At 44.0% G+C, this 288358-nt stretch overlaps 3 protein-coding genes, 1 non-coding gene and 1 pseudogene across 4 annotated transcripts; 3 read left to right on the top strand and 2 right to left on the bottom strand.

Moving 5' to 3' along the window:
* Positions 1–20233: 20233 nt before the first annotated feature.
* Positions 20234–20526, bottom strand: LOC126012708 (uncharacterized; annotated as a pseudogene).
* A 6807-nt stretch (positions 20527–27333) lies between these two features.
* Positions 27334–64383, top strand: OPRD1 (opioid receptor delta 1). Its single transcript, XM_049774929.1, has 3 exons — positions 27334–27567; positions 59688–60037; positions 63394–64383. Exons 1-3 carry the CDS (start codon positions 27437–27439, stop codon positions 63933–63935), a joined length of 1023 nt encoding a protein of 340 aa, XP_049630886.1. The 5' UTR covers positions 27334–27436; the 3' UTR covers positions 63936–64383.
* Positions 64384–112298: 47915 nt separating this feature from the next.
* Positions 112299–283251, top strand: EPB41 (erythrocyte membrane protein band 4.1). Its single transcript, XM_049774683.1, has 22 exons — positions 112299–112330; positions 177655–178132; positions 183306–183512; positions 186868–186972; positions 198382–198424; positions 202771–202846; positions 204264–204482; positions 211492–211579; positions 213790–213942; positions 221729–221826; positions 225557–225729; positions 231349–231557; positions 235140–235196; positions 235365–235406; positions 236836–236898; positions 244036–244212; positions 267291–267740; positions 269156–269284; positions 276763–276864; positions 278726–278806; positions 280451–280555; positions 281316–283251. The coding sequence occupies exons 2-21, from the start codon at positions 177662–177664 to the stop codon at positions 280547–280549; spliced, it is 3042 nt and encodes a 1013-aa protein (XP_049630640.1). The 5' UTR covers positions 112299–112330; positions 177655–177661; the 3' UTR covers positions 280550–280555; positions 281316–283251.
* On the top strand, positions 224787–224893 carry LOC126012992 (U6 spliceosomal RNA). The gene has a single exon (XR_007497331.1). It is a non-coding gene; the product is annotated as a U6 spliceosomal RNA (small nuclear RNA).
* Positions 283252–284404: 1153 nt separating the features above from the next.
* TMEM200B (transmembrane protein 200B) lies at positions 284405–286381 on the bottom strand. The gene is made up of 2 exons (XM_049774934.1): positions 286209–286381; positions 284405–285719 (listed from the first exon to the last, which is right to left on the bottom strand). Exons 1-2 carry the CDS (start codon positions 286276–286278, stop codon positions 284779–284781), a joined length of 1011 nt encoding a protein of 336 aa, XP_049630891.1. The 5' UTR covers positions 286279–286381; the 3' UTR covers positions 284405–284778.
* Between the last annotated feature and the right edge of the window lie 1977 nt (positions 286382–288358).

The raw sequence follows: 288358 nt of genomic DNA, 5'->3' as shown, positions 1-288358 counted from the left end.
TGAACTATTTGTTTTTTTTAGGTCAGCTTAAAGGGATAGCCAGAAAGATTAGAAAACAGAAAACACTGTGTTCCAATTGTTATGATCATATTTTTTTCTCACTTGGACTATTTATTAAATTGGAATATTTACTAAATGTACTCTTGCACTAAACTCTAGACTTTCTTTACTCATATTTTCTTTTGCTTTGTTTTTTTTGGGGGGGGCCACATCCATTTGATGCTCAGGGGTTACTGCTGGCTATGTGCTCAGAAATTGCCCCTAGCTTGGGGGGACCATATGGAACACTGGGAGCTTGCAAGGCAGATGCCTTACCTCTAGTGCCACTTCTCCAGCCCCCATTTTTTTTAACTTTTTTTGAACCCCCCCCTTTTTTTTAACTTTTAATTTTCTTTTTTTGTGAGGATTTAGGCAATGCCTGATGGTGCTCTGGAACTACTCCTAGCTCTGCAACCAGGTTTTAGCTATATGCAAGGTAAATGCCTTACCTATTACGCTATCTCTCTGGCCTGTTTTTTAATTTTTTTTTTTTTTGGTTTTTCGGGCCACACCCATTTGATGCTCAGGGGTTACTCCTGGCTAAGCGCTCAGAAATTGCCCTTGGCGTGGGGGGACCATATGGGATGCCCAGGGATCAAACCGCAGTCCTTCCTTGGCTAGCGCTTGCAAGGCAGACACCTTAACTCTAGTACCACCTCGCCGGCCCCTGTTTTTTAATTTTTTATGGACTAAGAATGAGCTTTGGGGCCGGTGAGGTGGCGCTAGAGGTAAGGTGTTGCCTTGCAAGCGCTAGCCAAGGAATGACCGTGATTTGATCCCCCGGCGTCCCATATGGTCCCCCCAAGCCAGGGGCAATTTCTGAGCACTTAGCCAGAAGTAACCCCTGAGCATCAAACGGGTGTGGCCCGAAAAACCAAAAAAAAAAAAAAAAAAAAAAAGAAAAAAGAACGAGCTTTATCAGCAATGGAATAGCAGGTTGAAATATGGTCAATGTCAAAGGTGGTTGGTTTGAATCCCAGTGTCCCATATGGTCCCCCGTGCCTGCCAGGAGCTATTTCTTTTTCTTTTTTTTTTTTTTGGGTGGGGGGCCACACCCGGCGGTGCTCAGGGGTTACTCGTGGCTGTCTGCTCAGAAATAGCTTCTGGCAGGCACGGGGGACCATATGGGACACCGGGATTCAAACCAACCACCTTTGGTCCTGGATCGGCTGCTTGCAAGGCAAACGCCGCTGTGCTATCTCTCCAGGCCCCAGGAGCTATTTCTGAGTAGACAGCCAGGAGTAACCCCTGAGTGCCGCCGGGTGTGGCCCAAAAGCCAAAAAAAAAAAAAAAAAAAGAAATATGGTCAATGTCTACAAAGCAACCAACTTGTCTGTACTGTCACAAGAAGCTGTTTTTGTTAAAGAGATTAGGGAAGCATATCTTTAAAGAGAATGAGGTGCAAACTAGTAGGTGCCAGAATGAATAGTAAACACTCATGGGCTGGACCCCTGTGCACACTGCAGTTTATCTGCGGACCTGAACAGAGTAAGGATGAGCTTTTGAGGGAAGAAGCAGTCTAATGCCAACTGTCTTTTTTCATTTTTTTTTAAGAGATCACTATCATTTATTTTGAAGTACAGCAGCAGTGTTTGTTCTAAATTCAATATTTTTTAAAAAACATAAAGAGGTAGAAGGAGAAGGAGGAAGAGGAGGAGGAGAGAAGAAGAAGAAGAAGAAGAAGAAGAAGAAGAAGAAGAAGAAGAAGAAGAAGAAGAAGAAGAAGAAGAAGAAAAGAAAGAAGAAAAGCCAACTGTCTTTTATTTATTTACTCAGTTTAGTTTATTTTGAACTTTGGGCCACACCCAATAGTGCTCATGGCTGTCTCCTGAATTGTTGATCAGGGATCATTCCTGGTGGGCTTAGGGAACCATAAGGGATGCTGAGGATGGAACCTGAGTTGGCTGCATGTAAGGCAAGTGCCTTATCTACTGTACTATATCACGCCAAATTGAGAGTTACCTTTTAAACTTTGGGGGTAAATGTCAGCCAATGCTAATTGTCCCTATCTAGATAAGGTTTCTTGTTTTTGGTCAGGTAGAGAAATCAAAGGGCTGGGTCACATGCTTTGCAGGCAGGAACCCAGATCTCTATCCCTGGCATGGCATGGGCCCTGGGTATTGTTGGGAGAAAAGTTTAAGTAGGGATTGTGGAAGCCCTTGAACTCTGCTGGCTGTGACCCATAAAACAAAAAAATCCCAAACAACTACTTTCTGGTTTATAATATTGAATTCATTTTTTTTTTTTTTAGATTTATTTGGGCTGGCTTCAAGCTCTATATTCACTTTCATCTTTTTTTTTTTTTTTTTTTTTGCTTGTTTTTGGGTCATACCTCGTGGTGCTCAGGGATTACTCCTGACTCTGTGCTCAGAAGTCGTTCCTGGCAGGCTTGGGTGACCATATGGGATGTTGGGATTCAAACTGGGGTCTGTCCTGTATTGGCCGTGTGCAAGGCCATTTGCCTTACCGCTGTGCTATTGCTCTGGTCCTCCACCTTCCATTTTTCCATTTTTATGGAAGTTGGGGTGTTGGACCAGATCTGGTCACTTCCTGTTGAATGGACAGCATGAGAATTTAGAGTGTAAGAGGTTCTGACAAGGTAGGGAAAATAATAATCCTTTGTCTCTTGCTGGAAATTCTAGCATAGAGAACACTTTTTGTTTTGTTTTGTTTTGTTTTGCTTTGTAGGCCACATAAAGCAGTGCTTAAGGCTTATTCCTGTCTCTGCACTCAGGAATTACTCCTGGTGGTGCTTGGAAGATCATATGGGATGAGGGAGATCAAATCAGGGTTGGCTGCATTAAATGACCTACATGCTGTATTATCTCTCTGGCTGCCTTTTGACGACTTCTTGTTCTTGTTCTTGTTCTTGTTCTTGTTCTTGTTCTTCTCCTCCTCCTCCTCCTCCTCCTCTTCCTCCTCCTCCTCCTCCTCCTCCTCCTCCTCCTCGTCCTCCTCCTCCTCCTCCTCCTCCTCCTCCTCCTCCTCCTCCTCCTCCTCCTCCTCCTCCTCTTCTTCTTCTTCTTCTTCTTCTTCTTCTTCTTCTTCTTCTTCTTCTTCTTCTTCTTCTTCTTCTTCTTCTTCTTCTTCTTCTTCTTCGTTTTTGGGTCACACCTGGTAGTGCTCAGGGGTTACTTCTGGCTCCATGCTCAGAAATCACTCCTGGCAGGCTCAGGGGACCATATGGGATGCCGGGATTCGAACCAATGACTTTCTGCATGAAAGGCAAATGCCTTACCTCCATGCTTTCTCTTCAGCCCAACACTTCTTGAGAAGTTTCATAACTCTGGGCATTTTTCTTTTAATTCCTTCCTCTCCAGAAACCCCTTGTAAACAGATTTAGATTTTTTTTTTTTTTACTATAATAGGAAGCTGATTGTGGAAGCAGATGAGGAGTCCCATGACCCCCTGGCTGTGGGTTGGGTCTCCAGGAAGGAAGCAGGAGGGAAACCTGTAGCCTTTTCTACATCCAGACCTGCAGGGCAGCCAAGTCTGAGGGTTTCAGGAGGGCACAGGAGACAGCAGAAGAGGCATCTCTGGAACCCAGGTTTGGATATGGAGCTGGGAGGGGGACAAATGGAAAAGAACCCCGTCCTTGGTGACGTGCTTGGATTGCAGGCCAGCAGGAGGCCAGTGTGGATTCTGGCCAAGCAGGACTCCTGGGTTCCTCTCACTCTTTCTGTAAAGACAGAGGGAGAGATAGATGGCTTGTGAGTTTCCTTGGGTACCCCCTCTTCATTTTCGTGGGAGCCTGAGAAACAAAATGAGTCACGTTTCCAGATGCATGAAGGATGGAGCCTCAGCTTCTTTCCTCCCCGCCAGCCCCCATTTCCTCCTGTCTTAGCTACTTAGGCATGATCGGCAGCAGGAATGTATTGCTGTCTAAAAAAGAAAATCGCTTTGCGAGCTTTTTTATTTTATTTTTTTGCCTTATTTTGAAAAAATGTAGGCAGTTGTATATAAATATATATAGGGGATATATATTAATATGTATAGTCAGCAAAATTATTTACAGTCAACATAACCCTGTCATTTACCATCCAGAAAACAGCATGTTAGCATTTTGGTGCCAAGTGTTCCATACCTGTTTGTTTTTTTTTTTAAATTAGTTGTTTGTTTTGGACTATTATTAGCATGCTCAGGTGTTATTTGTGACCCTGCACTCAACAATCACTTCTGGTGGGCTCAGAAGATCATAAAAAATGCTGGAATTAAAGCTGAGTTGGCCATGTGCAAGGCATGTGCCCTATTTACTATGCTATCTCTCCAACCTCATACCTGGTTTTATTATGCTCTCACAGTCAAGAAACCCAGAGTCACTTGTAGTCTTAAGGCTGAGACAAGATGGGGGTTGGAGAGATTGTACAAAAGGTAGGGCACTTTCCTTGTATATAACCAACCTGGATCCCAACTCTGGTAGCCTGTATGGTCCCCAAGGACTGCCAAGAGTGATTCCTGAGTGCAGAGGCAAGAGTAATCTTCCCTCATATGACTCCCACCAAAAAAATAAAAGAAAAAAGACTGGAGGGACTGGAGAGATAATATAGCAAGTAGGGATCTTGTCTTGTATGACGGCATCCCAGCATCCCATATACTTCCCTGAGCCAGCCAGGAGTAGCCCTGAGCATCACTGGGTATGGTCCAAAAAACTAAAAGAATAAAAACAGAAACCAAAAAAACCCAAAAGAGTGAGATAAACTCAACTCAGACCCTTTTTTCAATACCTCATAAGATTCTAATTCCCTGTTCAAAACAGAAGGCTTTGTTATTGTTGGCTTGGGAAGTGTGGAGTACTTCTATTTGATACTTTAGGTAGCTTAAGGCTACCCAGAAGTGTTTGGGGATAAACCTATTCCTAGGTTTGTATTTAAGGACCATATGGTGCTGGGGATTCAACCTGGATCAGCCACATGCAAGGCTTTTTCTGTACTCTGTACTATCTCTCTGGCTTAAGCCAGGATTCTTGTTGTTTCTTTGTTTTGGGGCCACACTCAGCTCAAGACTTACACCTGGCTGTTCACTCAGGGATTACTCCTAGTGGGGCTGGGGGAACCAGGTGGGGTACCAGGGATCAAACTTGGGTTGACTACATGCAAGGCAAGCATCTTACCTACTATACTATTGCTCTACGCCCCACCCCTAAGTCAAGAATTCTTTCTTCAGGACTGAAGTAGCAGAGGGAGGGAAGTGAGAGCAAAGATGTAGAAAAAGAGCTATGGAGGAAGAAGCTGGATACCTCAGTGATGGGCTTGGTGTGGAAGCATTCATTTGATGAAGTGGGAACCTGTAACCTAAAATGGTAAGCTGATGTTCTATCAATAAAATGGGATGCTTACATGCTGTTAAAAATGCCCTTGGGAGGGCTCGGAGAGATAGCACAGCGTGTTTGCCTTGCAAGCAGCCGATCCAGGACCAAAGGTGGTTGGTTCGAATCCCCGTGTCCTATATGGTCCCCTGTGCCTGCCAGGAGCTATTTCTGAGCAGATAGCCAGCAGTAACCCCTGAGCGCCCCCGGGTGTGGCCCAAAAACCAAAAACCAAACAAACAAAAATGTCCTTGGGAGGGGCTGGAGTGATAGCACAGTGGTAGGGCATTTGCCTTGCACATGGTTGACCTAGGATGGACCTAGGTTCAATCCCCAGCGTCCCATATGGCCCCCGAGAGCCAGGAGCAATTTCTGAGCACATATCCAGGAGTAACCCCTCAGTGTCACAGGGTGTGGCCCCCCCCCCCAAAAAAAGTCCTTGGGATGGAGTGAAGTGATGGTACAGGTAGGGTATTTGCTTTACATGTAGCCGATCCAGATTTGATCCCCTGCATCCAATGTGTCTCCCCATCCAAGCCTGCCAGGAGTAATTCCTGAGCACAGAGCCAAGAGTAACCCCTGTGCACTGCTGGATGTAACCCAAACCCCTCCAATTTTTTTCCTTGGGAAGGCCTGAGTTTAGCAGACGGGGTACTTGCATGTGGCTGACCTGATATGATTCCCTGAGTACCTACAGGAATAATTTCTGAGTGTAGAGGTAAGAGTAACCCCTGAGCACTGCTGGTTGTGGTCCCTCCAAAAAATTTCTTGGGCTGCCTGTCATAGGACCTTCACCTCTTTTACTTCCTGCCCTCCCTCTCGGGCTGTCTCCAGTTCAGGCTTGTTTCTGTTGCTCCTGGAGGAGGGCCTGGGGTCCAATGCTCTTGCATGCACTTCCCACCTCAAGTGGTTCATCCAAATGTTACCTTAGAGAGACAGTCTGCTTCCTGAGGAGCTTGCTGCCATCTGTTAAGATGACAGTCCCTTCATCTTGCTAGACATGTATTTTTTTAAACAAAATCCAGCTCATTCTATATAATAACAGAACATTATTTTCTTCATTTTGCAAAACAGGAAGCAGGAATGCACTCTTGGCCTCTCTTAAGAAGTTGCTCTGCCCAGACTCTGAGGCTCCATTCAAGGCCCAGTTAGAATCATGTCCTGAGGTCTTGCATGCTGCCAAAACCTCTGATTCATGCTTAGGGACTTTTATCTTGTTTCTTGTTTCCTCCTCTGAATAGATGCAGACCCAGAGTGGCCACAGACCCATCTATCTTGCTTGGCATTCCCTTCTCAGAGTTTCCTCCCTAGGAGGGTGTTTCAGTTTGGGTTCTCTAGGATGTGATCTGAGGGAATGGGCTCATGTGATTAGAAAGGCAACCACATCCCACACCTCTATGGTGGCCTGGGAGGCCTGAGATCTGAGGAAGAGCTGATATTGGGTCAAGTCTGGCTTATGAAGCCATGGACTCTCACTGCCAGGAGGCCCATCCTTGGTTTTAGTCAGGTCTTCCTGGATTGGCTGAGGCCCATCTAAATTAAGAAGGACAATCTGGGGCCCGGAGAGATAGCACAGCGGTGTTTGCCTTGCAAACAGCCAATCCAAGACCAAAGGTGGTTGGTTAGAATCCTGGTGTCCCATATGGTCCCCCGTGCCTGCCAGGAGCTATTTCTGAGCAGACAGCCAGGAGTAACCCCTGAGCACCGCCGGGTGTGGCCCAAAAACAAAAACAAAACAAAAAAAAAAAAGAAGGACAGTCTGCTTTATTTAAAATTCATCCAACTGGGACCAGAGCTATCTCTATGGTGGATAAGGTGCTTATCTTATTTGAAGCCAACCCTCCTTCAATTCCTGGCAACATATATGGTCCCCCAATTTCTGCCAGAAGTGATCTCTGATCACATAGCCACAAGTAGCTCAGGTCACTGCTGGGGTGGTCCCCAACCACACCCCCAAAATTTTACTCATTTGAATGTTATTCTTTTTTTTTTCTTTTTTCTTTTTGGTTTTTGGGCCACACTGATGGCGCTCAGAGGTTATTCCTGGCTCTGAGCTCAGAAGTCACTCCTGGCAGGCTCATATAAAATGCTGGGGATTGAACCTGGATCTGTCCTAGGTCGGCCACGTGCAAAGCAAACGCCCTCCTGCTGTGCTATTGCTCCAGCTCTAGTGAATGTTTTTCTTATTCACAATAATATTTGACCAAATGTTTTGAGGCTCTGGCCTAGGCAATAGAAACAAAATTAACCATCACAATAGGTGTTTGTTGATTGGGTGGCTAAGTGAGTAAACAAATAAACCTAAGAATGGTGAGACTAGGAGGTCACTTGGCTTGCATGTGGCAGACTCAGGTTTGATATCCAGCACCCAATACTTGCCCTGAACCTTCCAAGAGTGATCCCTGATTACAGAGCCAGGAATAAGCCCTACACATTGTCAGGCATGACCCCAAAACAAAAACTAAACTAATCCAAATAAAAATAAAAAATCTTTCCAGATGGTATATTAGCAAAAAGAAGGCTCATGTCTTTTGAACTCAGTGCAGGCAACTGTTCTTTGCCTTTCTTCTTCTTTTTTTTTTTGTATTTTTGTTGTTGTTGTTTTAAGGTCATACCCGGCAGTGCTCAGGGGTTCCTCCTGGCTCTGCACTCAGAAATCAATCTTGGCAGGCTCAGGGAACCATGTGGGAAGCCAGGGATTGAACCTAGGTTGACTACATTCAAGGCAAATGCCCTACGTGCTGTGTTATCACTCTGGCTCCCCCAGGAATAATTTCTGAGCACAGACCCAGGAGGAACCCCTGAGAGTGACCAATTGTGTGCACCCTCCCCAAATCTAAGAACATGACACATGTGTGGAGAGTTGGTCCTACTCTGATAACTGATACATCAGCTTGTTCCCTCTGTCTTCATCTTCCGGCCAAATGAAGATAGAGAGGAGAGGGACTTTGTACTCCTATTTTGAGTACAAATGGGGATTTGTACTCTTATTTTGAGTGCAAATCCTGCCATTTTCTGTCTTCTCTATGTTCACCTGGTACTGTTCCTGCACCTGGATTGTGCCAGCCCCTCCTCTCCTTGACATCTTATCCACTTATTTACTCATTCATTCTGCATGATTTCTCACGCGCCTACAAGAGAACAGATGCGCTCTTCACATTGGGGAGACAGGGATGAGCAAGAGAGATCATGAGCCTGGCCATTTAGGAGCTCACATTCGAGTTTTGGAAAACCAGACAAAACTCAACTAGTCAATGAACAGGATAATTTCAGGTGGTGATAAGTGTTGGGAGGCAAAGCAGGAAGTAATCGCAGGTTGCCACTGCACAGGCAGAGGTAAAGAGAGAGCCAGGTGGGGAAGGGATGTAATTAGAGGGAAGCTGGTGTCTGAATAGAAACATGAATGATTATAGTTAGCTATGTGGAGACTTGGGGAAGAATATCGTAGACAAAAGGAATAGCAGTGACAAAGTCCAGGGAAAAGCAAATTTGATATACTAGGAGAAGGGAAAGTAAAAACAAATTTGTATGTTTTGAAGTACATGTTAGATGTCTGAGATATAAAGATAAGGACACAATCCAGTGACCTAAAGAGTGTGGGGCAGGCAAAAACTATGATGACCTTCTAGTGGGGGGGGCTCTACCTCAATCATGAGCCAATCACCATCATCTCCTCCTTCCCTCTTCATCTCCTTTTCGATGAACTCTTCTCCCCTCTGGCCTCTGACAGCCATGTTTGTACTCTATAAACCTGTCTTGGGACTATGGCTGATTGGACCAGGAGGGTCACCTGCCTTATGCAGACTCAGTCATATTTTCTCCTTTGATGTTGGATTTGGTGCTTACATACAATCACTGATGCTACAACTACAGTGAAGAATTGAACTTAGGGCCTTACATGTGTGAGGCATATACTGAGACACATGCCCTGCTGGAACATTTATTTTAATTAAATTTAATTTGGGTGTTTTGGGATTACTCCTGGCCTTGTGCTCAGAATTCACTCCTGGGAGGCACAGGGGTCTATCTGGGATATCAGGATTCAAACCACCATCCGTCCTGGATTGGCTGCATTCAAGGCAAATGCCCTACTGCTGTGCTATCTCTCCGGCCCTTAAGTAACTTTTTGTGGTGAAAGGATCCACACATGATAGTGTTGGCATATTCCCTACATGGATGGTTCTTGGAACTGCTCAGGAGACCATGTGGCACCAGGAATGAAATCCAGACCTCCCATATGTAGAGAACATGCTTAAATTTTTTATGCCATCTTCCTGGACTCTGAATATTTTTTGGGATAGGGGTTGGGAGGGATGGAACACATTCTGTGGTGCTCATTCTGTGGGCTTACACTTGGTTCTGTGTTCAGGGGTCACTTCTGGTTGGTACTCAGGGGAATATATTCATTGCTAGGGATTGAACTGGGCTACTTCTATGCAAGACTGCCTTGAGACCAGCAGTCTGCCTTCAGGCACTTCCAGAGAAGCCTGATTTAGAGACAACACTCAGTAACTAACCTCACAGATGTTCATGGAACTGTGCACAATGGCTGTGTGCCTTGGAACCAGCTGTCTGTGTGATAGCACAGTGGGTAGGGTATTTGTCTTGCATGTGGCTGACCCAGCTTGGCTCTCCAGCATCATATATGGTCCTCTGAGCCTGCCAGGAGTGATTTCTGCACTCAGAACCAGGAGTAACCCCTGAGTACCATCAAGTATGGCCCCAAAACAAAACAAAGCAAGACAAAATAAAAGATGACTGCCTTAACCCCTGTACTATGTCTTGAGCCCTGGAAGAATTTCTTCACTTAATTTGTTTTGTGTCATTATTGCTAGGGTGACAAGCAGCTGAGAAATTTCCATGGTAAAACTAGAAGAGGCAAAAGCAGAATGGAGGGGGCCCAAGCAATAGTACAGCATGTAGGGCACTGGCCTTGCACAGGTCAACCTGGGTTCTATTCCTGGCAACCCATATTGTTCCTTGAGCCTGCCAGAGTGACCTTTGAGCACAATAAGGAGAAAAACCTGAGAACCTCCAGGTGTGGTTCAAAACAACAAAACAAGACAAAAAATATCAAGCAAACAATAAAAGCCTTGATGGCTGGTCACATTGAATCCAAGAATCCTGGAGCTGTTGGGGTTTAGTGACTGGGCTAGCCCAGAGGCTGGTCTGCAGAGAGAGATGAACAGAGGTTGGAAAGAGGGAGGGAGCCCCCTTGATTCCATTCTTGGTTGCAGGACCTTCCTAGACACTTTCCTACATCTCTGATCATGGCTTTTCAGATCCTCTTATTCCCTTATACTAAATCTCCCTGGTCCTCTTTTTTTTGTTTGTTTGTTTTGGTTTTTTTTGGGCCACACCTGGTGACGCTCAGGGGTTACTCCTGGCTAGCGCTCAGAAGTCGCTCCTGGCGTGGGGGACCATATGGGACGCCAGGGGATCAAACCATGGTCCGTCCAAGGCTAGTGCAGGCAAGGCAGGCACCTTACCTCTAGTGCTACAGCCCGGCCCCATCCCTGGTCCTCTTAAGAGAGCTGCAGGGGCTGCCTTTAGGTACTTCCAGAGAAACCTGAGTTAGAGATGACACTCAGTAATTAACCCCACAGATGTTCATAGAGCTGTATGCTCAGCAAAGCCTGCTCCAAACACAGTCTTTCTGGTTCTCAATTCCTCAAAACTTTCTCTGACCCTTTCCCCAAACACGGATTCCTCCCCTTAATCTTCTATATCACCTTCTAGGCTGTGACAATTCTCGTAGGAATCATCCTTGTGTTTCCCTCCAAGCATAGTGTCTATCATGCCTGGTATAGAGAAAATTCCTTTTTTTTTTTTTTTGGTTTTTGTTTTTTGGGCCACACCCAGTAACACTCAGAGGTTACTTCTGGATATGTGCTCAGAAATTGCTCCTGGCTTGGGGGACCATATGGGATGCTGGGGGATCAAACCTCGGTCCATCCTAGGCTAGCTCTGGCAAGGCATAGATGCCTTACCACTTGTGCCACCGTTCTGGCCCCCAAAATTTATTTTATTATTATTATTATTATTATTATATTTATTATTATTAAGGGTTTATATATCCAGAACAGTGTGTTTGTAAGTGTGTATGTGTGTGCGTGTGTGCAGTTCTTATGAGAAATAGTTGCGTGCATTTCTATGGTACTGCTATGTACCAGGCAATTTCATTATTTCAATTTCCAGAATTTAGCTATTAGGAATAATAATGACAGCTATTATGACCTTGAAGCTCAGAGAGAATACATGTTTTGGGGCTGGAGCCATCTCACAGCCCTTGTTTTGCATTTGACCTACCTGAAATTGATCCCTGGCATCATTTATAGTCCCCCAACATTGCCAGGCGTGATTCCTGAGCATAGTCATGAGCAACCCCTGAGCATTTCTGGGAGTGACACATAAACAAAACAACAATGAAAGAGAATACATGTTTTGCTCAAGATTTTCAGATTATGTTGCAGATTGGATCACTGAGGGTCTCTCCCGGCAGTGTTCAAGGGTCATGTGTTGCCAGAAATCAAACCCAAGGCCTCCTACACCAAGGCATGTGCCCCATCCTAGCCTCTGATTGCAGAGTCTGGTTTCCAGGCTGCAATCCCACATTCTCTTTCCACAGCAGAATCCCTGCATCTCCTTAACTCTAGTTCCTGTCCTGGGCCAAGGTGTCAGTTCTCTTGCTCTTCCGGTGTTTGGGGTGGCTAGACAGAGCTCTGGCCACTCTGTTCTCTGATCTGGCCCAGTTGGATGAATTAGGCTCCTGAAGCTTCCACGGTTATCATGCCTCCTTCCTCAGGCTAATCTCAGCATCAACCTGGGGGCGAACTGTTTTGAAGCAAATAGGGAAAACAGAGAAATTCTTCCAGTGCCGCTGGCAACTCACAAACTGCCTGTCTTTCCTCGAAATTCCTTCCAGATGCTTCACTGTGAGTGTTGGGTCCCTAGAGTGCAGCTTCTCCATCTCGCAGAATGAGGGGGAAGAGGGGTGGGGGCCTGGTCCTGAGTATTAGAGACACTCTACCTCTGCTGGGAGGGTCTCTGAAATCAGGAGACCCACTAGTCTACCTATACTTGTGACATGAGAATTACCTGAGTGGCTCTTCACTAGTGACCAACATTCTTCCTTTGCCTCCCAGGAAGAGTGTCTGTGGGTCACATGGAATTCTTTTTTTTTTTTTGCCACACCCACTGACACTCAGGTGTTACTCCTGGCTATGTGCTCAGAAATTGCTCCTGAGGGGCCAGAGAGATAGCACGGAGGTAAGGTGTTGCCTTTCATGCAGAAGATTGGTGGTTCGAATCCCGGCATCCCATATTGGGAATCCCATATTGGCATCCCTGAGCCTGCCAGGAGCAATTTCTTTTTTTTTTTTTTTTTTTTTTTTTTTAGGAGCAATTTCTGAGCACAGTCAGGTATGCCCCCTTACCCCAAATAAAAATTAATTAGTGGGGCTGGGCAGTGGCACTAGAGGTCAGGTGCCTGCCTTGCCTGCGCTAGCCTTGGACGAACCGCGGTTTGATTCCCCGGCGTCCCATATGGTTCCCAAGCCAGGAGCAACTTCTGAGCACATAGCCAGGAGTAACCCCTGAGTGCTGCTGGTGTGACCCAAAAACCCAAAAAGAAATCGCTCCTGAACCCAGGTCTGTCCTGGGTCAGCCACGTGCAAGGCAAACACCCTACTGCTGTGCCATTACTCCAGCCCAGGTCATATGGAATTCTTTTTTTTTTTTTTTTTTTTTAGTTTTTGGGTCACATTCGGCAACGCTCAGAAATCGCTCCTGGCAGGCATAGGGAACCATATGGGATGCCAAGATTCGAACCACCGTCCTTCTGCATGTAAGGCAAACACCTTATCTCCACACTCTCTCTCCAGCCCCTTTACATGGAATTTTTTTTTTTTTTTGGTTTTTGGGTCACACCTGGCAGCACTCAGGGGTTACTCCTGGCTCCATGCTCAGAAATCTCTCCTGGCAGGCTCAGGGAACCATATGGGATGCCAGGATTTGAACCACGGTCCTTCTGCATGCAAAGCAAACATCCTATCTCCATGCTATCTCTCCGGCTCCATGGAATTCTTTTCTTTTTAATTATCTTTATTTAAACACCGTGATTACAAATATGATTGTAGTTGTATGATTACAATCATGTAAAGAACACCCCCTTCACCAGTGCAAGATTCCCACCACCAATTTCCCAGATCTCCCTCCTCCCCACCTCACCCACACCTGTACTCAAGACAGGCTTTCTGTTTCCCTCATTCATTCACATTGTTATGATAGTTTTCAGTGTAGTTATTTCTCTAACTGCTCTCATGACTATGTGGTGAGCTTCATGTCATGAGCTGCACCTACATGGGAAGATGGGGGGAAATAAGGACTGGGACTGTGGCAGTAAAAGATTAGAAATGAGCTTTGTAGGGCAGTATCAAGGTCACAATACAAGATGGACATTATGCATATATAAACTATACGCATACAATACTATCAATAGGAGACCAAGGAGAAAAAATTTCCAGTGACTGTCCCAACATAAACCAGTACTAGAACAGCCTGCCCTCCTCCCAAAGTGCATTCCTTTAGTGTAGGGAGAGGTAGAGGGAAAGCTTGATGACCCCTATAGAGTCCACCTGGACCGGTGCCCAGGGAAGGCCTGGAGTCTGAGGGAGAAAGAGGGGGATGGCTGGGGGCCTGCCAAGCCTCCCAGCACTCCCTAGGCTAGGGAGAAGGCCTCCGGCATGAGGACTCCCCAAACCCCATACCTGGCAAGAGCTGGCCTCCAGAATCAAAGGGGAAACCGGAAGCCAGATATTTGCCCGCCCTCCTCCCCATGCACCTCCCCCCTGGAGTACGGAGGGAGGGGGGAAGCCTGAGGACTCCTAAGAGTCCACCTGAACCCACTTCTGGCCATCTGAGCTGGCACCCAGGGAAGGCCTGGAGTCCAGGGGAGAAAGAGGGGGACGGCTGGGGGCCTGCCAAGTATCCCAGCACTCCCTAGGCTAGGAAGAAGGCCTCTGGCATGGGGCATCCCCAAACCCCATACCTGGCAAGAGCTGACCTCCAATATCCCCCCTGGAGTACGGAGAGATGGGGGAAGCCTGAGGACCCCTAAGGGTCCACCTGAACCCACTTCTGGCCATCTGAGCTGGCACCCAGGGAAGGCCTGAAGTCAGGGGAAAAAGACAGGGACAGCTGGGGGCCTGCCAAACCTCCCAGCACTCCCTAGGCTAGGGAGAAGGCCTCTGGCATGGGGACTCCCCAAACCCCATACCTGGCAAGAGCTGGCCTCCAGATGTGGTTTTTGGGCCCACCTGGCCGTGCTCAGGGATTACTCCTGGCTGTCTGCTCAGAAATATCTCCTGGCAGGCACAGGGGACCATATGGGACACCGGGATTCAAACCAACCACCTTAGGTCCTGGATTGGCTGCTTGCAAGGCAAACACACTGTGCTATCTCTCCGCCCCCCCCCCCCCATGGAATTCTTAATGTACCTAAGTCAGCGCCCACAGGAGATGGACTTCTCCAAGGTACTGGACCTATGAGGGGTGGCAGAAAGTCATTGCTACAGGATTCAGAGTGTTGGGCTCAGGTTTTTTTTTTTTTTTTTTTTTTTTTTTTTTGTGGTTTTTGGGTCACACCCGGCAGTGCTCAGGGGTTACTCCTGGCTCCATGCTCAGAAATTGCTCCTAGCAGGCACGGGGGACCATATGGGACGCTGGGATTCGAACCGATGACCTCTTGCATGAAAGGCAAACGCCTTACCTCCATGCTATCTCTCCAGCCCCTGGGCTCAGGTTTTATGTGTAGGATTATTTTATGGTCTCACAAAGTAGGCACTTTACACATTTTGCTCGCCTCTGGAACTAACTTGTTGAATATAGGTTCCTTTTCTATAAGCCGAAGGAGAGCAGAATTTCTCCCATCAGTCCTACAATTTGGTATATCTGGTGACAGAGTTAATCCTATGTTGGTTAGTTCAATTGTGTTGGTTTCATCACTTCAATTCAGCTCATGGTAGGTGGGCCTCAGGGCCCAGTACCCTGAGCCTGAGGAGATAGATGCCTTTAAGGGAAATGGTAGCTTTCTCTTTGTGTTGAGCTCTTGGTTCTCTGCCCAACTTTCCAGAACCCTCCTCTGGTAAGGGCAGGGCCTTAGGGAGTCTTGGTGTGGAGGATGGGTTAGCGGTGGAAGAAGAAAAAGGCTGAGGGAGAAGGAGACATGGTGCTCCTGTATAAAGGGGCACCTAAAAGTCATATGTAACCCTCTCAACCTGGGGTGTCTCCTGGGGTGTGGAGAGACAGGCCCAGAGAGAAATGACTGGGCATAAAAAAAAGAGAGCATGGAAGGTCAGAGTGATAGCACAGAGCGTAGGGCATTTGCCTTGCTCACAATAACCTGGGGTTTGATCCCTGGCATCCATATGGTCCCCCAGGGCTACCAGGAGTAATTTTTGAGCACAGAGCCAGGAGTAATTCTGAGCACTACTGGGTGTGGACCCAAAACAAATAAAAAACAAACAAACAAAAAAAAAAAGGAGAACTGGTAGTGGACAGTGGCTTTAGGGAGTCTAGTGGAGAGACCCCAAATTCTATATGTGGATAGAAGCTGAAAGAAATCAATAGGGAAGAAATGCAGAAAAAGAGAAAGGAGTCATTCCCACCCCCCTGTTTTGGGATACATTTGGCGGTGCTCAGGAGTCATTTCTGGCAGGACTTGGGGGACCATATGGGAATCCAAGACTCAGACTAAATCACCTTTGTGCAAGACAAGGGCCTCGCTGCTCGGCTCTCTCACCAATCCATCACCACCCTCTGCTTGAGAGACACGAAGCTTACACTTTAGCCATGCAAATCAACTCTAGCAGCATCCAGAACACTCCAGTGTGTGTGCCAACACTGGCTAATTGGTCTAATCCATGAATGGATTAGTCTAAATCTGGCATTGCTTCACCCTGTAAGATCAGGCATGGAAAGTCGACATAAACCTGAATATTGCAGTAATAGTAACAGCCATTATTGAATGTTTTCGATGTATCAGAAACCACCAGAAGCTCTGTATTTGAATCACCTCATTTATCTTCTTTTTAATTCTATGAAATATGTATTATTATGATTTCCTCTTAATGGATGAGGAATTTGAGACTTGGTGAAGTTGAGAAATTTATCCACAGTCACAGAATCAGCTTGTTAGCTGGGTGATCAAGAAACTCAGCCTATGGGGTATATTCTAGGCAGAGCAACCACTGTCTCAGCCACAGCTCACACATGCTGAAGGCAGTCAAGGGGTAGAGTGAGAGACCAGGGACTTCTGTTTTCATTTCATAAACTTCTGTAAGAAGTTAAGAAACTGGGGCCGGGCGGTGGCGCTGGAGGTAAGGTGCCTGCGCTAGCCTAGGACGGACCACGGTTCGATCCCCCGGCGTCCCATATGGTCCCCCAAGAAGCCAGGAGCAACTTCTGAGCGCATAGCCAGGAGTAACCCCTGAGCATCACAGGGTGTGGCCCAAAAACCAAAAAAAAAAAAAAAAAAAAAAAGAAGTTAAGAAACTAAGATCTGGGGATATAATTTAGTCACAGAGCATTTACCTTTCTTTTTTTTTTTTTTTTTTTTTTTTTTTGGTTTTTGGGCCACACCCAGTAACGCTCAGGAGTTACTCCTGGCTATCTTTTCTTTTTTTTTTTTTTTTTTTTGGTTTTTGGGAGCATTTACCTTTCAAGATGAAGTCCAAGGTTTGATTCCTGGCATTAGAGAAAGGAAGAGAGGAGAGACTGGGTGGGAGAGATAGGCACTTGCCTTGGCATGCAGCCAAATTTGTTTCAACCCCTGGTAATCCCATATGGTCTCTTGAGCTTCTCTAGAAGTGATTTCTGAGTGCAGAGCCAGAAGCCCTGAGAACAGTTGAATGTGGTCCCAATCTCCTCCCCCAATGAAAGAAACTTGCCTAAAGTAATGCATCCTAGGAAGTACTTGAGCAGAGATTTTAAATCCAACTGGGTCTGATACCAAACTCCCCCACCCCCCCTTTTTTTTTTCTTTCTGCTTTTGGGTCACACCCGGCAGCGCTCAGGGGTTACTCCTGGCTTTATGCTCAGAAATCACTCCTGGCAGGCTCAGGGGACCATATGGGATGCAGGGACTTGAGCCTCCGACCTTCTGCATGCAAGGTTTGAATCCTGGCATCCCATGTGGTCCCCTGAGCCTGCCAGGAGTGATTTCTCAGCGTAGAGCCAGGAGTAACCCCTGAGCGCTGGCAGGTGTGACTCCCCAAAACAAAACAACCAAAAAAATGAATGGGACCAGAATGGTGGCCTAGAGGTACAGTGTCTGCCTTGCAGGTGCTAGCCTAGGTCGGACCAAGGTTCGATCCCCCGGCATTCCATATGATCCCCAGAGCCAGGAGGACTTTCTGAGAGCATAGCCAGGAGTAACCCCTGCACAGCATCACCGGCTTGTGTCCACCCCGCAAAAAAGTGGTAAGCCCCTCTCTTAAAAGCTTAGATTAAGCCTGAGGTGAGAGTAGCAGGCTATTTGGGGAACCACAGAAGTTCATTTTGGCTGGAACAGAGCATGTGAAAGAAATCAGTGAGCTAGAGAAAGGGAAAGGAAAGGCCAGCATGAGGTCACATAATCACTTGAAGGCAACTAGCACAAGGCAGGGAGGCCACATTTAAGTCTATTTCAGTAGCTGGCAGCCAGAGAAGATGATGTATATCATTAGAAGAGAACAGAAAGAATAAATAACAATGGTGGGATCCTTAGGTTATCTAGGAAGAATGAAAAGTAGAATCTTGGGGCTAGAGCAAAATTACAGAGGGTAGGGCATTTGCCTTGCATTCAGTCAATTTGCATTCAATCTCCAGAATCCCATATAGTCCCTTGAGCACCACTGGATGTGGCCTCCCAACAAACAAAAACTAAAAATTAAAAAGTAGAACTTGGCTGGGAATAGACATATTCATGAAGAGTGACTTAGAAGTTTGGCATGGACTAATACCATGATGAATGGTATTCCCTCCCCCCTAGCCCAACTGATTTGTTGTGTATCCTTGGGGAATCTCACCCTGTCTTTCTAAATGTCTTCCTTGTAGCAAAAAGAAGATAATGAAAGCAGACATCCTCGTGTAATCCGTTGGTGTCAGGATAAGATGAAATCATCAATTGGAAGTGCTTCCAATTGTCAAAAGTACTTCTCAAATGCAAGTGGTTGTTGTTTTATGGTTATTGGTTCTTGTTAAGGAAAGCCAACCCCCTTCACCCCTAGAGCTTGCAGATGGAGCTAGACTGCAAGGCACCCCATGGGGGCTACATCTATCTTTTTGGCAGGTGCGTGCCACATTCCCACGTACAAAATTGTTAATAGCTTCTCCAGGGAGTTCCACTTGCCTCTCCACCACTGACAGATTCTGATGCCCTGGGTAGGCCCAGAAGCTCCCCTCCTCTGTGTTTATTTTAGGACAAGCAAAACCTAACAGGCATGAAGAGCTCTTCCCGTCTGTGTCATTGAGACAGGCTCTAGCCTCTGCAAGTGACTCATGGCCCTCCCCATAGCAGAGGCAGGAGTGATAGAATCTTTTGTTTGGGGTGTGACTTTCTGGTCTTTGCTCTGGAGAGCTGCATTAGTGATAGGACAGGCTGGTAGAGTCAAACACGCTGCCTTGGTGCCCCAACTCTCAGGCTCTGTGCAGTGGAGAATCTGAGGAGCATCCCCTGCAGACAGAGGTGTTAGGTGGGAATGTAGTTAATGGTGTGGGTGAGGTCAACAAACACGAGAAAAGGCAGGGAGGCACCAAACAGGTAACAGTGTTGTTCCCTAATGTTTAAACCAAATGTCCAGGAGAATGATGCCAAGGCCATCATTAAAGGTGAGAAGTCCCATCCATTTTAATGTCCCCCTGAAAGGTCTTACCTTGTTTCAGCCTGGAGAACTGTGTGGGTCAGTCCTAGGTGACCACTGAGCACTCTCCAGATCATGCGCTCGTTACAGTCAACTGTCCCAGAATTACACCTGTTGGCACATGACAGTTTTATATTCACTCTGCTGAACATGAGAGTGGCCAGATGTCAGGACCTCAGACCCCAGGTGTTCCCACCATCTTGGAAGGAGAGGGAGAGAAATGGGAAAGGAAGGAGTCTTAAACTACAGAAAAAGGCTAAACCAAGCCAGTGGGGATGTAGCCCTTTGTACCCCATCCTTTCTGTGCTTGCCAGAAATAAATAAACACTTTAACCCTAGCAACAGTTGCCTCCTTTTCCTTTTCTTCCATTTTATTCTGGGAGACCACTCCTGACAATGTTCAGGAGACCATATGGGAATTAAACCTGCGTTGGACACATGCAAGGCAAACACCCTACCCACTGTACAATCTCTATATCTCCTTCCTTCCTTCCTTCCTCCCTCCATTCCTTCCTTCCTTCCTTCTTTCCTCCCTCCATTTTTCCCTCCCTTCCTCCCTCCCTCCCTTCTCCTCCCTCCCTTCCTTCTTTCCTCCCTCCATCCCTTCCTTCCTTTCTTCTTTCCTCCCTCCATCCCTTCCTTCCTTCCTTCTTTCTTCCCTCCATTCCTCCCTCCCTCCCTTCTCCCTCCCTCTCTTCTCTCTCCCTTCCTTCCCTTCCTCCCTCCCTCCCTTCTCCTCCCTCCCTTCTCCTCCCTCTCTCCCTCCATCCCTCCCTCCCTTCCTCCCTCCCTCCCTCCCTCCCTCCCTCCTCCCTCCCTCCCTCCCTCCCTCCCTCCCTCTCCTCCCTCCCTCCCTCCCTCCCCCCTCCCTCCCTTCCTTCCTTCCTTCCTTCCTTCCTTCCTTCCTTCCTTCCTTCCTTCCTTCCTTCCTTCCTTCCTTCCTTCCTTCCTTCCTTCCTTCCTCTCTCTCTCTTTTTTTTTCACAGCCATCAGATTACCAAAGATCTGTGTTCATCTCTCAGTGGTCACAACACAAGCCAAGTCCTTTAGGAGCCTCAACCCGATTCTTGAATATACCGTGTCCCTACTGTCTCACTCCAGTTACCAGTTTCTCCTTGACAACTGGAAGAACTGCCTCTAGTAAAGACAGTTCATTCAAAAGTAGGAAGATTATCTTGTTGGTCTGCCCTTACAGCAAACACACAGAGCTCTGTATTGTCCACCAAGATTACAGACCTGCCTCTCTCTTTTTTTTTAAATAAAGAAATTAATTTAACAAAAAAAAAAAAAAAAAAGGAAGGGAGGGAGGTGACCTGATACTATCTCAGGTAGAGGTGGTAGGCACACCACCACCTCACAAGACTATAGCAAAGACTTGTTAGCTTCCCACAGTCCATTTGTGTTACTCAGACCCACAGAGGAGATTTTAGCCAAACTATAAGAAAGACTGAGTCTGAAATGTGTGACTGCCCAAGAAATGAGGTAGTAGGGACCTGCTAATGTAAAGAGACAGTCAGTGCTAGTTTGTACTACAAAGTTTCAGCAGTAATCTCTTTAGGGGATAGAGAAATAGTTTAGGAGTAAGTTGTTGCTTTGTGTACAGTTTATCCTATTTTGGTCCCTGGCATCAGGATACACTAACAACTACAATGACAATGTTAATGAGTGAGAGAAGTAGAATGCCTATCTCAAATATAGGCAGGGGGTGTGGGTGGAGGGAGATGGGTGTGCATTGGTGGTGAGAATGTTGCACTGGTGAAGGGGGTGTTCTTTTGTTGACTGAAATCCAACTACAATCATGTTTGTAATCACAGTGTTTAAATAAAGACATTAAAAAAAAACTTATTTGAGTAGAATTGAAGTGAGTTTAGTTCTTTGGTGAATGTAGCTCTCTAATAATTTTTTCTTTCTTCTTTCTTTCTTTATTTTCTCTTTCTTTCTTTTCTTCTTTATCTTCTTTTCTTTTTCTTTCTGCTTTCTTTCTTTCTTTTCCTTTCTGTTCTTTCTTTCTTCTTTCTTTCTTCTTTCTTTCTTTCTTTCTTTCTTTTTCTTTCTTTTCTTTCTTTCTTCTTTCTTCTTTCTTCTCATCTCTCTCTTTTCTTTCTTCTTTCTTTCTTTTTTTCTTTCTTTCTTTTTCTCTTTTCTTTTCTTTCTTTCTTTTCTTTCTTTCTTTCTTTCTTTCTTTCTTTCTTTCTTTCCTTCTTTTTCTTCCTTCATTCCTTCCTTCCTTCCTTCCTTCCTTCCTTCCTTCCTTCCTTTCCTCCCTTCCTCCCTTCCTCCCTTCCTCCTTCCTCCCTTCCTCCTCCTTCCCTTCCTCCCTCCTTCCCTTCCTCCCTTCCTTCCTTCCTTCCTTCCTTCCTTCCTTCCTTCCTTCCTTCCTTCCGTCCTTCCTTCCTTCCTTCCTTCCTTCCTTTCTTTCTTTCTTTCTTTCTTTGCCACACTTGGTGACGCCCAGGGGTTACTCTTGACTATACACTCAGAAATCGCTTCTGGCTTGGGGGACCATATGGGATGCCAGGGGAATCGAATCTGTGGTCCGTTCTAGGTTAGTGCCAGCAAGGCAGATACCTTACCTCTCTGCGCCACTGCACCGGCCCCAAATAATTTTTTTTTTTTTTGGGCCACACCCGTGACGCTCAGGGGTTACTCCTGGCTATGCGCTCAGAAGTCGCTCCTGGCTTGGGGGACCATATGGGACACCGGGGGATCGAACCGCGGTCCATCCAAGGCTAGCGCAGGCAAGGCAGGCACCTTACCTCTAGCGCCACCGCCTGGCCCCCCCAAATAATTTTTCTAATAACCCCAAAGATTCATTTTTTGTGGGTTGAGGGGTTAGATTACAACCAGCACTGCTTAGGGCTTTCTTCTGGTTTTATGCTCAGGAGACTCTATTCTTTCTTTCTTTCTTCCTTTTCCTTCCTTCCTTTTTCTTCCTTCCTTCTTCCTTCCTTCCTCCCCCTTCCTTCCTTCGTTCCTTCCTTCCTTCCTTCCTTCCTTCCTTCCTTCCTTCCTTCCTTCCTTCCTTCCTTCCTTCTTTCCTTCTTTCTTTCTTTCTTCTTTCTTTCTTCTTATCTTTCTTTCTTTCTTCTTTCTTCATTCTTTTTTCTTTTCTTTCTTTCTTTCTCCCTTTTCTGTGTTCAGGGCTAACTTCTGGGACCTTGTATGGTGCTGGAAATTAAATCTGGGGGTCAACTGTACAAGACAAACACCTTATTTTCTGTATCATCTCTCGAACCCTCTTTGATTTGATTTGGGACCCCACCCAGTGGTACTCAGGGGTTACTCCTGGCTCTGTGCTCAGGGATCATTCCTGGCTGGGCTTACAGGACCATATGGAGTGGCCAACTTAAGTTGGTCAAGGTATACTTTTTGCCAATTATACTATCACCATCACTCCATCCCCCACTTCAACTTTTAAAACAAATGCTTGCTTTATTTATTTTGTATTCTCCATGAAATCTTTCTTAGGAAGACATCATAGTCAGGGAGAGGAGTGAGGAGCACTGTGCCTGCTGGTGTCCCAGATACCTCACACTTTATCAGGGCTGCTGAAGGATTAAATGAGATCAGCCACACAGCATTTGTCTCAGGACCGATGGAAGCTCTCTGTAAAGGATGGCAGGCAGGGCCCGGAGAGATGGCACAGCGGCGTCTGCCTTGCAAGCAGCCGATCCAGGACCAAAGGTGGTTGGTTCGAATCCCGGTGTCCCATATGGTCCCCCGTGCCTGCCAGGAGCTATTTCTGAGCAGACAGCCAGGAGTAACCCCTGAGCACCGCTGGGTGTGACCCAAAAGGTAAAAAAAAAAAAAAAAAAAAAAAGGATGGCAGGCAGGATTATTTACAGCAGAAGATGCCTGTACAGGTAGGTAACTAGAATGCTCATATCCAAGTAAGAGCTGGTCTCTTCTTCTTCTTCTTTTTTTTTTTTTTTTTTTTTTTTTTTTTGTGGTTTTTGTGGTTTTTGGGTCACACCGGCAGTGCTCAGGGGTTATTCCTGGCTCCAGACTCAGAAATTGCCCCTGGCAGGCACGGGGGACCATATGGGACACCGGGATTCGAACCAATGACCTCCTGCATGAAAGGCAAACACCTTACCTCCATGCTATCTCCGGCCCTGAGCTGGTCTCTTCTAAGCAGCCTGCTGTGGGGAACATGATGGAAGCCCCTTTGTGGAAGCCTTCATGGCTCTGGATGTTATTTCATCATCCTGGAAGGGAGGGAAACACTTCCTGTGCACACAGCATGCATCCTCACCACACTAGACTGCTGTACCAGTGCTACAGTAGGGATGGCCTAGAGGCAGCAGAAATTTACCCTCACACTGAGGCACTGGGAAAGTGAAGTCAGGCTGCCAGCTTCTGGGTTCTGCAGAGAGCTCTCTTCTGGGCTGTAGCCTGCGGTCTTCCTATTGCTCAGTTGGGAGAGGGAAGTGCCAGGAACTCACTTTATTCTTTTCTTTTTTTTTTTTTTTTGTGGAGAGGGGTGTGACCCCCGGGACCCTGCCCACAGGGTGGACTGAGGATCGCGAAGTAATTCGTGGGTCACGAGCGGGATCCGACCTAAAAAGGAAGAAAGAGGCTGGGAAAGAAATGAGTTCAAGTCAAACTTGCTGATCAAGAGCTGAATTTATTAAAGCAAGACAAGCTTATATATAGTTCTACAGCATAAGGAAGTAGTTTTCAGTACTTTTCCATGGTATCTATAGAAAAGTAGGGGGGTTGTGCAGGATGGACTTTCCAGTTTTACATTATCTTTATGGGGCACAAACATTCTTTCACAATGCTAGCTTAACAGGATGTGTGATCTTATCTTAGCAACTTGGTCGTTTACTGGGACATCTGTTTGGTTAACATTTCTTTTAGGTCCAGGGGGTAAATGCCACAGTGGCCGCTTGTCACGTACACAGGCCTTATGTTTCAGGCATCAGAGACTCCATTTTGCTCTCTAGCTCTAACAGCCTCCAACAGAGGGGAGTCATATCTGGCAATGATCAGGGTTACTCTTGGCTCTACACTCAGGGATTGTTCCTGGTGATGCTCAGGAGACCTTAATGGATGCTGGGGATTGAACTTGTCAGCAGCATGCAAGGTAAATGCTCTACCTGCTGTACTATCACAATGGCCCTAAGGCCAACTTTTTTCAAAGGATAGTCCAGAGCCAGCTGCCTGTCTCTTTTCTTTACTTTATAAAAATAATACTCTTGGGGGCCAGAGCTATAGCACAGTGATAGGGTGTTTACCTTGTATGCAGACAACCCAGGATGGATCCCAGGTTCAATCCCCGGCATCCCATATGGTCCCCTGTGCCTTCCAGGAACGATTTCCAAGCACAGAGCCAGGAGTAATCCCTGAGCTTTCCAAGAGGAATAAACATGTGCAAATATCCTGTGATGAGAAAATTTGCCTTGTTAGACAGATAAGGATGGGCCTTCTTTCTTCCTCTGCCAATTTCTTTCCTGGCATTTCAGAAAATCTCCAATTTCCAAACCCTTTGGAATTGGGGGAGAGTGTTTTGGCAGAACATGTGACTGCAGAGTGAAAACCTCTTGTCTGGTGAATCATTGGATGGTTGAGCAGGAAAGCCCATTGGAGAGTATGTATGCTGGAGTAAGGAGAATGGAGAGAAAAGTGAACTTGAACACACTCCAGATTTGTTCTTCCCTGGAAAGAGTAAGGCTTGGTACACAGGAGGGTGACAAACTGGGAAATAACCAGTGATTCATGTGGCCCAGAGCATAGCCAGAGCCTAAAAACCTCAGACATACCAGCTGATTCATTTTGTTCTCCCTGAGCACTTAAATTCATCCAAAAAGCATTTCCCAAGTACTCATTGGGACTGTCTTCTATTGGGTGCAAAGATCTATCAGACCTGATCTCCCCAAGGAGGAAGCAGGCTCAGAGAGAAATAATTCCACATGGGATAACTTAATACTTAGTCTTCTCATCTGTAAAATGGGGACAGACAGAATCTATTCCAAGATCCTGATTCATGCATGAACGAAAAGTAATGGATATTAGACAGAATGTTCTGGGAAAGACAGGAGTGCCAAGAAAGAAACTGGTACAAGGTTGGTCTTATCAAGTTAGGCATCTATCCATCCATCCATCCATCCATCCATCCATCCATCCATCCATCCATCCATGCATGCATCCATCTATTCATTCATCTGTCCATCTATCATCCATTAGTTATTTAATCTTCCTTCCTTCCTTCCTTCCTTCCTTCCTTCCTTCCTTCCTTCCTTCCTTCCTTCCTTCCTTCCCTCCTTCCTCCCTTCCTTTCTTTTTTTTCCTAGGAATTTGAATTTGTCTTTATTGGGGGTACATTGGGTTTGGATCACCCAATGAAGTGTCCTTTTTTTAGTGTTCCTGAGATTGGTTTTGTGATTTTTTTTCTTTTTTTTTTTTTTTTTTGGTTTTTTTGGCCACACCCGGTAACGCTCAGGGGTTACTCCTGGCTATGCGCTCAGAAGTCGCTCCTGGCTTGGGGGACCATATGGGACACCGGGGGATCGAACCACGGTTCGTCCTAGGCTAGCGCAGGCAAGGCAGGAACCTTACCTCTAGCGCCACCGCCCGGCCCCCCATGATTTTTTTTTTTCTTTTTCATGGCACTGCCACTCGCTCTACTGCGCAAACCAGCTTCTTCAGAGCTACTGAGTGACTCGTCCTTGATGGAGAATTTCCACTTCTTTTTCTTGGAAACCTTGTTTTCAGACACTATCTGGTGACATCTTCCTCTTGGGAAGACTTACAGGTTCCTTCAAGATCATCACTATTAATTTGCTCTTCCTTGGAAGATGCCTTTGGAAGAGATAGAGGGTTCTTTATCCATCCCGTTTTCTTGAGACACCTTCCTCCCGTTTATTTTTCTTTCTTTTTCTTCTTTTTGGGCCTTTCACTTGGCTCCTCACACTCCTCAGGGGTCGTGGTCTCAGTGGGTTTTTTTTTCCCTTAAATTAGTTTCCTCCCCAAACTAAGTCTCCTAAGTATTACTCCCCCCCCCCCCCAAGTATCCTTTCCAAAGGTATGTCTGTCTGGTATGTCAGGGCAACCCTGTTCTCCCTTCCTTCCTTCGTGGAAGATGAAGAACTCTATCTTCATCTTCGTCCCCTCTCCCGCCCCGCCCCCCCCCCCCCGCACCACTGGAGATGGGGGCATTTGGGTCACACTCTGAAGCGCTCAGGACTGACCCCTGGCAGTTTTCGGGAGCCCATGTGCAATGCTGGATGGACCAGGCCTACTGAGCTAGATAAAAATCTTATTATCTTCTGTACTCGGTCTCTGGTCTTTGCTCTCTTGGACTCAGTCACTCTCCTCCGTTGTGCCCTAAGCCCTGGCCACTATCCTAACAGTATCTGCTTCTTCCATTCACCCGCAAATGTCTGTCTGGCGAATGAATGGGGTGTAAGAAAACCATGACTACCACTGGTTATTTATGGAGGATTTATGGCTAGTCCAGCACTAAGCTAAGTTCTGGCAGCCTCTTACTTCATTTTCCCCACAAACCCTCGGAGGAGGTGTTGTGATTTTCATATTCCAGGGGAGGAAAATGAAGGGGAGAGAGCTTCAGTGACTGACTCAAGGTGACTTTGCTCCTTAGCGCAGGCACGAAGGGCAGGACTCCCATCCAGCTCCTTTGGCCTCCTAGGCGCAAAGAGGGAAGGGAGGCGAGCGCTGGTGCGCCCAAACCCCAAAGCGCCCTAGTGGAGAGGGGTGGCACGCCTGTGCCCAGCTCCCAGGGTGGTGCAGCGCCCGCCCCCAGTTGCGGGCGCAGACTGACGGCCGCCTCCGGGCCACGTGGTGCGCGCGGCGGGCGCGTCCGAGCAGCCCGCAGCGGCTCGGGGCTCAGAGCGCTCAGGGCGGGCAGGGCGGGCTGGCACCGAAGGGACCCACCGCGGGAGGGCGGCGAGGCGGGCGGAGAAGGCGCAGGGGGAGCGAGCGGGTCGGGGCCGGGCGCCGCAGCCGACGGCGTCGAGCCGGCAGCCCTTGCCCTGTCCGCGCTCTTCGCACCCGGCGTCTCCGCGCCCAGGGCGCACGGTGGAGAGGGACGCGGTGCCCGCCTCGCCGCCGGCCATGGACCCGGGTTTCCAGCACCCCCGACGCCGAGCTGCAGCCCGCGTTCCCTCGCCAAGCGCGTCGGACGCCTTCCCCAGCGTCTTCCCCAGCGCCTTCCCCGGTGCGGGCTCCAATGCGTCGGGGCCGCGGGGCGCGCGGAGCGCCTCGTCCCTCGCCCTGGCCGTGGCATCACCACGCGCTCTACTCGGCGGTGTGTGCCGTGGGGCTGCTGGGCAACGTGCTGGTCATGTTCGGCATCGTCCGGTGAGTGCGCTGCGGGGCCGGGCCCTGGGTGCGGGAGGCGAGCGCGGGGCTGGAATCTGGAATCTGGTCTCGGACCCAGGACTGCTCCGGCCACCTTACTTCCAGCAGGGGACGCGACCGCGGGGGAACCACAGCTGTGGGCGTGCGTGTCCGTGTCCGTGTCCGTGTCCGTGTGTGTGTGTGTGTGTGTGTGTGTGTGTGTGTGTGTGTGTGTGTGTAAATAATATTTGATCCTCTGTCTGGCAGCCCGGTTTATCTAGCGATTGATGATCGGCTGGCACTCCCTTTCTTTGGCATCAGCCTAAGTGGGACAGTCTCTGTGTCTGTCACAGTACGTGAGTGGGTGATTCTGTGTTACTGACAGCACAAACGTGTGTTTGGATCTCCGAAACATGGCAAGGGTGGGCTGAGATGCCGGATGTACCGTGGGCTTTGGGGAGACATCTATGTGGAGGCTGTGTGTGTGCAGTCGGGGGGCGACGGGAGAGTGCGTGTCTGCACCATGTGCTTCAGGCACTTAGAGTCACATTTGGTGACCCCTCCTTGGGGTCCCTGTGCCCCTCTGTGCTTGTCCCACATTGTCATTAAAAGACTATTCATTTGTGAGAGTGTGGCAATGTGATTGTTCTGTTTCTTGTCAACGCCCAGAGTACCCAGGGGAGGGGAACATCCTGGGTGTCTGTGGACACGTGTCTTGGTGGACCTGTGTGTGCATTTGCCAATGGACAATTCGAGACTCCTGAGTGCAGTGAGCCACGGCTGAGGGCTGGCCAACTTCCTCCCCCATGGCCAACTTCAGGCCATCTCCCAAGACTCGAGCTCTCTATGTGAAGTCAGATCACCTGGATTCTCCTCAAAAATACCTCTTCCCATTTTCTCCTCACCTCTAATCGTCTTTTTCTTTCTTTCTTTCTTTCTTTCTTTCTTCTTTCTTTCTTTCTTTTCTTTCTTTTCTTTCTTTCTTTCTTTCTTTCTTTCTTTCTTTTCTTTCTTTTCTTTCTTTCTTTCTTTCTTTTTTCAATAAGAAAGGTCGGTGTGGAGTTTGTGGTTTACCTCAGGACAAGAGTTTCCCTTCTCTGCTGAGCAAAAAGCAGCAGAGAAGACCCTGAAACATTCCCAGTGGGCTGGAAAACAGTATGGCTTGTCTACCTCAGCTCAGAAACAGGGATACGGGTGAGAGAAGTTGCCACACAGAAGTGTGTTATCTGTTTCTTGGAGATGGGTGCCCTATGCCCCCAGACAGGGCAGAAGTCTGTGAGGTGTGGTCACAGCCCATCCTGCCCATCACAGAGAGGCCCCTTTCCTGGCTTCACCACCTGGTAACCTGAGGGATAGACTTAACCTCTGCCTTTGAGAGGGCAGGAATCCTAGAATATGGTGCAGTATCTGGTGCATTGGATGGGGTGTATGTGTGTGTAGGGGGCTTGTGGAAGCTTTAGAAGATCTCTGGGGAACTTTTGCTCCCCCAGGAAGATGGAGGGGACAAGAATTTCCTGTGCTTTTGGTGACTCATCACCAGCAACAGTGGGAAAATTCCCCCAAGTACAGGCAGGATTGATTTTTGCTTTGCTTTCTTGTCAGTTCTTCTCTCCATTTTGTCTTGAGAAGTCTAATTGTCTGAAGATGGCCTATTCTGAGTATTCATCCCAGCTTTGCCACACACTGGTTTTGTGACGTGGGTAAATCACTTAGCCTCTGTGAGCCTCAGTTTCTAAATCTGTAGAATTGGGTAAAAATAGAAACTTCTCGAACAAATTTTTTTTTCATGAGGCATCAATGAAATAGCATATACAATGCAGCTGGCTCAGTGCCTGACCCAATAATTGGAAGCTACCCATGAGATGAAGAGGAGGAATTTTCCAGATCTTTCAGATTCCAGTGCTTATTAAAGAAAGAGCCTGGGTTGGAGCAATAGTACAGTGGGTAAAGTATTTGCCCTTGTATGTGGTTGATCTGGCTTCTATCTCTGGCACCCCATGAGGTCATAGAGCATCACCAGGAGTGATTCCTGAGCACAGATAGGAGTCAGCCCTGAGCACAGTCAGGTGTGACTAAAAATCTTAAATAAGTAAATAAATATAAGAAGGAAGAACAGCGGGTTGAATTGATAGGTAGGATGTTTACCTTGCACACAGCTGACCCAGGTGCAATCTCCAGCATCCCATATGGTCCTCTGAGCTTGCCAGGAATGACTTCTGAGTGCAATGTCAGGAGTAGCTCCTGAGTAGCACTGGGTGTGGCACAAAACCCCCAAACAAACAAAAGAAGGAGAATGAGGCCAGAGATAGCCCAACAGACTAGAGAACATGCTTGATATACAAATGATTTAGCTTTTTGTTTTGTTTTGTTTTGTTTTGTTTCGGTTTTTGGGCCACACCCGGCGGTGCTCAGGGGTTACTCCTGGCTGTCTGCTCAGAAATGGCTCCTGGCAGGAACGGGGGACCATATGGGACACCGGGATTCGAACCAACCACCTTTGGTCCTGGATCGGCTGCTTGCAAGGCAAACGCCGCTGTGCTATCTCTCCGGGCCCTGATTTAGCTTTGATCGCCAGCACCTCTTGGTCCCCCAAGTGTTACCAGAAATAACCCCTAAGCACTGGGTTGATGGTACCTGATCACCTCACGATATGACCCAAAAGCCAAAACAAATGAACTAAAGAATGGAGAGTAGGGGAGGTCTGAGCAACAGCACAGCAGAAGGGCATTTGCCTTGCACTGGGCCGACCCGGGATGAACCCAGGTTCGATTCCTGGCATCCCACATGGTCCCCTGAGCTTGCCAGAAGTGATTCCTGAACACAGAGCCAGGAGTAACCCTTGAGTGCCGCCAGGTGTGGCCCTAAAACCTAAATAAATAAATACAAAAAAGAATGGAGAATAGAGGTGGCAATGATTCTAAGAGAGGTTCATGTAACTCCAATACTAAGTTTCAGGCTCCCTGTGTATATAGCAGTTCAAGTGCTCATGAAAAGCTGAATGTCACTGTGTTTCTATCCTGGTCTTGCCTCTTCAGAGAGCTGCTGAGCACAGCTACCCCAGTACTATGGGCCTGAAGTTGGACCTCTTAGTGCAAGAGGTTGTGGGGTCCTCAGGGCCACTCTGGGCTTGGCTTTGTTCAGGTGCTCTCAGCCAGCCAGCCCAAAATACTTTGTTAGATTTGTTTTGGAAATGCTTTCTTGCTTCTGCAAACAGCATCACTGTTGTGAGACAGATCCCCAGCCAGCCACCTTGGCATTTGCGCTCTGGGTCTGAATACCCTGCTGCGGCTCCAGACCCCAGAATCCTCATTGTCAGTTGCATTTTCTCCATGGCATTGTTTGTAGTTCAAAGAAGTAGTGACTTGATTTCCCCAGGACCTACATACAGCTTATCCTATGGCCAGGTAGAACCTAGTCTTCTGATTCTAGTTCCAAGAACTGCTTGGAGTAGAGGATGAGGAAGTGCATGGAGGAAAGAGAGCAGAATCCTGCACCTCTTTTTACAATAGGAGCCACACACAGAAGCGGGTGGCAAGTGTGGCCACATGTGGCCCAACAATACTCACATCCAACAGTGTTAGTCTGATGAATCAGCCTCAGCAGGACAGGACTGAGGCCTGGTGGTACTTAGAGGTCACCAGGGACACACTTAACTGTGCTCTGGAACTATCAAGGCTATACCTAGCAGTGGTGGGGTGTCAGACAGTGTCAGGGTTCAAAAAAAAATTTTTTTTGGTTTTTGGGTCACACCTGGCAGTGCTCAGGGATTACTCCTGGCTATGAGCTCAGAAATCGCTCCTGGCAGGTTTCGGGGGACAATATGAGATGCCAGAATTCGAACCACTGTCCTTATGCATGCAAGGCAAATGCCCTACCTCCATGCCATCTCTCCAGCCCCAGGGACCAAATTTTGTACCTCATGTATGGTCGAATTATTTTCCCATACCTCCTTGTGTACCCCAAGAATGGTAGAACAGAAGGATTATAGACTCATAAATTACTCTTTCAGCTCTTGGATTTAAGGCTGACCTTGCGGGAGGGCAATGATGGGCAATGATGATCATTTCCCATCACTTGTACTTCCCCACAGAGGGCAGGCAGCTGCTTGGGGCTCAGATTCTCATAACCAAGTTCCAAGAGGAGTGGGGAGAGGGGAGTTTATAATGGGGAAAAAAAACCCTGATCCACCTGTGTCCCCCAACATAACTAAGTAAATTGGTTGAATGAGTGAAAAGATAAATGAATGAATGAATGAATGAATGAATGAATTCTGTGCCAATCTTGAGCTCTTGCAGTTCAGGATGGAGACATTTGTGGGAGGAATGAAGAGACTCTTCAGGTGGGGGGGTTTGTGTGTGTGTGTGTGTGTTTGTGTTTGTGTTTAGACATCTTCGGAGGGATGAAGAAACTTTTCAGGTGAAGTAAGTGTGTGTGTGTGTGTGTGTGTGTGTGTGTGTGTATGTGTGTGTGTGTAATCCACCATGTCCAACTCCAAATATTGAGTTTGAAGCCACTTACTGGCTGTGTATTTGAGATAGCAACTCCCTCCCTCCCCCGCAAAGTTTGTTTTCTCTGGTCTTGGCCTCTGATGTTGGGAGAGCAGTGAGGCTTCTAAGGCTTGGTGTACAATCACTGGCCCTGTTTCTTGAAGAGCAGAATTTCTCCCAACCAACTTTTTTTGTTTGTTTTTAGGGCTACACCTGAGGTTACTCTTGGCTCTATGCTCAGGAATTGTTCCTGTTAGGCTCAGGTGACCATATGGGATGCCTGAGTTGAACACAGGTCGGTCCCGGGTTGGCTGCATGCAAGGCAAATGCCCTACTCACTGTGCTATCACTCCGGCCGGGAGCACTCAGTGGTTATTCTTGACTCTATACTCAGAAAATCACTCCTGACAGGCTCAGGGGATGTCTGGATCAAACCTGGGTCAGCTGCAAGGCAAATACCCTACCCACTGTGCTATTACTGCAGCCCCAAAAGCCCCCATCTCTGATCAGGTGACCCCTCTTCCCTCTCCATGCCAAGGACTGGCCATTGCCTGCCCCGAATTTGACTCTTCCATTGCTCTGCTTTCAGCAGGTTTGCACCCCACTAGCCTCTTAGTTCCTGGTCTCCAACTGCTTCTTTCAAGTGCATCTGCCCCTTGCTCTCTCCCATGGCCCATGTGTCTGCCGATCCTTGTTGGCACATCAAAGGCTGGCCACTGAGAGTTTTAGCAAGTAGAATCTCTGCTCTACTCCCTGCTTTCTTCACCCATAACCCCTCTGTCAGCAGCAGCAGCGACAATGTTGTTCAAACTTATGTTTGCTTCCTGTCCAGGCAAACATAGCATAGAGTGGGCCAGGAGGACTCGACCAGGGTGCAGGAATGACGCCATAGGAGAATCGGGGTGACTCCTCTTCTACTATTGAGGTGCCAGGACTGCGAAAGATGCTTGAGGCTCAGTTGTGCAGGGCTGTCTGCTTTGAGACATCTTTTTGTTTGCTTGCTTGTTTTTGGGTTTTTTGGGGGTCACACCCAGCAGCGCTCAGGGGTCACTCCTGGCTCTACGCTCAGAAATCTTCCCTGGCAGGCACGGGGGACCATATGGGATGTCAGGATTCGAAGCACCGTTCTTCTGGACAGAAGGCTAACAACGCTTTACCTCCATGCTGTCTTTCCGGCCCCACTTTTTTTTTTGAGGCCCTGGCCTTCCTAGTTTTTTGTTTTTGGTCCACACCCTGCAGTGCTCAGGGCTTAATTTCTGGTTCAGGAATTCACTCCTTGAGGTGCTTGCAGGATCATATGTGGTGCCAGGGATGAAATTGGGTTATTTCATGCAAGGTAGGCACCGTACCCCTCTGGCCCAGGCCTTCTTTTTTTTTTTTTTTTTGTTTTGTTTTGTTTTTTTGGGTCACACCCGGCGGTGCTCAGGAGTTACTCCTGGCTGTCTGTTCAGAAATAGCTCCTGGCAGGCACGGGGGACCATATGGGACACCAGGATTCGAACCAACCACCTTTGGTCCTGGATCGGCTGCTTACAAGGCAAACACCGCTGTGCTATCTCTCCGGGCCCAGGCCCAGGCCTTCTTGTCTCCTTCCTTCTCTATAGTCCCAGAGCTCCTAGATCAGGAGGCACCCCAGTGAGGTGCCACAGTGTAGTGAAGGGCTACAACAGGGTTTCAGGTAATATCAGGGCTCTACCAGCCTGGGGGTGAGATTGAGAGAATGACTTAAGTCTCCTTGAGCTTCATGTTCAGTAAAGTTTCATGTTTGGTGTATGGATCGGCTATTAGGAAGACTCTGAGCTCAAGTGATGATGGTTGTCAAGAGGACACCTGATTTACTACATTTATGAGCCAAGAAAGGCACCTGAGGCAGCCGGTGAGGCTGAGGAGGTAGATCAAGAGGCGGGGGGTGGGGTGGGGGTGGGCTACCTGAGGAGGTGGGGAAGCATTTGAAAGAAGGTTCAATGTATTGGGGCCGGAGTGATGGCACAGTGGATAGGGTATTTGCCTTGCACATGGTGGACCTGGGTTCGATCCCTGGCATCCCATATAGTCCCCTGAGCATGGCCAAGAATAATTCCTGAGAACAGAGCACTGTGGATGTGGCCTCAAAACAAAAATAAAGACAAAAAGAAGGTTCATTGGATGATGGTAGAGCATTGTGGGGGTGGGGGCAGTGAAGTTCCTCACAGCTGGGTTGAGGGAGCCAAGGAGCTGTGTGTGTGTGTGTGTGTGTGTGTGTGTGTGTGTGTTGGATTGCTATGAGTGTGAGGAGCCACGCTGGCCCCAGGGGAATGGCACAAGGGATCACCATGGAATCCATTATGAGTGATCAAAGTGAGTCTTTGGGAGCAGGGGCAGGGTGGCAGACTGACAGGGCTGAGGAAAGACCTGGGGGACAGGCCAGGGCCACAGGACTGTGGGAGGGGCCAGGAGCTCTGATGAGATTCCTGTGGCCAGTTTGGGCAAAGCCAGCTAAGCCAGAATGAGTTCTTGGGGTATGTAATCAGGTGGGCAGGGAATCAGGGGGTTAGGGTGTTGGCCAAGGGAAAACATAACAGAATTTAAAACATAACAATATTTTAAAGGAGGAGTTTGAGGCTGGGGCTTGTGCTTTGTACATAGGAGGCATGGGATTGAGCCCAGCACTGCTTGTACTCCAGAGCAACACAATAGAAGTAGCCCCTGAATATGGGTAGCCCCCATAGCCCAGAAATCAAAAAGGTGTGCGTGAGATGGGGTCACCTTAGATATGGGAAAGCCAAAGGCTGGCTCAGAACATTGGAGAGAGCTGAGTGACCTTGGAAGGTCCTGGAGTGCTGGCCTTGGTTGTCACTTTCTGAGAGCAAGTGCTGTCCTACACACAGACAGGAGGCTGAGCAGGGCCAACGGACAGCAGCTGGGCTGGTCAGAGCCTGCATATCCCAGTGTGAGCTTGGCTCAGGGAGCTCAGTAACTCATGCGCTCAGGGCCACGTGAGGTGACACAGGGGGTGCTGTGGTGCCTCTCCTGAGCCTTCCATGGCCCCATTTCCTCCAGGCAGCACCAGCCTTTTAGCAGGAATCAGAGGGTGGTTGTTTATTTGCCTGTTTGTTTTAATACTGTAATTTTAATTTTTATTTGCTTTTATTATTTTAAAGAGAAGCAAAATAATTTTATTAAAAGAAGTTTACTGGGGCTGGAGAGATAGCACAGCGGTAGGGCGTTTGCCTTTCATGCAGTTGACTCAGGACTGATGATGGTTCAATTTGCGGTATCCCATATGGTCCCTCAGCCTGCCAGGAGCAATTTCTGAGTAAAGAGCCAGGAGTAACCCCAGAGCACCGCTGGGTGTGACCCAAAAAACCCAATTAATAAATAAATACAAGAAGTTTACTGAGGCTGGAGAGATAGCAAGCAGCAGGGCGTTTGCCTTGCATGCAGCTGACCCAGGATCCAGGATGGATGGTGGTTTGAATCCTGGTATCCCATATGGTCCCTCGAATCTGCCAGGAGCACTTTTTTTTTTTCTTTTTCTTTTTGGTTTTTGGGTCACACTAACAGTGCTCAGGGGTTACTCTTGGTTCTACGCTCAGAAATTGCCCCTAGCAGGCTCAGGAGACCAAATGGGATGCCGGGATTCGAACCACCGTCCTTCTGCATGCAAGGCAAATGCGCTACCTCCATGCTATCTCTCCGGCCCCACCAGGAGCACTTTCTGAGCACAGAGCCAGGAGTAACCCCTGAGTACAGCTGGGTGTGACCCCCCCCAAAAAAAAAGAAGTTTACTTAGAGGGCTAGAGTGATAGCACAGCAGGGGGCATTTGCTTTGCATGCTGCCAACCTGGGTTTAATCCCTTAATGGTCCTCTGAGGCTGCCAGGAGTAATTTATGAGCACAGAGCCAGGAGTAACCCCCAGGAGCACTGCCTGGTGTGATTTCAAAATAAAGACAACAGCAACAAAAAGAGAATGTACTTGGAAAGATGTAAGAGAGGAGAACATAGACATCTCTAGGTAGAAAAATCAGAGGACAGAAAGATGCATGTTCAAGAGAGAACACCCGTTTGGAAGAGCAAGCCATTATTTTTATTTTTTAAATGTTTTTTATTGATTGAGGTTTTGTGTTTTATAATACTGTTAATGATGGTTTTTTCCCTATGTACAAATTCCAGCACCACTCCATCATCAGTGCCACGCCTTCGTCCCCCCAAGGACCTCAGTGATCTTTCTTTTCAACCCCTACACACTCCAATTCATTTTTGGAGAACAGTTCTCCCTTTGTGTTGCTTTGGTTGCTCTGTCACTGTGTATCTTTAAGTCCTCTTTTGAGAATGAACTGTTCTGTAGCTTTTCCCTTTCCTTCTGATGGGTTTCACACAGTAGGAAATTCTCTGGCTCCATCCAGGGGCTGGAGGTTCTTGACCATTGATCAGAATGGAAGGGTGGAGGGAATGCTGCTTCTCACAGCCAGAAAGATACAAACCAGGCGCTGGAAAGAGCACAGCAGGTAGGGCGTTTGCTTTGCACAAGGCTGACCTTGTGACCTGGGTTTAATCCTCAGCACCCATGTAGTCCTCCAAGCACTTCCAGAAGAAATTTTGATTCTGTACTCAGGAATTACTCCTGGTGGTGCTCGGGGACTATATGGGATGCCAGGAATTGATCCTGGGTTTACCACTTGCAAAGGAAACAAACAACATACCACTGTACTATTTCTCTAGCGTCAACTAGGAGTAATAATTCTTTTTTTTGTTGTTTTGTTAAGTTTGGTTGGTTTTGAGCCACATACAGCATTGCTCAGGGGTTACTCCTGGCTCGATGCTCAGGAGTCATACCTGGTGGTATGACTTGGGAGACCATAGGAATGCTGCAGATTGAACCAGGGTCAACTGCATACAAGATGAATAGTCTATCCATGATCTAGTTCCCCGCCCAGGAGTAATTCTTAAGTGTAGAACCAGGAGTAAGCCCTGAGCACCATTGGGTGTGGCCCAAAAACAAAATAAGAAAACCAGAAAGGTGAAAACCTGAACCTTCAACTCTCTTCCTCCTCTAAGGCTGCTTTGTGTAGTAGACCCAGGAGGAACAAGTGAGTACTGGGGGTGTCCATGAGAAGGAGAGAAGAATCTCTAAGTGGCCTCTGTGAAGGGAACAACCTTTGAGTGCTTGTGCGTAGGGACCAAGCGGAGCTAAGGTCACATCCTGCTTTGTCATTTACTGAGGAGAGCTGTACATTAGTGCATACCTCTTCAAGCCTTAATTTTTTCATCTGTGAAAGGAAAAAGTTAGATGTCCTCCGAGGAGCTGTGAGAACTCCAGATCTAACAGAACCTCAGCTAGAGCCAGGTTGGTATATATATATATATATATATATATATATATATATATATATATATATATATATATATATATATATTTTGTTTGTTTGTTTTTTGTTTGTTTGTTTGTTTTTGGGGGGGTCACACCCAGCAGCGCTCAGGGGCTACTACTCCTGGCTTTAGGCTCAGAAATCGCCTCCGGCAGGCTCAGGGAGACCATATAGGATGCTGGGATTTGAACCACCGTCCTTCAGCATGCAAGGCCTTACTGCTATGCTATCTCTCCAGCCCCAGGTTGGTATATTTTCAAAACACTTACAAAACACTGATGAGGGTGCCAGAATGATAGCACAGCAGGAAGGGTGCTTATCTTGCATGCGGCTGACCCAGGCTCAATCCCTAGCATCCCATATGTTCCCCCGAGCCTGAGCGCAGAGCCAGTAGAGACCCCTGAGCACTGCCGGGTGTGCTCCCCCCAAAAAAGAATAACAACAACAAAAAAGGAAATAAAGAAATTACCTCTGACAGGCTTGGGGCACCATATGGGATGCCTAGGATTGAACCCAGGTTATCTGGTTGCAAGGCAAATGCCCTATCCCCTGAGATACTGCTCCAGCCCCCTCAGTCACTCTTTTTCTCTCTCACATCAGGATCACACTACATTGAAGTAATGATCACATTGTATGCAATATTTTGTAAGCTGTCTCTTCGCATATCATGGGGCATGTTCTCATATTATCAAACGTTCCTTGAAAACATGATTTTTGATGGTTGCTTTGTATGACTGTTCTGCTTTTGGAAGATTTGTATTGTTTCCATTATGATGTCGATGTAAGTAATGTGTCTCAAGTATTCCTGAAGGCATAGTGGGTGCATGTCTCCTTATTCTCCACCCCCCTTTCCAGGGCTAAGCTGCTATGTGACTGATTGTCCCTGCATGTCTACGTAGAGTCCCCTGAGAAGGAAAACACTGGGCAGAGGGTAGTTCTGGAGACCTGGATGCGGACAAAACAGGACCAACATCATTTCAGCTTCCCCTCCCCACTGCCTAGAAGTAAGAAGGCTCCCTACATGCCAGATTCCCTTCCTGAACGGTGATGCTTTAACTTTGAGAGGAAAGGGGGTCAGGCATGATTTTACTGACCTGAGTCCTGGGATTTCTTAGACCCAGGGCTGTCCAGAGCTTCCTACCGTGCACAGGAAGAGGGCTGATCTTAGAGCAGAGCAGAGAGCCTGCTTAAATGAGCAATTTACCATTCTGCAGGCTGCAGCCGGGGGTATGGGGTGGAGTGGGGGATTCTGGGCTATGTTCCATTGATTTCTAGCTCCCGAGCAGCTGTAGAAATCAGCTGCAGAAATCAGCAGCTTTGTCTCTGACCGAGGTGGGTGTGTGCAGAATATTGTCTTCAGTAGCTCTCTGGGTCTTTCTTGTGAAGTGGAAGAAACTCAAATCTCAGAATCTTGTGCTGTTGAAAATACATACAGGCAGAGAGAAATGAAAATAGCTAACTGACCCCCATCATAGCTCTTTTGCACCCACCCACCCCTCTTCTTTTTGGGGGAGGGCCACACCTAGCAGTGCTCAGGTGTTACTCCTGGCTCTGTACTCAGAAAACACTCCTGACAGGCACAGGGGATCTTATAGAATGCTGGGGATCAAACTCAGGTCTGTCCTGGGTCAGCTGCATGCAAGGCAAACACCCTACCACTGTGCTATCGCTCTGGACCATTCCTTTTCTGTGGATAATTCCTTACACCCCAATTTCAAGGGGAAAAGGGAAACAGGTTTGAAGCAAGATTGCCACACAAAGTAATTCAAACCAGGTTAAGGATGAAATATATGTAGTTTGGCAGTCTTCTACCTGCCTTCCAGAACTGTAGATTTTTTTATAATTATCTTTATTTAAACACCGTGATTACAAATATGATTATAGTTGTATGATTACAGTCATGTAAAGAACACCCCCCTTCACCAGTGCAACATTCCTACCACCAATTTCCCAGATCTCCCTCCTCCCCCCCCCCCCCACACCTGTACTCGAGACAGGCTTTCTACTTCCCTCATTCATTCATATTGTTATGATAGTTTTCAGTGTAGTCATCTCTCCAACTGCACTCATCACTCTATGTGATGAGCTTCATGTCATGAGCTGCACCTACCAGCCCTCATCTCTCTTGTCTCTGAGATACTGTTAAAAAGGTCTTTCATTTTTCTTAAAACCCATAGATGAGTGAAACCATTCTGCGTCTTTCTCTCTCCCTCTGACTTACTTCACTCAGCATAATAGATTCCATGTACATCCATGTATAGGAAAATTTCATGACTTCATCTATAGTTTTAAAATAAAATAATAAGGGGCCGGGCGGTGGCGCTCGAGGTAAGGTGCCTGCCTTACCTGCGCTAGCCTAGGAGACGGACCGCGGTTCGATCCCCCGGCGTCCCATATGGTCCCCCAAGCCAGGAGCGACTTCTGAGCGCATAGCCAGGAGTAACCCCTGAGCGTCACCGGGTGTGGCCCAAAAACCAAAAAAAAAAAAAAAAAAAAAAAAAAAAAAAAAAAAAAAAAATAAAATAAAATAATAAAAATAAATAAAAACTGTAGTTTTTATTGAGTACTAATACTACCCCTGAATGGGGGGGAGGAAGGACAGATAGTCAGTCCTGCCCAGTTTGCATGTAAGACAATCTCTGTTTTGAAGTAAAACAGTTTACAAAGGAACCAGAGGTGATCTTTGTTTTGGGTGAAACCAAGTTATAAACAAACAGATAAAAATAAATCAGGATTGATCTTTGTTTTAGGTAAAACAAGGTATAATCTAACACTCTTTTTTTTTTTTTTTTTGGGGGTCACACCCCGCGTGCTCAGGGATTACTCCTGGCTGTCTGCTCAGAAATAGCTCCTGGCAGGCACGGGGGACCATATGGGACACCGGGATTCGAACCAACCACCTTTGGTCCTGGATCGGCTGCTTGCAAGGCAAACGCCGCTGTGCTATCTCTCCGGGCCCATAATCTAACACTCTTCACCTCACAATAAGATTCTTGTCTTGCTCCAGAATTTTGTTTTGTTTTGTTTTGCCACACCCAATGGCGCTCAGGGGTTACTCCTGGCTCTGCATTCAGAAATCACTCCTGGCAGGCTCAGGGGACCACATGGGATGCTGGAGATTGAACCCAGGTCCATCCTGAGTTGGCTGCGTGCAAGGCAAATGCCCTGCCGCTGTGTGATTGCTCCAGCCTTTAGTCAAAGTTTTTAAATCCTGGCTCATGATTCTCTTTACTAGGGATGTATAGATATTGTTGTTGTTGTTTTTTTTTTAATCTTATTGATCTTTTAAACCTTGCAACCCAGATGAGGTGTGTGAGTCCCAGTCTATCAAAATATTATGGGCCTCCCCAGTGGTGCTGGGGAACACCAAGGCTGATGATATTCAGGGGACCATGTGGTGTGAGAGATGGCATATGGGGCCTTGTGCTCCAGACCTTTGAGCCTTCTCCCTGGTTCATGGCCCCTATCTGATAAATGAAGACACTTGAGGTTCAGTGAAGTGTCATAATATGCATAAAGTCCTGGAATTGGATCAGGCCTGCCCTAACTCCCTAGCATATGATGTTCTGTCCTCAGTTGCCCTGAATGTCAAGTTTATCTCCTCAAGTTACAAACAGAAAACCAAGACCTGAGATGTTCTGTGTCATTAATAAAATTAATTTTTCATGTTGGAGTGATATTATAACAGTTAGGGTGCCTTTGCCTGTGTGGCTGAATTCTGGTACCACTTTTGCTACCCTGAGCTCCACTAGAAGTGATCCCTGAACACAGAGCCAGGAATAAGTCCTGAGCATCACCAAATGTGACCCAATAAGCCCCTCAATTAAAAAAAAATTGAGGTACCTTGGTATGGTTTACTGCTATGATAGAGTTTACTATTATGTTAATTTACTGTTATGCTAGTCATGCATACAATGTTCTAATGCTGCACCCCTTACTAGTACCCCCTCATCCCCCATCCTCTCCCCTGCCATAGTATGCTTAGTTCTGTAGACCAGTTCTCAGGGGTATGCATCTTATTTTGTCTTTTTTTGGGGCGGGGGACACCTGGTGACACTCCTGGCTATGTGCTCAGAAATTGCTCCTGGCTCCGGGGACCATATAGGACACCAAGGATCAATCCCCAGGTCTGTCCTGGGACAGCTGTGTGCAAGGCAAAATGCCCTATCACTGTGCTATCACTTCGACCCGGGGTCTGCATCTTTTAAGTTAATGACCATTATAGGACCAGAAATCACCTTTTTTTTTTTTTTTTGGGTTTTTCGGGCCACACTCGTTTGATGTTCAGTGGTTACTCCTGGCTAATCGCTCAGAAATTGCCCCTGGCTTGAGGGGACCATATGGGATGCTGGGGGATCAAACCGAGGTCCTTCCTTGGCTAGCGCTTGCAAGGCGCTTACCTCTAGCGCCACCTCGCCGGCCCCAGAAATCACCTTTCTTAACACCGTGCCCCTCTACTTGCACGCTTGAGGTACTTGGGCTAAGGGTACAGGGCTGCCCAGGAGAATGAGAAATGGGTTTCTGGGGGGGGCGAAGGGGGGGCGGGTCACTGACAACACTTCATAGATTCCAAAGAACCTCAGATTTCCTAGGGTGGGTCCAAACAAGCACATCCTTTCAAGGCAGAGACAGGGTTTCCAACCCAGACCTGCTTCTTACTAGGGATCCACCCTAGAACTCAATTCACTGAGTGTGCTCTCTTATCTGGGAGATGGGGAGATAGAAAAACTCTTCTCTGGTCGGGGATGGGGAGCAGATGCTCTTCAGCTGGTCCTGGAGCCTGGCACATTTGAGGTGTAAGGCTTCCATTAGTGATCCAGACAGACATAGGCAGCATCCGGAGATTTGGCATCTGGGGGTCCTAAATAAGACAGACCCTAAATAAGCAGATGTAGGCCCAAGCTTGGGTGATGAAGTAGGGGAGAGGGTGGAAGGCTGCAGAGATACCTTGGAGAATGAGAGATCAGGGAGGTCTTGTTGCTAGGAGAAGGTGATTTTGCAGTGATACTGGTGAAGGCAAAGGTTAAGAGAGATGTATGGAACCAGCACAAGGCCTAGCCTATAACAGGAAGTTGTTGGTGATAATGATGCCATTTGGCTGCTTTCCCAGATCTCACAAACCAGGGCCATGGACAGAGCTAGTGGAAGGAAATGACCAGATGCCCCATGTACAGACTGGGAGCCTGTGTTTCCCCTGGTTACAGAGGCACCATCCTTGTGTAAGAGAAAATACCCATCGAGTGATTTTCCACTTCTCCCTGTGGGAGGGAGCAGTGCTGGCACAAGGCCTGAGCTGGCAGAGGTGACGGGGGCCCCAAGTCACCCCTCTATCTGCCTGGACTTGAGCACTTCAGATGCCAAAGCTGGTCTTTTACTTTTTTTTTCAGTTTGTTTTTTGGTCTATACCCAGTGATGCTCAGGATTTATTTCTGGCTCTTTACTCAGGAATTACTCCTGACCATGCTTAGAAGGGATACAGGGAACAAACTTGGGTCAGCCACATACAAGGCAGATGCCTTCCTTACCCACTATATTATCTAGTCCTTATATTTTATTTATTTATTTATTTATTTACTGGTTTGGAGGGCACTCAGGGATTACTCCTAGTTCTGCATTCAGAAATAATTTCTGACAGGCTTGAGGGACGATATGGGATGCTGAGGATCCCATCTGTGTGCAAGGCAAACTGTCCTACCTGCTGTGCTATTGCTCCAGTCCCATTTTTATTTTTATTTTTTTTGTTTGTTTGTTTTTGGGTCACACCCAGCAGCGCTCAGGGGTTACTCCTGGCTCTACACTCAGCAATTGCTCCTGGCAGGCTTGGGGGAATCATATGGTATGCCGGATCGAACCACCGTCCTTCTGCATGCAAAGGCAAATGCCCTACCTCCATGCTATTTCTCCAGCCCCCCATTTTTATTTTTGAAATTCCGCTTTCCTCTTTTGAGTAAAATACATGGCTGACTATGCTTCCACACATGCTCACAGGGGGTTATATTTGTGTGTGTATGGGGGTTGGTGACACCTCTGTGCTGGGGGGCTACTCCCAGCTCTTGCTTAGGGTGTCACTCATGGCAGTGTTCAGGTACCATCTGATGCTAGGGATTAAGTCTATGTTATCTGCGTGCACCTTAATCCTTGTACTATCTCTGTGGCCTGGGTTGCACTGTTTTAGTTGTATGTCTACACTAGCTTGAGGTGAGTTGTGTTCACGAATCCTTTTATTCAATTGCACATGCTCTATGCTGGCCCTATCATTCAGTTTCAAAGCCCTTTCACAGCAGCTGCAGCAACTGAAAATCTCCTGTGAGTCCAGAATGAATGGCAGGCAGCACTGAGTGGCCCCAGGGATTGGATTCTTGAACTCACATCTGCCAGGTGTGCGCTCTTGTCACTGTGCTATCTCCCTGTCTCAGGATGGCTGATGGACTCCATGAGATGACAGCAAAAATGAAATTACTGGCCTTTCTCGTTTGTCACTTCTGTGCTCAGCTTGTCCCATGTTGTCCCACTTAATTCTTACACTCTTGTGGGGTTTCTGATTGACAGTCGGCCTCTGAGCTGGTGGCTCACTCATCCAAGCCACCAATGGTTAAGTGACAAGTAAGTCTTGGAAGGAGGATGGTGTGAGGACAGTATTCTGAGGAGAGCTGAGTGTCTGGCACTCACTCATTCCAACGGGGGAAGATACTTTTAAATCGAGGCGGAGTCGAACAGATTAGATGTTTGTAAAGAAATTTAATTGTGTGTCAGGGAGAAGGAGATGCAACAAACAACACACAACATGGTGCAAGGCCTCAAGGTGGGAAGCAGGAGGTTCTCAAAACTCACTCTACATTCAGGTTGGACCCTCTGCCTTTCAGGACCAGCCCATTCTCTTTGGGCCATAGTTTTCTTCTGTCAACAAATTGGGACCCAGCTCTTCCCCTTAACACATGCAAGCATGATTTGTGTAGACAAGAAGGAAGTGAGTCTGATTATGTATGATAGTGTATGCATATGTTTCTGTGTATGCATCTCATTAGAGCCTGTCTTACCCACTGTCCTCAAAGAGGTGTCCCTGGAATGTGGGGGACAAGTGAATAGTCACCCCAAGTCACAGAGAGTGACAAAATTTAGGACAATGATTTTACATGGAATTGTGAGATTAGGACATTTACTGGGGATGGTAAGGACTGAGAATCCAAGACTGGTGGCCCGACAGTATTTCTTTTTTTTTTTTTTTTTTTGGTTTTTTGGGCCACACCCTGTGACGCTCAGGGGTTACTCCTGGCTATGCGCTCAGAAGTTGCTCCTGGCTTCTTGGGGGACCATATGGGGCGCCAGGGGATCGAACCGCGGTCCGTCCTAGGCTAGCGCAGGCAAGGCACGCACCTTACCTCCAGTGCCACCGCCCGGCCCCCAAAAGAGGGTTTTTTTTTGGGGGGGGGTTTGGTTTTTTTTTGTTGTTTTTTTTTTTGGGTCACACCCGGCGGTGCTCAGGGGTTACTCCTGGCTGTCTGCTCAGAAATAGCTCCTGGCAGGCACGGGGGACCATATGGGACACCGGGATTCGAACCAACCACCTTTGGTCCTGGATCAGCTGCTTGCAAGGCAAACACCTCTGTGCCATCTCTCCGGGCCTCCGACAGTATTTCTTGATTGCTGAGGAGATCTTATCAGTTGAATCTCAGATCTATGCTATGAAGACAGTGTCTACACCAGGTATACAGAAAACTTGAGGCTTTGCCATGTAAGATTTTACTTAAGGGCACCAGGATTGAAAGAAACTGCAGAGCCTGTACTCTGTCTCCCTCCTAACTCTCCAGCTCTTCTCACTTCCAACAGCCAACAGGGTGGTGGCTGATTCTGCTCTTTTCCAGGGAAGAGTGGGGAGACAGAAGCTGGAGTGTTGGCTGTGTATCAGTCAAGCCCCTACCACAAGGAAAAAGCAAGTAGAATGTGATTTGAGGAATTGGCTTGTGTGATTATGGGGTCTGGCTAAGCAAGTCTGACATCTGTAGGACTGGCTGGCAGGCCTACTGGCTGGCAGATCTCACTGATGCTATAATCTGCAGGAAACCTCTAGGAAAAAATCTCTAGGAAACTTCAGTTCTTCTCTTCGTTTTTTGGGGAGTGGTGGTGGCTAGGCCACAACTGGCATTGCTCCTGACTGTGCTCAGGGTTCACTCTTGGGGACACTTCCATATGTGATGCCTGGGATCAAACCTGAGTCAGCTGCATGCAAAACAAGTGCCTTCCCCTGTACTAGCTCTGGCCATCAGCTTGACTCCTAAAGCTGACCCTTATTATCCCTACTAAAAGGAGATTCTCTTTCACTTAAAGTCAACTGATTGGGGGCCAGATAGATAACATGGAGGTAGGGCGTTTGCCTTGCATTCAGAAGGACGGTAGTTTGAAACCTGGCATCCCATATGGTCCCCCAAGCCTGCCAGGAGCAATTTCTGAGCATAGAGCCAGGAGTAACCCCTGAGCACTGCCGGGTGTGACCCAAAAACCAAAAAAAGAAAAAAAAAAAAGAAAGAAAGAAAACATCAACTGATTGTAGACATTCAGCTAATCTACAAAATGCCTTCACATCAGCACCGAGGCTAGTTTTGGAGCAAGTGACAGGCTACTGTAGCTTCATCAAATGGATTCATTGGACTAATAGTCACAGTTCTGCAATCTGAGTAGGCATCACTATTTTTTAAGTATCTAGTTGGCACTTTGTTAATGAGATTCCCTCTGGGGAGTTGGAAATAAGACATGAAGCCCTTAGGCTTCTGTCATTTTCTTCTCGCCTTAGTAAATCTTTCCTGCTGGCTTCTCTGTTACTCCCAGGCTAACAGTCCCCCACTCTTCTATGTTTCCATGGAAGACAGAGTCCTGGTCCCCTTTGGAGCAGAGACCACACACTGTCAAATGTCTGCTTGTTTCTCACTTTTCCTGGGGAGCCTGTTCTCAGAGCTGGATCTCCAGTCCAATGATCTAGACAGCAGGTTTGTACCTCCCAACATCCTGAGCCCTGTGGGCTGGCATGACAAACCCAATGGACTCTGCTATTTGAGGCATCTCTTGTCCAGTTGCTCCAGCTCCAGCTCCAGTGAACAGCTGCCAGAAACAGGCAGGGAAAAGGGAAAGAGCTTTTCTTCTTGCATCCTTGTGGTTCTTGCACAGAACCGAACTCTCCAGTCATGCCTGTTGCTGAGCTGATTTGGCTGCTCACCCCTCCACTCATGCTCAGCTCTGGAGTTTTTATTTCCATGTGCCAGCCTTAACCTTCTCCAGTGACATGATCATTGGCCCCCGTTATAATTAACTGCTTTCTTTTCTCAAGCTTTGCCAGAAATGAGACAGCTAATTAATTTCTGGCCACTCAACACTTCCATTAAATGGTGGGTGGGGACATGGCTCGTAGCCCTGGATGCCCCGTCTGGTTTGCTTTGCCATCAAAAGAGCAACTGCCCTTTGTCTGCAAATAGTTGCAAATAGAGGGAACCCCAGCTGGACCCTGGCTAGTTGGCAGTTGCTTTATTTAGACTCTTTGTTTTCCAGTGGGCAGAGCCATTGTAAGCATTGAAGTTGTAGCTGTGTCCTGGTTACTTCATCTAGAAAACAAAGAGATTAAATTGGTTGGTTGCTGGGGGGGTGGATAGGGGAGGGACAGGAGCACTGTCAGACCCTGCCACTCCTTGTTGCTGGACTTTAGAGGCTTTCTTTCCCCTTCTGAGCCTCAATATTTGCACCTGGACAATGGGAATAATAACTAACACGAGCGTGGCATTCACTTAGCGAGGCAGCTGGTAGAGTGCTCAGTGAGCATGCTCACCATTTGTTCTCTTTGCTCCCGGTACTAATATTTTGTTTCTGATGAAAAACCTCTTCCTTCTGGGAGTCATTTTTACAGACCCTGGTTCTGTTTCAGCCACAAGATGGTTAGCTCATCTGTATCAATTCCCAAAGATTGCTCTCACAAACGACCGGAAAGTGGGTGATTGAGAGCCACCAGAAGGGATTCTCCAGTCCCCGTGGAGACAAGGCAAAATCAAGGCAACAAGACCCCAGGGAAGAATTCTCACAGCCTTACTTCTTGTGGCCACAGCTGCCCTGGTCCTTTCTCCCCTGAGGCTGTGTAGCCCTGTCACCTCTGTGTCCCTGTGTGTTCTTCAGTCTAGACTCTAGTCCTAGCAGGGTCAGGCCCCAACATCTCTAAATAAACCACATCTGCAAAGATCTTGTTCCAGACGCAGTTACATTCTGCAAGTTCACAAAGACATGAACAGGGGCATCTATTTACCCTGCACATTCTCCAAGGCCCCTCAGTTCAGTGTGAGAGTAGAAGTGATGCTGTGGGTGGTCAGTAGTTCTGTGAGATGGTCTTTGTGCCTGTAGGTAGAATTCAGTGGAATGTGCCAGCACCTGGGAGCCCTGCATTGCCATGGCTCAAGGACAGGACAGCTCTGTCCATGGACCTACCAATTGCTGTACCTGAGACCTAATGGGGAGGCCTCTCCCAGGAACTGGGGTTTCATGGGGAGTTTGCAACCTTAAACAGGAGCCCCCCTTTTCCTTTGACTCTGCCCATTTTAGCCTTTATCTGACACATCTTTTTTTTTTTGGGGGGGGGGGGGGTCACACCCGGCGGTGCTCAGGGGTTACTCCTGGCTGGCTGCTCAGAAATAGCTCCTGGCAGGCACGGGGACCATATGGGACACCGGGATTCGAACCAACCACCTTTGGTCCTGGATCGGCTGCTTGCAAGGCAAACGCCACTGTGCTATCTCTCCGGGCCCTATCTGACACATCTTTTGTGGGGAGCAATTTGGAGAAGTACAAAGATCTTGGGCTCCCAAATGTTAGGAGAACTAACACGGAGTAACCTGGCACCCCTCACCTTTCCCTCTCATGGTCTCAGTTTTCCCCATGTTTATGTTGTGAGGATAAGTTTAAACTCACAGTTCTAGATCAAGGCTTTTTCAAGGGTGTGGTTTAGCTCAGAGCTCTGTTCCTCTCCAAAGGGCAAAGGAACAAGTGTCATTCTGTGCTGGGTCGTCCTTCTAGATAAGAAGAGAAGGTAGAGAGTGGAGAGATAGCATGGAGGTAAGCCATTTGCCTTGCATGCAGAAGGACCGTGGTTCGAATCCCGGCATTCCATATGGTCCCCCGAGCCTGCCAGGAACAATTGCTGAGCGTAGAGCCAGGAGTAACCCCTGAATGCTGCTGGGTGTGACCTAGAAAACAAAAAAAAAAAAAAAGAAGAGGAAGAGAAGGTAGTCAGCTGTGACTGCCAGGCAGTGGGTTCATGACCTCACAGAATGGACTTTCAGACCCAGTTTACAGAGGGGCAGAGTAAGGCTCCAGATGCACAGTGGCCCAACCAGGGCTTAAACCCAGGCATGTTCAAAGTTTGTCCCCACACGTGTGCTTTTGTGCACAACTAATTCCTGCCAAGGATTAGGGGATCTGGGTGCGCTTTCCCACAGAAATGACTCCAGCAAACACCGTGTCCCCTCTGATCCTGGCAGTGTGGAATTCTGGGACACAGTGTGAGTGGTCATGTTCTTGCTTACAGGATACCTGCTCAGTGCTGGGCATTGCCATTGGCTGTAGATGTCTGAGACAAGTGCCGCCTTGCCTTGGAGCACACATATTTCACTAGTCAAAGCACCGAGGAGAGAAGCTGAAACCCAAATCCCTGAGTCTTCAGGGCAGAGCACTGTCTCCATCTTCCCCCAACCTTTAATCTTTTTCTCTTTTCAGCCCAAAGAATGGAACTCAGGTTCCATGGCTCTCAGCCCCTTTCTACTGGTGGCCTCACTCATTTCCTCTTCTTCTTCCTATAAATTGGGAACAAAGAGCCCTAACCCCATTCTCCTTGTCCCTCTGCCTCCCACAGAATCAGATCTAAGAGAAACGGTGCTGAGCTGCCATGTGCATACTGTCAACCGCAGTACTGCAGCACGCACTCTGGGTGGAATTTCCTGTTTCTTTTTTTGCCCATTGTCTCTAAATTTTTCCAAGCAGAGTTGGGAGGGTGCACAAACCAGCCCTCTACTCTGTGTCCTGGCCTCCAGCCTGCTCCCCCACACATCCAGGCAAGGGCTGATGATGAGCTGGTGTGGGTGACAGCAGAGCACAGACCCAAGGGACAGTTCTGGATCTGAGTTGGAATTCTGTCACTGTCACTGCACACAATCACTGCTCTTGGCATAGGAAAGAAAAGCTGAGAATATGGCTCCACAAAAGCAAACAACTTCCCCAACTGTCAGTCCCTCCTGAGGTCTAAATACTAAAGAGATTGATCCACCGGGCAGCAGGCAGGAAGATGCCACCTGACTGCTGGGCTTGCTGGGGGATGAGACTGTATTATAGGTGTGAGCACCGCCAGGGGCCACTTCTGAGCACAAAGCCGGGAACAAGAACTGAATATCCAAAACCAAAGAGCTAAAGGTGTCCCCGTGTTGACCACTGAGTCAATGGAAGAGCAGTCAGAGTTTATCCACCTCCCATCTAGGGAAGGTCTATTGAATGAGCCTTCAGCCCTATCAGAATAAAACATGATCAGCATAGCACAGTAATATTAACACTATTGTAAACCACAAGTACCTTGATGAAAAAGGATTTTTTGGGTGAAAAATTATGGCAGAGGGGACAAAAGTGCTACTGGTAGCACAGTGTGAAGGGAATTAACCTTACATGCAGCAGCCTGGGTTTGATACCCGGCATCCCATAGTCCCCCGAGCCTGCCAGCAGTAATTTCTGGGGACAGAGCCAGGAGTAACTCCTGAGCGCCACCAAGTGTGGCCAACCCCTCCTCCCCACCAAAAAAAGTGATACCAAGCATTATCTACCTGCTGGCCAGTAAGCTCGATGCTTTCTTTCACATAAGCTGCATTCTAAAGATATGAACTGTCTGAAACGATCAAAGAGCAGGCAAATTCAGAGGTGAAGCAACTTGCCCAAGATCTCACAGCCAAGTGTGGATGGCATTCTGGATGGCTCTGAAGGGTTCCTTCTGGTGCTCTCAAACATGGAAAACAGGCACCATGATTTTATACTTTTTTTATAATTGTGGAGGCTGATGATAGTACAGTGTGTAGGGCACTTGTTTTGTCTTGATTTCCAGACGGAAAGCAAGTGTTAGAACTACATTTATGGGCCAGAGCAGTGGCACAAAAGTAGGGCATTTACCTTGCATGTGGATGACTAGGACGGACCATGGCTCAATCCCCTGGCATCCCATATGGTCCCGAAGTCAAGAGCGTTTCTTTTTTTTTTTTTTTTTTTTTGGTTTTTAGGCCACACCTGGCAGCGTTCAGGGGTTACTTCTGGTTCTGTGCTCAGAAATCACTCCTGGCAGGCAAGGGGGACCATATGAGATGTCAGGATTCAAACCAACGTTGGTCCATAGTCAGCCACTTGCAAGGCAAACACCCTACCACTATGCTATCTCTGTGGCCCCCCAAGAGTGATCTCTGAGTGCATAGTTAAGAGTAACCCCTGAGCATCAATGGGTGTGGCCCAACTCCCCCACAAAAAAGGACTATATTTGTGTAAAGAATAGGTGGCATTTCATTATCTGTGTATGCTACTGATCACTTCATCACACATCCACGACTGCTTGGATGTTTCTGACTTTTAGCTAATGTGAATAATGCTGCTATGAAAAGGTATACAGGTATTTTTTTCACTACACCACTTAAAAATTTGAAAGGACTGGGGGACAGAGAGAAAATAAAGTGGGTAAGGCATCTGTCCAGCATGTGTCAGACCTGAGTTCTATCCCTACACCTTGTATAGTACCCCAAGTCTTATCAAGAGTGATTCCCAAGCACAGAGCCAGGAGTAAGTCCTGAGAACTACTGGGTATGGTCCCAAAATAAAACAAAGCAAAATGAAACAGAAGATTTTCCCTTGTTAGAAAATGTGTGGAGGGCCCGGGGCGATAGCACAGGGGTAAGGTGTTTGCCTTGCACATGGCCAACGTAGGACAGACCCAAGTTCGAATCCTGGCATCCCATTTGGTCCCTTGAGCCTGCCAGGAATGACTCCTAGTGCGAAGCCAGGAGTAACTCCTGAGCACTGCCAGCAGTGCACCCCCCAAGAAAATGAAAAAAAAAATGGGTGAAAAAAAAGATAAAGAAAATGGGTGAATTCTCTTCTGACAGCCTCAGAGCTGTGTTAACTCTGATTTCTATACCAGGGGTTTCTATTACAGACAGATCTTCCTCATGTCCCTACACTGCAGCCTCTCCATTGACATACTTTTAACTCAGTAAGAGCATCATTTAGAGACCATCTTGGTTTCACATATAACTGGATATTTAAATGAATGTGCAGGAGAAGAGAGAGGATAAAGCAGACACATAAACAAAAATGTTTGGAACAAATAAACACATAACTCAGAAAGCAATATCAAGATTATGAAACAAAGATTAGCCTCAGAGAGATGAAAGAATATATTGTATTCAAGAAATGGATTATGGAATAATAAGGAAAGGAAGGGTATTGGGAAAACAAACCTAAGCAAAAAAAATTTTTTGTGATCATGGTGCTTAAAGATATTATTAACAAAATAAAACAACATCTAAGATAATAAAAAATTTTAATTCAACAAGAAGGGGCCAGAGAGAGTACAGCAAGTAGGGTGCTTGCCTTGCACCTGGCCAACCAGAGTTTTAGCTCCAGCATCACATATGGTCTTTTGAGCCTGCCAGGAATGATTCCTGAGTGTAGAGCCAGGAGTAAGACCTGAGGGCTATGGGGTATGGCCAAGAAACCCCAAAATAAATAAATAAAAGTTAATAGGAAAGCTGAGAGAGCATGAAAATAAAATATTCCAGAAAGATGTCCCTGAAAGATTAAAAACAAGATAAGAAAATTAGAGGAAACCAATCAGGAGGCAAATTATCTAATGAAATTTTCAGGGTTTCCAGAGAGAGCTATGGAGAGGAAATGATTCTTAAATGAAGTGATTTATCTGGGAAGACGTGAAACTTTAGTCTGGAAGGGCCTAATTGGATGTGAAAGAGCTGTATGAGGCTTATGTCTCAGACCTCCAGAGGTTGAGTGAGGGGCATAAGCAGCCATCAGGAATCAGGGATTCCATGTCCTTCCTGCAATCCTGGGTGCTGGAACTGAGGGGAATTTGCCTACAGAATTCTCATGGAAAATGATTCCTACCTACTGTTTCCTCTACAATCAAAGAAAGCAGAACTTGGGGTTGGAGCAATACTACAGAGGGTCGGGTGCTTGCCTTTCATACAACAGACCCAGGTTTGATCCCAGGTACCCTGTATGGTCCCTGAGCTCTACCAGGAGTGATTCCTCAGCACAGAGCCAAGTATAAGCCCTGAAAACAGCTTGGTGTGTCCCCAAAACAAAAACACCCTCATTCCAAAAAAAAAAAAAAAGGAAATTAAAAAAATAATAAGTGAGAGTAGAAATGGGACACTTTTCAGACATGCAAGGAAAATATTTTTCTCTCTTGTCCTTTTTTTCAGTAGTGAGATGTTGCCTTTGAAATGAGGTCATAAGCCAAGATGGAAAAGACTTTCACCTAGTTGAATTCTAGGGGAAAAAAAAAAAAAAACATAAAAAATAAATGGGTGATGGGGCCTGAGTGATAGCACAGTAGATAGGGCATTTACCTTGCATGAAGCCCATTAGGTTTGATCTCCATCTCATATGGTTCCCCATCTCATGCATGAGTGATTCCTGAGTACAGGGCCAGGAGGAACCCCTGAGCATCACTGGATGTCAGTGTGGGTATGGTGTGGGAAAAAGAGACCCTTATTCATTGCTGATAGGAATTTTGAGTGGTCTAGCCTTTTTGGAAAACAGTGTGGGCACTTCTCAAAACACTAGGAATTGAGTTTCCATATAATCTAGCAATACTGGGCATCTACCCAAAGGGCCCATAAACTCAATTTCGAAAAGACATCTGCACTCCTTTGTTCATTGCAGCACTATTCACAGCAGCCAAAATTTGGAAGTGATCCAAGTGTCCAATATGGTTGCAAGAGAATTTGCTTAATCAATCACACTGAAATAATCTTTAGGTGAAAAAGCAAGGAGAGTTAATTATTCAGTGTCAAGATGAACCAAAACTAGGCAATCACCTGAAATTGTGGCCCAGAATAGGGTTCAGAGCACCTTTAATAGGAGTTTTTCTGGCAAACATAACAATGATGAGGCAAAGAGAAGAAAGGCATAAGAAGGGAGTTTTTCAGATTGGTTATTTGGCCACAATTCTCCCTGGATGATGGGTACATAGAGGGGACTAGCAAAGCGCCCCCATTGTTAGGAATCTTTGAGTTTAGTAGTTCTCCTCTAGGTTCCATATTGACATTTATTGTCTTGGTATCCTTGTCTTGGTATCCTCCACTTCTTTGCCTTGTCTAGGTAACCAGGTTGGTCTGATTCTCCAGTTCTGTTCAATTTTATATGACATATTCATCTTTGCCCAATTCCCACATGGGTCACACAGAGGTTTCTGCCTCTAGCTAATGGCTTTTATTTCTAACTTTTCCACCACTACAACAACACATCAAGATAAGGCATTTTGGGGGGGAGGGGTGTCACACTCAGAGGCACTCAGGGGTTACTCCTGGCTCTGCACTCAGAAATCGCTCCTGGCAGGCTTGGGGATCATATGGGATGCTGGGAATCGAACCGGGGCCCGTCCTAGGTTGGCCACGTTTAAGGCAAACGCTCTATTGCTGTGCTATTGCTCTGGCCCCAAGATAAGACTTTTGTTGTTGTTGTTGTTGTTGCTGTTGTTTTTGGGTCATTCTCAGTGACGCTCAGGGGTTACTCCTGGCTATGTGCTAAGAAATCGCTCCTGGTTTGGGGGACCATATGGGACACCGGGGATCAAACTGCGTATTGTCCTGGACTAGCATGGACAAGGCAGGCGCCTTACCGCTTGTGCCACTGCTCCAGCCCTGATAAGGCATTTTTGTTTTTGTTTTTGTTTTGGTTTTTGGGCCACACCTGGCAGTGCTCAGGGGTTACTCCTGGCTGTCTGCTCAGAAATAGCTCCTGGCAGGCATTTTTTTTAACCTTTCCATATCACAGGATCACAAGACTAGGTAAAGAAACTGTGGTACTGGGGCCAGAGAGATAGCACAGCAGTAGCACGTTTGCCTTGCAAGCGCTGACCCAGGACCAAAGGTGGTTCGAATCCCAGCATTCAATATGGACCCCCAAGCCTGCCAGGAGCGATTTCTGAACAGAGAGCCAGGAGTAACCCCTGAGCGTCGCTGGGTGTGGCCCAAAAACCAAAAAAAAAAAAAAAAAAGAAAAAAAAATTGTGGCACGGGCCCAGAGAGATAGCACAGCGGTGTTTGCCTTGCAAGCAGCCGATCCAGGACCAAAGGTGGTTGGTTCGAATCCCGGTGTCCCATATGGTCCCCCGTGCCTGCCAGGAGCTATTTCTGAGCAGACAGCCAGGAGTAACCCCTGAGCACCGCAGGGTGTGACCCAAAAACCAAAAAAAAAGAATAAAAAACTGTGGCACATATACACTTATATAATGGAATATTACTCAGGTCTAAGAATGAAGTCATGAAATTTGCTGTCACATAGGTAGAGCTGGAGAGTATAATGCTGAGTGAAGTTGGTCAGAAGGAAAGGATTAGGGTCTCAGAGATAGTGTAGTGGGTAGAGTGCTTGCTTGCCTTGCATGTGGCTGACTTGGGTTTGATGCCCAACATCCCATAGGGTTCCCCAAGCACCCCAGGAGGAATTCCTGAGTACAGAGTCAAGAGTAACCCTTGAGGACCATTAGATATGACTCAAAAAAGAAAAATAGAGACGGCTAGACACAGAATGATCTCTCTCATATGTAGATATGAAAGTACAGAATAGGGGAACAATAAATGCCCAAAGGCAACAGAAACTGAGAACTAGTCTCCAGTAAGGAGTTTACTACTGGAGTAGGAAAGGGTGAGGGACTATGGGACAATAATAGCAGGAAACAGACACCTGGGTGTGTGTGTGTGTGTGTGTGTGTGTGTGTGTGTGTGTTGCTGGAGTAGTTCTTGTATGAAACCCTACTAGTAGCAGTTTGTAAACCACAGTACCCAGGGGACTGGAGAGAGAGTACAGCAGATAAAGTACTTGCCTTGCACGTGGCCAGCATGGATTTGATCCCTGATACACCATATGGCCTTCCAGGCCCACCAGGCGTAATCACTGATTGCAGAGCCAGGAGTAACCCCTGAGTATCACTGGGAGTGATCCCACAACAAAAACCTACAAAAATGATGAGAGAGAGGGAGTGGGAGAGGGAGACAGACAGACAGACAGACAGACAGACAGACAGACATGATGGCAGAAGGATCTAGCTATGGACCACTGGTCAGAAAACAACTAGTCCCAGATGGGAACTGGGAGATTCTGTCACTGTATGGAGTAGGCGCTTCACAGGACCGCTGGGGTGGGGTAGTGGGCTGAGAAGATTTAGTCATATGTACGCCCACTCTGAAACAAATGAGAAAAGAGAGGCCATTGTTAACTGCAGAGAAAACCCAAATCTATACTTGGAAATACATGTAATTATAGCATACTATCATGGTTTAGCAGTGAAGAGTATTTATTAAGTCATAAAAATATAAACATCTTTTTAAAAAAAATCTTGAACATGTATTTTTATTTATCTTTTGGTTCTTGAGCCACACCTGGAGATGCTTAGGAGTCATTCCTGGCTCTGCACTCAGGGATCATTCCTAGCTATGCTTGGGGGACCATATGGAATGCTGAGGATCAGACCCTGGTCAGCCGCATGTATGTCCAATGAAGTAATGCCCCAGCTCCAAAATCTTGAATATGGATTTAACCAAAAATATGTTTTCAATATTGTGCTTAACTCATTGTGCACAAAATCTATTGTGCTTAAATCACCGAGAGGCTGGAAAATGGGAGTTGGGTGGTGTAAGAGTTAGACTTCCTGTACCATAGTATGAAGTTGTGGGGGATTTGCTATCATTCAATGGTGTCATGCTCCCTAACCTTGGGAGTGCCTCAGCTCCCACTTGAAGGACTGTGTTTGCCTAGCCCAGCAGCTAGGTGGGGTGTCATGGTTGGCTCCGGTCATTAGGTGCAGGAGAAAGTGGTGGGCTGTAACTCTAGAAAGTGAAGCTGACCCTTTGGCTCTTTCTTCTCTCTCTGTGACTGATCAGGAGGACTCAGGAAAAATAAGCAGAAGCCACAGTTAAGAGCAGGCTGGAGTCGCTTGCTGGGGATTCTGAATAGACTTGGCAAAGGTGACAAGGAGAGTTTTACTGTGATAAACCACCGAGATTAGGGACTTTCACAGCTGAGATTTGAGATTGTCACAGCCGCAGAGCCTGGCTGCACTGAGTGCAAACTTCAGCAGACACTGTGAAATTGGTAAATCAAGAAATAGCCACTTCAGCTTAATTTAGAATTATGGAGATAATATTAGAAACATGAGCAGGCCAGGGGAGGGAGGGTACAGCAGGGGCCCCTGTTTTTGTTCTGATGCTCGATGGTGCTTCATTTTTCTCTTTTTTAGGTTTTAGTTCACACCCAGTGATGCTCAGGGGTTACTCCTCCTGGCTCTGAATTCAGGAGTCATTTCTGGAAGTGCTCAGGGGATGATTTGGGGTACTGGGAATTGAACTGAGATTGGCTACATTCAAGGCAACCACCTTACCCACTGTCCTATTGTTTTGACTTTGGACATGGTGCTTTAGAGTGTGTAGTCATATTCTGTTGGCAGATAGAACATACCAGACAAAGCTGGATACAGAGAAGTGTTTAGCAAGATTCTTTTCTTATCTTTCCAGTGTCAGGAGAGCAGGCGTGTCAGACTGAGTAGCTGAGGAAGTACAGATAGGCTGGACGTGGGAAGGAATGTGGGAAGGGACCATTCAGATGGATTGTCAATGAGAGCATCTGGTTTTATTCAGATGACAATGGGGAGTCATAGAAGGTCATGAGCCATGGAGTGTCCTGAACAAATGAGCCTTTTATAGCGCGTGCTCTGACTAACGTGGATGATGAGCTGTGGGGAGGAGAATCTCCTTGGGTGATTTCCATGGAACTAATAATGAGACATTCAGTGAATGTTTGTGCAGGAGCCATTAGCAGACCTGAGGGGACTGGCAAACAGACTGGACACAGGGCCAGGGGGAGCGGTGGCTGAAAAGCTGCAGCACTTGCTGTGCACGCGGGAAACCTGGTTTGGATTCCAAGCACTGCAGGATAGTCTGAAGATGGGAACATTCTTAAGTGTCACCAGGTGTGACTCTCCCCCTCCCCTGCAAACCGATGCTGGAATCTCCAGAATCACATATAATTGATCTCTCAGGAATTGCTGGAGCTCACGCCTGAGTACCATTGGGTGTGGGCCCCAAGCCCCCTCCTAAGAAAAGAGATTGAGGAGATGGTCCTTTAGGTTGGATGTCACCTCTCTGAGGAGGTAGCATTTAAATTGAGTCCTGAATTAAGTGAAGGGACAAGTTATGTTAAATTGGGACAAAGCTGCAAGCTGAGCCCAAGGCTAGGAACAGGCTTATTGTAGCTGACTAGGGAACAGCACACACCCACACACACCCACACATACACACACACACACACACACACACACACACACACACACACACACACGCTGGGCCACACCCAGCAGTGTTCAGGGGTTACTCCTAGCAGGCTCAGGGGACCATATTGGATGCTGGGGATCAAACCCGAGTCTGTCCCAAATAGCCATGTGCAAGGCAAATGTCCTACTACTGTGTTATGGTTCTGGCTCCCAAGGGAACACACACACACACACACACACACACACATATTGTTTTTGGGTCACACTCAGTGGCTCTCAAGGGTTAATCCTGGCTCTGCGCTCAGAAATCACTCTTGGCAGGCTCAGGGGACCATATGGGATGCCTAGAATCGAACTACTGTCTCCTGGGTTGGCCACATGCAAGGCAAATGCCCTACCTCTGTGCCATCTCTTCAGCTCAGGAGCACATATATTTTAAGGGAATAGCTCTGGAGTTTGATGAGGCTTTTGAGGTCCAGGGAACAAAATGGGACTTTTGTGCTGTGGGGTGAGAGCAGGTAAACAGTATGACACACTAAGGAGGCCCATAGGATGGCCAGAGCTTAGTGAGGGTCAGCTGTGGGGTAAACCTGTGGGAAGAGGAGAGCCCCCAGGATCAGTCTGGAGGAACCTCATCTCAGCCCTGCCTGGTCTTGCTACGGCAGCTCCTTCTCAGCATTCCATCCCCCCTGCCCCCCTGTCCCCTCTGGGAATGGAAGGATCCTTCACAAATCAAAATAGCAGGCAAAGAACAGCTTCTAATTGTTCTTGGTAAAGAAGAAGTGAAATTAGCCAAGTCAGCTGTGGGGTTGAGACCGCCTCCTACACAGCTGTGAGCCCACAACCTGCAACCCGCTGCAGACAGACTTCCCGAGACTTGCAATTCTGCTGTCTCCTAGCAAAACTTTCTAGCCTGGGCAAATGACAGCTCTTCTGAGAGGGAGCAGGGACAGATGCAGATCTAGAGGGCAGTGAGGAGTTCTTTCCTTCTCTGAACCAAAGAAATCAGTCACCTTGAAGATACACCCTTGCTGTTAGGAGTTCATTCATTCAGAACCCAGCGAGTCCTGGGTACTTGGGTGGATGGCATAAGGAAGGTTCTAGAGGACCAAGGACACATGAGGTTCCACCCTGGCAGCGGGGTTGAGAGAATGCTGGTCTGGGTTCTCTGCTACTCCCTGTGTTGCCCTGTGCTCAGGAATGAGCACTAGTGTTGTTTATATAGGAACCATATGCGGTGCTGGGGATTCAAACCAGGGTTGACCATGTGAAAGAAAAACCTTTGTGCTTTCTCTAGCCCCCCCCCCCCCCATTTTTTGATTTTTGAGCCACACCCGGTGACGCTCAGGGATTACTTCTGGCTATGCACTCAGAAATCGCTCCTGGCTTTGGGGGACCATATGGAACATTGGGGATAGAACTGAGGTCCGTCCTGGATCAGCAATGTGCAAAGCAAACGCCCTACTGCTGTGTCTAGCCCTCCCCCCCCTTTTTTTTTTAAATTATATTGTTTCTCTAACCATATCATTCTCAAAGTTGATTTCCCTAAAATCCCCTTATGCCGAATAAATCCTTTTTGCATCTGTTTATAATGAAAAGAAATGAAGCTGAATTAGATAGCACAGAATTCTTTCCACTTCTGCTCCCCACCCCCACCTTTTATGTGACCATGGCTAAATCATTTCACCTCCTGGAGTCTCCAGTGAGACTAAAATCTGCAAAAAGTCCCAATTATCCATGTGCTTCCTTTTAAGGTACACTAAGATGAAGACAGCCACCAATATCTACATCTTCAACCTGGCCCTGGCGGATGCATTAGCCACCAGCACACTACCCTTCCAAAGTGCCAAGTACCTGATGCAGACATGGCCTTTTGGGGAATTCCTCTGCAAGGCTGTGCTCTCCATTGACTACTACAATATGTTCACCAGCATCTTCACCCTCACCATGATGAGTGTCGACCGCTACATTGCAGTCTGCCACCCAGTCAAGGCTCTGGATTTCCGTACCCCTGCGAAGGCCAAGCTGATCAACATTTGCATCTGGGTCCTGGCTTCAGGGATTGGAGTACCCATCATGGTCCTGGCCGTGACCCACCATCATGGTGAGTGCCTGGAGCAGCCCTGGCATAGGTCACTCACTCTAACAGGAAGCATGTGGTCACCCAAGTGACTTGCCAGGGTGGGTGTAGATAACACACCGTGAATATGTACTTGGCTGGTCTATGAAAGTGAATGGCTGGCCATTGGAATATGAATGGCAAAGGAGTGGGAATTTCTGGGTCAAAGATCCAGAATTGCTGGGTCAAAGACAGATATCTCCGAATGCCTTACAAGAATGGTGAATTATAGATATACAGATGGCCAATGGTATGTGGATGACTGGCTTAAAGCAAGAGGAATGATTGTGGTGTAAGGGACCGTGATGTGTGCACTATGAAGCCATATTCTTAGTAGTCCCAAGGGCCAGATATATTATACAGTGGGTAGAGCACTTACTTTGCATGTGAGCAACTCACATTGGATCTCTGGAAACCCATATGGTCCTCCAAGCCTACCAGGAGTGATCCTTGAGTACAGAGACTCAAAGCACTCCCCTCAAAAAGATGGTATTTTTTTTTCTTTGGTTTTTCGGGCCACACCCATTTGATGCTCAGGGGCTACTCCTGGCTAAGCACTCAGAAATTGCCCCTGGCTTGAGGGGACCATATGGGACACCAGGGGATCGAACCGAGGTCCTTCCTTGGCTAGCGCTTTCAAGGCAGACACCTTACCTCTAGCGCCACCTCACCGGCCCCTGACTTTTTTTTTTTTTTTTTTTTTTGGTTTTTGGGTCACACCCAGCAGTGTTCAGGGGTTACTCCTGGCTCTATGCTCAGAAGTCGCTCCTGGCAGGCACAGGGGACCATATGGGATGCTGGATTTGAACCACCATCCTTCTGCATGAAAGGCAAAAGCCTTCATTCCATGCTATCTCTCCCGCCCCAAAAAAGATGATTTTTTTTAAACCCATCCCATACCCTCTTTTACCCAGCTTGAAAACCATAGGCCCAGATGACCAAAGCATATAGCCTAGAGCAGCGTTTTTAACCTCTTCCTGACTGTGGTCTCTTCTGACCTTGTTTTCTTTTTGAGCTCCCCACTTGTCCTACCAGTTTTCCCCTTAGACTCATGCTGTAACTACTTATTGATGCAATTTTACCTGTGGTTCCTTGGAATATCTTGAATGTCCACAGGAGGTCACATAGTCCCCAGTTGCATAATGGGGACCTAAAGAATGTCCTACAGGGAGCTCAGGTACAATTTTCTTTGCAAAATAGTCATTTTCTTTAGAGTGAAATATCTGTATTCATTAGGGCGGTTACTGTAATGGGCAATCTCCAAAGTTTAGTACCAATACACTCACATCACTGCCCAATGTAAGAGGAGGCAGGGTGCTATTCTACACAGTTATTCAGTCCTTCACTGTGACAGCTGGCCAGCAGGTGACTCTGCATGACAGGAGTAGTGAAAAAGCAAAAAGGCTTTTAATGTCACAGCCCAGCTCATTTTTTTTCCTGCTGATAACTGGTCGTGTGGTTTCATCTCTTGTAAGGAAGTAGGGCAGGTCATTTAGCAAGCTTTGAAAAGACGCTGGTCACCAATTAACTTATCTGAGCCACATTATATTGTGGGGTGCTGAGAAGATTAAATGTGTAAAACACTTAGGACAAGGACTGACTAAGAGCCAAGACTTGCTAAATAGCAGCTGTTAGAGTGGTGAAGTCTATAGGATAAAAGCATGAGCTTTTTATTCCATTTTCTCAGTAAATCAAGATTCAGAGAGTTCCAGGGGTTGACTTAGCTCTTCTAAGGGCATTATGTGGAACTTGGCCTAGAACCCAAAGCTCCTGCTTCCTGCTACTCCTCTGGCCACCAGGTTGGTAGTTTGCAGAGCTGGGAAAGAGAAATAGTCTTGGTAAAAGGCTTCTTGGCCATCCTTGACCCTTCATGTTGCTGTATAGTCTCTGGTGAGACTTGGTCTTGACTCAGCAGCTGGACTCCATTCCTCATTGTCAGCCTAGAGTTCATGGACCATTAACTGTAGCCCTTCTGGGCCTGCTTACCATATACTCTCTCTCTCTCTCACACACACATACACACATACACACACACACACACACACACACCTATTTAGGGTGTATTCCACAGCACTATTGGGACCATTAACTGTAGCCCTTCTGGGCCTGCTTACCACATACTCTCTCTCTTTCTTTCTCTCTCTTTCTCTCTCTCTCTCTCTCTCTCTCTCTCTGTCACACACACACACACACACACACACACACACACACACACACACCTATTTGGGGTATATTCCACAGCACTATTGGTTCTGTTATCCTGTATTACTATAAGAACTTTCCTCTTAGGCCTGGTTTTACCAAATAAAGTCATTGGGCCAAACTGTTCCTGAATGTTCTGCCAGCTGATATCCTGTAGACTCTCCTTTCTTATGCTCCTGCCACAAGTTCACTGGGAGGCCCTTCAATATCCAGAATTACAAGAGACATTGGGGTTGGGGATTGCCAGCTTCAAGATTCAGCCTGTATACGAATCCATGTCCTTCACATCCTCTAAGATTAGTTGATCTCCTTCCATCACGAATGCCCCTCTGAGTTCTGGCCTGACAATAATTCCATGAAGCTGAGAGCTGCCTGGGTGGACCTGGCCCAGACCTTTGTGTCCTGTGAGTTCCAGAGGAATTCAAGGCCAGTGCACAGAATGATTTACAAGCTTTAGTCCATTCACATCTACACCTGAAAGTTAGCTTTTGTTACTAATCCCATTTTACAGCAGCTCTCACAGAAGCAGAATAAAATGCCCAAGGTCAGAGAACAGAGTTAGTGGGACCTTGGCAATGTCAATCTTAGCTGTATTGTCTCCACTGAAGCTTGTTTGGAAATGTAAGGGGTGTTTTATTACAGTGACTGGTAGTTAGTGGGTTTGGGTTAAATTAGCCACTCCTGCCACCATCCACAGATGTGGAAATTTTTTTTTTTTTTTTTTTTTTTTTTTGGTTTTTGGGCCACACCCGGTAACGCTCAGGGGTTACTCCTGGCTATGCGCTCAGAAGTTGCTCCTGGCTTGGGGGACCATATGGGACGCCGGGGGATCGAACCGCGGTCCGTCCTAGGCTAGCGCAGGTAAGGCAAGCACCTTACCTCCAGCGCCACCGCCCGGCCCCAGATGTGGAAATTTATAAAGGGACTGGGAGGAAAGAGAGAACGGAGACCTAGATTAGGGTCGCTCCTGCTGGGGCCTTAAGAGTTTTATCAGTTGTAGAAGCCAAGACAGACATTTCAGGTAGATGAGCTACTTTGAGCAGTGGGACTTGACCAGAGAGGGTGAAGGGTGGTGGGCAGGCAGGTCCCTTCAGCCTGGGTCCCTCTCACCACCCGACTATGCTTCTTTCCCGATCCAGACGGTGTAGTGGTGTGCATGCTCCAGTTCCCCCAGCCCAGCAGGTACTGGGACATGGTCACCAAGATCTGCGTGTTCCTCTTCGCCTTCGTGGTGCCCATCCTCATCATCAGCGTGTGCTACGGCCTGATGCTGCTGCGCCTCCGCACCGTGCGCCTGCTGTCGGGCTCCAAGGAGAAGGACCGCAGCCTGCGGCGCATCACTCGCATGGTGCTGATAGTCGTGGGCGCCTTCGTGGTGTGCTGGGCGCCCATCCACATCTTCGTCATCGTCTGGATGCTGGTGGACATCAACCGCCACGACCCGCTCGTGGTGGCCGCGCTGCATCTGTGCATCGCGCTCGGCTATGCCAACAGCAGCCTCAACCCCGTCCTCTACGCCTTCCTCGACGAGAACTTCAAGCGCTGCTTTCGCCAGCTCTGCCGCCTACCCTGCAGCCGCCGAGCGGACCCGGGCAGCTTCAGCCGTACGCGTGGAACCACGGCCCGGGAGCGTGTCACTGCCTGCAGCCCGACGGAGGGCCCCGGGGGTGGCGCGGCCTGAGCACTCACATGGGCCTCGTCGGAGGAGCCTGGGGTCAGGGAGGGGATGGGGCCACGATGCGGAGGAGAATCGAGTCAGAGACCCACTGGGGACCGTGGGACCGTGCAGATGGACACATGGGACCCCCATGGAACTGGGCAAAGGAACAAACAGCCCTCTTGTCTGGGGCTGGCTGGTGGGCCAGACACAGGGCCAGTGCCTCGGTTAAAGGCACAATTTGATGCTTTAGGTGCATGGAGCTGCACCTTCCACCTGCCAACAGTAGCTAAGTGGTCTCCATGTGATGGTGGAACCCCAATCTAGACCCAGTTTTAATCCAGAGCCTAGCTGGCTGCGGAAGAGGGGTCCAACCTGAGTCCTGGCAAGACGACTTGGCACCCCAGCTAGGGGAGGAATTTGGAAATTGAGCTGCAAGATTGGCCCTCTGTGTAGGGATTAGGTAGGCTCTTGGACAAAATCAAAAGGACAGTTTTGGTCTGAGTGATAGAACAGCGGGTCGGGTACTTGCTTCCATCAGCTCTGCCACCTACCCTGCAGCCACTGAGCGGACCCCAATTGAATTCAATCCCCACACAACACATGATTCCCTGAGCCCACCAGGAGTGATCTCTGAGCACAGAGCCAGGAGTAAGCATTGAACTCCTCCTGAATTTGATGACCCCTCCAACTCCAATTTTTTTTTTTAATAAAAGACTCAAAGGACAGGGCCGGAGAGATAGCATGGAGATAGGGCATTTGCCTTGCATGCAGAAGGATGGTGGTTCAAATCCCGGCATCCCATATGGTCCCCTGAGCCTGCCAGGAGCAATTCCTGAGTGTAGAGCCAGGAGTAACCCCTGAGCGCTGCCAGGTGTGACCCAACAAAACCCCAAAAATTAAATAAATAAAAAAAAAAAGACCCAAGGGACAATGAGGCGTGGCTCTATATTATAGTCTCAAGAATGGGCCTGTTTCTCAGGAAAAAGACTCAACTTTGAAGGATAAGATGGAAGATATTGGCTCACTGGTAGAGAAGTTTTCTTACATGCAGGAAGGAGACTTGGGTATGAGTACCCAGTACTGTCCAAAAAAAAAAGCCAAGGGCCCAGAGAGATAGCACAGCGGTGTTTGCCTTGCAAGCAGCCGATCCAGGACCAAAGGTGGTTGGTTCGAATCCCGGTGTCCCATATGGTCCCCCGTGCCTGCCAGAAACTATTTCTGAGCAGACAGCCAGGAGTAACCCCTGAGTACCGCCGGGTGTGGCCCAAAAACAAAAAACAAAAAACAAAAAACAAAAAAAAAAAAAAAAAAAGCCAATTTTGGGTAGTGACCATGTTCCGAATTCTAGAGATGAGACTCACCAAAAGTCTGGGTATGACCTGAATTTTTTATAAAGAGAAGATAAAATATGTGGGAGAGGCCAGAGCAATAGAACAGTGAGTTGGATATTTGCTTTGCATGCAGCCAACCCAGGTTCAATCTCCAGCATCCCAGATGGTCTCTCGATCCTGCCAGGCATAATTTCTGAGTGAAAATCCAGGAGTAATCCCTGAGTGCTACTGGCTGTGACCCAAAAACAAACAAGAATAATGTGGGGCCCGGAGAGATAGCACAGCGGCGTTTGCCTTGCAAGCAGCCGATCCAGGACCAAAGGTGGTTGGTTCGAATCCTGGTGTCCCATATGGTCCTGCCAGGAGCTATTTCTGAGCAGACAGCCAGGAGTGACCTCTGAGCACCGCTGGGTGTGGCCCAAAAACAAAACAAAACAAAAAAACAAAAAACAAAAACAAAAAAATAATATGGGAGGGTTGGGAACTAGAACACATTTTTGAAAAAAGGAGGGTAGGTTTGATAAGAGTACTGAAAGGGAATAACCCTTAAGCTGATCCCAAGCAACTGAGCACCACCATGTGGCCCATAACAAACAAACCAGGGCAGACAATGAACAAGAATATACTTTTTCTCCTTGACAATCATTTTCAAGAAATGCACAGAGGTGCCTCAGCATTATAGTGTCCCTTGCACTGTGTGTGTCCCAGGGGTTTGGAAAAGGAAAGTGGAGCCAGGTTGAGGCTCTGGGATAAGGTACTTCAGCTGAGGATCTCCTAAAGTCCCTAAAGCCTAAAGTTCTTCAAGGAAGGAAGAACGTGTGTGTGTGTGTGTGTGTGTGTGTGTGTGTGTCCGTCCCTATGCCTGATCTTCCATGCCAAAATTGGTGCCGCTGGGCTTTGGGTGTTGGAGTAAGGTGGACTTCTGTTTTGGGGATAGTAGAGGATTCTGTTCCCTGGGCCTTGACTCCTGGGATCCAGCAATTGAGGACAGAAAGGTGTACTAGTTAGGTTACTGTTACTGGATGGTAAGCATCACAAGTTGGAGCCATGACCCTGGGTCCTGAGAACCACCAAGGGCCAGAGAGCATGTAGGACGTAAGACACTTGCCTTGCATGTAGTTGACATTTGTTCAATACCCAACACCACATGGTTTCTTGGGCATCAGCAGGGCTAATGCCTGAGCATAGAACTCATAGGAAGTGAGTTAATTACTGTTAAATGTGGCCCTAATATCTCCCACAAAAGAAATGAGCCTCCAAGAAGTCCTCTTTCTCATCTCCCATATCTGGTCACATCCAACTATCCATGATTCTAGAGCTGGTGAGGCTCACACAGGACCTGGGGACAGAGACGTTTAGAACAGCAGAGTGTGCCCCTCTCCCTTTCCTGCCCTACCTTTGTGTTCTCAGCACCCCACCTGCTGTAGCTGTCTCTAAGTTTGTAGGGGGACTGAGTCTCACCCAGAGCCAGACATAGAAATCTTTCTTTCCCCTGGCTTGGTGTTTTATTTGGTTGTTACCCTAATCTGGCCTTTCCCACATCAGGATCCTGGTTCCCTGTGCCTCCCTAGCTTCCATCTCTTCTTTTCTTCTCCTGGGTACTGCCTTAGACTCACTGTGCACCCCTGACTTCCCAGAGAAGCAGCACACTGACATTCTTGTAAAAACAAATTAAATTTTCTTCCCTTTTTGGGACAGAGGGAAAGAAATTGACGTCTTTGTCTCAAGCAACACACACACATAAAAAGGAACAATGTATGTCTTCTTCCTTTGACAGTCATTTCCTTGCAACAAAAGCCTTTCCTTCTCTCAGGGATGCTGTGCCAGCAAGGGCTGATGGAATGAGCATTCGAGGAGGCAGGGGCTCTGGGAACAATAGGCCAATCCCCTTCTCAGGTAAGGTCCCCCTAGAGCCACACACTGGAGAAAATTAAAATGGACATTGCCAGATGGGCACACTAGGCACTAGGATTCAGATGAGCGAGTGGTGGCTTTTCCCTGTATAAGCTCCAGCTGGTGTGAGAGATGATGTGAAGAAATGAGAATGCGGTAGCAGGAGCCTAAGAAGGAGTTGTAGGGACACCCATCCCTTGTGTAGCCTACAGTCCCAAGCCTGGGAAGAGGTTCCAAGTGTTGGAAATTCTCAGGTGCTGCTGAGTAAGGGTGAGGTGGAAAGTTGTTTGCTCTAGGACTTTCCAAAATATATTGGAGATATGCCAAAAATATATTTTAACTTTGAGTATAAAGTACATGTTCCCTTCAGAGCCATGAAATGCCCTGGGTACGTACTGTTCCCTTTATTGGAGACAAATCCAGAGATACCAAGATCAAGCCCCTCACTTCTTTTTTTTTTTGGTTTTTGGGCCACACCCGGTGTTGCTCAGGGGTTACTCCTGGCTGTCTGCTCAGAAATAGCTCCTGGCAGGCACGGGGGACCATATGGGACACCGGGATTCGAACCAACCACCTTAGGTCCTGGATCGGCTGCTTGCAAGGCAAACGCCGCTGTGCTATCTCTCCGGGCCCAAGCCCCTCACTTCTAAGTACGATCCTGGATCCTGTTAGTGGGAACAGAATTTAGGTCTTTCCTGCAAACTCCAGGACTCAATATATAAAACTTGAGTGACTGGAAGCTTGGAAAGTTGTTTTGACAGACTTGAAACCAAATGGGAAAATCTGAAGGAAAAGACAACATTGCCTGAACTTTTGTTCCATCTAAAGTCCTCCAAACACTTTACACTTCAAAATGCACATAATGCTTTTTAAATCTCCAAACCAATGGCACAATTCTAGATCCTTATGGGACTCTCAAAACTGAAGTAGGTCTGGTTTCCCCACATTTTTCTCTTTTCCATAGATAAGAGAGTAGCTTTAGTCTCTAGTTTCAAACTTTATTTTACACTTTATTTTAAATTGTGTAGGGGTTATATCCAACTGGGCTTGGGGTTCTGGGTCTTAGCAGTGCTTGATGGGCCACATGGTGGTGGAGGTTAAGACCAAGGCCTCAAGCATGGTCTGTGCTCTACCATTTGCCCCATTCCTCTGGCTCCTATAGTATCCTGTGGGTTCATAGCTTTATCGAGAGTTTTGGGTCATACTCAGCAGGACCATATGTGATGCCAGCATTTGAATCAGGGTTACATCCAAAGCGGCCACATGCCAGGCAGAGTCTTCCCTCTGGGCCATCCCTTCAACCCCCATATTTCTTAAAATAGAAACAGTGAAGACTGGAGTCAGATTTTCGTTTTCCCCATCTATGCTTCGTTTTCCTGTCTATAGAGTACACTTTCTTCATGGGGTCATGTTGAGGTGATCAGGAACCAAAGTCCATTAGGGGTCAGAGAGACAGTACAGGGGTTAAGGCACTTGCCTTGTTTGCAGCCATTCAGCTGCAGCCTGGGTTTCATCTCTAGCATTGCATATGATTCCCCAAGACCACCATACACTGCCCAGGGGCTACTATAGGCTACTTGACTATAGAGCCAAAAATAGCCCCTGAGCGCTGCCAGATATGACCCAACTTCCCTCTTCCAAAGCATAATAGTAATTAAAAACAAGGGGCCAAAGTCATAGTATAGTGAATAGGGTGCTTGCCTTGCACAGAGCTGTCCTGGGTTCAACCTCAGCACTTCATATGGTCCCCCTAACTCTATCAGGAATGATCTCTAGGTGCAGAACCAGGAGTAAGTCCTGAACACCATCAGGTGTGGCCAAAAAATAAAAATGAAAAGAGGAATTAATTAAATATCTGGAGAAATAGTAGTACAGACTGTGTGACACTTGCCTTATACATGGCCAGCCTAAATTTGATCCCCAGTACCCTATATAACCCCTGAGAAACATCAGGAGTGATCCTTGAATGCAGAGCCAGGAATAAGCCCTGAGCACTATTGGGGGTGGCCCCAACTTCTCTCCAAAATGAATTTATAAAATAATTTAAAAAACTTAATGGTTGGAACAATAGTATAGCTGATCTGAGTTTAATCCCTGGTACCTCATATGGATCCTTGAGCTTACCAGGAGTGATTTTTCATTTTTTTTTTTTTGGTTTATGGTTTTGGGGTCACACCCGGCAAGTGCTCAGGGGTTCCTCCTTGCTCTATGCTCAGAAATCGCTCTTGGCAGGCTCGGGGGACCATATGAGACGCCGGGATTCGAATCACCGACCTTCTGCATGCAAGGCAAAAGCCTTACCTCCATGCTATCTCTCCGGCCCCACCAGGAGTGATTCTTGAGTGCAGAGCCAATAGTATTGGGTATGACTCTAAAATAAAATAAAATAAAAAATAAGTAAAAAATTAAGTACACATAGTACTGGCATCTAAATAAACTCTCAGCTCATGCTGATTAGCACTCTTACTGTGGCAATGTGTGCAAGGTCAGAGTGGGAGATGCAGTGGGTAGAGTTGAAGAGCTTCAGGGGAAGCAGTGAAGAAGAATGGGGGCCAGCCTGGGGGTCTCTCTGCTTTCCAGGTTCAGGAGCCTTTGTGGAGAGTGAGAACCGCCAGGGAAGCAGGAGGATGGGGAAGAGCGCTGCCATGGAAACTGGAGGCGGAGGGCGTTCCCAGAGGAGGGTGTGATGGAGAATATAATGTCAAGTGTCAGATAGAAGAGGTGAGGGTAGGGAGGGCAGGAGGGTGATGGAAGCACACTCCACCCTTCAAGATCTGTCTCCTGCCTGGCCTGGGAAGCCCCAGATCTGGAGTAGTCTCAGCTCTGAAGCTTGCTGACTGTGTGACAGGTAAAGAATTGGACCTTTGACCTGTTTCCCCTAGACTGATGATGAGGGCTGGGGTGAGTTTTGATGTGATGCTCAGTTTCCAGAAAGAGTCTGGGCAATGATGGATTCCTAGCCACTTGCTAACAATTGGACAAGTTGCTTCACCTATGAGTCCCGGGAATCTAGAGATAAATTGGGAACCTTTCACCCTGACAAAGTTCTGGAATGACACTTGGATGGTAGAAACAACTGTCTCAGGAACTTCGCTTAACTTGGAATTTAATCCGTAAATGACTACTAGCACCCTGGGAGGATCAGAAGCAACAGTCTGAGCTGGGCACCAAGGACCAGTGGATTCTGGCCCCCGGCTGTTTCCTCACTCTGTCACTGCTGCACACCCAGGTCAGGAAGAGCTGGGTGTTTCCCAAGGCCCCCAGAAAGACAGTTCATTCTGACACAGCACATAATCACACACACTTCCCCTCCTCACCCCTCATACCCCTTCCTCTCAGTTATTCATTTACTGTTACTAGTTCTTATATTCCATTCCTGGCCACTGAACACAGTGCTGATAGCTGTGTTTAGTGCTGGAAGACTGATGAGCATCAGGGCCTGGGCCCCCACTTTCAGCCTGTTGGAGGTGGGGAACCAGGACAGCTGGCTATGTGGTTCTATCAGTGGGCAACTTGAGGATTCAAAAGAGGGCCCTGAGGCCCTCTTTGAATGCAAATAGATGAGCAGGGTTCAATCCTTAATACTCTCACACCATCAGAAAAGACCCCTAAATGCAAAACCAGGATTAGCCCATAAACTCCACCAGCTATGGCCCACACCCACCCCACTAATGAGGCCCTAGACTAGGTCACGTACCTTGCTCTTGTGAGCTCCTGAGTTCCATCCCTCACACTGTGGAGGTAAGGAAGGTGCTTTGCTAGGAGTCACTACCTCTCTCAGAAAGATGGTGACCAACCCCTTCCGGAGTGCAGAGCTCCCATGGCCCACCTCTGTGTGAGGATAAGACCACAGGAAGATGGTGTCCCCAGTCCTCAGATTATGCATATAAACTGTGTCCAAGGAGGACCCAGATAACCACCACAGCATATCTGTAGGAGGTTTACTGTTACTACTCCTGTTATTGTTATACAGATGAGGAAACTGAGACTCCAAGAGGGCAATGACTTGCCTAAGATCATATATATGGCTTTGTTGATGGCAGGGCTGGGCTTGCCAGGATCCCAGGCAAGTCTGTCAAGACTTCTTGCTTTGCTTTGCCTCCTTAAAGAAAAGTGATGCTTCCAAGGGCACTGGGTCACAGATCAGGTGCCATGCTGCCACCTTGGCAGCAGAGACACAAGTCAGATGCCCAAGCAACTGCTATGAGCTCGGCAGATTCCTCTCCTGCTGCTCCCCCAACCCCCCCACCAGAAGGCCTTCTGTTAGGTCTATGCTGTGTGACCTTGGCCACATCACTTCATTCTTTGAGCCTCTTTCTTTGGTTTGGTAGACACCCCTTCACTGGGAAGAAGAAGAAGAAAGAGGCCACAATGGGCCAGAGAGATAGCATGGAGGCAAGACGTTTGCCTTGCCTGCAGGATGGTGATTGGAATCCTGGCATCCCATATGGTCCCCCGAGCCTGCCAGGAGTGATTTCTGAGCATAGAGCCAGGAGTGACCCCTGAGCGCTGCCAGTGTGACCAAAAAAAAAAAGAAAGAAAGAAAGAAAGAGACCACAAGGGAACGACTTGACCTGTTTCGGTCATACAGGCTGCAGCACTGGGACTGACACAGAGTGAGACTCGATTCTGTCCAATGAGTGAATGGTGCGGCCCATGCCCAGAAAGGGCTCAAGAAATAGAGCTTTTTGGTACCATATAATGATTTAAACAGTTCCTGCTCTGTCCCTATCTCTTAGTGGCAGTATGTCAGGACCCAAAGGCTTCCTCGGTTGTCCAATTCCATGAGTCCAGAGATGGAACAGCATTCACCAGAGAAGTTGTTTCCAAGTTTCCAAGAGTGCATCTTCTTCCCAAGCCCCTTCTGCACAGTTGTCCTTCCTGTTCTAGACAGAACTGCCTTTCCAGGACCCAAACAGGGAATAACCTGTGAGCAAAGCAAAGTCCCTGAGTGGCTATGGCTTGAATAATGGGGATGGAGTCCTTTGGTGAATGCTGGCCTGGGTGACATTCCTCTGGTGGAGCTCATTGAGAATTTTCTTTTGGAGTGGGCCCTAGACCAGTAGATAGGGAATGTGGGCTTGACTCTGGGGCCTCCATTTCCTTGCTTTGTGACTTTGAACAATGTCCGTCCCTCTCTGGGTCTCTGTACAAAAGAGGGATAGAGGTTGGAGAAATGGGATCTGAGGGCTCTGCCTTTTAGGGGAGAAGAGTTGGACAGTGTGTTCCCCCCACATTCCTGGATTCCAGAAACAGATGCCTATTGGTGAAATTTGCTGTCCATTAGCCAGAGACAGGAGAGGGAAGTCTGGAGCTGGTCCTGTTCTCCTTGGGCTGAAGGAGATGGAGCTTGTCAAAATAAAGTTTGACTCAGGCTGGAGTGACAATATAGAGGGTAGAGTGTTTGCTTTCTATGCTGGTTCCATTCCCAGCACCCCGTACGGTCGCCTGAGCACACTAGGAGTGATTCCTGAGTAAACCCTGAACAGTGCTGTTTGTGTGGTCCTGAAACAACACAAATCAAAAAAACTTGACACACTCCTAACTTGTTGCCCATCTGGTCCAATGTTGGTACCTAGGACCAAACTTTTATCTTACCAATAAAATGAGCACTATTCTCTGAGTCCACACCTCTGTCCCTTTTGCTCACTTTCTGTGGTCCGATTGTAAGGAAGCCAACATGTGTGTGTGTGTGTATGTGTGTAGTAGGGGAGGGGTGATGTGGGTCTCTTTGAGCCTGTATTAAACTTTATTGTCTTTGGAGAGGGAGGCCTATTCTTAAGAGGTATAGAGAAATAGTATAGTTGTTAAGGAATTTGCCTTGTACTCTGCTCATCCAGATTTGGTCCCTGATACCCCCATGAGGTTCCCTAAGTGCTACCAGGAGTAATTTCTGAGTTCAGAGCCAGGAGACCTGAGCATCGCCAGATGTAACCTAAAACCAACCAACCAGACAAACAAAAAGAACCTTATCTAGGAGTGGTATGTATATATAGCCTTAAAGTATTCCTGGAACAAAAACAGTAACACTATTGTAAATCACAGGGCTGAAATTTTAAATAATTTAAAAAAGAAATAAAAAATACCACCTTAGGGCTGAGGAGATGGAGTAAAGGGCAGCACATGCTGACCACGTGGGAGTCCCAGGTTTCATCTCTTGGTCCCCTAACACCAAGTATTGATGAAAACTTCATCTGACTTCTTTCTCCAGGATCATGACAAAGTGCACCAGGTTCACACCAAGATTATGAAGAAGGTGACTAGTTTCTCATCAGGAAGTACTAGGGGTGTTGGTACCAAGATTTCATACTACTTAATGCCTGCTAATGCTTGCCTTCCAGAAGAAGCTCTGTGATGAGTCTCAGGAATCAAATTCTCAGATTCCACTGAGGCAGAATTCAAGAGGAGAGACAGCCCCTTCTAGTGCAGGCAGAAGAGTGAGAGAGGCAATGATGCTCCTGAGCTCCCGCTCTGGGTCAGATCCCTGACATCACCCTGACACCCAAATGTGGAAGCCTTTGGGCTGGTTATCTGTCCACCCAGCAGATGTCCGGTTGTGTTCTAAAATGCCATGGGAAGGAACAGGGAAGGTAGATCGTAAGGCCGAAGCAGTGCTTTGCATGTAGGAGGCACAGATTCAGCATTGTGTGTCCCCCTCTCAGCACTGCAAGGTTTAACCCAAAGCAACAATAAAAATTCAAACGAAAGAAAAATTAATTATTTTTGTTTTGTGTTTATTATTTTTTATTTTTTTGTTTTGTGTTTATTTTAAGGGTCACACCCGGTGATGCTCAGGGGTTACTCCTGGCTATGCACTCAGAAATTGCTCCTGACTTGGGGGATCTTATGGGATACCGGGAGATCCAACTGCGGTCTGTCCTAGGCCAGCGCAGGCAAGGCAGATGCCTTACCGCTTGCATCATCGCTTAGGCCCTGAAAAGAAAAATTCTAAGTGAATCCATGTGGTAATAAGTTTTGAAACTCCCACCCTACCTCACCTCAAAGAAAAATAAACATGGGGGAGGAGGGAAATGGAGAACACTGGTATCGGGAAAGTTATATTGGTGAAGGATGGTGTGCATTAGATAACTGAAACCCAACTATGAACATTGTAACCACGTGCTTAAATAAAGTATTACTTTTAAAAATTCTATTTGTTTATTTTTACAGTGCTGGGGATTGAACCTCGGGTTTCAAACATGCAAGGCAAACAAATGCTCTACCACTGACTAAACCATATCCACAACCCTGAATAAGATTTATTTTTCAAAAAATATAAAAAGAAGCATTTAGGGCCCAATGAAAGAGCATATATTTTATATCTCTGAGGCTAGGTCAGCTCTCTGTGTGCAGCCCCCATAACAGAAATGAAGAGACTGACTGATGAAAAAGGCAGTCACATCCAACTACCTGATAAGGGAGGCAGCTGGGGTCACTTGCCCTGCGTTAACCTGGCCCTCTGGCTTCCTTAGCTCACACCTTGCACTCCAAAAGTCTCCTCCTTCCCCACAGCTATGCCACCCCTAATTTAAGGCCCTTCCCCATAGCCCTACCACGCTACATGCCTCTGAGTGTCTTAGCAGCTCTTCCCACCTCTCTACAGTCCCCTTGACAATAGAAGCACCAAAGCTCTGTGCCATCAAAGTTTACCAGAGGTAGGACTTGGAACTGCCAGAAATCCTGAATGGCACATGAGGGGTTGCTCTGCAAAGGATGAGGACACAGGCTGGGGTCACTGTGACCCTTCCTGAAGTAGGCTGTGGGCAAGGGTGGGGCCGGTGGATGCTAGGCCAGAGGCCAGATTTACTGCTCAGCCTCAGCCTTCTGCACAGATGGACTCAGGGCAGAGATTGCATGAAGGCTGGCAGCTCCACTTCCCAGACACAGTGGGAGTTGAAGCCAACTGAAGAGAAGAGCTGTGGGGGTGCTGGAGTGGAAGCAAAGATAAGAAGAGTGGGGCCAGCGAGGTGGCGCTAGATGTAAGGTGTCTGCCTTGCAAGCGCTAGCCAAGGAAGGACCGCTGTTCGATCCCCCGGCATCCCATATGGTCGCCCCCCCCTCGAGCCAGGAATGATTTCTGAGTGCTTAGCCAGGAGTAACCCCTGAGCATCAAATGGGTGTGGCCCGAAAAAAACAAAAAAAAAGAAGAGAAGAGTGAGGAAAAGAGGAGAGAGGGAGGAAAAAAGGAGAGAGAAGGGAAGACAGAGTAGAGGAGAAAGGTCAGAAAGAGGAAAAAGGGAAGAGGAGAGAGGAGAAAGAAAAGGAGACAGGAGAAAAAGGAGACAGAAGACATAATGAGAGAGGAAATAGGGAAAGAGAAAAGGGAGAGGAGAGAAGTGAGTAGGAAGAGGAGAGAGGAGAGGAGCATTTTCTCAGTCTGTGCAAGATCAGCTGGTATCCTGAGTGTGGTGCTCAGCAAGGTCCCTTCAGAGGGCACTGCTGTATGGCCATTCGGTATGAGGGCTGAGAGAAGGGCCTGTGTCCTAGTACAGTGGGATGGGCACTTGCTTTACGAGCAGTCACTGGCTATGTCACTGAGGTCTGTGTCACTGTGTGTCTGTGACTCTGGGATCTGTGTCACTGTGGCCTATGTCATTGTGGGTCTATGTCACTGTAGTTCTGTCATTGCCAGTCTGTGTCACTATGGGTCTGTGTCACTGGGGTTTGTCACTGTGGGCTGTGTCACTGGGTCTGTGACTCTGTATGTCTTGTTACTATGGGCCTGTGTCACTGTGAGCCTTGTCTCTGTGGATCTATGACACTGTGGACCTGAGTTGCTGTGGGCCTGTGACCCATTACCATGTGTCTTCATTGTTTAAGTTTATAGCACCAGTTTCTCATGAAACCCACAGGGACTCCATGGCTCTTAGCTTTGAATGCTAAGGAGGTGCATACTGTTGGAAAAAGACTTCTGGAAAAGCATCTGGAAAAACCCATCTGAACATTTCTGGGAGGCTGATCCTAAATACCTATACACAGGGATGCACACAAATCTTTGCATAAATATTTGACACCGCCTGTCACCAAACACACATTCATTCACATACCTGTGTTGGTTACAGGTACATGCTAGTTTGTCTTGGGAGAAGTTCAAAAAGCAGAGAGGAAAAGCTTATTTCGAAGCAGCGGCTGCCATCTATGGGTCACATCTGGCATCAGCAACCTTATTTCGCTCCTTTTCCTGTCTTTCCTTCTGTTGTTCTTACTCACACATGGCCAGATCCTCCTCATGAAACAGGCCTGCAATTGACTCCAGAGTGTTTTACAGCGGGCAGAGCTGGGCACTTCCCTTGCATGCAACCAACTGGGATTTAATTCCTTGCATACCAAGCACTGCTGGGAGTGATTCCTGAGCGTCATATGGACCCCGAGCAACAATGGGGCAATGGGGTAACCCCAAGCACGGAGGTGGAAGTAGCCTGAGAACCTGTGTGTGGTCTCCCCCTTAAACACACACACACACACACACACACACACACACACACACACACACACACACACAAAAGAGTTCGATCTCTGACACTCCATATGGTCCCCTGAGCCCTGCCAGAAGTGACTCCTAAGCATCACCAGGTGTGATCCAAAATTAAAAAAAAAAATTCTGGTGAGGGGCCAGTAGCTGAGATCCTAGCCTCCTCTCTCCTGATTTTCTTCCTCTTCACTCTAAAATGACGCAGCCCCTCTCTGGGTAGAGGCCAGGGTGGAGCTTTCCCTTGCAGCCAGCAGCGCCAAGGAACCGTTTTTGCCTCCCTGTGGTCACCAGAGGGCGTCAGACACCATCCCAGTGCCCAGGTGCCGAGAGATTCCGAATTCTCAGCTTTTCCTGCTGGCGCCTTTCACAGCCCGCACAGCTAGCTACTAGTGATGATGCCTTGAGATCTATCAGGTCGTGCCAGGTCGTGACTGGGTGATAGCAAGCATATCACGTCACCGCCCCCCTTTTTTTTTCTTTTTTCTTTTTGTTTTTGGGTCACACCCGGCAGCGTTCAGGGGTTACTCCTGGCTCTACGCTCAGAAATCACTCCTGGCAGGCTTGGGGGATCATCTAGAATGCTGGGATTCGAACCAACATCTTTCTGCATGCAAGGCAAACGCCATACCTACTATCTCTCGGCCCCCTTTATTTGATTTTTATTTATTTATTTGGCTTCCTGGGCCACATCCAGCAACACTCAGGAGCTGCTGCTGCTACACTGAGAAATTATACCTGGCAGGTTCGAGGATACTGTGATCAAACTCAGGTCAGCCATATATAAGGCAAACACTCTACCCCCTGTACTATTACTCCAGTCCCTAATGTTTTGTTTTGTTTTTGAGGTAATCCTTGACAATACTCAGTGGTTACTCTTAGTTTTGTGCTCAGGAATCATTCCTAGTGGTGCTCAGGAAACTATATAGGGTCAAACCTGGGTCATATCCATGCAAATCAAATGCTCTACCCACTGTACTATTGCTCCAGTTCCTCTAGGTGACCCTATGGGAACAGGCTAGTAGGGTGCCCAGCCTGTCTACAAGCCAACTGTCCTGGCCGGCAATGCTGTGTCAATAGTGGCTGGAGATGGATCTCTGTCTGGGAAGGACTCTCCTGGCCTTCTGGGCCTCCTCTCCTCACTGCAGCATAGCGAGGCAGTCTCCAGGCCAATGGCTCCTCGCGGAGCTCTTAGATGTTACTTTAACTATTCAATACCATGTTCCGGGTCCCTTCCTGGCTTTCCCCCACACCTGTACACTTCTAGCTCTCCTGAACTGTTGCATCTGGTCCAGTCACAGTCCTGGGGATGGATGCAGGCTTCAAGCAGCAACTCCTGAGTAGCCTCTTCTCAGTGCCCATCCACATAGGCTGTTTCTGCCTCACTCTTCCTGCAGACTGGGCACTCAAGGCCCTCCCTGACTTGCTTTGATAATTCACTCTGTCCGTGCTCCAGTCCACCAAACCATTTTTGTTTCCCAGGTCACCCTCTTACATCCCCCCACCCTCAGACTGGAGCTGTCCCCCCTGGGGCTCTGGATAAACAGTTGCTGTCTACCATGAATCACAACAGGAGTGCCCATTATTTATAGAGAAGTCACTTTTTGTTTTGTTTTGGGGCCACACCGGGTTGGCGCTCAGGGGTTTCTCCTGGCTCTGCATTCAGAAATTGCTCCTGGCAGGCTCAGGGGACCATATGGGATACTGGGGATCAAACCTGGGTCAGTCCCAGGTTGTCCTCGTGCAAGGCAAATGACCTACCCGCTGTGCTTTGCCCCCCCCCCAGTCACATTTTAAAAAGGACTCTCCCTTGTATCCTAGTGACAGAAAAGGCAGCCAAAGGACATGTCATTACCTCATCTGATACAGATCCAGGGGTCCCTAGGGCAACTGGGAAGGGCAGAGTCAGGATTTAGATCCCCTAGGTTGAAGCCACACCCCCAGCTTGAAGTCACAGAGTCCCCAGGGCACCCACCTTCCTTGAGGATGTGTTCAATGAGATTGTTGAAGCATTAAGACTCCCATTAGGCTCTAGTCCTCTCAGCAAACTCTCACCTTCCCTCCTCAGCCTCTTTATCACCCAATTCAAGAACCAATCACCCCACTGGAACTGGTGGCAGGCCCAGGGATAAGGAGTTGGCTGCAGGCCCAGGCAGCTGAGAGCAGGAGGGGAGACATCAGCAGGTTCTTTTCCCTGCCCCCAGCTTATCAGTACCCCACAGGCCTAGGCAAGGGGTGCTCAGCCCAGAAAGGCCATATGCCCCCAGCCTGTTACCTCCACACCCTCCCCCACCCTGCCCTCTGGAGCTTGGGAGCTGTGTGACCTTGGTCCTTTCTACAGGCTCAGCTGAGGTGCAGACCCCCTTCAGGACATCCCTGACTGGAGGGATTGATTCTGTGAGATCCAATGAGCAGATCATTAACTGGCAGCTGCCTCCCAGAAGGATCCAACAGCAAACTAGGGGACAAGCAGGGGGGTGGAGGGGAAGGGGACTGCAGAGAAAAGGGGTGGGGTGCTGCAAGTTCAGGTGAATACTGCAACACACACACACACACACACACACACACACACACTGAACCAAGGTCACCATGGCTGCATAGATCACTCCAAAAACGCACCCAGGCTGCTGATACAGAGGCCCTGGGGCAGTGCACCTCTTTCAAGGTCCCCAGGCAGGTCCAGAGGGCGATGGGTGGACAATCTCTTCGGCCCATTCAGAGAAGAGAGATATATTAACTCGCTCTCCGCAAAGCCACTGGCACACACACACACACACACACACACACACACACACACACACACACACACACACACACACACAAATACATGTTCAAGATCACACTTGCACGCACACTCCCACCTGCACGCGCGCCCCACGCACACGCTCCGAACCGCAGAGCCTTTCCCGACCACCCCGACAGGCAGACCTTCCCAGGCACACACTTATCAGGCCCCGGCAGGCGTTGGTTCTGCTGAGTCACTCGCCGGCCGCTCAGCTCTGCGGACCGAACCCCAAGCGGGGCCCTCGTGCCCGCCCCGTTCTGGCAGGGGCGGGGTCTCAACTGGGTTAGAACCGCTGCCGAGGCGGGGCCTCTCCGGGCGCCCCACCCAGCCCCTTCGGAGGAGTCAGAATTAGGGGAGGTGGCGAGGAATCGTCCGTTTGCAGAGGCTAAAATCAAGGCATTCACAGCTCGCAGACTCTTGGGTGCACAGATACACGTGGGAGCAATTAAAAAAACAATACTCCATCTCTTACTATATTTTACATGCTTATTTAATTTTCACCACAGCTCTATATAAAGTCGAGACTATTATTAATTTCCTTTAGCCCCAATGGGGAAGTGACAAAGATAAAATACAAAGCCCAGAGCAGCTGCTTCCAAACCCCACGTTCTAAACTACAGGGCAATTAATTCTCCCTGGTGAGCAGGTGAGTGTAGGGGGGGGAAGTGAAAGGTGTGGAAATAGAGCCTGGATGGCTGTGTTAGATCAGGGGTGGGAATATCTGCAGGATTTGAGGGCTGAAACGGGCTCCAGTGTCCCGATCTTTGGTTAAAGGGACTGAAGCTCTGGTGAGATTGGAGTTTGCACCAGATAGTAGATGCCATCAGATCCTTCTCCGCTAGCCTGTGGGCTTATTTTAAGTATATACATATATGTTGATTTATTTATTTATTTTTGGTTTTTGGGCCACACCCGAAGGTGCTCAGGGGTGACTCCTAGCTATCTCCTTAGAAATAGATCCCAGAAGGCACGAGGGAACCATATGGGACGCCAGGATTCGAACCAACCACCTTAGGTCCTGGGTCGACTGCTTGCAAGGCAAACGCCGTTGCGCTATCTCTCCGGCCCCATGTTGATTTATTTTTGATTTGGGGTTCACAACTGGTTTTACTCCGGGTTTACTCCAGGCTCTGTGCTCAGAAATCACTCCTGGCAGCACTCAGGCAACCATATCCGATGGCGTGGTTGAACCTGGGTGGGCCACATGCAAGGCAAATGTCCTCCCCGCTGTAGGCAAGTGTCCAGCTCCTAGTTTGTGAGTTTCTCAAAGGCAGAGACTGGCCCTGGCACCTAAAACAAGAAGACAGGATGCAGAGGAGACTGCCAGGAGATGAGGGCCATGCTTGAAAGGGCCACCTAGCTGCATTCCACACTGGCACAGTCATAGAAACAAACTGACACATGGCCTGTTTACCCTGAGCCTAGCACTGTTGTCGGTACTGTGTATACTTTATATTCATATAAAGTAGGTCTTCCTACTTTATTCACATTAGGTTCTCCCCCCCAAAACTCTGAGGACAATACTTCCACTAACCCCATTCACAAAGGATGAAAATGACTTGGAGAAGTTGAATCGTTAATTCAAAATTTGGCTCCTAGAGATTGAGACTAGGCATTCTGGCGCCAGAGCCTACGAACAGGAAACCACTTGTCCTTGCAGGTCTCAGTCTCCCTTAAATAGCAAAAATAAATAAATAAATAAATAAAAGGGGGGGGCCGCTAAACTCTCTAACCTGAAATTCCTCAAGAAATAAGATTCTGTATAGAAGGGTTGGATTTGTTCTTTGAGAGCCTAAATCCTAAAGTGCAATTTGGCTTTTCAGCTCAGGAAGAACTTTTGAAGTGGTGGGCATTTTTAAGAGGTGGCCTCAGAGAATGAAAGGAGGGAAGCGAACTTTAACCAATAGCAAGTATGTCCCTTCCAGCGCTGATGGAAAGGGTCATCAAGGGACTCTGATTGGTCAAGGTGACACTAGAAGCCAGTTACTGAAAGGTCTCAAATGTGGCCAGGTCTGTGCTTGGCACTTAGCATACTTCTTGGTTAAACCAGGTAAGATTTCAGTCGAGGAAACGCAGAATCAGAGAAGCGGAGTGCTCAAGGTCACACAGAAGAAGTGGAGGGACAAGAGGAGGGAGGGACCCAGGCGCGACTGGGTTTCCTAAAATCAAATTCCCTTCTGGCCTCCCCTAGGGGCAGCACCACGTGGCAAATTGCATCATACTTTCGCCACATGACGTCAGAGCCAGCACTAGCCAACCAGGAATTCCCTAGCTAACCCTCCCCTGACCCCTTTGGGTCAACACCCGGCTGCCCCAGTGGCTAGCGGGCTGGCCAAGGCGCACCTGCAGCCCCCGCCCTGTGCCCGCCAGAGGCCGAAACTCCTCGGCCCTGCCTTCCCCGCAGTGCTCCGATTGGCACTCGCCTGTGCCAATCAGACGGCGCCCCGGCCGAGGGCGGGGACTCCCCAGAGTTGCCCTGTCAGTGCAGGTGGAGGCCCCCGGCGGGGCAAAGTGGCAGGAACCTCTTAAAGGGCGAGAGCCGCGGAGCGCCGGGACGGCCGGGCCGAGTCCCCGCCCCGTCCAGCCCAGGTGAGCTCGGACCGCCCGGGGGGCGACCCTGAGTGCTGGGGTTCAGGGGCTGGGGCAGGACCAGATGGACCCACCATCCCCAAGGGTTCGGGAAGGGCGAGAGCGAGTGCCCAGGGTGCTGCGAGGGTGATCTCGAGGTTCAGGGCGCCGAGATCCAAAGTAGGGATCCAGGGAGGCTGAAGGCTGAGGCGTCTCGAAGTTTGGGGCGCAGGGTGGGGCGCGGGCGGCAGGACCCGCGTTCCCGGAGCTCTCTCTCCGGTCTAGACGCTGGCGATCGCAGCCTGCCGGGGCCTGCGCGGGGCTGAGTCCCGCCTGCGATCTCGCGGGCTGGGTCTCCGCAGCGCGGTGCAGCCGCCCCGCGCCCCTCGCGACCTCGCCCTGCTGGTCCGCAGCGCGGGGAGAACGGGCGGCCCCTGGCCCCGCTCCGCCTTACGTAACTGACTTTGAGTTTCCCGACGGAGGGGCCGCGTGCTGGGGCGCCTCGGCCAGCCCCGGGGATCCGGGCGCCGCCCCGAGTCACGGTCCCGGGACTTCCCTCGGCTCGGGGTCTCCAGCTCCCGGGCGGGCGCGGGTCCCTGCAGGTTCACTCCTCCCCGAATCCCTGCAGATTCCCTCCGTCTCCTTAGCTCGCCTAGGCACCCCGATCTCTCTCTCCCAGCCCGTCCTGGCTCAGGTTTTTTTCTCTTTCTTTTTCTTTTTTGGGTTTTGGGCCACACCCGGCGGCGCTCAGGGGTTCCTCCTGGCTCTGCACTCAGAAATCGCTCCTGGCAGGCACGGGGGGGGGGACCATATGGGATGCCGGGATTCGAACCACTGTCGGTCCTGAGTCGGCCGCTGGCAAGGCAAACGCCCTACCGCTCGCTGTGCTATTTCTTCGGCCCTTTGCTCGGGTTTTTTTTCTCCGCTAGAGTTTTCCCGGCTTCTCCGACACTTCCCGGCAGACCCCACCTCTTCGGGGTGGGGGGGGGGATCGGACTCTCCCCCTACACGGCAGAGGCGGGTCTTGAACAGAGAGAGAGAGACCCTCGACCCAGAGCGCCCCACCTTGCCTCGCCCGGGGAGGGGACAGTCAGTCGCCTGGGAGGTAGGAGCTGGCCGTGACCCTCCAGTTCCCGGCCTGGGATTAAGGTGGAGGAAGGCTGGGCTCTCCTTCGTTTGCGAACCCCTTGCTTATTTTTTGCAGGAGAAGGGGCCTGGGGGGGGGGGGGGAAACCAGGCCACGCAGGTGTGCCCATGAGCGGCCCGGAGGCAGGTCAGGGTCAACCTCCAGTCTCCGAAGGGGAGAGAGGGCAGGGCGGAGCTCTGGCACGGATCCCCAGAGGTTTCAGCAAACTCCCACCTTCACCCCAGCTCTGGCCTGCGGCCTGGTCTTGGAGAGAGGCTAGAAGGCTGGTCAGGGCGATCAATAGCAGGAGATGGGGGTGGGGTGGGGAGTGGGCAGTGACAGACTCTCTAGGCACACCCACCCACCATGAGGGTCCCTGCCTGCTCTCCAGGGTGTTGAGTCCAGGAGGCCCGACACCTCAGAAATAACTTCTTTCCTGCCTGCTTTTGGTTTCACTCAAAAGTGTGATAACAGCCTGGAGGTGGGAATTGCTCTAAGCAAAGGGAGGAGAAATTTTGCAGAGGGGTATGGGGGTTTGTGAAGAAGAGGGCTCCGGAACCTAGGGGGAGTAGGGAAGAGGGAAGGGGGTCCTGAGGGCCCTGTGGGCTTTGCTTGTTCCTGCTGATTTGGGTTTGAATCGTGGACTGGCCCTGCCACTTCCTTGCTCTGTGACCTTGCTTGAGTCACATCAGGTCTCTGAGCCCTAGTTTCCTTCTCTCAGTCTATCAGATCTTCAGGCCTTAGTGGAATCTTATGGTGCGGGTCAACTGTAGTGAGTGACCAGAATGGAAGCTCGTCTGCCAGTTGTTTTAGGCAGACGTTTTAGGGCAGGTGTTTTAGGAAGCAAACAGAGCAGGGCAGCCCTTAGGTTTCTGCTGTTGATAGGGGAGAGGCACGCTGGGCCATGTGGGAGTGGGTGGAGTACCGGGCGTGTTCATGACACTCAGTGAGGCCAGCAGGCCCTACAACCCCCTTTCTCCTGCTAGGCCCATCGAGACCAGGCTGACTTTACTTCTCTAAGCCCCAGGTATCCACAGAAGCTTGCTCTCCTGGGGCCCCTGGCTGCCCCACTCCCTCCTACCTCTACTACCCTGTGGAGGTGGAGCTCTTGGGAGGACACTGCTGGCACCCCCTCTGCAAAGTGGACTCTGGCCAGGAGCCTGCTGGGCAGGAATATCCCCGTCTGGCTGGAAGGATGCTGACTCTGTCAGCCTGTCAGCTCCTCCAGAGGCCTCTGCTGGCAGGGGCCAGTGGGGTTGGGAAGTGGACTGAGCCAGTGGAAGGAGAGACTTGGGGAGGGGAGCCAGATTTTCCAAAGCTTTTCCCGAGCTCCTGCTCTGTGTGCTGTACAGGCTGGACCACCTCAGAGTCAAGTGGAGAAGCGTGGAGGACTGAACCATAGTGGGCTCAGTGAACTGAGGTGATCTGTGTTTGTGATGGCTCCTGGGTCAGAATGAGCTAAAGGGTCATAAGAGCAGGACCTCTGCATTTTCCCAGTGCCAGAATTCTTTCTTCTTTCAACACTTTCTTTTTCTTCTTTCTTTCTCTCAACTTTCTTTCAACTCTTTCTTTCAACTCTTTCTTTCTTTCTTTCTTTCTTTCTTTCTTTCTTTCTTTCTTTCTTTCTTTCTTTCTTTCTTTCTTTCTTTCTTTCTTTCTTTCTTTCTTTCTTTCTTTCTTCCCTTCTTTCTTTAAACCATTTTTTTTCTTTTTTCTATTACCACATCAGGTGTTGCTCAGGGTTTACTTCTAGCTTTAGCTCTGTGCTCAAGGAATCACTGGCAGTGCTTTGGGGACCATATGGGACTGAACCTGGGTTGGTCAGGTGCAAGGCAAACACCTTACCCAATGTATTATTCACTCTGGCCCCAGCAAGTTGGTTTTTATTGAGTGAAACTTGCTTAGAAATTTATTAGGGAAGAAAAAGGGAGAAAGTACTTGTTCCAGAAAGAATATAGACTTCTTCAGAATGGAAATTAGTAAGCAAAGATCATAGAAACAAGCAGGCAATGTCCATGTTCAAGGGAGATCATGGGTTTGAAGAGCAAACTCAATCCAATTTTATGATTTATACTAGTGTGGAGTGCTATGAAATTTCACTAATATAGTCAGCTACCAACCCAGAGCCTAATGTTTCTTTTTTTTTATTTTTTATTTTTTATTTTTTTCCCTAATGTTTCTTAAAGGAGGTCGGAGTCTGCCTCTTTATCATCTGTGGACAAGTGACTTTACTCTTCCTGAGAAGTGAAAGGGGGAAATGAGCCAGAGTTTCTCTCTAAGGGTTTTACAGTAGCCAATGTTGGAGCTTCCAGGATCTGGCTTAGGCCTGGTCATCCTGTCCCCTCTCCCCAGGAGATGGCAAGGGGAGAGATGGGATTAGGGCTAGGCTGAATGTGATAGGCTCCTAAATCCTGTTCTTGGCCTGTTTTCTCTAATTATAATTAAAGTCTCAGTATGGACAGACACTCTGTACAAAGCCTCTAATGGGCAGCATTAACTAATGTGATCCTTACAGCCTCACGAGGGAATTGACATTAGCTCTGTTTCATCAGAGTTCTGCTCAGTGAATTAGCTCAGCCAGAGTCAGGCAGGTAGATGTTGACTGCACTGGGATTAAAATCTAAGTCTGGGGCTCAAATGTTGAAGTATGTGCCTGGCATGTATGGAGTTCTGAGTCTGATACCCAGGATTTTGCATGGTCCTCTGAGGTCCTGGTGACCCTGGTTCCCTGAGAACCACTGGGTGTAGTGCCAAGTTATAAAAAAAGGGGGGGGGGCAAGAGAATAGCTCAAAAAGCTGGAGCACAGTCTTTACATGTGGAAGGCCTAGGTTTGAAATCCCATACCAAGCCCAGAGCTGGGAGTTGCTTTTGAGTACTTATGGTGTGACCCAAAAGTGAAACTAAAAGAAAAAGTGGAACCGGAGCAATAACACAGTGGATAGGGTGCTTGCCTTGCATGCTACTGGCCTGGGTTCAATCCTAGCCTCTTATATGGTCCCCTGAGCCCACCAGGAGTGATGCCTGAGCACAGAGCCAGGAGAACCCTTGACCACTTCCAGGTGTGGCTCAAAACTTAAAAAAAAAAAAAAGAAGAAGAAAAAGAAGAATACTGAGGGGGAAAAACTGGAGAACAAAATGCAGGCAGGTGGATGTGAACATCCTGCCTCCACCACTGCTGTGGGCTGGGAGATGGAAGTGACACCAGGAGCCCCAGAGAAGCACCCCACTTTCTGTTCTGGTAAATGGGAAGGAAAGTCATTTCATTTTGTCTAGTTCCTGGGCTACTACATTGAAGATCAGAGGAGGAGACATTTGTAGAATCACATGGTAAGAATGTGGCTGAGGTTAGTTTTCAGTTTGAAGCTGCATCTGGGCTGTCGTGACCACCACTGTTTATTGACTAGTTGCCAGGCACCACCAGGTCCTGAGCTCAGCGAGCTCCCTCTCCCCTGTCAAGTACCTAGTGGCTTGATAGGCACAAGGTCCTTGAGCCCCCTGCTGACAGTGCCCTGTAATGATAGTAGTTAGTGTCTATATACAGTTCACTGTGTGTCGAGCATTTTTCAAAACGTTTTGCATGTTTTAACTTCATCCCTCACAATGACCCCAGAGGTGGGTACTCACTGCACCCCCATTTTTTCAGGTGAATAGCAGAGAGGCACAGAGAAGAAATGGGCCCAAAATCAGTCACAAAGCTATCAAGTGGTAGAGCCAGGGTGGACCTAAGTCCAAAGCACTCTACTCAGCTGTGACTTAGTTATTGTGGTGGTGCCTCCCTCCTACATTATGGGTTCCCTCAACACAGGGACTGGGTGTGCTTTTACACTGTTTCCAAAGGTCAGCCATCACACAGTGGTGCTGTTAGTGTCTGCTCATGGGGTCCTACTGCCTCCAAGGGATTTTGAGGGGGTGTGCTGTCTCTATTGGGCCTGATGAGCAAGGGGAAGTGAACCATCAGAAGATCAGATGCTAATATGGGGGAGCTGCCCTCAGTTGCTTCAGAGACCGGGAGAGAAGGGTTCCTCTGGTCCAGGACCAGGCAGAGAGCCTTTGAAAGACTGTTGGTGGCTTGTGCCTTCATATAACTCATTGCTGTCCTTTTGCTTCCATGTGCTGCTGTGACCATGACTCCGCGGCTTCTCTCCAACATGACTGGCTGTGTGGACCCAATGCTGTTTCTGGTGAGTTTTACTAAATGACTGGGGATGGGGGCAGATTGGATTCAAATGCAGGTTTGCATATTCAGGGGCTCTGTGGGCACTGGAAAGCAGAGCCCAAAGGGAGGGGGCAGGAGAATTGAGGAAGTTGTGAAGTGGGTCATGTGATACAGTGTCTTTGGGGCCAGATTGATCTGGAATCAGCAACTTATTCTGTCACTTGAAGTGAAGCAGCTCTTTGCCTGTTTCCCATCTTTGCAACATGAATATTGAACCTACCCAACAAGAGTATGTTTGCCCTTTTGTTCACATAAGCCCCATGAGAGCAAGGACTTAAGCATGTTTGTTCACTGCTGCATATGTAGCACCTTTGTTACCATCACACATAGGAGGGGCTCAATGAATACTTCAAAATGAATGGGTACATTCATTTATATGGTGGCAGAAAGGACCATCTTTGTGCTTTGTGTTGGAATAAATGTCTGATGTGAGACATGAAGGATCTGCACGGTGAACACAGGTTTCCTCCATAATCTACAATTTGTAAATTTTGGGAACCAGACTTCAGTGAAAAGGAACTTTGGGGCCTCTAAACTGAGTGTGGTACTAAGGACCAAGAAGCATTCAGAGAGATCTCACTGGTCAGGGAGGCAGTGGCAGAGCTGCTGGGGGACATGAAAAAGCTGCCTGCCATTTTCCCCATTGGGGAACCTTGGAGAGGTTACTAAGTGCTCTGAATCTTGGAGCCCTGCCCTCCAGGATGCCTACCTGAACCACCCACATGGCTGTGGGAAGGAGTGAATGAAGAGCCTGGAGAAGAGCCACCCTGGGGCCCTGTGTACTACTTGCTAGTTTCCTCCCAGTCCCAAGTTCCTCAGAGAAGGATCAATGGCATTGTCCTTCCTGGCTCCTTTCTCTTCTAACTTTCCTTCTGGCCAGGACTTGAATCTAGGAGTCAGGAGCCCCCTGACCTCTGCATCTCTCCTAGCAGGGTGGCTGACTATACCTGGTGACTGAGGGCCTCTTTGCTGCATGACTTGGTTCAGAAACCCAAGTTCCCTGGGTCTTAATAACTTCTTCTGTAAATTAGGGTTAAAAAATTACTCTTCCGGGGCCAACATAGGACAGACCCCGTTTCAATTCCCTACATCCCATACGGTTCCCCAGCCTGCCAGGAGCAATTTCTGAGCACAGAGCCAGGAGTAACCCCTGAGTGCCCCTGGGTGTGGCCCCAAAACAAACAAACCAACCAACAAAAAGACTACTCTTCTAGTAGGAATTACTTAATGGTGGTGTTGCTGGGGCAGAGCAATAGTATAATAGATAGGGTACTTGCCTTGCATGCAGCTGATCCAGGTTCAATACCTAGCTTCCCATATGGTTCCCCAAGCCTGTAAGGAGTAAGCCCTGAATACTGCTGAGCATGGTCCCAAATCAGACAAACAAAAAACAAAACATCTCCTCCCAGAAGAAAGAAAGAAAGAAAGAAAGAAAGAAGGAAGGAAGGAAGGAAGGAAGGAAGGAAGGAAGGAAGGAAGGAAGGAAGGAAGGAAGGAAGGAAGGAAGGAAGGAAGGAAGGAAGGAAGGAAATTACTTAATAAGGGGCCACGGGAATAGCTCAAAGAGCTGAAACTCATACTTTCTAGAAGGAAGGAAGGAAGGAAGGAAGGAAGGAAGGAAGGAAGGAAGGAAGGAAGGAAGGAAGGAAGGAAGGAAGGAAGGAAGGAAGGAAGGAGGAAGGAAGGAAGGAAGGAAGGAAGGAAGAAGGAAGGAAGGAAGAAGGAAGGAAGGAAGGAAGGAAGGAAGGAAGAAGGAAGGAAGGAAGGAAGGAAGAAGGAAGGAAGGAAGGAAGGAAGGAAGGAAGGAAGGAAGGAAGGAAGGAAGGAAGGAAGGAAGGAAGGAAGGAAGGAAATTACTTAATAAGGGGCCGCGGGAATAGCTCAAAGAGCTGAAACTCATACTTTCTATGTGGGCTTTAATCCCTAACGTTACATCATCCCTTGAGCACCTTCGACTATAGCTGAGAGTGACATTCAGGTCCCCTGAACACTGGAAACTCTTTATCTCACTGCCCCTAGCAAATAATTTATTGAGCACATAATTGGGTAACTATTTGGTTTTGACTGAGGAGCCTCCTGGAGAGTGACTGCTGACTTTGGCCTGGGTACTCTAAATATCTTCTGCATGCACATGCAGAGTTGATTGTTACATTGCTATTTTATGCATTGTTATTATTATTATTTTTTTTTTTGAGGAGTCATAGCAAACAGTGCTCAGGGCTTACTCTTGGCTTATGTTTAGGGATCAATCCAGAGATTGAACTAGGTTTGGCTGTCTGAAAGGCAAGCACTTTAACACCTATACTATCTCTCTAGCCCCATATATACTATTCTATTATTTAATTTAAATAAAATATTATTGTTATTTATATTTTTTATTGTTTATTTTTGGCCTTGGACATACCCAGTGATACTCAGAGTTTACTCTTTGCTCTGAACTCAGGGATTAATCTTTTATTTATTTATTTATTTATTTGATTTTGGGGGTCACAACTGACAGTGTTCAGGGGTTACTCTTGGCTCTGCACTCAGAAATCACTCCTGGCAGGCTCAGGGGAGCATACGGGATACCAGGAATCGAACTGGGGTCCATCCTGTGTTGGCCGCATGTAAGGCAAACTCCCTATTGCTGTGCTATTGCTCTGGCCCCCAATCTTTTCTTTTAAATGTAGAAAAGTTTATTGGGAAGAAAGGAACTCCCATATGGGGAGGAACAGGATAGGTCTAAGTTCTCAGGCATCATTCTTTTGTTTTGTGTGTGTGTTTTTTTTTTTTTTTTTTGAGGGGTCACACCCGGCAGCATTCAGGGGTTACTCCTGGCTCTGTGCTCAGAAATCGCTCCTGGCAGGCTCAAAGAACCAATGGGATGCCAGGGATCAAACCTGGATCAGTCCCGGGTTGGCTGTGTGCAAGGCAAATGCCCAACCCACTGTACTATCACTCTGGCTCCTCAAGACTTATTCCTGACTGCACTTAGGAATCACTTATCTTGGCTTGAACCTTGACTGGCTGTATGCAAGGCAAGCACTACCTGCTATACTATTTATTACTCCAGCTTGATTCTATTATTTTATTTTATAAGCAGCTTTTTTTTTTTGTTTTTGAGTTACACTTAGAGGTGCTCAGGGGTTATTCTCAGAGGGACTTTGTGGTGCTGGTTGTGGAACTAGAAGCTCCTCTATACAAAGCATGTTCTCTGTCCTGTGTACCATTTCCCCACCCTTGTGATCTTTTAGATTCCCTGTCTCGTCTACTCTTCCTAGTTAGCTCCAGAAAACAGAAAACAGAAAACAGAAAACAGAAAAAAAATTGTGGTCCCTACTGAATAGACAAAGGAATGATGCTGAGTAAATCAAGTGAGTTACTCAGTCACATAATTATTTCAGCAAGGACTCTGGCTCAGACCTAGATCCTCTCACTCTAAGGAACTGTTAGTTTGGAAGTCTCTTACTGACCCTAAGGAGGCAGCCATGTCTGAAACTTTTCTGTTTTCTCCAATGCCCAGCACATGCTTCTAGGTATTTTAAATACATAGACACAGTGAAACAGAAACACAGGCATACAGAGGCAGAATGATACATAGAGTCACATAGACACACATAAATTGACACACATGCATAGAGAGACAGAGAAATACACATACACAGAGACAGATACAGACACAAGCATAGAGATACACACATAGAGAACAGATAAAGACATACATATATAGAGATACACTCATACACACAAACACAGAGAGATGGATACACAGACAGACACATGCATGGGGGCCAAACAGATACACAGAAACACACACAGACACGGACACACAGAGAGACATATTTGCATGGAGAAGCAGACAGCACACACAGAGACAGACATACACACATGCTGCTGGGTTTTCTGCTGGGTAAACATACGCACAGATGGACACACACATGCCCACGTACATATACTTTCTCTCTTTTTTTCATCCCTTCTAGTCTTGGCAGCCTAAGAGTATTGAGGAGATGGTAGAGCAGGAAGACTCCCCCAGTTTTGAATCCTGTGTCAGTTGCTTATATGTGACTTCAGGCAGGAAGTCTAACCTCAGTGTCCTGAGCTGTGGAATAGGGTCAGGATAAATAAGAGCCCCTCCCTAGCTCCAGAATGCTTATGGGAACACTCAGTGACCAGACTCACTGTTATTGCTATTATAGAACAATGACAGGCATTATCTGGGCATTATCTGGCGATTACAAAGGTATTCTTCTGAGGATAGTGACCACCAGGTCTGGGAGGGGCCGGCTGGGATGGTAGCAACCCTGTCTGACAGGTTCTGAAGGGCAGCTTCGGGTGAAGGGAGGGAGGAGGCTCTTGGAAGTCAATGTCCCAACTGTCTTTGGTTGTCTGCTGTCACTCTACCTACTCTCTGCTGTCCCAGGACTGAGCCAGGGGAACAGAGAGAAGAGTGTAATCTCGCTGAATCTACATGAGTCTACATGGGACCAGTGCACTGAAGTGTGTGCTATGACCAGCTTCAAGGCAAAGACCAGGAGCATAGCATGGTGGTCCCTTGTGGAAAGCACCGTGTGCCCAAGGGCTTTGTTTGAGGGACTAGCTCAGGGGAGTTGGGATAATCTATTCCATAGAAGTGGGGACCTACCTGCTCAGTCTTGTATTTGGGGAGGATCATTTGTGTGTGGGGTGGGCTGTCACTTGGGAAAGCTGCTCCACTGTAGGGTGTAGGATGGGGAGCAGTGGACGAAGGAGGGGCCTGGGCAGCTGGAGGGAAAGTGGTCACATGAGGTCTGAGGGTTCAGCTCCTGGGGCTTACTGGAGGATCTGAGGGGGGTGGGGATGTGCCTGGGGGAGGAGCCTGAGTAGAGTTAGCAGGTGAAAACCATCTGTCTGCCTTATGTGCCTTATATGCCTCAGCACCCCCACTGCAGCTCTGATTGGGTGGGTCCTTGGAGCAAGACCCTGGTCACCCACTGGTTTGCTCTCTTTCTACTCCTGCCTTAACTGGTCCAGCAGCACTGCAGGTCCCAAAGGGATGTGAGTGAGGGGAGCAGGGAAGGCCTGTACTCAATGCTGCTTGAGTGGCAGGTTTGTTTCTGGAACTCTCAGCCTCACTTTCCTCTCCTGAAAGTGAGGTCAGAGGAGCTGTAGCTTAGAAGTAGATCCTGCTTCATCTCATACACAGGGCCCTGGATTCAAGTTTGGGCACCAAAATGAAAAGAAAACCAAACCTGGTATGTTTGTTTGTTTGTTTTTTTGGCCCACCTGGATTCTTCAGGTGTTACCCCTGGCTCAGTGCTCAAAACTTACCCCTGGAAGACTTGAGGGATTCTCTTGGATGCTGGGATCAAACCTGGGTTGGCTGCTTGCAAGGCAAACACTCTACCTGCTATGCTGTTGATCTGGCCTTTAAATAAAAACCAAACTTATTTTGCCTTTTGCCTAAAGTATTCAGTGAAAAATTAGGATCAAGCACTTTTTTCTTTTTTGGTTTTGATGTTTGATTTTTGGAATATACCCAGAGATGGTGCTCAGGGGTTGCTCCTGTCTTGCTCAGTGTTCAGGAGATTTCTCACAGCAGTGCTTGAGTACCATGTGGGACCTACCATTGAACAGTGCAAAGCACATGTTCAGTTGTTGAACCTTCTTTCAACTTACTGAGCTCTGGTGTCCTAGATGTGTGCATTAGTTCCTAGGGGTCATAAAGATGACTGATATAGGGATCCTGCCCCTCAAGAAACTTCACAGAGCATTTGAGAATGAGCCCAGCCCAGTGGAGAAATAGAAATCTTTTTAGGAAGAAATCACTAAACTATCATGGAAGTACAGTAGGAGCTCTGTGAGGGAGCAACAGAAGGAAGAGCATATGTGAAGGCCTTTATCCACTTTCTGTGGCTGGAGCTTTCAGGGAGAGGTGGGCAATGACTGATGAGGCAGCTGAAGGGAGGGGAATGCAGGATTGTGAATGTGCCCCTCCCCTTTTCTGCACCCTCAGAGCTTCCTGTTCTCCCTGCCCAGGCCCAATTCACCCTGCTCCAGCCCTCTGTCTCCTTTTGTCCCTTCCTCTTTCCAGAGCCCACTATCTGAATGCCATCTGGGATCAGCCTCCTTTGAAGCTTTCTTAGAGTCCTCTCTAGGCCTCAGTTTCCATCTCAGTCAGCCTTGCTCAGAGGGAAGGGCTCCTTCTCATTCTCCCCACATTCTTTGGATCTGGACCTCATCCCCTCCGAGGGCCCTGTCCAGGGCCTGCCTACCAGTCATACCAATAAAATCTGCAGTCTTTGGTCCCCTGGGTTCCACCCACCACTTCCCCTGCCTCTTCTGTGGCTGGCTATGGCCAACACCGGAAGGAAAAGATTAAGAAACAAGTTAAAATCTCCGGAGGAGCCCTGGCTTGCAGAGTGGACTCCCCTACTGCCCCTTGCCCCTCTTGGCCTCAAGCCCAAGGACACTTCTTCTCCTCCCCGGTCCTCACCACAGCGCCCCTCCCTGGCTGGAAGCCATGGACTGCAGCTGCCTTGAAATGGGAAAAACGGGAAACCAGCAGCTTTTTGTTTGCCCCAGGCAGTGGATAAGGGGTCCCTTTTTCTGGGTGATGGAAAAAGAGTGTGATCTCTTATGTTTGCAGGTGCTCCCAGTCTGGGAGTACCGGATCCCCTGGCATGCCCCTTTCCTGGTGTCTCACAGTAGAGACTAGTGAACCAGGCACCAGGTGCAAATGCAGGAGCATGGTACAGGATCTTGGGCTTCAGGCCCTTTTTGATTTTCCCACCAGTGGGGATGATGCGAGGGACCTGTACTGTCACTTCATTCCTCTGGGCTTCAGTTTCTTCTTCAGGAAGCTTGGCAAGAGTCAGATAAAGATTTTATTTTGGCCTCTATACTCATGGCTCTGGTTGCCCTTGGCACTGCTGCTTAGGTGTTTGCAAGGCAAACACCCTACCTGCTATGCTGTTGATCTGGCCTTTTTTTTTTTTTTTTTTTTTTTTTTTTTTTTTTTTTTTTTTTTTTTTTGTGGTTTTTGGGTCACACCCGGCAGTGCTCAGGGTTACTCCTGGCTCCATGCTCAGAAATTGCTCCTGGCAGGCACGGGGGACCATATGGGACGCTGGGATTCGAACCGATGACCTCTTGCATGAAAGGCAAACGCCTTACCTCCATGCTATCTCTCCAGCCCCTGATCTGGCCTTTAAATAAAAACCAAACTTATTTCGCCTTTTGCCTAAAGTATTCAGTGAAAAAGTAGGATCATGCACTTTTTTCTTTTTTGGTTTTGATGTTTGACTTTTGGAATATACCCAGAGATGGTGCTCAGGGGGTGCTCAGGTGCTCACCTGCTCCCAAGAGTGTCTCTTGAGGATCTAGTGTTTCATTGAACAAGTGACATCTGGCAAAACTGTGTGTGTGTGTATCTGTGTGGTCTGTGCACATACATGTGTCATGTGTGCCACATCTGAAAGTGCTCAGGGCTTATTCCTGTCTCTGTTCTCAGTGATCATTCCTGGCGGACTTGGGGGACTATATAATATGTTGAGGATTGAGCCTGGGACTGACTGTCACATGCAAGGCAAGCTCCCAGTCCACTGTACTGTTGCTTTTGTCCTCCCAAACCATTTTAAAACCAGAGGTTCAACCTCTTTTACCCATCTCTCTCCCGCTTGCTTGCCTAGAACACTTGAGCTCTCCCTTTTTCTGATTTGGGACCTGCTGCTGTCCATGTTGGAACCAGGCCTGAAGGTTTCTTCTAGGGGCCACAAGGGGGCAGTTTCTCTTTTGCAGCCTCTGTAAACCAACTGCCACTGTCAGAGCTATAGAGAGAAACCTATGGGCTGAGCATATGTCTGCTTTGCATGCAGAAGTCTCCTGGTTTCCTGGTTTTATACCTGCCTGGTCCTCCATGTACTACTGGGAACAATTTCCAGCACAATCAGGAGTAGCTCCCACACACTGCCAAGCACCCTGCATACCCCAAGTTTGCCACTGCTGGCATTTTGGAGAAGCAGACAGTAAGATGAATCACATTTCCCCCAGGCCAGGTGGACTGGTGAGACACTGGCCACTGACTGCAGGGGGCTGAGATGACACTGAGACTTTGCAGAGGCCTGACAGTAGGCCCAGGAGAGAAAATCTGGCAGGCAGAACAGCAGGAATATCAGACTAGGGGTATTGTCGTTTGAAAGCCTGGGTAGATACCCTGTTTTCTCAGTCTCTGCTTTTTGACTTATGAGTAGGGGGATGGTTCAATGTCAGAGACGTCTACTGATATTATAGGACTAAAGAAGGGATTTGGCAGCTGACTGTCCTGGTTAAATCTTTGCTTTAAAACTCATTGTTCTGGGCCCAGAGAGATAGCACAGCAGCGTTTGCCTTGCAAGCAGCCAATCCAGGACCAAAGGTGATTGGTTTGAATCCTGGTGTCCCCGGTGCCTGCCAGGAGCTATTTCTGAGCAGACAGCCAGGAGTAACCCCTGAGCACCACCGGGTGTGGCCCCAAAACAAAAACAAACAAAAAAACCCTCATTGTTCTGGGTAAGAGCTTTTAGCAAGGTGCTTTGCCCTACTGAAGGCTGGCTCTTTTCTTATAGAATGTGAAAAGTGAGCACCATGTGTGGCACTGGGGATCAAACTGGGGCTGGCTGGCATGCAAGGCAAGTGTCTTATCTTCTGTACAGTCCCTCCAGTCTCCAGTGTCTTTTTTTTTCCTACAATAGCCCTTATCACTGTAAATATGCTGTATTTTGGACTGGAGAGATAACTCTAAGGCAGGGGTCTCAAACTCAATTTACCTGGGGGCCGCAGGAGGCAAAGTCAGTAGTAAGCCTTGAACATTGGGGGGTGTGACCCAAACAACTAAAACAAAACAAAACAAAAAAAAGATTACTCTTGGGCCGGGAAGGTGGCGCTACAGGTTAGGTGTCTGCCTTGCAAGCGGATGGACCGCGGTTCGATCCCCCGGTGTCCCATATGGTCCTCCCAAGCCAGGGGTGATTTCTGAGCACATAGCCAGGAGTAACCCCTGAGCGTCAAACGGGTGTGGCCCAAAAACCAAAAAAAAAAAAAAAAAAAAAGATTACTCTAGGCAGGGCCACAAAATGTTGTATGGAGGGCTGTTTGTGGCCCGCGGGCTTTGAGTTTGAGATCCCTGTTCTAAGGGCTGGAGTGCTTGCTTTGCATGAGGCCCTATAGCACATGGTCCCTTGAGCTCTGCCAATAACCATTTCTGAGCAGTGAACTAGAACTAGCCTCTGAACCTTGCTGAGTGTGGCCACCCAAAAAACATACATGGGCCAAAGCGATAGCACAGCAGGTAGAACATTTGCCTTGCATGCTGCCAATATCCCATTTATGCCAGTATCCCATATATTAATTCAGGGACTAATTTAGGAGTAATTCCTCAATGCAGAGCCAGGAGTAACCCCTGAGCACTATGGGTATGGCCTCCCCCTCTAAATTCTTTTCAAACAAGAACACACAAATATATACTGCATTTTACAGAGTACTTGTTTATCTCTTTCTATAGAAATATAAGCTTACTCATGATATTTGTCTGTCTTGTTCATATAATTATATTCCATTATACCTAGAACAATGCTTGGTAAATATTTGTACAGCAAACTAATGAATAAATGAAGCCTTTCTCTGGGTCTATTCTGAGCACATTGTAGATGCTCAACAAATAATTGCCTTGGTAGGCATCATCCTTTTCATATGTCAGGCTGGGACATATGTTGGCTGGAACAACCATTTTACTCCCTCCATTTTTTCCATCCATTTCAGGTAGAGTGCCCCAATCTTTTTTTTTTTTTCTGAGTCTGAGCTATGCAGAATTTCTAGTTGGGGCTGTTTGCTGTTGAGCCCACAATGATTATTATGTCATTATTAATAATTAGTACTTAGACCCAGAGGATTGAGGTTTTTGTTTTTCAGCAAAAAGAAATCATAGCAAAAAGGTAGACTAGTCAGCAGGCCCTGCCCTGGAACAGCTTCCTCTGGAACTGCCCTCCACCCAGCTATGAGTTTTTAGTTTAGGAGACCAAGACTGAGGTTTCGAAAGCGAGAAGCATCTGCAGAGCCAGTTCAAGGGATATCTTCCCCCCAAGGGTTTCTGCCAAGTGTCTCCCTTGACTCTCCTTTCCTAGTCTAGTATAGAGGTATCCTATCAGCCCTGGGGAAGTTAGGGGAAGGATTTCCAAATGTTCTGAGAGCAAAGGCATTTCCTGGTGTGCAGGACCCTGGTAGTTGGGGTGGAGAGACTAAGGCTGGGGTCAGACTCAGGAGTCTCAGCTGTGTTGGTGGGTCACCTTAGGCACATCATTGTCTCTTGCTGGGCTTGAGCTTTCACATATGTCAAACACATTTGCATGTATGATACCACAGTTTAAAAAAAGTGTGATTCTGGAGAGCACCATAGCTGAAGCTATGAGCCGTGGTCATGGTGATGATGACAGAAATCAAGGGAAGGTAAAGGGGAAAAAATCAAACAAGGAAACAAAAAGATGCTGTCAGGGTCAGGGATGTGTCTCCAAAGGCTGGGCACAGGCTTTTTATGCAGGAGGCTTGGGTTCAATCTTTGACATTGCAAAGTGCCCCGATGACCTCTGGAAGTGCTACCTGAGAGTAGCCTCTGAGAACCCCTGCACCTGACCCCCCTCAAAAAATATATATAGGGAACAAAAATAACACAACCAAGACTAGACTGTCCAGATCAGGGACTGGAGTGGCTTACTGGGGAAGAGCAACAGGAGAGTAGCCTGAGTAAAAGATGGGTTCTTGGGTGCTGAAAGGAGGTAAAGTGATCAATAGCAATATTGTAGGGCCCGGAGAGATAGCACAGCAGTAGGGCATTTGCCTTGCATGCAGATGGATGGTGGTTCGAATCCTGGCATCCCATATGGTCCCCCGAGCCTGCCAGGAGTGATTTCTGAGTGAAGAGCCAGGAGTAACTCCTAAGCGCTGCTGGGTGTGACTCAAAAACCGAAAAACAAAACATAAATAATAACACCAAAAAAACCCACCAATATTGTGAACCGCAGTGGAGAGGGAGAGAGGGAAGAAGAGAGAAAAACGAAAGAAGAAAAAAAGAAGATGGAGGAGGTAGAGGAAGAGGAAGGAGGAAGAGGAAGAAAAAGGAGAAGAAGGGCATACAGGTAGAATGAGAGGGAAAGAGGGACATTAGTTGTGAGAAATGTGCACTGATGAAGGATGTTGTACATTGCATAACTGAAACTCAATCATGAACAACTTTCTAACTGTGTATCTCATGGTAATTCAATTCAAAACATAAGTAAAGGGCTGGAGCAATAGTACAGTGGAAGGGTGTTTGCCTTGCATGCGGCCAACCTGAGATGGAACTGGGTTTGATCCCTGGCATCCCATATGGTCCCCAGAGCCTGCCAGGAGCGATTTCTGAGTGCAGAGCCAGTCGTAACCTCTCGGCGCCACTGGGTATGACCCAAAAACCAAAAAAAATTTCTTTTAAGAAAACAGAGGGGGCCAGAGAGCATGGAGGTAGGGTGTTTGCCTTGCATGCAGAAAGACAGCGGTTCAAATCCCAGCATCCCATATGGTCCCGAGCTTGCCAGGAGTGATTTCTGAGTGTAGAGCTGAAGTAGCCCCTGAGTGCTGCCGGTGTGACCCAAAAACCAAAGGAAAAAAAGAAAAAGAAAAAAGAGGGAGATGAGTTCTGCAGTCCCACACAGACTATGCTAATGTGACATTGGCCAAGTGATCTCACATTTCTGAGTTCATTTCCCAAAGGTATAAAATGGGGGCGAAAACAGTATCCCTTCCATAGGGTTGATATGAGAAGTAAATGGAAGAAAATAGTGAGGCATCTGGGCATAGAGATCTGTGTTTTGTGCCTTAGCTTCTTAAACTCTGGGTCAGGACCCTATATAGATTTAGGTATTATATTTTGGCCACATCTAGTGGTGTTTGGGCTCCCAGCTCTCTGTGCTCAGGGTGGCCCCTGATGGTGCTTGGAGGAACCAGGATATGCTGGACATTGAACCCAGACCTCCTGCATACAAATTTGCTTATCCCCTTGAACTATTTCTCTGGCACAGCTGTGTATTTAAATATTTTGTTTTGAAATAAATTTATTTATTTATTTATTTATTTATTTTTGTTTTTGTTTTTTGGGCCACACCCGGCAGCGCTCAGGGATTACTCCTGGCTGTCTGCTCAGAAATAGCTCCTGGCAGGCACGGGGGACCATATGGGACACCGGGATTCGAACCAACCACCTTTGGTCCTGGATCGGCTGCTTGCAAGGCAAATGCCGCTGTGCTATCTCTCCGGGCCCAAATTTTCCACTTTCTGAATGAATTATCTTCTCTAATAACTTGTTTTAGTTAAGTTCCTCACTTACATGTATGTAAAATGGGAAGCACTGTCATACTTTGCTGAAATTCAGTAGCTCTTTGCATAGAAGCAACTTGCCATATTGGATTATTTTTCTTTTTGGTTCATGGCTATCCTTGACTGTGTTCAGGGGCTATTTCCTTTCAGCTCTGTGTTGGGGTGGGTAACATTCTGGGTATACTTAGGGCTTTATGTGGAATCATGGATCAAACCCAGGCCTGCTATTTGCGTAGTATGTTCTCAATCCATTGAGCTATCTGTCCTGCTCCATTAATTGCTATAGTGAGGGGCTCACACTTACCACTTATAGATAAGGAAGACGTGACTACCTGCTTTAGAAGTGAAATTGTATGGGAACCTAGGCATTGGTGCCCAGGGGTTACTGCTGGCTCTGGGCTCAAAACTCGTTCCTGGCAGGCTCGGGGGACCATATGGGATGCTGGAAGTCAAATGTAGGTCCATCCTGGGTCGGCCATGTGCAAGGCAAATGCCCTACCACTGTGCTATCTGTCTGGCTCCCAAAAAGTTCACATTCTTTTTCACTTCTTTTTATTTTTATTATTATTTTTTATTTTTTTATTTTTTGGTTTTTGGGCCACACCCGGTGGTGCTCAGGGGTTACTCCTGGCTGTCTGCTCAGAAATAGCTGCTGGCAGGCATGAGGGACCATAGGGACACAAGGATTCAAACCAACCACCTTTGGTCCTGGATCAGCTGCTTGCAAGGCAAACGCTGCTGTGCTATCTCTCCGGGCCCTTCACTTCTTTTTATCATCTACCTTGGGTGGGGTGATGAAGATGATGGTGATGGTGGTGATGAGATGATGATAACTGACTGTCCTTGATGTTGCCCTATTTCATTCATTCTGTGAGCCTAGTGCCTGCACATAGGGTGTGCTCAGTTATTTGTATGAGATGAAGAAAGGGGAGGCCAGGTCATCCTTTTTCTTGAAAGATTTTTGCCTGTGGCTTAAGGAATGTTTTTGTTTAGTTGACAGATAAAAAAAAAATAAGGACAAAGGGCTGAACAGCTAGTACAGCAGATAAGGTGCTTGCAATAAGGTGCTTGACCAGGGTTAATTCCCTATCACTGCATATGGTCCCCTAACACCATTAAAGATGATCCCTGACTATAGAGCCAAAAGCGCTGAACAAAAACAAACCAAATCCATGTATTGTAGAATTTGGTTCTACAGAATTATTTTGATCACCCTTTTCTCCCATTTTGATCCTTCTATTTCTTCTGGGGCACCCTGGATAAACACGGTCACCCTCAGGTAAGTGATGAGGAGCTGGAAGCCAGAGAGGGAGTTAATATTAGGGACTGAATGTATCTGTGCCCCCAAATGCACACTCTCTGGTGTAAGTACTTCATACTCTGGTGTGATGGGATTTGGAGTATTGAGGGTTAAGATTTGATAAGATCCCAAGGAAGATCATACAGGATGAGGTCAGAGTCCTTTGATAACTTACCCCAGAGCTCAGACTGTGCCAGCTGGTGATGCAAAAAGAAAAGGGACTTTCTGAGAGCCACACCCACCAGGCCAGCATGTGGACTGGACTGAGTTCTGGCCTCTAGAGCTGCTGAGAGCAGCTGAGTAAACTGCTTTGTGCTGAGTAAGCCATCAAGTGAGTGGCATTTCTTTAGGGCAGCCTGCACTATGTCATGCCATGGCATAGAAAATTCTTGCAGCGCTGACTACCACTGACTACCACTGACTAGTGGTCCTTCCCTCTTCCTGCAGGACAGATATCTCCAGAAATGTCCAGCCTCTGCAGCTGTGGAGGATCTATCATTTCTGGGTGCCTGATCCCTGCCTGCTTCCCCTTAGTTCCTCTGCTCCCCATCAGCAGAGGGTGAGACAGGCTGACAGCAGTGTTAGATGGGGTTTCTCTCTGGGGGCATTGAGGCTGTCTTTTTTTTTTTTTAATCCTTCTAGCCTAGAGTTCTTTGAGTGGAATGAGGGGGTTAAGCTTGAGTGAGCTGGAGGCTTTGCTGGATCAGGGCCATTAGGTTCACTCCAGCTGGTGAGCAGTGGGGGTAAGGAGGTTGAGGAGAGGGCTATCAATATTGGGGGAGTTCTTTGGATGTCTGTAGGCTGCAATCAGAAACTGCCTTTCCCAGGGAGCTTGGGACAGATGTGGGTATGTTCATTCATATCAATTCCAAATTATTATACAAAAGCTGTGTGGAAACCAAGTTTCAGCTGTGTGACCCTGGGCAAATCTCCTAACTTTTATTCTCTAGTTTCTTTAACCATAATTAAAGGTAATCTGTACTGCATGGTTGCTATGAAGGTAAATGCAACCATTCATATCAAGGACACAGTAAATACCTAATAAAACCAGTTGTCATTATTTTTATTTTTATTTATTTTTTGGTTTTTGGGTCACACCTGGCAGCGCTCAGGGATTACTCCTGGCTCTATGCTCAGAAATTGCTCCTGGCAGGCTCGGGGGACTATATGGGATGCCAGGATTTGAACCACCATCTTTCTGCATGCAAGGCAAATGCCCCACCTCTATGCTATCTCTCTAGCCCAGTTGTCATAAATTTTAATAATAAACAATCTCTAACATACCTTATAACTTAGACTTCCCTAGGCTTTATGACTGTTGAGTTTGCTTGGCCTTGAGCTTTGGAAGGGAAACCTAGCTGCCCTAGAAGTTGGCGCTGAATAAAATCCTGTATTAGAGATTGAAAGTATATTGTCTGCCTCGCTATGTTATATGACCTTAGAACAAGTCTCTTTTCTTGTCTTTACTGTTTAAAAGTCAGCAGCTTGGATGATCTCTAAGAATGTCTTCAGTCTGATGTTTTGTGAATCTAGCTAGAGACTGATAGATATGCCATATTACTACACACTGCCAACGGCCTTCCTGTCTGCTCCCGGTTTCTTAGAATGTCTCTACAGCAGAAAGTATATAACTTGCCAACTCCAGAGTATGAATTTTAATCATATATTTGCTTTTACTGTGCACAGAACACTCTAAGACATTAAAACAGTTTAATGTAATTTTTTGTCAGTAAAGTGCATTGTTTCAAAGAGGTCAGAACATGCTCTGTGTCTTCCAATATGAAAGACAAGGCACTGTATGGAAAGTACTGCAGTACTGATTTCTTTTGCCTTTAACTTGGAAATGTCTAGTACTAAAGCCAGAGAGATAGTACAGAGGGTGGGGCTCTTGTCTTATACACAGCTGACCTGAGTTCAATTCCTAGTACCCCAATAGCCTCCTGATCCTATTCTGAAGTGATCCCTGAACACAGACCAGGAGTAAGCCCTGAGCACAGTTGGGTGTAGCTCAATTCTCATCCTGTCCCTATCTAAATGGTGATGCAAATGTCATAGTATATTATTAGGCCAAAAAAAATATATCCAAATAGATTTTTTGGGCTTCTAAAAGTGGTGTTCCAGGTGTTCAGGGCCCTCTCCCAGTGATTTTCTGCCAAACAGGACAGCCATTTAGTGTGAGAGCCGTTTAGATGGGGTACTAGTAGTGACATTTAGAAGGGGTGCTAATAGATCTGGTGGTGCTGAGGATTACCCAGTCCACCTCAATGGTGCTTATTGGAATCACACTTGGCAATACTCTGGAAACTCCAGGGCAACATCTAATGATATTTGGGCCTCCAGGGCTATGGCCATGCATGGGGGATCATGTGGTGCCAGGGAAAGAAACAGGTTTCCATATGCAAGACAAATTCCCTGTGCTATCTCTCCAGCCCTAGCCCTGTGATCTACATTTTTGAAGGGCATTAGGTTGAACCATATGAGATTACTCTTTTGACCTTTTGGAGTTTGTTTTGTTTGGGGCCATTCCTGGTAATGCTCAGAGCTTATTCCCAGTTCTGTACTCAGGAATCATTTCATGTAAAACTTGGGGAAGCATACATAATTATGGGGATTGAACCAAGTTGGCTGAGTACAAGGCAAGCATCTTACCTGCTGTACTATCTCTCTGGCCTCATTACCATTTGTTTTCCTTTTGTTTTAGGGCTAGGGTTATTTAGTTTATTTTTGGCTCTGTGCTCAGGTTACTCCTGGTGGGACTTGGGAGATTATATTGGGTATCAGGGCTTAAACCCTGATAGACTACATGAAAGACCCTTCCCTGCTGTACTCTCACTCCAGATCTTTGATAATTTTTGAGTTCTAAAATAATTAGTTCTGTATGACTTAATTTAAATATATAAGTAAATGAGTATGCATATAGGATACTTTATATTTGAAAGGAGCCTCCATCAAGTTACTTTTGGTGGTTATTCCTGATTGATTTATTTTGGATGATTGATGAATTTTTTTTTATTTTGGTGATTTAAATGTTTTTCTTCTTATATTGCTGTTTTCTATAACAATTCTAGTACTCTTAAAAAATAATCCCCTAGAAAGGCATACCATTGTATAAACAGTAATTTTCCTGCCCAGTTATAGTGTGTTTGATTTATCATTTGTGTTTAAGAGGTCTAAAATGACTGCAATTTTATGACCATGGGCAGGATGGAATGCTCTACTCTTCCAGTCCTTTTGGTATCAGGATTGATTTTTACTCAGTAGTCACTGATCCAAACACTTTGTCAATGGACCCAGCTTTTCTTTTTTTTTTTTTTTTTTTTTGGTTTTTGGGCCACACCCGGTAACACTCAGGGGTTACTCCTGGCTATGCGCTCAGAAGTCGCTCCTGGCTTGGGGGACCATATGGGACACCGGGGGATCGAACCGCGGTCCGTCCTAGGCTAGCGCAGGCAAGGCAGGCACCTTACCTTTAGCGCCACCGCCCGGCCCCGGACCCAGCTTTTCAAGCCTTCATTTCTTCTACCACTTCCACCCTTTTACCCCAACAAGTGACAGTGTTTTCTGTGAGTCCTTTTACTGTGAGACAGCTGAGTCCCTAATCCATCCATGTCCCACATATGGGAATGGTTCGGACTCCAGCTTTTCCCCCTATAGCTTTTTAGCTTTTTTCCAGTCTTACCTCTTCTAAGACATCAGAAGCCCCTTCTGCTTTCCCTGCTGGTCACCCCTTAATTTCACCCTCCTCCAGCAGCTGCTTGAGCTCAGTTTGTAGTGGGGGAAGGATTAGGCCCCTTTTATGCTAGTCTTTTTTTTCTCCCTTGGTGCCCTTGACCGCTTCAGGGCTGACAGGCAGCTAGCAGGTCTGTATTCCCTAGGAAGGAATGGGGGAAGGGACGGGGAAACAGACATGGGCTCAGCTGGCAGGCGGGATAGAAATGGGCCCTAGAGACTCTATCCAGGGGCTTGGAGCACAGCATAGCCATGGCTCCCATGTGAGCTTGGAACAGGCAAGGCAAGAGCTGAGTTTCTGCCTAGGAAATTAGCCTCTGGGATGGTACCCATGACAGCCTATGCAGGCACAGTGGGGGTGGATATGTGTTTGCAGGGGCTTTTGTGAGAAAGCTGATGTGTACATGTATAGGACAGTTTCTCTGCCTTCAGACTATCCATTACTGGGTTGCAGAGAAGAGGGGAGGGTGCCTGTCTTGCACACAGTTGACCAGGTTTGATCCCTGGTACCCAATAAGCTCCCCTCAGCTTCCCAGGAGTAATTCCTGAACACAGAGCCAGGAGTAACTCCTGAATGCCACTAGTTCTGGTCCAAAAACTTTAAAGAAAAAAAAAAACCCAAACCACCCCCAAAAGCAAAAAACAAACACCTCCCAGTCTACTGATAACTTATTCTGCAGCCCCCATCTACCCTCCAACCATGTGGTGGTTCCAGGCATAGTCAAGGATTGGGTGCTTAGCCTAACTGTTGATGATGTATAACCTAATAACAAAAATGCCTTCATATATGCCTAGTACTTTATAAATCCATGATATATATATATATATACATATATTTTTATTTTAGGTCACACACAGCTATGCTCAAGGTTTAATTCTGGCTCTATACTCAGGGATCATTTCTGATAGTCAGTGCTAGATCACATGGGGTGTTGGGGATTAAACCCAGGAAGAATTGCATGCAAGGCAAGCGCTTTATCTGCTCCACCATCTTTCTGACCCCTGTTTTATATGTATGTATATGTATACATTATATATAAATTTTTTTTTTTTTGTTTTTGGGCCACACCTGGTGGCACCCAAGGGTTACTCCTGGCTCTTTGCTCAGAAATTGCTCCTGGCAGGTACGGGGGACCATATGGGATGTCAGGATTCAAACCACCATTGGTCCTGGGTTGGCTGCTTGCAAGGCAAACGCCCTATCGCTGTGCTATCTCTCTGGCCCACATTATATATAAATTTTTTGCTTTTTTTTTGGCTATATATAACAGCTCTCATTTTTTTAGATTTAAAAAATTACTTTATTTAAGCACCATATTTACAAGGTTATTTATAATATAGTTGGCTTTTTCCCACAGTTAAAAGTTGTTCATGATTGAGTTTCAGTCATGATGTACAACACCCTTCAACAGTACACATTTCCCACCTCCAATGTCCCCAGATTTTTTTCTGCACTCCTCCTCTCCTGCCTACCTTTGTGGCAGAAATTTTTGCTTATTTGTTTAAATTTTGGGCCACACCCACATTGCTCAGGAGTTACTCCTGGCTCTGTGCTCAGAAACCACACCTGACAGGCTTGGGGGACCAAATGGGAAAACAAGGACTGAACCTGGGGACAGCTGCAGAGAAGGCAAATATCCACTGTGCTATCGCTCAGGCCTCACCATACTATCTTTTTTAAATATCTCATAAACGAGTGCAATTGTTCTATATCTGTCCCTCTCCTTCTGACTCATTTCACTTAGCACAATACTCTCCATACCCATCCATGTATATGCAAATTTCATTGATTTCATTTTTTTTTTTTTTTGGTTTTTCAGGCCACACCCGTTTGATGCTCAGGGGTTACTCCTGGCTAAGCGCTCAGAAGTCGCTCCTGGCTTGGGGGACCATATGGGACGCCAGGAGACCGAACCGCGGTCCTGATCCTTAGCTAGCGCTTGCAAGGCAGACACCTTACCTCTAGTGCCACCTCGCTGGTCCCGATTTCATTTTTCTTTTTTTTTTTTTGTTTTTTTTTTTTTTGTTTTTGGGTCACACCCAGTGGTGCTCAGGGGTTACTCCTAGCTGTCTGCTCAGAAATAGCTCCTGGCAAGCACGGGGGACCATATGGAATGCCAGGGGATTCGAACCACGTTTGGTCCTGGGTTGGCAGCTTGCAAGACAAATGCCCTATCATTGTGCTATCTCTCTGGCCCCTGAATTGTGTGTGTGTGTGTGTGTGTGTGTGTGTGTGTGTGTGTGTGTGTTTTGGCTTCTAGGATATGATATTCTAGGCTTCTAGGAGTGGTATTACTGGATCATATGAAAGTTCAATTTCTAATTTTTTTTAGGAATATCCATATTAATATCCAGCAGCTCCTTGCTGAGGAGTTGCTCTTGGTGGTGTTTGGGGGACCGTATATAGGGATGGAATCAGATCTAACTCAGACCTCTTGCATGCAAAGCATGAGCCCATCCCCTTGAGCTCTCTCTTAGTTGCTACAAATCTTTCTATCTCTAGCTGAAAGTTAAAAGGCAGGACAGGAATTCAGGTCTTTGACTCTAGAGCCTATGTCAATAGTTCTTGGTGTGGTAAGGCATTTGAATTCAAGATTTATTGTTTTGTTTTATATGTTATACTTATTGATACTTGGGACTTGGTATTGGAGGCTTACTCCTGACTGCTTCAGGGACTATTCCTGGTGTGCTGAGGGACAAATTCATATGGGATATTGAATCTAGTTGACCAGGTGTAAGCTAAGAGCCATACCTGTTATACTACTTCTCCAGCCCTTAAAATTGGTTATACCTACTTTGTCTCTAGCCATTTTTTACTATCCTGAGACTCTTACTTTTTTTTTTTTTTTGCAGTGAGATGTTTATTAAATACTACATACTTCATTGTTCAATCAGCCTCTAAAAGCACAATGAGTCAGGACCAGAGAGATAGTTAGGGGATAAGTGCTTGCCTTACATGAAGTTGACCCTAATTTAATCCAAGTACCACCAGGAGCAAATCTTGAGCATTGCTGGGAATGACCTCAGATAATTGAGTCATGAACAGCCCCTGGACATTGCTGGATGTGGTAATGTTTGGATGTGGCAAACAAGAAGAACAGTGATGTATCACTGGCTTAAAAGATGATTTTTGGAACTGTATCAATAGCACAGCAGATAGGTATTTGCCGGGGCCGGAGAGATAGCATGGAGGTAAGGCATTTGCCTTTCATGCAGGAGGTCATCAGTTCGAATCCCGGTGTCCCGTCCCATATGGTCCCCCGTGCCTGCCAGGGGCAATTTCTGAGCCTGGAGCCAGGAATAACCCCTGAGCACTGCCGGGTGTGACCCAAAAACCACACACACAAAAAAAAAGATAGGTATTTGCCTTGCATGTGGCTGACCCAGGTTCAATCCCTGACATCTCACAATGTCCCTTGAGCCTCCAGGAGTGAGCACAGAGTGAGGAATAACCCTGAGCATTGTCAGATGTAGCTCAACAACAACAACAACAACAACAAGTTGTTCAAAGCCTAAAAAAATAGGTTTTATGATTGAATTTTCTGGCTCACATGGTGGGAGTGATGAGCCTGGTGATTGCTCTTCAGAATTTATCTTTCATGCTACCAAATTTCCATTTGTGCTGGGTTAAAAAAGTCTAAGAGGCTGATGAGAGGGGGTTTGGGTACATATGTGCCTGACCCTGGTTTGATACCCAGCACCATATGTACTCCTCACTGCCCAGCATTGCTGGGTGTGGCCCTGGTTGCTTCTGTGCACCACTGGGCCACAGGGCCTGAGGAGCACCATATTCTCATGCCTTAGCACTGAAATATCTGGCCCTGTCAGTGGACTTGCTTGCATACACTGACACAGGTTCCATTACCAGCACTCCATATGGTTCCCCAAATACCACTAGGCATGGTTCTTGAATGCAGAGCCAGAAGTAACCCTTGAGCATTGCCAGATATGATTCTCTCCCTATCCCCTGCAAAATATAAAGAGCAGACACTTCACTCCTGGCTCACAGAATGAACAAGTTTGGCCAATGAACAAGTAACTTGACCCATCTAAGTCTTCAGCTTCCTGTTATATGAAGCAGGGACAGGGTTGGGGGTGTGACTCAGTGGTAGAGTATGTCCTTCAAACATGTGAGACTCTGTTTTGAATATCAGTACAAAAATATATAAAAAAAAACTTTTTGGGGGCCGGTGAGGTGGTTAGAGGTAAGGTGTCTGCCTTGCAAGCACTAGCCAAGGAAGGACCGTGGTTCCTCCGGCCGGCGTCTCATATGGTCCCCCCAAGCCAGGGGCAATTTCTGAGTGCTTAGCCAGGAGTAACCCCTGAGCATCAAGTCAAACGAGTGTGGCCCCAAAAACAAACAAACAAAAAAACCAACAACAACAATAAAAAACTCTTTGGGAGGCCCATACCCAGTGGTGCTCAGGGGTTACTCCTGTCTCTGGACTCAGGAAGCACTCCTGGCATGCTGGGGGACCATATAGGATGCTGGGATAGAACCTGGGTCAGTTGTCTGCAAGGCAAACACTCTATCTGTTGTGCTATATCTTTAGCACAATACTTCTTCTTTTTTTGGGGGGCGGGGTTTTGGGCCACACCTGGTGACGCTCTGGGGTTATTCCTGGCTATGTACTCAGAAATTGCCCCTGGCTTGGGGGACCATATAGGATGCTGGGGGGGGGGGAATCGGTTCATTGGTCTCTACTAGGTTAGTGCGTGCAAGGCAAACTCCCTACCGCCTGTGCCACAGCTCTGGCCCCAGCACCAGTACTTCTAATATAAGCAGATAAATAAATGGGGATAAATTTGTTCACTCAAACAAGTACTATTGAATGTGCTCTATTTTGGGAGATGATTAAGCAGAACAAAAGCCCCTGCCCTCTAATGCTCACAGTCTAGTGGGTCAGCACTGCTGCAATTGATTGATTGCAAAGAAAAAGGACAATAAATAAATAAATATATAATCACAAGTCAGTAGAAATGTATAAGTGCCATGAGGTTTAAGATATAATAATGGAGACCGGAGAGATAGCACAGTGGTAAGGCCTTTGCCTTGCATGCGAAAGGTCGCTGGTTCGAATCCCAGCATCCCATATGGTCTCCCGAGCCTGCCGGGGGCGATTTCTGAGCGTAGAGCCAGGAATAACCCCTGAGCATTGCCGGGTGTGACTCAAAAACAAAACAAACAAAAAAAAAGATGTAACAATGAACACTTTCTAAGCCCTTTACATATGTTTTAGGAAGGAAGGCTGAACTAAGAACTTCATACATGAAGAACAAGCATTCTACCCCTGAGCTACATTGCCAGATCTGAATTAATTTAAAAAAATTTTTTTTTTGGTAACACCCAGCACCACTTGGGGGTTACTCCTGGCTCTGTGCTCAGAAATCGCTCCTGGCAGGCATGGGGGGCCATAGGGGATACTTGGATTCGAACCACTGTCGTCCTGGATCAGTTGCTTGCAAGGCAAACGCCCTACTGCTGTGCTTTCTCTCCAGCCCCTGAATTAATTTCATTCTTACAAGAACTTTTTGTTTTGTTTTGTTTTTGGGCCACACCTGGTGGTACTTAGCTCCTACTTCTAGCTCTGTTCTCAGGGATCACTTTTTGTGGGACTTGTAGGACCATATAGGGTGCCTGGGATTGAACCCAGGTTGGCTGTGTTCAAACTCAATTTACCTGGGGGCCGCAGGAGGCAAAGTCGGGGTGATCCTTGAGTGCAAAGTCAGTAGTAAGCCTTGAACATTGGGGGTTGTGACCCAAACAACTAAAGCAAAACAAAACAAAAAAAGATTCCTCTTGGGCAGGGCCACAAAATGTTGTACTGAGGGCCGCAAATGGCCCGTGGGCCGCGAGTTTGAGACCCCTTACTAAGGCAATTGCTCTACCTACAGTACTATCTCTCCAGCCTTGGCAATAACTCTTATGAGGTAGGAACTGTATAATGCCCTTTAATGTATACTTACAGACACCAGTACAGAGAAAGTCACACAGTTAGGAAAGGCTGGAGGCTGAGAACTGAACCCAGTTAGACTATTGGTTGAGGCTGAACTGAGAGGTAAGCTAGTGGTGATTCAGTGTCTAGAAACAGTTTAGTTGGTTGACGCAAGCTCTCATGGCAGATGGCCTGGCTTCTTATTCTGGCAGTTCTAAGCTCTGCCTCAGTTTCTTCCTGTCTAAAATGGGAATACCAGGGCCAGAGTGGTAGTTAAGCAGATAGGGTGCTTGTCTTGCACATATTGACCCAGGGTTAAATTCTGGCATCTCATATCTTATATGACCTCCTGGGCACTGCCAGGAGAAATTCCTGAGTGCAGAGCCAGGAGTAGCCCCTGAGCATCGCTGGGTACCCCCCCTACCCCCATCAAACCAGGAATACCATTTACCTTACAGAGACTCATGAAAAAGGAGGGCCTCCTTTCTGTGGGCCTCCAGCTTGATTGGAAACCAGCCTGATTGGAAACCATTGAACATGAAAGGAGCCTCCGAAATGTCTAGTCTAATGTCTAAATTTAGTCTCATATCTAAAGTCTAATGTCTAAGAGTCTTCTGCTCTGTGGGACTTCAGCCTGATTGGAAAACTAGCCTGACAGTGAACATGAAAGGAGTCTCTGAAATATCTAAAAGGCAGTATTGGCACATCCGGCTGCAGCTGTCAGAGCTGGAGACCCGATGGTGGAGCGAGGGTTAGCTAGGGCTTCATGGTTTTTGTGGGTTCCAGAGTAAGATCCTACATGCAGAAAAAACATAAACTCTTTCCCATGGCAGCACCCTTCAGCTTCCACTTCGGGTATGGTACAACTACCTGGAGAGCTAAACTTTCATGCAGTATCAAACGTGGCAAAGCCACTAAAATGGGAAACTGAGGCCCACTTAGTGTGTCTTAAAAGAGGATTTTACTCTATAGAGCATTGAGCTTGGTGGATCCTCGCTGCAGCTTCCACTTTCCCTGAGATTTCCAAATCTCGGCCTCTCACCCGGTCACCCCAACAGGCAGACAGACAGACAACACTTGATTGAGTCCAGGAAGGGGACACAGACAGGCTTGCCTTCTGCTCTGAAGCCTATCCATTGCCAGGGGTCGGCTCCCAGGGGCTGGGAGCGTGCTCCCACTCGCGCTTGCGCACACGCGCCAGGGTCCCCCTTCGCCTCACTTTCCCCTCCCCTCACCAGACCTGCCTGAGGGTGGGTGGGGGGAAGCCGGAGGAGCCCGAAGTCGGCTTCAGCCAATAGGATGACGGGCCGCGGGCCCGGCCCCCGCCTCCCGTCGCGCGCCGGCCAATAGAAATCTACTACAATGTTGTGGCGAATGAAAAGGGGCGGGGCGTGCGCGGGCGGGCGGACGGGCGGGCGGGCTGGCTGCGGGCCGGGCCGGCCTCGCCTCGCCTCGCAGAGGGAAGGCGGGAGGGCGCGCGCCGGGCCGCCTGCTCGTTCGTACGTTCGCTCCCGCGCTGCTGGCTTGCACGCTCGCTCGCTCGCTCCCTCTGGTTGAAGTCCGTCCGGGCGTGAGCCGCCGCAGAGGGCCCTGGCCTGGGCTTGGACCTCCTCCGTCCTTCGTCCCTCCCTCCCTCCCGTGCCATTGTTCCTCGGGCCGGCAGCAGCCGCAGCGGCGGGCGCGGGAGACGCGGCCCGGGGAGGAGCGTTCCTCGGCCGAGGTGAGGTGAGGCGCCGAGGGGGCCGGCGGGGGGCTGGGCCGAGGTCCTAGCGGCCGTGTCGGCGGCGGCGGCGCCGCATTCGCCTCTTTGTCTGCAGCCCCCCGCGGGCCCCGGCGCGGGGTCGGGGGCCCCACCGGCCTCCACGCGCGGGAGCGGCCCCGCTCCAGGCCCGTCGTCCCAGGGGCGCCTAAAAGTTAGCCTTGGGACATGCATATATATATGTATATATATATATGGGGGACTGGGGTAGGGGGACACGTCGATCGTCCTGTGGTTTGATTGATCACGGGGCTGGAGAGATAGCAGGGAGGTAAGACGTTTGCCTCGCATGCATGCACACGGACGGGGGTTCCAATCCCTGCATCCCTTGTGGTTCCCCGAGTGAGCCTGCCAGGAGGGATTCCTGAGCCCCAGAGCCAGAAGGAACTCCTGAGCGTCTCCGGGTGTGACCCCAAAACCCAAAATAAATGAAACACATTAATAATCACAGGCCCGTAAGGCTGCAAGGAACCCTGGAAGGAACCGAACCCCCGCGCGGAGAGGATCGATCGCAGGTTTGGAGTTGGCGAAGGTGCTGCGGGGTGCTGCCGCCGCAGAGCCCGGGTGCTGAATGAGGGAAGTCGGGCTATGAAAGAAGCCCCCCGTGCAGGACTCGGGAGGCCTTCCCGCCATTGACATCTGCAGAGCTCAAATAAATAAATACTGAAATAAATAATGCACCCACTCAGCCCCAATTCCAGGGTCCCAGCTCCCCTTGACTCAGTCCCCTTTGAGTCCTCCTTCCACATCCTAGTGACCAAAGGGTTAAATCTATTCTCTCTGCATCGTGACCTCCTTTTGCAGTTCGGGCATCTGTCGGCTTGGAAAAGGCTGCCCGCCTTACCTGGATGGATTCATCCCGTTTGGTGCGGGGGTTTTGGGTGCGGGATGGTTGGGGTGCGTGCCCTGGCGGGGAGCCTGTGCTTCTCCCGGTGCAGGCCTCCTGGTGTTGCGGGGAGAAAGTGAGCTCCCATGAAGCGGGTCTCTGCCACCTTGGATTTCGGCCACATGACAGCGACTGCCCTGTTCACCTCTCTAACATTGTCCCACCATAAATGACTAGTCCATGCAGACTGTCGTTTCTGTTCCTTTTTTTTTTTTTTTTTTGGCATGCCTTGCTGATTAAGAGATAGTTTTTTTTTTTTTTTTAATTTTTCTCTCTCAAGAAATGCTGAGCTTTTTTTAGTCGTCGATTTCACAGCTGCTATTTTGTTCTTTCTGTTTTTAGGGAAAATTGAAAGACATGGTTATGGCTTGTGTCTTGGATGTTATAATAGTGGTTGTGTAGACTCTGAAAGATATTCTGTACTCGGTGCTCGTGATTGTTTTCTGGAATCTCAGTTCTGGCAGAATTTTCAGTCTGCTTTACCCTTTTCATCAAGAATATATATATATTTCCTTTATAAAAATCCTTAAAATATTCCTTACATAATTCTTTTCATACGGATTTGTTCGTATAGCATCAACTTGTTAATTCTTGTTTGCTTTTGGGCCATCCCAGGTGGTGCTAAGGGTTTATTCTGGGCTCAATAAGCAGGAATTACTCCTGGTGGAGCTCAGAGGACCATTGGGATGCCAGGGATCAAACCCAGGTTGGCACATTCAAAACAAATGCCTTATCTCCTGTTTATCACTTCGGTGCTATTAACTCATATTTTTTTGCCCACACTTGGCAGTGCTCAGGGGTTATTCCTGGCTCTGTGCTCAGGAATCACTCCTGGTGGACTTGGGGAACTACATGAAATACAGATTAAACCTGGGTTGATCATGTGCAAAGCAAGCACCCTACCTACCCCACTGTCCTATCACTCTGGCCCCTAACTCATATATTGTTTGTTTTGGGTCACACCCGGCAGCACGCAGGGGTTATTCCTGGCTCTACGCTCAGAAATCGCTCCTGGCAAGCTCAGGGGACCATATGGGATGTCGGATTTGAACCACTGTCCTTCTGCATGCAAGGCAAACACCCTACCTACGTCCATGCTATCTCTCTGGCTCTCCCAACTTATATTTTTAAGTGGAAAATTGATATACTCTTTGTTTTTTATTTTTATACCTTGGAACTGCAGTAAATGCCAAATCTAAAATTTATTATAAATATAGTTCGTATAAAGTACATAAGATCTGGCACACAGTAAATGTTGATTTAATAAGTGATATTAGAATGGATATAATAACAACATCAGATTGCCTTGGAACAAGGTGCCAATTCAGGGTACTTTTTATAAGAAGGTGATAATTAATGCAAAGACAGCATTATTCTTGTCCCTAAGGAAATTAAGCAATTTCTACTGTTGGAAACATACTCATAGGGAGACAAGTTCAGTGTGATAATCTCATTCCATTTCTTTCTAGTGACTACACTTCTTCTCATGTGTTCTTGAACTCAGACTTTAAATGTTTTTAGCCCATACACCTCACCAAAATTCTCTCAGCATTTATAGCAGTGTTTTGTTTTTGTGCTATATTATGGTACTGAGGAGGATAATATGAGTTGCCAGGGATCTAACCTGGGTCAGCAGAAGGCAACAGAAGCACCTTTTCCACTGTACTATCTCTGGTCCCCAATATACTAATGTTTCATACCCGGTGTCCTATAGGGAAGTCAAACAATGTGGTTCCAGTCTGCCTTTCCACCTTTCATATTACATTTTTCAACCAAGAAGAACTCAGCAGTAAAAATCCCATCCATTGTTTTGGTTGGGCTACCTTCTGCAAAGCTCAGAGCTTACTTCTGGCTCTTTGCTTCTGAGGATCATATGAGATGCTGGGGATTAAACTTGGGTTGGCTGTTTGCAAGGGAAACATGCAGTGCTACCCACTGTACTATTGCTCCGGCCCCAAAGTTTTATCTTTTAGTCACGTCTCTGCTTGCCTTTTCGCTCTCTCTTTTTTTTTTCTTGGCAATTTAATGACCATTTTTTTCTTTTTCTTTTTTTTAATTGTTGCTTTTTGGGCCATACCCAGTGACATTCATTGTTTACTCTTGACTATGCACTCAGAAATCGCTGCTAGCTTGGGGGACCATATGGGATGCTGGGGGATTGAACCGTGGTCCGTTCTAGGTCAGCCGCTTGCAAGGCAAATGCCCTACCGCCGTGCCACTGCTCCAGTTCTCTTTAATATTTGTTGAATACTCAAATCATACCAACTTCATTCAGGTAATAGGCATGATGGATGAGTGTAGGTTTTAATTCCTTTTTTTTTTTCATCATTGGGGATGGAACTTAGGCATACATTTTTCTGCTAAGCCACATCTCTGGCCCATGTTTTTTTTTTTTTTTTTTTTTGTTTTTGGGCCACACCCAGCTGTGCTCAGGGGGCTACTCCTGGCTGTCTGCTCAGAAATAGCTCCTGGTAGGCACGGGGGACCATACTGGACACCGGGATTTGAACCAACCACCTTTGGTCCTGGATTGGCCCATGCTTTAATGTGGCCCACTTTTGATATTGTAAAACAATATGGTATGATTATATCACATTTTTTTATATTTTAAGTGTTTTAGGTTTGTCTGTCCCCTTCCACCCCGAGACAATTCCAAGCTAATAATATAAATTAGGTAATAAGACATATGTGCTGCCTGGGTACATGGTACCTGAGCACATGTGGCCTGTGTCTCTCATGAGATGTGACTTTCCTATTTTCATGCTGGGTTGTGTTCTGGGGCTCTCTCCTGTGCTCTCTCAAACACTGTTACTCATTTTTTCTTTCTCTTACTCTTTCTAAGATCCTCTTCCTCCCCTTCTCATACCTCAAATACAATCCATTTTTACTTCAAAAGATTGACAAATAATTAAAAACTATTTTTACCTCCTGAAAGAAATTATTGGGGTGTTTTGTTGAGATATGGTCCACATATTTTTCCTGTGATCCTTTTTCTGTCCAATTTGTGCTCCATATGTAAAGTATATACAAGTGATATCTGATAAGTATCCTTCTCAGGTGATACTTGATGTGTACAGGATCAGTTTAACAATTTTAGAAATTACAGAGCAGGGCCGGAGAGATAGCATGGAGGTAGGATGTTTGCATGCAGAATCCAGGCATCCCATATGGTCCCCCGAGCCTGCCAGGAGCTATTTCTGAGCGTAGAGCCAGGAGTAACCCCTGAGCGGTGCCGGGTGTGACCCCAAAACAAAACAAAACAAAAAGAAATTACAGAGCTTGCCTTCCATTTCATTTGTAAGTTTATGGTCTTAATTTTAAATACTTCCTATTAGGGAGATAGTGTGCTTGCAATGCTCTTTGGTTTCCTGTCTCCTGTTTATAAAACAGCTTCACATCTGAAAAGCACATGATTCTTTAAAATTCTCCACACATACTTTCAAATATTTGTCCCATAACTTCTGATATGATTGGTAGCACTTACATTGTTTTATGAATGTACAAATCACATTTATTATTAGTGATCTGGTTTTATTGCTTTAGTATATCAGTGGTCATCAGGGACTAGATTTGATTTTAAAATCAAAAGGAGTTTGTTTAGACTGCAGTCTGTTTTCTTGTTATCTAAGAATCCAAACCTAAGTACTGCTGGTGTATTATTTCAAGTCTCGTGAAATGCAGTGATTGGTCACATGCATATTCTAGTTCAGAGTTTTAGCTATCTCTAAAAGGCTTGTTTTTAAATCCTGCTGTCTGAGTATGGCATCACTTGATCTTGTTTATGAATAAGCAATAATTCTAATGATTTTTTTTCCTTATGAATGACTTTAGCTTTTCTCTGAATCAAGTCACTAAAGGTGAAACTGCTAAAAAACTTTTTAAAAAGATCTCTGACAAATTGCTGGTCTTAGATGGGATGGGGGAGGAGAGGGGATGGGAGGGAAATGGGAGTTATCAGTGGCAGGAAGGGTGAAGGATGGTGTATATTGTATGACTGAAAACCACAATAGATAATTTTGCAACCACAGTTTTTAAATAAAGCAATTAAAAAAATCACTGACTTCCTTAGGTAAGGGCCTTATTTATGTAGAGAATTAGAATTATTGCAAGGTAGTCAGCTAGTTGCAATACAATATAGAATTATTACAGTAGACAACTAGCTTTTGGTTAGAAAAGCGCCAGATCCCAAATATATGTTAGTTTTTGTCGCTCACTTAATTTCATTGGTCTGTCTTAGGAAGCTGGCTGTGTAGACCTTGTTATAAGTGGGTTCATGATGTGTTCAATAGAATGTAGTGTAATAAATACTCCGGTGTACACACTGGGTTTGATTAGTATTTTGACATTACTCTGCTGCTATGTAACAAATACACAGTGAGAAGGGTAAGGAAAAATAGCTGTAGCAATGTACAGCATTCAGAAATTGGAGGCGTTAGAAAGGAGAACTTTGGTTCTATTTTAAGTGCAGATCTTATTTAGAATTAACTGCCTCATTGACGCTATTTCAGTTGTTGGGTATATGAGAGCTTTGTGGGCGAATATTATTATGCTGAAAGTCTGTTTACACTTTGCTGATTATTTTTATTCAAATGGAATTGTTCCCATCTTGAAGTATTTGAAATAAATTTGGCTTTGAAGAAAAGCATCATACTATGGTATATTCAGTACAACTAAAAGAATGACAGAATGACTTAATTTATTCTTCCCCTGATTTTCATCGTTTTCCCTCAGTTACCCTAAGTAAATATGTTATCTGTAAAGTACCCCCCCCCCTTTTTTTTTTTGATTTTTCAGGCCACACCCATTTGATGCTCAGGGGTTACTCCTGGCTAAGTGCTCAGAAATTGCCCCTGGCTTGGGGGGACCATATGGGACGCCGTGGGATTGAACTGCGGTCGCGATCTTTCCTTGGCTAGCCCTTGCAAAGCAGACACCTTACCTCTAGCGCCACCTCACTGGCCCCGTAAAGGCCCCCCTTTTTTTTTTTTTGCAGATTTCAGAATCATTCTATCATGTTTAAATTGTCTTTTTTTTGGGCGGGAGAGATAGCATGGAGGTAAGGCGTTTGCCTTTCATACAGGAGGTCATCGGTTCGAATCCCGGTGTCCCATATGGTCCCCTGTGCCTGCCAGGAGCAATTTCTGAGTCCGGAGCCAGGAATAACCCCTGAGCACTGCCGGGTGTGACCCAAAAACCACAAAAAAAAAATTGTCTCTTTTTTTTTTTTTTTTTTTTGCCATACCCTGCAGTGCTCAGTGCTTACTCCTTCCTGGCTCTATGCTATAGATCACTTCTGGTAGGCTTTGGGGGACCATCTGGAGTGCTGGGCATTGAACCTGGATTGGCTGCTTATTAAGTTCTTTTTTGGGGAGGTTTGGATCACACCTGTGGATCTCTGGCTAGTCCTGACTCAGTGCTTAATAGTCACTTTTGGAAGTGTTTGGAGGATCATATGAGGTACTGGGGATCAAACTAGTGTCAGCAGCAAGTGCTTTAACTCCCATACGATCTTTCTGGTCCTAAGACCAGTTCTTATTTACAATTATCTTTGCAAAATACTCAAGATAAATCTAAGGTAATTAATGTGTTTACTTTATTTATTTGAATTACTACTCTCTCCCTTTTTTTGGTTCACTTCTATCCAGTTAATTTTGGCTTTCTTCTATCATTCTCAGGGCAATCTTAATTTGTAGAGATTAAAAATTCAGGGACCAGAGCGATAGCACAGTGGTAGGTTGTTTGCCTTGCATACGACTGCCAGAACAGACCTGGGTGATCCCCAGCGTCCCATATGGTCCCCGAAGCCAGGAGCGATTTCTGAGAGCATAGCCAGGAGTAACCCCTGAGCGTCACCAGGTATGGCCCCCAAACCAAACATAAATAAATAAATAAATAAATAAATAAATAAATAAATAAATAAATAAATAAAAATTACTTCAGGGCTAGGGAGTAGGCTTAGTGGGCTAGAGAGCAGACTTTATATGTATGAGCCCTGGGTTTAATCCCTGGCACACAAGTCCCCTGAGCACTATGAGGATAGCTCCAAATTAAATAAAAGTGGTTTATGTGCAGTGTATCTTTATTAGGATTAAGTAATCTTGGGGCCGGGCGGTGGTGCTAGAGGTAAGGTGCCTGCCTTGCCTGCGCTAGCCTTGGACGGACCGTGGTTCGATCCCCTGGTGTCCCATATGGTCCCCCAAGCCAGAACCGACTTCTGAGCGCATAGCCAGGAGTAACCCCTGAGCGTCACTGGGTGTGGCCCAAAAACCAAAAAAAAAAAAAAAGGATTAAGTAATCTTGATAGAGGCCTAGGAAGACAATGGAAGATTGTATGATTGTATTGATAGGAGCTGTGCCAAAATTATATTGATATATTGATAAATAGGAAGACACATTGGTGGTTGTATTAGTTTTATTATTGAAATCTATTTTATATTGATTTGACATATATCTAAAACTCTGTTGTAATAATAGCTATTAATAGGGACAGGAACACCTCAATTTCTTTTTAAAAATAGGTGGAAATCAGGCCGGAGATAGAGCCCCGAGGTAGAACACATGTTTTGCATGTTCAAGGAAGTTCTGGATTCTGTGCCCAGCACAACAACAATAACCAAAGGAAAATTAATAAGATAAAATTAAATAGGCTGGGGCCGGTGAGATAGCATGGAGGTAAGGCCTTTGCCTTCCATGCAGAAGGACAGTGGTTCAAATCCTGGTATCCCATATGGTCCCCCGTGCCTGCCAGGGGCGATTTCTGAGCATAGAGCCAGGAGTAACCCCTGAGCATGCTGGGTGTGACCCAAAAAAACAAAACAAAACAAAACAAACAAAAAAAAAGTAAAAAAAAATTAAATAGGCTATAATATTTGATGATTTGTAAATGTAGTGTATTCGTTCCTGGTGCCTTTGTTGCTCTATAAAAATAATCTTTTTATTTTAGCAATTATTTATTAATTTATTTTTAGCAATTATTTATTATTATTATTTTATTCTTTTTTTTGAGAGTTGTTGTGGGCCATACCCAGTGGCACTCAAGGGTTACCCCTGGCTCTTCTCTCAGAAATCGCACCTGGCAGGCTCAGGGGACCATATGGGATGCCGGGGATTGAACTCTGGTCAGCTGCATACCAGGAGAACACCCTACCTGCTGTGCCACTTTGACCTAGTTTTAATCCTCAGCATCCCATCTGATCTCCCAAGTATTACTAAGAGTAATCCCTGAGTACAGAGCCAGGAGTCCTGAGCATAGCCAGTGTGGCCCACAAAGAAACGTGTGTGTGTGTGTGTGTGTGTGTGTGTGTGTGTGTGTGCGCGCGCGTGTGCGTGTGTGTATGGTGGGGGAAGGGGTTGAGGTTGTAGTGGCATAGGACACAAATTGTCCTATGTGCATTGGGACATACAGTGAATAAAACAGAAGTATTTGAAGTATTTGTTCTGTTTGGTAATTTATGAACATATGATTTTATGCCAAATCTCAATAGGATTGCTATTCTGCTACTCTTTAATATTTGAATAATTTAAGCAATATTCACAGAATCATTTTAGTACATTGACATCTTAAAAATAAGTCTTTGGGTTTATTATCTTATAAAGACAAATGCTTATAAATAAAAATGCTCATTTGATTAATTTGTTAAACATGTGTTTCAATGTACCAATTTGAAGTTCTGCATATATTCAAGTGAAAAGTGAATTATCAAGGTATTCACTTGGTCAAGCTTATTGAAATTTCCCCCCCCCCCCCGCCCCAACTTTGGACATATGGACACAGTCAGAACTGTTAAGAGCTCCAAGAATTTTTTAAGCCCTAAAAATTACCTGCCAACTGTTTCAGTGTGTGGTAGAGACACATGGAAGGCATTTGAAAATGAAAGGTTTTATTTGCTACCTCCAACCACTTGATGTTTCTTGGCCTTATATCCATTTTTAATGATTCAAAGAATTGATATAATTGCTAACTTAGTATCTGCAGAGTCCTGCTAATCTTGGTAGTATTATATAAGACTATAAACCGTTTGCATGGTATCATATGATGTTGTATATATGTCCTCCCACACATGTGTCTTGAGAGTAATTTCTTTCCATCTGGTGTTGGAAATGAGCTCTTTGTGAAGTTATTTTTAAATCTTCAAGCTTTCTGGCAACCTTAACACTTGAAATAACACAATTGCTTTTGAAGGCAAGAAAATCTACATAGTATATTTAGTATTTTTTTCTATTGAAAATGTAAATAGTATTCTATTTTAAAAGTCATATCCTGTGCTCCAAACAGGCAAAACATGTATTTCGTGTTTAGATAGTTTCCAGATAAGCTTGTTAGGTAGGGAATAATCAAGCAGATGTTGCCAAGTAGATAAAGTTAAGGAAAAGTGCTTAAGGGAAAGGAGGCCAAGAATAAAAAATTTGTTAGAGAAATCAGGCTTCAACGATATCTTCTACTCTGAAGGTTTATTGGTGTCCTCTGCAAAACTCTTTCATCATTTCTTTGTTTACATACCAGTGTGTCGTGTTGTTTCAAACTGCGTATAAAGCTGGTGTTTCCTGATGAGAGAGTGTTGGCTTTTGGAGGACATAGGTCAGTCATGTCCCTGCCCAGTTCCCCAGATAGTGCTTAATACAGTGGTTAGAATATATGGGTCACACCAGACATTATAGGTATAGTGAGAAGGTAAATCAGGATAATTATATTTAAGTTGTGGATTTTAATTCTCACTCTCTGGCTGATGTCTTCTGTGTGTGTGTGTGTGTGTGTGTGTGTGTGTGTGTGTGTGTGTGTACCAGTGTACCATATTTCCATGAGAAAGTAAGTTGGTTGCAGAAATAATACTTTACTCCTTCAGCAATTCAGGATATATTCTTTGAGAATAAAGACATTATTTTGTAGAGCCATAATAGCCTTATATAGCTAAGAAAATAAACTATTTTCATAATGTCAAGCAAAATCTAGCCCATATTTCATTTCCTCTTGGTCACTCAGAGTTCAGGAGTCACCAGGGATAGTCTTGGTAGTGTGGTGCTGGGGCCTGGGTTGGGGTGAGTATATGGTACTAGGAAATGAACCACACCCTCCAACATACAAGACATGTTTTCTGCCATGTAAGACACATCTTTGGCCCCCAATACATATTTTTTTTTTTTTTTTTTTTTTTTGTGATTTTTGGGTCACACCCGGCAGTGCTCAGGGGTTATTCCTGGCTCCAGGCTCAGAAATTGCTCCTGGCAGGCACAGGGGACCATATGGGACGCCGGGATTCGAACCGATGACCTCCTGCATGAAAGGCAAATGCCTTACCTCCATGCTATCTCTCCGGCCCCCCCAATACATATTTGAAGGTGAATATAATCTAGCAGGTTTATATAGCAGATGCTTTATTTGTTGTTGTTGTTTTGGCTACATTGAGTGCTCCTCAGACCTCCCAGCATGGTAGCTGGTCGGGACTGGGGAGAACAAGAGCTGAATGATGCAGGGGATCAAATCTGGGCCTCCCTTATGCATGTACTCCAACCTTTTGATGTATTTTATCAGCCTTTCACATGCCATTTGGGGTGGGGGTTGAGTCACATCTGGCGGCACTCAGGGGTTACTCTTGGCTCTGTGCTCAGAAATCACTCTTGGCAGGCTTGAAGGACCATATGGGATGCTGGGATTTGAGCCACTGTCAGACCTGAGTTGGGTGCGTTCAAGGCAAATGCCTTACTACTGTGCTAACTCTCCGGCCCCTCAATTGCCATTATTGTGTTGACTTATTTCTTCTTCTTCTTCTTTTTTTTTTTTTTTTTTTTTGTTTTTTGGGTCACACCCAGCAGTGCTCAAGGGTTACTCCTGGCTCTATGCTCAGAAATCGCCTCTGGCAGCTCAGGGGACCATATGGGATGCCGGGGATTCGAACCAATGACCTTCTGCATGAAAGACAAACGCCTTATCTCCATGCTATCTCTCCGGCCCCCTATTTTTTCTTCTTAAGCCACATCTGGCAGTGCTCTGGGATTACTCTTAGCTCTACACTCAGGAATTAGTCCTGGTAGGGCTCAAGGGATCATATGGGATGCTGATATTGAACCCGGGTCTGCTGTGTGCAAGGCAAATGCCCTATCTCCTGTACTATTGCTCCAATCCTCGTTGACTAGACTTTCCTGTTTTTTTTTTTTTTTTTTTTTTTTGTTTTGTTTTTTGTTTTGCTTTTTATTTCTGTTTGTTTTTGGGCCCCACCCAGCGGTACTCAGGGTTTACTCCTGGTTTGAGTTTAGGAATCACTCCTGGTGGATGATGGGGACTATATGAGATGCTGCAGATGGGACCTGGGTTGACAAGTAAACAAGTAAACAAGGCAACCTTACCTCTGTACTGTACCCACTTTGGCCCCTTTATGACAGTTTTTTTTTTGGGGGGGGGCACACCCAGCCTCTCAGGAGTTACTTCTGGCCCTATCCTCAGAAACAGCTCCTGGTAGGCACAGGGGACCATATGGGATGCTGGGAATCGAACCAACGCTGGTCCTGGGTCGGCTGCTTGCAAGGCAAACACTTTACTGCTGTGCTATCTCTCCGGCCCCTTTATGACGGTTCTTGATGGTTGTATTATCTATAATATAACTGGTAATGCACAATGGTTAAAAAAAGTATTCATTGGGGCCGGAGAGATAGCATGGAGGTAAGGTGTTTGCCTTTCATGCAGGAGGTCATCGGTTCGAATCCCGGCGTCCCATATGGTCCCCCGTGCCTGCCAGGAGCAATTTCTGAGTCTGGAGCCAGGAATAACCCCTGAGCACTGCCGGGTGTGACCCAAAAACCAAAAAAAAAAAAAAAAAAAAAAAAAGTATTCATTAGTTAATGTTTTCCTTTTGGTGTTTTATAAGATTGGAATGATCAGCATGGAAGAGAGTGCAAATATTTAAACAAATACTCCAATGAATATACTATATGGCTGAAGGGCAAGATTATTTTTTCTTTTAGATTTTTATGATGCCTACTGTGGTCAGCAGCCTTTAAAATGAGCTACTGGGATGTTTCCTAGTATGCATGGCCTTATGTAATTCCCTCAGCTGTTTGTGGCGTGGTCTTGGGGACATGGATGTTCTTTCTATTTTTTTAATTACACAAAGCTTTATTTAAAGACCATATTTTACATAGATGCTCATATTACATTTGTTTTTGCCTCCTTGGCAGGCATGAAATAATATATTTATATTGGAGCTGGGGCAATAGCATAGCGGTAGGGTATTTGCCTTACATGGCGATCTAGGACTGACCCTGGTTTGATCCTGGTATCCCATATGGTCTTGCTTTGGGCTTGCCATGAGTGGTTTCTGATTGCAGAGTAAACCCTGGGTGCTTCCAGGTATGGCCCCAAACCCAAATAAATAAATAAATAAAATAAAATAATAATGAAAATATAAATAATTATATTGCTTCTTTATAGGTAAGAGGCTATGTAATTATTTAAAAATGTACAGCAAAAAGAAAATTATAAGAAAATGATTGTAGGGGCCGGTGAGGTGGTGCTAGAGGTAAGGTGTCTGCCTTGCAAGCGCTAGCGTAGGACGGACCGCGGTTCGATCCCCCGGCGTCCCATATGGTCCCCCAAGCCAGAACCGGTTTCTGAGCGCATAGCCAGGAATAACCCCTGAGCATCAAAACCAAAAAAAAGAAAAAAAGAAAAGAAAAGAAAATATATTTCACAATAAGGTCATTAAGTTATTTTCAGATTTACTAAGCTATATATTGCTAGTTGATCTTCTGTTACTTGTTTTGTGTTTGAATATTAGGAGGTTTCAAATCCACACTGAAGTCTAAATTGGTGTGTTCCTCCGGGGATAACAATATTGAAAAATTTGGAGTTGTCATTTCATATCAAGGCAAGCACCTTACTTGCTTCGGTCATCCAATAAGTGTTGCTACAAGCACCCATATTTTATTTTGGCACGGAGTAACTTGCTGTACAGATAATTAATACATCTAGTATTTCTCTTCTAATTTGTTCAATATGTAATGATTGTTTACTGTTTATCGTTACTATCTTTTTTTTTTTGTATGTTTGGGCCACAGCTGGAAGTGCTTAGTGGTTACTCCTGGCTCTGTGCTCAGAAATCAATCACTCCAGGTAGTCTCAGGGGACCATAATGGGATGCCAGGAATCAATCCAGGTCTGACCTGGGTCAGCTGCATGCAAGGCTAAGGCCCTATCACTATTATTTCTGGCCCATCAGTTACTATCTTAAGTACATTAGAACATTGAGTGAAGTAACAATGTCTTTTCTTGTGGAGCTTACATTTTAGTGGTGAGAACAAGGAATAAACCCATGTATAATTCAAGGGTAAAATACTAACTTTTAGTCAGGATCAGGGAAAGCAGGATAAAAGGATAAAAAATAAGATAGGGGCGGGAGAGATAGCTTGGAGGTAAGGCATTTGACTTTCTTGCTGAGGGACGGTGGTTCGAATCCCGGCATCCCATATGGTCCACTGTGCCTGCCAGGGGTGATTTCTGAGCATAGAGCCAGGAGTAAAAAAAAAAAAAAAAAAAAGAATAAGGTAGATGGGGTGGATATTTTAGATTCAGTGGCCAGTTGTGACCTCATAGATATGGTGTCTATTTAGCAGAGACATGGATGTTGTTTGGAGTAGATCATTGCAAGCAAAGAAGCAGCTTGTATGAAGATTAAGCATGTTTGGTGTGTCTGAGAAACATGAAGGAAACCAGAATGGCAGTGTTAGAACAACTCAGGGGAGGGTGGTGGTGGTAGTTCTAGGTAAATTCAGAGATTGTATCTAGGAGAAGGGGCAGTTTCTGTAAGCTTTGTTGGCTATGCTAAAGACTTTGTATTTTATTCCCAAATGGGAATTTTGGAGGATTTTGAGCAGAGGAATGCATGACCATTTAATGTGTATTAAGTGATTATCCACCCTGATCAGGAACGAACCTGTCATCATAAAGAATTTAGGAGACACACAAGAAATTTAATTATCTGAGTAGTAGAAATGATAGGGCATTAAAAGACAAAAACAAGAAAACTTAGGAACAAGAGCACTGGATTATGACAAGCTCTGCAGTTATGGAAAACACACAAAAGTAAAGCCTGGGTTAAAATTTTTGCTCCTGTAGCTGGAGCACATATTTTACATACAGGAAACCCTGGTTCTATCTCTGGTCCACATGGGCATCTCTGTAGTCCCTGAATATTACTGAGTGTACTGCCCTACCAAAGATACTCTGACCTCTCCACTTGGTTAAATTTACTTTGGCTACTCTTTACTGGGTGTCTAGGACATGCACATCAAATAATGGTTCTAGTGCTTAAAGCTGACATATGAGTCAGGATTGTTAGGTTTTAATATGACATAGGTGTGGGTGCTATGTCGAGAAAGTCTGGTTTTTTCCCTATTGTGTCATTCCTTAAGCTGGTTAACTTGGGCAAGTAACTTTTATGCCTCATTTTACTCATAATTAGGGGATGGGAAAATATTTTTAATCTTCTTATACAGTAACTAAATGCTTTAATATATGTGAAGTATTTAGAATACTATCTGGCACTAGATAATGTTAGCCATTATTTTTTTTTCAATTAATCTTCAGTACAGCCCCATGAAATATGTGTGATTAATTCCATTTTGCATTTAAGTAACAGGTTAAATATTAAGTAACTTGCCTAGAGTTACACAATTGGCAAATGTAAATTGGCTTCAAAGTTGCATTTTTTTCCTGTAGTACCTTTAGTTACTCAATGTATCTAAGACCAAGTGGAGAAGGAGTGATTTGGATGTTTGCCCTCTGGCAAACCCAATGATTTCTTTTCTTTTTTTTTCTGTGAAGCAAGGCTGTCTTTTTAATTTTTATTTTATTTTATTCTATTTTATTTTATTTAACATACCATTCTGTTCGTTTTGGGGGATGTTATTTTATTTGAGTGGGAGAGGGAACAACACATGGTGGTGCTCAGGGCTTACCCCAAGCTCTGCACTCAGGAATTACTCCTGGCAGTACTTGAAGTACCATATAGGATGCTGGAGATTAGTCCTGGGTCAGCTGTGTGCAAGGCAAACACCCTACCCACTATACTATTGTTCTATCCTGGAAGGTAGGTGGTGGTAGTTGTTGTTGTTTCTTTTGGCCACACCCAGTGATGCTCAGGGGTTACTCCTGGCTATGCGCTCAGGCTTGGGGGACCATATGGGACACCGGGGGGATCGAACCATGGTCTGTCCTAGGGTAGTGCCGTGCCACAGCTCCAGCCACCCTGGAAGGTAGTTTTTATTGAAGGAAACTCACTTGAAAAATGTAAGGAGGGACTGGAGCAATAGTACCGTGGTAGGACACTTGCCTTTCACAGGTCTGAAGGCATCCCATATAATCTGAGCACTGCCTGGAGTGATTCCTGAGTGCAAGGCCAGGAGTAATCTTTGAGTGGTCCAGATGTGCCCCTCCCCCAAAAAATGTGTTCAAAGGAGAACCTGGGCTTGAAGAGAAAACTCCAATGATATATTTTTAATAGTTGTAATCCCGTAACTGTTTTTCTGTGACTTAGTTTATTCTTGTAAAATGAGGAATTACTTTCTATATTACACACATGCTTACTAATAACAAATGAAAGCATATCTTTCCCTCCCCCCAATTTTGGGCCCACACCCTTGTAGTACTAGGAGTTTACCCTGGCTCCATGCTTAGGATAGGGATCCCTGATGGTGGTTGGGAACCATATTTATTACTGTGTATAATAAGGCAACGGCTTTCACCTCTGTTAACTTTCTGGCCCCTGAAAACATATCTTTCAGTGTGCCTGTCACTGATATATACTCAGTAAATGTTAGTTCCTAAGAATAGGGAAGGCAAGAAACTGAAGGAGGGTGGCAAGAAGAGGTGGATGTAAGGTAATAAGGGCAGGAGACAGGGGCCCCATATTGGAGGTGAAGACGTGTCATGTAACTATGTAGCTGAACTATAGAACTGATAAAACTAGTGTCATATAACTATGTAGCTGAACTATAGAACTGATAAAACTGAAAGCAGGAGATCCAAACAAAGTAACCAAGCTTAAAATGTGACTGTCAAGGAGACAGGCTGGCGGGTGGAAGGGAAAAGGGAGGCATTCTTGGAGAGAAGTTGACACTGGTGCTAGAAAATATCCCTGAAACTCAACTATGAATAAAGTTGTAAATCACTGTGCCTAAATTAAAAACAACAACAACAACAACAAAATATATTAATTTCCTTTGGGGTAAATTCATTGAGATGGGGAGACTAATTCTTAGTTGTAAGAATATAATCTTTTTTTTTTTTGTTTTTTTTTTTTTTTTTGGGCATGACTGGCAGTGAGGTTCAGGGATTACTTCTGGCTTTATGCTCAGGGATCACTTCTGGTCATGCTTGGGGGACCATGTGGGGTGTTGGGGATCTAACCCGGGTCAGCCACATGCAAGGCAAATTTTCTGCCCACTGTACTATCACTCTAGACCAAAAGAATATAAGCTTTTTGTTTTTAATTAAATCACCATGCGATGCAGTGTTAAAAAGTGTTGATAGTTGAGTTTCAGTGATACAATGTTCCAACACTCATCTCTGACCTGTGTTCATTTTCAACCACCTATTTCCCCAGTTTCCTTCCTGTTTCCTCTACTCTATGACAGCTTCCTTGTCCTCTTTCTTCTTCTCTTCCTCCTCCTTTCTTTTCTTTTCTTTTCTTTTCTTTTCTTTTCTTTTCTTTTCTTTTCTTTTCTTTTCTTTTCTTTCTTTTTTTTTTTTGGTCAACCCGGCAGCGTTCAGGGGCTACTCCTGGCTCTAAGCTCAGAAATCGCCCCCCTGCAGGCTCAGGGGGCCGTATGGGATGCCGGGATTCGAACCACCATCCTTCTGCATGCAAAGCAAACACTTTACTGCTGTGCTATCTATCCGGCCCTTCTCTCTTTTCTTTTATTCCTTTTAAGCACCATGGTTTGCAATACAATTATTCTCCCCATTTCTTTTTTTTTTTTTTTTTTTTTTTGGTTTTTGGGCCACACCCGGCAGTGCTCAGGGGGTTACTCCTGGCTGTCTGCTCAGAAATAGCTCCTGGCAGGCACGGGGGACCATATGGGACACCGGGATTCGAACCAACCACCTTTGGTCCTGGATCGGCTGCTTGCAAGGCAAACGCTGCTGTGCTATCTCTCCGGGCCCTATTCTCCCCATTTCAATGAATAGCTGAGTTTCAGGTATGTTAGATGATACAGGCAGGGGCATCATGCATATCATTTTTTTAGCACCCAGTTGTTGTCCAGTGTGATCATTTCCAACTATCAGAAGAAAATAATCTTGATCCATACTTTTACATTTTTTTGGGGGGGGGGCACCCTGATGACGCTCAGGGGTTACTCCTGGCTATGTGCTCAGAAATTGCTCCTGATTTGGGGTACCATATGGGACGCTGGGGGATTGAACCGCTGTTTGTCCTAGGTCAGCTGCGTGCAAGGCAAACGCCTTACCGCTGCACCACCACTCTGGTCCCCGTACTTTTATATTTTTTAATGGACACTCATGTGTCTGTATGATTATTGTTTGTAAGTAAATATAATATAGCAAAACAGTAATATGTATATTATGTGAATATGCAAAAGACCATTTCACAGCAGTTCTGGTTTTGAAGCTTCATTTCCCCCTTTGTGGGACACAGTCAGGAGGTTTGATGGCCCCATTGTAGCTTTTATCTTTTGCAGCAGATGTGAAAGTAAACACACAAGGTTAAAAACAGGAAGGGGCTCAGGAGTGTGTCTGTGCAGGGAACTGCAGACACCACCTGAAACCTGAAGTGCCTAGGTCTTCATGACTTCAGCAGAGACAAAGATAGCAGAGCTTGTTGGAAAGTCAACCAAGAAGCAAATGATTTTGCAGCTTAGTGAACTCATGAATTTGCAACTATTTTTGTATTTACACATTTTGGAGAAGTGAGACAGTGTTTCTCTTTTTGTTTGAGACTGAGAATTGATGTATATATAGCCTTATTGTCACCCCAATTCTAGGTTCTTTGTTCTTGTTAAATTTTCAAGGGAAGTGTGGAGGTTTGTTGTTGTAGGATATCTATTCAATATAATTACACTTGAGCTTCTTAAAAAAATCAAAATTTAGTTCATCATTTTCTACTTGTTTTTGATCCTAAGGAAAGAAATTGCTTTTATTTCCAATTACCTAGTTGCTAGCCCCCCGTATCTGCTAAATACCTATAAAAAGTAGGAATATTTCCATCTTTGACTTTCAACCCACAGTGACTATTTTTATTATTATTTTTGATTTATTTTATTTTATTTTGAGTCATACCTAGCAGTGATTAGTGGCTATTCCTGGCCTGGTGCTTGGTGATTGCTCAGGGACCATCTGATGCTGAGGATCGAAACCAAGCTCTTTGCTAAGCCTCACACAATGAGCTTTCATTGTTTTGGTGGACTTCCCCTCTTTTTCCTACTCTCTCTGTCTCTCTGTCTCTCTGTCTCTCTCTCTCTCTGTCTCTGTCTCTCTCTCTCTGTCTCTCTCTCTCTCTGTCTCTGTCTCTCTCTCTCTCTCTCTCTCTCTCTCTCTCTCTCTCTCTCTCTCTGTCTCTCTATCTCTCTGTCTCTCTCGTTTTTGGGCCACACCTGGTGATGCTCAGGGGTTACTCTTGGCTATGTGCTTAGAAATTGTTTCTGGCTTTGGGGACTGTATTGGACACCGGGGTATTGAACTGCAGTCTGTTGTAGGCTAGTGCCACCACTTCAGCCCTCTCTATGTAAAAAAAATTATATTATATACATTTATATATATTATATATTTATATATATATATAAATCTTTGTTTATATATATATATATATATATATAAATTTTTTTAAGCATTCCCTCTTATATTCTGCCCTTGTTGTTCTGAAAACCCTAGGTTGTGTTCTCACCTCACTGTGGTGCTCCCGAGGAGTTGCACACTTGGCCTTGGCACCCACTGAGCTGTGCACACTCCTTTAGCTACAGCATGTGCTCACGTGTGGAGGCCATTTATATTTACGAGCTGAGGTCTTGCCAGAGGTTGTGTTTCCTGCTGTGGTTCTCACACATCATTTTAGCTGTGTTTTTTAGAGGGAGTTGCACCACTTTTTTTTGTTTTGTTTTGTTTTTGGTTACAACCGGCAGTGCTCAGGGATTATTCCTGGCTCTGCACTCAGAAATTTACCTTGGCAGGCATGGGGGACCATATAAGACATCGGGATTCGAACCACCGTCCTTCTGCATGCAAGGCAAATAACCTACCTCTATATTATCTCTCTGCCCCGAATTGCATCACTTTGTAGTGCTTCTGTACATCGTAGACAGCAGAGTGGTCAGGAGTACAGATGCACATGGCAACACTAGGGATTTGAATCTGTAGCACAAACTTATAAGAAAAGTGTGCTAAGTAACTGCAAATCTTCTGCATACCTCCTTATCTTCCTTCCCTTTAGCAGTATTTTTTTTGGGGGGGGCGTGCTTTACATTTGGTAGTTTTCAGGGATTATTCCTGCCAGCAGTGCTCCAGGGATCATATGGTGCTGGGAATTGAATTTAGGCCTCTCACATACAATGCAAGGAAGGGCTCAGCCTGTTTAGCCATTTCTCTGGTGCTTCTTAATCTTTTTTTGTGGGGATAGGGGTTACTCAGGGGTTATTCCTGGCTCTGCACTTAGGAATTACTTCTGGCAATGCCTAGGGGATCATATGGGGTGCTGGGGATTGAACACAGGTTGAGTTTGTGCAAGGTGAGCACTGTACTACCTGCTGTACTATTTTTCTGGCCCTTCTGGCTCTTATTAATAGTATTTTTGAGGCAGTTTATGTAAGTATTGATTTTGAGTTCAGATGGGCCTGGGTTTACTATATGTTTCTATTTTAATAAAATACCTGGGCCCTGAGAAATAGCACAGCGGCGTTTGCCTTGCAAGCAGCCGATCCAGGACCTAAGGTGGTTGGTTCGAATCCCGGTGTCCCATATGGTTCCCCGTGCCTGCCAGGAGCTATTTCTGAGCAGACAGCCAGGAGTAACCCCTGAGCACCGCCGGGTGTGGCCCCCCCCCCTCGAAAAAAAAAAACCAAAAAAAATATACCTACCACATTTTAGTTTAATAAATAGAAGCCTTCATCTTTTAGAATTGGCTCTTGAAGGAGATTTGGTTCATGGGGTGGAATAATTGGACCTAACAGCAAGAACTTTTGTTCCCGAAGATTTGCCTGCCCCTGGGGAATTGCTCACTCACCTCAGGGAAGTGTTGCTTCTCTTTAATTGTCTGTTTCAGAGGCGAGTCCTCGATGAATACTCCTGAAGTACACAGCTGAGACCAGGTCTGGACATTTAGTTCTTGACTAATGGCTGCGAGATAAAGGGAAATAAGCACAGCTGCTAGTAAGCTTCTGTAGATCATTACTCACACCATAAAGCTGCTCCTCCTCCTTCAGTTTGTGGCCTTGTATCTGAAATCCTTCTCAATGGATGGTCGCACAGTCTGTGCTGTTCAGCAGTAGCACCCTGGCTAACTCTCTCACCCCAGAGGAGAAGATCTAGGGGTGATGGGAGTCCTCACTCTGTTTGCCATGCATGAGACTGTCACTGAGGTCTTTGTCACGTGATTTATGATCAGCACTGTGCTCCAAAACCCTATTCCCATATGGTCAACCACCATACTTACCTGAAAGAGATTATCCAATCCCCTTCCACAGTTTGGGTACAGTTAGTGATAGGAGGTACCCTTTCAGATATTCACTCTATAGTATATTATCTCTGATCAATGCTTAATTATTTGGAACAAATTAGATCTTTGTAGCTCTTTCTTTGCTACTGTTTGAACGCCAGTGGAGCTCAGGGGTTACTCCTGGCTCTGTGCTTAGAAGTCGCTCCTGGGCCCGGAGAGATAGCACAGCGGTGTTTGCCTTGCAAGCAGCCAATCCAGGACCAAAGGTGGTTGGTTTGAATCCCGGTGTCCCAAATGGTCCCCTGTGCCTGCCAGGAGCTATTTCTGAGCAGACAGCCAGGAGTAACCCCTGAGCACATATGGGATGCTGGAAATTGAACCAGAATCCGCCTGAGGATGGCCGTGTGCAAGGCAAATGCCCTACCACTATGCATTGCACCGACCCCATTCTTTGCCTTTTATACACTGTTTGATAACTAAGGAGCTGCCTGGAATTTGAGTACTTTATTTTATTTTGTGCCATACTCAGCAGAATGCAGGGCTTTTACTCATGACTATGTGTTCAGGGTTCCCAGGTATTTAACCAGGGCTGATTATATGCAAGGAAATGCTTTACTTCACCGCACTATCTCTCTGACAGCATTATATATTTATTTTTTGTAATTTTTAAGTTATTAATTTATTATAATTGTTGTTTAGATTATTATTAATTTATTATAAATTTATTTGTTTGTTTTGGGGCAACACCCAGAGATGCTCAAAAATCAAAAGTCCCAGAGGACTGCCCGGTATTGAACTCAGGTCATCAGTGCCATGCAAGCACACTTTATCTGCTGTACTATCTCTCTGGCCTCTTTAGTTTGTGTATTTTATCTAAGAATTTTGCTTAAGGAGATCCTTCATCAGGTGCAAAGTTTGAGGACAAGGGTGAGAGCGTGGCTTGATCAAGATAGAAAGAACTCCTATGTCTTGAACAGACTGAGTTTGAATGTTAAAGGTGATCTTTGTATGATGGTTAATTCCAGAAGAGGATGTAAAATTAGTCTGTTGATAAAAAGTTCTGGGCTTGTAGGAACAAAGACCTTTGAAGTCACAGCCCTAGTTCAGAATCCTGACAAGCTGTGTGTATTTAGAGGCTAAATCATCACAGTCCTCTTCTGTTTGTTTCTTTGTCAACTTGTGTCATATTTAACAAGATATATTGAGCTTTTAGAGCAGCTGAGATGATTAGAAATAATATGTACTATGACTAACATGGTGCCTAACACCTAATGGGTGGGGGGCACACTGGTGGTTCTTGGCTTACTTTTGTCTGTGTTCACTCCTGGTAGTGCCCAGGGACCATATGGGGTGTCATGATTTAACCCAGGTTGGCAGAAAATGCTCTCTGTACTATTTCTCCAGCCCCATAAATAATAAAAAACTTTTATTATTATTTTTATTTTTTTTGGTGTTTTGTACTTTTCCTTTTTTTTTTTTTGGTTTTTGGTTTATGGGTCACCTGGCAGTGCTCAGGGGTTACTCCTGGCTCTACCCTCAGAAATCACTCCTGGTAGGCTCAGGGAACCATATGGGATGCCGGGGTCCAAACCACCATTCTTCTGAATGCAAGGCAAATGCCCTACCTCCATGCTATCTCTCCAGCCTACTTGTCTTTAAGTAGATCTTTTACTTCTTTGTTAATTTGATTCCACGGTACTTGATTTTCTCAAGCAAAATTGTAAATGGGATTGTCTTTTTAATGTGTATATCTTCTTTTTAATTATTTGTATTTAAAACCACCATGGATTTCTTTTCTTTTCTTTTCTTTCTTTTTTTTTTTTTTTTTTTTTTTTTTTTTGGTTTTTGGGTCACAACCAGCAGTGCTCAGGGATTAGTCCTGGCTCTGTGCTCAGAAATCGCTCCTGGCAGGCTCAGGGGACCATATGGGATCCCATATGGGATGGGATTCAAACTACTGACCTTCTTCATGTAAGGCAAACACCTTACCTCCATGCTATTTCTCCAGCCCATGGATTTCTTTTTGATAAAATTTCTTTTCAAGAATGTTTTCTTTTATTTTTTTAATAGTATCTTTATTTAAACACTGTGATCACAAACATAATTGTAGTTGGGTTTCAGTCATAAAAAGAACACCCCCCCTCCTTTACCAGTGCAGTGTTCCCACCACCAATGCCCCCAACCTCACCCTTCCCATCCCCACCTGTATTCGAGACAGGCTTTCTATATCCCTCACTCAATGACATTGTTATGATAGTTCTCAGCGTAGTTATTTCTCTAATTGCACTCACCACTCTTTGTGGTGAGCTTCATATCTTGAGCTGGTCCTTCTGGCCCTAATCTCTGGGAATTATTTCAATATTATTATTTTAATAAATAAATTATTTTAATTTTTCTTAAAACCCAGAGATGAATGAGACTATTTTTTTTTTTTTTGTGGTTTTTGGGTCACATCTGGCAGTGCTCAGGGGTTACTCCTGGCTCCATGCTCAGAAATTGCTCCTGGCAGGCACGGGGGACCATATGGGACACCGGGATTCGAACCGATGATCTTCTGCATGAAAGGCCAACGCCTTACCTCCATGCTATCTCTCCGGCCTCGAGTGAGACTATTTTGAGTCTATTTCTCTCCCTCTGACTTATTTCACTCAGCATAATAGATTCCATGTCCATTCATGTATAGGAAGATTTCATGACTTCATCTCCTGATGGCTGCATAATATTCTATTGTGTATATGTACCACAGTTTCTTTAGCCATTCATATTGAAGGGCATCTTGGTTTTTTTCAGTCTGGCAATTGTAAATAGTGCTGCAATGAATATAGGTGTGAGGAAAGGATTTTTGTATTGCATTTTAATCAAAAACTTTCAAAAAAAAGTTATTTCTTTTCTTTTTTTTTTTTAAAGGAAGTTATTTCTAGGAATTGGATAGATAGCTCATTGGACTTGAGTATAGGCAAGAGGCCCCAGGTTTAATTCCTTATATTGCAGGGGACGGAGAGATAGCATGGTGGTAGGGTGTTTGCCTTGCATGCAGAAGGATGGTGGTTCGAATCCTGGCATCCCAAGAGCCTGCCAGGAGCGATTTCTGGGTGTAGAGCCAGGAATAACTCCTGGGCACTGCTGGGTGTGACCCAGAAAACAAAATAAATAAATAAATAAATAAAATTGATTCCTTATATTGCATAGTCCCCCAATCACTACAGGGTGGAAACCTCAAACACCACTGGGTGAGGAAGTAGTATTCCATTTCAATACTAAACTGAAAAGTATTTAAGGGGCTAGAGAGATATTAGAATGGATAAGACACATGATTTGCATGTGGCCTATTCAGGTTTGATCCCTGGTATCCTCTGTGATCTACTGAGTCTCACCAGGAGTGATTCCTGAGTACAGAGCACAGCTGAGTGTGGCCCAAAAACCAGGCTAAAAAAGTATCTGCTATGTATATATCCTAGTTAAATACCTACATTTTTGTTTTTATTATGTCATTTTTAAAACATTTACTCTTGAATCAATAAAAACATTTCTTTTTAAAAAATTTTTTTATTAAGACCATTGTGAATTACAAGTTTTTCATATTTGTATTCGGCATATAGTGACAGTGTCAATAAAACATTTCTGAAGCAAAATATATTTGCTGTATTAGGATTTGATGAATCGATGGCAACATTTATTTTTGAGTCCATTTTGCTCTAATCAAAAGGCAGAAAGGAAGAACAAAGTAAGATTTATTGAATGTTCTTGTGCAAAGCACTTACCCAATATTTTCTCAGCAATCCCATGGGTTAGGTTGTGGTATTTTCTTTCCTGCTTTAGTAAACTGGGGCCATGAGAGGTGAAGTCACTTGTCTAAAGGTCATTCTGTTGATAACTAGGTGCTCAGAATTGAACCCAGGCTTAACTTACTCTGAAAAAACAAAACAAAACAAAACAAAACAAAACTCTACCATGATAAATTTAGTAGCACTTTTTTTTTCTTTGTGTATTCGGGATTGAACTGGGATCAGCCACAGGAAAGGCAAGCACTTCATGTGTACACCATTGTTATATTCCTTTAGTTGTGATGTTCATGCACAGTGTGATTATAGTGGTCACTGGGGAGAGTTACTGCAGTGCTCACATATGTTCTCTGTGGATCGAACTTCTTAGCCTTGTACTTAAACTTCTTTGGAATTGTTTGAAGCCCTGGGGAATCTCAGGCATCGGAGCAGCCAAGATTGTACTCCGTGTATGTGGCAGCACTGGGGATTGATTATACTATGACGTCATGCTTGCAAAGCAAGAACTAGCCACTGAACCATCTCGTAAACTTAGAATTTATATTTAGGGCCAGAACAGTAGTCAGTGGGTAGGGCACTTGTTTGCATTTATCCAACTTGGGTTTGATACCTGGTACCCTATGATTCCCAAGTTTCCAAGGAATAATTCCTGAGCACAGAGCTAAGATAATCCCTGAACATCACCAATTGTGGCCCCAAAACAAAACAAAAAAAGAATTTGTCTTTATGGTAAATTTCCAGTGGTGCCAACAATTCTTTTTTGTTTGTTTGTTTTGCTTTGTTTTTTTTTTTTTTTTTTTTTTTTTTTTTTGGCCAATAGAGAACATTACCTTAAACTCAACTAGTTTCTTTTGTCTTCTTCCCAGTGGGCTCCTGCTCACCTACCCCCTCAGGAGGTATCTATTTTCTGATATTTTGATAAATACATTATAAATATGACAGATCTCCATTTAAGAAAACCCAAATTGAGAAAAGAAAAAAAAAGAAGATAAATAAGACAATTCTTACTATGAATAGATTTCTTCTGAAAACTTTTGTCCTTGTAAGAGATATACCTTACATCACTTTGCCTCACTAGAGAGACAAAGTTTATGCTAAAATTGTAAGAAGCCAGACTGGCTTTAGTGTGGAAAAGGCACCCTTTTCTGCTTTGTGAAAAACTTTTACCTTTCTTCCAGTATTTGTCTTATACTTTTCTAAGATTTTATCTATTCCTATAGCTCCTCTTATCTGCCACGGTAAACTCTTAACCTCTCCATGTTCCAGCCTGAACCCAACTTCCTGCTGGTTGTGTCTTTTAGCTGTTAGTGGGTTACCATCAGCAGATTTTAGAGGGATCCATGTAATAAATCAAACCTTAAGAGCTACTAAATCATGAGGCTGGAATGATAGCACAGTGGGTAGGGTGTTTGCCTTGCATGTAATCCTGGGAATGCAATATTGCCTGAGCCTGCTAGGAGTAATTTCTTAGTGCAGAGCCAGGAAAAATCCCTGAACACTGCTGGGTGTAAGCTCCCCAGAATAAGTAAAAAGAGAATCCATAAAAGATATATCTGATAATGGACTATTTCCAAAATATGGATAAATCTTTAAATCCAGCAAACAACTTAAAGACACAGGTACCTCAACATAAAAGATATATAGATGAATTAAGCATATAAAAAGATGCTTCACTTGATATTTTATTAGAAAATGCAAATTAAGGGGCCGGTGAGGTGGCACAAGAGGTAAGGTGTCTGCCTTGCAAGCGCTAGCCAAGGAAGGACCGTGGTTCCTCCAGCGTCCCATATGGTCCCCCCAAGCCAGGAGCAATTTCTGAGCGCTTAGCCAGGAGAGTAACCCCTGAGCATCAAACAGGTGTGGCCAAAAAAACAAAAACAAAAACAAAAAAAACAAACCCCAAAAAAGACAATGTAAATTAAGACAATAATAAACACTATGTTCCTATTAAAATGGCAACAATCCAGAATGCTGAAAACAGCTAATGCTGGATATAGGATAATGGGGATTTTTCATTCATTTCTGGTGGGAATGCAAAATAGTATAACTTCTTTGGAAGATTTTATTATAAAACTAAAAATTATTTTACTATACACCCTAACAATTGTGTTACTTGGTATTTACCAATATAAACCAGAAATATTTAAGAAAAATTTGTTTTGGGGCCACACCATAGGTGCTGCCCTCATGGATCACTCCTAAAAGATTAAGAGGACCATTTTGGGAGCTGGGCATCAAATCTGACTCAGCTGTGTACAAGGCAAATGTCCTACTCATTGTACTGTCTGTCCAGATCCTGCAACATTTAAATTTTTTTTTTGTTTTGCTTTTTTTTGGTGACACCTGGTGATGCTCAGGGGTTAATCTTGGCTATGCACCCAGAAATCGCTCCTGGCTCGGGGGACCATATGGGACACCAGGGATCAAACCAAGGTCTGTCCTGGATCAGCCTCGAGCAAGGCAAATGTCCTACCGCTGTACTATCACTCTGGCCCTGCAGCATTTAATTTTAATGAAGTTCAGCTTAGTTCTTTTATGTTATGCTTTTCAAGATACTATTTTTTGTTTCATTGTTATTTTAAACTTATTTAGGTACAAGAATTTAATATTAATGTTAATATTACTGCTTCAGGAATAGTGTTACTAAACCTCATCCACCATCTGAGCACCAGCATCCCATTGCCACTATCTGTGGACTCCTTTAAGCCGTCATTATTTTTCTTCCATTCTTAAATCTTAAGGCCCTCATTTCAGTTAACTGTTACTACACAATTATCTCAGAACTCAGCGACTAAAAAAATAAAACAAGAGCTGTTTTTATCATTCTCTATTTGCTGGAGCTGTTTTGGATTGGTCTCTCTGAAGATGACTCATTTCTTTTCCATGGGGCATGGCAAAAGCCGCTGGTCTTCATGGGTCTAGAGAGTAGTTTCTGTGGCTAGGTTGGAGCTGGAAGATATAGTTGACTTTTCTTTTCTTTCTTGTCTGGGGCCACAGCTGTGATGGTTTCATTATTGGGGGCCTGGCTGGAAAACTAGGTCTCACTTTGTGATTCTAGTACTTGATTGGAGGAGTTATTGGTGACTATCTTGATAGCAAAATGACTGCTTCCAAATTGTTAATTGACCCCAGAGATTGTATCTTGAATTTAAATTATTCTTTGCTGTTTTGGAAATTACTTTCATAATAATAATTGGAAGTTCTCTGATGAAACTTAGGAAACTAATATTAAAACACTGGAAATCAGATGGTAAATATTTTTTGGGAACTTATTAAAACAACCAGATTTGATATTATGTCTTTTGACTGAACAATCAGTATTTTTCTGAAAGTCAAGTCTGTTGGGGACATCATTTTAATCTGTTTGCAGTTATCTTTACTTTTGAGCCGTTATTCTAGTCCAAAGTAGGGAAATCAAATTATCCACAGATGGACTATATTGTATGTAACTCAAAGAAAATGTTTATAACGGCCTGACTTGTGACATGGCAAGAAATATATATTAGGATGTTCAGTGTTGATAAGAAAATGAAAGCATGACATTTACTTTTCTGACTGTGTACTTTTACTATCTGAAGGCCATAGTGAATCACCCCTTACTGTAAGAAATTATATATGAAAAATACACAAAAAATCAATAGGTGGTGATTTGAGACTTCAGAATTTATTTCACAGTATTTGACAGAATACCAGATTATAATATTTAGTGTGTAGTTAAAGGTGAAGATATATGAGTTGTAGGTGGTTATAGGCAGGCTTTATTAGAAGAGTGACCTTTGGAGGAATACATGTTTTTAATGAATATATGCTATTATAAACAAACTTGTCAAAAGCTAGTAAGTGGTGATACTAACTTGTCAGCAGAGAGTTTTTCTCGAAGATCCATAGAAATAATATCTTAGAATGTCTTTCCCCAGAGGGCTGGAAGTAGGACATTTGCCTTGCATGCAGCTGACCCAGGACGGACCTGGGTTCAATCCCTGGCATTTCATATGGTTCCCTGAGCCTGCCAGGGATGATTTTTGAGCACAGAGCTAGGAGTAACCCTTGAGTGCTGCGGAATTGGCCCCAAAACCCAAAAAATTAAGAAAGAAATAAAAACAATGTCTTTTCTTTGTTAAAAATGATTAATTGTGGAGTTTTAGAAAATTTGGACAATGAGAAGTATAAGATAAGTATAAGAGAAGTATAAGATAAGGCTCAGTGGCAGGGCACATGCTTTGCTCTGGGTTGAATCCTGGGCATTAAAATATATATAACTAAAATTACACATAATCAAATTAATCAGAGATAAGTTATACACATTTATTTTTATTTATTTATTTTTTGGTTTTTGGGCCACACCCGTTTGACGCTCAGGGATTACTCTTGGCTATGCACTCAGAAATCGCCCCTGACTTGGGGGGACCATATCGGACGATGGGGGATCGAACCACTGTCTGTCCTATGCTAGCGCTTGCAAGGCAGACACCTTACTTCTAGCGCCACCTTCCCAGCCCCAAGTTATACACATTTTGATGATATTTATTTTATTCAGTTTACAATTTTATTTGGTGGTATAAAACTTTACAAATTTTGTCCCCAAGTCCCTCCTACTCTGTTCCATTGGGAAATTTTTGTTTGTTTGTTTGTTTTTGGGTCACACTCGGCAGTGCTCAGAGGTTACTCCTGGCTCTATGCTCAGAAATCACTCCTGGCTGGCTCAGGGGACCATATGGGATTCCGGGATTCGAACCTCCGGACTTCTGCATGCAAGGCAAATGCCTTACTTCCATGCCATCTCTCCGGCTTCCCATTGGGAAATCTTAACTTTGTTCTTTAAATTGAATATACATATCAATATTGTTTTTTGGAAGAAAAAAAGAGATCTCCTACTTACATAAAAAGAGTATAGGTTAATCTTGGATAGTGCAACAAACAAAACCTGATGCTAGTTTGATAACTTTCTGTAAAAACAGTTCCTTTGACCCCAAGGAAGAAACTCAAGATTCCAAAACAAATTTGAAAAACCCAGATTGCCATTCTGTTCATTTATAAATTTCTGGGTAACAAAATCTAGTTCTTACTAGGCGTGATATGAGTGAAATAATCTCTGATTAAGTGATAATTGACTATGACCATGCTGTCTCTCTTGTACATGGTTTCTGTGATGGTCACATGCAAACCACTATTGGATAATGTTTTCTTGATGAAAACTGTTCCTTTCCTTTCAGATCATATTGGTAAGGATGTAACTTACAGTCTCTTTAGAAGAATATTTGTTTCATAGTAGGAATTCATTTAATTTTGGGGGAGTTTGTTCACACCAGCAGTGCTCAGAAATCACTCTTGGCAGTGCTGTGGGGACAGCATGGAATGCTGGGGATTGAATCCAGGTCAGTTGCATGCAAGGCAAGTGCATTACCTGCTCTACTATCTCTTTGGTCCTCACTTTTTACTATGGTTTATTAATTTTCACTAATTGAAATGTTGGGACTTTTTGTATTATGCAAATAAGTACAATTTGAATAACATTTGATTAGGCTTTCACTTGTAATAGTGACTATTTATTTTTATTAAAGTAGCAGCTGTATTTTCTTTCATGGCTTTGCTGTCCTTTCTCCCCAGTACTCAGCATGTCAGTTTAGCCCAGTGCTTCTCAATTATTTTCTGTCATGCCCCCCTAGGAAGAAGAAAACATTTTTCGCGCAGAGGACTGTAAATAGTATCTTTATTAAAAAATCTTTAACCTGCAAAACAAAAATATATAAAATAATTTGATCTGATTTTTGTTTTTGTTTTTTGTTTTTGGGCCACACCCAACAGTGCTCAAGGGTTACTCCTGGCTGTCTGCTCAGAAATAGCTCCTGGCAGACACGGGGGACCATATGGGACACTGGGATTCGAACCAACCACCTTAGGTCCTGGATCGGCTGATTGCAAGGCAAACACTGCCGCTGTGCTATCTCTCCGGGCCCTTGATCTGATTTTTTTTTTTTTTTTTTTTTTTTTGGTTTTTGGGCCACACCTGGCAGTGCTCAGGGGTTACTCCTGGCTGTCTGCTCAGAAATAGCTCCTGGCAGGCACTGGGGACCATATGGGACACCGGGATTCGAACCAACCACCTTTGGTCCTGGATCGGCTGCTTGCAAGGCAAACGCCGCTGAGCTATCTCTCCGGGCCCATTGATCTGATTTTTTAATCAGAGGTGATGTCTGGATTAATGGCTACAATGAGCTTGTTTTGCAATGCATAGCTTTTCGAAGTGGGGTTTGAAGCAGGACACAGCAACTCTCAGCTCCAGAGACATGTAGAGACATAAACATGGGGCTTAGCTTGTATGACAGTGTTTGCCGAGGTCAAAAGCACCCCCCTTTATGGAGCCTCGAGCCCCACCTTGGGGGCGCGCCCCACTATTTGAAAAGCACTGATTTAGCCAATCAGTAACAAAGCAAATTGCTAGCAGGTTTAAATGATAAAGTATGTATCATAAGGTCCATTGGCTGAGTTCATGTTCTTTGATGTATTAAAGACAAGGGCAAGCTTAGTGCTATGGACACTTGAAATGTTTTATATGATTTCATTGTGGAATGAATATAAAGAGTTAGGTAGGGAAGCCTGTACCGGGAGGAAGGAGTCTTGCTCTCATTTCATGGAGAGTCTGTGTGGAGTGTATGGAATAAACAGAGACAAGGGATGTCACATAATTGTCCAGTAAAGAGACAGGAGCAGCTGTGAGTGTGTGCAAATGGTAAGACTAAATAAAGCATAAATGTAATTTTTAATTCTTTGCTTAATTATGAATCTTAAATAGACCTCTTAGTCCCTTAAGGATGGGTGGCTTTTTCTTCCTATTACATATGACTAGGACTCTACCAGTGTTTGGATATTGTTAAATATAAGGCTATTTTAGATATTCGGCAGAACAGGTTGGACATATTAATATTTATTTTTAGAATATTTCATATACATTCTTGTTACATAGCTAAATAGTTTAAAGAATTTTAGTTCACTGATTTTTTTTTGGGAGGGGGGCACACACAGCCCCGGCAGGGCTCAGGGTTTATTCCTGGCTCTGCATTCAAAAATCACTACTGGCAGGCTCAGGGGACCATATGGGATGCTGGGGATCAAACCCAGGTTGGTCCCAATTCGGCCATTTGCAAGGCAAATACTGTGCTATTGCTCCGGCCCCTACTTCACTGATTAGAATGTGTTTTGGTTTGCTACAAGTTGAAGTTATTTAATATTTACAACTTGTAGGGGCTGGAGTGGTGGCACAAGTGGTAGGACATTTGCCTTGCATGTGCTAACCTAAGACGTACTATGGTTCGATCCCCCGGTGTCCCCCAAGTCAGGAGCGATTTCTGATCACATAGCCAGGAGTAACCCCTGAGTGTCACCGGGTGTGACCCAAAAACCGAAAACAAACAAAAAAATTACAACTTGTAATTTTCATATTTAAGAATATTTCATATTTAAGAATATATATAAGCATATAGACATATATATTCTTTTTTTTTTTTTTTTTTTTTTTTGGTTTTTGGGTCACACCCGGTGGTGCTCAGGGGTTACCCCTGGCTGTCTGCTCAGAAATAGCTCCTGGCAGGCACGGAGGACCATATGAGACACCGGGATTAGAACCAACCACCTTTGGTCCTGGATCGGCTGCTTGCAAGGCAAACGCCGCTGTGCTATCTCTCCGAGCCCTGTATATATATTCTTAAAATGTCAGTTTTGCTTTTGAGCTTTTAAAAAATGTCATGCTTTGGACTAGAGCGGTATCGCAAGCAGTAGGCTGTTTGCCTTGCATGCGGCTGATCCAAGACCAACTGCGGTTTGATCTCCCAGTGTCCCATATGGTCCCCCAATTCAGGAGCAATTTCTGAGCGCATAGCAAGGAGTAATCACTGAGCGTCACAGGTGTGGCCCCAAAACACAAAAAAGTCATGCTTTGAATTCTATTTGCTTTTTTCAACATTGTTTCTAAGATATATATATATATATATAATATATAAATATAAGATATATATTTATTTAATTGGTTCACCTTTACTATGATGTGATATTCCATTGTGTAACCATTTCACAACTAATGTGTCTCTATTTCTTTATGTAGTTTTTTTTCTTGGGGCCACCTCTATTGATGCTCATGGCTTTCTTCTGATATTGAGCTCAAGGTTCACTTCTGGTGGGCTCAGAGACCTAAAGGCTGCTGAGGATTCAGCCCAGGTTGTTGCTTGCAAAGCATGCACTTTGCTTGCTGCATTATCACTCCAACCCACTTCTTCCTATTTTTTTGTTTGTTTGTTTAGTTTTGTTGTTTTGTCACACTCGGCAGTGCTCAGGGGTTACTCCTGGCTATTTGCTCAGAAATTGCTTCTGGCAGGCTTGGGGGACCATATGGGGTGCTGAGATTCAAACCACTGTCCTTCTTGAAGGAAGGAAGGAAGGAAGGAAGGAAGGAAGGAAGGAAGGAAGGAAGGAAAAAGGAAGGAAAAAAAAGAAAGGAAGGAAGGAAAGAGAGAAAGGAAAGGAAAGGGTAAAAGAAAGAAAGGAAGGAAGGAAGGAAAGAAGGAAGGAAAGAAGGAAGGAAGGAAGGAAGGAAGGAAGGAAGGAAGGAAGGAAGGAAGGAAGGAAGAAAAAGAAAGAGGGCCCGGAGAGATAACACAGCGGCATTTGCCTTGCAAGCAGCCGATCCAGGACCAAAGGTGGTTGGTTCGAATCCCGGTGTCCCATATGGTCCCCCGTGCCTGCCAGGAAAGAAAGAAAGAAAGAAAGAAAAGAAAAGAAAAGAAAAGAAAAGAAAAGAAAAGAAAAGAAAAGAAAAGAAAAGAAAAGAAAAGAAAAGAAAAGAAAAGAAAAGAAAAGAAAAGAAAAGAAAAGAAAAGAAAAGAAAAGAAAAGAAAAGAGAGAGAGAGAGAAAGAAAGAAAGAAAGAAAGACAGAGAGAGAAAAACCAACCCAGGCCTTACATGTGCGAGAGAGAGAGAGAGAGAGAGAGGGAGAGAGAGAGAGAGGGAGAGAGAGATAGAGAGAGGGAGAGAGAGAGAGAAAGAGACCAACCCAGGCCTTACATGTGCAAGGTATGAACCAATTTCACACCTCTGGAACCAAACATGTGCGAGAGAGAGAGAGAGAGAGAGAGAGAGAGAGAGAGAGAGAGAGAGAGAGAGAAGGAGAGAGAGAGAGAGAGGGAGAGAGGGAGAGAGAGAGAGAGAGAGAGAGAGAGACCAACCCAGGCCTTACATGTGCAAGGTATGAACCAATTTCACACCTCTAGAACCAAACTCTTAAGTGGTTCTGAAGTGGTAATTTGTCTTTCAATGGCAAGTGTAGATAAGTGTCCATAATCAGGTCTTATTTACAATTTTCCTTAGACTAGGGGACCTTCCTAAGCAGTATTCAGGTGATGCCTGGGGACTCTCAGAAATACTCTTCCAGCCAGACCTTAATTCCAAGGTCCGGTGCTGTGTTACTGCTTTTGTACTCACCAGTGCCACACATGGTAGTGCTTCTGGGATTGAGGATCCATGTGGTGTTGGGTTGGAACTGTGCTTTACTCATGCATGGCATGTGGCCTAATCCCTGAGCTATTTCTCTGGTCCCATGACAAGCTTTTAGTTACAGTATAACTGAAATGCTTTGTAGTGTGAATGATAAAATCATGCATCTCTTTTAGTGAGTGAAATATTTATGTTTTTGTTGTTTCAAATTTTTGGGCCACACCTACCTATGCTCATAACTTACTACTGAATCTGTACTTTTGATGAGCCTGAGGACCATATGGTATGCCAGGTTGAACCTTGATCAGATGCAAGACAAACACCCACCATACTATTTCTCTGGTCCAGAGAGTAAAAACAGAAAACTCTTGGTTCCATGAAGTCAGGACTTTGTTCTCCTGAATTAGGGCTCTAGTCTCCTGAATTTGTGCACTGCCAACTGGAACATATGGCTTCTGTTCTGCAGGTCAGAAGGTGGCTGCTCACCCCCAGTCTGCCATCTGTGTTCTAGGCAAGGAGGCAGGAGGGGGAAGGATAGAAGACCAAAGGGCAGTGACTCATTATATCATATTGGCTGTTTCTATTGCTAAGGAGTGCTGGGAAATCTAGTGTTTTAGTTGGGCATATTTTGTCCTGTTTGTTGGAAAATTTTCATAAGGAAAAAGACCTTGGATAGACATCCAACAATTTTTGCACATGTTTTTATAGTTAACTGAAGAAATACAATCATCTTTAATTTCCTAAAGACGGTCTTATGATAGATTTTTGTTGTTGTTGCTTTTTGGGCCATACCTGGTGGCCACGGGTTATTCCTGGATCTGTGCTCAGAAATCACTCCTAGCAGGCAGGCTCAGGGGATCACATGAGGTGCTGGGAATCAAACCCGGGTCAGCTACATGCAAGGCAAATACCCTGGCCCTTGATATTTTTGAATTACTCTGAAAATGTGCATATTTAAAAACTATTTCTGAGGATTTGGAGAAATAGTACAGTGGGTAAGGTACATGTCTTGCATAAGGCTAACCCAGGTTTGATCCTTTCTATCACCTCAGCCTTGTAAGGAGGGAATCCCTGAGTGCAGAGTCAGAAGTAAGCACTGAGCATTGCCAGGTATGGCCCCCAAACAAATACCACAACAAAAACCAACAAAAAACATACAGGAAACCCAAATCCCTTTACTCCATATAACCATCATATTGAACCTAATAAAAGGTTGAACATTAAGATTAATTTAAAATTTTGATGTATTTTTCCATAATACTAATGTTTTTGATGCTGAGAGGGAGTAGGGATGGATGTTTGTTAGATGACACCCAGCTATTTACGCAGAACAGAACAAAGGTATTCTCCCAATTTCCTTTTTCCTTCTTTGATACATAAAAGTCCACCTGGATCTCACTCCACCCTCCCACACCTGGGTGAATTGGCACTGGTTTAAAGAAGAAAAGTCAGTCTGGCTTGGTGAGCAGAGACACCATGAGGCGAGAAGCCACTGACTTCATGACTCTCCTGTTTGGCCTGGTTTATTCTTTGCGGCTACTCTTCAGACCTGTTTGCCTGAGAACTTATTTTACAGATGTTGGCTGAGGAAGGCAAGAGACTGAAGGAATGTGATCATAGAGCAGAAACAAATGAGTTAGAAAAGACCTGAGGAGAGAGGATTACTAGTAAGGGAGTTTGCGAGTTTGCTAGGCAGATAGACATCTGCTTAGAGAAAAACTCACTAGTTTATGGAATCTAAAGCTTGGGTGCTTGAGTACTTAAAAAAACTAGGAAGTGGTTTGTGGATTAATATATTCCTTTTTGATGTTAACAGTGGAGAAATGAGGAGAACTGAGGGAAAAAGTGTCACACTCATTTTGGGGATATGAGCAACTGTAGAGTTAGAAGAAAAACAAAATTATAGCCTATGTTACAGTGGGTCAAATTGGATTTCTAATTTACTGCATCATGTGGTAGAGTAAATGGTATTCTATCCTTGAAGTGGAGGGACAGTTTTCTCCCAGTTACTACATCTGGAAATGCAGAAAAGGAGCAAGGAAAACTATCTTTCTTCAGGAGATATCCACTGTTATCATTGTTAGTTTCTTCAATAGTGTATTTTTGCTTTTTATTGGGATTTGTGGAGGATCACAGCTGGCTGTGCTCAAGGCTTATGTATCATTCCTGACAGTATTTGTACTGGGGACCTAACCCAGTTAAGTGTCTTCACCTCTGTTCTATCTCCCTAGCTCTCAGTAATGTATTTTCAAACATCTTAATGGTGTCAGACTTAATAATGGTGTCAGACTATTAACTATGTCTGTTATATATATTTTAGAATATAAATATTTCCAGACAGAGGTTTTCTTTTCAATTCTTCCTTTGCCATTTTTTTTTAAGGTAAGTTTCTTTTATAAATTAGGATAAAAGATTTCACTTGACTTTTCCTGGTAACAATGAGGCTGATTTCACACAGGACATCAGCTGTGGTTTCTCCATCAATCTATTTAAGAAGAAGTAGATAGAGTGGCTCGAGGGAAGAGTGAGCATATGTTTACCCACTAGAATCATTTAATGGTGCTTTGGGCAGCTGAGGTCATCAACCTCATTATCTGTAAGGGACTTAGATACATATTTGGTAAAAAACGGGCTGTATTTTTTTTTGGGGGGGGAATTGAAAATGTAGGAAAGCTGAGCAGCTCTTAATAATGCACTTTAGCTATCTCTTCCTTTACATTGTGAAGTGTGACATTAAGACCTGAGCTTCTAGGCTCTAAAATTCAGATTAATTTTCTAAAAAATTTAATTTAAAATTTTAAAAATTTGTGGATAATTTTAAACATATAGAGAATAGTTGACAGTATATTGTTCTGAACCTTGAGTATCTGTTTGCCACTTTGAGCAATCATCAACAAATGGACAATTTCTTTTCATCTCTACCATTGCTTATTTGTATCTTTGAAGCAAATCCAAATATTTATATATTTTTATTTGTAATGATTTTGTATTTGAAGATAAATGCTGTTTACAAAGAACTATAATATCATTATTGCATCTAAAACTCAGCAATAATGGGGCAGGGGAGATGGCTTAAGGGGCTGGAATATGTGCTCCACATGTACTAGTCTTTTAGTTAAATCTGTGGCACTTCATGGGCCTCCAAACACCACCAGGTGTGACCCTCAGAAATCACCGCATTGCTGGGTTTAAGTACTTGAATTTGAGCATTGAACCATCAGGCCCTGGGTAGACTGAATACTGTTAGTGGTCTCTGGGTTCCCTTAGTATTGTTTTAGCCCCTTCATGAGCAATAATGATTTAATATATTTACTTAATGCTCAAATTTCTAATTCTCTCAAATATAATTTTAAAATTAGATTGGAATCCATTGCAGGTAATATTTGTCTCGAAGTTTGTTTGCTTTTTCAAAATATAGGTTCTTAGCTCTCTTATGTCTTGTGATTTTTTTCTTTTTTTGGTTTGTTTCTTTGTTTTGTTTTTGGGCTATACCCTAATATTGGTCTGGGGACCATATAGGATGCCTACAATTGAAACCTAGGTTGACTGTGTGCAAGGCAAATGCCCTACTCATTGTACATCACTTTAGCCCCATTGATTTTCTTTTTAATTTTGGCCTTTGGACTATACCTGGCAGTGGCTGAGGGATGCTCCTGGCTCTGTGCTTCCTGGGATCGCTCCCGGCAGTGCCATGGGGATCATGCGATGCTAATGAAAGCCCTCGCCCATTGAACTGTATCTCCAGCCTTTATAATGTCTTTTTTAAAAATATATAATGTCTTTTGCTTTTTTTTGTTTGTTTGTTTTTGGATCAGACCCTTTCATGCTCAGGGATCTTTACTGTGTCTCTTTGACTCTGTCAGGGATCTCTCTTAGTGGTGCACAGGGGGACCATGTGATGTTCTAGGTTCAACCCCCAGCATCCTCAAAAGATAATTTTTTTTTTTTGTGGGTCATACCCTGTGACACCAGGGTTACTCCTGGCTATGCGGTCAGAAATAGCGCCTGGCTAGGAGGACCATATGGGATGCTGGGGGATGAAACTGCGGTCCGTCCTAGGTTAGCGTGTGCAAGGCAGACACCTTACCATTTGCATCACTGCTCTACCCTCCTTTTGCTTTTTTTTTTTTTTGGCCACACCTGGTGGCACTCGGGCTACTTCTGGCTTTGTGCTCAAAGATTACTCCTGGTAGGCTCAGGGGGACCATTTGTTATGCCAGGGATTGAACCCGGGTCAGCCATGTGCAAGGCAAACACCTACTATTGCTGCAGTGCTCTGGCCCTGATAATATGGATTTTTGATGTTGCTGTTACACAGGGGTAGAAGATTGGGAGAGATTTACACTGTGTTATTTATCTTCATTGCAGAAGGCAGAGTAAAAAGTAAAGTGGTCAACAAGGATCTCTTGATATCTGTCCTCAGCAAATCAGCATTATGCCCCTTCTGGCTGCAAAGCAGAAGAGTTATTTAAAAATGATTAAGTTTCCCTAGAGGGTGACGAAAATACTTTGGTCTAATGACCACCGAAGCAAGGACCCCCCCTCCCTTCTGTAGCATTACCCATGTGCACGGGAACCCTGGGGAATAATGACATTTCAGTCATTTAGAGTAGAATCTTTTGGATTAGATATGCCAGTTAGAATAGTAAGAAATTTGAGGTCCGAGAGGTAGTGTTGGGAATCAAACTTGGTTTCACTGCGTGTAAGGCAAGCACCCTACACCAAAAAAGAATTGACAGAGGAAAAGAGAGATGATATCCAAGTACAGTCTATCTACTGTACTGTCAATGAAGAATTATTCCTGAACACTGACTGACCTGGAAGTAGACCCTTAACATCACAGTTTCCTGTCCCACCAATGATAGATGTTGTGTGTTTCAATTTAATGACTCTAGTGAAATGATTTCTATCTCGATTTAACCTCAAGGATTCAACCCAGGTCTGCTGTGTGCAAGGCATGCACCCTACCTGCTGTACTGTCTCTCTGGCTCTGGCTCCATGGCACTTTTCAATAAAGTCAGTTGTTTACTATAGTTAGTAGAGTGTATTTATTTATATTGGGGCCGGAGAGATAGCATGGAGGCAAGGCCTTTGCCTTGCATGCAGAAGGTCATTGGTTCAAATCCCAGCATCCCATATGGTCCCTCGCGCCTGCCAGGAGCGATTTTTGAGCGTAGAACCAGGAGTAACCCCTGAGCGCTGCCGGATGTGACCAAAGAAGAAGAAGAATTGTTTATATTGACATTTTTCAGGAGGGGCATGTGTTATCTGCTTGAATTAGTCTTGTAAATTAAATGTTTAACAGTGAGTTGTTGGCTTCTTTACAAATCTTCTACTTGACTCTAACATCTACTGAAAGATTATGGATTGAATGGGAGCTTGACAAGGTTGCAGACAATTTGGATTGTTTGGTGACCCTGGGGACAAGGAAGAACAGGGCAGACTGGATTGTGAAGGGAATGCATTAGCTTTCTGGATCAGAACAGGATACAGAGTCCACATATGTATGTTTTATGTTTTAACTATGTTCCTCCCCTCTCCTTTAACCATTCAATTAACTTTGTTTTGGGGTGATAGCTGGTGATGCTTAAGGGTTACTCCTGGCTTTGCACTCAGGAATCATATGGTAGGGGACCATATGGTATTCTGGACATGGAACCCAAATATGCTGTGTGCAAGGCAATTTCTACCTGCCGTACTATGGCTCTGATCTCCTCTACTCTTTTTTTTTTTTTTAAAAAAAAGTTGGGTCAGGGGCCTGAGCGGTGGCGCAAGCAGTAAGGGATCTGCCTTTCGAGTGCTAACTAACCTAGGACATAACACGATTCAATTCCCCCCCCCCCCCCCCCGGCATCTCATATCCCAAGCCAGGGGGATTCTGAGAGCATAGCCAGGAGTAACCCCTGAGTGACACTGGGTGTGGCCCCCCCAAAAATAGTTGGATCACACCTGGTTGAAAGATTAAGGGGTTGCTCTAATGGTGCTTGAGGAACCCTTGTGGCATGGAAAAAACCTGGCCTCCTAGAGGTAAAGCATGTGCTTAGCTTACTATCACCCTGGCCCTGTTTGAACTAACTTCAGAAGCTCTGACTAACCTTACAGAAAACTGTGACTTTGTAGAAACATCCCAGTAAACAAATACTCAAGTTTTGCATTGGAATAAAATTTTTCTTTACAGATTTCTTTACAGCTTTAGGTCCTGTATTTGTAATTATTTGTGGTCTCAAGTAAACTGTTTCTTGTCTTGCAGTTAGATTGAATGACTGCAGTAAGAGGAAGGGAGAATCCATCTGCATACAGTGCTGAGTCAGTTGCAGCTGCCACATAAAGGGCTCTCATTTAGCTATTGAAGGCTTGCATGTGTAAAATATCCCTAATTCGTTAGGAACACACATGGCTGTGTGTATATACATGCCATTGTGCTGTGGGCTGTTCATTATTAGAAAAGTATAGATCCCTGTGGGGTACTAATTACAGTTTTCGCTAGCAAGCTGCAGAAAGGCAAATAACAAAAGCAAGGGGGAAAATGAAGAGTTAGAGAGGGAGAGATCTGGGTTTTGCTGTTTTACACCTCGAGAATAAATGAGACAGGGTGTGAGTAAACACAGCTGTATGGAAAAATTAATTTTAAAGAATTTCAAAGTAAATAACTGCTGGCTCCTTCAGCAGATCTATAGGTCTCTGAGAACAAGAACTTTGTTCTGGAAACTAGAGAATTGTCAAAGATTAAGCTACTTATCTATTAGAAAGCTACTACTGTCTCTATGCAAACAACATAGCCTTAAATAAATTTTAGAAATTATGTAAAATTTAATATAAAACATGTCATAGAATCTATCTACAGGTTGTTTATTTTTTTTGGTCTTTGGGTCTTGAGGATCCTGGTGAGGTCATTGCCAAGGATTGAATCTGGACATTCTTCATGAAAGCATGCACTCAGCTGCTGACCTATTGTTCCAGTCCTAAAATATATCATTTACTATTATATTTATATATTAAATATTTACATTTGCCTTTCATGCAGAAGGATGGTGGTTTGGCATCCCACATGGTCCCCTGTGCCTGCCAGGGGTGATTTCTGAGCATAGAGCCAGGAGTAACCCCTGAGCGCTGCTGGGTGTGACCCAAAAACCAAAAAAAGACTTGGAGAGGCAGTTTAAAGTGCTAATCTCATACTCATGGTTTGGGATAGATAGATCCTAGCATTTATGATCTTCTGAGCACCAGGCTGGAAGTAACCACTGGCACAGTCAGGTGTGGCTCAAAAAATTAAAAAAGGGGGCCAGAGAGATAGCATGGAGGTAAAGCGTTTGCCTTGCATGTGGAAGGATGGTGTTTCGAATCCTGGCATCCCATATGGTCCTCTAAGCCCGCCAGGAGCGATTTCTGAGCATAGAGCCAGAAGTAACCCCTGAGTGCTGCCAGGTGTGACCCAAAAACCAAAAAAAAAAGGAAAATGAAGGCTTGAGTTGGCTTAGCCATCTATTATATAAGATATATTATAAATTATATTAGTATAATTTACATGTTTTGTCTGGTTTTGATATGATGGAATCACTATATGCGTAAAAGACTTTAGATTAAAAATTACTTTATTTAAACACTAATGATCATTTGCAACATTGTTAATAATAGTTTTCCCCCCACAGTTACAGAGTTGTTCATGATTGATTTCAGTCATATAATTTATATGTTATAATTAATATCCATCACAGTTCACATTTCCCACCACCTATGTCCCCAGTTTTTCTCTCACCTCTTCCCTGCCCTTTCATCTCCCTACCTTCATAGCAGGCATTCTCTCTCTCTCTCTCTCTCTCTCTCTCTCTCTCTCTCTCTCTCTCTCTCTCTCTCTCTCATCCTTTTTTTCTCCTTTAAATACTGTGGTTTGCAATATGGTTACTGGAAGGAGTATCATGCATATTATTTTATCTCCCCCCCTCCAGTTTATTTCTCTTTAGACACCGGTTTGCATTATGGTTACTGAAGGAGTATTAGGCATATCACTTTATCTTCTTTCAGCTCTGTGTTCTTGTCCAGAGTGATCATTTCCAACTATCATTGTCATAGTGATCCCTTCTGTGCCCTCCCTAAATGCACTCCCCTCTATTTGTGGAAGCTTCTTACCATGGACTAGTTCTCCTGCCCTTCATATCTATTGTTTCTGGATATTATTACCATACTATTGTAACTGTTTGAGTGCTGCTATGAAGGAAAATAATAGAACATGAAATATTTTTGTTCATTTTTTCCTGGGATGTCCATTGGCTTTGCTAATGACTGCTTCTGGGTAATCCATTTTCCCTTCCCTATTGTGTAAGAGCTGTCAAATTTAAAAAAAAAAAAAAAAGAAAAAGAAAAAGTAAATGGAAAAAAGTCCAAGGTGCTCAGTCTTCTTGACAGAAACACAATTTGTATTGTTATAAACAGGCATATATATGTTGGTTTTTTTTTTTTTTTTTGGCTATTCTCATTGGCGTTCAGGGGTTACTCCTGGCTCTGTGCTCAGAAATCGCTCCTGGCAGGCGCAGGGGGCCATATGAGATGTTGGGGACTGAACCCAGTTGGCCATGTGCAAGGCAAATGCCCTAACCACTGTGCAATTGCTCTGGCCCCCAGGCATGGTTTTTAAGAACATGTCTAAGAGCCTAGTACAGCCGGTAAGGCTCTTGCTTGCATACAGCTGACTTAGGTCCAATCCCTGGCACCCCAAGAGGTTCCCCGAGCACCAATAGGAGTGATTGTTGAGTGCAGAGCTAGGTCTACTCCAAATGGCCCCCAAAATAAAACAAAACAGAACAAACAAAAAGAATTAGTGTCTAAAATGGCCCACTGCAATGAGGATAAAATATCAGTTCCAGTTAATATTTAGAGTCAGGTGAGTTTGTGCGATCCTTTTAGTTTTCTTTTTCCTGTAGTTTGAATCTTTTTATTTCTTACTTACTGTTGTTCTTCTGTATGGTTTATATTTACTAATTGTGAGAAGATTATTTTATTTCATTATTTTGGGGAGGGGATTGGCCACATGCAGCAATAATGAGAGGCAGAATGTGGCTCGATGCTTTGGGCTCATTCAGTTTTGGGGGGGACCACACCTGGCACTTGGGTTACTCCTGGCTCTATGCTCAGAAATCACTCCTGGCAGGCTTGGTGGTGGTGGGGTATAAGGGATGTGAGGGATTGAACCCAGGTTGGCCGCATTCAAAGCAAACACCCAACCTGTTATGATGTGGCTCAGATCCCATTTTGGGCTCCTTATTGGTAGCGGTCAAGGGACTGTGTGGTTCAGGGAATTGACCAGGGCCTTCTGCTAACAAAGCAGTGCTCAGCAGTTGTGCTATATCTCTGGTCATTCATTTAATATTTTCTTTCTTTTTTTTTTTTTTTTGGATTTTGGGCCACACCCAGTAACGCTCAGGGGTTACTCCTGGCTTGGGGGACCATATGGGACACCGGGGGATCGAACCGCGGTCCGTCCAAGGATAGCGCAGGCAAGGCAGGCACCTTACCTTTAGCGCCACCGCCCGGCCCCCATTTAATATTTTCTTAAAATGTAAACAAATCATGGGCTGGAGTGATAGCACAGCAGTAGGGTGTTTGCCTTGCACACGGCCGATCCAGGATGGACCTTGGTTCGATCCCTGGTGTCCTATATGGTCCTTTAAGCCAGGAGTGATTTTTGAGTGCATAGCCAGGAGTAACCCCTGAGTGTCACATGGTGTGGCCCAAAAAGAAAAAAGACCATACTGGTCAATAATCTAATCCTGGGCTATAGAATTATTTTTATTTTCTTCTACATATTAAATTAATTCTTTAAAAACTGTATGTCATTGTTGGGAGTTTTTTCTTTCTTTTTGAGTTAAAGGTCATATGTAGTGGTACTGTGGCTTTGCCTTGCATGCTGGTGCTCAGGGCTAACTCTGTTGGTGTGTGGGGGACAGTGAGGTGCTAGAGATTGAACCTGGTTACCTGCATGCAAAGCATGCAGTTCTTTGAATTGTCTCCCCAATCCAAAGATTACATATTGTGGGGTCGGAGAGATAGCATGGAGGTAAGGCGTTTGCCTTGCATGCAGAAGGATGCTGGTTCGAATCCTAGCATTCATATGGTCCCCTGAGCCAGCCAGGAGCGATTTCTGAGCGAAGAGCCAGAAGTAACCCATGAGCGCCCCTGCTGCCAGTTGTGACTCAAAACAAAACAAAACAAAACAAAACAAAACAAAACAAAACAAAACAAAGTTTACATATTGGGGTATAATATAGTATAAGGTTAAGGCACTTACATGCTTTGCTCATGGCTAATCCTTGTTTAATCCCTGGCACCATATATGATCTCTTATCACCATCAGGAATGATCCCTGAGTGTGAAGACAAGTATAGCCTCTGATCACCACTTGGTATGACCCGACTCTTCCCCTTTCCCCAAACACTCCAAAACTCTAAAAATGCATGATATCTTTAAATAAAATCTGTGACATTTGTACATGGAATACTATGCAAAGATTTAAAATGTTATTTTCAATGAATGATAAAATAGTAGCTCATAAGTACCACCTGTTCGGCACTGCAAAAACCTTAACAAATAATAATAGTGAGGGTTAGAGAGACATTTCTAGAGGGTCAGTATATGATGCTGTACTTTTGCTCTGGTTACCCCACAGAGCCTTTAAGAGTTTTCTCTTGAAATAAATATGTGTTAACTGAGTGAGTAAAAGAATAACATGATTAAGTCTTTGTTTAAGGAAGATAATTTTGGTAGCCGGAGGGACTGGAAATAGTAGGTGGTTATTTTTAGCATCCTTGAGTGAATTAGAACTGGAAAGGAGAAAAATGGATGTAAGTAGATAGACTCAGAGGTAAAATCAATAACAGAATCAATAACATTTGCTCACTGATTGGACTTAACTAATTGGGTACAGAAAAGGAAGAATCTAAGCTTTTGAGGAAAAAATTTCTTAGTCTGGGTACAGTGGGTTTGGCCCTTGCCTTGCACATGGCTGACTTGATTGGGTTCAATCCTCAGTATCCTATATAGTTCTTCCACATCCACCAGGAGTGATTCCTGAGTGAAGGACCATAAGTAAAGCTTGAGCACTACCAGATGTGGCCCCAAACAAACTACATCTGTTCCTGCCTTAAAAATTTTTTGGGGGGGCCGGAGAGATAGCATGGAGTTGCCTTACATGTAGAAGGATGGTGGTTCAAATCATGGCATCCCATATGGTCCTCCCGAGCCTGCTAGGAAGGATTTCTGAGCGTAGGGCCAGGAGTATCTCCTGAGTGTTGCTGGGTGTGACCCAAAAACCAAAAAAAAAAAAAAAAAAAAATTTTTTTTTTTTTTGGCAGAGCAGAGTTAGGAATAATCCCTGAACATTGCTGGGTGTAACCCCCCCAAATAAAAAAAATTAATAAAACTAAAGAGTATTGGTTTTGTTAAAGTAAATCAGGTACCTTGCTGTGACCCTAAAGAAAATTATTACAGTTTAGGCAACATGGTTGTAATAGTATAAATGTTTTTTGATTCTGATACATAGTTATTATATCACCACTAAAATGCCCACGACCCTTCAACATTGTCTTAAATTTAAAGATTATTATATTTATGCTTATTCTTTTTTTATATTCTTTTTTAATTATTTTTATTTAAACACCATGATTACAAATATAATTGTAGTTGTATGATTACAGTCATGTAAAGAACACCCCCTTCACCAGTGCAGGATTCCCACCACCAATTTCCCAGATCTACCTACTCCCCACCCCACCCACACCTGTACTCAAGACAGGCTTTCTTTTTCCCTCATTCATTCACATTGTTATGATAGTTTTCAGTGTAGTTATTTCTCTAACTGCACTTATCACTCTATGTGGTGAGCTTCATGTCATTAGCTGCACCTACATGGGAAGATGGGGGGAAGTAAGGGTTGGGACTGAGGCAGTAAAATATTAGAAATGAGCTTTGTAGGGCAGTATCAAGGTCACAATACAATATGGATATTATGGATATATAGAATATATGCATACAATACTACCAATATTAAAACAAGGAGAAAAAATTTACACTGACTGTCCCAACATAAACCAGTGCTAGAATGGCCCACCCTCCTCCCAGAGCACATTCCCATTAGTGTAGGGAGAGATAGGGAGAAAGCCTGTTAACCCCTATAGAGTCCACCTAGACCGGCGCCCAGGGAATGACTGAAGTCCAGGGGAGAAAAACCCTATACCTGACAAGAGCTGGTCTCCAGAATCAAGGAAGAAACCGGTAGCCAGATGTCTACCCACCCTCCTCCCCATGCACCTTCCCCCTTGAGTACAGAGGGAGGGGGGAAGCCTGAGGACCACTAAGAGTCCACCTGAACCCACTTCTGGCCATCTGAGCTGGCACCCAGGGAAGGCCTGGAGTCAGTATGCTTATTCTTAAGTAGATCTCTTTAGTTGATTTTAATTAAGTTTTCTTTGCTTGGGGAGGTACAGTGTTTGGGCTTGGTGGTATTTGGGGGGCTATTGGGTTCGTTGTCAGGGGTTGCTGTCAAAGGTAATTGGGAGATTCATGAGATGCTGGGGATTGGGCCTGGGCTTCCTCATGAAAATCATGTACCTCAATAGTTCTGACCTGAATTTGATGCATTTTGAATTAGTTTTATGTACTTGTAGTAGTAATTCTGTCACTAAACATATAGGAACCAATAAAAACCAGAAGAAAACCAAAAATGCTTTTTTCAAATATTACTTGTAGTTGTGATAAAATTTTATTTTTTTCTTCCAAGTAAGACATTTTATATGATTATGGAAAAAGAGCCTTTTGGGGGGGGTGCTTGGGCCATACCTGGTGGCACTTAGGGGTTACCCTTGGCAAGTTTGTGGGACCATAACTTGAGTTAGCTATGTGCAAGGTAAATACCCTTCCTATTGTGTTATTGCTCTGGCCCCCAAAAAGCCATTTTTATATTGTAATTTTTCCTAGCCCCCAGTGATAAATATATCACATTGTTTAAAATTACTCCCTAGATCTTAATAATTTAGGAAAGCATTTTTGCAGGTTATTTCCTGGTAGTTCCTGTTGTGTATGTAAACATTTTATGAGATTATTATGTTACTGACCCTACCCTGATCTGATTGTGCCCTACCCTAGGGTGTGACCTGGCATTCTGCCCTACCCTAGGGTACCTGATTCTGCTTCCACCATTGGGTGGTATCTGATCCCACCATTGGGTGGTACCTGATTCTGGGGGATAAAAACAAGGGTCTGTGGAAGGCGAGGGGCTATTTGGCTGGAACTGATACTGAGACGTTGGACTTCAGTCTTGCCCACCGAATAAAGCTAATTTTTCCACAAGCCTGACTGTCTGCGAGCTGTTTACCCGCCGTTTCACCTCAGAACCTCAGGCAGATGCGTGCTCCGAGCTGGAGGGGAAAGACCTCATCCTCCATCCCTCCATCAGTCAACCTCTTCAGGGGCTGACTTGCAACAGTTCCTTCCTCCTTCCTCCTTCCCTCCTTCCCTCCTTCCCTCCTTCCCTCCTTCCCTCCTTCCTTTCTTCCCTCCCTCCCTCCCTCTCTTGCATCCTTCCTCCAGCATTCTCAGGGTTTACGCCTGCCTGGCTCTGCATTCCAGGATCACTCCTGGTGGGCTGGAGGAATCATATGGAGTGGTGGGGATCAAATCCAGGTTGGCTCTCTGGAAGGCAAACACCTTACCTGCTGTACTATAGCTATAGCTTATAGGGAAGCCTTTTTTTTTTTTTTGGTAGGGAAATACTACTTGAGAGAATAGAGTGGAGACTATTTATTATTAAGGAAAAAGAATGAATCAGATGTAGCTATTGAATGAGTTAATATGGGTTCAGGGTATCGAGTTTGCTTTCTGGCCCTATTGGCAACATTGAAACCCAAGCTCATCTTTTCAGAGCACATGTGAAGGAGGAATGACCTGGAGGGAAGGGAGAAATGACTTGGCTGCTTTTCTGAATGCAGACTCCAGGGAGCTGACCCAGAACTGAGCACCCTGGGGACTCTGGCAGTTCTGTTTGTGCTGTTCCTCCATGCCAATTTCCATTCTATGTTACCTGGGTCAGAGACCGTCCAAATTGCACAGGAAAATATCTGGAGTAAAGACGAGCATATTCTAGGTTATCTAGTTGTATTGTCATTAAATTTAAAAAGCATTCTCTTGTGATTAAAACTTTTCTTTAAAGTTGAATATATATGTAGGGGGGGGGAAGAAGCTTTTAGTACAACATGTAAGATGCTTCAAATATAGGCAGCTTACTCAGTTTTGCATACGATCTCCTAAATATAGAGCCAGGAGTAAGCTCTGAGCACCACTCAGTAGAGTCCCCAAATAAAGCAAAATAAAACAAAACCTCCAGAAGTTTTAGGAGAGTTGTCTTGGTGGTGAGAAGTGTGTACTGGCGAAAGGTATTGTATGACTGAAGCTCAATCATGAAAAGCTTTGCAATTGTGAAAACACACACACACACAAAACCCCCTGTATTATGAGCAGAAAACAACTTTGCAATTGTGAAAACACATATACATGCAAAAACCCTTGTATTATGGGGGTCGGAGAGATAGCATGGAGGTAAGGCATTTGCCTTGCATGCAGAAGGACGCTGGTTCCAATGCCAGCATCCCATATGGTCCCTCAAGCCTACCAGGAGCGATTTCTGAGCGTAGAGCCACGAGTGACCCCTGAGTGCTGCTGGGTGTGACCCCAAATTCCCCCAAAAAATAAACCCTAAAAAATCAAACCCTGTATTATGAATAATCTTGTAACCACAGTGTTTAAATAATAATAATTATTATTATTTTTGTTTTTGGGGCTACACCCGGCAGCTCAGGGTTTACTCTCTGGCTATGCGCTTAGAAATCACTCCTGGCTTGGGGGTCCATATGGGATGCTGGGGGATCCAACCATGGTCTGTCCTAGGCTAGCTCGGGCAAGGCCTTACTGTTTGCTCCACCGCTCTGGTCCCTAAAGTAATTAACTTATAAAAAGATGTTTGGGACTGGACTGGATAGTCTCTGACTGGGTAACATAGAATGGAAATTGGCAAGGAACAACAGCATAAACAAAACTGCCAGAGTCCCTAGTATGCACAGTGGATAGGGCATTTGCCTTGTATGCAGCCGACCCAGGTTTTATTCCTGGCATCCCATATAATCCCCCAAGTCTGCTAGGAGTAATTTCTGAGCATAACTGGGTTTGGCTAAAAACAAAATCAGGTTTTAGCAGAATTCTGTGGTATGTGATATTATTGCCTAACTTTAACTTATTCTAATAAGTAAGCTTACCCAGAGCTGGAATATCTGAGATAGGTCTCTTTGTTTTTGACTATGCCTGGAATCATAATTTCTATATCATTCATTAAGTACCATTAGTTTCTTAACTCAAATGATACATACTTATCTCCTATTATAAGGGAAATGATTTTTTTTTTTTTGGGCCACACCGAGTAACGCTCAGGGGTTACTTCTGGCTATGCGCTCAGAAGTTGCTCCTGGCTTGGGGGACCATATGGGACATGGGGGGATTGAACCGCGGTCCACCTAGGCTGGCGCTGGCAAGGCAGACACCTTACCTCTAGCACCACTGCGCCGGCCCAGGGAAATGACTTTTTAAGAAATCGCTCCTGGCTTAAGGGACCATATGGGACACCAGGGGATTGAACTGCAGGCTGTCAGAGGTTAGAGCATGCAAGGCAGCTGCCCTACCACTTGTGCTACCACTCCAGCCCCAAGGGAAATTATTATTATTACGTTTTTTTTTTTTTTTTTTTTGGTTTTGGGTCATATCTGGCAGCGCTCAGAGGTCACTCTTGGCTCTACACTCAGAAATCGCTCCTGGTAGCTCGGGGGACCATATGGGATACCGGCATTCAAACCACTGCCCTTCTGGATGCAAGGCAAACACCCTACCTTCATGCTATCTCTCTGGCCTCCAAGGGAAATGATTTTTGGCCTCTTTTTCATTTGTTTGTTCATTGATCTGTTCAATTGATAATGTGTGCAGCTTTCTAGTATCAGCAATGAGCAAAACAGGCAAAAAATTTAATCTAATAAATTATATATATATATATATATATTTTTGGTGGCCACACATAGTGATAGACAGAACCTACTCCTGGCTTTGTATTCAGGGGTCACTCCTGTTGGTGCTCATAAGGGATGCCAGAAATTGAATCCAGGTCAGCTTCATGCAAGGCAAGTGCTCTGCTTGCTGTACTATAACTCCAGCTCCAAATGGATTTTATATTCTAGTAGGGTAGACACAAAATAGCAAAGAAGTGAAAACTGTCCTGTGTGTCATTGAAGAACAGTAATTACAGTAGACGAAAAAGAAAAGGTGACTCTTATCTAAAGTGTCTGAGTAAAACCTTACTGAGAAAAGTTGTAAGAACCCAGTAGGAGCAAGTCCTGTGTTGTCTTGGAACACAGTTCTGGCAGAGAGAACAACAAAAGGCCAGATAGGGGCCGGGAAGGTGGCGCTAGAGGTAAGGTGTCTGCCTTACAAGCGCTAGCCAAGGAACGGACCGTGGTTCGATCCCCCGGCGTCCCATATGGTCCCCCCAAGCCAGGGGCGATTTCTGAGCACATAGCCAGGAGTAACCCCTGAGCGTCAAACGGGTGTGGCCCCAAAACCAAACCAAAACAAAACAAAAACAAAACAAAACAAAACAAAACAAAAGGCCAGATAAAGAGTGAGTGTACCTTAGTTTGTTCAAGTGACATGGAGGTGTCCTGTGGGTCTGGAGCAGGAAGGAGATAGAATAGACATTTCAAAGTTATGAAATGTGATTGGACAGGTTGGGGCCACTAGAATGAACTGACTGACCCTACTTTTAAGACATTCTAGCTACCATATAAGAATAGACAATCCACGTTTCTGATCTGGTTATATAATTGGATTTACATGAGAAATTTTCTGATTTCAATCATTTGGAAAAAATATAGATCGTGAGTACCACATTGAGAGAAAGATACTGATATTCTGGAATATATTTGGAGAAGATTGATGTGGGTAACTGTTCTTAACAGACACTTTTCAAGGAGTGGAGATATTTAGCCTTGGGAAGAGGCTTATGAGAGGGGCCCAGTTTAGGGGGACAGTTGAACCATATGAAAGAGTTGTGGTTTTTTGTTTGTTTCTTTGTTTTTGGACTACACTGAGTGGTTCTTAGGGGTTACTCTGGTGTGCTTGGGGGCCATATCGGATGCCAGGGATCAAACCTGGGTCAACCACATGCAAGGCATGTACCCTACCCACTGCACTACCATACTGGTTCCATGTCATTTATTCGGGGCAGAACACCCAGCACTGCTCAGGGATTACTTTTGGCTCTGTGCTCAAAGATTACTTCTGGCAGACTTGGGGGAACATATGGGATGAAGGGAACGGAACCCGGGTCAGCCTCATGCAAGGTTAGCATACTACCTACTGTGCTGTTGCTCCAGTCCCTCCATGTTTTTCTTTTGTAAGGTTAAAAATATGGTAGACTATCAGTGATTTCATTTGGCTTAAACTGATTTCTGCAATTTCATCTGATTTCTATTCTTTCTTTCAAATATTTGAAATGGGCTGGAGTGGTAGGTAGCACAGCGGTAGGGCATTTGCCTTGCATGTGGCTGACCCAGGACGAACACAGGTTTGATCCCTGGCATCCCTTATGGTCCCCAGAGCCAGGAGCGATTTCTTTTTTTTTTTTTTGGTTTTTGGGCCACACCTGGCGGTGCTCAGGGGTTACTCCTGGCTGTCTGCTCAGAAATAGCTCCTGGCAGGCACGGGGGACCATATGGGACACTGGGATTCGAACCAACCACCTTTGGTCCTGGATCGTCTGCTTGCAAGGCAAACGCCGCTGTGCTATCTCTCCGGGCCCTTAGGAGCGATTTCTAAGCACAGAGCCGGGAGTAAACCCTGAGCACCTTCGGGTGTGGCCACCCCAAAACCAAAACCAAACAAAAAAAATCACAATGGCTTAAGTAAAAGAAATATATATGTATACACACACACATACACACATACACACACACACACAAATATTTGAAACATTTCTTTTTTTTTATTGGAGTGCATCCTCATCCTCATCAGTACTCTGGGACTAACCTCTTTTTTCAGGGGTTGTTCCTGGTGGTTCTTGGAATACCATGTGGTGCTGGAGATGGAACCCGAGATTCCTTTTTTTGCTTATGCTTTTGTTTTTGTTTTTGGGTCACCCCCCGGCGGTGCTCAGGGTTACTCTTGGCTCTATGCTCAGAAATTGCTCCTGGCAGGCTCAGGGGCTATATGGATGCCAGGATTCGAACCACTGTTCGTCTGCATGCAAGGTAACCGCCTTACCTCCATGCTATCTCTCTGGCCTGGAACCTGAGACTCTTTCATGCAAAGCATATACTTCTATTTTTTGAGCTCTCTTCATTCCTAAAAAGCTATTTCTATAGGAGTAGAGTTTTATTTTGGATGCTGTGATAGCTCAGTCCAGGATCACTGTATAAATACTAGGAAGGAAGATTTGGGTTCAGTTTGAGAGATCTTTCTACAGTTTCCTTAACACTGAAACAGGCTGTGATAGTAAGCATCCTTGCTACAGTTAATGTTTAAAAAGGCTTGATAACCCTCTGGTTAGAGATATGTTGGAACAATTCCTGCTTTGAATGAGAAGTTAGATTAGAGAACTTACTAAATCATTTCTATGCAAAGTCTATAATCTGTATGCAATATAAAGAAAAACAAAGCTATTTTCTTGTGCTTTTGAAAAGAATTGAGATTTTTTAATGCAAAGATGTTCTTTTTCCCTCACCAGCAAAGAAGTAATTTTTTGCTAAATCCAGAGATTGCTACAAATTTAAAAATATTTGGCATAAAACCATTTTGCTATTCTAACTTCTAAAGTTATTTCAGGGAAAATATCATTTAAAATACAAATGGTTTAGTGTCTTTATAAACAATTTAAAAACAATTATAAGCTGATATATTTTTAATATGCTATCTTCACAATGAGCTTATTCAGGTCATTAAATTCTGTTTATAGAGAATTTCAGGACCTTCATTTTACACATCTCTTTCTTCTACCACATTATCCATTCATGTTTGTGGGATGTTTGTACTTGCAATATGCTTTCTCAGAGTCATCATATATATCATATTATGAAGTATATTTCTTCATAATTATGACTATAGGATGATTATGAGGGGCCTGAAAATAATATGTACAGGAAAATAATTTGTAGGATGGGAAAAAAATAGAATTGATTATTTTTTTGTCCCTCCTCTAAAAAAGAGTAGCATATTTTTAGACTTGATGAAATTCAGTATGATATTTTCTTTTTTGGGGGGGGAAGCACACACTTGGCAGTGCTTGGGACTATTCCCAGCTCTGTGCTGGGGGTTGCTTCTCTTAGGAGACCTTGAGGTGCAGAGGAATCAAATCTGGGCTTGTTGCATGCAAGGCCTGCACACAGTCAGTTGAGCTCTCTTTGGCCCCCTCATTTTTTAAAATTTACCTTATTTATTTATTTATTTATTTATTTTGCGGGATTGGGTTTTAGGCCACACCTAGTGGCACTTAAGGGTTACTCCAGGCTCTGCACTCAGAAATTGCTCCTGGCTTTCTTGAGGGACCATTTGGGATGCTGGGGTTCAAACCCTGTTTGGTCCCAGGTCGGCCATGTGCAAGACAAATGCCTTAACATAGTGCTATCGCTCCAGCCCTCAAATTTTATTTTTTAGTTATGCTTCAGTGTTAGGTTCAGATTGATTGGTCAATATTATAAAGAACTGTAATAATTTCATTTCTGTGTAGAAATCCTGCAATTCTTTTCTATATCATTTCAGCATTTGTTACGTGCTATTGACACAAGCATCAACTCAGTAATTTCAGACTCACTCTGATCCATGACTAGGAATGCATTTCAAGAATAAGGATTGTTAGCTCTTTATATTTATGCATTTGCAGTGGACTATGGTGTGAAAAAGTGTCTGTGTCAAATTAAGGAAAGCAATAGGGGTTGGTTGATAAATATGGGATATAATCATGTCAGAGGAAGCCTTCATGGCTAAGGAATTTATATTTTTTGGCTTTTGAGCTGGTGGTATTCAGGGACCATTTCAGGCTGCACTTGGAGATTCTGTGGGGTGCAAACCACATGCAAAGGAAATGCCTTGTCTGCTGTCTTATGGCTTCAGCCCCTCCTTTTTTTTTTTTTTTTTGTTTTTGTTTTTGGGCCACACCCGGTGGTGCTCAGGGGTTACTCCTGACTGTCTGCTCAGAAATAGCTCCTGGCAGGCACGGGGGACCATATGGGACACCGGGATTCAAACCAACCACCTTTGGTCCTGGATCGGCTGCTTGCAAGGCAAACGCACTGTGCTATCTCTCCGGGCCCTCAGCCCCTCCTTTTAAATTTGTTTTTGCTTGTTTGTTTTTGGGCCACACTCGGTGACGCTCAGGGGTTACTCCTGGCTATGCACTTAGAAATCGCTTCTGGCTTGGGGGACCATATGGGACACTGGGGCATCAAACCTCTGGCCCCTTAACTTTGTTTTTTGGACCACACCTAGCAATTCTTACTCCTGGCTCTGTTCAGAGATCACACGTGGTGGTACTGAAAGACTATATACAGTGCTGGGGAATCAAACCCAGGTTGACCATGCCTCTAGGAGTGAACCCCTAGCACCACTAGATATGGCACTAACAAAAAAGAGAAATACAGTATTCACACTCTTTATATAAAGCATAGTGTTAGGTATCTTCATCCCTGTAGACCACAGCAGTCCTTGATGATCTGAGCACTATGAGTAATTGAGTTCCTAATGATACAAAAATCAACAAAAGGTTAATTAATAATATTATGTTTTGGGACCGGCGAGGTGGCGCTAGAGGTAAGGTGTCTGCCTTGCAAGTGCTAGCCAAGGAAAGATCGCGACCTCGGTTCGATTCCCCCGGTGTCCCATATGGTCCCCCCACGCCAGGGGCGATTTCTGAGCCTTAGCCAGGAGTAACCCCTGAGCATCAAATGGGTGTGGCCCGAAAAACAAAAAACAAAAACAAAAAATAATATTATGTTTTTATTTATTTTTTAAATTATTATTATTTTATTTTGGGGCCACACCTGATGATGGTCAGGGGTTTCTTCTGGCTTGGCATTAAGGAATCACTCCTGGCAGGGATCAGGGGACCATATTGGGTGTTGGGGATTTAACCCAGGTCATTTGCTTGCAAGATAAGTATCCTACCCATTGTACTATCATTTCGTCTCAAGTAATATGTTTTTAAAATGAGACATCATTCAGGAACCAGAGTAGATAGGGTATTTGCTTTGCAAATGATTGACCTGGGTTTAATCCCTGTCATCCCATAAGGTCCCTCGAGCGTGCCAGCAATGATTTCAGAGTGCAGAGCCAGGAGTAAACCCTGAGTTTTGGTATAACCCGAAAACAAACACACAAACAAAGAAGACATCATTTATTTTTATAAATGTTTCTACTCACAAGGCTAAACTAATAACTATAGATACTTAAAGGAGATAAATTTCAGTACTTTGGAGAATGCATTGCTTTTGTTCTAGGCCATACCTAGGACTTAGTCCTGGCTCTGTGCTCTGCATTACTCCTGGAGAGGGTTGAGTGACCACATACAATGCTAGGGATCAACTGGGATTCACTATATGTAAGGCAAGCACCTTAACCTCTATACTATTTCTCCATCCCTGAGAAGGCATTTTTTTGTTCTTATATCTTCCTCATTGGTGCCCATAATTGTGGGAGGTATGGATTCTCTGGGTAGTATACTTTTAGAACAGATCTAGATAGGAGAAGATGTACAGAACATTTTTGATTTCAGATGCAGATGAGTAAGAATTTGTTTATTTTAAAATGCCTTTGAATTAGTTGATTCAATGGTATTAGTCACCATAGAAATGACTTAAAAAAAACCACACCCAAATTGTTGGAAATAGCATGTACAGGCTGAGTGATATTACTGATTCACACAGTGTGGCAAGTATTTACATTTCTACATAAGGAACAATTTTAAGGTTTTCATAATTTTAGGAGGAAGACGATATCACAAATAAATGCTTTTGTATATGTTATTTTAATTTTTTGGGGGGCCAACCAGTAGTGCTCAGGGCTTACTTCAGACCACTCAGAAATAGTTTCTGGGAGGGTTCTGGGACTTGTAAGAGGTGCAAGAAATCAAGCCCTTTACCCACTGTACTATTATTCCAGCCCCCTTTTATATATTTTAAATTACTATTTTAGTAGGAAAATCACAGAAGTAGGTATTCTGGTTTTTAAGAAAGGGCAACTAAGGTAACTTCCATTAATTTCACTGTTATTTTTTGATAGTCTGTGGTGCTAGGGACAGGTGGTGGATAGTATCAGGGCCACTGTCACATGGCATTTAGGGGTGCCAGAGTTGCACTTAGGACTTGGTATATGTACTCTTCCACTTAGGCTAACTCACTGGTTTCCTGTTTTGTTTTGTTTTTTCTTCCTCTTTTGTCTTTTATGTGGTGCTCAGGAGGCCTGAGCCTTTCCCAATGATTCTCAGACTAGTAGCCTGGTATTTCTATACTAGGACCTGAAGATGAATGCAAACTGCCATAGCTTTGCAGTCAGTGGTTGCACAGGAGCTGGGCTGCTCAGGGGCATCCAAAACTTCACCCAGAGATGCTTGGGAAACTATTCAGTGCTGGGGATGGGATTAGGGGTGGCTACATGCAAGATATGGACCAGTACTATCTCTAGTTCCCTCAATTGTGTTTTTATTGGGTGGGGGGGAGACCACACTTTGATGCTCAGGAGTTACTCCTGGCTCTGCACTTAAGAATTTTTCCTGGTGGTGCTTATAGGACCACCTGGGAAACTGGGAATCAAACCTAGGTCGTCCGCGTGCAAGACAAATGCCCTAACCACTGTATTAACACTCACTCCCCGCCCCACCCATTGGTTAAAAAAAAAAAAAAAAAAGAGATTCTTTCTATAGTTTTAAAAGAGTTTATTGGAAAACAAACTATGGTTTGTTTGGTATAATTTTTGAAATGTCAATATTGAACTAGTTTTTTGTCTGAAATAATGCCATTGGATTCTGTGGTCTGGCTAGAAAAGTAAAATGGTCTTTTATCTTAATCTCCCTGCATTTTTTCCTAACTTAAGTGGTAACTCTGATTTTATATTGTAACTCTTAAAAAAAAAATAACCCAACTGTGTTACTATTTGGTTTATTTAAAAAAAATTTTTTTTATTTTTATTTTTTGGGCCACACCCGGTGGTGCTCAGGGGTTACTCCCTGTCCTGTGCTCAGAAATTGCTCCTGGCAGGCTCGGGGACCATATGGGATGCTGGGGATTGAACCCACATCTATCCTGGGTCAGTTGTGTGTAAGGCCAACGTCTTACTGCTATGCTACCACTTCGGCCTCAGATTTATTTGATTTTTTATTTCAAAAGTTTTTTATTTGTTTTTTGGGACACAGTGATGCTTCAAGGGTTACTCATGGCTTTATACTCAGGGATCACTTCTAGCAATGCTCAGAAACCGAATGGAGTGTTTGGGATTGAACCTGGGTTGTTTGCATTCAAGACAAACACCCTACTTGCTGTACTATTAAGTAAATTGATGCCTTATTAAGTAAAATGATCCCCATTTGTTTCTCATTTGTTATTGTATCTCAATCAGCTTGAATTTTGGAATTGAATAAATTGAAGGCAGGGGAGCTGAGCTGAGGCTGTCATTTTGGCTTGTGGTTCCATTTGTTGGAGCGATTGGCTTGTTGGTAAACAGCTTGCAGTGTAAATTTTCTTGCCTGCTACTTCCTCAGTATTCTGTGTAGATTAATTATTTCCTGAAAATTATCAACGTACCATCTTCTCCTGTACTCCCCAGACAGGGGGTATAGGATATCACTTTCTCTTTTGGGAACTTTGGGACAACCAGACCTTAACCCAACTCCCAAAGAACGTCTGTTTACAGTGTACTATCACTCTGGCTCTGCATTACTATTTTATTGTCCCTTTTGTTTTCTCCTTTACCTTCCTAACTGTAAAATCTAGCATTTGGTGTGGCTGTAGGGGTCAGTTAAGGACTCACTTAATGGAAGAGACCTTTTCCTGTCCATGCAGATGGTCATTTTTTCCCGAGACAGTATTTCCAGTTATAGTTCTCTATTTCCAAGCACCTCATTTGGTTGGATACTTATAACTATTAGAAATTTCTCCATTTTTACTTTACTGAGATGAAACCATGCTTTTATAACCCTCAAACTAACCTGAGTTCATCCTGATGAATCATATAGAATTTGGCTGTTATTTCTTTTTACTTTAGGTTCTGGGCTACATCTGGTGATGGTTATGAGTTACTCTTGGCTCTGTGCTTAGGAATTACTCCTGGCAAGTTTGGGGGACCATATAAGTTGCTGGGGATTGAACCCAGATGAGCCACTTTAAGGCAAACACTGTACCTACTGTACTGCCTCTATGGTCCCTAGATTTTGACAGTTCTTAAAATATGAGTGTAATCTCTCAAGAATTGGAAGGATTAATATAATTAAAATAGCAATGCTTTCCAAAACATTGTATAGATTCATTGCAGTCTCTATAAGGATACTGATGACATTTTTCAAAGAAGTAGAGGACATATTCCTTTTTTAAAAATATTTTGGGCCACGCCAGTGATGCTCAGGGGTTTCTCCTGACTCTGTGCTTGGAAATTGCTCCTAGCAGTTTCAGGGGACCATATAGATGCTGTGGATCAAATCCAGGTTCACCCCAGGTTGGCCACATACAAAGCAAAGGTCTTACTGCTGTGCTATTGCTCCAGTGCAAGAAATAGAGCAAATATTCCTGAAATTCATTTAGAACTTAATCGTCTGGGAAAAAGAAAATGGGGCGAGGGAAGGAGGCATCACTTTCTCCAACTTAAAACTACTACAAAGCAGTAATAATTAAAACGGGCCAGAGCAGTGGCACAGAGCAGTAAGGCATCTTCCTTGTCAGTGCTAGCCAAGGATAGGTCGCAGTTTGATCCCCTGGCATCCCATATGGTCCCCCAAGCCAGGAGCGGTTTCTGAGCACATAGCCAGGAGTAATCCCTGAGCTGACGTCACCGTATGTGGCCCCCCCCAAAATTTTTTTAAAACAACATGGTACTGGAATAAAGATAGATCCTCAGATCAGTGGAATAGAATTAAATATCCTAAGATAGACCCTCAAGTATGATCAGTTATTCTTGGATAAAGGGGCAAAAACTATTAAGTAGAGCAAGGAAAGCTTCTTCAACATGTGGTTCTAGAAAATTGATGAGCTACATGCAAAGAAATGAACTCAGATCTCTTACACCATGCACAGAAATCAAATCAAAATGGGTTAAAAACCTTTCTATCAGACCTGAACCCATAAAACACATAGAGGAAAACATAAGCAGAACACTCCATGACATTGAAGCTAAAGACATCATTAAGGATGAAGTACCATTGACCAGGCTAGTGGAAACAAAGATGATCAAATGGGACTACACTAAATTAAGAAACTTGTATAGGGAGTCAGAGCCATAGTACAACAGGTAGTATGCTTGCCTTGCACATGGCTGACCCAGGTTTGATCTTCAACATCCTATATCAGGGGTCCTCAAACTTTTTAAACAGGGGGCCAGATCACTGTACTTCAGACTGTTGGAGGGCCAGACTATAGTAAAAACAAAAATTATGAACAAATTTCTATGCACACTGCATATATCTTATTTAGAAGTGAAGAAACAAAATGGGAATAAATACAATATGTGGCCCGCAGGCCATAGTTTGAGGACCATTGTATATAGTCGCCCAAGTACTAATGTAGAGCCAGGTGTAACTCCTGAACATCCCCAAATATAACAAAACAAAACAAAACAAAAAAAGAAGCTTCTACACTTCAAAGGACATGATGACCAGAATACAAAGAGGCTCATAAAATTGGAGACATTATTTGCTCATCACCCACTTACCTGATATTAAAGATGTATAGGGCACTGGTAGAACTTTCTAAGAACAACCAGTGCTGGTATGGATCAGGGAGAAAGAGATTCTCATACACAGCTGGCGGGAGTGTCAACTGCCCAGTCTTTCTGGAAAATAATATGAACATTCTAAAAGAAATCTAAGAATTGAGTTTCCATTTGATTAAGCAATTCTGCTTCTTGGATAATACACCCAGGGCCCAAAAACAAAATGGAAAAAGACATTTCCATTCCTCTGTACCATGTAGCACTATTCACAATAGCCAAAATCTGGGAACAACTCAAATGTCTAAGAATAGTTGAGTGAATTAAGGGTACATATACACAGTGGAATGTTAATTGGCTATACTAAAAGATAAATGAAGTCATGCAGTTGCTGCTAAATGGAGGGATCTGGAGACTATCATGCTGAGTGAAGTTAGTCAGAGGGAAAGAGACCAACTCAGAATGATCTCTTTCCTATGTTAGGTATAAAGAAACACAGAATATGAATTCCCAAAGAGAATGGAAATAAAGAACATGGGAACCTGGTATTCATTAGGAAACATGCCATTTACTGGAGGATAGGATAGGAAGGGGCCAATATCTATGTTGGTATGGTGGAGGCAAGCATTCAACAGGAAGGAGGTGGTTCTGAAAGGTAAATAAAGTGTTGAAACCACAGTACAAAAATTTATATATAAAATGTGCCATGTAGAGGAAGACTGGTTGGTGGGAGGCACATGGGAGGTGCTACTTGGTGGAAGATAGTGGACAATTGGTGAAGGAATCTATGTTGAAACACATTATGTCTGAAACTTAATCATGAATAACTGTAATTTCACAGAGATTAAATTTAAAATATTTTAAATGTGAGGGTATCAACTATTTATCCACTTTAAAGTATTTTTTCCTAAACTAAGCTTGTCAAAGCTTGTCAATATTTTTCAGTTTTTTACTTTATGACTGGCTTCACAATCCAAGTTTATTTATTTTTGAAGAAAACACATTTTGATTTCTTTAAAAAATAAACTATCCAGAGCTAAATTAAAAAATGAAGATACAGTATAAATAGTGAGGATTGAGGACTTGTGACTCTATTTAATCATCTGGAAGAAAGTGGCAGCAGTAGTGCCTATAGAAAGGAACTGATTCCAACTGTGTTTTGGAGGTAGACTCTGTTGATATAGCAGATGGACTTGGGATGGAAAATGGGGAAGACTGAAACAAAGATGATGCTTAGGTTTCCAGTTTGATGCTGAATGGTATGCTTGAACACTGACTGGATTTAGTAAAACAATAGAAAAAGACTTAGGGCTAGAGCAGTGCTTCTCAATTATTTTCTGTTATGCCCCCCTAGGAAGAAGAAAACATTTTTTGTGCCCCCTGCGTGACTGTAAATAGTATCTTTATTAAAAAAAAACTTTAACCTGCAAAACAAAAATAAAATAATTTGAGCTGATTTTTTTAATCAGAGGTGATGTCTGGATTAATGGCTACAATGAGCACATTTTGCAATGCATCGCTTTTCAAAGAGGGGTTTGAAGCAGGACACAGCAACTCTCAGCTCCAGAGACATACAGAGAAATAAACACGGGGCTTAGCTTGTTATGACAGTGTTTGCCTAGGTCAAACATGCCCCCTCCCCTTTATGGTGCCTCGACACCCCCCCTGGGGGGGTACGCCCCACTATTTGAGAAGCACTGGGCTAGAGAGATAGTACAGCGGGTAAGGTACTTTCTTGTACTTGGCCTACTGCTATTTCATCTCCAGAATTTCATATAATCCCCTGAGCACTGCGGGGGTGGGAGGAGAGGGGTGATTTTTGTGATTTCTGAGTACAGAACCAGAAGTAACCCTTGATCACAGCTGAGTGTGTCCCCCTCTCCACCCCAAAGAAAATAAGTTTATTATTGGACGTGTATTGAGACGCATACTAGCCATTCATCTCTCTGTCCTCTTTTCCCTGTTGTGATGCTGTTGCTCCAGCTTCTTTGTCGATGGACTGAGGAAGGTGCGTAACCAAAATGCCTTCAGCCTTAGACAGAGAACTGCTTGGGTTAATGAGAACATTGCTGACGAGAATAGGCTATAGAAACCCAGGGCAGTAGAGGTTTTCACTTGTCCCCAGGCTTTTCAAGCTTTTCTGCTCAGTATTAGTTTCAGCTTCCCTAGGGGTTTCCCTTTGTGAATGAATTCACTGACAACCTGAATTTACCTCAGCAGTTGTTGAGTTTCTCTCTTTGCATCTACTTTGTTCACCTACTCCACTGTTTAAAAACCCTTGTTCGGGATGAAGTCTGAATTATTTTGCATGTTGTAAGAGCCTTTCCCTTTCACGAAATCCTTTATTTCAGTACCATTTACAGTGGTGTTCCACTTACTATCAGTGTTACCTCAGGCAAGTTACTTTCTGCATTTTAGTTCCTTGGACTGTAAGATAAGGAGAGTCCTCTTTCCCCTGCAGGGTTGTGGAAAGGTTAATTGAGATCTTGTAGGACCTGTAGATAACCCTGATTTGAACCTATGCAGAAGAGACCTAATCAATGCATATTACCATTATTGCCCTTTCACTACTTCTTTCTTTTTTTTTTGGTTTTTTTTTTTGGGGGGGGGCCCACACCCGCGGTGCTCAGGGGTCACTCCTGGCTGTCTGCTCAGAAATAGCTCCTGGCAGGCACGGGGGACCCTATGGGACACCGGGATTCGAACCAACCACCTTTGGTCCTGGATCGGCTGCTTGCAAGGCAAACGCCGCTGTGCTCTCTCTCCGGGCCCCCTTTCACTACTTCTTCCATGTTCCTTGTACTCATGATTGTGTGTGTGTGTGTGTGTGTGTGTGTGTGTGTGTGTGTGTGTGTGTGTGTGTGTGTATGTATGTGTGTTTTAGTTTGGGCTCTTGGTAGGGAGTCAATCCAGATAAGGCTCTGTGAATTTCAGTGCTGGGGATTCAGCCCCATGTACACTAGCTTTTGAGCTATTTCTCCAGCTCATACAGTTATTTCGATTTAACTCATGCTGTCAGTAAGGTTTCTCTTGGAGTGTTCTTTCATTTCAATAAAATTGAAGTTGAATGAAGACTATAAAATCCTATGATGGCATAGGCCTTCCTTATTTTATTACCTTTGTATTCCTAGTACCTATTATAAAACCTATGCTAGGTACTTGGCAAATATTCCTGGATAAAATGAGCAGTGTGTATTTGTAGTAAAGTGACTTGAATAAATTTAGATAATGCCTTTGCATTGTATATTTATCCACCATATTTAGTTGAAATTAACTTACTCATCAAACATTTATTAATACTTAAAACATAACAGATGTTATTCTGTATTTGAATTACCTTTTAGCGGGTAGGGAGATAAGGACTCTTAGGTAAAGAAACAAGATAATTGTTGATAATAGAAAGGAGAGTAGTGCTGCTTCGGGGTTGAGGGGAAGGGTAATTGCCTTAGAGAGGGATTTAGGGCAGCCCCTAGGAGACTTGCTAAGATCTGAGCTGAGTTGGTCATGATGAGAAGGTGCCTTCTAGTAGCCATAAAAACATCATAGAGGACCAGAAGTGTGAAGAGCTTGAGGATAGAATGAGAGTTAGTTTGGATCAATACTATCCAAATAAATCACTTCAAAATAATATGCATACAACATGAGTCTGGAGAGCTAGTGCAGGAATTAAGGTGCTTGCTTGCAAAGTACACAGTTACTCCAGTGCCCAGCACTACCAGGTGTGACCCAACCTGGTCCCCAAATAAGAATATTGTGCAGCACTTGCAAAGACAATGCAAATGCTTTTGGAGAAAAACATTTTCAGTAAATCAGACTGTAAGGTCAGTAGTCAATTTCATTACCTAAGGTTCCCTTCTGTGCTAGATATTCTTTTTTTTTTTTTGGGGGGGGGGCCACACCTGGTAACTCTCAGGGGTTACTCCTGGCTATGCGCTCAAAAGTTGCTCCTGGTTTGGGGGACCATATGGGACACCGGGGGATCGAACCACGGTCCGTCCTAGGCTAGTGCTGGCAAGGCAGACACCTTACCTCTAGCGCCACTGCTCGGCCCCTAGATATTCTTTAGTTAATAAACTAGGTATGATAGTGCTCTCTGGTAATAATTGTAAAATCTGACTAATATTGGAATTTTGAGATAAAAAGGGTAAATAAAAATCACTGTGTTCTATTTTTATTTATTTTGGTTTTTGGACCACATCTGATGATGCTTAGGTGTAACTCATGGCTCTGCATTCAAGAATTACTCCTGGTGGTGCTCAGGGGACCATATGTGATGTTGGCGATAGAACCTGGGTTAGTCACGTGCAAGGCAAGGGCCCTATCTGCTGTACTACCTCTTTCCAGCCTCTATAGTCAATGTGTTTTAAATATTTGAGGGCCGGAGAGATAGCACAGCCTTTGGGTGTTTGCCTTGCATGCAGCTGACCTGGGATGGACCCGGGTTCGATTCCTGGCATTCCATATTGTCCCCCAAGCATGCCAGAGTGATTTCTGAGCACAGAGCCAGGAGTAACCCCTGAGCACCACCTGGTGTGGCCTCCCAAAAGTATTTGAGATATTATTTGAGTCAACACTTATTTTCTACATTTTTCTTATCTTGATTTATCTTTTATCTTTTCTTTATTATATAGTATTACTGCTGTTTTTAAAAATGCAGATAATGGCCAGAGAATTAGTACAGAGTTTAAAGCACTTGTCTTGCTTGTGGCCAACACTTGTTCAATCTGCTACACTGAATATGGTCTCTGAGTAGAGTGCCAGGAGTGATCTTGAACACAGAGCCAGGAGCACAGCTGGGAGTGACCTCCAAAATAAAATAAAGCAAAGCAAAAAAAAAATTATTTTTATTTTCACTGTTTGGGCCAGGTCTGGTAGTTCTCAAAGGTTACTTCTGGTTCTGCATTAAGGAATTAATTAATTAAGGGCCATATTGAATACAGGGATCAACCAGGTCAGCCCTATCCACTGTACTACTGGTGCCCAAACTAAGTTTTTTTTTTTAAAATGGAAAAAGGTCTTAAAGAATTTAAAAGGTAATACTCAGAAAGGAACTATACTTTTTAAAAGATATATAAACTTAGTTTATCAAATGAGTGCATGCTTTGCATGCAAGACTCCCACATTTTCCCAAGCATCACTGGGAACAATGCCCAACCACTAACCTGAGATTAAACCCTAAACAGCATTAGATGTGCCCCCCCCAAATATAATGCCTTTCACTGAGGTGGTACTAGATTAAGCTGATTACTCTGCATATCTTTAGTGAACTGAGGCATTAATAACTTAATAAGGGTGTATAGTTAATTTATTTATTATTTTATTTATTTATTTATTATTTTAATGGAAAGTTTTATATTAAATGGACTTAAGTACTATCTCTTGGTGATTAAATATCTGAATAGATTTGGATACAGTTGACCTGATTTAGGGCTTTGTCTACAGTAATGTGTTTTTTTTTCCCTTACTAGTTTCTTTATTTCTTATCTTCCTTTTAATAGCAACATCATGACAACAGAGAAGAGTTTAGTGGCTGAGGCTGAAAATTCACCACACCAACAACAGAAGGAAGAAGGTGAAGGAGCCCCAAACTCAGGCCAGCAAGAAGCACAGCTAGAAGAGGCTTCTCAGGCGGTTGCTGAGGGAGATGATCAGTGCGAGCAGAAGCTAAAAACATCCAATGGAGACACTCCTACTCATGAAGACTTGATCAGAAACAAGGAGCGGACACCAGAAAGTAGGGGCCTGTCACGCCTTTTCTCCTCATTTCTCAAAAGGCCCAAGTCTCAGGTCTCTGAGGAGGAAAGTAGGGAAGTAGAGCCAAGTAAAGAGAAAGGGGAAGGAGGTCAGAAAGAGATAGAATTAGGTACCTGTCTGGATGAGGAGATCATCTTAAAGGCCCCAATTGCAGCTCCAGAACCTGAACTCAAGACAGACCCATCCTTGGATCTTCATTCACTAAGCAGTGCAGAAACACAGGTAAGAAGACTCAAGTGAATGTGTGGGAGGTGGGAGTGCACTGTTGTTTTTCATTGACGAACCTTTGATTGTATTTCTTACTAAGGAGATGGCTTAGGTATCAAAGGTTCTAAGTAAAGTTTTAGAGTTTTTACTCAAAGGAAATTAATGTCAATCAATAAAAACATTTTTTTAAAGATGCTATATAACTCAAAGAATTTATCAAATGATGCATGCATGAATAGGATGGCAGTATAGTAAATCCCAGTACCTCAATAAAAATGCTTTTTTAAGAAAATGTGCTGTATAGGTCTGTAGAGATAGGTCACTTGCTTTGCACAGGGCCAGCCCAGCTTTGATTCATATGGTCTCTTGATTCCTACCAAAAGCACAGATCTAGGAGTAAACCCTGAACACTGCCAGGGATCGCCTACTAAAACAAACAAACAAAAAGTGCCTGTCAAGAAGCAGGTTATAGGAAAAGGTGGAAGCATAAGCATTGGGAACATTGGCAGTGGAACATTGTATGCTTGAAACTCAGTTATGAATAGCTATATAAATCATGATGCCTTAATATTAAAAAGTTTTAATGTAAAAATTATTTTTTGTTTTTGGGTCACACCGGTGGTGCTCAGGGGTTACTTTTGGCTCTGCACCTAGGAATCACTCATGGCAGGCTCTGGGGACCATATGGGATGCTGGGGTTTAACATGGGTTGACCTTATGTTGCCCTCCCAGCTGTACTACTTACCTAATGTAAAAAATTTTATATTTAAAAAGGAGGCCAGAAAGATAGCACAGCGGAAGGGCATTTGCCTTGAATACACTGACTCGGGAGGGACCCAGTTTGATTCCTGGCATCCTCATATGGTCCCCAGCTTGCTAGGGGCTATTTTTTTTTTCTTTTTTTGGTTTTTGGTTTTTGGGTCACCCGGTAGCACTCAGGGGTTACTCCTGGCTCTACGCTCAGAACTTGATCTTGGCTGGCTTGGGGGACCATATGGGATGCCGGAATTCAAACCACCGTCCTTGTGCATGCAAGGAAAATGCCCTACCTCCATGCTATCTCTCTGGCCCCGGCAAGGGCTATTTCTGAGTGCAGAGCCAGGAATAACCTCTGAGCGCTGCTGGTGTAACCCCAAAACCAATCAATCAATAAATAAAGTTTTAAAAATAAGTAAATAAAATAAAAGAAGGTCTGGAGAGATAATACAGGTTCACCCAGGTTTGATCCCCAGCATCCCATATGGTTCCCCAAACCAACAAGATTGATCCCTAAATACAGTACCAAGAGTAACCCCTGAGCACCATCAGGTGTGGCCCCAAAACAAATAAAAAATTAAAAAAGAAAGGAATCTATCAAATAAATTTATTCTTCATATATATCTTAATGTGCTAATAATGGAATTTGTAGCAAAGGAAAAGGTTCATTTATTTATTTATTTATTTATTTATTTATTTATTTATTTATTTATTTATTTATTTTTGGTTTTTGGGCCATACCTGGCGGTGCTCAGGGATTATTTCTGGCTGTCTGCTCAGAAATAGCTCCTGGCAGTCACAGGGGACCATATGGGACACTGGGATTCGAACCAACCACCTTAGGTACTGGGTCAGCTGCTTCAAGGCAAACGCCACTGTGCTATCTCTTCGGTCCCTGGTTCAAGATTTTTAATGAAGGACTTGAGCCATAGTAGAGTTAGGACGGTGTTTGCCTTGTATGCTGCAGATCGCAGTTCAATCCCTAGCATCCCATATGGTCCCCTGACCCCGCCAAGAGTGATAACTGAGCACAGAGCCAGGAGTAAACTCTTGAGCCCCACCAGGTGTGGCCCCAAAACAAACAAAAATAATGTAGACCACAGAGGGTTAGAAAGTAAGTTAGAAAGTGAGTGGTAAGTGGATAAAGCTCTTGATTTTGGGGGGGGGGGGGCACTGAGTGGTGACACTCGGGTTACTCCTGGCTGTGCGCTCAGAAATCCGCTCCTGGCTAAGGGGACCATATGGGATGCCAGGGGATCGAACCGTGGTCTGTCCTAGGTAGCGCATACACTTGCGCCACTGCTCTGGCCCCAAAGCCCTTGACCTCTCTGTGGCTGACTTGGGTTCCATTGCTGGCAGCCCCTATGGTCCCCTGAGAACAGAGTCACAAGTAAGTTCTGAGCATTACCAGATGTGCCCCAATCACTCAACACCTTCCCTACTCCCAAGCAGTTTCCAAGCAAGAGGTTAAGTGTTAGACATTGTTAAGACACTTACTTTACATACCATTTGATCTATCTCACTGTCTATAATAGTCTATAATAGTCCTGGCACTTAGTGTGTAGCCCTCAACAAATATCCCACCCATTCCTGATAAGGTTACTTTTCTCTACACAACAAGTATAACAACTACCACCACCACCTCCTTACCTTAATAAGTAATTTTAGTGTTAATTTGAACTCTTTGAAAGAGTTAAATTGCATTATTTCATGGAGCCTGGTACTTTCCATATATATATTTTGTTTGTTTGGCCACATCCCGTGGTGCTCAGGATTTACTCCTGGCTCTGCACTCAGGGATCATTCCTGGTGGGCTCAAGAGACCATATGGGTTCTGGGAATCTAACCCAAGTCAGCTGCATACAAGCGAAACATCCTATCTGCTGTACTGTCTCTAGTCCCTACTTACAGGATTTTTAACTCCCTCCCCCTCTAAGAGAGTTAGATATTAATCATTGTTTTTCTAAAGATAAAATTTGGACTGAAGTTGAAATAAATAATGCTCAAAGTTTTAAATTAAACTAAAGTCTCATTCACTGAGATTGTATTAAATCATAATTGAGATCAATTATATGCAGATGTTTGCATATGAAGAAAATGATCATTAGGAGCCGGAGAGATATCATGGAGGTGCGTGCAGAAGGTTGGTGGTTCGAATCCCGGCATCCCATATGGTCCCCCGAGTCTGCCAGGAGCGATTTCTGAGCCAAGAGCCAGGAGTAACCCCTGATCACTGCCGGGTGTGACCCAAAAACAAAAAACAACAACAAAAAGAAATAAAATAAAAAAAGAAAATAATCATTAGTATTGTTAATAACATTTTAAAGGGTCATGTTGAAAGGAACAAATTCTTGTTCTTTGGTTCTGTTGGTGCTCAGGGGCTACTCTGACTCTGTGCGTGAGATTGCTCAGGGCTGTGCTCAAGTGATCCTGTAGTGCTGGGAATTGAACCCAGACCCCTGCATGCAAAGCCTGTTTTCAGTCATTTGAATTCTGTCTTGGAATAAACTCTTTTAGTCTTTAGAATTTAGCTTTTACAGTCATGGATAATATCTTATTTGATTCATCATATTTTTATTATGTGTAGTAGAATCACATTTTATGGGAGGGGGTTGTTTTGGGGTCACACCAGGAAGTGCTCAGAGGTTACTCCTAGCTCTGCACTCAAGAATTACTCCTGCCGGAGAGATAGCATGGATGTAAGGTATTTGCCTTTCATGCAGAAAGATGGTGGTTCCAATCCTGGCATCCCATATGGTCCCCCGAGCCCACCAGGGGTGATTTCTGAGCATAGTGCCAGGAGTGGCCCTTGAGCGCTGCCGGGTGTGATCCAAAAACCAAAAAAAAAAAAAAAAAGAATTACTCCTGGTGAGGAGCCGGAGAAATAGCATGGAGGTAAGGTGTTTGCCTTGCGTGCAGAAGGATGGTGGTTCAAATCCTGGCATCCCATATGGTCCCTTGAACCTGCCAGGAGTAGCCTCTGAATGCTGCCAGGAATGACCCAAAAACAAAACAAACTAACAAAAAAAATTACTCCTGGTGGTCAGGGCACTTACCATATGGAGTGCTAGAAATTGAAACCAGGTTATCTATGTGCTAGGCAAGCACTGAGCTATGCCACTGGTTCAAGTGTCTCTATCCTAGATGATATAAAAGTGATTTGTTCTAGAATAGCATCTGTCTCCTCGAGTACATTGGATATTTTAGAAGCTATGTCTCAGTTTCGTTTGGTTTTAGATCTTGAGCAACAAATACTATACCTGCCTGTACTTAAAGCTTACTCTGACTCTGTGCTTAGGGATCATCCCTAGCAGTGCTCAGGGGAGCATAATGTGGTTCTGGAGATTCACCTGATGTTGAACTTATGCAAGGGAAGTATCTTAACACTCTCTCTAGCCCACATCTTAGTTTGTAAGGTTTATTTGTTCAACAAATATTTTTGAAAATCTACTTTGTATGTCAGTTCAGAAGCTAAATATACATTAATAAATAAAAGCTGTAGTATGGTATAGAGGTTTCAGCTGATAAATGACTTAGTGTGTCATCCTAAGCAAGTGATTTTGACTTCTTCAGCCTCAATTTCTTATCTGTAAGGAAAAATAATAGCATACTCTGCATAGCATTATTATTAGGACAAAAAGAGTTCATGTAAGTGATACTTTTAGAACAGTAACTAGCCTAACCCATTGTAATTGCTATGTAAATGCTTCCTATTGTTATTATAAAAAACAAACATGAACCCTATTCTTAGAGACTTTAAAGGAGAGGATAAAAAATTATCAGATTATGGGGCCAGTGAGGTGGCGCTAGAGGTAAGGTGTCTGCCTTGCAAGCGCTAGCCAAGGAAGGACCGCTGTTCAATCCCCGACGTCCCATATGGTCCCCCCAAGCCAGGGGCAATTTCTAAGCGCTTAGCCAGGAGTATCCCCTGAACATCAAACGGTGTGGCCTCAAAAAAAAGAACAAAAAAGTTAATAAAAATTATCAGATTACAAAATCGTTATTGTAATAAATGTGGCGAAGGCAACAGAGTATTTATTAAATCTTATCACTTTGTTTTTCTTCAGTTAGTATTTTAATATATATCATTATACTGTAATAATATTGCTATCATATGTGAGGTGGTATTATGTAGCTATTTATCATATAAACTATAAGAACCAGGGGATAGTGTAAAGGGCTGGAGTGCATGCTTTGCATGCAAGAACCATAGTTTAATTCCTGACACCACATGGTACCCATAGCATACTGTGAGCAACCCCCAAGAAGTGATCTGGAAGTAGACCCCAGTGCTGAAAGATGTGGCCCCAAGACCAAAATCATCATCATCATCATTGTTAAAGTATAACGTTAACATTTTATTGGGAAATAGTATGTACAACATGCTTTGTGAAGTCTTTATTATTAACTTGGTGATGTCATGACTATATAGCCAGCTCAGGAAGAACAAAGAGAAGATCTGGATTTTGAAACCAAGGAAGGACTTGAAGAATGCACTAAAACAGATGTAAAAGAAGAAAGCCCAGAATCAAAAGCAGAAAGAGAGTTAAAAGCATCTCAGAAATCTGTCAGAAGACACAGAAACATGCATTGCAAGATTTCTTTGTTAGATGATACTGTTTATGAATGTGTTGTGGAGGTGAGTTCAGATAATTTCCAGTAATATAAATTGCTATAAATTGTTTTGTGTAAGATTAGTGGTGCCAGGGTCTAACATAAGACCCAGTATACTGATCATTTCTATGAAATGAAGTGTTAATTGAGAGCTTGATGAGTCATATTTTCTTTTCCTTTTTTTTCCCTGTGCCTGTTAAACCTTGTGATTTGAACATTTGTTACTTTTATGGTCAAAGCATTTTTTTTAAAGGGTTTGTTATTTATGTAGCAACCTTCCATGACTTGATTTCCCAGTAGTGCCTCAATTTCTTATATGAGGTCCATCCATCCCCATAACTATTTGTGAGAGAAGTTTCTATCTCTGTGTTTCTGTTTTCTATACCTAAACGTTGATCACCTTACTTGATAGATTTCTTTAGCTCAGGGAGATAGCATATAATACTATTAATAAAAGTATGCTATTTCTTAATATTATTTTAACAAGAATTGAACAAAAGGGTTATTAATTATTTTGCTACTTTACTCTTTTTTTTAACACCCCCCCCCTACTTTATTCTTTCAAGTTAAAAATCTTTAAAAACCTATTAGCTGTTTTACTAACCAGAGCTGTAATGATCAATAGTGACATGCTCATTAAAGTAAAACAATTATTATAATTATTGGATTGGAGCAGTGGGTACAGTTGATAGGGCACTTGCATATGGCTAATGTGCATCTCCTACAGCCATATGGTCTCCTGAATCCTGCCAGGAATGATCCCTGAGCACAAAGCCAGGAGTAAGCACTGCTGGGTGTGGCCCAAAATTCAAAAAGAAAAGTAAAAAAGTAATTATGATGATTATTACTAATGATAACCTTTATTGATAAAGTATACAATGTACATCTAGTATTATCTTATGTGCATAACAGATTATTTGTGAATTGAATTATTTATTTGCTACTGCCAATAATTAAAGCACAAGTTGTCAAAAAGAGTAATTAATTGCTCTTTAATTATTTTTCCCTCCAAATTTATAAATGAAATCCCAACAAATATATTCATATATTTACTATTCCAATAACTAGAACTCACTTAGGATCTAGAACAGATCTAGATCTATTCATCATACATAGCAAATGGGAAAGGTACCTCACATTCATTCTTTCATTCAGTCTAATATCCAGACAGAGACCCTTTAAATGGATCTAATCTGAGTTAAAACAAAAGGGGAAAATGATGAAAATGATGTATAATTGATGGGTGAACTCTGAATGAAGTAAGATCCTTGTAAATTTCCATTAATAATTAGAAACAATTCAGCTCATTGAAAGGGACATGTTATTTATTGTGCCAAAATTATTTCTAATTCTCAAAATATTTTCTACTCTGCATCAGAAGGCACTAGTATTTATTTGATGTTTTTCAACAATTTCAAGTAGATAGAATAATTATCAGTATGCATATAATTTTTTGGGATTTTGGTTTGTTTATTTTGGAGCCATTCCCAATAGTACTTGGGCCCAACTTCTGGCTCTGTACTCAGTGATCCTTCCTGATGGGGCTTGGGGGGACCAAACGTAATACTAGGTATTGATCCTAGGTCAGCAGCATGCAAGACAAACACTTTACCTGCTGTACCATTGCTCCAGCTCGAGAACAGAACTTTTTTGGGGGGAGGTATATGGGGCCCACATCTGGATGTGTTTCAGGGCTTACTCCTATTTCTGCGCTTAGGGGTCACTCCTGGCAGGCTCAGGGGACCATATGGAATGCCAGATTGTTCCCCGGTTGCCTGCATGCAAGGCAAGCACCCTACTTACTGTTCTATTGCTCTGGTCCCCAAGCACAGAACTTTTGATTTTGAAGCTCAGTGTCTGAATTAGGGCAATTTCCTTCTGTCAGAAGGAATTATAAGTACCCAATATTTGTTAGTGGTTTTATTTTCTAGGTGAAAAAATACTAAGAAAGGCCAGAAAGATGACACAAAAGTTAAGGCACTTGCCTAGCATGTGGCAATAACTACAAATCTGGTTTGATCTAGCACCACATATAGTCTCCTGAGCACTGCCACATGTGATTCCCCCACCAAAAAAAGCCAGTTAAAAAGAACCCATTAGGAGCTGGAGCGGTGGCGAAGTGGTAAGGTGTCTGTCTTGCACGTGCTAGCCTAGGACGGATCCCCCCGGCATCCCATATGGTTCCCCAAGCCAGGAGCAATTTCTGAGAGCCAGGAGTAACCCCTGAGTGTCACTGGGTGTGGCCAAAAAACAAAACAAAACAAAACAAAAAGAACCCATTAATTTTGGTGCAGCATCAAATACCTGGTTAAGTACCCAAATCTCTCTCTCTCTCTCTCTCTCTCTCTCTCTCTCTCTCTCTCTCTCTCTCTCTTGCTCACTCGCTTGCTCCCTGTCCCTTTCTTCAACACACACACACACACACACACACACACACACACAGCAATAAAGGTGGTGATACATAGCACAAATCAAAGAACCTCTATGTGTAGGATATCTAAATTTTTTGTTTGTTTTTTGAGCCACATTCCTTGGGCACTCGGATTACTCCAGGCTCAGCACTCAGAAATCACTCCTGGCATGCTCATGGGACCATATGGGATGCTGGGGATCAAACTTGGGTCGGCTGCACTCAAGGCAAATTCCATACCTGCTGTGCTATCTCTCTGGCCCAAGATATCTGTTTTATCTTTTCTTCTTTTTTTTTTAATTTTTGGGCCACACTGGGTGACATTCAGGATCACTCCTGGCTTTTTGTTCAGAAATCGCTCTTGGCTAGGGGGACCATATGGGACACTGGAGAATCATACCACGGTCTGTCCTGGGTCAGCAGAGTGCAAGGCAAACGCCCTACTGCTGTGCTATTGCTCCAGCCCCAAGTTTTATCTTTTTTACATTTTCCTGAAAAGATATAGGGGATTTAGGGAATGACTTAGCTCATTTTCTTGGGGGATTGGTTTGGAAATAATAGGAAGTATAATGATATTCATAGCAGCCATGAATTGTCAGCCATTGATGTAATTAACTTAGATGATCACAGCGACTGACAGCAGCCTACCTTGAGCTTCAGGAAATAGTACATGAAACAAGTACAATGTTCAAGCTGCCAGTGGGGAATAGTATATAGATAGAATAGGTGGTTAAATATTGCTTTGAATTATAGAACTATTTATTTATTTATAATAAAAATGTGCTGCATATTTTAATTGACAAATTAAACAAGATTTTGGTAATTCGTATTGAACTACTTAGCTGTATAGCCATCTGAAAATGTTAGTAACAAGGATGAAAGAGGAAATTGGAAAGTGACATTTTGTTTTACATGGTGATGAATACAGGCATAAGAGGGAATTTCAACTAAAGTATATCTATCTTTGCAGAAACATGCTAAGGGACAAGATTTGCTTAAGCGAGTGTGTGAGCACCTTAATCTTTTGGAAGAAGACTACTTTGGGCTAGCCATTTGGGATAATACAGCTACTAAGGTAAGGAGATTACTAAAAAAGGATGACCTAGACTTGTTTTAATTTTTTTGTTGTTAATGTAGTTTTGCTTGGGCTTGGGGAGATATTGCAGAAGGTAAAGCATATGCACACACCCAACTCGAGTTCAATCTCTGGCATCCCTTTTCGTTGCCTGAACCCTGACAGGATTGACCCTTGAGTGCTATGGACTGAACCAAAAACAACAACAAAATGAAAGAATATATATATTAATGCCTAGCTATCCAAGACATAATATTGTGATTCCTCTCTACTGAAATCTGAGAAATCTGTTTCTCTGATTTGTCCTCTAAAATTAACATTTCAAAGAATTAGGACATGTTCTTTCATTATTGAAGAAAGTATATACTAGGTGGTTTTCTTTAATTACTTAATTTTTCCAATTAATTTATCTTAGTATTTTATTTTACAATTTTTACAATTTTCTTTTATTGATTGATATATGTAATTTGTAATACTTTTTTTCTGGTTTGTTTGTTTGTTTTGGGGCCACTCCTGACAGAGCTTATGGGTTATTCCTGACAGGTTTGGTGGACCATATGGGATGCCAGGGACCAAAGCCTGGTCAGCCACTATACTATTGCTCTGGACCCTACAATACTGTTAATGATGGTTTCCAAGAACATAATTCCAACACTACACCCAGTATGCCAAGGATCTCATCACCTCTTTCTTTCAACCTCCTACTCTTCTACAAACTCAGTTGTGTTGATCAGTTTTCTATATTGGATTTTAATTTTTATTTATTTATTTATTTATTTATTTATTTATTTATTTATTTATTTATTTTGGGCCCAAAAGCTTCACACCTGGTAATGCTCAGGGGTTGCTCCTGGCTATGCGCTCAAAAATTGCTCCTGGCTTGGGGTGACCATGCTCCTGGCTTGGGTGACACTGAGGTCAAACCAAGGTCCATCCTGGATCAGCTGCATGCAAGGCAAATGCCCTACCACTATGCTATTGTTCTGACTCCTATATTGGATATTTTTAAAATATAGGAAATATAAAGAACTGTGATATCCTAATAACAGTCAGGTATTGATAACCACATATTAAGCAGTTAGTATTTTATCTGCTATATGAGTGGCTCATAATAAATATTAGTTGACTAGGTTGTCTACCAGTATTATAATTGATACATATACTTACATTATGATTAGAGAGTAAATTATAAAATACAGTCAAGTCCCAGTATCATTAAAGCAGTCATGCAGTGAATCTAAAGTTTTCTTCAAGCTTAAAATCTGTAGTTAGTTTAATTCTTTTTAGCTTAATTTTTAATAATTGCTTTTGGGAGGTCTACAAAATAAATGCTGGGTGGGCCCTAGAAATTCTTAGTTTAATGGAAGAGCATGAGGATGTCATGCTTATTAGGCTCTTTGGAGCTGGAGATTTTGTCTGGGCACTTTTAGGGCCATACCCGGTGGTGCTTGAAGGGCCTTGTAATGCCTGGGATCTAACTGGGGTAAGCCATTTACAAGGCATGTGCCTTAACCGTGGAGTACTCTCCAGTCCCTTAACTTTTTTTTTCTTCTTCTAGGTTTAGGCCACACCCAAGTGTGGCTATTTCCAAGTACTCAGGGCTACACTGGTATTCATGGTGACTTTTTAGAAGTGCTTGGAGGACCATGTGATATCAGGGATTGAACCCAGGCCGCCACATACTCCAGACTTCTTTAAGCTGTCTTCCCCACCAATAGTTAACTTATGAAGGAAGTAAAAGAAAAATGAAAACCTAGAGGAGGAAGAATGGTTAAGCAAAATATTTACTTAGCATTTAAGTTATTTTCTGGGTCAGCTAACAGAAAATTACAAATACTTAGCTTAAATGTAATGAAAAATTTAGTCTATCTTAAGAAGTATTTGCAGATATTATAGTATTTAGTCCATCTTAGCAAGTATTTGCAGATGATTTGGTTAAGAATGTAAACTAGATAGAAATGGTCTCTGTTCTCTGTAACTTAGTTTAGTGTGATGAATGTTATACAAAAGAAAATGCAAGTTGTCATGAGAGAACATGAACAGGGAACTTCCTGGGAGTGAGGATGTCATATATTGCTTAGAGGATAAAATGGGCCTGTAAAGAGAAAGAAGAGAGGATAGCACAGGGAATGGCATAGAGCTGAGAGAGTGTCCTTTGAGAAACAAAATAAAGAGCAAGGAATGGAGATGAATCTGGGGAACTACATTAGGCCAAGTCATGAAAGAGTCTTAAATAAGAAATCGATCCTGGCTTAGGGGACCATATGGGACACTAGGGGATTAAACCTCGGTCTGTCCTAGGTCAGCTGCGCACAAGGCACACGCCCTACCACTGTGCCATTACTCCGGCCCCTCCAGGAGCAATTTCTGAGCACAGAGCCAGGAGTAACCCCTGAGTACCACTGGGTGTGACCCAAAAAAAACAGCAACAACAACAACAAAAATAGAGAAGGAAATTATTAACTTTAGGAGATGGTTGCAGATGGTTCTGAAAGCAGCTTCTCCTCAGTTGGTCTTTGGCTGGACTTGGATCCTTGACATCTCTTTCTGTAGTTAGTAGTAGGCTGCTAAGGTTGTCGGGGATGGAAAGGGCTTCAGTTTCTGAGCTGGAATCTCGGAAGGGGGACACGCTCATTTCCTTGCTGTTGGTCCTCCTCAAATGGAGCTTTCTATTTGGCTTCTACCCAATTAGTGGTCTTGATAAGCTGATAAGCTGCTGCAGGTTGGGGGGGGGGCCAGGTTCTTTGCACAAAGCACCTTTGGTAGAAGAAAGGTGGTGTACCTTGGCCTTTGGGACACTGTTCAGAGTCTTCAGCTCTCTCCCATTTACTTCCTGCTTCTGTCCCACCTGAGTTAGCATCTGCCACATTCAGAATGGGCCATGTTCACGATCCCAGTGAACGACATTGTATACTCAGTCTAGTTCAAGGAGGTCATGATGGTGATTATCCACCAGAAGATCAAGGCTTTCACCAGTGTTGGGGTCTTCTCAGTCCTATGCGTCCCTTTTCATTGCCAGAAATAAAAACCAGAATTTGTAAGATCACCCCATGCACTGTAACTGCAGCCTCAGATGGACAGGTCTAAAGAAGCAGGGTTGGTAGTGGTGAAGGATTAATAAACCAAGCCAATCAGGAGATATTCATGGAACCAGTCTGCGCCTCATGGTCCCTCTGAGTGCCCCAAAGCCAGAATTACTCTCTCTTTATTAAACTCGGTACAAAATTCAACCGGACAGGGTAGGGTGGAGTAAGATCCATGTGGACATATCAAAGGGAGAGATTTTTGGGGAAAGAGGAAGGTGGGGGAACACCTTTGTTTTGCGTTAATAGATGGATGTCACCTTACAGCTAGTTATGAAATTATTAAAACTGTAAAACAGTCCTTTACTACTCTACATTTCTGGTTATTTTGAAAGCACAGTGGATACTGGTGCTGCAGAGGCTCTTTGAGACTATCCCCTGGGTTGAGATGAGAAAAACGAAGTGGGGCTGGAATGATAGCACAGTGGGTAGGTTGTCTGCTTTGCACATGGCCGACCCTGGCTTGTTTCCCAGCATTCTGTATTGCCCCCTGTGCCCTGCTAAGGGATATTCCTAAGTTCAGAGCCAGGCATAACCCCCGAGCATTATTACCACAATACTGCCACCCTCTCCCAAAATAAGTAAGAAAGAAAGAAAAAATGAAGTGGCTTTCCACAAATCACTCACTGGCCATTCAGTCTTGGAAGCCTACTATTCATCTCTACATAAATCTCTTCTTCAGTTTTTTCATTCCTCTTTCCTTGGCTATTGTAGTTTATCTGATCTTTATAATTTCCTATGTACTAATTTAATTTCTCACATTGTGGGGAAAATGTGAATCCTATTATAATGAGAGAAATATTTTTCCTACTTCCTGTGCCCTCTCTCTGGTTTCTCTTTCAGTATATGTAAACATTTGCCCTTTGTATATGTTGCTTTTCTCCCATTGAGCTTTAGGATCTGTGTTTTGTTTGTGGAATACTGCAATGAGGGAAGTTAATTGCACTAACTTTTCCCCTCACTTGGAATGACTTGCCCACTCTTTTTCCCTACGGAATACATGATAATAAGCCCATTGCCAGGCTGAGTCTGGCAAGAGAAGATGAAAAGAAGTCAGAAACTTCTCCCAAAAGATTTATTACTACTGTGTGTTAAGGTTGTGTAAGTTAAATAGTCGCTTCCAACATTTTATTCTTGTTTATAATTATTCATGAAAGATCAAGGATTTTTTCTTTGGAGGAAATGTCACCCATATTAATATACTATTTTCTATCCTCCATCCTCTCAATTTACTAAGCAAAAAGTTTTTAGCTCTTCTGGTAAAAATGAGAGTTTAACATAAAATGAGGTGGCTAGAGAAATAATACAGTGGGTATGGCATTTGCCTCACACATAGCCAACTCAGGCTCAATCTCTGGTCTCCTTTATGGTTCTCTGAGCTTGCCAGGAATAATTTCTGAGTTCAGAGCCAGAAGTAACTTCTGAGCACTGATGAGTCTGTCTCAAAAAATAACAAAAAATAAAATTAGATTATTTGGTTAAATCATATATAATTTTTCTCCTGCTTTTTGTGTGTATGGTTTTATTTCGGTAGTGCTAGGACTCACACCCAACACCTCACATATACAAGGCACAAGATTGCACAGGGATAAAGATTACTGAACTACAATCCTGACCTGAAATGACTAGTGGGGTTGGTTTAAGACATATCATATGGTTTTGAGGGCACTATTCTCTGCTCTATTTGTTGTGCCGGGAATAGAATCAGGTTTAGCCTCATGAAAGGTAAGCACCTTAATCCTTCTATTACACCACCCAAGACTCTATTTTATTTTTAAGTTTTAAGCAGTGAAACATAGAATACTTGCACTCTAGTTTCTATAAACATCTCAGAGCAGTGATTCATAATCATCATACCACCAGCAGCATAAACAATGTTTTTTTTTTGTTTTTTTTTTTTTTTCGGATCACACTCGGCAGCCCTCATGGGTCACTCCTGGCTCTATGCTCAGAAATCACCCCTAGCAGGCACAGGGGACCATATGGGATGCCGGGATTCGACCCACCGCCCTTCTGCATGCAAGGCAAATGCCTTACCTCCATGCTATCTCTCTGGCCCCGACCAATGTTTTTTTTTTTTTATTAAAGGAAGAAAGACTTCAAAGGACAAGCAATTTTTCAGTCCCTCATCTATACATAGTCATGCTTCCTTTTACCATTCTTTGTTTTAAGTCTACATTTAAGTGACTCCCCTTGCCTAGAACTTAATAAGGTTTCAGTTTCTATCATGGGATACTATGTCCTGCATAATCTTAACTCTTTTTTTTTTCTTTCCCGTTTTTGTTTTGAGCCACATCTAGTGGTGCTTTGAGGTTACTCCTGGCTCTGCACTCAGAAAATCACTCCTGGCAAGCTCGGGAGACCATATGGGATGCCATGGATTGAACCCATGTTGGCTACATGCAAGGCAAAACACCCTACTTGCTGCCTTATTGCTCTGGCCCTTCCCTGCTCTTACTGGGTTTTTTTTTTCCCCCTCTGTTTTTTCTCCCCTCCCTATGACTGTGTCAGCAATGTTTAACATGCTGAACTAGAATTTCTGCCTTTCTCTTTTTATCTGGTTAACTCTTGTTTACTCTTTACATTTCAATTTAGGGGCTGGAACAGTGGTGCAAGTGCTAAGGCATCTGCCTTGCCAGCGCTAGCCTAGGATGGACCGCGATTCAATTCCCCTGCGTCTAGTATGGTCTCATATGGTTCCCCCCCTGCCCAGGAGCGATTTCTCAGCGAATAGCCAGGAGTAACCCCCGAGTGTCACTGGGTGTGACCTAAAAAACAAAATAAAAAAAAAATTCAAGTTAAATTGCCTAAGCTTTCTTTTGAGAAACATGCCCTATCTCTTTCCAAGTCCATTTTGGTATACCTTTTAATCACTCTTACCATGTTCTATACTCTTATCTATCATAGCACTCTTGTACATTTCTGTCATAATGTAGGATGTACATATATGTCTAATAATGTATAACGTATTGTTTACTCTTCACCTATTTCCTTGAAGCAGCTTGAGGGCAAATGCTATTTTAAAGTTTTTTTTTTTTTGGAGAGGCATAGTGATAGCACAGCAGGTAGAGCATTTACCTTGCTTGTAGCAGCAGACCCAGGTTCAATCCTTGGCATCCTGAACTTGCAAGGAATAATTTCTGAGCACAAAGCCAGGAGTATCACTGTGAGTGGCCAAAAAAGGTCCTTTTTTGTAACTATGATGTATGTCTGAGCTTTTCATTTTTGGGGGTCACACCCAGTAGTGCTCAGAACTTACATCTCTGAGCTCAGGAATCACTTTGGAGGGCTAAGGGTGTAAAATAAAATCCATGAATTGTGAGATCACCCCAGGCACCATGTTTTTAAACCCTATGCAGATGGGTCTAAAGAAACAGTGTAGCACGAAGAATTAATAAGCCAAGCCAGGGGCCGGGCGGTGGCGCTGGAGGTAAGGTGCCTGCCTTGCCTGCGCTAGCCTAGGACGGACCGCGGTTCGATCCCCCGGTGTCCCATATGGTCCCCCAAGAAGCCAGGAGCAACTTCTGAGCGCATAGCCAGGAGTAACCCCTGAGCGGCACAGGGTGTGGCCCAAAAACCAAAAAAAAAAAAAAATAAGCCAAGCCAGTCAGGAAAGAGTAATGGAGTCAGTGGCTTCTCCCTCATGGTGTCTGCTAGAACCAAGCCAAACTGCCTCTTTATTAAACCAATACCCATGTACCAGGAGAGGGAAGGTCTAGTAATCCCAGTGGACTTTTACGTATCAAAAGAGAGATTAATGGAAAAAGGAAGATGGGGAATGCCTTTGTTTTCTGTTAATAGCTGGTGTCATCTTACATAAGGGGACCCTGTGGGTTGCTGGAGATGGAACAAGCCAGTGTACAAGGCAAGCACACTGCTGTGCTATTGTTCTAGCTCCAGAGGCTTTCTGTTTTGACGATGTTGGAAATTGAACCCAGGATCTCACGCTTGCCAGGCAAGTTCTCAAGTGCTGAATTACATCTCCTGTAGTATGTGGGGGCATCTCTCAAATGTTTGCTGACCACATAAAATGATGTGAATTAAGTAATTGGTCATAGAAGTACTGATGCTGGCTGCTTTTAGAACCGTATGTTCTGCATGCAGGAACCCTGGGTTTGATCACAACGCAGTCCTCTAAGTACAACTGAGAAATACTTCCCAGCTATGAGAGGGCAGAGGAACCTCCTCTGCCCAGTTCATGTGACCCAAACAAAAAACAAATAGGAGGAAAGACTGGAGTATATTCTGGGATCCCTGTTTATCACAGTCCCCCTAGCACTGGTGGGATAAACTGTAGGCCAGGACTAGCCTTCGGTATTACTAAGGGTGTCCTCTCCCTGAAAATATTATTCTTCTAGCCATTGATTTTTTTGTTTTTGTTTTTGTTTTTTGTTTTTGGGTCGCACCTGGTGATGCTCATGGGTTACTCCTGGCTATGAGCTCAGAAATCACTCCTGGCTTGGGGGACCATATGGGACGTCGGGGGATCGAACTGTGGTCTGTCCTAGGTCAGCATGTTCAAGGCAAATGCCTTACCATTTGCGCTATTGCTCTGACCCCATAGCCATTGATTTTTATAGTCATGTACACTTTGGCTTTTAGGAAGGTTTTTGTTTGGCTTTTATTTTTCTTCTTGTAGGGGCCTCACCCACACCGTGCTTGCTAACATAAGACAAGCGCCACTGATGCTTTCCCTACACATTGTTTTTAATTTTAGCCATTTGTTCTATAAAAACCATTAATATCCCAGAATCCCATGTGACTGGACAAACTTGGGTTTGACCTGAAGTCAGTAAATTATGAATTCCTTTAAAAAAAACTGGCAATTTCAGATAATTTGGGGAAATTTTCTCTTAAAGATAATGTAAGGGCCAGAGAGATAGCGTGGGGGTAATTGCCTTGCATACAGAAGGACGGTGGTTCGACTCCCAGCATCCCATATGGTTCCCTGAGCCTTCCAGGAGTGATTTCTGAGTGTGGAGCCAGGAATGACCCCTGACCGCTGCCGGGTGTGACCCAAAAAACAAACAAACAAAACATAATAATAATGTAAATAAGGAGTTGCCTGGTTAGTGTAAGAGATATTACTACAAAATGGCAACAAAAATGGGGGGCATATTTGTTAAGAGTTCTGGACTGCTGAGATAGAGAATGTAACGCAGTAGTAAGAACTTGTTGACGTGTATGAGCCTGAGTGCAATACCCAGCATTCCACAACAACAAAAATTTAATAAAGAAGGATCCACAAAACTCACCACTTAGCTTTTTTTTTTTTTTTTTTTTTTGGTTTTTGGGCCACACCCGGCATTGCTCAGGGGTTACTCCTGGCTGTCTGCTCAGAAATAGCTCCTGGCAGGCACGGGGGACCATATGGGACACCGGGATTCGAACCAACAACCTTAGGTTCTGGATCAGCTGCTTGCAAGGCAAACACCGCTGTGCTATCTCTCCGGGCCTGGCATAGTATTTTTTACATTTCCATGTACATGCATATTAGCTTAAGTTAACCTCAAATTTTAAGTGGGTGCATTTTAAGGATTAGAGTCAAAGGAGCACAGTAAAAACGGTGTTAGAGTGGCAATTGTTGTTTGCATAGGCCCACCAAAATATGAGAGGCATGGAAAGGAATAACCTTGGCCTAAATACAAAGAGATCCTACCCCTGAAGTTTCCTGGCATAAGACCAACTCTAGGCTTCAGGCAAGTTATCGTCCGATCCAAGACATTGTCCGTAGTTCTAACACACTTTTCACACAGTCTCTGTTGTTGGTATCATGTTTCTGTATTAAAGATTCTGGAATCTGCATATCCTAAATTGAAGTCATGATGTGGAGTGTCTTCTCGTTTCACCTCACCATGAAAGGGCAATGCAGGAAGCCCTGTCCTGTAAGCAGGTCATTGTTAAGTCTTCTCATTGTTAAGGGAAGTCTCTTTTCAGCAGGATGATGTCTGAGCAGTGGTAGGGTCTTCCGTGGTAGAGGATTGCTTCCAGGTGATGTTATAGACAAACCTCACCATTAAGGGGCAATACAGCAAGCCCTGTCCAGTAAGCAGGTCATTGTTTTTGGTAAGTCTTCTTAGTGTTAAGGGAAGTCTTTTTTGAGTAGATCAATGTCAGAGCAGCTGTAGGGTCTTCCCTGGTAGAGGAATGCCTCCAGGTGATGTTATATACAACCTTGGATGTTTTGTAGATGTCTTCTCTAGATCAGGGGTGAATGGAGAATGCCCATTCTTCTGAGGCCTGTACCAGGTCTTTATGTCAATGTTCAGGGTGTAAGGTCTCATTGCACTACAAGATTTGTGTGTTCCCATCTCTATTAGATAAGAACTTATTGGTATGTATAGTATTTTCCCATTTTAGTGTGCCTAAGCAAACAAGAAATAAAGCCATGTGGTGCTATCAGATATATGGGGGCGTAAGAACATTTCCAACAATACCCATGACTTGGTTCAAACATAAGCATTAAACTGAGGGATTCTTTCACACCAAATTTCATATTGAGCAGTTCACAAAGAGAAGATAAAAAACGGGGGGGGGGGATCATCACTGTATAAGAAAATATTCAGCAAAAGTTATAGCCGTCGAAGAAAACACCCATAAAATGTTGAAGAGACATAAGTGTCCTTTTTATGCCTTTTAAAATAGTTGGGTGGGTGTTAACTCCAGGGCACCACTTTGATCTGTGACTTAGGACTCTACAGTACTTAAGTTAGAAAGGATAAATGAGGAGTAATGATGATAGGAGTTAAGGAAGTTAAAGAGAAATATGATCTTATGAAGGGGTATGCAAAAGGGCAGAGTACAAAATGGACATTCTGCTTACATAAAAACATAATTCAATGATAGTGAGTACTATTAATGTTTCTTGTGCGCGTGGGGGCAATAGCCCCCGCGCGATTTTGAAAATATAGACTGGACAGAGATTACCAGTGACTTCAAGAAGCTGGGAGGCCAGAAGTTCAGGGCCCCACCCAGACCCTCCCTAAGGAGCTGAATGGATAATGGGGGAAAGCCTAGGGTACCTTCAAGCTCCACCAAGGGGCCCAACTCACCGGCTTGCCCAGGCATGTGGCCTGGGGAAGCCCTGGAGATCTGGAGCAAGGTGGTAGAGGGGTGCTGGGGTTATCCAAGCCCCGCATCCCCACTAGGCCTGGTTAAGAAGGCCTCCAGCATGGCGGTGGCCTGCCAAACCCCCTCCTGCTAGACTCCCGGCTCCCAGGAAGGAGAGATCCTTCAAGAATCTGGGAGGCCAGAAGTTCAGGGCCCCACCCAGACCCTCCCTAAGGAGCTGAATGGATAATGGGGGAAAGCCTAGGGTACCTTCAAGCTCCACCAAGGGGCCCAACTCACCGGCTTGCCCAGGCATGTGGCTCGGGGAAGCCATGGAGATCTGGAGCAAGGTAGTAGAGGGGTGCTGGGGTTACCCAAGTCCCGCACCCCCACTAGGCCTGGTTAAGAAGGCCTCTGGCATGGCGGTGGCCTGCCAAACCCCCTCCTGTTAGACTCTCTGGTCTAGAAGTTTTAATTAAACTGGAGGTCAGAATTTGAGAGAAAACGAAAACATCTCAGGAAAATTTGAGGGACTAGAGTGCATATGTAAGTAAAGTGTCTGCTCAAGAGGCAGGCAGCGATGGTGGTGGAGGGAAACAGGACATTGGTGGTGGGAAATGTATATTGATGAAGGGGTGGTGTATTGTATGACTGAAACACAAGCATGAACCATTTTTATCCTCCTTAGAATCTTTACTAAACCTCTTTTTTGAGACACTGTTGGCAGTGTTTAGGATTTAACTCCTGGTTCTGCACTCCGGGATCACTTCTGGTAGGAATTGGGGGATTGATCATATGAGATGCCAAGGATTAAACCTCTATCAACCACATGCAAGTCAAGCATTGTAGCCATTGTATTATCTCTTCAGTGCTTCTACTTACCTTTTAAAGATAATAAAAATATCATATGCTTATTTAGAATTTATTTATTAAAAACTTTGTATAGATCTCTAAATTCATTCAATCCACAATAGCAGGATGGCACAACTTCTAACATCTCCTTTTATAGGTGAACAAAATAAGGAACATAGATTCCTAAAATCACTCAAGCTAAAAAGTAATGGAACTAGAATTTAAGCCCAATTGTTGGGTTCCCTCCCTATTTTCCTGCTCAGCATTACTGTGCATTATGAAGTTAATACAAAGAGCATCAGAAGAATACTTGCAGGCACTGTCTGAAGGTGGCACATATTAAGCTTCCATTCAATATGCCTGTGGCTTTATGTTTAGAAACTTCTATAGAAACTTTAGTGAATATCTTTTCTTCTTTTAACAGACATGGCTGGATTCTGCCAAAGAAATAAAAAAGCAGGTTCGTGGTAAGTGAATATAATCCTTATAATTCTTCCTCTTAGTAGGTCAGAGGGTTTCCAACCATCTTCTGGTTGTGAGTCACTTTAGAATCCTGACCATGACAGATGGCTTTGAAATCAAAATAAAGCCTCCCCTGGAAGGAGGAGATTCCACAACAGAAAGATACAGCAGAGGTGGGGACTTGAGATGTAGGTCAGATCCTGATGATGCTTTTTACAACTTGGCAAAGGTAGGAAAGGTCGGAATGGTTGAGAGAAACAGAAGGTGGAAAAGAATAAAGATGAGAAGAGGAAAAGGATATGAGAGTCAGCTCTCTAAGGGCTAGTGAGTGAAACTATAGTAGCCTGCAATGAGTTCCCTGCCTGATTCTGTTCTTTTCCATTGTTCTGGAATGTTATATTCTAAATCCATGTTTTTGTTTCAACAATTCTTTTGTCCCTTTTCAACAGTCCTTTGCTAAATTGAAATATAAAGGATGATAGAAGGGGGACAAAAAGGGTGGATAGAAAAATAAGATTTCCTGCCAATGACTGACGTGATTTTCTTTTAGTGTCAAGCCCTCTTGCATATAATACTGCGGCACACCCTGTTTAGACTGGTATTCTGGGATAGTATTACAAGATTAGGTCTGGATGTGGAGTACATTAGTATTTTGTAGTCCCAGGCCCATTGGACTAACTAAAGGGCAGGAACTTTAGTTATGGTAAGATAGATGTCTTTTTAATTAAGCTTATTAAAGAACAACTAATAGGAACTGTTAACAGGTGTTACATGAAATCCAATTTTTTTTTTCATTGATTTATTTTTGTTGGTTACTTTGGCTTTTTTTTTTTTTTTTCTCATAGCTGGTAGTGCTTAGGAACGACCACTCACTCTGCTCAGGTGTTGCTCCCATTGCTCAAGAGACCATGCAGTGCCCCAGATCAACTTGGGGCTCTTGCATACAAATATACAGTCAAACCTATTGAATTATTTTTTCAGCCTTTTTTATTTATTTTTTAAAAATATAACACATTTGGGCTGGGGAGATGAATTAAAGAGCTAGAGCACATGCTTTGATGTTTGACCCTTTGGTTTGATCGTAGCACTGATGATCCCTGAACATTGCCAGAGTGGTCCAAAGGAAAAATAAACAGCACAAAACACATTTCTGTCATGATGAGAAACAATACACTGCTTTTTGGAACTGGAATGATAGTACAATGGGTAGAATGTTTGCCTTGTTTGTGGCCAACCTGGGTTTGATCCCCGGCTCCACAACTCCACCTAGAGTAACCCTGAGCATTACCAAGTGTGCCCCCCCTCCAAAAAAATACCAAAATATTCCTTTGATGCACAATTCTTCATAATTTGCTTCCTTCTAATAACTTTTTTTTTGGGGGGGGGGTCACACCCAGCAGCGCTCAGGGATTACTCCTGGCTCTACGCTCAGAAATTGTTCCTGGCAGGCTCGAGGGACCATATGGGATGCCGGGATTTGAACCAATGACCTTTTGCATGAAATGCAAACACCTTACCTCCATGCTATCTCTCTGGTCCCCCTTCTAATAAAATTTTATTTTAAAATGCAAGTTATGAGGCAGTGAGTTGGATCACACTTCACATGTAGAAACTCTGGATTTTACCCCACATTACATGAGAGTGACTGAACTAGGAGTATCCCCTAACATTCAAAGGTTATGGCCCAATTCCTCCTTTCCAAGTGAAAATATAAAAAAAATATTTTTTGGTTTTCGGGCCACACCCGGTGATGCTCAGGAGTTACTCCTGGCTATATGCTCAGAAATAGCTCCTGGCTTGGGGGAACCATGTGGGATGCTGGGGACTGAACCTCGGTCAGTCACATGCAAGGCAAACACCCTACCACTGGGCTATTGCTTCGGCCCCTAAAAAATAAAATAAATTGCAACATTAAAAAATAACATGGAAGGCCAGAGTGATAGCACAGTGATAAGGCATTTGCCTTGCATGCAGCTGACCTGTGATGTACACAGGTTTTATCCCCGGCATCCCATATGATCCCCTGAGCCTGCCAGGAGCAATTTCTGAGTGCAGAGCCAGGAGAAACCCTTGAGCACTGCTGGGTGTGGCCCAAAAATGAAGGAAAAAAAAAAAGGAAAAGAAAAACTGTATCCCAAAACAAAGTTTCATCAGGAATAAAAATGTAAACATTTACTAACCCAAAGAGAAGATTGATTTTTATTTTCAAATAATTTTTTCTAAATGTGTTTTATCATATAAGTAATATACCCAGTATGAAAAAATTTAACATTATAGAAATATGGAGACCATTTGAAGTTCAAATTTTATCTTTCAGATAAAAACATTTAAGGGCATATTTCTCATCTTTTTGTTTTTGTGTTTTTGTTTTTTTTTGGGGGGGGCACACCTGTTAGTGCTCGGGGTTTCTTCCTGGCTCTGTGCTCGAAAATTACTTTTGACAAGCTCAGGGGACCATATGGAATTTGGAATCAAACATAGGTCGGCCATGTGCAAGGCAAATGCTCTACCCGCTGTGCTCTGAAGCCCCAATTTACAAAATATTTTTTTCTAGGCATATATAATTTTTTTTTCAGAAATAGAAGTGCATGGGCCAGAGCAGTGGTGCAAGCAGTAGTGTATTTGCCTTGCATGTGCTAACCTAGGACGGACTGCAGTTCAGTTCCTAATATGGCGCTCCATATGGTTCCCCAAGCCAGGAGCGATTTCTGAGCACATAGCCAGGATTAACTTCTGAGCATCACCGGGTATGGCCCCCCCCCAAAAAAAAAAAAGTATGTGCAGGAGAGGGGGTCCTTCATAAGAAACCTGCCACTGTATGGGAAGGGGAATCAGAGAAGGGGACCATTATCATCATCATTATATTTATTATTATTTTGGTTTTTGGGTCACACCCAGCAGTGCTCAGGGGTTACTCCTGGCTCTAGGCTCAGAAATAGCTCCTGGCTGACTTGGGGGACCATATGGGATGCCGAAATTCGAGCCACCATCCTTTTGCATGCAAGGCAAACGCCCTACCTCTATGCTATCTCTCCGGCCCCTGAGAAGGGGCCATTATGTATGATGAATTAAAAAAAATTTTTTTTTGGTTTTCTGGACCACACCCGGTGACACTCCGAGGTTACTCCTGGCTATGCGCTCAGAAATCGCTCCTGGCTTGGGGGACCATATGGAACGCCGGGGGATCAAACTGTAGTCTATTCTAGGCTAGTGCTGGCAAGGCATATGCCTTACCTCTCCGCATCACAGCTCCAGCCCGAATTAGTTTTATCATGATAAAATCATTGTTTTTAGTGAGTAGCTATTTCATCATGGATATGTTAATAACGACATGAATTTAACATGTGTTTATATATTCATATAAATATAATCAATTTCAATATAATTTTGTATATTCTTCTTAGTGGTACATAAATCTATTTCCCCCACAACAAAATAGAGTTTTCTGGTTGTTGGTTGTTTTTTTTTTTTTAATTTTGAGGGTCACACCCAGTGGTGCTCATGGGCTCATGACTCCTGGCTCTACACTCAGAAATTGCTCCTAGCAGACTTGAGGGACCATATGGGATGCCAGAAATAGAACCCGTTTCCATCCCAGGTCAGCCACATGCAAGGCAAATGCCTACTGCTGTGCTGTGGTTCTGGCCCTCTTAAGTTCTCTTTTTGTGAGATTGTTGCCAATTTGTTTTACTTACCTAAGCTCTATTTAGAGTTTTTTTTGGGTATGAAACACTAGAAGTGGGTTGATGGTAGGCATTAGGATTGATTAGATTTGAGATAACTTTGTGTCTGTAATTGGCCTTAAAAGGTTCTAGTAGGGCCTGAAGACATAGCACCAGGAGTGAACTTTGATCATAGGTCCATGAATAAATCCAGTGCACAGCTAGTTGTGACCCTAAAACAAAACACAAGGAAAAAAAAAGGTTCAAATATTGAATTAGGAATAGAGCTCAGTGGTATAGAATATATGCTTTATCTGGGAAACTTCTTGGTATCCTTGATAACCAACACTCCCTGACACACACCTGCCTCCTCAAGAGTGGCACAGTAGCACTGTGGACCTAAGCACTGAATTGTCTGCTCCACACAACTGAATCAATTATCACTGGGAGTGATCTGGTCCTGACCCCCTATGATCCTCTAACTCTAAAGTGTATTAAAAAAAATTCATTTAAAAAATTCTATTTCATTTATAGAGCATGAAAATATTAAAATAGGTAGTGGGACAAAGAAAAATTTAATACTTTTAGGTTCTTCTAATAATAAGAAACTTAGGCAGTAGCATAAATTTTTTATTTTATATGTTTTTATATATTTTATATATTTGTATATTTTATGTTTATTTTTATAGGTATCCCATGGAATTTCACATTTAATGTAAAGTTTTATCCACCAGACCCAGCACAGTTAACAGAAGATATAACAAGGTAAATGATTTATTAGTAGTTCAATAAGTCATAAGTAATTCTCTTTTTTAGAAGCTTTGGGGATTTTCCTATTCAGAATTGAAGAAAAATTATGTATTATTAAATCTAAACCAGAAAGTTTCTGGAAAAAAAAGGTTTTATTGACTTTAAGGTGGTTTACAAATGGGGCCGGAGAGATAGCATGGAGCTAAGGCATTTGTTTTTTTATGTTGAAGGACATCGGTTCGAATCCTGGCATCCTATATGGTCCCCTGTGCCTGCCAGGGGCGATTTCTGAGCCTAGAGCCAGGAGTAACCCCTGAGTGCTGCCAGGTGTGACCCAAAAACCAAAAAAAAAAAAAAAAAAAAAAAGATGGTTTACAAGTAAGTCAGTCTTAAAAATCTCAAGTACAAAAGTACAGATCTCAGGCCGGAGAGATGGCATAACAGTAGGTAGGGTGTTTGCCTTGCAAGCGGCCGACCCAGGACCAATGGTGGTTCAAATCCCGGCATCCCATGTGATACCCCGTGCCTGCCAGGACCAGTTTCTGAGCACAGAGCCAGGAATAACCCTTGAGCACTGCCGGGAGAGCCCCCCCCCCCAAAAAAAAAGGGTACAGATCTCAAGTTCCATGACAAAGCAAAACCATAAAAGGGAGAGGGTAAAGAGAAAGTATGGAGATCGAGGCTTTTGTCTTATATGCACTAATTGGGTTCAAATCCCCCCAAACATATATAGTCCCCTGGGCATTCCTGAATGCTGCTAAGTGTGACCCAAAAAAAAAGAAAAGTCTTAAATATCTTTAGTTTTCCTGGAGAAAATTAGCAAGAGAATTAACATGCATAACACAAGTTTTATATCACCCTCCATACAAGGTACCTTAAGATTAGAGAGATAATGTGGAATGTGACCTAAAACCAAAAAACGGGACAGACAGGGCACCTGCAAACCACCCAAGACACAATGCATGATAAGATATGCTCACTGTATATGTTTGTGAGTTTTTGTTAGTTGCTTGTTTTTGAAAGAAAAGTGCTATAACCCTTTGTGCTTTCTCTAGTCCCCTCCCAACCCCCCCCTTTTTTTTTTGGTTTTTTGGCCGTACCGGTGATGCTCAGGGGTTACTCCTGGTTATGTGCTCAGAAATTGCTCCTGGCTTCGGGGACCATATGGGACACTGGGATCAAACCAAAGTTCATCCTGGGTCACTTGCGTGCAAGGCAAAGGCGCTACCACTGTGTTATTGCTCCGGCCCCTAAAATACTTTTTTATGTAGAAAAATTTCAAGCAGATAGAAAAGAAAAACTAATAGTACAATGATACCCAAAATCCAATAATTAGAGTGAAGTTATTAATATCACTTATTCAGCTTTGTTTCTTCTCTCATTGCTGCTTTCTTATTGCTCACTTGATAATATCTTTTCTTTTTGGCTGTAGATATTATTTATGTCTCCAGCTTCGGCAGGACATTGTTGCAGGACGTCTGCCCTGTTCCTTTGCAACCTTAGCGTTGTTAGGCTCTTACACCATCCAGTCTGAACTGGGTGACTATGACCCAGAACTCCACGGTGTGGATTATGTCAGTGATTTTAAACTGGCTCCAAACCAGACCAAGGAACTTGAAGAGAAGGTCATGGAACTACATAAGTCATACAGGTAAATATTTCTCCAGTTCCCCTTTATTATTTTTTGAGAGAGTTTTGTTTTGATATAAATGTAAATCCTTGACTTGGGATGGAATGTGGAGCTATACAAAGAATCCTCAGACCTTTGATTCAGTTTTTTATTGTTTGGGGCCATACCTGGTGGTTCTCAGTGGTTACTCCTGGCTTTGCACTCAGGAATTACTTCTGGTGAGGGTTGGGGGACCATATGGATGCTGGAGATTGAGCCCTAGTCAGCCTCATGCAAAGCAAGTGCCTTACAATATCATATCTTTAGCCCCTGATTCAGAATTTTTTTTTTGGGGGGGGGGAGTGCCACAACCGGAATTGTTCATGAATTTCTCCTGGCTCTGCACTCAGGAATTACTCCTGGTGGTGCTCAGGTGACCATATGAAATGCCAGGGACTGAATTCAGGTCAGCCTGAATTCAGGGCAAATGCCCTATCTGCTATACTATTGCTCTGGCCCCTGATTCAGATTTTTAACTTATGATGTTGTATTAGGTAAGATTCTTAGAACAAGTTATCTTGAAATTGTCATACCTATGTAGTTTTTAAAGAACCCATTAAAAATAACTGAAGGTATTTTTGTAAAATCTGTAATGAATTCATTGCTTTTACTTTCATAGAGGTAAAACTGGGAGGTATATAGCACAGGAATCAAAATCAAGCACTTGGAATTGTGGTTGTTAGTAGCACTTGCTTTGCATGTATAGGGCCTGGGTTGAATCATTTATACCCCACACATATGCAAAACAAGGGTTTGTGGTTAAATTGAGCTGGGTTGTATCTTCCTGGGCTTTGTTTGTTGGTTATTTTTCTGGGGGTATAGGTGGTGAGACCACATCCAGCAGTGTTCAGGACTTATTCCTAGATCAAGGATTACTCCTAGCAGTGCTAGTGGACCCTAAAGAGTGTTAGGAACTGAATCTGAGTCAGCTCATTCAAGAAAAAGGCACTGCTCACTGTACTATCTTTCAAAATTAAAATCTTGACTCAGTTTGGTTCTGGCTTTTGACTTTGGGTAGCTTATTCAATCTCTCTAGAGTCCCATGTTCCTCATATTACCTCAGTGTGTGTGTGTGTGTGTGTGTGTGTGTGTGTGTGTGTGATATGGTGTGACTATTAGGATTGGAAAGTTAATGTGTATGCTGACTTCAGTGTGTGTGTCTGTGTGTGTGATATGGTGTGACTATTAGGATTGGAAAGTTAATGTGTATGCTGACTTCAGTATCTTAGACTGATGATGCAGGGGATCAAGCCCAGATCAGCCGCTTGCAAAGCAAGTGCCTTACCCGCTATACTATCACTTAGTTTTCTTGTCTGAAAGTAAGGTGAGAGAGTGAAATTTTTGCTACTTAATTAGGAAATTCATGAGAAGTGCTTAACACTGTGACTACAATATATGAGAGTTAAAATACTAGAATAATATTTTTATTTGTTTGTTTGTTTCTGTTTTTGTTTTTGGGTCACACCCAGTGGTGCTCAGGGGTTACTCCTGGATCTTTGCTCAGAAATCGCTCCTGGCAGTCTCAGGGGACCATATGGGATGCCGGGATTCGAACAACCGTCTTTTTGCATGCAAGGCAAATGCCTTACCTCCATGCTATCTCTCTGGCCCCAGGCTAATAATTCTTATTTCCACTTTATAAGCCATGAATGTCAATCTGGGTTTAGATAAATACTCTTGGGATTTAATTTTGTTTGGCGGCCATACTCAGCAGTGATCAAGGTTAACTCCTGACTGTACTCAGGAATCACCTTTTTGTTTGTTCGTTTGTTTGTTTTTGAGTCACACTAGAGGCGCTCAGGGGTTACTCCTGGTTCTGCACTCAGAAATCGCTCCTGGCAGACTCAGGGGACCATATGGGATGCCAGGAATCAAACCATAGTTCATCCTGGGTTGGCTGCCTGCAAGGCAAACACCCTGCCGTTGTGCTATCTCTGCGGCCCAGGGATCAGTTTTGATGGGATTCAGGAGATCATATGAGATGCCAAGGTTGGAACCCTGTCAGTCACATGCACAGTAAATACCCTCCTCAGTATACTATTGCTCCAGCCTGTGATTTACTTTTCAATTTCTCTTTAGACCAGGGGTCTCAAACTCAATTTACCTGGGGGCCGCAGGAGGCAAAGTCGGGGTGTGGCAGGGCCGCATAAGGGATTTCACACAAAAAAAAGGGACAGCGGGCAGGAGCAGCGGAAATGACGTCTGCACTAGGCGCAAAGTATTCTTGATTATTCGCTTACCGAATATTCGCAATAAAAAATCACATTAGGGGGCCCGGAGAGATAGCACAGTGGTGTTTGCCTTGCAAGCAGCCGATCCAGGACCAAAGGTGGTTGGTTCGAATCCTGGTGTCCCATATAGTCCCCTGTGCCTGCCAGGAGCTATTTCTGAGCAGACAGCCAGGAGTAACCCCTGAACACTGCTGGGCGTGGCCCAAAAACAAAAAAACAAAAACAACAAAAAAAATCACATTAGTAAGAAAAAAATAGCATTAAACATTTGCATATCCCGAATGGAACTGCTCAGGGTATACGAATGTTTAATGCGATTTTTTTTCTTACTAGGGCGATTTTTACTGCGATTATTCAGTATGTGAATAATCACGAATACTGCAATATTTGAAGGCTGGCCACGGGTCACAAAATGTTGTACGGAGGGCCACAAACGGCCCGCGGGTCGTGAGTTTGAGACCCCTGCTTTAAACTATACCAAATGGTATTTGTGGGTTACTACCAACTCTGTGCTCAGAGGACCATGTTGTATTGGATATCACATCCTAAATGTAAACCATGCATTTAGCCCAATGAGCTATTTTTTTTTAGCCCTTAATATAATTTAAACCCCCAAATTGGAATGATCTCATAGGACAGCTAGATATGGTCCTGTTAGGGATAGGATTAAAATGAAGCAATAATGGATCTTTATGATTTAAAATTTAGAAGTCTGCCATCTTGATATATTTTGCATAGATTACCAACTCTCACAAACAGAAATGGATATTTTAATTTGTCCATCAACTGACATTTTAACCAATATATGAAACTTCTGCTAAGACAGAGGTTTACTGTATAAGCAGATACCACTCAGTTCACAGATAAATACATGACAGGTTGCATCCTTAGAAACACATTAGTGGCCTTTTGCCCAGGCAGAGACTTAGAAGCTATGATTAACACTGTGAAGTTACACGAACAGAATAAATTGCTCTCAGTTTATAAACACTATGAAGGTATATCATTTGTACCCTACTTAAATATTTGAAATCATAGAACTAAGAAATGTAGTATCATATCATCCTATAAATATGACAAGTAAAAATAATACTTACGTTCATTTGAATGGCTCTATACCATATTTTTATTAAAATTTTTCATTAAAATTTTAACTAAATTTTTTTTGGCAGTGTTTAGGGCTTACTCAAGGATCACTTCTAGTGGGGCGCAGGGATCATATGGGGTACTGGAGATTGAACCTGGGTCAGTTGCATGCAAGGCAAATAAATGCCTTATTCATTGTACTATTCCTCTGACCCCTTCATCTGCTCCTTCTCCTCTACTTCCCCTTCTCGTCTTTCTTTCTCTCTTCCTTCTCCTTCTCTCCTCCCTTCTCTTTATTCCTTTCCTCTCCTCCTCCTTCCCTTCCTTATCCCTTTTCTCCTTCACCTCTTCTTTTTTTCTCTCCCTCTCCTCTTTAATTTTCATCAGTACATTTTTTCTGATTTAATTGCTTATTTTGTAAGAGAATATCCTTATTTATAGGAATTAACACCAAAGTATTTAGAAGGCTTTTTACTTTCAAATGATGTAGGGGAAAATGTATTTTAGGTAGCTTTTAAGCTTAAATGTTTTCAAAAATCATTTTAAAAATATTATATTAAAAATTTTAAATGCAGGGGCTGGAGAGATAGCATGGAGGTAAGGCGTTTGCCTTTCATGCAAGAGGTCATCGGTTCGAATCCCAGCGTCCCTTATGGTCCCCTGTGCCTGCCAGGAGCAATTTCTGAGCATGGAGCCAGGAGTAACCCCTGAGCACTGCCGGGTGTGACCCAAAAACCACAAAAAAAAAAAAAATTTTTTTAAATGCAGGGGCCGGAGAGATAGCACAGCAGTGTTTGCCTTGCAAGCAGCCGATCCAGGACCAAAGATGGTTGGTTCGAATCCCGGCGTCCCATATGGTCCCCCATGCCTGCCAGGAGCTATTTCTGAGCAGATAGCCAGGAGTAACTCCTGAGCACCGCCGGGTGTGGCCAAAAAAACCCAAAAAACAAAAATTTTAAATGCACCCAGAGTGATAGTACAGTTGGATTGGGTGTTTGCCTTCCAAATGTCCAACCAGGAGTTCAAGCCCCAGTGGTCTCCCAAACTGCAACAGGAATGTTCCCTGAGCACAGAGCCAGAATTAAGCCTTAAACATCACCTGGTGTGCCTCCCTCCCAATTTTTTTTAATGCAGAAGCCAATAGATCACAGTGATTGGCACTGCTGGCATGACCTGGGTTACCTCTGGATCTTCAGGGTTTGAACAGCGCCACATCCTTGGGCTCTTGCATTGACCCACTGCCCTGTTGGCAGGAAATTGCCAGTTCTTCCCCTGTTACTCCCCAGAACTTCCTAAACTCCACTTGGGAGGCCAAAAGAAAAATTTTTTTTTTTTTTTTTGGTTTTTGGGTCACACCTGGCAGCACTCAGGAGGTATTCCTGGCTCTATGCTCAGGGGACCATATGGGACACCAGGATTCGAACCACCGACCTTCTGCATGAGAGGCAAATGCCTTACCTCCATGCTATCTCTCCAGCCCCCAAAAGAATTTTTTAATGTAAGCATTAGAGCTGGGGAGATGGCTCAAAGGATTGGTACACATACAGGCAAAGCCCCAGATTTGGTTTTTATTTGGGTGCATGGTTTGGGCCACCAAAAGTATGCTTGGGACATACTCTCTTCTGAAGATATTCAGGGGGCCATAATGGGTGCTGGGGAATCAAACCAAGGTCGCTGTATGCAAGGGAAGTGTCTACCCTCTGTATTGTCTCTCTAGCCCACTATCAATGATAGTAACAACAACAAAAACATGGAACTAAAACAGTAATACAGCAGAGGGAATGTGCCTTGCATGGCCAACCCAGGTATGATCCCTGAATGCAGAACCAGGAGTAACCCCTGAGCACTATCGGATGTGCACCACCTCAAAAATAGGGTAACAAAAAACAAACAACCTAAACTAGAAATAATTAGAAAATAACTATTTGGGGACCTGGGATTATGACTCAGTGGTTGAGCACCTGCCCTGTTATGAGTTTGACAACCCACATTGCCTGTATGGAAGAGAACTGTCCCAGCAATACTACCTGGGGCCACAAAAGGGATAGCAAAACCAAGTGTGTGACCCATAGACATTAAAACAGCAAAGGAAGGGGCCGGAGAGATAGCATGGAGGTAAGGCGCTTGCCTTTCATGCAGGTCATCAGTTCGAATCCCGGTGTCCAATATGGTCCCCCGTGCCTGCCAGGAGCAATTTCTGAGCATGGAGCCAGGAGTATCCCGTGAGCACTGCCGGGTGTGACCCAAAAACCACAAAAATAAAAGCAAAACAAAATAGCCAAGGAAGGGAATGAGGGAGGGGATGGAGAAAAAAAGAAAAGGTGTCTATATTGTGAAGTGTCTTACAAAACTTTCCTAAGATGGATTTATGAGGCTACACCCCTCTGCTCAGAATTTAAGGCGGTGCTTAGAGATTAAACCTGGGTCTGCCACAAGCAAGGCACAAGAGCCTCAACCCCTGTATTTTCTCTCTGACCTCTTCTGAGACGGCTTTCATGACTTCAATATACAAAGTTTGCAAGTCTGTATGAGTTAATTTTCCTATTCTCCTTTGTGTGCTGTGCTCAGTTTCAGATCCATTCATAAGTAGAATTCGGGTTGACAGTACTTGTGAAAAGTTTATTGAGGAAGTTTGACTCAAACAAATCTGTAACCTCTCCTGAGATTTTGTTGTTATTATTCCAAAGATCTCTTAGCTCTTTTCATTGAGGGCACACACAGATGTGTTAGGAAGAGACTTTCTCTTGTTAAGTGAATGGGCCTCTGCTGCTTTATTTAGCTTTAGGCAATGTTTGGGGAAGCAGAGATCTACATGGTTTCTTTTGGGCATGTGGCTGTTACTATGTAGTTATTTTTGATGGATCTGAATTGTGCCATACTGAGAATGAAATCTTTTCTTCAAAGTCCCAAAATAACAGTTCATGATCATTTTTCAAAAGAAAGGAAGGCTATAAAAAGAAAAAGAAAAGATGGTCAGAGTGAATGTTTAGACAGTGAAACTGATTGTTTTCAAACAATTTTAATTCATTATATGCCTTGCAATGAAGACATCTTTGTAACAGAATAAAGCAGCCCCATTATCTACATGCTTCTATTAACCAATTTATTTTGTTTAGTTCAGTGGGCAGGACACCATCTGTTAGCAGAAATTTTCTTTTCATCAAGCCTTTCCCTATTAAGAATTCCCAGTTAAGTAACTTCAGCTGGCCTCCTGCTTCATTTCCATAATGAGTCAATTCAGGAGTATGGAGAGAACTGCAGCTAGGAGGCTATATAAATTGCCCTGTGCCCTTAGAGGATTTAATTTGGTCACCTCCTTGACAAGAAAAATTAGTGGAAGGAGTGTATGTATGTGGCAGGAAAAGGCTGAGAAGCAGGAATGGACCAGACAAGTCTGAATATGACGGTTTTAAGAGAATTGTTTAACAGTACGCTTTTCTTTCCTCCCTGATAGCTTTCTGGTGACTTCTTGTTTTCTCCAAGATGAGTTTTTCCTCCACCATATTTCAGTCGTTAAGATACATAGGTCGTGATAGGAATCTTTTCCCACAACATTCTACTTTCAGGAATGGACTATTTGTTATATGTAATTATGTGCTTCTATAAAGTTCATTAATATGCAAATGTTATGTGTTGACAATTGTGACAGTTTTAAAATTTTCATTCTATTTAAGGTCCATGACTCCAGCGCAGGCTGACTTGGAATTTCTCGAGAATGCCAAAAAATTGTCTATGTATGGTGTTGACCTTCATAAGGCAAAGGTAATACTATCTCTGGCCTTTATTAATATGCATGTCTTGGACCTGTGTCATATAATACTATTAAAAATAACCTTTACCTCAGAAGAGATAGTAGTTGCTGTTAAGCTCATCAATTGAATTCATTAAATATATCAAAGATATGAATTGAATTGGCCCTTTGCAATTATACCACTAGAATAAAAATTGACATCCAGGTCACATTAATATATTTGCATTCATTTGGAAGAAAAGAAATAGTCATTAATTCTAAGTTTAGATTACTTACCTAATTGTCATTATAGGTGACATTTAACTCAGGTAAAATTTATTTTCTCATAATAACAGACATTAGAGATATACAATTAAAATAATTCTTATCAAGAAGTATCTAAACGAAGGCTAATTTTCTCACAAAAATGTATATATGTTGGTATACCTAAAAGCTTATTTATTGTTTGCATATTTGTTTGTATGTACCTAGAAAATTACTAATAACGAAGCCTAACAAATGACATTAAGGCCTAGGGAGATGGCTCAAGTAATAGGGCATAAATCTAGCTAGCATCTAGAAAACCTTACATTTGATCTGCAGTTCACGTGCCCCCTGAGCACATTCCTGCCCTAGCTCTGGAACCTATTGTATGACCTGGGACAGAAACCTGCAGGAATTGTCCCTCCAGCTATCCTTCAAATCCACTGCTGAGGGTAGCCTCTTTATTAATAAAAAAAGAAAAGAAAAGAAAAAAGAATGGGGCTGGAGAGATAGCACAGCAGTAGGGTATTTGCCTTGCACGCTGCCAACTCAAAAACAAACAAACAAAAATGCCACTAGCATTTTGGTATATTTGTCTATTCAGTTTTTTTTTATGTTGTTGGGTTCAAATTGTGTAGAAGTTTTGTTTTGTTTTGTTTTGTTTTGTTTGGGTTTTGGGGGGCCACACCTGTTTTGATGCTCAGGGGTTACTCCTGGCTAAGCACTCAGAAATTGCCCCTGGCTTGGGGGACCATATGGGACGAACCATGGTCCTTCCTTGGCTAGTGCTTGCAAGGCAGACACCTTACCTCTAGTGCCACCTCACCGCCCCCTGTGTAATAGTTTTTATCTTGGTTCATTTCACTTAATGTTATGATGTAATTATTTCCACATATCTCTCACAAATTTTATATGATTTATTTGTTTATTTGTTTTTTTATTTATGCCTCCCAGCATTGTGGTTGAGATCACTCCTGACAATGTTTAGCCTAACTGTTCCAGTTCTATCCAGTAGTGAGTTGTTTTGGAGCCCACAGTCATATTCTGAGTAACCAGGAGTACCCATTGCAGTAACAGGTTTCCATGCAGCTTGGGTCTTTAAATATAAAAGGCTTGGGTTTAAGTTCTTTGTATCTTCTGACTCCATATAACTATTTTAATAGCACATTGTATTTTACAATATGAATAGATGAAATAGAATATAGTATTAGAATTATTGGGGTTTTTTTGGGTGGTCCCCACACTTGGTCTTGCTCAGAGGTTACGTTACACTCAGAGGTGCACCCAGGGATCAACTCTTGTGGGCTTGGGGGACCATATGGGATGTTAAGAATTGAACTTGGTCAGCTGCTTGTAAGGCAAATGCCCTACCTGCTGTACTATATATCTTGGCCCAGATTATAGTAATAGAATTACTGGAATTGAAATTTTTAAGGGATGGGGTATGGGCCACTCTCAGCAGTACTCAAGGATTCGTGCTTAGAAGTGAGCCCTAGGGGCTGGAGCAGTTTGCCTTGCATGCAGCTGACTTAGGATGGACCGCAGTTTGATCCCCTGGCATTCCATATGGTCCCCTAAGCCAGGAGCGATTTCTGAGCACAATGCCAGAAGTAACCTTTGAGCATCACCAGGTGTGACTAAAAACAAAACAAAAAAAAGTGAGCCCTGGTAGTGTTGGAATTCAAACTCTGGTCAGTCATATGTGAGGCACATGTCTTAATCCCTGTACTATCTCTGGCCTTTGAATGTGCATTTTTAAGATGTTTAGGGTAGTCAGTAATACTAATTTTTTTTAATATTGTATTGTATCATTTTTATAGGGAACAAATAGCCATACAGTTTGTAAGTTTTCATTGTGGAGGGTTTCTTGTATACATTGTGACTAGCTTGATATTGATAGTTTTGGATTGTATATTAATAACCAATAGTGTGCTGAGCATTTTGCTCAAGACTAAAATGCTAATTTTTTTTTTTTCAGGACTTGGAAGGAGTAGATATCATTCTAGGTGTCTGCTCTAGTGGCCTTCTGGTTTACAAAGATAAGCTGAGAATTAACCGCTTTCCTTGGCCCAAAGTGCTAAAGATTTCCTACAAACGTAGTAGCTTTTTTATCAAGATTCGGCCTGGAGAGGTATGAAATTTATTTTTGTTTTCTGTGTCCTGTCATTTAAGACAGAAATTCTCAAATTTCTTGTTTAAATTACCTGGAGAGTTTTTATAATTTCTAACATCTTTCTAATATTTCTAATTTATGTGTGAGGTTCAGACCCCAACCATGACTATTGCACCAGAATAATATTTGAGAGTGAGACCCAGTGACAGTAGTTGTTTTTGGGGGTGGTATAGGAATGTTATGCCTGGTAGTGCTTAGAGTTTTCTCCAGCTCTGGGCTAAGGGGTCACTCCTAGTGGCAGGTGTCATTATTCTTATTTTTTTGGTTTTGGTACCAAACCTGTTGGCACTCAAAGTCTCCTGTTTCTGGGTGATCCATATGTGATGCTAATATTTTGAATCCAGGTCAGATGCATAGAAGGAAAGCACCTTAACTCCTATACTATCTCTCTAGCCTAGTATTTTAAATTCATTCAAGTGATTATAAGGTGCATCAGCTCACTTACTTTTTTGTGGGGGAAAGGAGCATAGACCTGGCAACTCCTAGTAGTACCCTGGGGAATATGGAATGCCAGGGATAGAATCTGAGCCAGTCTCTCTCTCTCTCTCTTTCTTTTTCTCTCTCCTCTCTTCTCTCTCTCTTCTCTCTCCTCTCTTTCCCTTTCTCTCTTTCTCTCTCTCTACTCTTCTCTCTTTCCCTTTCTCTCTTTCCCTTTCTCTCTTTCTCTCTCTACTCTTCTCTCTCTCTCTCTCGCGCGCGCGCGCACGCTCTCTCCCCCCCCCCCCATGTGAGAGACCTGAATTTGCTCTCTGGCACCCCATATGATCCCCAAGCCCACCAGGAGTGATTCCTGAGCCCAGATCCTCATATGTCACAAAAAAAGAAAAGTTTGTTTGTTTTTTCTATAGGGACCTACTTTTATTTCTGTGCACAGTGATATGGGATATGGTACTGTGTATCAAACCCAGGCCTTCTGCATGTTGTTAAGCAGTCTCTCACTGAGATGTCTTTTCAGCCACTAGGAAAATATTTTTTAATTTAGTAGTGTAAGTTTTTTTTTTAAAGCGATTTCTGAGCGTAGAGCCAGGAGTAACCCTAAGCACTGCTGGCTGTGACCCAAAAACCAAAATATATATATATATGTCTATATATAAATTACTTTATTTAAAGACCATGTATCATAGTTGACATAGTTGATCATAAACATTTGTTTCCAAGTAAGTGGAAGTGGAATTATTAAAAGAGAGAGACAAAGAGAGAGAGAGAGAGAGAAGAAAGAAAAAAAAGTTCAGCAGCAAGAAAATATGTGAAAATCATTGTATCTCTCAATGAAGTCATTAAGTCATTGCCAGAGGTTTAGTAAGCTCTTGTTGCTAGCTGATCATTTTGTTATTTCTCTTCTTTCTGAACAATAGGTAGCCTCAGATACACATTGTCATCCAGATTAGTGTGTTCAAATGGGGATGACATCAGCCTAAATACTTGTGGGTCTGGAGTTTTAATCTCTGCAGAGAGCTGTAGAGGAGTGGAGAAGCTGGGCCATTAGCGAAGTGGTGATTTGGGTGATGGGTGCAACAGGCATGGCTTCAGCAGGGATGGCACTTGATTTGTGTCCCACACCCCCCCTCAGTTATTGCCAGCAAAGCTGTGTGGCTGGGGGGACCATATGGGATGACGGAGATTGAACCCAGGTTGACTGGTACCATTCTGGCCCCAACATGAAAAAAATTTTATTATAGAATTAAATTAATGATACTACGCATATACTTAGAATTATATGCATCACTTTCAGTGTTTACTAAGAATATTTACTTGGGTTAGGTTCTAGACTTTAGACTGTATTTTTATTTTTTCTGATTTCTTTCTTTTTTTTTTTTTTTTTTTTTTTTTTGGTTTTTGGGCAACACCCAGCGGTGCTCAGGGGTTACTCCTGCCTATCTGCTCAGAAATAGCTCCTAGCAGGCACGGGGGACCACATGGGACGCCAGGATTCAAACCAAACACCTTAGGTCCTGGATCGGCTGCTTGCAAGGCAAACACCGCTGTGCTATCTCTCCGGCCCCATTTTTTCTGATTTCTCTCTTCATATTCTCTTGATTCTTAGTTGTATTCCTTTCAACTCGATCTATGATTTCTTTGAGCTCTATTGTACATCCTCCATATTTTTTTCTCTAAACTCCATATCTGACAGACTTAACTAGGTGGTTGGCCATTTTTGGGTCATTGGAGTCGCCATCTTCATTCTCTCAATGCCTGGTGTTGGCCTCCGTTGTTACGTCATTGTCACACTTGTATTGTGGATTTTTTATGTGTTGTGGTAGTATTCATTGGCTAGATGTACACAGCCGTGAGCTGTGGCTCTGGCTCCACCCTTTGTCTGAATTTTTATTCTTACTTGCTTTGGGGCCACACCTAGTATTGCTCAGAGAGTGCTTCATGCTTTGAGGTCTGTCCCAGTGGTATCTGATAGGAAACCTTGCAATTTTGCAAGGGATTGAACCCCAAGCTTTGGCATGCAAACCACATTCACACCTATTGAGCTATTTTTCTGGCCCCAGATCTAGATTATTTTCTTTCAGGGCTTACTCCTGGCTCTGTATTCAAGGATTACACAAGGCTCAGGAGACCATGTAAGGGGTGTCAGGGATCAAACCTGGTTGGCTACTGTATTATCTCTTCAGTCCTGGTCTATATTTTTAATAACTTGGTGCCAGATAACTCAGCTATTAGTGGTCAAATTTCAGATAATACTTGTTAGGCAATGTAACTTTTAAAGTAAAGCACTATAATTGTATACAATTGTATACAATGGGAAAGAGAGCACAGCAGGTAGGGCATTTAGTTAGCCTTGCATGTGGCCAACCTGGATTTGATCCCCAGAATCCGATATAGTACCCTGGACCTGCCAGGAGTGATTTCTGAGCACAGGGCCAGGAGTAACCCCTGAGTGCCACTGGGTATGGTCCAAAAACCAAAAATAAAAATAACTCAAAGGAGTTTCTGTTCTGTTATTTATTAAGCAAAAGCAGTGGACAAATCAGACTGAGTTATTTATCACTCAGGGGACATAATATCTCAGTCACCAAGGGTTTGATGATTAAATAAGATAACTAAAAGTTCTGAATGGAAAGAAAAGCATGTGACAAATGTAAAATAACTTGTGTGGCTATCACGCCCTCTACTGGGGAGAAATGACTTACTATTGGCATATAAATATTGGATATACTACTCTGACATTTTGGAAAAAGGATTATCAGCGAAACATTGTTTTATGTCATCATTATTTATGATGTGCTTAACATGGAATATTTAATTTTTCCTCAGATTCAATTACAAGATTCTTTCTTGGGGCCGGGTAGGTGGCGCTGGAGGTAAGGTGTCTGCCTTGCAAGCGCTAGCCAAGGAAGGACCGCGGTTCGATCCCCCGGCGTCCCATATGGTCCCCCCAAGCCAGGGGGGATTTCTGAGCACATAGCCAGGAGTAACCCCTGAGCGTCAAACGGGTGTGGCCCAAAAACCAAAAAAAAAAAAAAGATTCTTTCTTAGTTTATTTTTTGGCAGGGGCTACACCTGCCAGTGTTCAGGGCTTAATCCTAACTCCACTCAAGTGTTACTCTTGGTAGTGCTGGGGTTCAAAGAAGAGTAAATTTTCTTTTGCTTTAAGTTATGCTTGGTGGGCCCGGAGAGATAGCACAGCGGCGTTTGCCTTACAAGCAAAGCAGCCGATCCAGGACCAAAGGTGGTTGGTTCGAATCCTGGTGTCCCATATGGTCCCCCGTGCCTGCCAGGAGCTATTTCTGAGCAGACAGCCAGGAGTAACCTCTGTGCACCGCCATGTGTGGCCCAAAAACCAAAAAAAAAAAAAAAAAAAAAAAAGTTATGCTTGGTGTTCTTCAGTGAACTACCCCCAGCTTGGTCACCCCCATAGATAGTCAGAGAACCAGATGTAGTTTGGGATGGAACCTGGAACACTGGCATGCAAGCATGCACTCACTGTTGCTCTGTGAGCTATTTCCAGCCTTCCAAGAGCCATTTTTATTTTTATTTTTATTTTTAATTTATTTTTTGGTTTTTGGGTCACACCCGGAAATGCTCATGGGTTACTCCTGGCTCTACATTCAGAAATCACTCCTGGCAGGCTCCGGGGACCATATGGGATGCCGGGATTTGAACCACTGACCTTCTGCATGGAAGGCAAACGCTTTACCTTCATGCTATCTCTTCGGCCCCCCAAGAACCATTTTTAATTAATTTATTTTTGTTCATTTGGTTTTTGGTCACACCCAGCGGCACTCACGGGTTACTCCTGGCTCTGCACTCTCTTGGCAGGCTCGGGGGAGGACTATACAGGATGCCTGGATTCGAACTGGGGTTCATCCTGTCTTGGCTGCTGTGCTATTGCTCCGGCCCCTAAGAGCAATTTTTTTTTGGGGGGGTCACATCTGGCAGCGCTCAGGGGTTACTCCTGGCTCTATGCTCAGAAATCACTCCTGGCACGCTCGGGGGACCATACGGGATATTGAGATTCGAACCACCATCCTTTCACATACAAAGCAAACACCCTACCTCCATGCTATCTCTCTGGCCCCCTAAGAGCAATTTTTTTAAATTTGATTTTATTGAAACCATTATGATCTACAAAGTTCTTCATAGTTGAATTTCAGATATACAGTGAGTCAGGGACATTTCCACCACCACTCCCTCCACCAGTGAACCCAGAGTGCATCCTATACCACCACTCTATGCCCCCTAGCCTGCCAGTATAACAGGCCATTTTAAGATTAGATTGTTAAAGTTTAAGTTTTTTTTTTTTTTTTTTTGGTTTTTGGGCCACACCCGCTGATGCTCAGAGGTTACTCCTGGCTGTCTACTCAGAAATAGCTCCTGGCAGGCACTGGGGACCATATGGGACACCGGGATTTGAACCAACCACCTTTGGTCCTGGATCGGCTGCTTGCAAGGCAAATGCCGCTGTGCTATCTCTCCAGGCCCAAGTTTAAGTCTCTTGATTCCATTGTCCTTAACTTTGTCTTGGATATTTAGTTCTGTCATTTTTTTCTCCACCAATGCATCTGAGGCCACTTGGCCCCTGGCCCTCAGCTTTATTTTTACCTTTCTTTTTAGTCTTATAGAAAAATGTAGAAATATGTGGGAAAACAAAGTAATTCGTGTCACAAGGTTCTATGAAAAAGGCTGGAGCCCCTATTTAAAATATAAGAAATATATTAAAAAAAGGAAAGAAAGTAAAAGAGAGGGGGTGTATGGCAGGGTTTTTATTTGTTTGTGTTTTGCATAGGTATAGCAAAAGATGGGGAAAATAGAAAGGAAAAACCTTTGACCTAACAAGAGGGAAACCCTACCCTGAAGCATCCTATCATAAGACCAACTAGAGGCTCCAGGCATACTAAGTTGTCTAACCCCAAAATCTGTCTTTGTGGTCCCAGTAAAAGTTCTTCTCAATCACAGTTATCATAGTCAGGTTTCTGTAGTTAGAGAGCCTGATTTTTACATAGATCCTATGTTGAAGTCAGGGTGTCGTGGAGCATCTTCTGGTTTAATCTCACTGTTAGGCGATGTAGGGAACCCTGCCTTGAAAGCAAGCTATTGTTGTTTCCAAGTCATCAGGATGTCATATGAACCCATGCTGGAGCAAGTAGGTGCCAGGGCAGCATTAGGCTCCAAGAGCCATTTAACTGACAGATATTACTGAGGACTTACTTTGTACCTGGTAGTATTAATAATCTTACATTTTTATTTGGGAAGGCAGAAAAATAATAAGCACAAATATTAACAAGAATTTTGAGAATTCCAAAAATCATGGTTCCTTGCAAGGTTAATAACAAATGCATGGGGCCAGAGCGGTGGTAGAAGTGGTAGGGCATCTACCTTGCATGTGCTAACCTAGGACTGACTGCGGTTCGATCCCCTGGTGTCCCATATGGTCCTCCAAGCCAGGAGCAATTTCTGAGCTCATAACCAGGAGTAACCCCTGAGCATCACTGGGTTTGGCCCGGGAAAAAAAAAAAAAAGGCAAAACATTGTTTTATTTTGGGGCCATATCCAGCACTATTTAGAAGCTACTCATAGCTTGGTGCCAGAGGACTATGTAATGCTGGGGTCAAATCTTTCTGCTTACACAACATGCACTGCAGTCCTTTGGGCCATCTTCCCAGTTTACAAGTGCCTATTTCTTGAGAAAACAGAATATTTAATTCTTTTCTCAAGAAAAGCCACATATTTTGAAAAGTATAGTATTATGACTACATTAGATGATCTTAAATTATTATGTTGTAGCTGTAAGATTAAGTAAATAACATCCCTGACCTCAGTTTCTTCATGTGTAAAAATATAGATAATATTGTCTAAAGTTAGTGTTATTGGCAGTAGCTGGTAGTAGTAGAAATGAATATGATTTTCTTTTCCATCTTACAAAATGTTACTAAAACAGGAACCAAAGACAAAAGGATGGCAGGGCAGTGCTCCAGTATTTCTGGTCTTTTGGCAGATACAGCTTTTTTTTTTTCAAAGAGGTAAACATTGATGCCAATATTGCAATTTGTGTTAAGAAACATTTAAGTATGAGCCACTGGTGGTATATGCTGGCATCAACATATTAATGTTCCATCAGAAAAAAAATTGTAAAGTCATTTAATAATTAAGAATATGATTTGAGGGCCCGGAGAGATAGCACAGCAGTGTTTGCCTTGCAAGCAGCTGATCCAGGACCAAAGTGGTTGGTTCGAATCCCGGTGTCCCATATGGTCCCCTGTGCCTGCCAGGAGCTATTTCTGAGCAGACAGCCAGGAGTAACCCCTGAGCAACGCAGGGTGTGGCCCAAAAACCAAAAAAAAAAAAAAAAAATATGATTTGAGGGCCCAGGAAGGTGGTGCTAGAGATAAGGTGTCTGCCTTGCAAGCGCTAGCATAGGATGGACTGCGGCTTGATCCCCCGACGTCCCATATGGTCCCCCCAAGCCAGGGCCAATTTCTGAGCGCATAGCCAGGAGTAACCCCTGAGCGTCAAATGGGTGTGGCCCAAAACCAAAAACAAACAAACAAACAAGAATATGATTTGAGTGAGTCAAAATCTTTAGCTTCTTTAACCATTTCATGAAATGTTTCAATAATAATTGAAGGAATTATAAAGACTAAAGGGTCTGGATAATGAGAGGATGATTTACTTTTCCCTCAGAAAAATATACAGTGTATATATGTAATGGGTTTTTGGGAACAAGTTTTAAAAAGCATAAATAATATAATATGTATTCCATAGCTTCCTTGCTTGGAAAAAGTCACCCTCTTTAAGTAAGTTTATTTACATGAATAGGAAAAAACTTATATGGGGGGGGTGCATCCAGCAATGCTCTGGTGTTACTCCTGGATCTCCACTCAGGAATTGCTTCAGGTGATGTTTGGGGAATCATATGAGTTGCCAGGAATTGGTTGGTTTTTTGTTTGTTTGTTGATTTTTGGTCACAACCGTCAGGCTCATGGATTATTCCTGGCAGGCTTGGGGGATCATATGGGATGCTGGGATTCAAACTGGGATCCTTCCTGTGTTGGCCACATGTAAGGCAAATGCCTTACTGCTGTGCAGTTGCCAGGAGTTAAACCCAAGTCAGCTGCATGCAAGGCAAGCATTCTATCTGCTTGTAGTACCACCTTAGCTCCTATCATGGTATTTTATGTGCTGATACTATTAACATTATTATTATTTGCAATGATCTGTTCTATAGTACCATATTTCCATGGTATTGTATCACTCTAATGAAATAATACTTTATGTTATTTTGTATTTTTTATAGCAAGAACAATATGAAAGTACCATCGGATTCAAACTTCCCAGTTACCGTGCAGCTAAGAAATTATGGAAAGTCTGTGTAGAACATCACACATTTTTCAGGTATTATTCTCACTTAGTATTTTTCAAGAATTAATCATTTGTGTATGTTTCTATTTTAAGTCTGCTATTGAAATTCCCTTCTTTGTTTGGCTAGCATTCTTTTACTTAGCTGAGTGAGAGCATTGTTAACAAAACACAATGAATCTAGTTCTTCTCTGCTTGAAATATATGTTCAACATTCTAAAAGTACCTTTTGTATATGGTAGAAGGAAATGTGTAGTGAGGGAGAGGTTCTTACGTTTACCAGGAGCTTTGTGGTTGTTCTAAATGGAGATGAAAGCAGTCTTTAGAAGTACCCTGACTTGGGCCCGGAGAGATAGCACAGCGGCGTTTGCCTTGCAAGCAGCCGATCCAGGACCAAAGGTGGTTGGTTCGAATCCCGGTGTCCCATATGGTCCCCCGTGCCTGCCAGGAGCTATTTCTGAGCAGACAGCCAGGAGTAACCCCTGAGCACCGCCGGGTGTGGCCCAAAAACCAAAAAAAACCAAAAACAAAACAAAACAAAACAAAAAAAGAAGTACCCTGACTTATCTTTGCCTGGAATTCTGAAGTAGTTTTCACCTACTTTCTATGAGGCTCTCCTACTGGAAAGTTAAATATTTTAAGCTGATTGTCTCCCAGAAAGAGACCACGGAGCCTGTTTAGTTTTTAATTTTAGGCCATACCCAGCAATGCTCAGGACTTCCTCCTGGTTCTGTGATCAGGGATTTCTCCTGTAGTCATTGGGGATATGGGATCCTATGAGGTGCTGGAATCAAACCTGAATTGGCCACATGCAAGACAAGCACCCTACTTACTATTGTTTTGACTCTTATCATGTCTGCTTCCCAAGCAGTCACATCATTAATAGTTTTTATTCATTTTTCAAGCATTTTCTGTGCATTTACCCCTTGTATAAACTTACCCTTAGAGGCACTGAATGGGACATTGGGAATATACCATAGATCTATCTAGTCTCTGTCCTGAAAGATCAAATACTTTTGCAGAGAAGATAGGCTTGACAAAACTAGTTACTTATATTGAAAAGTGACAACTAGTTATTAACAGTTTGGTAATTTTTATAGAGAGAGTCATTATTTAGTTTGTTGGGGGCCACACCAATGGTGATCAGGAGTTACTTCAGTTCTGAACTCAGGGATTACTTGTGACAATGCTTGAAGACCCATATGGGATGCCTATATCAAACTTGGGTCAGTTGCATGCAAGGCAAGCACCCACCCACTGCACTATCTCTCCAGCCCCGAAAAATATCTTGAATTGAACTAAGAGATACCTCAAAGGACTGAGTGATTGTTTTGCATGTTAGAGGCCCAGGTTTGATCCCAGCACTGTGTGGACCCCTGAGCACCATCAAGAGCAACCCCTGAACACAGAGTTGGAAGTAGTTCTCAAGCACTGCTATGTGTGACTGACCCCAAACCTAAAGCAAACAAAAATGTATATATTGTAGGAAATTGCATACAGAACACAGTAAAGAGAATAGTGTGATGAACTTCCTTCGAGCCTGTTGCACAATTTTAATAATCATCGCCACAAAGCCAATCTTCATCTTATTCTTCACCCACTACATCCACTACATTATTTTCAACCAAGTCTTAGATCTCGTGTCATATATTTTCTTCTTTATGTGCAGTTTTTTTGTTTGATCATTTATGTATGTTCGCATGTATGTATTTAGATTTTTTGGGCCATGCCTAGCGGCACTTAGGAGTTACTCCTGGCTCTGCACTCTGAAATTGCTCCTGGCAGGCTCAAAGGACCATGGGGGATGCCAGGAGGAATCGAACCAGGGTCCATCCCGGGTCAGCTGCTAGATAAATACCTTAACTCTGAGCCATCACCCCGGCTCCATTTATATTTTCTTATCATAATTAGCAGAAAGGATAGAAAAAAGTAATAATATTTCAGTTCTCATTTCAAAAGAAATGTTTTTTAATACCCAATCAAATAATCTTTTGTTGTTTTGGGGTCATATCCATATCCAATGATGCTCAGGGTTGTTTTTTTTTGTTTTTGTTGTTTTTTGTTTTTTGGGTCATACCCAGCCAATGCTCAGGGGTTACTCTTGGCTCTATGCTCAGAAATCGCTCCTGGTAGGCATGGGGGACCATATGGGATGCTGGGATTCGAACCATCGACTTTCTGCGTGCAGGGAAATGCCTTACCTCCATACTATCACTCTGGCCCCAATGCTCAGGGTTTTTTACTCTTGATTTTGTGCTCAGGTATCACTTCTAGTGTAGTTTGGGGGAACACATGAGGTACCAGGGATCAAGCCCAGCTCAGCTGCATGTAAAGCAAGCACCTTACCCACTTATGGTCCCCCAGTTAAATAATTTTAACTAGTGATTTTGAGCTATTTCTTTGTGTTTCTGGCATTCTCTTTAGGATAAAAAGGATAAGAATGAAAAATTATTTTAAATGTTTTGATATCTATAGTATATCTCTTAGCTGCTACCTGTATTATTTAATGGTCAGATTGCATATATACTATTTTGCCAAAATATTAGTACTAATGCTTCACTACATAAAAAAAAAGTTTCTAGGCTATCCCACGGAGAAAATGCTTTCTTTAGGTATTGCTATTTGATGTAACAATTACTTTCTTTATTCAACAAATATGTATTGAGGGGCTGGAGAGATAGTGCATCTGTCTGTAGGGCATTTGCCTGGCATGTGGCCGACTCAGGACAGACAGTGGTTTGATTCCTGGCATCCCGTATGGTCCCCTGAGCCTGCCAGGAGCAAGCCAGGAGTAATCCCTGAGCACAGCTGTGTGTGACCCCAAAACAAACAAAAAAACAAAAACAAATATATATATTGAACACCAAATTTGTGCCAGGTAGAATGCCAGAAATGAAAACTCAGAGATGAATATATTACCCTACAGTCTACAGGGGATACCAGCAGAGATTGTTGCAGTTCAGTACAGTGAGTGCTTTGATAAAAGAGACCAACAGGTGCTCACTTCGGCGGCACATATACTAAAATTGGAACTATATAGAGAAGATTAGCATGGCCCCTGCACAAGGATGACATGCAAATTTGTGAAGCGTTCCATATTTAAAAATTAAAAAAAAAGAGAGAGAGACCATAGGAGGAAGGTTTTATTTTAAGGGATCACAAACCTTCCTTCTAGAAAGATGGTTTTTGAGTTGAAAACATACCAGGTAACATATGAAATAGGGTTCCAGCCAAACCATTTGAATTTGACAGAAGAATTATTACAATAGGGTGGAGAAAGAGCTTTGGGCTGGCTCTGTTACTGCTCAACCTTTATAAGACTGTGACCTGAAGCAAGTAATTTCTTTTTTTGAGATTCAGTTTCCTATATATATATAAAATGATGAAAGTATTACAGGTGTGTAGTAAAAGTAGTACAGAATTATAAAAGTGTTAAAGGGCCAGGAACAACTAGATCATCTGCTTTGCATGTGTACGGTTCTGGGTTTGATCCCAACCCTGCAAAAAAAAGAAAAAAAAGAAAAATGGAAAGTTGTTAAGACCCCATATATCTATAGGTATATGATGATATTATTAATAGATCTCAAGTAAATTATACATATTTCTTTAAGAAATTATATTGAATTAGAAATGATTGCTTGGAAATCTGTTTTAATAACTATAAGATAACAATTATAAAACATTTTAAAGTTCTTGATTTTGTCTATAATCTCATGGTCTCATTGGAATAAGAACATATGACATGGTTGTTGTTTTTTTCTCCCAGACTGACATCTACAGACACCATTCCTAAAAGCAAATTCCTTGCTCTGGGATCCAAATTTCGATACAGTGGCCGAACTCAGGCTCAGACCAGGCAAGCCAGTGCTCTGATTGACAGGCCTGCCCCACACTTTGAACGAACTGCAAGCAAACGGGCTTCCCGGAGTCTTGATGGAGGTTTGTATTGAACATTAACGATTCCTTATGATCTTTACTCTTCAGGGATAGACAAAGGAAGTACCTTTGTCAATATGAGAGCCAAAATAAATAATCTTAGTTGTGGGGCCGGGAAGGTGGCACTAGAGGTAAGGTGTCTGCCTTGCAAGTGCTAGCATAGGACAGACCGAGGTTCGATCTCTCAGTGTCCCATATGGTCCCCCCAAGCCAGGAGTGATTTCTGAGCGCATAGCCAGGAGTAACCCCTGAGTGTCAAACGGGTGTGGCCCAAAACCAAAAAAAAAAAAAAAAAAATAATCTCAGTTGTAAGATGAAATGGATTTAACTAATTCCTCAATTCAGTGCAATAATCTTAAGAAAATAAGAACCAGGCTGGAGAGGTAGTACAGCAGATCAGGTTCTTGCCTTACATGCAGCTAACTTAATACTTGGTTCAATACAGGTTCAATACTTGGATCCTGGTATGGCCCCTCCCAAGAGTACCCTCTCCCAACAAACAAATAAATAAAATCCCATGTTCCCTTTTAGGCATCTGAATTACATATAAATTGAGAAGAAAAAAATTTTTTGTGCTTCTATTTCAGTGCGATCTTTACTCTGTATTGTCTTCTCAGTAACTGAGAAATTTCAATGAGAGATTGTAACCTTTTCCCTTTCTTTTCCTAGATTCTTCTCCATGTTTATTTGTTTGTTTGTTTGTTTGTTTTTTGTTTTGGGGCCACACCCAGAGATGTTTGGGGTTTACCCCTGACTCTGCTCAGGAACTGAGCAGTTCTCAATGATTGAAAGATTGGAACCTTCCCCTTTCTTTACCTTTTCTTCTCCACATTTAATTATTTGTTTGGTGGTTAGTTGGTTAGTTTTGGGGCCACATTAAGAAATATTCAGGACTGACTCTTTACCCAGGAATCATTCCTGACAGAACTCAGTGGGCCATAAGCCTTGCTGGGAATTGAACCCAAATTAACTGTGTACAAGGTAACTTGCCTTAATTCTCATACTCTCTCTCAGTAACCCTCTTCACTCTTCAATAAATGTTTCCCTTTTAGGCCCTCCACCCTTCATATTTTAAGTTAATTTAATTCTCTCAGCTAGAGAGTATATATTAGGGAAGCTTTTACAAGATTTCAAGGATTTAATGACACAAGGATTTCATTACACAAATGTTGCTTTTCTTTTCTGCTGTTTCTGGTACTCGGCATCTGTTTCCCCAGTTGGAAAAGTCAAATTGATTCAAATCCAGTTTACATGATGAAGTAGCAAGTCACAGAGATAGCTAATAATGATTAAATAATTTTTAGCTCATAATTTAGTTACAATTCCTGCTTTTCAAACCATTTTATATTTTCCTATTTAGTGCCAACAGCCTGATAAACATATCATTAGAAATAATTTTGGGGGGCCCGGAGAGATAGCACAGTGGTGTTTGCCTTGCAAGCAGCCAATCCAGGACCAAAGGTGGTTGATTCAAATCCAGGTGTCCCATATGGTCCCCTGTGCCTGCCAGGAGCTATTTCTGGAGCAGACAGCCAGGAGTAACCCCTGAGCACTGCCGGGTGTGGCCTAAAAACTAAAAAAGAAAAAAAAAATTGGGGGGGCCGGAGAGATAGCATGGAGGTAAGGCATTTGCCTCTCATGCAGAAGGTCGGTGGTTCGAATCCCAGCACCCCATATGGTCCTCCGAGCATGCCAGGAGCGATTTCTGAGCGTAGAGCCAGGAGTAACCCCTGAGTGCTGCCAGGTGTGACCCAAAACAAAAAAACAAAAACAAAAAAAAAAGAAAGAATTTTGGAGGGTTGGAGCCAGAGAGATAGCATAGCGGTAGGGTGTTTGCCTTGCATGCAGCAGACCTGGGGAGGAACCCAATTCAATTCCCAGCGTCCCATATGGTCCCCTGGCCTACTAGGGGCAACTTCTGAGTGCAGAGTCAGGAGTGACCTCTGAGCACTGCTGGGTGTGGCCAAAAACTAATAAATAAATGAATAAATAAAGTTAAAAAAATAATTGAGGGGGCTAAAGGGATAGCACAGCGGTAGGGTGTTTGCCTTGCACGCAGCCGACTTGGGACAGACCTGGGTTTGATTCTGGCATCCCATATGGTCCCCCGAGCCTTCCAGGAATGATTTCTGAGCACAAACTCAGGAGTAATCCCTGAGTGCTGCTGCTGGGTGTGCCCCCTCCCAAGAAAAATAAAAAGAAATAATTTTTTGTTTGTGAGAAAATTGGGTTTCAGGATTACATAACCAGACATTCTATTCATTTGATACTGTGGTTGGTCGTGATTCTTTTTTTAGCTACACCTGGTAGTGTTTAGGGCTTATTCCTGACTGTGCACAGGGACTACTACTGGCATACTCTAGGCACCAAATGTATGTTGGGAATCGAATCTAGGTTGGCTGGGTACAAGGCAAGCACTGTACCCACTGCACTATTGCTCAGGTTATTGTTCGCCCTGCATATGATTATTGTTGGGAGAATACATCTGTTTTTGTTGGGAGAATACATCTGCATTATCCTGGGAGCTTTCAAATGGAACAAAGCCATAGCCCTACTCTTATAGCTCGCCTGTCTGAGGTGCACCTGAATGTCTGCTGAGTTTTCTGTTGGTGTTTCAAGATTCCTATGATTGCCCTGAGCTCTGTAATCATGGAAACACTCATCATGGAACCCATTTACCTGTACCAATTCAAAGAGGATTTGCATTAGTAGAACTAGAACTCAATGTGATACTTTTTTTTTTTTTTGGTTTTTGGGCCACACCCGACAGTGCTCAGGGGTTACTCCTGGCTGTCTGCTCAGAAATAGCTCCTGGCAGGCATGGGGGACCATATGGGACACCGGGATTCGAACCAACCACCTTTGGTCCTGAGCTATCTCTTCGGGCCCTCAATGTGATACTTTTAATTTTCTTTACGTGCTGGGGGTAGAAGCCAGGCCAGCCGCATGCAAGGCAAGTGTTCTACCCACTATGTTATTGCTTTGGCCCCCAATTTTGTGTTTGCTTGTTTGTTTGGGGACTACACCCAGCATTGCTCAGAGGTTACTCCTGGCTCTGCACTCAGGAATTACTCCTGGTGGTGCTCTGAAAACCATATGGGATGCTGGGAATCAGATCTGGGTTGACTGTGTGCCTTATCCACTGTACTATCATTCTAGCCCCCAAAGAAAGCTGTTCTAAATAATCAAACACAGCCTCTACTATATTTCTCTGTTGTGATTCTTAGTTTGTAGTATTAATAAAAAGGAAAGAAATTTGCTGCTTATGCTCCCAGATGATGTTTTGCTTGAATAGCTTATTGATAGTTGCATAAGCAATTTTGCCCAACATATTCTTGAAATAATGTTAGTTCATACCAAGAAATGCAAGATTATGACATTAGATTACTAATATTATATCTAGCATTTTTTATATCCATTGAGTATACCTCCCTAAAATATGCTGTAGTTAATATCACACCCACGTTTTACAAATGAGGAAACATTTTTCTATCTCTAAGTGCCTGTTTCCATACTTATCCCTACTTTCCCACATGCAGTACAGATTTTGGTATAGGAATGCTGGAGACATAAATAATTTGGCTCTGCAATATTAGTTTTGGATCAAAACCAAATACAAGTTGGCAAAATAGCACATGGTGAAAGCATGGGCTACATCTCTATGATGCCGGATAGTGGGATTAATTCTTGGAGAGGAGGTGTGAATACACATGTATAATGATACGTTAGCACAACTGTGAGCAAAATATTTTGCCACATTTCCTTGTGTTGTTAGATTTGGTCTGCCATCTGCCATTCTTCTAACATTGACTGGCTTAATGTACCCAAGAGTAGCAGGAACTTGTTAGAAGCCACATAATTTTCTGGAAGATTAGCGGAAACGTGTTTCCACCATTTTTTCGTTGTATCCACTGAGAAATCATTTCTTTCACTAGAGATAATTACAGGGCAACAAAAATTTCTTTCTTCATGTGTGTGTGAAGTAAATGTAAAGTTCAAATTTTTATGTTATGATTTGTGGAATTCTTTGATTTTACCTATTATTTACTGCTTATTAATTTTAATTTCTTTTTTTTTCTTTTTTTTTGGTTTTTGTTTTTTTGGGTCACACATGGTGGCACTCAGGGATTCCTCCTGGTTCTGTTCTCCAAAATCGCTCCTGGCAGGCTTGGGGGAACATATGGGATGCCGGGATTCGAACCAGGTCCTTTCTGGGTCAGCCACATGTAAGGCAAACGCCGTACCGCTGTGCTAACTCTCCAGCCCCCGAATTTTAATTTCTTAAGGAAAATGAAATTTCATATACTTAGTATAAAAAGGCAGAAAAGAGGAGGAGGCAGAGATTTAGTACTGCAATTAAAGGGCTTGCCTTACGCTTGGCTGACCTGGGTTCGACCCCAGTATTCCATATGATCCCATTAGTACTACCAGGAGTAATTCCTAAGTGCAGAGTCAGGTAGGAGTAACCCCTGAGCACTGCTGGCTATGGCCACCTCAAAAAACAAAGGCAGGAAAAGGCTAGGGAGAGATAGTACGGAGGTTAAAGTGCTAGACTTGCAATATAATGGACCCCAATTTGATATGAAGCACTTCTAGGTATAGCCCCAAACATGCCCCACAAATAAAGGGCAGAAATGTGGCCAGATAGTATTAAGGGGTTGAGACATATATCTTGGATGTGGCTGATCTCGATCTCCAGTATCACAGGCCCCCAGCATCTTGGTGCAACCCTAGAGAGGCACCTAATTCTGGGGTGACCCCAAGTAATCCACAGCATCCTCACGCTCTCAGATGGTGGTCAAGAATTGCATCCCTGGCCCGGAGAGATAGCACAGCGGCGTTTGCCTTGCAAGCAGCCGATCCAGGACCAAAGGTGGTTGGTTCGAATCCCGGTGTCCCATATGGTCCCCCGTGCCTGTCAGGAGCTATTTCTGAGCAGACAGCCAGGAGTGACCCCTGAGCACCGCCGGGTGTGGCCCAAAAACCAAAAAAAAAAAAAAAAAAAAGAATTGCATCCCTCCTGAGTACCACTTGGGAGGCCACCCCACACACATACCAAAGAAGGCAGGAGGGGCCGGAGTGGTAGCACAGCAATAGGGCGTTTACCTTGCACGCGGCTGACCCAGGACAGACCTGGGTTCGATTCCCAGCATCCCATAGGGTCCCCCGAGCCAGGAGCAATTTCTGAGCGCATAGCCAGGAGTAACCCCTGAGCATCAACAAAAACCAAAAAATAAATAAACAAAAGAAAGCAGGAAGTATGTAATAAAACTTGTAAAAATTTACAACCAAAAAAATGAATTTGAAGAGGAGGTTGGGCTATACCTGGTGGTACTTAGGGGTTACTCCTAGCTCTGCACTCAGAAATCACTCCTGGTAGGCTCAAGGGACCCTAAGGGATGCCAGGGATTGAACCTGGATTATTTGCATACAAGGCAAATGCCCTCTCTACCATGCTATTGCTCCAATTCAAAATAAACCTTTATATCTTGGGAGTCAATACTCAAAAGTACTTAGTGCTTACTCCTGGCTCTGTACTCAGGGATCACTTTCACCTGGTGCCTTTGAAGTTGTCTAATGATTCTTGCCTTCACACTTGTTTCCCATTTCCCTTTAATACAGCTGCAGCTGTTGATTCCACAGACCGAAGTCCTCGGCCCACCTCTGCACCAGCCATTGCTCAGAGCCAGCTCACTGATGGTAGCGTCCCAGGTGCACCTGCCAGAAAACCAGCAGTGTCTAAACCACAGAAGGAGACTGTGCAGGTGGAAGTGAAAAAGGAAGAAGTGCCACCTGAGCAGGCAGAACCTGAACTCACAGAAGCTTGGAAGGTATGACACAATATCTGCAGATATCCCCCCATCTCCAGCCCATCCACTCTCTGATTTCAAGATGCTCACTCCTTAGCTCAGCAAGAGTTTCTTTTTCTTTGTTTTTTGTTTTGTTTTGTTTTGTTTTTTGTTTTTGTTTTTGTTTTGTGGGCTATACCCAGGAGACCCTAAGGGGTGCTGGAGATCAAGCCTGGGTCAACTTCATGCAAGGCAAGTACCTTACCTGCTGTACTGTTACCCCAGCCCCTGGGTTTCAAAGCAGTTGATTTTTTGTTTCGGTTTTGACTTTTGGGTCACACCTGGCGGCGCTCAGGGGTTACTCCTGGCTCTGTGCTCAGAAGTCACTCCTGACAGGCTAATGCTTCAGTCCTTTTGGAGTTGATCTATAAATGTCGTCCTTCTGGCTCTGCATTGGCTGTTTTTAGAAAACAAATGTTGCAGCAAGAGAGATCGGACAGGGCTTAAGGTACTTACCTTGTATACTTCACCCAGTCCACCAGTTTGATCCATGGTCCCTGGCACCATATTTGGTCCTCTGCCCAATATTTCCTCCAGTTCCAAGAGAGGTTTTAGCCCCTGGGCACTGCTGCCTATGGCTTCCAATTCCCAAAATAAATAACTATTTAATATAGAGTTCAGGTGTCATAACAATAGTACAGCAAGTAGGGTTCTTGCTTTGCACATGGTCAACTCAGGTTTGATCCCCAGCATCCCAACTAGACCCCTGAACTCACCAGAAGTGCAGAGCTAGGAGTAAGCCCTGAGCACTGCTGGGCATATCCCCAATACAAACAAAAACAACAACAAAAAAAAGAACAGCATATCATTTTTTCTGTCGTTTGAGACCAACTTGAATACCAGTAGAAAAAAAATTGGAGGGCTGGAGTGATAGCACAGTGGGTAGGGCATTTGCCTTGCATGTGGCCAACACAGGTTTAATCCCCAGCATCTCATATGGTCCCCCAAGCCTACTAGGAGTGATTTCTGAGTGCCAAGCCAGGAATAACGGCTAAGTGTTGTCAGGTGTGGCCCCAAAACAAAACAAAAAACTTGAACATTTTTGAGTGTGCCATTATTTTACTTGGACTCCTCATTGATTCCATGTCAGCAGTACAGTTTGGGGGGTGGGCCCCATACCCAGCTGTAATCACTCCTGGCATGGCTTGGAGGACCATATGTGATACCACGGATCAAACAGGGTTGGCCTGTGCAAGGTAAACACCCTATTCACTGTGCTATTAACTTTGGCCCCTTGGTTTCTTTTTTTTTTTTTTTTTTTTTTTTTGGTTTTTCGGGCCACACTCGTTTGCTCCAGGGTTACTCCTGGCTAAGCACTCTGAAATTGCCCCTGCCTTGGAGGGACCATATGGGATGCCGGGGGATGGAACCGTGGTCCTTCCTTGGCTAGCGCTCGCAAGGCAGACACCTTACCTCTAGCGCCACCTTGCTGGCCCCGCCCCTTGGTTTCTATCCTTTTACACTGAAATAGCAACTCTTGAGTTCTTATTGGGTTGCTAAGTACCCAAAGCAAAAATAAGCCATTAGTTAAACGAGTTATTAAGCTTTATAAAACAAAAACCACCATTTGCTAAGCATTCTCTTCCTTAGGAAGATATTATTTCCATTTTATTTCCATTTTACATGTCAAGAAACTTAAAACATGGTCCAGAGCTATAGCATAGTGATAGGGCATTTGCCTTGCATCTGACACTGGACGGTCCCAGGTTCGATCTCCAGCATCACATATGGTCCCCCAAGCCTTCCAGGACCGATTTCTGAGTGCAGAGCCAGGAATAACCCCTGAGCACTGTCGAGTGTGCCCAAAACACCAAAAAAAAAAAAAAAAGAAGAAGAAGAAAGAAAAAGAAACTTAAAACTGAAATTACTTACAAGTTGGAATTCTGAAGCAGAAATAAATGATTCTGTTTAATTCCCACCCCACCCCCCCATAGTGCAGTAGCTAGAAGAGTTCATGACTTGACTGTAGCACCAAATTTGGTGTTACCTTGTTCTTAACATTCAATTTGGAGAAAATAGTGCAATGGCATTATACTCTGCCAAATGTGATTAAATATAAAAAGAATATGCCAGGGGCATATTTTAAAAGAATATAAATGGGTATGGTGCTTGCCTTGCATGGGACCAACCCAAGTTCAATCCTCAGCATCCTGTATGTTACCCATGCCTGCCAGAAGTGATTCCTGAGTGTAGAGCCAGGAATAACTCCTGAACATTGCTGCCAAACAAAAATTAACAAAAAAGAATATGTTAATGTAATAGATTTATTTCTATCAATAACTTAATAATACAAAGTGATTGATATGACCCTTAACAAAAACAGTTTTCTAGGTGGGAAATGGGGCTCACGTGGTAAGTTTGATCCCCGTTACTGTATTGCCCTCAAGGAGGGCCCAGGAATGGGCCTGGGATCTAGAGTACCTCCAGGTATGGCACCCTTCTTCCCCAAAATAACTAACAATAATGGAAGCTTCTCATTTTAAAATGTCCAGTGTTTAGGCATCATTTTCATTGTTATGCTTTTAATTGTCTGGGTTTATTTTATATAGACTTCCTACATTTGGAGTATAAAATTATAATATAAAAGTTATTTCAATATAAATACAAATTCAAATATAAATAAAATTACAATATAAAAGTTGCAGAGCAATAGTACAGCGGGTGGGCATTTGCTTTGCATGCAAGGCATGGGTTCAATCCCCAAATTTCCATATGGTTTTCTGTGCTCTGCCAGGAGTGATTCCTGAGCTCAAAGCCAGGAGTAAACCCTGAGTACCACTAGATGTGGTCCAAAAACCAAAAAGGAAAAAAAGGTATTTCAAAGCTAGACAGAAACCTTAATCATCTTCTTCCTAATTTAAGGAAGAATCATGGCATTGATGAACACAGGGACTCCAACTCTCTAGAAGGGAGAATACGGTGTTTTAAGTGTTGCAATGAATTCTTTGTGTGCTTATTTATAAATCAACTTGGGTGGTAATTGCATGTAAACAACAATTCGGATTGAGTTTATTTTGATGTTTTATAGTCTAATTCAAGAGTGCAACTGCTTCCTTAAATATATTGATCAACTAACAAGTTATATTTATATGCTTGGTGTCATGTGAGTTACTTTTTTTATGTGCTTTAACTGTAAAGTTTTTCTTTTTGTTTCTAACATGCATGTATGTCATAGATATCTTTGTTTTGTAAATTTGTTTTTGAATGTTATTTACTATAATTTTAAATCATAAAAGAGCAAAACAAATATGACTTAAGCCAAAATTATCTTTAATACAAACTTTTTAAAATAAGTATAAAATTATATTTGTTGCTAGAAAGATTATCTTAATTTTCTTGTTTTTGATCATCTGGCTATCCATCCATATTACCTCTTCAGCCTCAAAATGCGCTAGTGAGCTAAGATTGCTCTTGGGCGTGACTCTGCTGTGTGCCTTCATTGTGATGATGATAGGCCAACTCATTTTACAACCAGTGTAACGATGCAGTTGACTTGGAAAGAGCACTATTCATAGAAATTTACTAACCGGAAACATTTTTTGCCACTTTATTTCTTAAATGTAGGTGGATAAAACCCACATTGAGGTCACAGTACCTACCTCGAATGGTGACCAAACACAGGTTTGTGCCAATAGGTCACTTGTTTCTTTTCTTTCCCCTCCTCAATTTTTCTTCTCCCCATCTTTCCTCTCCTTAAACAAAATTATAAAATAAAGGTTCAAAGAAACATCAATGAGCCAATATTTTATCATTTTTCTTTCTTTTTTTTTTTTAATAATGACAAAACAGAAGCTTGCAGGAAAGTCTGAAGATCTGATAAGAATGAGGAAGGTTAGACATTTTTCACTTTCACAAAACTACATCACATCACCTATAGTGACTTTCACAGTACATTAAAAAGACAGTGGTCCACTCTTTTCATTGATTTCTTTTATTCAGAAATACTTTAAAATAGTCTATGTGAGGGCTGGAGAGGTAACATTTTTAGAAATAAAATAAAATAAAATAGTCTATATGTGTATGTATATATGCATATACATATTATATGAAAGAAATTATAATATTCTATATCTTCAAGTTTTTTATTGATGTTAATTTTCCTGCAGGAAAAAATTTTAAACACAATGAAATAATTAGTGAAGGCCTAACCTATCCAAGAAATATGTTACAGAAGCACTATGTATTCTTGAAATTATTAAACAGTATTTTATACATATTTTTTAACTATTGCAATAGCAACTCCAAAATTGTTCAAAATTTTGGATTTGGCTGCTCTGTCTCATTCTTCCAGTTAATGCAGTGAAATGAATCAGAATGTTGGCATGCCGAAGAGACAGCATGGAGGCAAGGCATTTGCATTGCATGCAAAAGAACGGTGGTCCGAATCCCGGCATCCCATATGGTGCCCCAAGCCTGCCAGGAGTGATTTCTGAGCACAGAGCCAGGAGTAACCCCTGAGCACTGCCTGGTATGACCCCTCCAGAAAAACAAAACAAACACAAAAAAAATGTTGACAGGTCTCTTGTAAAATACCTGTAAAGAGAGCTGGAAAGTCATGTGTCTTGCATTTGGCCAACACAGATTTAATCCCTGGCACCACATATAATCCTTGAAGCACCACTAGAAGTGCTCAGGGTAGAGCTAGGAGTAAGCTCTGAACCTGCCAAGTGTGGCCCAAACCCACCCTCCCCCCAAAAGACAAACAGATCCTGAGTGATCCCTGGGCACAGATTCAGTAGCCACTATACCTTGAGCACATCAGGTGAGATCCAAATCCTCCCTAAAATGTCCTTAGATCTTTCTCAGGAAAATTATTGGAGAGGTAGATATTCAGTATTACAAAGTGTGAAATATGTCCCAAAAAGCCAAATAATGTTTTAAAGCATTTTCTACTCTATGAAACATGGAACTTCCAAATTTTTGATAAATTATGTGTATTAAGATAATTCTCAAACAGCTCAGTTTCAAAATTGGACGTCAAAGTTTATTCTGTAAGAAGCCAATGAATCTGGGAACACTGTCTATTTAAATAACCTCTAGCACTGTCTCGTCCACAAGCATGTCATTCCTTTCCTCGTGGTAATGTGTTCTTTGTGTGTCCTCTGGTTCTGTGACCATTTCATGTTAGCATATGCTGCGCTGTGGACATTTCATTAAAGTACCTTTTTTTTGTTTGCCAAATTGCCGTTTTTTTCCCCCCTGCAAGAACAACTTTTTAATTTTTTATGCTTTTCTGTTTTCCCCTCTTTGATTTTCACAGAAAAAGAGAGAGAGACTAGATGGTGAAAACATTTATATCAGACATAGCAATTTAATGTTGGAGGTTTGTATGAACTTGAAGCTTATTTCAGTTGGTTACTTGTAACCTACACTCTTTGCTGACTCCTCTTTCTTCTTACTATGCTACATTTGATTTTGCATGCCATTGCATGGATGTATTTTAGGTTTAAAATGCTTTTGCATGTTGGTGAGCATGAAAATATGCAACCATCTCTCTTTTCTGACTCTTTAGTTTCCATCTCTTTTACTAAGAAAATATATGATTGGAACTACTCCTGCCTCTCATGATGCCATTATTGTACCCTCTTATAGAAAGTTCTACCTCGTTCTTAAAATTTTCTTGAATCTCCCAAGAGTATAAATTCCTGGGTCCTAAGCATCAAATGTGTAGTGTTTTTCATCTTCTGAAATGCAATAGTGTGCAAAAAATAGGAGAAATGATCACAATTCAAAAGTTAACTCAAAATATTGAGGATCCCAGGACCCAGAATGTAACTCAGTGGTAAAGCACATGTCTCCTGTGAAAGAGACCCTAAGCTTTATTACCAACACCACACACATACAAAATAATATAGTCAATGTTTGGAGATCCCCGAAAATCAGTCTGGGTACAGGAGGGTAGTGTAGGGGAAGTAAGGTATAAAAAGGTAAAAATTAGTAATTAGTGTGAAGTAGGGTGTGCTAAAAATAGACCTGTGCCGCCTGTGGCTGATTTTAGCAGGTGGAGGCTGGTGCATATCACTTGTGGCTCACACTTGAAGGTAGTTAAATGAGTACAAATGGCAGCACCAGAATCAATGTGTTAACGATGAGCAAATGCATCTTAGAAACATGAAGTAAGTTTCTTATGAGCACAAAGCTGGCAAAATGGTAAAGCTGGAATATGAAGGGCCAGGAATGTAGCTTGAAGGAAGAGACATGCACATATGTGACCCCGGATTTGATCCCCATCTCCCTGTCCTCTCTCTGTCTCTCTTTCTCTCATGATCATGCACGTATGTGACCCTGAATTTGATCCCCATCTCCCTCTCTCTCTTTCTCTCTCTTTCTCTCTCTCTTTCTATCTATCTATCTATCTATCTATCTATCTATCTATCTATCTATCTATCTATCTCATTCTCTCTCACACACACAGGCTAGAATTCAAATTGGGATAGGGTAGATAATTAAGCTATCCACCCTTTCCCAATTAAAAAATAGCAATAGACTACCTGCTATAAGAATTATATGGTCTTTTCCTTATTATATCCAGCTTTGGTCAGATTTTTATCAGACATATATTAATATACTTTATATAATTTGGGGCTTCACCTTGGATAGCAAATATAAAACTGGAGGTTCTAAGGATGACTCAGTGGTAGAGTATCTGCCTTGCACTGTCCCACATGCCAAGTAAGAGAGGCTCTGACAACTCCTCCACAAAGTGTGCCTCTCTGGAGCACCTACAAGTATGTGCCAGCACCCAGCTAAGGAGGGCAACATTCAGCACACACCAGAGGCTGTATCCCTCTAGTCTTCACAACTACAAAGGAAGAGGAAACAGAGAATTAGAGAGAAGAGGAATTCTGTGAGGAAAAAAATTAAGGAAACTGGAATTAGCCTGTGTGGAAAAACTGAGGCCCTGTTATTTTACACACGAGAAACACCCACATAGAAAGAGATGTGATAGTATAGTGTGGGTAAGGTGTTTGCCTTGCACGTGCCTGACCTGTGTTTGACCCCCAACATCCCATATGGTCCTCTCAGTATGTCAGCAGTAATTCTAGAGTGCAGAGCCATGTGTAACACATGAGCATTGCCAGGTGTGGCTCACCACCCCCCCAAAAAAAAAGCCAAAAGAAATAAGAATATCATGAATTTACCTTAAGTCTATAGGAATTATAAATATATAGGAAGATGATCAACAGAGTACTTGCCTCAGACAGGAAACTTAGAATGTAAAGAAGTACGGAGAAAAAATAGCGATAAATAACAATAAAATGATTGCAGATTTTAACAGTTATGGAAATTGCACATTATATTGTGCTAGTGTAAAGGATTGTCACTAAAATGATGGATCTGAAGTAAGCTCTGAAGAGACCATCTTAGCTGAGTCCTAAAAGATGAAGATATGTGAAATGTATGGCTATTCAGATTAGAAATCTGAAGGAAAAAATTGGTGGAGAGGGGCTAAACCCACCAATGCTCAAGATTTACTCCTGGCTTTGCATCAGGGATTATTCCTGACAAGGGTCACGGAACCATATGGGACCCTGGGAATTGAACCCCGGTCAGCTCCATACAAGATAAACTTCCTACCTGCTGTTCTATCGCTCTGGCCCCATGAAAAATATTGATATATCTCTGGTTTAATACAGTGGCCTCTAATAACTACTTAACCTCTATTCTTTGTCAGTATACACACATACACACATTTTTGAGTGCCTGCTTCATAGAAGGTACTCTAATAAAAGTAATGAAAATGAATGTTAGCCTTTATTAATTCATAGCTCTATGTGGGATGAGATTTTCTAAGACTGAACCATAGGATCTTTTAAGGTTGGCATCTAGCTTTCTTTACTTTAGATGATCACTGAAATTTGAAGTGAACTGTTCCACTTCTGAGATTCAGAAGAATAGCAGATGTCCACGGATCTCTGTACTACAGTATAACGCCCCCAACTCCCAACGAGCTCATCATTCTTGCTTCCTCTTGACTGGAACATGTAGTACCAATCATATATTTCTCCTCTATTCCATGAAGTGTGTTATGGCTTCTGAGACTCACCAAGTCCCTGTGTGTGGTGTGACTTTCTCCAGCATTTCATTAACAACCATAACAGGAGATTTCTAAATAAGCATGTGTGTGTTTGAAAATTAAAACTACTAACACCTTTTGAAGACATTTCATATTTAATGAAGTGTTTGATTTTATTGATAAAACTATCAGATATTAGGTTATGAAAAGTGTCTGACCAGAACAGCCAAAGCAGTTTGCCTAAACAGTTTGCAGTTTCCCTTCTCCCTAAGGAAGTTCTGTAAAATTACCTGTCACTCTAGCAGGGTTTGGTTTTTTCCTTCTTATTTTTTTTAAAACATCCCTCCTCCCCTGCTCCTACCCCACCCTCACTAATGCTTTGTTCTGATATAAATAAGGTCGAGTTCATTTTTAGATCTACCTCCTCCTTCGCTATCTCCCAGAGAGAACCTGTAGCAAATGTCTATGACAAATTCTATTTGGAACAGGTCCCTTTGAGACTTAATTTTTCTCTGTGCCCCCACAGGTTTCTAACAGAGCCAGCTAGAAGGATGGAGAAAATTCCTTCAGAAGCTACTGATTTTATTGAAACATTTGTTTTTTCAGGTTCTAAGTAATTTAAAAACAGGCCAGAAGAGTAACAACAAATCACCATTCTTTCATATTAAAAGGGTACCCCAAAAGTTTTGGGGTCTTGCTCCTTTTTTGTGTCATTCTAGTTATACTTTTAAATTTTCCCAATGAGTTAAGTTGACCTTGGCCCTAGTAAATTTCATTTATAGTCCGAAGCTGGGTCATAGGGTCTAGGTCGGTCTCAGTTGCTCAGTCTGTATAGAGTCTTTGCCTGAGCTTATTCATGCTTTCCTTTTGCAGTAAATATACTTTTCCTGCTTTCAACCAGAACAAAGTGCAAACTGTTGTTTCCCCATAATGAAACTCATGTTTATAAGTTATACTTGTATTTCATTCCAACAAACAAGAAGTGTTCTTATGGGGAACTACAGGATTGCCCTTAATGGGCTTAGTTTTCTCTTTCACTGATCTCAAAGCAAATCTACATTGTTTAGTCTTGCAAAAGTAAAAAAGAATAAATAGTGAATTTGATTTTCTGAGTGACTATCTCCAGAATAAAAATTGTATCTTATATTTCTTTATTTTTTAATTTATTTAAAGGAAATATATCACATAGTTGACATGATTGATCATAATACATTTGTTTTAGGAAGAACAAAGGCAAAGTTATTATTTTTTCAATGTTATCTACCCTTTGATATTATTTTAGAAAGAAACAAAATTTGGTGGTGGTTATTTTATTCCTTCCCCTACCCAAAAGAAAACTTTTTTTTGGAACCAAAGAAATTAAGACTAATCCAAATATTAACATAGCATATTAGGAAATATACTTAAATTACACTTTTCTTGGATATAGGGCTGCCCTGATATAGGAGTAATCAGGTAATGGGCTTCCTCATATTTTGTGGGGTTTTTTGTTTTTGTTTTTGGGCCACTCCTGACTATGTCGGTTACTCCTGACTATGCACTCAGAATCACCCCTAGCTTGGGGGACCATATGGAATGCCAGGGGATCGAACCGCGGTTCGTCTTTGGTTAGCACATGCAAGGCAGACGCCTTACTGCTTGTGCCACTGCTCCGGCCCTATTCCTCATATTTTGATCTCAAGCATAAATCTTTTTTTTTCCCCCAGAGAGGTATGTTAGATAAGGGCCTAAGCAATAGTGCAGCAGTTAGGGCACTTACATTGTAGTAGGCTAGCCCAGGTTCAATACCTGAGATCCCACCAGGAGTAATTCCCGAGTGTGGAACCAGAAGTATCCCTTAGGCATAGCTGGGTATATCCCCCCACCCACCTCCAAAAAAAAAAAAAAAAGAGAACAAGGGGCCAAAGTGATAGCACAGCAGTAGGGCTTTGCATATGGCCAGCCCAGGACAGACTTCGGTTCGATTCTCAGCATTCTGTATTGTCCCCAAGCCTGTCAGGAGTGATTTCTGAGCTCAGAGCCAGAAGTAACCCCTGAGTACTGCTGAGTGTGACACAAAAACAAAACAGAAGGGCCCGGAGAGATAGCACAGCGGCGTTTGCCTCGCAAGCAGCCAATCCAGGACCAAAGGTGGTTGGTTCGAATCCCGGTGTCCCATATGGTCCCCCGTGCCTGCCAGGACCTACTTCTGAGCAGACAGCCAGGAGTAACCCCTGAGCACCGCCGGGTGTGGCCCAAAAACCAAAAAAAAAAAAAAAAAAAAAAACAGAAATAAGTATATTAGACAGAGTTATTAGTATCTTATAATATATATTATAAAAAGACATCTGAGTTTTGTCTTCAAGTAGTAGTTCCCAAATGATTGTTGGTCAAGTCCTCTTTTTGAAAGTCATTATTTGCCTCTGTGAATATTATTTGCTCCACATGAATATTATTTCCAGCTTTATTGATGTTATATTTTATCATTTCTAATTGAAACTTCTTATCCAGTATTCAACTTTATTAGAACCTGTCGATTTATTTAAATTATTGTGTGGATATATAAGGTATTTGATATACTCTTGTGAAATCACTCCCAAACCAGTGAAAGTTACTAACTTAAAGGTTTCTGTTTTGAATTGTATTTAGGACTGAAATGAAACTGTCAGGGCCCGGAGAGATAGCACAGTGGCATTTGCCTTGCAAGCAGCCGATCCAGGACCAAAGGTGGTTGGTTCGAATCCCGGTGCCCCATATGGTCCCCCGTGCCTGCCAGGAGCTATTTCTGAGCAGACAGCCAGGAGTAACCCCTGAGCGCCGCTGGGTGTGGCCCAAAAACCAAAAAAAAAAAAAAAAAAGGAAAAAGAAATGAAACTGTCAGAGCTGACAACCATAACACTTTTAGTTTATATTAATATTATAGTAAAGGGAGAAAAGCCATTATAAAACCTTAAGTGATTCCCCCTACTACTCCACCCCAAAGATAGTAACAGATTATAGACTAGCTCTAGAACTGGCTTGTTCCAGAGGCTTGAGACAGAAATTTTATTAAAAATGTCACACAGGGGATGGAGCTATAGTATAGCGAGTAAGGCATTTAACCTGCATGCAGCAGCTGAACTGGGCTTTATGCCCCAGCATACCTTATGGTTCTCCAAACCTGCCAGGTCTAATTCTTCAGTATAGATCCAGGAGTAACCCCTGAGCACCTGCCGGGTTTTCCCAAAAGCCGAAAAAATAAAATAAAATAAAATTTTATATAAAAGTCAAGTTAATTTCTATTTATAAAAATCTGTAGGGCCAAAGTGATAGTACAGAAGGTAGGACACTTGCCTTGCATGCTGTCAGCCTGGATTCTATCCCTGGTATCCTATATGGTTCCAGAGCTCTGCTAGGAGCTAAATATTGAATGCAGAGCCAGGAGTAAGTACTGAACACCAAATAGGTGTGACCACCCCCACCCCTTCAAAAAAAAAAATACAACCCGTAACTTAGCCAGAGGTAAATCAATAAACTGGAGCACATACTTTGCGTGCAAGAACCCTGGGTTAGGTCTCTACCAATCTATGATCTTTCTAGCTCTCTGAGAATGACCCTTGAGCACTGAATCCAGAGTAGTCCCTGAGTAGCATAGGATGTAGCCCAATCCCTTCCCCAACTAAAAACATCAATCACAACAGATTTCTTGCAGTAGATTGCAAAACTATATCAAGGTATAAATAAAGGCATACTAATGGCTCTCATTTCTAGTTGAATTTTCTACTGTGTCCTTGACAGTTTTTCCTTTATCTGGTGCAATCTCCATCTTGCTGAGCTGAGCCTATATCTATTCATATCAAGCAGGGCCTAATGGAGTTGTAAGATTATCATCTTGAGATAAGAATTTAGAGATCTTGAGTTTGGAGAGATAGGAGAGATAGCACAGCAGTAGGGCAGTTGCCTTGCAAGAGGCCAATCCAGGACCAATGGTGGTTCGAATCCTGGCATCCCATATGGTCCCCTGAGTGTTGCCAGGTGTGACCCAAAAACAAAACAATAGAGGTCTAGCACTATGTGATAGTGGAAAGAAAAATTTCACAAAATAATAGAGATCTAGCACTATGTGATAGTGGAAAGAAAAATTTCAAAATTCAGAAATGAGCTTTTTATGGGTTGCACAGTTGCTAAGAGTTGGGAGATTATGATGCTTCACTGCTTCCAAGAATTGCATCTTGTATTTTAAAAAAGAAGAAAAAGGAAAAAAGCAAGCAAACATACTATGTTGTTTATTTCTAATTAGAATGCAATTTATAGATTATACTGGCCATTCCTGAGGTGGTTTGTTTTCTGCCAGTACCCACACTCTGTGATGGGCTGCCCTTGTTACTTTAGTATATGTGCTGCTGAAGCGAGCACAGGGCTGCCCTTGTTATATTGTTTTCTCTGAATATTTATTCCTTTATACCTTTATTCTTTCAACTATAGGATTTAGACAAAAGTCAAGATGAAATCAAGAAACATCATGCCAGCATCAGTGAGCTGAAAAAGAACTTCATGGAATCTGTACCAGAACCAAGGCCTAGTGAATGGGACAAACGCTTGTCCACTCACTCCCCCTTCCGAACCCTTAACATCAACGGGCAAATTCCCACAGGAGAAGGCGTGAGTACTTTGTCAGTATGAAATTAGGAGAATGAATGGAAATGAAAGTTTTTGCTTATTAATATTTTGTGACTAAAAGTAAGTTTAAAGATTAAACTTTAGCTTTGGTTCCTTATTCATTCATTGCAGCTTTAAGGCATTCATAGTCAAACTCTTCTTTTGTATGTTTTATGGGTGCTTCGTCATTTAGAGCAACCATTAATGATTAGACTGAGAAGCATCCCTGCTACTGTATGTTTCTGGCTAGCTTTTGTTTACAAACTGACTAAAAGCCGGTGGAACTTTGTGTTCGAACTATGCCTTCAAGAATTTGAGAGTTTACTAAATTTAGTAAGATCAAAATTGGAAAGGATAAACATTACTTTTAACTTTATTTGAACATTAGTACAACTTAGAAATGTCTGGAATGGTTGCCCACAATTACATAATAAGGCAAAAAGGCCCCTAAATTAGGAAATACAGGGACAGCAATTAATGACTTTCCATTTTAGAAAAACTATATATAACTTAAAAAATCTTTTCTTTGATTGTATTTACTTCTTTATTTAAGTCTTTGAGCCATATTCGGTGATGCTCAGGGGTTACTTTGGGCTCTGTTCAGAACTCACTTCTGGAAAGCTTAGTGGACCCTATGTAAATGCCAGGGATTGAACCCAGTTCGGTCACGTGCCAGGCAAACACTCTGGCCCCTGATTTTAAAAATCATCAAACTTGTACTCTACTGTTTTACAAAATAGTTTCAGTTGGAGTACAAGAGAAATTTCTTCCAGAAGCTGTTTTTGTGTTATTGTTGTCACTACCTATTTCAGAAATATCACACCTGAATAAATAAATAAATCTGTAATGATGCCATCTTGATTAAAAACTGTTCACTGATTTCTTAGCCCATAAAGATTAAGTACTTATATAGTTAGAGTAACTCAGTGAGTGATCATAATTATTTTTGAATAATATTTGTTCCCCTTACCCCTAAAGTCATAGCAGTTATAATGAAGAAAATTAAGGTCATAACAATAATTTTTTAAAAACACACTTCTTTTTATATTCAAACTTAATTAGTGGTGGTAAACCATCTAACTTCCTTAATTTCTGGAAATGGAGAAGTTCATAAAAGTTGGTTAACAAAGGATACATTTTATTGATTCATTTTTAATGTGATTGGAATTGGCGAACAGGTCTCCCAACTGAGCTGAACCAGTTTTACCAAGTAAGACTGGAGAAATCGTAAATGACTAGCAGCTAAATTGAGTTACTGGGGAGGTGCAGTTGTGCTGTTTTTCCATTCCTGGCCTCTTGGCTTCTGTTCCCTTATGTAAATGGCCATTTGTTCTATATTCTAAATTTAAAGGAAGAGCCCTGAGACAGTGACTTTGCTTTCTATATAAATCTGTATCTCTGAGAAAATCCATATTGCTGTCCCTCCAGGTTAATCCTACCTGCAAACCAGATGGCATATTTTCTAGAAGTTTTTTTTTTAATGTGCAAATAATAAAAGATGCTTAACTTTAAAAAATGAAATGAATGGCTTTCTGCAGCTATAAAGCCAGGGAGCTCCCAGCCAGCCAAGAATGTTGGCTTTTGATCCTCCCCTGAAGACTCTCAATAAAACTCATTGATTTCTCTGCTGCAAAATAAAATGAATAGTAATGTATCTCTTTTGGATGATCTGTGAGTTTGAATTAGTCTCCACTTCCAGAAAATAGTCTCTATTTTAATAGAGACCCTTTAGAAATAAATCACCCCAAGGGCTGATTTGGGGGGTGATTATGCTGTTCTGTGGGACTTTAAAGAAATTAACCTTTTTTGTTTGTGGGCCACACCTGGTGGAGTTTGAGGGCTGCTCCTGTTGGTGCTAGGGGTTAGGGTCGGGGAACCATCAGTACCAGGGGTTGGACCTGGGACTCCTGCATGCAAAGCATATGCTCCAGCTATTTTTCTTCCCAGCCATAGAAATGACTTTTTACAAATTAAATTAGATCAGTGGAGGGTAATCGAGCCACTTTGCAAATGTATGTTATGCCTTTAAGTGAATAATGTAATTATAAACTATTTTGATATCAAACATTTTTATATAGGATAATTCCACTTTATGGGAAATCTTTTTCTTTAATGATTAGCACAAGTATTTCTGTTCTCTGGGGATTACTCTTCCACCTTTTAACAGCATTATTGCTGCACTGCAAGGCAACTGAATTTTATGTAATTTGTGTATGACCAGGTGAAGAAAACCTCTGTCCTCCCTTCGGAAAGAAAGGTTGGTGGGCCAGAGGTAAAGCTGCTGTTATGACTTGTGCTTCTCAATCAGAATTTGCTCTTGTCATGGCACTAAACAGATACCCCTAGAACTGAACAGCAGCTGCTCAGACTATTTTTTTTCCTTTGGCTATACTAGTAAATTCACACCCACAGCATTTTGGCCTAACACATAACATTTCCACTGCTGCAAGCTTTTGCAGCTTTCGATTTGCTTATTTCGGCGCATGGCTAGTTGAAAAGCTGCATGAAGATGTAAATATGTATTCAGAGAGAAAATGAATTTAATTATACCCTATTCTTTTTATGTTGTCTTTCTTCTCCTTTGTTTTCTTTTAAAAAATCATTATAATTTTGCATCCTCTTTTTCCCTTTTTTCTTTCTTTGCTGACCAGTCCCCCAGCTACTTTCTCCCTGATACATATCACTTTGGGGTGTGCAAAGAACCAGTCTCTAAGTTCCACACTGATCAGAGAAGGCTGGCTCAACTGAGAGAACTTAGAGCCAAGTTTTTTCTTTCATAAATGACATATCTCCACTGGATGGCAGAGTAAAATTGTAGGGGGAAAAAAACCTTATTTGTACAATTGGAAAAAATTAACATTCCTTGAAAGTATCAAAAGTATCTGCCTAATGTGATATATAAACTTTTATGATGGTCGCTATTCTTAGTTTAAGGAACAATTTGGAGAGAAGGAAAGGGAATTTGCGATTGAGATTTGTGGGCTTGGGTGTGTTTTTTAGGAGGGGGTAGACCTTAGAGGTACAGTTAAGATTTTGTACCATTTTATTTTCCTTTTGCAAACTTTAGGATATATAGAATTAAGGTTTTTATTCCCTTGCGCTAAATCTAATTGCCATAATGAATGAACAGTTGTAGTTTTATAAGTCTATACAAAGAAAAATGAGGATAACTTTTTATATTCTGCCATTCTATTTGTAAAAAAAAAAAAAGTAACTTTTCTGATGGCAAGAATGCTTTATTATTGGCATTTCCCAATTAATCTAAGAAAAAACAATGGCATAAGCAATGAACAGTGACCCAAAATTTTATATGTGAATATTCCTTAAAGGAGTAATAAATACTAAAAGAAGTCCAGTAATTCCATGAACTTTCAGGACTTCTGATGCTTATTCATGCAAAAAAAAAAATAGTACTGCATGTTCTACTGTTATAGAAACTTTGCCAGGATAATTGCCAAAGTAAGAGTAAAACAACAACGAATGTCAAAAAAGCACTTCCCAATTCCTTTGCACACTCCCAAGTATCACTTTTGAGCATTTTCCATCTGTCATTTTGTTCATCTTTCTCTGTCTTTCTTAATCTTCTACCGTGAAAGCAGACACAAGAACGTGCTCTGTTAGTGCAGGATGAAGAGAAAATTAAAAGGCAAGAGAGATCTCCTGAAAGAGCCTTGCCCCGGCAAGAAAATGAAGAAATTCTTCCCAAGGTTTCTATTCCAATCCCTGAGGATCGGAAGTCTCTCAAAAAATGTCACCTCTACTCTAGTACTTTTCCATCTCCTCGTGTTCCTTTCATGATGTCTTTTCTCCTGGTTCTTGCCTTGGCTGTTTGGTGGTTAGTCTTTCTGTGATCGGCAAACAGGGTGCTCTTCCGAAATGTCAAGACTAAAACCATTGAACTTCTGTTGTTGGCTTCTGCTGTATTATTTCCTGTATGATGCCGCCAGCCTTGATAGTTCACTGTCCCAGAGAAGCCCTTGTCATCATTTTTCTGTCAAAAAATTGTTACTCTTTGTAGAATATGTATCACGGGGTATAAATGAGTAGCAGTAGATTGCAAAGTCAGCTTTCCTCACTGAAGTTGATGGAGGTTAGATAATAAACCAGCTTTAGGTATATGGCAGGCTGGTATGATCCCCCAAAGCTTTAATTCTAACCTGCATGTTCTTATTGTTACCTGTTGCTATGTCCTCATTGATGTTTTGTGCATAGCAGGATACTCTAGAAATAGTTGATGGAATATTTTCCTGATCTTCTTATAGTCATTTGTGTGGCATGAACTCAATAGTTTTAAGAAAAAGAAAAAAAAGTCAACTTGCTAACCTTTCAAAAGCCTTAAAATAATACATTTTAATCTAAGAATCCATGATCACTTTTTTCCTTGAGATATCAAACCAGTATATACAAAGGCCTTTTTTTAGAAAAGGGCTTTTGACTTCTGTGGCCTTCATATGTGTATTTAAGAGATGTACAGGGACAAACATCTTTATCCTGCCTGGAGTATTGCAGAGATCTATTCGCAGAGGTTAAATGCTATCTTTGCACAATTGAACAGTGATGGTTTAAGGAAAACGGTGCTGGTGCCTCTTGCCTCCAGCCAGGGCTGAATTTCCTAGACTACTACATCTTTAAAAGTCCTGGAATACAGATTCATTCAAGATCTGTACATAAGCATATCCTTCCCTGAATACTGTGTTACTTCTTTATGACTTAACGTGATTTTATTGCTAAAAGCAATATTTAGCCACTATGAAAAGCTTAAAATATATTGATACATTTTGTTTTCTTGATAGACTTCAACCTGTCCATTCTTACATATGTGTTGAATCACTTGTTTTTAACTGATGGCCTTGCGAGCTAAAGTTCTATTGTGGCAAGTATGTGTCCTCTGCTTGCATGTCTTATTCTCTGAAGTAAATGTTAGTGTGCTCTCTCTTTACAACACAACTGGGATGCCTAACCTATTTGTTTTTACCTTATATTAATGAAGTCTTGCATGTAGATTGCTTTTAATAGTACATGAATGTACCATATAGATGATTTGATTAATGTTGTCTCAAATGTTTGTTTTGAAATTGAATTTATAGGATTAATCAAACTGAGATTATTGCACTTTGTTTTACTTCTCAAATGATTTTCAGTTGGTGAAACTTGTGAACAAAGACTTTTTTGTTTTTAAGAAGATGTCTTCTTAGAGCAAAGAGAGAGAGAACAGGAAAGCCAAGAATATTTTTGTCCTTCAATACTCACCTCCATTGTCTTATTGTTTCTGTAGAAATAATCCTCTGGTATTTTCTGTACTATTTTGTAATTATAAGCTTCTTCAAAAACTGGAAAAGCAAGGAAAGTGTTAAATTTAAATATAATATGAGTGTTTCTCTTCCACATCACCAACTATGTCTGTTCATAAATATTTTATAATTAAACATATTCATTGATTCATTATAATAGAGACCTCAAATTGACCTGAATATTGTAAAGCTATTCTCTAATATAGAAAGTAATTTATTATAAGTACTCCTGGGTAAATAGAAATATAAGACTTTTCCTTATGAAATAATAAAATCATAGTAATGGTTAGATTATTTCAAATCTTTTTTCTAAGGAACTAAAAAGGAAATAATCTTAGAATTTTATTGATACTTTTATAACTATTTCCAGTTTTAATTCTTGTACATGACTTTTTATTATTGTAAATTTCACCTTGAATTTTGTTTTTCTTTGTATTAAAGTTATTTCAAGCTCATTAAATATCTAGTGTAAGTTTTCTGAAGAGGGCAAGAGAGCCTTAGAGAGCATCTCCTCACTGTAGTCAAGCGAGGCCTTTTTTTTTTATTATTATTATTAGGGTAAAAATGATCAGGAAAGAAGGGTCAAGCCTTTGTATTGAACAAGCCAAAGGTGCAGGCTGAAAAGATATATCCATCTCTATTCAGAGAAAGAATATTGGGCATTACAGCTTTGAATTACCTAATGTTAATGCTGCCAATATTTGTAGCTAAGAGCTTTAAATACAGTCTTGGTTTCATTCTCAGATCTCTTTTCATTCTCAACACCAGAGACAAATTCACTATGTATTGGATTTACCCTGGTTCTGCTTCTTAATGGCAATTGATAAGTAAAAAACAGTTCAGACTAAAAGTGTCAATATAGACCAATAAAAAGTTTTGGGGTTATTTTTGTATTGGTTTTTTTGCCAATAACCCATTGTAGAGTGACTCTGAGAAGAAGTTCACTTAATCTCACTCTTAGAGCTAGATTTCTACTTCATAATGTAGAGACAAAACTATCTCGTAAGAATGAATCTGCAGCTTGTTCCAGGAATAAGAATCTAAAGCATATTTTAGAAATTGAAATCTCTGCCTGTCTTTCAACTATTGGCTTTTTGAAGATGGGCTAATAGAAATTAGAAAGCAAACAGATGCACATTAACTTCTTGGACATTTTTATGTGAATGTAAACAATTAGATAGCTGAGTTTATTCCATGTACTCCTTTCTAACATTTGGTGAGTATTTTAAACTACTAAAATTAAAAAATTTCTTTCCAAATTCATTATACTCTAACGAAAATTCATCTTATCCAAATGGAATAGAGTGGACCATTCTTGAAAATGAGCCCAGCATCTATATTTGGAGCTGACTTTTAACCATTCTTTAGGCTAACACATGAAGGAAATGTATTTTTCATGAGTCAGTTTTACTATTTATTTGGATCTTCAGTACATGTTTTAAGTGGAGAAGATGCTAACTGGTTCTGTTGACTAAAATTGGATGAGGGAGTATCATTGGTAAGTTTTCCAGTCATCCTAAATCCTAAAATTTTTTTAATAAAATATTATTGTAAATTTTACTATGAAGTTTCTGCAGATGTAAGCTAATTTATTTATATTTTTAAGTCATTTTTGTAATGCTTCATGCAGATAAGCATATATTAAGAATGCTAAGTTCAGTTGGAGAAAGTTAGGGGCAACCAGCAATGTTCAGGGGCTATCATTGGTGGTGCTTAGGGAACCATATGTGTTGCAGAGGTTTGAAACAGAATATGGCCACAGCTACATATAAGATACTTAACTTTTGTACTATCTCTCCAGATGAAATTCAATTATTTTCAGGAGGCATTTTCAATTAAATTTTGTTAGCTGGGCTTTACCCAGAAATATTTACAAAAGGAAGACCAAACATATAAAAAATAATTTTAGGGGCCGGCGAGGTGGCACTAGAGGTAAGGTGTCTGCCTTGCAAGCGCTAGCCAATGAAGGACTGTGGTTTGATCCCCTGACGTCCCATATGGTCCCCCCAAGCCAGGGGAAATTTCTGAGCGCTTAGCCAGGAGTAACCCCTGAACATCAAACGGGTGTGGTCCAAAAAAACAAAAAAACAAAAACAAACACAAAAAAAATAATAAATTTAGATATTTTATCATCAATTTTTTTCTTTCTGAATACAGTATGGGTTTTCGTCATAGAAATTATAATTTCTAGGGCCCAGAGAGATAGCACAGCGGTGTTTGCCTTGCAAGCAGCCGATCCAGGACCAAAGGTGGTTGGTTCGAATCCCGGTGTCCCATATGGTCCCCCGTGCCTGCCAGGAGCGATTTCTGAGCAGACAGCCAGGAGTAACCCCTGAGCACTGCCGGGTGTGACCCAAAAACCAAAAAAAAAAAAAAAGAAATTATAATTTATACTGTTCTCTTTATAGAAGTTATGAATTCCAAAAATACCTTGCAGAATTATCTATATTGAATAACTATTATATTGTTTTATTATACATAGGAATTTTATGTTTTGTGGTATTTAAGTACCCATTATATAATTTTGATACTAAAAATGGAGACAACATCTTATTGTGTGTACACACACATTCACATGTTGAGAATTGATTATTCTCTGTTTTATATAGCATGTGAATCACTAGCTGTCTCCTCTAAACTCTAGTGGATATAATCAATAAAACTGTTCTATTTCCGCTGCTATAATCCCTCATGCTTTAAGACCACCCTTTAACTATAGCAGAACCTGATGCAAAATGAAACACATTGGGGGATGCCTTGAAGAACTAGAGTGCATGCTTTGCATATATGAAGTCTGGAATTGTTCCCTAGCACCACATAGTTCTCGAAGCACTGTGCCAAGGGAGTCCCCCAAAAGAAACATGTTGGTACAGACTTGAAATGACTAAGAAAGTATGGAGAAGAGCCAGGGATGTGACTCAGTAGTAACGCACATAACTCAAAAATGTGAGGACTTGGGTTTGAGCTCTAGCACTGCAGATAACAAGAGAATAGAAAGTGAAGGCTGGGGGCCCGGAGAGATAGCACAGCGGCGTTTGCCTTGCAAGCAGCCGATCCAGGACCAAAGGTGGTTGGTTCGAATCCCGGTGTCCCATAAGGTCCCCCGTGCCTGCCAGGAGCTATTTCTGAGCAGACAGCCAGGAGTAACCCCTGAGCACCGCCGGGTGTGGCCCAAAAACCAAAAAAAAAAAAAGAAAGTGGAGGCTGGGACCGGTGAGGTGCGCTAGAGGTAAGGTGTCTGCCTTGCAAGTGCTAGCCAAGGAAGGACCGCGGTTTGATCCCCCAGCGTCCCATATGGTCCCCTCAAGCCAGGGGCAATTTCTGAGCGCTTAGCCAGGAGTAACCCCTGAGCATCAAACGGGTGTGGCCCGAAAAACCAAAAACAAAACAAGAAAGTGTGGGCTGGAGAGGTAGTGAGTAGAGTACTTGCCTTACATGTGGCTGACCTGGATTCAATCCCTAACATCCTCTATGATCACCTGAACCTGCTAGAAATTGATTTGAAAAAGAGGAATAGGGAGCCGGAGAGATAGCATGGAGGTAAGGCATTTGCCTTTCATGCAGAAGGTCATTGGTTCAAATCCTGGCATCCCATATGGTTCCCCGAGCCTCCCAGGAGTGATTTCTGAGTGTGGAGCCAGGAGTAACCCCTGAGTGCTGCTGGGTGTGACCCAAAAATAAAAAAAAAAAAAAAGAAAAGAAAAAGAGGAATAGATATGATCAACATACAAATCTAGGGGCCTGACTAAGTAGGACACTTGCCTTGTATGCTTCCAGTCCAGGTTCAGTCTTTGGCATCTTATATGATCCCCTGGACACTACCAGGAGTGATTCCTGAGTAGAGAATCAAGAGTAAAAGCAGAGCATCACCAGCCTCCCCACCAAAAAGAACTTAAAATTAAACGAAATTTATCATTTCAGAAATGAAATTCCTCATACTAAATAAGACTTTAAAGACAAAGAGGGGGCCAGAGCAATAGCACAGCAGTAGGGCATTTAGTGGTTCAAATCCTGGCATCCCATATGGTCTCCAAGCCAAGAGCAATTTTTGAGCGCATGGCCAGGAATAACCCCTGAGCGTCACCGGGTGTGGCCCAAAAACCAAAATTTTAGATATACCCCTGATTGAACTTCTTCCTCCTCTAATTTATTTTTCTGCACAATATCGTATACAGACTTAAAGACTAAGTGGTCTCTTCACCTGTGATTAAATATCTCTAACGATACAGCAACAGCACACAGTATTTGGACAACTCTGGATTCTGTTTGTAGATTATTCTTACATTATGTCAAAACCTCTCTCACTGTGTCATTCATTCCTTGGTCTCACATGGATGCATTCTGCAGAACGCTCTATTCTCCCCATCAGAAGCTTTGTGTGGTCAGCTGTTTGTACACAACACACTCCTGTCAGCATGAGTCCATTCCTGCCCTTCAGGAACTGGCCTTCCACCTAACCTATTTGCTTTATGCTTTTTCCCTCCTTTTTTTTAAAGCTCTTACTGGTTTGTTTGTTGTTGTTGTTCTGTTTCTATTGCCCATAGTTACTTCAACTAATAAATTTAACTTTACGTCATTTGACTTTCTTTCTTTAGAGAAAGTTTATTCCCCCTGATTTTTGGGCCACACCTGACTGTGCTCAGGGCTTCTTCCTCCTGGCTCAGTGCTCAGGGCTCACTCCTTATAAGCCTAGTGGTTGCCAAATATCAACTCTGGGTCAGTGGAATGCAAGACAAGCTTCTTACCTGCTGTACTATCTCTATGATCCCTAGAAAAACATTTTTGTTTTCTGGCAGTGTGAAGTATCCAACCCAGTTCCTCCACATCCAAGGCCCAGTGCTCTACCACTAAGCAACAACCCAGGCTAAAAAATAAATAAATAAATAAATAAATAAATAAATAAATAAATAAATAAATAAATAAAAGGAGGGAAGGAAGTGGCAACACCTGGCAGTGCTCAGTCATCCCTCCCAACGCAATAGTAAGGAGTAACTCGGGTAGCTCCCAGAGGTGCTTGGGTCATGCAGTGCCAGATAACCAGCCTGGAGCTCTCACATGCAAATAAATCATGAGCTCCAGCCCATTAAGCTATAACATATGGAGAAGAGCTGGGCATGGTTAAGTCTTGAATGCCACCAGATTTTGCTCCAAAATGGTCTTCATACCCAAAATTTCTATTTAATTCTTACAAACCCCAGTTATTCGTGCACAGGCATTTGGGTGTTTCTATTTTGTTTTATATGAGCATGGATGGAATAGCAAGGTAATATTGCTCTTATACTGTGAGGAGCAAACCACTGAGTCAGTACTACAAGTTTGCTTATCCTTTCACATACCTTCTCTTTATATATCTCAGCATACCAAGTAACTTGATTTAGAACCATTGATATGTGAGACCCTGGGTTTGATCCCCAGCACAACCAGAAAAACTAAGTCAATAATGCTATGTATAGACAGATCTACTGTAAAAACAAAAATGAGGAAGTAAAGGACAGTCCTACTTCAGCTGATCAGCCAGAAATACTGCCTGTCAGTCTTTCTAGAAAGGTACTCTTATTTTCTCACATTATCACTCTTCTCTATAACCTAGCAATTGTCTTCTTCCAAGTCCTAAAATAGAGATAACCTAGTGGCATGGGTTTTGCTCTTAGAACATTAATGTCTTAAAATGGTTTGGAATTCATTTAACTTTTTATAACAAGTATTAAAAATAACCTTTTCTAATCAACATAATCAGTCACCACAACACATAATTGTCACATCTGTTAGAAGCATTTTTAATACTCTAAAAATGTCTTTTGTTTTTTTCTAAAGCACCCGACAAATTAGTAGCTATTAAGCAACCAGGATTGCTGCTCTTTTCCTATTGAAGAGTGAATAATGTGGGGTGGGTGTGAATGTGGGTGTGAAGAGAGTTCAGTCCTGTATGTGGAACTGACAGAAAGGAGAGCTTTCCCTCTTCACCGTAATCCTATCTAACCTGCACACTTCTATATGATAACTTAAAATGAATATGTAATCTTCGTGGGATATTTTTGGGGGGAATAGTTAGGGTGACATTTAGGGTGGAGTGGAGGATAGAACCACACCTGGTTATGCTCAGGGCTTACTTTTTATGTTTTGTTTTGTTTTGTTTTGTTTTTGGGTCACACCCGGCAGTACTCGGGTTACTCCTGGCTCTATGCTCAGAAATTGCTTCTGACAGGCTCAGGGGACCATATGGGATGCCGGGATTCGAACCACCGTCCTTCTGCATGCAAGGCAAACACCCTATCTCTATGCTATCTCTCCGGCCTGCAGGACTTACTTTTTATGGTTCTGTTCTCAAGGATCACAACTAACAGTACTCTGGACCATATGCAGTGCTGGGAATCAAGCCCAGGGTCAGCTACATGCAAGACAAGTACAATATCTGCTGTACTAACTCTCTGGCTACCAAGTACTTCATCTTTATATGTACAAGTGACAACACTTGAGCAGCAAGAAATATTTGTAATTTTTCTTCAAAGTCCTGTTCCTTTTAGGAATTTCTTAAAGGTATTAGCATAGAAAACTATTTTCATTATTTTTTTAGGAAGATAAGACTTAGCTCATTAATATATAATACTTTTCTGTTATGCTTACTTCTGTAGAATTATTATGCCAATTATGCAAATTACCAAATTGAAAGTAATGTTTTCATATGTGTTTTTAAAGCTTTAATCAGTTTTGGAACTAGAACTTCTGAGAAACTCTGCCAAAGATACTTAAATGTCTACATACTGAATGATTGTTTCTTTTATACTGTTATACTCCCTTCCTTTCTAAAATTTCCACCTCTTCACCTCAACACTTCTTAGTATAATGAAATTAAATTGACCACCAAAGGATAACTGGTCTCCTAGATGTGCTTAGTATCATATTTAATATTTATTCCATCACTTTGACTTCTATAGCTCTGTTCAGGTTTGAGAACATTCATTTGATGTGGATTACTTTCTGGTGAGTGTGTTATTAAGGCAAAATTTTCTATTTGCTAATAGCTAAAATTTTGCATCAGGCATTGTTTGCTTTTATATTCACCTGTTCTGGGGATAATCTAATAACAGCATAATTTTAGAATTGTAAAAGCTGTCATTGGCAAATTATCATTGGAAGAATTATCATTGGCAAATTTTATTTGCTGGCATTTGTGGAAGGCTGTATTTTCCTGTAATAAGCAATTTACCAATTTTTTTTGTAAAAACCAGCATCATCCTAAATAAGCTCCTTTATCCAGATGTAGTCTTTGTAAGCAAGAGAATGAATAGCAATGAACCATGAAAAGGACAGCATTTCATGGAGACAGTGAGTAAGTGCATAAGGATGTATTTCTAACCAAGATAAATAGCAGACAAGTTTTTATAAATGGGGGAGGGTATAGCCCAGAGAGAAAACTTAGAATAAAGAGAAATGTAGCATAAGGAATGACAAAATAGAGAGGAAAGATGAGTTTTTAAGTCATCTTTGCTAGTCTTGCATTTACTCTGTTGTTAGTTTATCCCCACCTTGAGTGTTTGTGATTCTGGTGGCCTTTATAAAGCAGATAATTGGCCTGGGTTTTCCACAGACTCTACCAAAACTATTATTTTTTATGCTTTTGGGGGTGGAAGCTGAGGGATTTTTTTTCTTTGGGAGAATTTTTATTCTTTCTTCGTTTGTTTCCATTTTTGGCTGAAGAATGAGCTACTATTGTTTGACTTACCATCTTTATGTGCTGTTTACATACGGATTCTACAAATGAAGCCAGACCATATCTGATTTGTCTTTCATTGCAAGTGCCCATTTAAAATCATCTAACAACAACAAAATATATTTGATCACCAGATTAATGTTCTAGCTGATTATTGGAGAACCAAGGGAAACACTGTCTCATATTTTCAAAATAGTAATAACATTACAAATACCGACAATATAGTTGAACGTACAAAGACATATCTGCTAAAGCTTTAAAGCTTTTCCCAAGCATATTTAAGCCATTCTTGCTAAGACATAAACTTACTTTTATGAACAAAGAGAATAATGTTGAAACAAAGCACTCGCAATTAACTGATCTTATCAGGATTGGACTCTATATATTTTAGTTTGCATGTTGCAGGTCATTTGGGGTCTAATTAAATATATTAATGATAATGCAAGTGACTGTAATATTTATTGTCTGCTTTAGTTAGGAGCCAGAAGCTGGACTCATCCGCTGGGTAGATCCTCGATTCCTGCTGGTTCTATGGGCATTGGCAGTGCAGAGCATTTCTTACGGGGTTTTCAAAGCAAGGGTAATGTGCTCTGCAGATGTCTGTGTGTCTGTGCACTCCTCTCCTGGTCCATGGCCACCTCCTGCTCACTCCCTTTTCTTTTTAATTATCTAAGTTCAGTGAATCTCAGTTTCTTGATGGGTAGAAGCACTGTTACAAGTGTAATGTATTAACTCTGTGAGCTATTTGTATTTCAGCAGGTGACAAACTCATCACTAAGATGGTGGTGACATTGAGTTACTCCTTTTTTTAATTTTATTTTATTTTCAGACTATTTCCTATGAAAATGTTTTAATTTAAGCTAGTAAAATTTGCATCTAACTAAATTTTCTACTGTGTTTGAACTGTTTGGGGGTAGGAGGAGAATGTCAGATATCAAACCCAGGACTTCATACATGTGGATCACATATTCTACTTCTGAGTTGCATTCTCAGCTCTATCTTTAAAGGCTTGTAGAACATCAAAGATTTACTATCACTTTCTTCATAAATTATTTACCTGACTCCAGATTTTACAGATCCTTTCATTATGAAATCAGATACATAAACTGGTATAAGAAAACAGTTTAAAGGGACAGAGTGATAACACTGCAGGTAGGGCATTTGCCTTATACCAACCTGAGTTTGATTCCCAGTGTTTCATATAGTTCCCTGAGCCTGCCAAGAGCAAAAATTTCTGAGTGAGAGTCAGAATTAACACCTGAATGCCACTGGGGTGTGTGGCCCAAAAACCAAAAAAGAAAACAATTTAGGATCCAAGAAGAAAGTACAGGAGTCAGAGTACTTGCCTTGTATGAGTTGATTCCAGTCTGATTCCCAGAACAGCATGATTTCCCAGGCACTGCTGGGAGAACTCTTGAGCACAAGAACAGAAGTAGCCCCTGAGCACTGCTGATGTGACCCCTAACCTAACAACAGTAATAATAATTTAATGAGCTGCTGGGCCAGAATAATAGCGCAGCAGTAGGGCGTTCACCTTGCACGTGGCCATTCCAGGTTGGACCTTGGTTCGATCCCCAGCATCCCATATGGTCCCCTGAGCCAGGAGCGATTTCTGAATGCATAGCCAAGAGTAACCTTTGAGTGTCACAGGGTGTGGCCCAAAAAGCAAAAAAAAGAAAAAAAAAATTTAGGGGCCGAAGCGATGGCACAAATGGTAAGGCGTCTCTGCTTGTCCGTGCTTGCCTAGGACAGACCACAGTTTGAGCCCCCAGCATTCCATATGATTCCCCAAGCCAGGAGCAATTTCTGAGTGCATAGCCAGGAGTAACCATTGAGTGTCACTGGGTATGGCCCATAAACCAAAAAATATATATATAATAATAATAGTAATAATTTAATGGGCTAGCAATATGGTTCAATAACATGCTTCAAGTGTGTGAAGCCCAGGGTTGGATTGCCCCCCAAATAAATAAGTCAGTAACATTTTTATCATAGAGATAATATTAAAATTTACAAAGTTTAAGAAGTCTAGAAAAATTAAGGTATTTATAATCCTATCATTAGCATACTTGATGATATTTTCAAGTGGAACATCATGAACCTAGGAAAAACTATCATTTTTTGTTCTGTATTTTTTGGTCACACCCAGTATTGCTCAGGGCTTACTTCTTGCTCTGTGCTCAGGGATTACTTCTGGTGGTGCTTGGAGGACCATATGATCTGTTGATAGAACCAGGAGATAGAACCTGGGTTGGCTGTGTGCAAGGTATTTTTTGTGCTCTGGCCCCAAAACAATCACTGTCAGGTATATAATAATAAAACAGCATATTACCAAGAAGAAGGTTTATATTTTTCTGTTGTGGTTTTTGGCTTGTTCCCTCATTACATCAATATCTAATAGTCTTGAGATCAAAGTATTTCTGTAAAATCTCAAAACAAAGGGCTAGAGACAATATAGGCCTATATGCTCCCCTCTAGCACCACCAGGAAGGTATCTCTAATAATCTGGGCACTGCAGGGCCCTAATAACCCTTTTACCAACACACACATAAGCGCGCGCGCACACACACACACACACACACACACACACACACACACACACACACACACACACACACACACACACACACACACACACACACACCAGCCAAATAAAGAAATCACATGGCAAGGTTGTCTGCTGTTTGTCACCTTGGTCCTTATCTGCCTTTGGGGTTTTAATCTATAAAAGAATCAAGTGAGATAATAGGTTATTTTCTTCCTTCTCACAGAGAAACAAATTGTTTTTCTGTCGGCACCCAAAGGTTAAAATTAGTCTTCACTAAGCAATGAATAAGTGACCAAATGAAAAAAGTTACTATGCAAAGCCTATACTTCCAGCCTTTAGAGCCTCTCACTGGCTTATGAAGCATAATTCTCTTAAAGATTTTCTCTAAAGAATTCTCTAAAGGTTTTGTTTATTGTCATTATGATACTTCTAGGATAAGTCTTGTAAGCATAATTCAGGTTTTTTTTTTTGATTATACCTTCAAATATATAAACCCTTCACTTCAAAAATAACCAGGAAAAAAAGATTCTGGATTGCAGTAAAGGGAAGAGCAGTATAGGGCTTATGAAAAGCATTAGCCTGCTCTTACTGGTGTTTACAATTTCTTAGACCAGGAAGAGATCATTTGTAATTCAAAGGCACATAAATACACAGGTTTTGATGATTCTGAGTCATAATCTCTTTAAGAAATGGTTATCATGGCGTCGGAGAGATAGTATGGAGTTAAGGCGTTTGCCTTTCATGCAAAAGGTCGTTGGTTCGAATCACAGCATTCCATATGGTCCCCCGAGCCTGCCAGGAGCGATTTTTGAGTGTAGAGCCAGGAGTAACCCCTGAGCACTGCCAGGTGTGACCCAAAAACCAAAAAGGAAAAAAAAAAAGAAATGGTTATCACACTTAGCAGAAGTCTGACTCACACCATCCCAGTTTATTGAGCCACTATGATGTCATAGCTTTTTTTCTTTATTCCTTTCTAATTAGTTTCATAGAAAAATGCAGGAATATGTGGTAAAATAAAGTAATCCATGTCCCAGGGTTCTATGAAAAATGCTGGAGCCCTGGTTTAAAAGATAAGAGATAGGGGCTGGAGAGATAGCATGGAGATAGGGCGTTTGCCTGTCATGCAGAAGGTTATTGGTTCGAATCCCGGCATCCCATGTGGTACCCAAGCCTGCCAGGGGCAATTTCTGAGCATGGAGCCAGGAGTGACCCCTGAGCGATGCCGGGTGTGACACCCCCCAAAAAAAAGATAAGAGAGATAAAATGTCATGTCTTTTTAAGTGGAATTGCAAATCATATTCAATTATATAGTCTTTCTGTATTCTTCCTGCTGACACACCTGAACCAAACTCGATCACATAGCTAATACTTTGTACTGGTGGCTGGTGTTTCTGTTGTAGTATCTTTTCTTTTAGAAGAAATCTTATTAAGTCTCCATTTTTATATCATTCTTTTTGATTCATATATAGCCATATAATTATTCAGGTTTCTAAGAATATTCTTTAAATATCACCAAGCCTGTTTGGTATATGCAATTGTAAAGATTCATAAATCTTTCAAATTCAGTTAAAATTCATCTTTGATATAATATGCCAAAATTTGACTATCTTATGTCATGGGATATTTTTTAGCCTTTTGCCACAAATCTTTTGGATTTCCAGTCCTCTTCTTATATTTCATGTGTAGTGCCACCACTTAAAATCTGCTATAATGACTTTATTTTGGGTTTTGTTTGTTGTTTTTGGGCCACATCAGGCAGTGATTAGGGCTCAGTCCTGGCTGTGCACTCAGGAATTACTTCTAAACGTACTCAGGAAACCTTATGGGGGGCTGCAGATCAAATTTGGGATAACCACATGAATGGCAAACTGCCTACCCACAGTATTATCTCTCTGCTCCTGCTACGAAGACTTTAGACAGTCATTGTACTTCTCAAATTATAGTCAGTTTTGTCATGTCTTTAAACCTGTGTCTTTTGGATCAACTTGTTACTATGGGAAGAAATGCGCTTCGAATCAGAAACGACTTGAGTATCAAACAGCTCCATCACTTACTGGCTCTAAGTTGCTTAGCCTTTTTCTTTCTTTATCTATAATAAAGATATTGTGGGGGGAAAAAAAAGAAAAACTTGCCAGTGACTAGCATAATGTGTGGTGAAAATGTAAGAATATCAGTTTTCCTCTGATGTAGGACTTTTTGTTTGTTTGGTTTTGGTTTTGGGCCACACCCCACAGCACTCAGGGGTTGCTCGTGGCTCCACTTAGAAATCTCTCCTGGCAGGCTGGTGGAACCATATGGGATGTTTGGAATCGAACCCTGGTTCATTCCTGGTCAGCCATGTGCAAGGTAAAAAAGCCCTACTATGCTATCACTCCGGCCCCCTGTAGGACATTTTTTTTTCTTTTTTCTTTTGGTTTTTGGGTCAAACCTGGCAGCGCTCAGGGGTTACTCCTGGCTCTATGCTCAGAAATCGCTCATGGCAGGCTCAGGGGACCTTTTGGGATGCTGGATTCAAACCACTGTCCTTCTGCATGCATACCTCCATGCTATCTCTCTGACCCTGTAGAACATTTTTTAAATGATGAATTAGATAGTGGGTTTGGTCAAATGAGTGACTTTTTTATGTTCTTTCTAATTGTAACTTTGCAGATTGTTGGATAGAAAATAAAACACAAAACAAAAGTTCTCTAGTCATTTGGAACCAGTATCTACTAATTTAGTAACAAGATCTATTGAATGTCTGATATATGCCCCAAACTTAAGAGGTATAGAGCTATGAAAATACAGTAAATCTTTTTTCCTTCAAGGTGATCATAGTATAATGGAAAAAAACATGTCTAAGCTAACTATGAGAGTTCATTGGGAACAAAAGGAGCAGGGTGTCTACATACATTAGCAACCAGAGGGATCTTCCAGTAGCAGTGACACTTGAGCTGAGCATGGACTTGTGAACAGAAGGAGCAGTAGCAGTACTGACAGTATTTACAATGGTACAAACACAGAAGCAAGCATGCTCTGTTCTAGGAGTTGCAAATAGTTGTGAATTAATGAAGAGAAGGATATATGTAGGGTGAAACTTCAGAGACATGTTGGAGTAATAAGCACTAAAGCAGCAAAACAGAGGGTGCATTCAAAGAAGAGTTGAGAAAAAAAGGAAAGAAGGAAACTTGTTCAGGCACTTGCTTTGCATGCACCAGGTTCTGGTTCAATTCCTGGGTCCCTGAGAACTGCTAGTAATGGCCTCTGAGTACAGAGCCAAGAGTAAGCCCTAAGCACCACCAGGTATGCCCCCAAAGCAAAAATATCAGAACAAAGATAGTAAATGCAAGGACAAGTGATAGATAAGGGAGATATTTAGAAATGATGGTGCCATTTATGAGGAGGCCTTGACAATGTTTCTTAGGATTCTGGCATTGTAGTTTGGATGGATGGCTGTGCCATTAACCAGCATTATGGAAATGGTGCTGGAAGATGTGGTGTCAGGTCCAGGCAATAACAGAGAAATTTTTAATTTGAGGCTTTTTGTATTCCTTGTGCCTAAGAGCATTCATTCATTAAGTTGCTGGTTGTGTTTTCAGGAGATCTGGATAGCAGAATCCATTAGGTTGATTTTACCATATGTGAGAGTGCTAGCCCTGTCTCTTCTACACAATTGTTATTTGCTTCCATGACGAACACTCTGGTGATCAGTAAATATTTGTTTAATTGACATTACTGTGGCTACAGCCTTTATTCTTACTTTCCTCTGTATATGCTTGGCAAAATTGGATTGATACAGTTGTACTCAACACTAAAATAATTTTGGTCGGTTGGGCCTGGCTTAGCTATGTACAATTCACAAACGGTTTCTCTCTTTTTTGGGGGTGTGTGTGGGGAAGTTGGGGCCACATCTGACCGTGCTTACTCCTGGTTCTACATTCAGTAATCACTCCTGATGGTGCTCAGGAGACCACATGGGGTTCTGGAGATCAACTCCTGGTAGAATGCATGTGAGGCAAGTGCCCTTCCTGCTGAACTTATCATTTAAGCAGATTCATTAAAAATAGGCATTTACGGGGCCGGGAAGGTGGCGCTAGAGATAAGTAAAAATAGGCATTTACGGGGCCGGAGAGATAGCATGGAGGTAAGGCGTTTGCCTTTCATGCAGGAGGTCATCGGTTCGAATCCCGGCGTCCCATATGGTCCCCCGTGCCTGCCAGGAACAATTTCTGAGCCTGGAGCCAGGAATAATCCCTGAGCACTGCCGGGTGTGACCCAAAAACCACAAAAAAAAAAAAAAAAAAAATAGGCATTTACTTAATTTTCTATAGTATTTTTCTGTTTATTGCCATCTTCCTCAATTGTGACAAAATTATTTGGAAAACCATGGATTCCTCTCTAGGTGAATGGATTGGGAGTGCAGTTCAATGCTAGAGCTGGTAGAGAGCACTTTGAGAAATACTGTTTATTACCAGCTGATATACATAACTAATCTTTTTTTGTGTTTACTTGTTTTGACTGTTCTCATTTTGGGGTCACACCTGGTGATGCCCAGAGCTTATGCCTGATTTTGCACTCAGGGATCACTCCTGGTGGTACTTCCTGGGATGCCAGAGATAGAACCAGGGTTGGCTATGTGCAAGGCAAGAATCTTACCTGCTGTGCTACCACTCCCGCCTATAAGTAAGGATTTAATATTAGTTTTGGGACCACATCAATGGTGATTCTGAGCTACTCCTGGCTCTGTGTTTGACAGTGTTCAGGGACCAAAGATTGAACCCAAGGCTCGTGTGCAAAGCATCCATTCCAGTTCATTGATCTATCTTCTCAGCTTCAGTTCATTTATTATTTTAACAATTTTGTAACAAGTTGATTCAAAAGAAAAGGTCTAGAAAAAGTATAAAATGTTAGTAATATAACAAATCTCATCTACTATCTTAATTCCTAGCATATTGTGTGTTCTCAGATCATCTTGGTTGAATTAAGTAAATCTGTATGTGACTTTAGAATGTACCAAGTGTTCTTGTATATTTGATATATTTTCTTCTCAGTTCCTCATGAGTTAAGTCAAGTATTGGTCTCATTTTTGTTTGTCTGTTTTTGTTTTGGGGCCATACCCAGCAATGCTTAGTGGTCATTCCTGGCTCTACTCAGAAATTACTTTTGGCAGGCTCGGGGAACCATATGGGGTGCCTGGAATAGAACCTAGGTCAACTGCATCCAAGGCAAATGCCTACCTGCTGTGCTGTCACTCCAGCCCTTGGTCTCATCTTAATTAGGAAAAAATTTTTATGTCTTTGTCAGGAGAATGTTATATATCTGTGACATATTGATATTTATCACAGTGGAAGCTGATCAATTGATACGGAGCAGTGATTTTTTTTTTTTGGTTTGGTTTTGGTTTTGTCCCATACCTGACAGTGCTCCGGGGTTACTCCTGGCTCTGCAACTCATATTTCTGGCAGTGTTCAAGGAGCTATATGGGGTGCCATGTATCGAACCTGGGTTGGCCACATGCAGGGCAAGAGCCCTATTCATGGTATTATCTCTCTAGTTGCAGCAGTTATTTTTTTTAAAACATAGTTTTGAATACTAAAATATGTAAGTTGGGCTGAAGAAATAGTGCCACAGGTAAGATGCTTGTCTTGCATGCAGCTGACCCAGGTTTCATCCCCAGCACCACCCGAGCACTGCCAGGACTAATTCCTAAGTGCAGGGCCAAAAGTAATTCTTGTGCATCAGCGGGTATTGCCTCAACCCACGCCAAATTAACTAATTAATTAAAATGTGTAAGCGAGTAGGCCAGAGAGGTGGGTAAGACGCTATGTTGTTAGGGCAATCATTTTCCCCAAGATTAATTTTTGTTTCCTAGGAGCATAAATTCCTATCCAGGTCTACAGCACCTTTCTTTAAACATAGAAATAGATCCCTCTCCTGTGGTACTTGTGATCTTCTCATCAATGTTCTCTTGGGTCTGCTTCTTTTAGAACTGTCTTTTTTTGGTAGGAGGTGTTTTATCCAGGAGTAAACTCTGTGTCTTCAGGATTTTCTCTCTCAGCAGTTAGAGATATGTCAATTATTCAAGAAGAAATTCTTCTAGCTGCTTGGTCACTTATATTCTATTTACAAACAAATGTTTCAATATTTTTATTTGTTTTTGTTTTTGTTTTTTTTGTTTTTGGGCCACACCCGGTAACGCTCAGGGGTTACTCCTGGCTATGTGCTCAGAAGTTGCTCCTGGCTTGGGGGACCATATGGGACACCGGGGGATCGAACCTCGGTCCGTCCAAGGCTAGCACAGGCAAGGCAGGCACCTTACCTTTAGCGCCACCACCCGGCCCGTTTCAATATTTTTATATTCTAATTGATGCCATGACAATTATTGGAGTAAGTCTGTACAGATATAATCACCTCTGGATCCATGCCAACCAAATTCTAGGTTTTAACTTCTCTCTGAGAGGCTCATGATACATCTGACTAAAGGATAGAACATATTTTCCAACCTGACCAAGCTCCTCTGTGTTGTGTTTTGACTGATTCCTATTGTATTGTGTTTTGTGTACAGTGATGAGTTAGGGATTTAGGAAAGTAACTCTCTTAAGTATGGGAGGTCCATGTTGTACAGGGAAGACCACAGGAACATGAAGTACTTGTTCCTGTGAGAGATGCATTGAAGTTATTCTTCAGATTAACAATGTAATAGAGGGGCCAGAGAGGTGGCGCTAGAGGTAAGGTGTCTGCCTTGCAAGCACTAGCCAAGGAAGGACTGCAGTTCGATCCCCCGGCGTCCCATATGGTCCCCCCAAGCCAGGGGCGATTTCTGAGCACATAGCCAGGAGTAACCCCTGAGCATCAAGTGGGTGTGGCCAAAAAATGTAATAGAAATATGGATGAGCTAGAATGATGATATAGGAGGAAAGGTACTTCCCTTACAAGCGGCCAATCCTAGTTTGAATCCCTGAGCTCAGGAGCCAGAATTAAGCCCTGATCACTGCCAAATTGAGCCTTAAATATGGCCAAAATGAAGCTGGGACTATAAGTTGCTGACTTATTTAGTGAATAGCAGTTCTTTCTTTTGACCATTTCAGGTGCTAATATTCTTGATATTAGTATAAATCAGGGGTCTCAAACTCAATTTACCTGGGGGCCGCAGGAGGCAAAGTCAGGGTGATCCTTGAATGCAAAGTCAGTAGTAAGCCTTGAACGTTGGGGGGTGTGACCCAAACAACTAAAACAAAACAAAATAAAAAAAGATTCCTCTAGGGCAGGGCCACACAATGTTGTATGGAGGGCCATGAGTTTGAGACCCCAGGATAAATGCTTCAGGCTGGCAATGTAGTTTAGTGGTAAAGTGTTTGTATGGGATCCTGAATTTGAAACCTAGGCATCAAAAAGAAAGGAGGGAGGAAGAGGGAAAGAGAGCGTGAATGAAAAAGATAGAATGATATGTGAGGCCTCTTTCAAATTACTATTGATTCTCAGGGTTTACCATATTCCTTCCCCCACTTAATCCTAATTTTCCTACTTTTTGTATGTGTTCATTCATTTGTAGACTATAAATGGCATTCGAACAGAGGCAGTGGCTGCCGTGACAAAGGGGCCAGCTTCCAGTCCTGACTCTGAATGGAAGGGCGCCCAACATTCAGTAATTTCTAGTAAGAGCCAAATGAGCACCCCAGTGGAGTCTCCACAAAGCTTTGACTTTGGTTCCCTCTCCTTAAACAACAAGGAGACAGAAGAGAAGGAGCCAGGGGCAGCTGGCCATTGTGATATTAAGGACCTGCCAAGAGGCCCAAGAGGGGAATGTTTAGAATTGAAGGAACAGACCAGTGCCTTAACGCTCTCAGTAACACCAACTTCCTCTCAACTGCAACTTGGTGAACAAAAAGCAGAGAGTAGCGAAGACCATGTTTTACCAGGAGAGCCACTTGGAAAACAAAATGGATCATTTATTGACTCTGGTGTGGACAGCCAGTTCCCCACCCTCATTCGAAGTTTCCAGGTAGTCACTGCCTCAGTGACGTAGGTCTTGTGACTCACTCTGGGAGAGGGCAAGAATCTGTTCTGTGGAGAAGGTGGTGGTGCTGGTGGTGAAGGTATTAGGACCTCTCTACTTGTTTCAAAATTGTGTAATAAGGGGTTGGAGTGGTGGTGCAAGTGGTAAGGCGTCCGCCTTGCCCGCTCTAGCCTAGGACGGACTATGGTTCAATCCCCCAAGCCAGGAGCAATTTCTGAGCACATAGCCAGGAATAACCCCTGAGCGTCACTGGGTATGGCCCAAAATTTAAAATTAAAAAAAAAAATTGGGGAATAAGACGAAAGCCCTGACTGAGTACTACAAAGATGTGTAATCAAAGGCATTAAACTCCATGGCTAGAAATGCTCCCCCACTCCCACCCTTGATGATTTAGTGAAACTTTCGGGACTAAGCGCAATCTGTCACCTCAGTGGCGCTGGTGTTATGAGTACATTCCTTTTCCCCTGGCTCAAGGTCCAGGCTGTTGTGGAGAGGAGAGTTCTAAAGCAGTCTGCAATGAGTCTTCAGTGTTCTGAGAGTATGCTCAGAAAATCCAAACAACATTCATTAAAAGGGGCAACTGACTTTTTAAAACTCGGGCCCCATATAATGAGTTGTATACTGTAGCTGTGTGATATAGCTCACTGCTCCCACTCAGCCCACCACCAGGCCTTCCAAGACCAGCTCTCTCTCCTTTTATCAGGTGGAAGCCACTCAGCTCTCAGAATCAATCAAATGCTATCTTGAGGGTGATTCATTAATCTTGGGGAACTGATGGACAAAAAAAATATCTTTGATATTCTACTAATGTTTATTCTTCTGAAATTCTAAAATTAATCACCAGGTGGTGGTAAAAATTGATTATTTTCTTTTCAGTTTTCCAAATACTGTTTCTCCTCAATAACTCCAAAATGAACATCTGACATTGATTTGAAAGAAGTTAATGAATTCCAGGGTAATAGATCCTAATGCCTCTGCCTTTGATGTACAGTCTGTACCTTATGGAGGAAAATGTGACTGATTCCCTTAATCATAATAGTACAGTTTGAAGGACAAATAAGAGTGCTCTTTGGCAAATAGTTTGATATTCAATCTGAAGGTCAGCCTAGTGTGCATCACCAGTCATAACTGTTGGATCTTAGAGCTTTCCATTAAGCATATGAGGTGATTAAAGTAATGCTGCTTTTTACTATAATATTCTTCATGGTTTGACACCTCCTGGTGTCAGATATTCCAGAAGAACGTATTCCAGAGCTACACTGGAAGAGTGCCCAAGTTTTGGGCAGAGATTGAGTGAGACTTTGCTTGTTGAGGGTGATCACTTCGCTCAGATCAATGTCAGAGAGTCTTTCTCAGAAGCCTCAGAAGCCCCCAGTGACTGTGTTTTTACTGCCTCGCAGCCTCCCTTGGTGAAGACTCAGACTGTCACCATCTCAGACCCTGCCAACGCTATGAAAAGTGAGATCCCAACCAAAGACGTCCCTATTGTCCACACTGAAACAAAGACCATCACTTATGAAGCTGCCCAGGTAGGACATGGTTTTATGCTTCTGAACAGAAAATTGGAGTAAACCTAATAAAATGGGATTAATAGCCTTTTTTCCTCACAGGGTTCCCAGTCATTTGCTTAAAACAATGCTAGCTAGACATTTATTTTTTTTCCTGCCCCAAAAAGGTTGAATTTCAGATCAAGCACAAATATTATTTTAGGAAAGTATCTCCCATGCTAAAGTATTTACCATTCTCTATTATGACATGAGATACACTTATGTCAAAATGCTACTCATTATCCACCTGAAATTCAAATTTAATTGGGCTTTCTGGCAATGCTATTTTTTTACAGTTGCTTTATTAGATGTGAGCATGCATAAGTATATCACATTTTTATACATACAGGTATATACAAATTCATACAAGTTGTGAGAATATTAGAGCATGAACAGGAGATCATCTGGGATCAGATCTAGGCATTGACACCTATAAGTCATCTGGTCTACAAATTGAACCACATCCCTAGCTGCCTCCTCCTCCTCTTCCTCTTCACACTCTTCCTCCAACCCCTCTTATTATTATTCTCTTCCTGGGTCTCTGGGACTCCAGTGATTCTTGTTGTTTTTGCTGAGTTTATCGAAGACTCCCATTTTCATATGTTCACATTCTTTAAGTAGTTTATCCATTGTATGATCATTTGCTCCAAGATTCTTTTCCAATCTCTTCTGCTATATGAAGTTGTTATGCATCTCATCCTCTGGCTCACTGATTCTGTCCTCAGCTGCTGTTACTCAGTTGAAGAGGCTCTCCATTGAGATTTTCATTTCATCTACCAAGTTTTTCAGACCTGTTATTTCAGTTTGAAGTTTTCTGATTTCTATCTTCATATTCTTTTGATTCTCATTTGTGTTTCATTTAGTTTGATCTATGCTTTCTTAGAGCTCTCCGAACATCCTCCATATTTCTTCTCTAAACACCTTATCTGAGAGGATACCTAGCTGGTTGGTACTTTTCGGGTAATCAAAGCTGTCATCTTCATTCTCTATACATGGGATTGTCCTGCATTGTTTCCTCATTGCCATGCTTGTAGTGTGATTTTTATGTGCTGTGGTGGGGTCCATGAGTTAGAAGATGGACACAGCTACAGAGCCAAGCAGGGTGGCTGCGCTCCTCTGTCTCCACCCTTACTGGGCCCTGAAGAGCTTATGTTTGCTGTCATCTTCTTGGATAACTCACACAGAAAGCAGCTAGCTAGACATTTCTGGGAGCACTTTTGGAGAAGAGATAACTGATCTAGGTTTAGGGGTATTTTTTGTATTTTATTTATTTATTTATTTATTTATTTATTTATTTATTTATTTATATTTGGATTTTGGGTCACACTTGGCCGCGCTCAGAGGTTACTCCTGGCTCTATGCTCAGAAGTTGCTCCTGACAGGCTTGGGAGACCATATGTGATCATGGGATTTGAACCAGGGTTCGTCCTGTGTTGGCCATGTGCAAGACAAACGCCTTGCTATTGTGCTATCGCTCTGGCCCCCTAATCTAGGTATTTTGGTTTTTGTTTTTAATCCTGAAATACATCCTACTCACTATACTGTCACTCCTGCCCTATAATCTTACTTTTCTCCATAAATTCCTCCCCATTCTTTTTTTTTTTTTTTTTTTTTTTTTGGTTTTTGAGCCACATCTGATGATGCTCAGGGGTTACTCCTGGCTATGTGCTCAGAAATTGCTCCTGGCTTGGGGGACCATATAGGACGCTGGGGAATTGAACCATGGGTCCATCCTAGGTTAGTGCTTGCAAGGCAGATGCCTTACTGCTAGCACCACTGCTCCAGCCCCTCCTCCCCATTCTTGATGTTGGTATCTATCTCATGATTTTGTAATAAAAGTTATATTAGGGTTGGAGAGGTAGCATGGAGGTAAGGGCATTTGCCTTGCATGCAGAAGGATGGTGGTTTGAATCCCTGCATCCCATTTGGTCCCCTGAACCTTCAAGGAGCGATTTCTGAGTGTAGAGCCAGGAGTAATACCTGAGCACAGCTGGGTGTGACCCTTCCCCCAGAAAAAAGTTACATTAGCGGCTGGAGAGATAGCATGGAGATAGAGCTTTTGCCTTGCATGCAGAAGGACGGTGGTTTGTATCCTGGCATCCCATATGGTCCCCAGAGCCTGTCAGAAGCAATTTCTGAGCATAGAGCCAGGAATAACCCCTGAGCGCTGTTGGATGTGACCCAAGAACAAAATAAATAAATGTTATAATGGGGGCTGGAGAGATGGCACAATGGTAGGGCGTTTGCCTTGCATGCAGCCAATCCAGGACAGTCCTGGGCTTGATTCCCGATATCCTATATAGTCCCTTGAGCCTGCCAGGAGTGACTTCTGAACACAGAGCCAGGAGTAATCCTTGAACATGGTTGGGTGTGGCCCAGAAACTAACAAAAAAAAAGTTATGTTAGATATGATACTATATGGGATTAACTTAAAACTATATCCAATAACAATTTAAAAAACATTAAGAATTATTTTAGGGGGCTGGAGCGGTAGCACAGTGGTAGGGCGTTTCCTTGCATGCGGCTGACCCAGGATGGACCTAGGTTCGTTCCCTGCATCCCATATAGTCCCCCAACCCAAGAGTGATTTCTGAGTGCAGAGCCAGGAGTAACCCCTGAGCATCACTGGGTGTGGCCCAAAACCCCCCAAAAATTGTTTTAGGAGCTGGGACAATATAATACAGTGGTTCGGGTATTTGCCTTTTATGAAGCTGACCCGAGTTTGATCCCTGGCATCCCATTTGGTCGGCTTACTTCTGGCTCTGTGCTTTCAGATTAAACTCCCTGTGGTGCTCAAGGGACCTTGTGGTACCGGGGACCGAGCCACTTTCAGCTGCCTGCAAGGCAAGCGCCTTGACCTCTCTATACTATCTCTCCAGGTTTTTGTTGTTTTGTTGTGTTTGGTTTTTGGTTTTGAGGCCACACCTGGTGGTACTCGGGATATTCCTGCCGCTGTGCTCAGAAATCGTTCCTACAGGCTCTGGGGACCATATGGGTCGGCCCAGGTTAGCCACATGCATCCTACTACTGTGCTATCACTCCGGCCCCTCTCTAGCTTTTTTTTTATAATAATGTCTAAGGCACTGATATTTCTGCAACCTCCTGTGACCTTCCCAATGTTGCTGTGGTGCAGGCAAAGCATCTGTCACACACTGTTAGAAATAGGAGGATAAAGCTCAGAGACATCAGAATGACTAGAATGACTTGTCCAAGACCCAGTGCTTGTTCTTCCCTGAGAAAGGACTGAAACTCCAACCTTCTGACAAGAAATATCTTGCTGGATAGCCTTGACAAGTTATGTAACTCCTATGAATCTCAGTTATCCTCTCAGTTTTCTGTGGAGAGAGTAGGGAGGGCAGTCACAGAAGGCCAGAGGTGCTGCCAGTAGGTGTAACTGAGATCGCAGCAGTATTAGGTTCTTGACACACAGAAGCTAGAATGTGCAACTTAGGCATCTGAGGTCACTGGCCTAGGCTGGAATTAGTGCTAGGGTACTGGCCAACGTGACCCTGCCTGGTGGGATGTGCAGGACTGTGCGTTATGTTTTCTCCAGATTCCTGCCTGAAAGGGAATCTAGCCATGACTTCTTCTTAATCCTAATTTTTTTACCTTCTCTCCCCACCCTTCCATCTCTCAGCAAAATGAGGTTCTGTTCACAAAAAGGTTGGAGGCCCCAATTTAGAATATAGACAATTTATAGAAAGAGGCAGGAAAAAGGTACCCCTACTGTGTTTTAACTGTAGAATTTTTTTTTATGAAAATAATTACAAATTGGGGCCAGAGCGGTGGCACAAGCAGTAGGGGTTTGCCTTGTACGTGGTAACCTAGGACAAACTGCAGTTCAATCCTCTGGTGTCCCATATGGTTCCCCAAGCCAGGAGCAATTTCTGAGCACATAGCCAGGAGTAACCCCTGAGTGTCACCGGGGCCGCCCACTGGAGGGAGGGAGGGAGGGTGGGAGGGAGGGAGGGAAGGAGGGAGGGAGGGGAGGGAGGGAAGGAAGGAAGGAAGGAAGGAAGGAAGGAAGGAAGGAAGGAAGGAAGGAAGGAAGGAAGGAAGGAAGGAAGGAAGGAAGGAAGGAAGGAAGGAAGGAAGGAAGGAAGGAAGGAAGGAAGGAGAGAGAAAATAATTACAAATTATCACCAAACCCCCTCAGAAGGAAGGAAGGAAGGAAGGAAGGAAGGAAGGAAGGAAGGAAGGAAGGAAGGAAGGAAGGAAGGAAGGAAGGAAGGAAGGAAGGAAGGAAGGAAGGAAGGAGAGAGAAAATAATTACAAATTATCACCAAACCCCCTCGGAAGGAAGGAAGGAAGGAAGGAAGGAAGGAAGGAAGGAAGGAAGGAAGGAAGGAAGGAAGGAAGGAAGGAAGGAAGGAAGGAGAGAGAAAATAATTACAAATTATCACCAAACCCCCTCAGAAGGAAGGAAGGAAGGAAGGAAGGAAGGAAGGAAGGAAGGAAGGAAGGAAGGAAGGAAGGAAGGAAGGAAGGAAGGAAGGAAGGAGAGAGAAAATAATTACAAATTATCACCAAACCCCCTCGGAAGGAAGGAAGGAAGGAAGGAAGGAAGGAAGGAAGGAAGGAAGGAAGGAAGGAAGGAAGGAAGGAAGGAAGGAAGGAAGGAAGGAAGGAAGGAAGGAAGGAAGGAGAAAATAATTACAAATTATCACCAAACCCCCTCAGACTATTAGCAATGGTGTTCTGGTGTTCTAGCTATTTGGAGTCATTATTATCTGAAAAGCTTATTGCTGTCTGCCAACTTTGCCCCCCTGAAACTCAGCTTATTGCTGTCTGCCAACTTTGCCCCCCTGAAACTCAGTTGTTCACTCTTGGTCAGTGGGTTGTCAGAAGCTCTGATCCTACCAACAGCCCAAATAGCTGCTGGTAACTGGCAGATACAGTTTGGCCCCTGACAACCATCTCTTTTCCTTTTGCTAATGTCATTTCTCGGCCTGATCATAGTGTTTGTTTTGACTCTATGGTGGATGTTGGAAAAAGAAGTAGCACCAGCTCTTGTTCTCTTTGAGATGTGCTATGTAGCTTGTTGTTTGTCTGGAGGGACACTACATCCACAGTGCTCTGGGCTTACTCCTGACTCTGCCCTTAGGGATAATTCCTGATGGGTTTGGGGGGGATGCATATGTGATGCGAAGGATCAAATCATATCAGTCACATGCATAGCAAGTGCCTTACCCACTATATTATTGCTCTGGTCAATCCCCCTTTTTTAATTCAACATTATAAACTCTTTCTAATGAGGAAGATCCATTTCTTTTTTTTTTTTTTTTTTTTTTTTTTTTTTTTTTGGTTTTTGGGTCACACCCAGTGGTGCTCAGGGGTTACTCCTGGCCTTCTGCTCAGAAATAGCTCCTGGCAGGCACGGGAGACCATATGGGACAGCAGGATTCGAACCAACCACCTTTGGTCCTGGATCAGCTGCTTGCAAGGCAAACGCCGCTGTGCTATCTCTCCGGGCCCAGAAGATCCATTTCTGTAATAATTTGTCATCAGAAATGTCATTGAGAGAGATAACATGCCTTGCATGCAGAAGGACGGTGGTTTGAATCCCGGCATCCCATATGGTCCCCCGAGCCTGCCAGGAGCGATTTCTGAGTGTAAAGCCAGGAGTAACCCCTGAACGCTGCCAGGTGTGACCTAAAAACAAAAAAAAAAAGAGAGAGAGATGTCATTGAGGGCCATAGGGATAGTACCATTGGCAGGGAGCTTGACTTGTACACAGTCAGCCGGCTTCAATCTCTGGCATCCCAGATGGCCCTCCAGGAGTCATTTCTAAGTGTAGAACCAGAAGAAATGCCTGAGCACCACTAGGTCTGGCCAAAATAACCCCCCAAAAAAATCATTGGTGTCTTATGCCTGAAAGGGGCATTTCTGCCCTCTCTACACCATTTTCCCATCACAGTCTTCCAAGAAGGTAACCTGAGATCTTGGCCTCTTAAACCCAGCAACGACCTTTCATTGTATTTTCTCTAAAATTATTCTCTGTGATTCAGAATCTACCAAATCACAAAAGCCAAGAAATGGCAGCTCTCCTGTTGTGGACAGACCATAATGAGCACTGTGTTTGTATGAGGACAAATTATACTCATAGTTATTTTTTTCTTTGTGGGTTTTTTTTTTTTATGAAAACAAAGTTGCAAAGAAAGAGGCCAAAGTGAAGTTACAGTGGGAAGACAATCACCCATAAACAGAATTTTCAAAAGAAATCCCTTTGCTGATACCTTAATTCTGAATTTTCAGCCAAAAAACATTAAGAAAAACAAAACGGGCCCAGAGAGATAGCACAGTGGCGTTTGCCTTGCAAGCAGTCGATCCAGGACCAAAGATGGTTGGTTCGAATTCCAGTGTCCCATATGGTCCCTCGTGCCTGCCAGGAGCTATTTCTGAGCAGACAGCCAGGAGTAACCCCTGAGCAATGCCGGGTTTGGCCCAAAAACCCAAAAAAAAAAAAAAATCCATGCACAATTACTTTGTCCCTCAAGTCCCCAGACTGTAGTACATAACAACATTTCTTAGCAGTACACAAAGCATACTGATATTCATAGTTTTAAGTCATTCTCCTTTTTTGATCCTGACTTCTGTACCACCTGGAAGTGCTAAGAAATCTCTTTCCTTTTTGTTGATTTTTCTCAGACTTACCTGAGTAAAAGCCACTTATGATCATTAAAAGCTGCACCTCCCCCCAAAAAATGCTGTCCCAGATGTATGTGAATATTATCCTTCTTGTTGCCTATAGCTAAGCTCCTGCCTCTTCTTTCCAGTCCATTCCCTTCACTAACCAGCGCTAAGAGAAACTTGGACTTTTTGTAATGAGCCTTGCTGCCAGAATTTTACTTATTTTACTTATTAAGAGACCACTGCAGACAATTATGGTGCAGAGAAATATACAGGAGTAAGGCACTTACATGCCTTGTATGCAGCAACCCTGGTTCAGTCTTAATACTCAGCTGGTCCTCTGATCACTGCTGGGAGTGTGGTTCAAAAACTCAACACAGTTCTCCAAAAGGAAGAAAGATCACTTATAGGGGCCTGGGGTTGTGGCTCATTGGTAAAGTGCATGCCTTGCATGCAGGAGACCTGGATTTGATTCCCAGTGTCACCAAAATAAAATAGGGAGAGAGAAAGTTTAAAAAAAAAGAGAGAGAGAGAGAGGTCAGGGGCCTGGAGAGATAGCACAGCGGTGTTTGCCTTGCAAGCAGCCGATCCAGGACCAAAGGTGGTTGGTTCGAATCCCGGTGTCCCATATGGTCCCCCGTGCCTGCCAGGAGCTATTTCTGAGCAGACAGCCAGGAGTAACCCCTGAGCACCGCTAGGTGTGGCACAAAAACCAAAAAAAAAAAAAAGAGGTCAGTAGAGGAATAAGGTTTTACTTTGGTCATGGTCTTAGAACTGCATCCTGCATGCAGCATTTGCCACAAAATTCAATAGTATATTTCCTCCTATAGACGGATGACAGCAATGGGGACTTGGACCCAGGAGTCCTGCTGACAGCTCAGACCATCACGTCAGAAACCACCAGCAGTACCACCACGACTCAGATCACCAAGGTAAAGGAGAACTAGAGCTCCTCTGGACTCCAGCAGCATGTAGCGGTGCTGCCCCCACCCCATAAGAAGTACCCCACCAGGCCCTAAGTGAGCATTTAAGCCCTGTTCCTACCAAGTCTCAGCGTGTAAAATCACGTACTGTATTCCCAACCCTGGGTTTATGGGTCTTAAGCAGGATTGTGCATGAAATAATCCAAATCAGGCTGAGGGTGAAACACGTGTAGCTGGCAATCTTCTACCTCATACGGTGAGTGAGCTGCCTACCAGAACTGTCATTTTTATTGAGTAGAGAGTATAGAGACCATCTCCAGGTGAGAGGGTAAGGACAGATAGCTCAGGCTATCCTCAGCCAGCCTTACCCAGGTTTGCTTGATACATGCTAAATCAGAAAATTCTCTGTTTTGGGTAAAACCAAAGTGTAAACAAACAGATACATAGAAACCAGGGATGATCTTTGTTTTACAACCAAGTTGTAAGTTGTTGTAAACCAACACCAGTGTCCAGAGAAGCCTGGTTGCTTTTATAGCCTGATGCCTAGGGTTTCATGCAGAGGGTTCTTAAATTTTCACCTTTGTGGGGCCAGACAGTAGTACAGGGGTAAGCACTTGCCTTAGACAGAGCCTCAGCACTCCAGATGGTCCCCCAAGCACCACCAGGAGTGATCCCTCAGCCAGGAATAAGTTCTGTGCATCACTGGGTATGCCTCCAAACCAACCAAGCAAACAAATGTGTGTGACTGGGAAGATGGTACAAAGGGCCAGTGCATGGTCCAGCATCACAATCTCCTGAGCACCATCATTGCTGATTTGAGACAACACTCCCCAGCACTGTGGGGAATCCCCCCCAGAACCACACACACATACTGTGGCTGTGGAAGTACATGTACACAGATATTATTTTCCAAGTAAAAAATCAGAACTAGGGGACCAGAGCAATAATACAGTGGGTAGGGGCCAGAGAGATAGCACAGTGGTGTTTGCCTTGCAAGCAGCCGATCCAGGACCTAAGGTGGTTGGAATTGCGGTGTCCCGTATGGTCCCCCGTGCCTGCCAGGAGCTATTTCTGAGCAGATAGCCAGGAATAACCCCTGAGTACAGAGCCAGGAGTAAGCTCTGAGACTGCCACATATGGCCCCCAAATCAAAATAAGTAGATAAATAAAAGATCATTTCATAGGAGTCTGTGAGTTTTTTCATGTTTTCTGTAACACTAGAAGAAAACACATTTCTTCTTTTTTTCCATTATAATATCTCTCGAGTCTGAAAATACATTTCTTTTAAGTGAGAAATTTCTGAGCAAGTTCTACCCCCAACACATGGATGATCAGAATTCTGCCAGTGATGTGATTCAACACTGGGTTTCCACATCCATCAAGTAGGGAAACTCACGCACTCTGAAGACATTATTTGAGGATCTCTAAATTTCAAAAAAATATGGAAATGTTTTCAAATAAAAAGCCCGAGGAATGGCTTTTTTAAATACATAACTAAAGTGTCCTAATTTTAAGACATGGGTACTGACATTTTTGTTCCTCATTTTCCAAGGGAGGGAATATTTATTTCAGCAGGCCCAGCTAAGAGTCCCGACAGAAATGAGTGAGGAAGCAGTAGCACCCAATACTCAGCAGCAGGTTCAAACAAAGCTGATCTCTCAGAAGGATCTTTTGCTGTTTAGTTTCTTTTATTCCCTTCCCTACTTCTCCTTCCTTCCTCCTTCCCTTTCTTCCTTCCTCTCTCCCTTTTTTCCCACTTTTTTCTTCCCCCCTTTCTCTGCCTTCCCTTTCTCTCTAATCCTTCCTCCCCCTCCCTTCCCCTCTGCCTCCTTCCTTTCTCATGTGATCGTCTCCCTCCCTCTGGTTTCAGACTGTAAAAGGTGGGATCTCAGAGACCCGGATTGAAAAGAGAATTGTGATCACAGGCGATGCTGATCTCGACCATGACCAGGTGGGACAATGAGGAGTTTTGGGGCATGTTGGGACCTCCTGGTCACGGGACAAATGGAGGCAGGTGTTGGCTTTTGCAAACCACTTTTATCAGCCTTATCTCCAAAGAACCCCCTCAGCTCCAATAGCCCTGAAATGGAGAGACACAAGGGGTTGAGACAGAGATGGAAAGGGGTCCCAGAGTTGGTAGGTGTCATGGAAAGAACATGGATGCTGGACTCTCGCTCTTATTTCCGTAGGCCTCTGATCCCTCCTGTTGGTATGTCTTCCTCTTGATGCTGTGGGAGAAGGTCAAGATCAGGGTTGTACAGAGTGGGACACCTTGTGGGCCTTTGGGAGCAGAATTGGGCCCATCACAGTTGACAATATCAGCACAGCATCTGCTTCGCAACCTCCGAAGGGTGTGCACTGGAGGAGCTTGGGGTGATGGTTTAACAGACTAGAAATCAGTGGGGGGCTCTACAGTTTCAGATCAGCCCTGTATCTGCCCTGTGACCTTGGACGCATCACTCTTGGCCTCTGGTTTCCTTCTCTCCAGAGGAGAATAAGTTGATCTAGATAATTTCAGGGCCCTTTAAAGTGATAGAATTCTATGTTTTTATGTTAATTGGGTACTAATTGCAAGCTACAAGCAATTAGCAAATAATAAGGTCAGGATTGATGTTCCAGATTCTCTGCTGCTTGAGGTTTTAAGAGAAAAGCTGCAGAGAAGAGGGGGTGGAAAAGACTATGCAAATGCTTCTGGAATCATTGACAGGAGCGCTGGAGCAATCTCTCTCTTTCTCTCTCTGGTTCTGTGGCCTTTATGCTGATATGCTGAGTGGCTTAAAGGGAAGGAAAAAACAAGGCTCAGAGCCGCAGTGCTTGGCAAGGCTCAGGGAGCAGAATGGAGACATGCAGCCAAGCGTACCTACTCAGGGGCCCAACAGCAGGATGGATGTACAGCACCCAAGTGTCCTATTGGGGATCCCACATCACCACCTGCAGCCATTCCCTGCTGAATTCCCCAGAGCCTGACTCTGTGCGTGCTGGACTGAGAGCAGTAGGGTGGGATGGGCCTGGAGCGCACATGGATTGAATCCTACCTTGGCCACTGTGCAGTGGGAGCTAAAGTGTCCTCACCAGTAAACCGATGGTGACTTCCTGCAGTGCTTTTGTAAGCAGGAACTCTGCTAGCTCTGAGACTCAGTTTCCCACTGTTCTCCCTGTAATGAGGTCCTGAGGGTGCACTGGCAACTAGGGCATGGTATGCAGTAGGTGGAAGGTGGAAGGGACACTAAAGGGTTTGTCAGGTGAGGTGGGTGCCAAATTCAGAGAGGGGTGGGGGTGGGGCAGAAACTGAAGAAGCTTGAGCTGGGCCTTGAAGGAGGGTCAGGGACACATAGATTGGGGGATTAGGCGTTTGCCTGATGTGGAGGCAGGAGTAACCCTGGAGTCCTTTTCCAGGGGGGCTTGTCTCCTCGTCCCCAAAAGCCGCACTAAGCTCTTGCCCCTGGAGGTGTGCTGCATTCAGTTCAAGACTTGAGCTGAGGAGAGCAGCAGTGTGGTGGCTCCATTCTCTCCCTGTGCCCCGCATTGCTGAAATGATGGACACCCCTCCTGCAGTGCCCAGCCTTCCTCTGATGCTTTGTCTCTGTCCCCTCAGGTCCTCGTGCAGGCCATCAAGGAGGCAAAGGAGCAGCACCCCGACATGTCAGTGACGAAGGTGGTCGTCCATCAGGAGACTGAGATCTCTGAAGAGTGAGCTCAGGTCAGGGCTGTTCCTGATGGGATAAAGGAGTTCACATTCCCCTGACAGGGGGTACCCACTGGACAGGAGCCTGTTGTTTCCCCCAGAGGAGGATGGGCAGGCAGAGGAGAGGTGATGGGGCTGTGGAGGGTCTGAATGTTCAATTCCACCAGAAGCAGTCAGCTTGCCTTGTGTCCTCACTCTTCCACAGTGCTAGATTAGAGGGGAACCCCCACCTGAATCCTGCTCTCCCTGTATCTTGTAGATAATACCCTGGGAGGGCAGCAGGAGAGTAGAATTGGGGACTAAGGGCCTGTACATCAGGAACTGATAAGGAAGGAGGGAAGAAATGACTAAAGTTGGGGCTGGAGCAATAGCACAGTGTTTAAGGCATTTACCTTGCATGCAGCTGACCCAAGTTCAATCTCAGACATCCTATCTGGTTCCTCGAGCACCACCAGGAGTGACTCTTGAGCACAGAACCAGAAGAAACCCCTGAGCACCTCTGGGTATGGGCCAAACACACAAAAAAAGGAAAAAAAAGAAAAGGCTAAAGTTTAAGGACCTCATTAGAGTTAGAAGTAGGAGGATCAAGGGCCCAGATAATTCATACTTGAAAGTAGTTCATAGCAACCTAAAAACTCAAATCATCAGTTCCCATGTCTTGCTCAGGCACCAGATCACCACTCGGGCCCTGATTGTCTAGTGTTATCACAAGAATTTGCCAGTGGGACTGGATAAAGGTTTCTTTTATAATATTCTTATTGCTTCTTTCTTCTAGGAACTAACCTCTCCCTAACCCTCCCCAGCTTCCATCCAAGAGAAACCAGCAAAATGATCAAGAAGAGAGCCTGTCTCTATAGAACTTCAGACCTTCAAGATTATTCTAAACCACTGGGAAATTGATTCATTTTCTATTTGGAATTTATACCAAGAGAATCTCCTAGAAATCATTGATCCTTTGAAGTACTTTTTCTACATTGTGATAACAAATTTGTTCAACTTTTCACTCTATGGACTGTTTTTAAAATAGCTTTTTTTTTTTTAATGGGGTGGTTTATAACCCCTTCAATCTAGCCTCTCCTCATGTATATCCAACCCAGATACTGACAGAGTCCACAGAATTGGGGGTTTCTCCAAACACTCTGTCTTCTGTGTTGGGGGCCAAAGCCAGCTTAATGGGGCTTCTCTGACCCATCCCCAGTTTTATACCCTTTGGTTGACAACACCAGCCCCCTCTCAGGGCCAGTCCTGGGACTTTACCAGAAAGTGCCCTGAGCCATTGGCCATGGGAAACTGTCCCGTCCCTTTGCTGAATGTGGTTTTATGGGGGGCAGAGAGCTCTGCTAAGAATGTATTGTTTTCCTCCCTCCCTCCTGCTCTTTCTTTTGGAGCCTCTTTAGATCAAAGACAAGAAGTTGCTTCAGATATATCTAATACTGTGAATGTTGGGACAGACCCGTGGCCTTCACCTCCCTGCCCTCCCTCTCAGCTACCCTTTTACCTCGTCTAAAGCTGCGGCCCTGCTCTGTGCCCCCACTCCCATCTCAGGAGACCATAACTCACGGGAAAATAGGCACTTTGGGCCAAAACCTCTAATGGCACATTTTATAGTAGTGATTTGGGCAAGGAAAGTTCATGAAGTTTTGCTAGTTCTGGGTTTTCTTTGCTAGTTTTGGAACTGAGTGCTGCATGTGGTGTTACCTCTGTTGGCTCCTGCTAAGGATTCAAGTTGCCCTTCTCTGGGCCTCTCCCTTTCCTCGTGGGGTGGTACAAAGCCACCTGACAGGATGATCTGACCTGTCTTATGCCCACCCCACCACTGTCCACAGACACCACTTATGGGGGCCACCCTCCCCAGCCCCTCAGGACAAGGAATACAAATACCAGCTCTGCTCTTCCCTCTCACCATTTAGGTCTGTTGGGTTTTGTACGCTTGCTTCTTGCAGTGGGTGTTGGGCTTAATTTTTTTTAGTGGATTTCGTTTTGAAAATTAGGACAAATGTCCCCATTCCACCATTCTTGGTAAAGATTCAAAAGCATTTTTATTCATTGGGCCTCTCTAATCTTGCAGATCTGCCCAAAAGCCTGACTCCTTACTCAAACAGGAACTTCCCATGGCAGAGGGTCCCTGTCACAAACCAGCAGGGCCTAGGCAGTAAGCAAGAGAAACTGGTCCTACTGCTGTTGCTCCCAACAGTGTGGTGAGTGACATGGCCAGAGTCTGCTGGTGGGTTTAGACCAACGTGGGGCCATGACAGATATTCTCTCAGGACAAGAAATGCTCAGGCAGGGTGTGTGGCTGTGCAGAGAACAGCTGGGAGCAGTGCTCATAGGGTCCAAAATGAGGGAGTTTTCCAGAGTGTGCCTCAGACTGGACAATGTTGCCAGGCATGGTAAGAAACCCAGCTCCTAGCCCATCCCCATGCCTGCTCCCGCTGAGGCCAGTAGTGTGCAGAGGGGGGACATTCAGCTGACAGCAGTATCTGCTGTCCAGAGCATGCAGTGCTTTCATAGCATAGAGCCCACGCCTCTCCTCAGCTCTCCGAGGCTGCTCCTGTTCATCTATCACCCAGACTGTTGGATCTGGTTAGCCACCTGTCTTGTGTCATGGAGCCAGAGTGATAGTACAGCAGGCAGAGCACTTACCTTGTACAAGGTTAAACTGGGTTCCATTCCTGGAACCCTCTACTGACTCCTGAGCCCAGGAGTAAGCCGTAGAGCCAGGTATGACCCAATACCAAAAAAAAAGAAAAAGAAATGTGTCCTTCCCAGCTTCTTCCTTTTCCTCCCTTTCCACTCACACATCTTGGGTTTGGCTGTTGTTTGGATTTTTTTCTTCCTGTAAGTTTGTGTGTGTGTGTGTATGAAGAAAAACAGATTCAGTCTAGGTGGAATTGGTAAGGAAGGGAGACGAGTGCTTCATTTCCAGGGTCAGAGCCATGGCAGTAATTTTCCTAAAGTGACTCAGACACAACACAGTAACAACTCCTGCTGCAATTTTATTTTTATTTCACTTGAGAAATAAAGATTTCCTCCAAGCCACACGAGTTCTCCACCACCCATACACACACCCACCCCCAAAGCAGGATGTGAGTGTATCAGCTGAGGGTGGGGGGTCATAGCACCCCCTGGGGAGAGAGCCCAAGCTGTGCCCTGACCAGCACCAGGTGCGGGCGGAGGGAACACCTGCTCAGAATCTCAGCCAGCCCCAGGCAGGTTTTTACAAATCTCTCTGAAATGTATTATTTTGGTGACAAAAATGAAGGAGCTTTGTAAATTTTTTTAAAATTATGAATCATATCAAGTAGTTGTTTACATTTCTTGACAAAATAGGAACTATGGCAGCAGAATCAAATTGGCAAAATCCTTAGAGTAAATAGGCAATAATTAGGTCTGCTGTTTGGACTTTCGTAGTAAAAGTGATTGTAGTGTTTAGATATGTTTGGTCTTGCTTCCTGTATTGCATTTTTCAATAAACAAAACAAACCCAAAAAAATAAAGGGCTCTGTGAGGATTCATCAGTTTTTAAAGTCGTCTCCTACCAGCAAACCTGGGAAATGATACTTGGGTGCGAGTGTTTTCTGAAGAGAGCCACCCCCACTGTCCCAAGTGCAGCGTCAGCGTAGAAAAGAATTTCTGAGAATGCAAACGCGTTTTGCTAACCGCAGAGATTTTGCAGCCTCCATTTGCACAAAAATGGCGAGAAGGCAGCTCCTGGGACACGCCTGGAGATGGGGACATGCCCTCTGGATGAAGACCCTGGCAGTAGTGGACAGCCCTAGTGGGGTGACCCTGCATGGTTGAGGGAAAGGGGCTCAAGCAGTGGGATTAAAGGCTCAGTCCCCATCCCAGATGGCAGTGGAGAATCTCACCACACATCTTCCCAGGGGCCCACCGACCCCGTGGGGCTTGCCAGGACCCCGGAGCAGCTCCTTGTCACGTTGGTCCAGCTCTCCAGCCCCCTCACGTAGTTGCAGTGGCGAGGGCCACGTTGGGAGACTGAAGGAATCCCTGAGGCCAGTCATGCTGGTCCCCAAAGCCCACACCAAACGCTGTCCAGCTTGGTGAACCTTGTGTGCAGTTGGCGTTTCTCTGCCCACATGCAGGTCAGGACGCCTGAGCAATGCGAGCCAAAGCGTCCAGCCCAATCTGAGATGTGCGAGGGGAAGCGTCTACTGGACACTGCGACTCTCGACCCAGCGACCACAGCGTGCCGCAGCCTCATGCAGGCTGCTCCCTGCTTATACCCGGGCCCCCAAATCTCCTTCTCCCAGTTTGGCATAACCCCCTTGACTGAGACGCTCCAGTCGTGGCCAGCTCCGGTGGGCACCGTCGTGTGCTGCTGGGGCCCCGAGCAGAATCTCTCCAAGGCCCAGATCCAGAGATTTGGAGTGTTCGATGCAGGAACCAGAAGGCTGCACGGTGATAATCACGTGTCCAGTCTGGGTTCGTGGGCCCCAAGGTGCTGGCAAGCCTGGCCCCTTCAGAGGGTAACTGCTGAGCAGGGCCGGGAGCCCCAAGCGAGGGTTTGCAGGCTCAGACCGCAGACTCCGCACGGAGGGCACCGGGGACGTGCCCCGATGCGCCGCCAGGTCCCAAGTCTCCATCTCGGAGCAGCCGAGGGCTCGGGGAGTCCTGGGCCCGGGACTGGGCAGAAGCGCGCAGTCCCAGCCGGGGCCGTCGGGGGGCCGGAGCGCCTGGGCCCGCAGCGCCCCTTGGCGAAGCCGTCGCGTCTCCAGGTCCCGGTTCTCGTAGAGCAGCGTGTTGGCGCAGATGAACACGAACAAGCCGACGCCCATGACCACGGGGCCCAGGAGCCGCAGCCGCTCGTGCGGGCCGTGCGCCCGGCCGGAGCCGCGTCCCTCGCGCCGCAGCTCGCTCACGGGGGGCGCGCTGGCATTGGCCGCTCGAGCCCCTGGGGCGCCGGCGCGGTGCGGCCAGTAGCCGGCCACGGCGATGCCCATGCCCACCAGCACCACCAGCGCCCCCAGCGCCGCGAAGGCCCCCGACGGCGAGCGCAGCCGCAGCCGCGCCCGCACCCGCAGAGGCTCGGGCGGGGTGCGCGGGCGCCGGCGCCGGCCCAGGCGACGACCCAGGCGAGACACGCGGCCTTCGGGGCTCTTGCGCACCTCCCCGCAGTCTCCGGGGCTCCCCGCCGTCATCTCGCGGTCCTGCGGGCGCTCTGCGGAGAGAAGATGGGGAGGCAGGCGCTGACACCGACGGCCCCGGGTGGGAGCGCGGGGCCGAGGGGCGCCGGGCCGGGGGGCGCTTGGAGATCCCCGGCGGCCGCCCCCGGATTCTCCGGGGCTGCTCGGCGGGGGAGCGCTCGGAGCCGCTCGCGCTCGGCTTTTCCGCAGCGGAGCTCGCAGCCAGGGACAGCGCGGCAGAAGCCGAAGCTGGCCGGGCCCGCGGGCGGGGAGCCGGGAGGGGCGCGGGCTCTGGCGGAGGCTGCTCGGCGGCGGGGCGCCGGCCCCCCGCACCCTGCTCCGCTCGCCGCGAGCGGCGGCGCAGGGAGGACAGCGGAGGGCTGGGCCAGCCGGCCGTGGATCCAGCGCACCCCCGCACGTGGCAGCCCCGTAGTAACAGGCCCGGCGGCTGCGTGGTGCGGAGGACGCCGGCCGGTCCGCGGGGGTCGCTGCGGGCCCTTGCCTCCCCCCCTGCGCTCACATACCGCAGCGTCGGAAGGGGGGGGATGTCGCCGGCGCTGCCGCTTCCTGCCCCCTCCTCCCGGATCGCCTCATCTGCACCGGAGCTGCAGCAGGGGAGACTTGAGCGGGACTCCGGCGAGATGGCTCTGAGCAGGAGGACCCGCCGCCGACACTGCCCGGGAGCCCTGCAAACTCCGAGCGCCCAAGTGCTCGGACCCGGCACCGCGCAGGCGGGGGCCGGGGCCGGGGCCCGGGGCAGGCAGGCAGGCCTCGCCCGGCTCTCCTCCTGGCTCTGCCGTCCGCCCGGCTGTTCCCAGGCTGCGGCGTTTCCAATTCGGGCTCCTGGGATGAATCATCCCCTTTCCCGCCGCCTGGCCTCCTTTCTGGCCTCCTCCGCCCCAGGCCTCGGTGGCCCGCGTCCCGGCCCCGAGCAGCGCCGCCCCTGCGCTCCAGCCGCCCCGGGCTCCAGCGGCGGGGCCCGCCCGGCCTGTGGCCGGACTCTTGGAGCCAGGCCGGGGCAGGCGGCCCGCAGTACTCCCAGGGTTGCGTGTGAACGTGACCCGCACCGCAGGGAGCTTGGGCTACACACGGGGCCCCCGCCCAGGCGCTCTGGGCCACGAGAGAGACGGACGAGCACCGCTGTGTCCAGGAGCACGTCCAGCTCGCTCGGTCTCGGCCAGTTCCCGCGCCACGACGTGCAGTCCCAGCCCGGGGAAGGAGGACGGGCTCCCCCACCGTCTCCTCATCCGCACCCTCAAAACTCAGCGCCAGGAGCCCCGTCCGTGGCTCTCCCACCGTCAAGTCGCAAGCGCAGGGCCTAACGTGGGGCCTTGGAAGGCGTCCACGCCCGCTCGCCCCGACGGAAACGTCGGCCCGGACAGGCGGCCCGAGTTTCTCTGCCTGCGGGGGACTCAGGTCTCGGGACCCCACACATCCACACGTCCACACCCCACTCGTGCCGGGCACTTCTCCGGATGCCTCCTGGGCCAGGGCAAGGCAGATGCAGCCTGGTAATGCATGGTGTGTACAATGCCCGGTCCCTGGGCAGGAGAGTGACTGATGCCTCGTCCCCGGGCATCAGGTCCTGCGCCGCAGCCCCAAGTCCACAAGGGTCCCCCGAACCCTCGCGTGTCTCGGGGAGGAGGAGGAGGAGGAGGAGGAGGAAGAGGCGGCGGAGATCTGCCGGGACGGGCCCCGCTGAGAGACCGCGGAGGGCAGGAGTTCCAGCCCGGGGCCCCGGGAGCGGGAACTCGGGGACACGCGAGCGGACCCGCGCCCCGGGACGCCGCCAGTTGCGGAGGGCGGGAGCCCCGCACTCCAGTGTGGACTCCGCCCGCGTCCACACTCCCGCCCCAGGGAGAGAAGGCGCAGGCGCCGCCGCCACGGGACAAGCCGGAGGGAGGAACCGAGCAGAAAGTTGGGCAAGTGGGCGGCGAAACCCGGGACCCCAGTTGCGCTCACCTGGCGGCGCCGCGCCGGTGGGTCCGGGTCCAAGTCCGCGCGCAGTGGCCGGCCGGAGCCTCCGTGCCGCTCCGAGCCTGGCCCCGCCCCGGCCCGGCCCGGCCCGCCCCCCGAGCCCTCCGGGCCCGCCCCCCGAGCCGGGTCACCCCCGCCGGCCGGGCCCCGAGTCCTCCCGCCGCCCCGGCCCGCCCCGCGCTCTGCCACACCCTCCGGCCGCCACTCGGGCCGGGCGGCACCTCAGGCCAGCTCCAGGTGAACGCCTTTGGGCGCCCGGGAATTCGGACCCGTGTCCCCAACCCTCTTCGTTCCGTTTTGGGGTTCCACTCTGCGATGCTCAGGGCTGAGTCCTCCTGGCTGTATGCTCAGGGATCACTCCTGGCGGTGCTCGGGGGGACCCTATGGGACGCCGGGAATCGAACCCGGGTCAGGAGTGTGAAAGTCAAGCGCCCGACTGTGCATCACCCCATTCTCAGTTCTCAAAGGCCAGGAGGGCGCCCCTGCTCGGGTGGCCCGCGAGCCCCCGGCCGCCTGCTTGTCCCTGGCTCCGCGGCCAGAGCACGCAGGATGGACTCGAAGCCGGAGCGCCCGGAGCCCCGCGTGCCGGGCGTCCAGGAGAGACTTCGCGGGGCGCAGAAGCGCAAGCCTGGATGCCGGCGCTGCCCGGGAGCTCCTCGGAGGAAGCGGCCTGTGTCCACCCCGCGCCGGACCCTCA

The sequence above is a fragment of the Suncus etruscus genome, chromosome 6, assembly GCF_024139225.1.
Source record: "Suncus etruscus isolate mSunEtr1 chromosome 6, mSunEtr1.pri.cur, whole genome shotgun sequence".
Lineage (NCBI taxonomy): Eukaryota > Metazoa > Chordata > Mammalia > Eulipotyphla > Soricidae > Suncus > Suncus etruscus.
The sequence above is the reverse complement of the archived record's forward strand: the minus strand, read 5'-3'. Positions and strand labels throughout refer to the sequence as shown.

Coding starts and splice junctions, on each gene's coding strand:
- OPRD1 (XM_049774929.1), top strand. CDS start 27,437: ATGCGTCGGGGCCGCGGGGCGCGCGGAGCGCCTCGTCCCTCGCCCTGG. Junction 27,568..59,687: donor GTCATGTTCGGCATCGTCCG/GTGAGTGCGCTG, acceptor CTTCCTTTTAAG/GTACACTAAGATGAAGACAG. Junction 60,038..63,393: donor GGCCGTGACCCACCATCATG/GTGAGTGCCTGG, acceptor TTCCCGATCCAG/ACGGTGTAGTGGTGTGCATG.
- TMEM200B (XM_049774934.1), bottom strand. CDS start 286,278: ATGAGGCGATCCGGGAGGAGGGGGCAGGAAGCGGCAGCGCCGGCGACA. Junction 285,720..286,208: donor CCCCCCCTTCCGACGCTGCG/GTATGTGAGCGC, acceptor TTCTCTCCGCAG/AGCGCCCGCAGGACCGCGAG.
- EPB41 (XM_049774683.1), top strand. CDS start 177,662: ATGACAACAGAGAAGAGTTTAGTGGCTGAGGCTGAAAATTCACCACAC. Junction 183,513..186,867: donor TTTATGAATGTGTTGTGGAG/GTGAGTTCAGAT, acceptor CTATCTTTGCAG/AAACATGCTAAGGGACAAGA. Junction 276,865..278,725: donor CCACGACTCAGATCACCAAG/GTAAAGGAGAAC, acceptor CTCTGGTTTCAG/ACTGTAAAAGGTGGGATCTC.